Source organism: Hyla sarda, chromosome 9 (genome assembly GCF_029499605.1).
Source record: "Hyla sarda isolate aHylSar1 chromosome 9, aHylSar1.hap1, whole genome shotgun sequence".
Taxonomy (NCBI): Eukaryota; Metazoa; Chordata; class Amphibia; order Anura; family Hylidae; genus Hyla; species Hyla sarda.
The window spans coordinates 172,842,926-173,068,078 of NC_079197.1; the positions used below are offsets into that span (position 1 = coordinate 172,842,926).

General features: G+C 44.9%; 4 protein-coding genes and 1 pseudogene across 7 annotated transcripts in view; 3 read left to right on the plus strand and 2 right to left on the minus strand.

Moving 5' to 3' along the window:
- Positions 1–57,810, plus strand: part of GABBR1 (gamma-aminobutyric acid type B receptor subunit 1) — a gene marked incomplete in the record, with an annotated part of 109,695 nt that extends 51,885 nt beyond the window's left edge. Inside the window, 13 exon segments of the mRNA XM_056541138.1 lie at positions 1,761–1,952; positions 2,041–2,283; positions 3,359–3,422; positions 5,109–5,186; positions 5,407–5,557; positions 7,822–7,954; positions 8,835–8,951; positions 45,122–45,238; positions 46,542–46,635; positions 47,904–48,031; positions 50,015–50,143; positions 55,544–55,687; positions 57,240–57,810. Of these exon segments, the coding sequence (XP_056397113.1) occupies positions 1,761–1,952; positions 2,041–2,283; positions 3,359–3,422; positions 5,109–5,186; positions 5,407–5,557; positions 7,822–7,954; positions 8,835–8,951; positions 45,122–45,238; positions 46,542–46,635; positions 47,904–48,031; positions 50,015–50,143; positions 55,544–55,687; positions 57,240–57,467 (1,818 nt within the window).
- LOC130292246 (U2 spliceosomal RNA) lies at positions 732–822 on the plus strand (annotated as a pseudogene).
- Positions 57,811–78,720: 20,910 nt separating the features above from the next.
- On the minus strand, positions 78,721–79,422 carry RNF225 (ring finger protein 225). Its single transcript, XM_056541459.1, has one exon. It carries the CDS (start codon positions 79,420–79,422, stop codon positions 78,721–78,723), a length of 702 nt encoding a protein of 233 aa, XP_056397434.1.
- A 13,825-nt stretch (positions 79,423–93,247) lies between these two features.
- LOC130291830 (butyrophilin subfamily 2 member A2-like) lies at positions 93,248–170,788 on the minus strand. 2 transcript variants are annotated; one of them, XM_056541142.1, is made up of 8 exons: positions 170,657–170,788; positions 123,721–124,071; positions 109,171–109,449; positions 102,939–103,055; positions 100,045–100,065; positions 99,941–99,961; positions 97,133–97,159; positions 93,248–93,954 (listed from the first exon to the last, which is right to left on the minus strand). In XM_056541142.1, exons 1-8 carry the CDS (start codon positions 170,730–170,732, stop codon positions 93,395–93,397), a joined length of 1,452 nt encoding a protein of 483 aa, XP_056397117.1. In that variant the 5' UTR covers positions 170,733–170,788; the 3' UTR covers positions 93,248–93,394. The 2 variants fall into 2 exon arrangements, with proteins under 2 accessions (XP_056397117.1, XP_056397118.1); XM_056541143.1 differs by lacking the exon at positions 102,939–103,055.
- A 45-nt stretch (positions 170,789–170,833) lies between these two features.
- On the plus strand, positions 170,834–216,015 carry LOC130291831 (butyrophilin subfamily 1 member A1-like). 3 transcript variants are annotated; one of them, XM_056541145.1, is made up of 8 exons: positions 170,834–170,963; positions 181,491–181,841; positions 185,426–185,701; positions 186,344–186,460; positions 192,255–192,287; positions 210,968–210,988; positions 212,377–212,403; positions 213,901–216,015. In XM_056541145.1, the coding sequence occupies exons 1-8, from the start codon at positions 170,912–170,914 to the stop codon at positions 214,461–214,463; spliced, it is 1,440 nt and encodes a 479-aa protein (XP_056397120.1). In that variant the 5' UTR covers positions 170,834–170,911; the 3' UTR covers positions 214,464–216,015. The 3 variants fall into 3 exon arrangements, with proteins under 3 accessions (XP_056397120.1, XP_056397121.1, XP_056397122.1); XM_056541147.1 differs by lacking the exon at positions 170,834–170,963 and adding an exon at positions 178,742–178,869 and having other exon boundaries at positions 213,901–216,014; XM_056541146.1 differs by lacking the exon at positions 212,377–212,403.
- The last annotated feature ends 9,138 nt before the right edge of the window (positions 216,016–225,153 follow it).

Genomic DNA, 225,153 nt, shown 5'->3' on the forward strand with positions numbered 1-225,153 from the left:
TGGGAAAAGTATACAAATTAACTGTCTAGATCTAGAAGGAAGAGAACGGTCTCTCTAGTGCCACCTATAGGTAACTTCTCTGAAAGTCGATGACTCAAGAAGCTAAAGGAGATATTCGTCAAAAATAAACGTATCCTCTATCCACAGGATAGGGAATAAGAAGCTGATCGCGGGGGGGGGGGGGGTCCAAGCACTGTGACGGGAGCGTGTGTTATCTACTGGTAGACGGCATGCCCTCCAGTCATTTCTATGAGAGCACCAATGATTCCCAAATGCTGTAATCAGGACTTTTCGGCACTCCTATAGAAATGGGAGCATGTGACACCTGCAGCACATGCTCCTCAATGAGCGCCAGGTCCCGGTGATCGCTGAGGTCCCAGCTCTCAAACTCCCTCAATCACCGGGACCCGGCGCTCATCAGTTACTTATGCCTCTCCTGTAGATAGGGGATAAGTTTATTCTTGCCGGATATCTCCTTTAAGGTTGAGTCTCCTTGAGTCATTGAGTTTCAGGGAAGTTACCTATATGTGGCACTAGAGAGACAGTTCTCTTCCTTCTAGACAGCTAATTTGCATACTTTTCCCAGAGAGCATTGCCTGCACTGGATCTCCCTAATAAAAGCAGTACCTTCCAATGGCTTCTTCTAAAATAAAAAATAAAAAAATAACGTGACATATATACCTACATGGCCAAATGGCTACATTCCATCCCCAATTCCTCCTTTAGTCATCATAGCTTCTTGGCCTTTTGGCTAAGATCAAGTGTAGTATCTGTTCTTATCAGTTTAATGCTGGTGGCAGGCGACGCCAGTATGGAGCTGTTGGGGATGGGTGCTGCATGGTAGGGAGCAGGTGTACCAGGGCGTTCCGGGGCTCGTTCTGAGGAATCAGCTCGACGGCTGCCCTGATGTGACCTGTTACCTCCGGGTCTCGCCATGAGGCTGAGAGGGTCTAGAGCCGAGGTACTTTAGTGCCTCGGGGAGTGGTGACCCCGAGGTGCCGAAACTCACTGGGTGTATTGGCTCACTGAGCTGAAGCACGGGCACCATGATCTCTGCACCTTGTGGCACTCACCTCTTGATTCCCGGCCTTCTGCCTAGGATCAGAGAAATTTTTATAGATCCGGCCGGATGTCCGGGCAGTATATCTGCACACATTCACTTATTTATTTTTGTCTCACTGTGTCACTTTTTGCGTGTTGTGTGTCCACAGGATTTGTCAGGATGCGGTAGCCCTTCTGGGTTTCCCTCTTGGCCGTCTAGGGGAGGTGTGTGTGGCCATTAGGTTCCGCACCTCCCTTCAAACACCCTGGGTACTCCTGCTCTGGCAAGGTACCAACCGTTATCGGCTCTGCAGGCAGATACCTTGGCTAACGCCAAGGGGGATGCCGGGAGCATTTGTGGTCCCTTAGTAGCTTCGGCTAAAAGGGACATCGAACCTGGAACCTCGCAGGTACCTTTTGGTCCGGAGGCGAAGGGTAAGGTTTGTTTGGGGGCCTCTCTCCTATCGGAGAAGGGCTTGCGATAGACCGAATCCTTTGTGCACGTTTTTTTAGTGTAACACGTTTACACTTTTTCTTGCACTCTGGGTGATTCGAGAGCACGTTCCTCGGCATTTAAAAAAAAAAAAAAAATTCCTCCTTTAGTCATCACCTTTTGATATTTAAGAAGTTTAATATACACCTTCAGTTTTTTCACATGACTCCGCTATCTTTCGCTCTACCATACCCTTTCATCTTCTCAATGTGTCTTCGTTCACCAGGTCTACAAAGAGCGTCTCTTTGGTAAGAAGTATGTCTGGTTTCTGATTGGTTGGTATGCCGATAACTGGTTCAAGACCCCGGATCCGGCCATAAACTGCACGGTGGAGGAGATGACTCGGGCCGTTGAGGGCCATGTAACCACAGAAATAGTCATGTTGAACCCAGAAAACACACGTGGCATCTCCAATATGGTAACTATGACCTCTGTAGACTTCTAAGTCGCCCTTTAACTCATCTCTAACCTTATTGGACACAAGATATATCTTCTCTTTCCTGTAGACCTCTCAGGAGTTCATGGAAAAGCTTCAAAAACGTCTTGGCAAGGACCCTGAGGGAGTAGGAGGACTACAGGAGGCTCCTCTTGCCTATGATGCTATCTGGGCGCTGGCACTTGCCCTTAACAAGACGTCGTATGAGTTATCTAAGAGAGGACTCCGTCTGGAAGACTTCAACTATAACAATGATAACATCAGTCGTGAGATCTACAAGGCCATGAATTCCTCCTCCTTTGACGGTGTCTCGGTGAGTCTTCTTTATCGTTTGGGTTTTTGATTTATTTTTAGTTTTTCATTCGTCCTTACCTCCATAGGGCCCATATTGGTTTCATGTTACAATAGTAAGCCAATGAACACAACAACTATTGGGAAAGTCAGTATGGCTGTGTTCCCTATATAGCAGTGGCCTCAAGCTGCGCAAAACTTCAACTCCCAGCATGCCCGGACAGCCAACGGCTGTCCGGGCATGCTGGGAGTTGAAGTTTTGCAACATCCGGAGGGCCACAGTTTGAGACCACTGCTATATAGGAATCCATAGCTCCGTTGACTTCTATGAGGCCAAGTGTGGGTCGGTGGGATGCGTCCATTGTGATCTACTTATATAATATCCATGTGAGGAATCTTAAAGGAGTACTCTGGCTAAAACTAACTTATTCCCTATCCACAGGACGGGATAAGTAGCTGATTGAGGGGGGTCCAATCACTGGGGCCCCCGGCGATCACTGGGAGGGGACCCCGGCGTGCCCTCCATTCATTCCTATGGTTCCGCCAATGATGCCCAAGAGCTGGCCTCTTTGGCGCTCCCATAGGAATGAATGGAGCGCGTGCGCACTGAGGGCCAGGGTCCCGTTCCGGTGATGTGGCTGCTGCACGCGCTTCTCTCTGAGAGCCAGGGTCTCAGTCAAAACGTCATCTTTGGTCATTGGTAATCGCCCCCCCCCCCCCCCCCCCCGATCACGTTCGCCTATATAAAGCCGCATTGAAGTGATAGATGACTGTGAGGAGAGGTCTGGTCAGTGCCCGCAAGGTTTTTTTTTTTCATTCTTCACAAAAATTCCGTGACGGACGGATCAATAAGTCAGAAAAGCTGCATGTTCTGCGTTATTGATCTGTTTTTTACAGCATGCATTTGCCGACCGTCTGGTTGTGCCTGGGAATAAATCACCGCCGCACCGTACGGAGCTGCGGATCCCTGTGCACACAGGTGATTGTGGAGGCCGGGAAAAATGATGATCATCTAACCGAGCACACATCATATTGGCAGCGCCCAAGGCGTCTCCTCTCCTTCATCTTTACAGCCTTCTCTTTCCATCAATTTCCAGGGTCACGTGGTCTTTGATGCCAGTGGGTCCCGTATGGCCTGGACGCTCATAGAACAGCTACAAGGTATGTGAAGATGGCCTTAGATGTCACCAACAAAACAAAGGACCGACTATAAATGGCTCAGCGGTGGAAATGTGTCCACCTTAAAGGGGTTTATCCGGCTCAAAGGGGAGAGAGGTTATAAAGAGCAAGGAGGACCTGCCCTGTATTACACAGACAAAACATTGATATAAATGGACATTGTGTAATGCTTCACTTCTCCTGTGATGGCGCTGCAGGGAAACTAAACATTGAAAGGATATTTGCTAGCTCTATGTCATGGTCTGAGCTTAAAAGATGGGCAGATAGATTGTAGAGAAGCTAACCAAATAATAAGAGTCTCTTAGCTGATGGCTGTTTTAAAAATTATAAAATGATGTTTTCCTTTTGCTGCAGCGTGCATGCCTCCTCCCTTCCCCTCCCTTTCCTGCTTGGCTTCCAGCACTATGCCATTGAAATCAATAGACTCTGTGTAATGCTTTACTTCTCCTGTCAGGGCGCTGCAGGAAACTGAACACTTCACTGTCTCTTCAGTGTCTCTTAGCTGATGGCTGTTTGCAAAGCTATAAAACCATGTTTTCCTTCCAAGCTGAAATGTCATAGAGGCTGCGCTGAGCCGCAGTGTGCAAGCCTCTTCCCTCCCCCACCCTTCCCAGCTTGGCTTCCAGCACTGAACCGTGTACAGACATGCTTAAACAGGCCTCTACAATGCCTGAGCTTGGAAGATAAACATGATTTTATAACTTTGAGCCATATAACTAAGAGACAGGTATCATTTGCTTTAGCTTCCTATTAGCTATCTATCCATGTATGCAGCTCTGAGCAAGCATGATATAAGGCAGTGTTTGCCAACCAATGTGCCTCTAGCTGTTGCAGAACTACAACTTCCAACATGCCCGAACAGCCTTTGTCTGTCTGGGCATGCTGGGAGTTGTAGTTTTGCAACAGCTAGAGGCACACTGATTGGAAAACGCTGATATAGGACATAGAGGTTCCATTTAGTGCCAGGTTAGTGCCCCTCAGATGGTGGAGAACTTTATGAAAACTGATGGACAGGATCATCTTTGAGATGTTCCTACAATTCTAGATGGTGTAGACATAGGCTAAGGTGACAAGACGGGCCTAAACATGTCTGATGCTGCCTATCTCAAGGTAAACAATACAATTCGACAAAAAGTTCATGTTAGTGGATAATTGGTTTTGCATCAGTAGAAGTAAACAATGAAGGCTGCCATTCAAAGGCAGCAAGCAGAGATCCCGACAACTGCACCAAACTGATACACATTGTATATTAGAACACTGTATATCATGCACTGCATTATTTGCTATATTTGCCCCCATAAGAGTCTACTCACTTTTTGATGGCCTTGTTGAGGGTCTGCTCACTTTTTGATGGCCTTGTTGAGGGTCTGCTCACTTTTTGATGGCCTTGTTGAGGGTCTGCTCACTTTTTGATGGCCTTGTTGAGGGTCTGCTCACTTTTTGATGGCCTTGTTGAGGGTCTGCTCACTTTTTGATGGCCTTGTTGAGGGTCTGCTCACTTTTTGATGGCCTTGTTAATTGTCTACTCACATTCTGATGCCCTTGTTGAAGGTCTTCTGCAATTTTTATGGCCTTGTTGAGGGTCTTCTCACTTTTTGATACTAGTTCTTGTGTGGTCGTGCTGGATAGGCCTTATCCATATAATACGGGGTCTTCTGTATTCCACAGCTGGGGTCTACAAGAAGATCGGTTACTATGACAGCACCAAGGATAACCTCTCCTGGTATAACAATGACAAGTGGATCGGTGAGTGTGGTCGTACCGATGTCTTCCTCCTTCCGGTCTCTTTGACCCCCTTCCATCCATCTGCTCCTCTCTCCGGAGCTCCTCACGTTGATCACACTTATATCATCACCTGGGATTATTTTTATCCACCTCTATATTCGTCTTCTCGCTTTCTCACCCCCCCCCCCTTCCCCTCCCGGCCTCGTCTTTCTCTCTTACTGTCTCTTTCCTACCTATGTAGGTGGCTCTCCTCCCGCCGATCACACCAAGGTGATCATCACTTTCCGATATGTCTCTCAGAAACTCTTCATTTCTGTCTCCGTCCTTGCTGGGCTTGGGATCCTCTTGGGATTTGTCTGTCTGTCCTTCAACATCTACAATAGTCACGTGAGGTGAGTCTTCAGAGGGATGGAGAAGGCCACGGTTACCCACAGTTCTCTTGGCATGATCTATTTATAGTTCTTCCTGGTACCAAGGACTGTATTTGCCATTAGGCACCTGTGGGCCTGTGCCTAGGGCGGCGATGTTAAGAGGGCAGCACTTCACTGAGTAAATCCTTTTAAAGGGCTACTCCACTCCAAATTTACTTTTGAACGCTGTTTTTGCGCTCCGGGGGTCGGCCACGCCCCTCGTGTCATCACGGCCGTCACGCCACCTCCCATAGACTTGCATTGACGGGGTCGTGGCCGTGATGACACGAGGGGTGTGGCCGACCCCCGCAGCACAGAAACAGCATTTGGAGCATTTGCTTCCGAACGCTGGCCAGTGGAGTACCCCTTTAATGTAGCTGCTGACGCCATGTTTTGGCCTGAAGGAAAAAAAACAATTTCTCCCCTTTTGGGTGAATCCACTGCTCCACTGTACAAGGTTTGATACATCTTCCCCCATTATGTGGTGGACATGTGACTGATTTCACCACGTTCTGTATGTAGCGGGTGAGATCCACCCAAAAACATTTGATGACGTGACAGTCACTCAGAATTAACTCCAACCGCAGGCTACCGAAAAGATTAGTGTATTGCAGAGAGATCCTTGTTCAGCCCTATTCTCTCTGACGAAGACAGAAAAAAAAACTCCTTCTTGCAGATGAAGAACTTGAGCACTTTATCCTCACAGCGTGGACAGGAACAGTGACTACATCTCATCCAGCTTCCCTAAATGGCCACTCTTCGTATATATATACAGTGATGTATCTGCAGTTCCCATAGTCTTATATAACTAAGGATTTAATTAGAATAGAATTTTCTAGAGGTTCCAGTTGGAATCTGTGTTATGGTTCCATGAAGGAACTTTTATAACTTTACTAAAACTTCTTGTGCAAGTCCAATACAATATGAAGGCTTTAGCACAGCTTGAAATGTTTTTTTTTTTTTTTGCCAAAAGGTTAGATATTTGGTCATTGTCCCTTAAAATGATGCTTTTATAGCAGCTTTATTGAGTTAAAGGGGTACTCCACCCCTAGACATCTTATCCCATATCCAAAGGATAGGGGATAAGATGTCTGATCGCTGGGGTCCCTGCTGCAACCGGCGTTCGTTTAGAGCATTGGGTGCAGCTCCGGAGGCTTGTGACGTCATGGCCGCGCCCCGCTCATGACATCACGGCCATGCCCTCTCAATGCAAGTCTATGGGAGGGGGCGTGACAGCCGTCACGCCCCCTCCCATAGACTTGCATTGAGAGGGCATGGCCGTGACGTCACGAGCAGGGCGTGACCGTGATGTCACGAGCTTCCGCCCGGCATTGCCAGTCATCCGACACGGAGCAAAGTTTGCTTTGTGCACCGGATGTGTGGGGTGCCGTAGCCGAGATCGCAGGGGTCCCAAGTGGCGGGACCCCGTGATCAGACATCTTATCCCCTATCCTTTGGATAGGGGATAAGATGTCTAGGGGCGGAGTACCCCTTTAAGCAATCTCTAGGGTGTGTAATGACTAATGCAGATTCAGATGTAGACAGATGTCATTGTTCACAACCCAGTTAATACATAACTACTGCTGTGGATTGTCACAGGTTGGCTTAGTGTGGTGGAAAAATGTAAACGTTCTTTACTCACATGACTTTGGTTTGCAACACGATGCTCGTAGAGAGATATTCAGGGAAATGTTTGATGGGACAGTCATCCATTCCACTGAAAAGATTTGTGTATTGCAGAGAGACCCTTGTCCAGCCTTATTCTTTCTGATAAAGACCAAAAAACTCCTTGGCGATAAAGAACGTGAGCCCTTTATCCTCACAGCATGGACAGAAACAGTGACTACATCTCAGCCAGCTTCCCTAAATGACCAATCTTCCAAGATGTACAGGGATATATCTGCTGTTCCCATAGCAATGTATAACTAAGGATTCAATTAGAATAGAATTTACCAAAGTTTTTTTTTCCTCCTGGAATACCCCTTTAACCCCATAGAACAGAGCAAAAATTCCATCCAATCAAATTTTTAAATTTGCAGTGCAAAATGTAAAAATCTATATAAAAAGAAATTCTCTATACTAAAAAATCCATTGTGTGCACATAACGTTAGATGTCAAATTCAGCTCTGCTACATCTGCGTGTGCGTTTTTTCTTTTTTTTTTTTACTTAAGGGGTAAATTCTCTTTCCCAGCATTTGATTGACAGGTCTATGAAATCTCATGTGGCGTCTGTCTATCTCCTGCAGGTACATCCAGAACTCTCAGCCGCATCTGAATGACGTGACGGCCGCGGGGTGCATCCTGGCTCTCGCCGCTGTCTTCCCTCTTGGTCTCGATGGACTTCACATTGAGACGTGGCATTTCCCTCTGGTGTGCCAGGTAAGAGAGAATACAATGAATGGTTAAACAGGAGAGAAGAGGATTACGATCATGCAGCCGCTTCTTGGGTCCGTGTTCAGGGGGCACCGCTTATCTCCATCTGCTGGGAGCTATGTAAAAATTGCGCAGGGCTTCCAATCTCGGAAATAACATCAGGGATAGAAAAAGGGACGGAAACAACCGGAGGGACAGGGCGTCCTTATCTGCTACAAAAGATAGGAAGGACGTTGGTTGGAGGGTGAAGGGATGTGACTGCATGCACCAGCTGGGACGCGTTTCGGCACCATGTGGCCTTACCTTAAAAAAACTATGGCCAATAATAAAAAAAATTAATCCACCCCTAGACATCCAAAGGATAGAGATAAGATGTCTGAGCGTGGGGGTCCCTCTGCTGCCGACCCCCGCAACTGGCAATGCGGCGCCGGAGGTTCGTGATGTCACAGCCACTCCCCCTCGTGACGTCACAGACATGCCCCCTCAATGCAAGTCTATGGGAGGGGGCGTGACGGCTGTCACGCCCCCTCCCATAAACTTGCATTGAGGGGGCATGGCCGTGTCGCCACAAGGGGGCGTGGCCGTGACATCACAAGCCTCCTGCTCTACACCCAACGTTCTAGATGAACGCCGGATGCAGCAGGGACATCCCAGGAGGCCCCCAGCGGCGGGACCCCCCACGATCAGACATCTTATCCCCTATGCTTTGGATAGGGGATAAGATGTCTAGTGGCGGAGTACCCCTTTAACTTAGTATGACTGCACATTATTACATCTTGAGGAAGGGCCTGTACTTGGTTCCTCCATCCTTTTAGTTGAAGTCACCCCCTTCTCAGTGCCGATTGTTCACCTCCTTGACCTCCCCTATTGTCTTCTGTCCTCATAGGCCCGGTTATGGCTCCTGGGTCTCGGGTTCAGCCTGGCTTATGGCAGCATGTTCACCAAGATCTGGTGGATCCATACGGCGTTCACTAAAAAAGAAGACAAAAAGGAGCGGAGGAAGGTAAGGAATAGATTATTTTATGATATCTTATCCCGGGCCGACGGGACACTCATGTTCTTTATATGCTTCCTATAGCTGGATAAACTACATATTGCTGACTGATTGGAAACATTTTTTTTTTAATTATTCAATTTTTTTAAAAATCTTTAGAGTTTCATAGCAATTTGGCCTCTAGGTGGCGCTGTGTTATTGATATTTCTTGGTTATAATTTAAATATCTAAACTATAAATTTACTTGCATGTTTTGTTGTTATGCAGGGTATCAAAATGTTTTTATTTTTCAAATTTTTGCACTAGTATTTTTGTATTAGGAAACAGTTTTTTGTGTTGTTTTATTTATTGTTGTTTCTTAACATATGGTGGTGTGGCTTTACTACTTGGCCGAATATAAGCCTTCTCTAAAACTAATGCTAACTTGTCAAACATATTGAGGCTGAAACGTTGGCTATTTTTCATAGTTGCAAGGTTCTTCATGTATTAGCGGGCATTCTGTTTTTCATGTTTTTTTTCACGTTTAATGATGGGGCTTTCACCACCTGTCTGTATGTAAGCCTGGATATCACTTATTAATAATGATACAGATGAAGGTTGAAATGTTGGTTAATTTTTATTGCATGAAGGTTCTCAGTGTTTTAGAAAGCATGTAGTTTTTCGCTCTTTTTTTTTTTTTTTTTTTTGTTACATACAGTTGTATGACTCCAAGCTCCAGGCTGTATATAAGAGTCTGGTCTAATACCACTGAACACTATAGATAAACATGATGGCTGACATGTTGGTAAATGTATTTGCATACAGATAAATGATGTATTAGCAAAAATGCAGTTTTTCATGTTTTTTTTTTCCTATATAAATGTTGATGCGGTCCCCCTATCTGGCTGTATGAAAGACTGGTCTAATTCCACTTATAACTAATGACACATGTCACCACTGGCACTGATGTTATTTGCCTTAAAGGGGTACTCCGCCCCTATCCAAAGGATAGGGGATAAGATGTCTGAACGCCCCCCCCCCTTGTGAAGTCATGGCATGTCCCCTCCATTCAAGTCTATGGGAGGGGGCGTGACTGCCATCACGCCCCCTCCCATAGACATGAATGGAGGGGGCATTGTGTGACATCACGTCTCCCGGGAACTTTCATCAGGAACATCAGCTGGCCTCCTGCTATCATGGCAACCATCGGGACCCAGCAATCGCATTGCGGGGGGTCACCGATGGGGGAGCCTTCTCCCTCTATCAATCCTTTAGATGCAGTGATCAGTACTGACCATGGCATCTATGGGTTTAATGCTGCCGAAACCAGCGTGATCTTAGTCTCTGTAGCTGTGGCGGAATCCCAGCTGTGACTTACCCCTCCCGATCAGACATTTTACCCCCTATCCTATGGATAGTGTATAAGATGTCTAGGGCAGCGTCCCCCTATACAATTTCCGATGTATTAGCAAGAATGCAGTTTTTCACATTTTTTTTCCCTTTTACATATGGAGGCATGGCGCCCGCTACCTGGCTGTCTATTAGTCTGGTCTATTAGTACTAATATCCAGTGATACACATGACGGCTGACACGTTGGCTAATATTAATCGTGTGCAGGCTTTTAATGATGTCTCGCTGGTAATTATGCTAAATATGTGGAAAATTGATGTAGTTCTGCGGCTGGAGAAGAGACGTGTGACTGTGGGGACGCTATTATTTTATTATGTACAGCCTGTACGGTAATGTTGGTATACGGCTGGTAATATGATTTAGTGTATATTGCTATTCTCTGGCTCCCTTGGTTGTCCATGGTGGGGGAAAATTTACGCTTGTAATACGGCAGCTGATGGCACCAGCAAAATTGCGCGGTCTTTGGTTTCGGCACCATTTGTCCTGACCTTAAGAAAAAAAGCTATGGCCAATCATGAAAAATCAGCCATCACTTAGTGTGACTGTACATTTTGACATCTTAGGGAAGGGCCTTATAGTCAAAGGCTAAATCACCCCTTCTCAGTGCCCATTGAAACGGGGTTGGTGCAGGCCATTGAAAAAAGGCATAAAGCCAATTTAAATTGGGTCACTTCTCTACAAACCCAAGAACATTGTTGCTGGCCATCCCTATAAACTATGGTGCCGAAAATGTTGTCTAAATCCAGGATTTTTTAAGGGGTGTTAGGCAAACATCTTGTGAACCTGGGTTTCACGAACCATAATTCCAGTGATATAGGGGGGAGATTCATCAAGACCTGTGCCTAAAGAGAAGTTGACCAGTTGCCCATAGCAACCAATCAGATCTCTTCTTTCATTTTTCTGAGGCCTTTTCAAAACGGAAAGAAGCGATCTGATTGGATGCTATGGGCAACTGGTCAACTTTTCTTCGGCACAAGTTTTGATGAATCTCCCCCATAGAGGGCACCAAATGGGCAAATGAGTAGTTGCAGAAGGTGGTGTCTAATATCTCAAGACAAGGAAAATTGGGTCCAAGTACGGTCCACCATGAGTCTAGGTGTATCCTAAAGGGCAACCCCTTCCCTACAGGTCCTATATCGTCAATGGTGACCAACTTTATTGAAAAAAATATGGTTCAGAAGATGTGGATTATGGAACCTAAAGGGGTACGCCACTGCCCCAGCGTTCGGAACATTTTGTTCCGAACGGAGGGTGCGGGCTGCGGGCTCGTGATGTCATGGACACACCTCCTTGTTACGTCACGCCACCCCCCCCTCAATGCAAGTCTATGGAAGGGGGCGTGGCAGCTGCCACGCCCCTCCCATAGACTTGCATTGAGGGGACGTGGCTGTGACATCACAACCCCCGCAGCCCGTACCCGGCATACGGAACAAAATGTTCCCAATGCTGGGGCAGTGGAGTACCCCTTTAAATTGTCTGAATACAGGATTTATATGAGGTGTAATAATATATATAATATTTATACATTTTTTTATTTTTATCAACCGGTGCCAGAAAGTGCTACAGATTTGTAAGTTACTTCTATTTAAAAATCTTAATCCTTCTGGTACTTAGCAGCTGCTGTATGCTACACAGGAAGTTCCTTTCTTTTTGAATTTCCTTTCTGTCTGACCACTGTGCTCTCTGCTGACACCTCTGTCCTCTGTCCATTTTAGGAACTGTCCAGAGTAGGAGCAAATCCCCATAGCAAACCTATCCCGCTCTGGACAGATCCTGAAACAAACAGAGGTGTCAGCAGAGAGCACTGTGGTCAGACAGAAAGGAAATTCAAAAAGCAAGGAACTTCCTGTCTAGCATACAGCAGCTGATAAGTACCAGAAGGGTTCAGATTTTTTAATAGAAGTAACTTACAAATCTGTAGAACTTTCTGGCACCGGTTGATTAAAAAACAGAGGTGTCAGCAGAGAGCACTGTGGTCAGACAGAAAGGACATTCAAAAAGAAAGGAACTTCCTGTGTAGCATACAGCAGCTGATAAGTGCTGGAAGGATTAACATTTTTAAATAGAAGTAACTTACAAATCTGTAGAACTTTCTGGCACCGGTTGATAAAAAAAAAAAAATAATAATAATTTTTTAATTGTCTGAATACAGGATTTCTTAGAACCATGATTCTAGTTCTGCTGTGATGTAGGGGGCACCATATGTGCAAATGAGTAGTTGCAGATGGTTGTGAAGGAGAAAATTGGGTCCCGCAGCGGTCCATCATAAGTATGGGCGTGTCCTAAGTGGAATCTGTTCTTACGCATTACATAGGGAGCAGGGTTTCATTTTTTTTGGGCTGGGATCCCACGAGGCCATGATACGGAGAACGCCACTTTCTGACGACGTGAAGGGTCTCGCGTTTTTTTCCGTAGGTTAATGGTTTGTTTGCAGCAGAGAACGAGTGAAGATGATGACTATTGATACAATTGCCTTGTAGAAACCTCAATATTCTCTGGAGAACTTCACAATTCTGTAAAAAATATATTGTTTTTGGCAACATTTCAGCTCATTTGATCAAGTCTGGAAAAAGCGGCGGCGAATGTTTACTTATTAATGAGATAATGCATCGCTTACAATATATTATAATAATATTATGAGTCCGCAGGGAGCCCCTTGACCATAGCAGTGCTGAAAGGGAAGGGATGGAGTGTCTTAGAGACATAAGAGACGTTGCAGGAGAAGATGTTTCGGTGGGGAGACCCCTGCCCTTCCGGATCCGTGGTTTGTGTCCAGTAATTCTGACAGGGCCTTATATTGAGAGGTTTAGTTCCCAAATCCATCATGTACAATTCAGTCCTTGGTGCCCATTGGATTAGTACCTCATTCTATTATGTCCACTGCCTTAAAGGGGTACTCCGGTGGAAAACATTTTTTTTTTAAATCAACTGGTGCCAGAAAGTTAAAGGGGCTATTCCAGGAAATTTTTATATATATATATATATATATATATATATATATATATATATATATATATATATATATATATCAACTGGCTCCAGAAAGTTAAACAGATTTGTAAATTACTTCTATTAAAAAATCTTAATCCTTTCAGTACTTATGAGCTTCTGAAGTTTAGGTTGTTCTTTTCTGTCTAAGTGCTCTCTGATGACACGCGTCTCGGGAACCGCCCCATTTAGAATAGGTTTGCTATGGGGATTTTCTTCTAAACTGGGCGGTTCCCGAGACACGTGTCATCAGAGAGGACTTAGACAGAAAAGATCAACCTTAACTTCAGAAGCTCATAAGTACTGAAAGGATTAAGATTTTTTAATAGAAGAAATTTACAAATCTGTTTAACTTTCTGGAGCCAGTTGATATATATAAAAAAGTATTTTCCTGGAATACCCCTTTAAACAGATTAGTAAATAACTTCTATTAAAATAATCTTTACCTTTTCAGTACTTTTTAGCAGCTATATGCTACAGAGGAAATTCTTTTATTTTGGAATATCATTTTTGTCTTGTCCACAGTCCTCTCTGCTGACACCTGATGCCTGTATCAGGAACTGTCCAGAGCAGGAGAAAATTCCCAGTGCAAACCTATGCTGCTCTGGACAGTTCCTGACACGGACAGAGGTGTCAGCAGAGAGCACTGTGGACAAGACAAAAAAGAAATTCAAAAAGAAAAAAATTTCCTTTGTAGCATACAGCTGCTAAAAAGTACTGGAGGGTAAAGATTTTTTAATAGAAGTAATTTACAAATCTGTTTAACTTTCTGCCACCAGTTCATTTAAATAAAAAAAAAGTTGTCCACCGGAGTACTTTAAAGGGGTACTACACTGTCACAGCATTCGGAACATTTAGTTCCGAACGCTTGGAGTGGGCGTCAGGGGTTGTGACGTCACGGCCATGCCCCTCGTGATACCACGCCCCCTCAATGGAAGTCTATGGGAGGGGGCGTGGCGGATGCCACGCCCCCTCCCATAGACTTCCATTGAGGGGGCGTGGTATCACGAGGGGTGTGGCTGTGACGTCATGACCCCCGTCGACAGGTGCTGCACAGAGATCTGCTGCGGGACCCCCGCAATCAGACATCTTATCCCCTATTCTTTGGATAGGCGATAAGATGTCTAGGGGCGGAGTACCCCTTTAATAGCCAAGATTCAGCCTACACCAGCGACTGGACATCTAGAGCTCCATTCCTTGGATGTGAGTGGTTTGGTGCCCTATTGTGTGGTATCAACTATTTGGTTAACCATAAGCTGGAGTCCACTTGTTTAGCTCTCTATTTCGTGGTGTCCAATAGTGATCCAGTCTCAGGGGTCTGATGACTTAGAGGAACAATATCTGGTGTCCAGTAACTTAGTGGTCATTCTGGGGGGTTCTCTAACTTGATGGCCCAGTTCCTGTGGTCCAGTTACTTAATGGCCCAATCTCTGGGGTCAAGTGGCTTTGTGACTTAAGGCTGGGATCCCGTGTCTTGGTGGCCCAGTCTCTGTGTTCATGTGGCTTAACCCTGGAATCCAATCCTTGGTGATTATATTCCTGGGATCCAATGGTTGGTGGCCCATTTCCTGGGGGTCCTCTGGCTCAGAAAGCCTTTAAAGGGGTTATCGAGGAAAAAACTTTTTTTTTTTTTTAGATATCAACTGGCTCCAGAAAGTTAAATAGATTTGTAAATTACTTCTATTAAAAAATCTTAATCCTTTCAGTACTTATGAGCTTCTGAAGTTAAGGTTGTTCTTTTCTGTCTAAGTCCTCTCTGATGACACTGTGTCTCGGGAACCGCCCAGTTTAGAAGCAAATCCCCATAGCAAACCTCTTCTAAACTGGGCGTTTCCCGAGACACGTGTCATCAGAGAGCACTTAGACAGAAAAGAACAACCTTAACTTCAGAAGCTCATAAGTACTGAAAGGATTAAGATTTTTTAATAGAAGTCATTTACAAATCTGTTTAACTTTCTGGAGCCAGTTGATATATATATAAAAAAAGTTTTTTCCTGGAACACCCCTTTAATTGTTCCAGTCCCTGCCCTTGAATAATCACTTACCTATTTCATTGCTCCCTTAAAGGGGTACTCCACTGTAAAACTTTTTATATACCGTATATATATATATATATATATATATATATAAATCAACTGGTGCCAGAAAGTTAAACAGATTTGTAAATGACTTCTCTTTAAAAATCTTAACCCTTCCAGTACTTATCAGCTGCTGCATGTTTCAGAGGAAGTTCTTTTCTTTTTGAATTTCCTTTCTGTCTGACCACAGTGCTCTCTGCTGACACCTCTGTCCATGTCAGGAACTGTCCAGAGTAGGAGCAAATCCCCATAGGAAACCTCTCCTGCTCCGGACAGTTCCTAAAATGGACAGAGGTGTCAGCAGAGAGCACTGTGGTCAGACAAAAAGGAAATTCAAAAAGAAAAGAACTTCCTCTGGAACATACAGCAGCGGATAAGTACTGGAAGGGTTAAGATTTTTAAATAGAAGTCATTTACAAATCTGTTTAACTTTCTGGCACCAGTTGATTTATAAAAAAACAAAATGTTTTCCAGGGGAGGGCAACAAATAAGTGAGTGATCCAGCTCCCCTTCCCTGATGGACGGTGCTCGAACCGGTGCCTGGCATGGCATCCAATATTGAGGAAGAGCGCTTGCGCTCGAAACATGTCTGACTGACTGTCGTTTTTATGGTGTGATGTATCTTCAATAAAGCTGCTTGCACAAAGTGCTGGACCCTCCGTACATTCTATTTCCAGGGGAGTACCTAGACATCTTATCCCCTATCCAAAAGATTGGGGATAAGATGTCTGATCACGGGGGTCCCGAAGCAGATCTCTGTGCAGCACCCAGCGTCCGTTTAGAACGTTGGGTGCGGGCGGCGGGGGTCGTTACCTCATGGCCACGCCCCAATGACGCCACGCCCCAATGACGCCACGCCCCCTCAATGGAAGTCTATGGGAGGGGGCGTGGCGGCAGCCACGCCCCCTCCCATAGACTTCCATTGAGGGGGCATGGTGTGTCGTGACATCACGAGGGGTGTGGTTGTGACATGACGACCCCCACTGCAAGTTTTCGGAACAAAATTTTGAACGCTGGGGCAGCGGAGTACCCCTTTAACGACTAGAATAGTAATACAAAAATGGCTACTTCTTCTTCTTTTTTTGTAATTGTAGGGAAAAGAAAGTGATTGGTTACACATCCTGACATACTGTCCCATGATATCCCGACACGTGCCCTTACCATAGTTTTGACTTGGGTGCTATAGTTGGTAATAACTAGAGTTGCGCGAACTTACAGTAAATTGGCTGGTAGTGAACCTCGCAGCTCGGCTGTTGATTACTTTAGTCTGCGTAAATTAGTTCAGCTTTCCAAGGGCTCCAGTTGCCTGGAAAAGGTGGATACAGACCTAGGAGACCTTAGACTGTCATCCCGGACTTTTCCAGGCAACCAGAGCCCTTGGAAAGCTGAACTAATTTACGCAGGCTAAAGTAATCAACAGCCGAGCTGCGAGGTTCACTACGAGCCAATTTACTGTAAGTTCGCCCAACTCTAGTAATAACGTCTTTGGTTTTTGCTCCATACTTAGCGTTGCTCTGTCTTTTACTACATCCAGGGCCACATTTGCGCCATATTAAATTGCATGTTCTTCTAGTGTCGGAATGGGATGTCCCAAAGGGTTTCCTCCCACATGCTAATAGATACTGGAAAGTTAATTGACTTCATATAAATTGTCTTTCTGGGGCTTGATGTGGGAGAATTCATTCCCAAGCTCCATTGATCCGCAGTCCATAAATCCTCTTCACGGCCCTGTCGACCCTATAGACAAAAAGGAGCTTAATAACAGTAATAATAATAATAATGTTGGTTGACGAAGCAGCCGCCCCCTCACATTACATGCCGAGAGCAGCTATAGGGAGCGATTGTGTCTGCAGCAAGGCTTCTCCTGCGGACAGTCAGTAGAGTGGACCATCACAGCGTGCGCTGATGGAATGAAATCCGTGTCGGGAGGGGCAGCTTTATAGATTGGACAATCAAGTCCTTCGGGTAGGAAGAGAATAATAACATTACAGCTGCTTTTAGAAGATTGAAGGAGATGGAGGTCAATGGGTTCAGCCTTGTGTCCGCTGTATTGGCGTTTATCCAGAGCAAGACCCTTAGTGAAGACATGACTGACACAGGAGGCTTAGTCTACGATGATTCTGGGCCCCAATGCAGAATCTGTAACAGGGCCCCCGGCTGCCATGTGTCATTAATAATACGGGGTGTGGCAGATGGGCCTGTATATGACTTCTACTCCTGCACTTTCTATATCTGCGCCCCTGCTTATCCGTACCGTGCGATGCACCAGCACAATCTGATATTATCCCATGGTGATACATCTGGGGTATTTAGAGGAATATCGTTCCCATTTTCAAGCATCAGCAGTTCAACAACTAATGTATTAGAAAGAGTGAGTGCAATGCACAACAAAGAACCCCGCGCTCGCTGCTCACCAGACGACTTCAAGTTCCAATGATGGACGGACCAGATGAGGCTGCAGGAACAATTTGGGGCGCTCAGAGGCAACTGCCGGCGGTTTCGCGCAACTGCGCTTCTTCTGGCCTTGAGGTCGGAAGAAGCGCAGTTGCGCGAAACCGCCGGCAGTCACCTCTGAACGCCCCGAGCTTGTTTCTTCCTCAAGGCCGGAAGAAGCGCAGTTGCGCGAAACCACCGGCAGTCGCCTCTGAGCGCCCCAAGCTGTTCCTTCCTCAAGGCCGGAAGGAGCGCAGTTGCGCAAAGCCACCGGCAGTTGCGCAAAGCCACCGGCAGTTGCCTCTGAGCACCCCAAGCTGTTCCTTCCTCAAGGCCGGAAGAAGCGCAGTTGCGCTTCACCACCAGTAGTCACCTCTGAGCCCCCCAAGCTGATCCTTCATCAAGGCCGAAAGAAGCGCAGTTGCGTGGAACCGCCGGCAGTCGCCTCTGAGCGCCTCAAGCTCTTCCTTACCCAAGGAAGGAGGAAGCTGTTCCTTCCTTGAGGCCGGAAGAAGCGCAGTTTCTGGCAAAACCACCGGCAGTCGCCTCTTAGCACCCCAAGCTGTTCTTTCTTCAAGGCCGGAAGAAGCGCAGTTGCGCGAAACCACTGGCAGTCGCCTCTGAGCGCCCCAAGCTGTTCCTTCCTCAAGGCCGGAAGAAGCGCAGTTGCGTGGAACCACCGGCAGTCGCCTCTGAGCACCTCAAGCTGTTCCTTCCTTGAGGCTGGAAGAAGCGCAGTTGCGCAAAATCGTCGGCAGTCGCCTCTGAGCGCCCCTAGCTAGTCCTGCAGCCTTGTCCGGTCAATCTATCGTTGGAACTTGAAGTAGTCTGTTGAGCGGTGAGTGCGGGGGTCTTTGTTGTGCATTGCATTCACTCCTTCTAATACATTTCATTGCTTACGTTATTCCCCAGCACCTTCGGACTACGACCCCTGCTACCTCTACCCCCCAGGCTCTTTACTGACCTATATCTGATAAGTGCAGGCTGTTAGGGTATATAGCAGTGCCGCCTGATTTCTATGTTCAACCACTAAGCCCAGTTGCGGCTGCCACCCCTGCCCCTCCGCAGGTTGCACCCCTTCTCAGAGCATCAGACACAATTTTCAGGGCAATTGCCGTAATATGGCTTTTTGTATCATTTCTAAAAAAGAATCTCTTTAGAGAAGATGAGTGAGGCAGAACTAGCACGAACAAGTACACTCACTAATGGCCCAGGAAGTGCAGTACCATACCCACCAATCCACCTTTACCCCCTCAAGGTGGTTGCTGGGGCAGGGTTGGCATACACTCCATGCACTCTCTAAAGGGTTCCAGGGATAGATAAGTGCTGTACTTGTGCATCAATGGCGCTGCAATACAAAATGCATGGCGTACTTGCAGAGCCCCTTCTCAGAGGCCATTTACATGCCTCTGTCCTGCTGCTCACTCATGTCTGAGGCAAGCACTGAGCCCGCCCTTACTCACCATGCATTCACTTCCTCCCTGAGTTTGTTGTGCTGTTCTGGGTCTCTTCATCCAATCACTGCAGGCTGATCTGTAACCTCCTTCTCTGTTGTCATGTTGCACAGAGGAGTGCTAGTCCCGCCCTTACTTCCTGGACTATGTCCCTGCCTGTGCTTCAGCTGGGACAGGATTATGTTCTTGATGGTATGAGGACCTTAAGTGTTCGCCCATTAAAGCCCCCATTCAGATCCATGGATTGTCTTTGTAATGTAAGAACAGGACCCGTCCTCCACTCCATTTTTTACACCCCCATTATCCCCCATATCCAGAAATCACAGACAATTAGAATAAAGACACGGAAGACGCCACCTAGGTCGCCCCTTTAAGTACCATCCTCCCTCATTTAAGTGTTAGGGACTGTATTTCTTTTCTTGGATCTCGGTGGCACTGACAGGCATGGCGAGATGAGGATGACAGGAGGAATCAGACTACTGAGGCAAATTGAGAAGAGATGGGGGGGGGGGGGTTTGCTGGTTGGCAGCGAGCTATATTTTCCTTATTTTGCATCGTGTTTCCATGGTAACAGACAGCAACGCAATGCATTAGCTTCACACGTGCATCTGTAACCCCCACCGCCACCATCCTTCTCTGCCCCCCCCTCATCCCCATCATCACACGTCGAGGTATATAGATTGAGAATCATTACCGTCGCACCTCATCATGAGGATGGATGGCGGAGGAAACGACAGTGATCAGACTTAATATAGAAGAACAATTCTCCGAGATGGAGTTTGACAAATAACAGCTGGTTGCAGCACACGGCGTCTGGTGCACTGGCATCATCTGATCTCATAGCTGTCCCCTCCGGACATACTGTACATTCGGGGGCCTTGTGTCTCTCCAGCTTCTCTTATCTCTGTCCAATTTCTCTCCTGATACATTCACCAGTCTCGGAAAAGAGATCGGCGGTGGTGGCGGCAGCGGCGGTAGTTGGGTGGGGGGGGAGAAGGGAAAGGGGGGGGGTTGGGGTGGCGTTTCTGCGCTAGGTTTCTGGGCTATTATTACCCATCTATGAAGCAGTTGCTGAGCTCTCGGTTTCTATTGAATCCTTTTGTGCTGCGGCATCTGCCACAATCTTTACGATTTGATATATTTTGGCAGGGAGCAAAAAAAAAAAAAGCAAAAAGGAAAAAAGAAACAAAAAAAAGAAAAGAAAACCAATTACTGATAATCAGCATCTTAATTGTTATGTAGCGCGCCTGTCCCTTTAATCAGAAGGGGGTGGGGGGGGGGGGGTTGGTACTGCACTAAAATAAAATAAAATCATAGTCATAATAGCAATAAAAAAAACGATGAATAGCAGCAAGTGTTCCAGACTTCTTTATTACTTTCCTCCCTTAAATTAGAGTTTCTTAACAAGTGTTGCAAAACTACAACTCCCAGCATGTCCGGACAGCCAAAGGCATGCTGGTAGTTGTAGTTTTGCAACAGCTGGAGGCACCCTGGTTGGAAAAATCTGCAATAGATGGGGAAATGAGCAGGAATATGGAGGGCAATATATCGATAGTCTGTGCTCTAGGTTTCGGCACCAAATTCTGTGTGGAATTATTCTTCCTAGTAATAGAAGTTTTGCAACAGCTGGAGGCGCGCTGGTTGGGAAACACGGTCTTAAATTATGACTAAAGAGGCAGCGTTCTGGTCTCAAGTGATATTAACACCAGAAGGAGCGGTAAATATTCCTTCATTTATTTTCTTATTCGTTTCTTAATTATTGAAACGTTGCCGCGATGAGGCCTCAGGACGAAGCACAGATGTTATGTTCTCTGTAGCACAGGGGAATATCTCTTGTTCTCAGTGGCGCCCCCTGTTAAGTAATTACATTTATATGAGCTGCAAAATAATGTAGAGGAAAAGAAATTGTATCTGCCCCGAACATATTTCTCTATTTCCCTGAAAAACTAAGCTAAATATTTTCTTCACTAGTACAAATAAAATAGTATGTACAGGAATATAACTACTATAATACTGCCCCACTGTACAAGAATATAACTACTATAATACTGCCCCTATGTACAAGAATATAACTACTATAATACTGTCTCCTATATACAAGAATATAACTACTATAATACTGCCCCTATATACAAGAATATAACTGCTATAATACTGTCTCCTATATACAAGAATATAACTACTATAATACTGCCTCCTATATACAAGAATATAACTACTATAATACTGCTCCTATATACAAGAATCTAACTACTATAATACTGCCCCTATATACAAGAATATAACTACTATAATACTGCCTCCTATATACAAGAATATAACTACTTTAATACTGCTCCTATATACAAGAATATATCTACTATAATACTGCTCCTATATACAAGAATATAACTACTATAATACTGCACCTATATACAAGAATATAACTACTATAATACTGCTCCTATATACAAGACTATAACTGCTATAATACTGCTCCTATATACAAGAATATAACTACTATAATACTGCTCCTATATACAAGAATATATCTACTATAGTACTGCTCCTATATACAAGAATATAACTACTATAATACTGTCTCCTATATACAAGAATATAACTACTATAATACTGCTCCTATATACAAGAATATAACTACTATAATACTGCTCCTATATACAAGAATATAACTACTATAATACTGCTCCTATATACAAGAATATAACTACTATAATACTGCTCCTATATACAAGAATATATCTACTATAATACTGCTCCTATATACAAGAATATAACTACTATAATACTGCCCCTATGTACAAGAATATAACTACTATAATACTGCCTCCTATATACAAGAATATAACTACTATAATACTGCTCCTATATACAAGAATATAACTACTATAATACTGCTCCTATATACAAGAATATAACTACTATAATACTGCTCCTATATACAAGAATATAACTACTAAAATACTGCTCCTATATACAAGAATATATCTACTATAATACAGCTCCTATATACAAGAATATAACTACTATAATACTGATCCTATATACAAGAATATAACTACTATAATACTGCTCCTATATACAAGAATATAACTACTATAATACTGCTCCTATATACAAGAATATAACTACTATAATACTGCTCCTATATACAAGAATATAACTACTATAATACAGCTCCTATATACAAGAATATAACTACTATAATACTGCTCCTATTTACAAGAATATAACTACTATAATACTGCCTCCTATATACAAGAATATAACTGCTATAATACTGCTCCTATATACAAGAATATAACTACTTTAATACTGCTCCTATATACAAGAATATAACTACTATAATACTGCTCCTATATACAAGAATATAACTACTATAATACTGCTCCTATATACAAGAATATAACTACTATAATACTGCTCCTATATACAAGAATATAACTACTATAATACTGTCTCCTATATACAAGAATATAACTACTATAATACTGCTCCTATATACAAGAATATAACTACTATAATACTGCCTCCTATATACAAGAATATAACTACTATAATACTGCTCCTATATACAAGAATATAACTACTATAATACTGATCCTATATACAAGAATATAACTACTATAATACTGCCTCCTATATACAAGAATATAACTACTATAATACTGCTCCTATATACAAGAATATAACTACTATAATACTGCTCCTATATACAAGAATATAACTACTATAATACTGCTCCTATATACAAGAATATAGCTACTATAATACTGCTCCTATATACAAGAATATAACTACTATAATACTGCCCCTATATACAAGAATATAACTACTATAATACTGATCCTATATAGAAGAATATAACTACTATAATACTGCCTCCTATATACAAGAATATAACTACTATAATACTGCCTCCTATATACAAGAATATAACTACTATAATACTGCCTCCTATATACAAGAATATAACTGCTATAATACTGCTGCTATATACAAGACTATAACTACTATAATACTGCTCCTATATACAAGAATATAACTACTATAATACTGCTCCTATATACAAGAATATAGCTACTATAATACTGCTCCTATATACAAGAATATAACTACTATAATACTGCTCCTATATACAAGAATATAACTACTATAATACTGCTCCTATATACAAGAATATAACTACTATAATACTGCCTCCTATATATAAGAATATAACTACTATAATACTGCTCCTATATACAAGAATATAACTACTATAATACTGCTCCTATATACAAGAATATAACTACTATAATACTGCTCCTATATACAAGAATATAGCTACTATAATACTGCTCCTATATACAAGAATATAACTACTATAATACTGCCCCTATATACAAGAATATAACTACTATAATACTGATCCTATATAGAAGAATATAACTACTATAATACTGCCTCCTATATACAAGAATATAACTACTATAATACTGCCTCCTATATACAAGAATATAACTACTATAATACTGCCTCCTATATACAAGAATATAACTGCTATAATACTGCTGCTATATACAAGAATATAACTACTATAATACTGCTCCTATTTACAAGAATATAACTACTATAATACTGCCTCCTATATACAAGAATATAACTGCTATAATACTGCTGCTATATACAAGAATATAACTACTATAATACTGCTCCTATTTACAAGAATATAACTACTATAATACTGCCACGTATGTACAAGAATATAACTACTATAATACTGCCTCCTATATACAGTGGGGCAAAAAAGTATTTAGTCAGCCACCATTTGTACAAGTTCTCTCACTTAAAAAGATGAGAGACTGTAATTTTCATCATAGGTTATAACCTCAACTGTGAGCGACATAATGAGAAAAATAAATCCATAAAATCACATTGTCTGATTTTTAAAGAATTTATTTGCAAATTGTGGTGGAAAATAAGTATTTGGTCACCTACAAACAGCAAAAGCAAGATTTCTGGCTCTCCCAGAGCTGTAACTTCTTCTTTAAGAGTCTCCTCTGTCCTCCACTCGTGTATTAATGGCTCCTGTTTGAACTTCTTATCAGTATAAAAACACCTGTCCACAACCTAAAACAGTCACACTAAAAACTCCACTAATGCCAAGACCAAAGAGCTGTCAAAGGACACCAGAAACAAAATTGTAGACCTGCACCAGGCTGGGAAGACTGATTCTGCAATAGGCAAGCAGCTTGGTGTGAAGAAATCAACTGTGGGAGCAATTATTAGAAAATGGAAGACATACAAGACCACTGATAATATCCCTTGATCTGGGGCTCCACACAAGATCTCACCCTGTGGTGTCAAAATGATCACAAGAAAGGTGAGCAAAAATCCCAGAACCACACGGGGGACCTAGTGAATGACCTGCAGAGACCTGGAACCAAAGTAACAATGGCTACTATCAGTAACACACTACGCCACCAGGGACTCGAATCATTCAGTGCCAGACGTGTCCCCTTGCTTAAGCCAGTACATGTCCAGGCCCGTCTGAAGTTTGCTAGAGAGCATTTGGATAATCCGGAAGAGTATTGGGAGAATGTCATATGGTCAAATGAAACCAAAGTAGAACATTTTGGTAAAAACTCAACTCGTCGTGTTTGGAGGAGAAAGAATGCTGAGTTGCATCCAAAGAACACCATACCTACTGTGAAGCATGGGGGTGGAAACATCATGCTTTTGGGCGTTTTTTCTGCTAAGGGACCAGGATGACTGATCCGTGTAAAGGAAAGAATGAATGGAGCCATGTATTGTGAGATTTTGAGTGAAAAACTCCTTCCATCAGCAAGGGCATTGAAGATGAAACATGGCTGGGTCTTTCAGCATGACAATGATCCCAAACACATCGCCACGGCCAAAGAAGGTGTGGCTTCGTAAGAAGCATTTCAAGGTCCTGGAGTGGCCTAGCCATTCTCCAAATCTCAACCCCATAGAAAACCTTTGGAGGGAGTTGAAAGTCTGTGTTGCCCAGCGACAGCCCCAAAACATCACTGCTCTAGAGGAGATCTGCCAAAATACCAGCAACAGTATGTGAAAACCTTGTGAAGACTTACATTTCAAGGTCCTGGAGTGGCCTAGCCAGTCTCCAGATCTCAACCCCATAGAAAACCTTTGGAGCGAGTTGAAAGTCCATGTTGCTCAGCGACAGCCCCAAAACATCACTGCAGAAGACTTACAGAAAACGTTTGACCTCTGTCATTGCCAACAAAGGGTATATAACAAAGTATTGAGATGAACTTTTGTTATTGACCAAATACTTATTTTCCACCATAATTTGCAAATAAATTATAAAAATCAGACAATGTGATTTTATGGATTTTTTCTCATTTTGTCTCTCATAGTTGAGGTTATAACCTATGATGGAAATTATAGCCGCTCATCTTTTTAAGTGGGAGAACTTTTGGTGGTTGACTAAATACTTTTTTACCCCACTGTACAAGAATATAACTACTATAATACTGCCTCCTATATACAAGAATATAACTACTATAATACTGCTCCTATATACAAGAATATAACTACTATAATACTGCTCCTATATACAAGAATATAACTACTATAATACTGCCTCCTATATACAAGAATATAACTACTATAATACTGCCTCCTATATACAAGAATATAACTACTATAATACTGCTCCTATATACAAGAATATAACTACTATAATACTTCTCCTATATACAAGAATATAACTACTATAATACTGCTCCTATATACAAGAATATAACTACTACAATACTGCTCCTATATACAAGAATATAACTACTATAATACTGCCTCCTATATACAAGAATATAACTACTATAATACTGCTCCTATATACAAGAATATAACTACTATAATACTGCCTCCTATATACAAGAATATAACTACTATAATACTGCCTCCTATATACAAGAATATAACTACTATAATACTGCTCCTATATACAAGAATATAACTACTATAATACTGCCTTCTATATACAAGAATATATCTACTATAATACTGCCCCCTATATACAAGAATATAACTACTATAAAACTGCTCCTATATACAAGAATATAACTACTATAATACTGCTCCTATATACAAGAATATAACTACTATAATACTGCTCCTATATACAAGAATATAACTACTATAATACTGTCTCCTATATACAAGAATATAACTACTATAATACTGCTCCTATATACAAGAATATAACTACTATAATACTGCTCCTATATACAAGAATATAACTACTATAATACTGTTCCTATATACAATAATATAACTACTATAATACTGCCCCTATATACAAGAATATTACTACTATAATACTGCTCCTATATACAAGAATATAACTACTATAATACTGCCTCCTATATACAAGAATATAACTACTATAATACTGCTCCTATATACAAGAATATAACTACTATAATACTGCCTCCTATATACAAGAATATAACTACTATAATACTGCTCCTATATACAAGAATATAACTATTATAATACTGCTCCTATATACAAGAATATAACTACTATAATACTGCCTCCTATATACAAGAATATAACTACTATAATACTGCTCCTATATACAAGAATATAACTACTATAATACTGTCCCTATATACAAGAATATAACTACTATAATACTGTCCCTATATACAAGAATATAACTACTATAATACTGCCTCCTATATACAAGAATATAACTACTATAATACTGCTCCTATATACAAGAATATAACTACTATAATACTGTCCCTATATACAAGAATATAACTACTATAATACTGCCTCCTATATACAAGAATATAACTACTATAATACTGCCCCCTATATACAAGAATATAACTACTATAAAACTGCTCCTATATACAAGAATATAACTACTATAATACTGCTCCTATATACAAGAATATAACTACTATAATACTGCTCCTATATACAAGAATATAACTACTATAATACTGTCTCCTATATACAAGAATATAACTACTATAATACTGCTCCTATATACAAGAATATAACTACTATAATACTGCTCCTATATACAAGAATATAACTACTATAATACTGCTCCTATATACAAGAATATAACTACTATAATACTGCCTCCTATATACAAGAATATAACTACTATAATACTGCTCCTATATACAAGAATATAACTACTATAATACTGCTCCTATATACAAGAATATAACTACTATAATACTGCTACTATATACAAGAATATAACTACTATAATACTGCTCCTATGTACAAGAATATAACTACTATAATACTGCCCCCTATATACAAGAATATAACTACTATAATACTTCTCCTATATACAAGAATATAACTACTATAATACTTCTCCTATATACAAGAATATAACTACTATAATACTGATCCTATATACAAGAATATAACTACTATAATACTGCCTCCTATATACAAGAATATAACTACTATAATACTGCCCCTATATACAAGAATATAACTACTATAATACTGCCTCCTATATACAAGAATATAACTACTATAATACTGCTCCCTATATACAAGAATATAACTACTATAATACTGCTCCTGTATACAAGAATATAACTACTATAATACTGCTCCTATATACAAGAATATAACTACTATAATACTGCTACTATATACAAGAATATATCTACTATAATACTGCTCCTATATACAAGAATATATCTACTATAATACTGCCTCCTATATACAAGAATATAACTACTATAATACTGCTCCTATATACAAGAATATATCTACTATAATACTGCCTCCTATATACAAGAATATAACTACTATAATACTGCCTCCTATATACAAGAATCTAACTACTATAATACTGCTCCTATATACAAGAATATATCTACTATAATACTGCTCCTATGTACAATAATATAACTACTATACTACTGCTCCTATATACAAGAATATAACTACTATAATACTGCCTCCTATGTACAATAATATAACTACTATAATACTGCTCCTATATACAAGAATATAACTACTATAATACTGCTCCTATATATAAGAATATAACTACTATAATACTGCTCCTATATACAAGAATATAACTACTATAATACTGCTCCTATATACAAGAATATAACTACTATAATACTGCCCCTATATACAAGAATATAACTACTATAATACGGCTCCTAAATACAAGAATATAACTACTATAATACTGCCCCTATATGCAAGAATATAACAAAGGGCCTTAAGTGTTCACTTTTCCTGCAGCGCCACAACAGGAGACATGAAGCATTACACAGCCCCCATTCAAATCAACAAATTGTCCGTGTAACGTAGGACAGGACGGTCCTTCAGAGCGAGAAACACTCTATTTTAGCCGCTCTCCACTTTAACTTCGCAGTAAGGATCCCGAACAGAGCTCCCCATCCTACTCATTAAAGGGGTACTCCAAGGATAGGGGATAGGATATCTGATCCAAAGGATAGGGGATAGGATGTCTAATTGCGGGGGTCCCGCCGTTGGGGACCCCCGCAATCTAGCCTGCAGCACCCACCTGTAAGCAATGCAGGAAGCGCTGGAGGCTCTCAGTGTTATGCCTCCCGACCACGGGGACAGAGTATCTTGACGTCACGTGTGACGTCACGCCCCCTTGGTGCAAGTCTATGGGAGGGGCCATCACGCCCCCTCCCATAGACTTGCATTGAGGGGGCGGGGCGTGACGTCACACGTGACGTCAAGATACTCCGTCCCCGTGGTCGGGAGGCATAACACTGAGAGCCTCCAGCGCTTCCTGCATTGCTTACAGGTGGGTGCTGCAGGCTAGATTGCGGGGGTCCCCAACGGCGGGACCCCCGCAATTAGACATCCTATCCCCTATCCTTTGGATAGGGTATAAGATGTCTTGGGGCCGGAGTACCCCTTTAACTAAGAATTTCCCCCCAAGTGTGTATAAGAATGGGTTTTCTAAATGGTATAATCCTTTTTAGTTGGGGGTTAATATCAGGGGTCAAGTCCTAGGAAAAAAAGTGTGGGAACTCTTCAACTTAAAGGGGTACTCCAGGGAAAAACTTTTTTTTTTTTTTTATGTATCAACTGGCTCCAGAAAGTTAAACAGATTTGTAAATGACTTCTATGAATGTCTTTTTACTCCTTTTAGTACTTATGAGCTGTTGAAGTTGAGTTGTTCTTTTCTGTCTGAGCACTCTCTGATGACACCTGTCTCGGGAACCGCCCAGTTTAGAAGCAAATCCCCATAGCAAACCTCTTCTACTCTGTGCAGTTCCCGAGACAAGCAGAGATGTCAGCAGAGAGCACTGTTGCCAGACAGAAAAGAACAACTCAACTTCAGCAGCTCATAATTCTTGAAAGGATTAAGATTTTTTTTTATAGAAGTAATTTACAAATCTGTTTTTTTTTTTAGCTTTCTGGAGCCAGTTGAGATATATATATATATATATATATATATATATATATATATATATATATATAGCAAAGCAAAACAGCAGCACACCGGCTTAGATGAAAGCGTGTCAGGCTTTATTCATCAGATGCCACGACGTTTCAACCGTCTCTCACGGTCTTTGTCAAGCAAATAACATGTGCAAGTGCTTACAATATATAGGGGTGAAACATGTGCAATAGTTTTGCATAATTAATCAAGTTACAATATCAAAACAGTGTAAAATATCGTGATCACAAGTAATCATAAAACAAATTAAAACATAGTGAATAAAATTCATATTAAGACGCCATAAGGGCGATATACTAAGCAGTGTTAGTGTCACATATAGTGTATTTAGCGTCTAAAATCACATAAATAATATCGCAATATCGAGGGAGGAGTCGAGGGTAGTTCTGGCACTGCCTACTCACCAGTTCGTTTGTAAACATATGTCACAAGGAACGCCATGTTTGCTTCCGTTTCTCTGTGTGTGGCCAGACCGGAAGAAAGACTCCGGTCATGTGATGCTCATGTGACATTGGTATCTCGCACAGGCGCACTGAGCGCCGTAAGGATGTACTGACCCGCAATGCGTGTCAGCGCTCCCTTGTTCTCTGCGCATGCGTGCACTTAAGGCGCATCAGGGTATGGTTAGATGCTGTAGTTGCGGGCGCGTGCGTACTCACTCTGAGCTCTTGCTCAGCGCCATTTTTGACTAGGGAATTCTTACCCAAAATATTTGAGGGTCCAAAATTAAGCTATTCCATTCACACTGGCACAGCAATCTCCCAGGTCCCCAACACCATTGGGTAACGTTGGGACTCCAGCACTGGATGCCCCATCAGTACCGTTTTGCTGTAGCCGGATGAGTGACCCCTGGACAGGGATCAAACTCACTCGTGCCACAGGTGTTGTGGAAGGGACCGGCCAATCGGCTCTTGTTTGGGAAAAGTGCCACACATGCGACTTCACTCAAGGACCCAGTATAGCAAGGTGCAAGCATCAAGTGTTATGTCTCTGGCATCCTACATTACCCCACACAGAGAAAAGTCGGCATCCAAGGCAATAAAAAAATAATAAAGTGTACAGTATTCTATAGAAATTATTTATATAGTTCTTATTCTTTCATGTTGTTATTCTGGTGAGGGGGCCGCCATCCTCTCTCTCTCTCCATCTGCATAAAAAGGAAAGAAAACATACAAAAATTACTAAAAATTCTTCCAGCAAAAAGAATTTTTACAAAAAATTTTTTTTACAAAAAAAGTTATTTTACATGAGATGCGACAGTAGCCTAAGCATTACATATTCTGTGTGTTATCTTAAAGTCTACATTAAGCCCCTTCGGTTTAAGTGTCTGTAGTTCAAAGATCCACTCCATTAGAAGAAAGAAATGTCCGGCACTCAGGTGTTTGCAGGTAAAAACTTGGTATGGCTTTATTTACAACGACCAACACAGGACAGGATCTGACGCGTTTCGCACTGAAGAGTGCTTAAGCACTCTTCAGTGCGAAACGCGTCAGATCCTGTCCTGTGTTGGTCGTTGTAAATAAAGCCATACCAAGTTTTTACCTGCAAACACCTGAGTGCCGGACATTTCTTTCTTCTAATCTTTGTTGAACCGGGGGCGGTACCGGTGTCCGTAGCACAAGGAGGCGCAGTGGACGGGGGAGTGGTGAGCGGCTCTACCTTGCTCGCATATATATATATATATATATATATATATATATATATACTGTATATATATATATATATATATATATATATACATATATATATATATAGATATAAAAAAAAGTTTTTTCCTGGAATACCCCTTTAAGTGCTGGTCCTGCAGGACTCCTGCTAATGGGAATGTTGTTCCTGCTGTGAAGAAAGTGCAGGAACTTAGTTTCCACGCGTTCCTGCAGAACTTGAGCTCTGGTTAATATCCAAAGCTGCACATACAGTATAAGATACCTAAGAAGACTGTCGGCCATGATAATGTGATGACCCTTTGTGCCCCCCGTATGGTTTATACATATTCAGGGCTCCAGCGCTGATTTATGTTGTACCGGGCCGGGGCCACTTCAAGTGTAAATTCAGTAATAAATATAATAGAAATCCTATATATGGTTAAGCGGACAGTATACTCGTATATGATATCACAAGCTATATAGGTTTCCTCGGAGCGCTGTATATAACCTCCGTAATCTTCAGAACCTTATCGCGGGCGCCATGTCTCCAGGCCGGAGCGCAGGATTCCAGGTTATTAGGATAGCGGTGATTTATAATGGCTTATCTCACTAATGTCCTCATTTCCAGTCCGACGGCCACTTTGTCTTGCGCCGTTATTAATGTATTTCCGCGAGCGGCTCCCGGGTTTTGTTGCATTCCATCCTGCGCCGCGTCGCGCGCCATAGGGTCATAAATCTCCGATTTTGTTTGCCTTTTTTCATTACACTGTAGTTGTCACCTTTAAGATAATGTTTTTGGCTGTTTGATAAATCTCGCAGGAATATAATCAGCAGTACATAATCCGCAACGCGGCTCCCAATAAAGTACAACTTGTGTCTGCGGCGGAGGAGAGCTCGCGGATATCGGATATATTGTCTCCGCAGAACTTGGAATATACGGTGCGACAAAAAAGCTTCCAGACTCCTATAGGTTAGTTTGTGGGTTCAGAATCTAGTTTGGGGTATTTGGGGTTTTGAAGGCACATCTAACCTATTGGCTGCTGGATTTTCTAAGTTCCCCAAAAATTTTAATTCCAAAACGATCCATTCTGGGCAGGAAAATATCTGCACAAAATCTGATTTGAAATCTACTATTACAGAATTCTACAAATTCAACAACTTCAAATGGGAATTCGAAATCTGAAATTAATATGGAGCGTCATAATCCCCCCCCCCCCCCCCCCAAAAAAAAAAAAATTCCTTGTAGATTTTAAAGGGATATTCCAGGAAAAAACTTTTATACATATATATATATATATCAACTGGCTCCAGAAAGTTAAACAGATTTGTAAATTACTTCTATTAAAAAAAATCTTAATCCTTTCAATAAATATAAGCTGCTGAAGTTGAGTTCTTTTCTGTCTGACAACAGTGCTCTCTGCTGACATCTCTACTTGTCTTGGGAACTGCACAGAGTAGAAGAGGTTTGCTATGGGGATTTGCTTCTACTCTGGAAAGCTCCCGAGACAGGTGTCATCAGAGAGCACTTAGACAGAAAAGAACTGTCACGATTCGGCTTACGGGTTGTGGATCCGCTGTGTCAGCGAGGGATTGGCGTGGACCGTGCTAGTGGACCGGTTCTAAGAGGCTACTGGTTTTCACCAGAGCCCGCCGCAAAGCGGGATGGTCTTGCTGCGGCAGTAGCAACCAGGTCGTATCCACAAGCAACGGCTCAACCTCACTGACTGCTGAGAAGGCGTGGGACAGAAGGACTAGGCAGAGGCAAGGTCAGACGTAGCAGAAGGTCGGGGGCAGGCGGCAAGGTTCGTAGTCAGGATGGATAGCAGAAGTTCAGGTACACAGGCTTTGGACACACTAAACGCTTTCACTGGCACAAGGCAACAAGATCCGGCAAGGGAGTGCAGGGGAGGAGATCAGATATAGCCAGGGAGCAGGTGGAAGCCAATTAAGCTAATTGGGCCAGGCACCAATCAATGGTGCACTGGCCCTTTAAGTCTCAGAGAGCTGGCGCGCGCGCGCCCTAGAGAGCGGAGCCGCGCGCGCCAGCACATGACAGCAGGGGACCGGGACGGGTAAGTGACCTGGGATGCGATTCGCGAGCGGGCGCGTCCCGCTGTGCGAATCACATCCCCAACGGCCATGACAGTGCAGCGCTCCCGGTCAGCGGGACTGACCGGGGCGCTGCAGGGAGAAAGACGCCGTGAGCGCTCCGGGGAGGAGCGGGGACCCGGAGCGCTAGGCGTAACAGTACCCCCCCCCCCTTAGGTCTCCCCTTTTTTTTGTCCGGTAACTGCCTCCCCTGGGATGAGGACACTGGGAAAGAATGGAGGGTTTCCTCAACGGCAGGCAGTACAGCAGGAGTTGGAATGGGGAGGGAGGGCAGAGGGTGAAGTTTGGCACGGGGCAGGGAGACACAAGGACGGGAGCCATGAGGGGACACAGAGGCTTGCCTGATGGGACTGGGAGGGGGGGAGAGGCACTTCCTGTGGCAGGCAGAGTCCCAGTTCTTGATCTCCCCGGTGGTCCAATCAAGGGTGGGGGAATGAAGCCGGAGCCATGGCAGACCGAGGAGGACCTCAGAGGTACAGCCGGGGAGAACGAAGAGCTCAATTCTCTCGAGGTGGGGTCCAATAGACATCAGGAGGGGTTCTGTGCGGTAACGCACGGTGCAGTCCAATCTGGCTCCGTTGACCGCGGAAATGTAGAGCGGCTTGACGAGACGGGTCACCGGGATGCTGAATTTATTAACAAAGGACTCCAAAATAAAATTCCCGGAGGCACCAGAGTCCAAGCAGGCCACGGCTGAGAGGGAGGAGTTGGCTGTAGGAGAAATCCGCACGGGCACCGTGAGACGTGGAGAAGAAGACTTAGAACCAAGAGATGCCACACCCACGTGAGCTGGGTGCGTGCGTGCGTTTCCCAGGCGTGGAGGACGGATAGGGCAATCCACCAAGAAATGTTCAGTACTGGCACAGTACAGACAGAGATTTTCTTCTCTACGGCGATTCCTCTCTTCCTGGGTCAGGCGAGACCGATCCACTTGCATGGCCTCCTCGGCGGGAGGCCCAGGCGTAGACTGCAAAGGATGCTGTGGGAGAGGTGCCCAGAGATCTAAGTCTTTTTCCTGGCGGAGCTCTTGGTGTCGCTCAGAAAAACGCATGTCAATGCGGGTAGCCAAATGGATGAGTTCTTGGAGGTTGGCAGGAATCTCTCGTGCGGCCAGCACATCCTTGATGCGACTGGATAGGCCTTTTTTAAAGGTCGCGCAGAGAGCCTCGTTATTCCAGGATAGTTCAGAAGCAAGAGTACGGAATTGTATGGCGTACTCGCCAACGGAAGAATTACCCTGGACCAGGTTCAGCAAGGCAGTCTCAGCAGAAGAGGCTCGGGCAGGTTCCTCAAAGACACTTCGGACTTCAGCGAAGAAGGACTGGACTGTGGCTGTGGCAGGATCATTGCGGTCCCAGAGCGGTGTGGCCCAAGACAAGGCCTTTCCTGAAAGAAGGCTTACTACGAACGCCACCTTAGACCGTTCTGTAGGAAACAAGTCCGACAACATCTCCATATGCAGGGAACACTGAGACAAAAATCCACGGCAGAGTTTAGAGTCCCCATCAAATTTGTCCGGCAGGGACAAGCGTAGGTTAGGAGCGGCCACTCGCTGCGGAGGAGGTGCAGGAGCTGGCGGAGGAGATGGTTGCTGCTGTAGCAGAGGCAGAAGTTGCTGTAACATGGCGGTCAACTGCGACAGCTGCTGTCCTTGTTGGGCAATCTGCTGCGATTGCTGAGCGACCACCGTGGGAAGATCAGCGAGACTTGGCAGCGGCACCTCAGCGGGATCCATGGCCGGATCTACTGTCACGATTCGGCTTACGGGTTGTGGATCCGCTGTGTCAGCGAGGGATTGGCGTGGACCGTGCTAGTGGACCGGTTCTAAGAGGCTACTGGTTTTCACCAGAGCCCGCCGCAAAGCGGGATGGTCTTGCTGCGGCAGTAGCAACCAGGTCGTATCCACAAGCAACGGCTCAACCTCACTGACTGCTGAGAAGGCGTGGGACAGAAGGACTAGGCAGAGGCAAGGTCAGACGTAGCAGAAGGTCGGGGCAGGCGGCAAGGTTCGTAGTCAGGATGGATAGCAGAAGTTCAGGTACACAGGCTTTGGACACACTAAACGCTTTCACTGGCACAAGGCAACAAGATCCGGCGAGGGAGTGCAGGGGAGGAGGTCAGATATAGCCAGGGAGCAGGTGGAAGCCAATTAAGCTAATTGGGCCAGGCACCAATTAATGGTGCACTGGCCCTTTAAGTCTCAGAGAGCTGGCGCGCGCCCTAGAGAGCGGAGCCGCGCGCGCCAGCACATGACAGCAGGGGACCGGGACGGGTAAGTGACCTGGGATGCGATTCGTGAGCGGGCGCGTCCCGCTGTGCGAATCGCATCCCCAACGGCCATGACAGTGCAGCGCTCCCGGTCAGCGGGACTGACCGGGGCGCTGCAGGGAGAAAGACGCCGTGAGCGCTCCGGGGAGGAGCGGGGACCCGGAGCGCTAGGCGTAACAAGAACAACTCAACTTCAGCAGCTCATAAGTACTGAAAGGATTAAGATTTTTTAATAGAAATAATTTACAAATCTGTTTAACTTTCTGGAGCCAGTTGATATATATATATATATATATATGTATATAAAGTTTTTACCTGGATAACACCTTTAATGTGGAAATGCCGCAGCATGTTCGCAACGTGTGGCCATACCCAACAGATTTGTGTGTGGAAAATCCAGTGTTGTGAATAAGATTTTAGGAAATTTCTCCTTTTTAGGGTAATGTTGTTTCCACCGTGTGAACATACCCGCCAGGATTTACTGTTCATTTCTTTCAATGGGATTCCGCTGTCCTGTCGAGATGCCCGACATGGAAATTCTGCTTTTTGAAGAAGAATAAGATCAGTCTTATATTTTGTTGAATTTGTAGTTGAATCCTAGTGAGGTCAATGGGGGGGGGGGGAGAATTCTGTGTTCAGAGAACACAGAAATTCCGCCGGAATTCTGGCAGAATTCTGAATTTCTGTGCAATTGCGGAAAGTCTGGCATGTGAACATACCCTAAGGCTGTGGGTTCACACGGGTAGAATGTCTTGTGCAGAATATCCGCAGCAGGGTCCTATTGATTTCAATGGGCTTCTGCTGCACTGTTCACACGGCAGGATTTCCGCCCCAGATGTTTCTGCCACGGATATTCTGATTCCGACAAGTCTATCCTTTCTGCAGAGCCCGCAAGGAAATGCATTGCTGTCTTTGAGGCGGCGCATTTCTTAGCGGTCCTAGCGCCCGCCATGTATGAACATTACCTAACAGGCCGTAGAATAATTCTGCATTGGATTTTCCTGGACATTCACCTGCTGTATGGATTTTATAAGCGGATGTGCTGTGGATTTATGGCTCATTTTCTCCATAAGCTCAATGTGAAAAGTCAAAATCTGCAGAAAATCCACAGATGTTGCGGATTTTGTTGCAGATCTGCTGCTGATTCCTAGTGAAATCTACAACTGCTTCTTCGGCATTCCCTTGCCCCCTGGTGCACCGCTCTGCCCACCGTGTTTCTCTTCGCAGCTTATCGTCCGTTCTTTTCTTCCCTCTATAGTGTTGCGAACACCGCTAACATCAGCAACGCGCTGAGGAAAGGAACATGTATATTTATGGAGGGGAGCATATCGCCGGTCCGGTGTGGGTGGGCAGAATGGCGCACCATAGGGCTGTGGGATGCCAAGAGGATCACTTACTTATTAGAACTTTTCTACAGAACTCGAGATCAATGCATGGTTAGTGCGGGTGATGCTCCTGTCAGTTTCCCTTTTTAAAGGGGTACTCCGATGGAAAACTTTTATTTTTTTAAATCAACTGGTGCCAGAAAGTTAAACAGATTTGTAAATTACTTCTATAAAAAAAAAAAAAAAATCTTAATCCTTCTAGTACTTATTAGCTGCGGAATACTACAGAGGAAATTATTTTCTTTTTGGAACACAGAGCTCTCTGCTGACATCATGACCACAGTGCTCTCTGCTGACATCTCTGTCCATTTTAAGAACTGTCCAGAGTAGGAGAAAATCCCCATAGCAAACATACGCTGCTCTGGACAGTTCCTAAAAATGGACAGAGATGTCAGCAGAGAGCACTGTGCTCGTGATGTCAGCAGAGAGCTCTGTGTTCCAAAAAGAAAATAAATTCCTATGTAGTATTCAGCAGCTAATAAGTACTGGAAGGATTAAGATTTTTTTTAAAAGAAGTAATTTACAAATCTGTTTAACTTTCTGGCAACAGTCGATTTAAATAAAAAAAAAAAGTTCCACTTTAAGGGTAGGGTCATATGTAACGGAGCCGCAGTGCATTTTACGTTGCGGATCCGTCAATGACCGGCCCTAGAGTGAACCTCCATAGTGGAATCCAGTTGATTGGTTTTGTCACCTTCTCCACTTTGCACCTTGTGTGATTAGTCTTCTGACCAACCGAATGAATGCTCATCTGGCCCATTATTCCAGATGCCATGTACACCCATCATACCTGAATATTTTCTGTAGGGGGCGCTCAGTGTGTGGTCTTGGCCAATGATTATCTGAGCAGGAAGGCCCTGCTCCAATATGGCCTCTCGGGAGGAGAGAAGTAGCAAGGGCTGGAAGGATTTAAATCGCTTTTATTCGCCCACGTGACCCAACCACACTCTTTTGTCAAACAATTGTTCCCATAGTGCAAAGTGCAGGAATCAATCCTCGGGACACTAGGCTTTCGTAAAACAAGATTGAAGGAGTACTCCGCCCCTAGACATCTCATCCGGGATAAGTTGTCTGATCGCGGGATCCCACCCCCCCCGCGATCTCGGCTGCGGCACCCCAGACATCTGGTGCACGGAGCGAACTTCGCTCTGTGCCGGATGCGGGGCGGAAGCTCCTGACGTCGCTTTTACGCCCTGCTCGTGATGTCACAGCCACGCCCCCTCAATGCAAGTGTATGGGAGGGGGCGTGACGTCCGTCACGCCCCCTCCCATACACTTGCATTGAGGGGGCGTTGCCGTGACATCACGAACAGGGCGTGGCCGTGACATCACGAACAGGGCGTGACCGTGACATCACGAACAGGGCGTGACCGTGACATCACGAGCCTCCGGCACTGCACCCAACCCTCTGATCGAATGCCGGGTGCAGCAGGGAGACCAGACATCTTATCCGCTATTCTTTGGATAGGGGATAAGATGTCTAGGGGCCCTTTTAAAGTGTCCCTGCCTTTTAAAAAAGAACTGTTCACATGCAGAGACACGGTAAAAGTTTTGATCGGTCAGGGTCTCACCGATCATTAGACCCAAGAGGGTGGAAGTGCTGGGCAGCATGCTTCACTCTCCGGGTCCCAGCAGTAGTAAACCTTTATAATGGGGTCATCCTAGGGAGCAGGATGAAGACGCTCCGAGACGTGGAGTCAATGATCAGCGATATCACTTTCATCCAATCCTCCACTCTCCATGATTCTACTCTTTAGCCGCTGTAACCTTGTTTTCTTTGGTTTCGGTGTCCGCGCTGGATCCCGTTGCATTCATCGATTTCTTACAGCTCTATAATAGACATTAAAGGGGTTATCCAGGAAAAACTTTATATATATATATCAACTGGCTCCAGAAAGTTAAACAGATTTGTAAATTACTTCTATTAAAAAAATCTTAATCCTTTCAGTACTTATAAGCTGCTGAAGTTGAGTTGTTCTTTTCTGTCTAAGTGCTCTCTGATGACACCTGTCTCGGGAACTGTCCAGAGTAGAAGCAAATCCCCATAGCAAACCTCTTCTACTCTGTGCAGTTCCCGAGACAAGCAGAGATGTCAGCAGAGAGCACTGTTGCCAGACAGAAAAGAACTCAACTTCAGCAGCTGATAATTATTGAAAGGATTAAGATTTTTTAATAGAAGTAATTTACAAATCTGTTTCACTTTCTGGAGCCAGTTGAGATATATATATATATATATATATATATATATATATATATATAAAAAGTTTTTTTTCCTGGAATACCCCTTTAACTCTGTATCCTCCATTTGCTCTTTGTTTCTATCGTTGAGCATTTTATATTTTCCAGGCATTTTTCTGTGGATTTTCTGCTTCAAACTATTTTTCTGAAAAGTTTTCCTTTTTTGGGTGAAACAACAGAACGTAAAGAGGCGACGTCTAACAGTGGAAAGACAAATAGGAACAGAGCGTAAGGTCAGGTTCAATCTTCAACACGGCAGCGAGAGCAAATATTAGTCTACACAGAGATTTCGAAGACAATGCGATAAATTCGACCTGATTTCTACTCATGAGTTATATCGGTGCAGAAAACCAAACTTCTAAATATGCCATAAAAAGAAAATTAAAGGGGTACTCCGGTGGAAAACTTTTTTTTTTTAATCAACTGGTGGCAGAAAGTTAAACAGATTTGTAAATTACTTCTATTAAAAAATCTCAATCCTTCCAATAGTTATTAGCTTCTGAAGTTGAGTTGCTGTTTTCTGTCGAACTGCTCTCTGATGACTCACGTCCCGGGAGCTGTGCAGTTCCTATGGGGATATTCTCCCATCATGCACAGCTCCCGGGACGTGACATCATCATTGAGCAGTTAGACAGAAAACTTCAGAAGCTAATAACTATTGGAAGGATTAAGATTTTTTAATAGAAGTCATTTACAAATCTGTTTAACTTTCCGGAGCCAGTTGATATATATATATAAAAAAAAAGGTTTTGCCTGGACTACCCCTTTAAACAGATTTGTAAATTAATTCTATTAAAAAATCTTAATCCTTCCAGTACTTATTAGCTGCTGAATACTACAGAGGAAATGAGTACCTCTCATGATCTTGTAACATTTTAAAATCCTCCCGGTTCATTGCTCCCGCCATGATAAACCACCCCCTGCCTTTATTTTTATTATTTTTTAGTTTTCTACCTTGATATTACTCTATATTTTCTGCTTAGTCAGAATCACAGACTGGGAAGGGACGTTCCCCAGCAGACGTGACATCATCTGAAGCCATACAGGGGAGAACTTCCTCCCTCACTCTGCTACACACAGCCCAGAGCAGTTCAGTGTGAGATGAGCTATGATTGGCCAAGTCTGCAAACACCCCCCCCCCCCCCCCCCCTCAGCAATCCAGACTGCATTTCCTGATTTTGGACTTCTGCCAGGTCAGCAGGAGTCCAAAATCTGTGCAAGAGACGGGGGAAATGTGCTCTGGACAAGGAGGGAGACACCTAGTGGCAGCTTTTTTAAACACAAATAAAACATAGAAAACTTAATTTTTTTTAAACAAAGTACTTTAGAAAGATTTTTTTTTTACCATAAGGAGAGCAATAGCAAAAATTTGTTTTAATGACAGTGCCCATTTAAGAGTAGGAAATCGAAAACTCTTTCAGTGACTGGGCATAACCCAGAAAATATTCAAATGGGTCTTAGTTTTTGACAATCCCTCCAACAGGTGTCTAATCAGATTGGGAACATGTTAGCTTATAATTGTTCCATGGTTTTTCTATCTTGACCCTGTGACTTCTTCCTTGCTCTTCCCGTATGTTTTCCTTTTTTCAATCTTCCTACTTTCTTTTATACTTGTACCATATACACAGCTGACAGGGAACAACCAGCATCTTCCGCCGCATTTCCATCCTATTGGAGTTGTGTAATCGTTTCCATTAATACAATTGGCAGCTCTTTTGTTCGGCTCACGTTTTTCATCACGACCCGTCACGTTAAAGGGGTACTCCACTGCCCTAGTGTTTGTTCCGAACACATTTTGTTCTGAACGCTTGAAATAGGCGGCGGCGGTTGTGATGTCACGCCCACGCCCCTCGTTGCGTCACACCACGCCTACTCAATGCAAGTCAATCTTCCTACTTTCTTTTATACTTGTACCATATACACAGCTGACAGGGAACAACCAGCATCTTCTGCCGCATTTCCATCCTATTGGAGTTGTGTAATCCTTTCCATTAATACAATTGGCAGCTCTTTTGTTCGGCTCACGTTTTTCATCATGACCCGTCACTTTAAAGGTGTACTCCACTGCCCTAGTGTTTGTTCCGAACAAATTTTGTTCTGAAGGCTTGAAATAGGCGGCGGCGGTTGTGACGTCACGCCCACGCCCCTCGTTGCGTCACACCACGCCTACTCAATGCAAGTCTATGGGAGGGGGCGTGGCGGCAGCCACGCCCCCTCCCATAGACTTGCATTGAGTAGGCGTGGTGTGACCTCACGAGGGGGCGTGGCCACACGCCCCCCGCCACCCTCACCCAGCGTTCTTTACGAGCTGCGAGACCTGCAGGATCAGACATCTTCTCCCTTATCCTTTGGATAGGGGATAAGATGTCTAGTGGCGGAGTACCCCTTTAATGGTCCGTCAGCACTTTCCCTTTTATCCGGAGAGTCATTAAAAATGTTGTTCCAGGATTCGTTAAAAAAAATAAAAATAAATAAAAAATAGAAAAAGTAAATGACAAGGTTATTCCATAAGTTTTTTGCTTTACTGTATTTACTTGATCTAGAAAAATAACGTGAATAATTTTATGAATATAAAGAATAACCTTCAATGTGTTGAGCGCCGTGTCATGGAGCAGAATGTTACGGTATCAGACATTTTATTTTGTGTTGTTGTGTTTAAAAACAATAAAATAAAATAAAAAGTCAGGTGAACTGGGGACAACACGATTTTTAAATTTTTTTTTTTTGCCAGGAGTTGTAGACAGAGTGGTTTCCTACTTCTCGAGTGTTTTGATTTCACATTAGCGGTGTATCCAGACGGCCCCGATGTGACAGCGTACCTGGAATCGATGCTCCGGTCTCTGCCACTTCTGTATGTCTGGTAGGAAGCCTTAGGCCGGGTCTGTCTGCGGAGATCTAGAGGCAGCAGAGCAAAACTGTCCTGCTTGATCGCACAGCGCAGTTCTTAACCCGATTCTGTCAGCACACCTCACGTAGGAGAAGCGGCGGGGTATCACAGCCTCTTTCAGCAGCACAGAGGACGGCAAGCTGATCATTACATTAATATGGCTTCGCGTACTGGAAGTATCGCGGCAGCCATGGCTTCTCAGGTCTCATTAAGAACAGAAATAATCATAGAAAAAAAAAATAATAATATTCCGAATAAAAACCATTCCAATATAAAAAAATGGACAAATAATCTCTCAGCTCAGAGTAATTCCCCTAATGGATTCTAGTGATTACGGAGAAAGGACCGAAAGCCACTGGAGATCTGGACTTCAAGGGTTAACAACAGGACGGACGTGTCATCTTATCTTCCCGAAGAGTAATAATGAGCATTTACAGAAACTACCGTAACGGCCTCCAGGGGGCGACACATTATGATGTCTCGGGGGTTCGCTCGTTATTGCAGGGCTAAGTATTCACAATGCTGTTAATGGCTGCGAAGAAGACCATGAATTCTAGCATTAGGGGCACTATGAAGACCCCCGAGGCCGAATAAATGGGAAGAGACGTCAGGTTTATAATATAATAAGTCGGAGTTTGTGATAATTATCGGCGCTCGGAGGTGAAAAACCAAACGTTCCGATATAATATGCGAGTTACCCGAGAAAATATCTGGAAGGCTTCGAAATAAAAGTCGTCTCTCAGAGATAATGAGAGAACAGCGCCCCACAGGGTTAGACTGGGTGCCGAGGGTCCGTCCACCAGTGGAATGGAATCCAGGGCCCCCCAGTCCTGTACGGGAAGCCATTACTTGATCACGTTTAGGCCTCATGAATATACAGTGGTCCCTCCACATACGATGGTAATCCGTTCCAAATGGACCATCGTTTGTTGAAACCCTCTTATGTTGAGGGATCCGTGCAATGTAAAGTATAGGACAGTGGTCTACAACCTGCGGACCTCCAGATGTTGCAAAACTACAACACCCAGCATGCCCGGACAGCCGTTGGCTGTCCGGGCGTGCTGGGAGTTGTAGTTTTGCAACATCTGGAGGTCCGCCGGTTGAAGACCACTGGTATAGGAAGTTGTACTCACCTGTCTCCGCCGCTCCGGACCGTCACCGCTCGTCACCGTTGCCCTGGATGTCGCCTTCCATCGCTGTCGCCGCGTCCCCGGGGTGTCCCCGCCACTCCGGCAAGGCCTCTGCTTCCCCGGCATCCTCGCTCTCTGTCACCGCCATCACGTCCCTACGCACTCCGCTCTTATTGGACGACGGGACGGCGTGTGCGGCGACGTGATGACGACGATGCAGAGGATCCCGTAGAGGATGCGCCGGAGCCCCGAGGACAGGTAAGTGATCGTCAGCGGACAACACGGGGCACCGTAAACGGCTATCCGGTGGTAGCTGAAGCAGTCTGCGCTGCCGGATAGCCGTTTATGCGATGGCCCCGACATACAAAAGCATCGTATGTTGATGCTGCCTTCAACATGCGATGGCCTCTGAGAGGCCATCGCATGTTGAAATTATCGTATGTCGGGGCCATCGTAGGTCGGGGGGTCACTATAAACGCATGCTCGGGGATCGGATGGGCGCAGCGGCATTGACCATGCAATCACCATGACAAAATAGTTAGTAGTAGGGTGCTTACTATTTAAGGCCATGAGGGATTGTTATGTCAAGGTGTGGTAATGGGTTAAAGGTAGGGTCAAGTCCTGGGAAAAAAAGTGTAGGAACTCACCCAAGATTTCCACTCAAGGGCTGGTCCGTAAGGACTATTGCTAATGGGAATGGTGTTCCTGCTCTGGAAAAAGGGCAGGAACTCAGTTCCCACTAGTTCAACATCAGGTAACAAAACATAAAAATGCTTCAAAAGCATCTAGCACTGCTAACCTGTCTGTCACAGTTCTGAAACCACCAAAATCTATTTTCCGGGGGTCATAGTCCTGTACTTCCTGGCTGAGCAGAATGCATTGCATTCCCTCAGCTCTTCCTTACAGTTCTCACACCGTTCCTACCCCCTTCCCACAGAAATCCTTCCAGTTCCCTGCCCGGAGCTGCTGCAGAGAGTCTAATTTCTCAGCAGACTATCACACAGTCTGTGAGATTGCAGCACCTGCTGTATGCATTCCCTGTCTGCTCCTCTTCCTGTGGAATAGCTCAGCACCTTCCTCAATGTCCCAATAAAGATATATATGTGTATATGACAGGGCGATGGTGATGTAGGCTGTAGGGGCGGGTCAGAGGTCATGACATCACTCAGGGGGGCACAGTTAGAGCCCAAAGACAAGATCCAGGCACGTCTTCTGAGACAGCAGAGGATGAAGCTTTATCTCTGAGAAAGGGAGGAGCCAGGAAACTGCTGAGACAAAACCACAACTTCTTGTCAGGGGTGAATCTTGCGATAACATACAGAAGCCAGTACAATTAGTGATAACACTATATTAGTGAGTTATATGTGTTGGGGTGAAAGTCTTATTTAAATACAATATTCTCATATTAGAATACCCCTTTATCCTATCAATGTTGCATCATTTTAGTTTTTTCGCACTCTTTCTAAGACCCAATGCTCTTTTATTTTCCTGTCAAGCAATATGGGGGCTCGTTTTTTGAGGAACCAGTTTCATTAAAGGGGATTAGATGTCCGATTGTGGGGGTGCACCCATGCTACACCCGGTATTCCCTACAGTATGTTTAGAAGTGGGGACCTCTGGTGTAGGTGATGCAAAGATTATTCCTGTTTACGTTGTGTATATACCAGTCTGACTCCATTATTCTTTCTACTTACAGCTATCACAGACCCTGGAGCCCTGGAAGCTGTACAGTACAGTTGGACTACTCCTGGGCCTGGACGTAATAACCTTTGGGATCTGGCAGATAGTGGATCCTCTGCAGCGTACGATTGAGGTGAGGACATGGAAAACAACCTTTAGAAGACAATCTCTTCCCATGGTCGCTATCCAATCCTACATTTTCCTGACAGTGGCCGCCTCAGGAAAAATGTGAAGCCTGGAGATACCTGCTAAATACTAGAGCCGCCAGAGGCCAGACCGGCAGAGATTGGCTTATTCCCAGGTTGTCCAAATACCCAAATAGGACATATGGAAAGAGGTTATAGTCATGATGAGACAACCCCTCTAAGGCCGGGTTCACACCACAATTTTGCAATACAGTTCCTGCATATGTTTTTAATGTGAAAACCGTACGGAACCATATTGAAAACCGTACGCATTGACTCTCCATTGAAAACCGTATGCCAAATAATGAATCAGGTTGTGTCCGTTTTGCAACCTGTACGGTTTTGTCAGTTTTTTTCCCGTACCCAAAACCGTAGTCTACCATGGTTTTTGGTCTGGGTGAAAAACCGTATTAAACCGTATACGTTTTTATTTTTAACATGGGAGTCAATGGGAACCGTACAGAACTGTATGTGCGTACGGTTCCATCCGGTTTGCACCAGACGGTTTTTGACTTTGCACAGTTTTTTCTTGGAATTTCAATCAAACAAATGAAACTTTATTCATAATGGAGTGAAAAGTTAAAAACGGATACGTTTTTTCTTAAACGTATGCAACCGGACTTAATTTTTTAAACCGTATACAGGTTAAAATTTGTACACACGTTTTGATACGGTTTAGTCAGGTTTTGAGTAATCAGTTGTTCATCAAGAACCTGATACGGGAACTGTATTGCAAAAACGTGGTGTGAATGCAGCCTAAGGCTGTGTTCACATATGTCCGGTGATCTTGACGCAACTGATGCCATAACTGATGAAAAGTTGTCATCAGTTGTATGGCATCCGGCGTCCATTGTTTCATGGACAAAAGGTTCCCTTGTCCGGTGCCCTCCGGTATGTGCCCAATCATCTGGCGTCAAAATTGAAACACTGGCTGATTGTGAACTGTCCTCTTCAAATAAATTAGATCAGTTCTAGCATCAGTTTCACGCCGGAGGGAAACCAAGCTGGACATATGTGAACCCAGCCTAATTGTGTTTTTGGCTTTCATCTTCTGAACCGGGGGAAACCTCTCAAAAAAGTTTGGAAACTACCAAGAACTCTACCCTTCACAGTTGATGTTTACCAGGGATCCACTCTCCAAATTCCTAGGTAGTCCCCAGGGTTTACTGAATCCTATATACCCCAGCCATAATTGTAGAGAACCCCCAATTGACAAGTCTTCACTTCATGTCCATTTCTGGTCCATTCTAGGAGTTCACTAAAGAAGAACCCCGTGGAGACCTTGATGTCCTCATCCTGCCTCAGCTGGAGCACTGCAGCTCTGTGAAGATGAACACATGGCTCGGTGAGTATGAGTCTGTATCGTCTTCGGGATGGTCATTCGGGTGGGTACAGTGATCCCCCAACCTACAATGGCCCCGACATACCATAATTTCAACATACGATGGCCTCTCAGAGCTTATCGCATGTTGAAGGCAACATTAACATACGATGCTTCCAGTGAGTGTCATTTACCTATCCCCGATGCTCCGGACCATCGTCTTCAGGCTCCACTGCATGGCCGTCACTCTCCTTCATCGTCATCACGTCACCGCGCACGCCGTCCCGTCATCCAATAGGAGGAGCGTGCGCAGCGACGTGATGACTGCCATGGAGAGCGACGATCCAGGGCAGCGGTGACGGTCCGATGCAGCGGGGACACGTGAGTATAACTTTCTATATTACTATTGCACGGATCCCTCAACATACGGTGGATTCAAGTAACGATGGTTCATTTGGAAGGAATTACCATCGTATGTTGAGGGATTACTGTATTTTCCTGAGAGGAACGTTCAACAGGTTTAGTAGATGGCTTCCCAACCAATGTAACGTTACTCAACCTCCCATACAAAATGAAGATGTCGGCAATTCCGTGGAATCTGCGGTGGTGCACGAGGTAGGGTAAAGCCACAGGTAGGAGAAAGATGATACTCGGCACTCACCAGTAATGCACAGTGAAGATTTATTATGCCATAGCGTAGTACAAGGACGCGTTTCGGCGTGGGAGCCTTCCTCAGCTGTCTGCCTATAGGCAGACAGCTGAGGAAGGCTCCCACGCCGAAACGCGTCCTTGTACAACACTATGGCATAATAAATCTTCACTGTGCATCACTGGTGAGTGCCGAGTATCATCTTTCTTCTACATTGTGATGCGGTGTCCAGATTGTAAGCCATAGTGGTATATCCAACGTGACATTACCTGCCATGATGGCATTGACAGTAACGCGCACAAACATTTTGGGGGGCAGGGGCTCAAGTAAAAAAAAAAAAGCCACTTCTCATTATAAAAAAAAAAAAGGTTGTAAAATCCTTACATATGTTAATACAACACAATTCCTTAGATAAGGGACCTCCGACAGTCATGTCAGCTGAATGAGACCCCATCACTCCACAGAGGTCCTAGTCAGTGAGGGCATCATAGTCGGGTGCATTAATAGGGCAGCCTTTTGAGTCTGTGTGCACGTCCCTGGGCATCGACTTATGGAGATATCACGTTCTCTTCATCTTCTCCATGTCTCCCGTTCTCTTTTGCTGGAATATTCTGTTACACCTTATTTGCTCTTCTCTTCTCAGGTATTGTGTACGGCTCCAAGGGTCTCCTGCTTTTGCTCGGCATTTTTCTAGCTTACGAAACAAAGAGCGTCTCCACCGAGAAAATCAATGACCATCGCGCGGTGGGGATGGCCATCTACAACGTGGCTGTGAGTATTACGAGCGAGGAGCGGAATTCTGTCTTAGCGCCTTGTAAAGAAATAGGATTAGAAATTAGCTGAACCTGCGGAATGGCGTCTATTCTCCAGTTATCGGTGAGCGGAGGAAAAAAGGCGATAAAATTAACCGGTGACACAAGGATCATTAAGGAATCAATCCACCCGAAAATTGCATATTTGAGGCTTTGCTGAGAGGGAAGAATTTGGTTAATTTTACCAGGACTAGAAAGTGAGCCCTGAGGAAGATGAAGCTTTTTGTTATGGATTCACACACTATTGTGCCGGTCTAAGAATAGAGGCCGTTATATATATATGTGTATATATACATATATATATATATATATATATATATATATATGTATATATATACACACACATATATATGACGGCCTCTATTCTTAGACCGGCACAATAGTGTGTGAATCCATAACAAAAAGCTTCATCTTCCTCAGGGCTCACTTTCTAGTCCTGGTAAAATTAACCATATTATATTTTATATATCTATCTATCTATATATATATATATATATATATATATATATATATATACCGGTATATAATGGGGAAGATTTATCAAAACCTGAGGAAAAGTTGTCCAGTTGCCCTTAGCAACCAATCAGGTCGCTTCTTTCACTTTTAACAAGGCCTCTGCAAAATGAAAGTAGCGATCTGATTGGTTGCTATGGGCAAATGGACAACTTTTCCTCAGGTTTTGATAAATCGCCCCAATATGTATCTCACAACACCTGGGCCTCCAGAAATATCACCATTGTACTCCACAACCTTTATATGTTTGTTTGTTTTTATACGGTTTTTTTTAATACTTAAAAAAAAAAATAATAATTGTATTTCCTTTTTTTTGTTTTTGTTTATATATATTTTTTAATTCTTTATTAAATATAACAATAGAAAAAATAGATGCTTTGGTATAAAATAACATAAATCCTATTACCATAATCCCCCCCCCCCCCCAATACCCCCCAATAAACAGGTGACCGATCACCTTATCCATTTCTCCTTTTTAGGTCAATTTTGAATTCATCCAAATTTTCCAATCTCTACGAAATGTTTCTGCTTTTTGTTTTATTTAAGTTGCCCATTGCAGATTTTACCCCGTTTCAAAATTCAGCTCCCCAGATTTTAACTTAAAGGGGTACTCCGCTGCCCCAGTGTTTGAAACATTTTGTGCGGCGGGGGTCGTGACCTCATGGCCACGCCCCCTAGTGCTGTTACACCATGCTTCCTTAATGCAAGCCTATGAAAGGGTGTGTGACAGCCGCCACGCCCCCTCCCATAGACTTGCATTGAGGTGGCGTGGTGTGACATCATGAGGGGGCGTGGGTTTGACGTCACGACCCCCGCTGCCTGTTTTTTTTTTAAACGAACGCCGGGTACTGCACAGAGATAGGGGATAAGATGTCTTGATTTGGATAAGGGATAAGATGTCAAGTGGCGGAGTACCCCTGCCGGGAGCAGATACAGGTGGGTGCTGCATGCTATATTGCTGGGGTCCCCAGCGGCGGGACCCCCGCGATCAGACATCTTATCCCCTATCCTTTGGATAGGGGATAAGATGTCTAGGGGTGGAGTACCCCTTTAAGGGGTACCCCGCCACTAGACATCTTTTCTCCTGTCCGCTGTCACGCCCCCTCCGTTAGACATAAATGGAGGGGGCGTGGCATGACGTCACCACCTTGGTCGCCCGAACCCAGCATTGTGAACTTGATGTCCGGAACCCCAGGGTGCCTGCACGGAGATCGCGGGGGGTCCCATCGGTACATTTGTAGAGCTCTTTGTCAGTACCAGACGTTTTTTTTACTATATGGTCATTTTATAAGATGGGAATAACCGTCTCTAAGGACTAAAGTTGGCCTTCCACAGTTGGCCCAACCCTTCTTTGACTGACAGCTATCTCTACCGATGTGAATGTCCTGAATGAAGCCTGACCGTCCTTTCTTCCCATGTTCTTCTGTAGGTCTTGTGTCTCATCACAGCGCCAGTGACCATGATCCTCAGTAGTCAACAAGACGCCTCCTTTGCGTTTTCCTCGCTGGCCATCGTCTTCTCGGCCTATATCACTCTGGTCGTGATGTTTGTTCCTAAGGTGAGGAAGATTTTAAGTAAATCATCACTATAACTTTTCTTAGTTACATCCTGTATTTTACTCCGGAGCTGAATTCATGATTCTGGGGGGTGACAAGCTCTTCCTCATACAACAACTGCTCTTACAGATCCTCTAAAAGGCAAAGGAATCGTTCATATTTTACCAGATCCTTGGCCTAAGAACAACTCTTCTCAAAATAGACATCAACAGAGAAAACAGTAGACAGACACCGAGACACAGTATACAGACCCCGAGACACAGTATACAGACCCCAAGACACAGTATACAGACCGCGAGACACAGTATACAGACCCCGAGACACAGTATACAGACCCTGAGACACAGTATACAGACCCCGAGACACAGCATACAGACCCCGAGACACAGTATACAGACCCCAAGACACAGTATACAGACCCCGAGACACACTATACAGACCCCGAGACACAGTATACAGACCCCAAGACACAGTATACAGACCCCGAGACACACTATACAGACCCCGAGACACACTATACAGACCCCGAGACACACTATACAGACCCCGAGACACAGTATACAGACCCCGAGACACAGTATACAGACCCCGAGACACAGTATACAGACCCCGAGACACAGTATACAGACCCCGAGACACAGTATACAGACCCCGAGACACACTATACAGACCCCGAGACACAGTATACAGACCCCGAGACACAGTATACAGACCCCGAGACACAGTATACAGACACCGGGACACAGTATACAGACCCCGAGACACAGTATACAGACCCCGAGACACAGTATACAGACCCCGAGACACAGTATACAGACCCCGAGACACAGTATACAGACCCCGAGACACACTATACAGACCCCGAGACACAGTGTACGGACCCCGAGACACAGTATACGGACCCCGAGACACAGTATACAGACACCGGGACACACTATACAGACACCGAGACACAGTATACATACACCGAGACACAGTATACAGACCCCGAGACACAGTATACAGACCCCGAGACACAGTATACAGACACCGAGACACAGCATACAGACCCCGAGACACAGCATACAGACCCCGAGACACTATACAGACCCTGAGACACAGTATACAGACCCTGAGACACAGTATACAGACACCGAGACACACTATACAGCCCCCGAGACACACTATACAGACCCCGAGACACAGTATACAGACCCTGAGACACAGTATACAGACCCCGAGACACAGTATACAGACCCCGAGACACACTATACAGACCCCGAGACACACTATACAGACCCCGAGACACACTATACAGACCCCGAGACAGAGTATACAGACCCCGAGACACAGTATACAGACACCGGGACACACTATACAGACACCGAGACACAGTATACATACACCGAGACACAGTATACAGACACCGAGACACAGTATACAGACCCCGAGACACATTATACAGACCCCGAGACACAGCATACAGACCCCGAGACACAGCATACAGACCCCGAGACACACTATACAGACCCCGAGACACACTATACAGACCCCGAGACACACTATACAGACCCCGAGACACACTATACAGACCCCGAGACACAGTATATAGACCCCGAGACACAGTATACAGACACCGGGACCTAGTATACAGACACCGAGACACAGTATACAGACACGGAGACACAGTATACAGACACGGAGACACAGTATACAGACACGGAGACACAGTATACAGACACGGAGACACAGTATACAGACACCGAAACACAGTATACAGACACCGAGATACAGTATACAGACACTGAGACACAGTATACAGACACCGAGACACAGTATACAGACACCGAGCCAGCAGAACGCTAGGAGCTATAAATCTGAAACCTGCAGAATTGTTAATAGCAGCTCTGGAGTGTAATACAGGATATAACTCAGGATCAGTACAGAATAAGTAATGTAATGTATGTACACAGTGACCCCACCAGCAGAATAGTGAGTACAGCTCTGGAGTGTAATACAGGATATAACTCAGGATCAGTACAGGATAAGTAATGTAATGTATGTACACAGTGACCTCACCAGCAGAATAGTGAGTACACCTCTGGGGTATAATACAGGATATAACTCAGGATCAGTACAGGATAAGTAATGTAATGTATGTACACAGTGACCTCACCAGCAGAATAGTGAGTACAGCTCTGGAGTATAATACAGGATATAACTCAGGATCAGTACAGGATAAGTAATGTAATGTATGTACACAGTGACCTCACCAGCAGAATAGTGAGTACAGCTCTGGAGTATAATACAGGATATAACTCAGGATCAGTACAGGATAAGTAATGTAATGTATGTACACAGTGACCTCACCAGCAGAATAGTGAGTACAGCTCTGGGGTATAATACAGGATATAACTCAGGATCAGTACAGGATAAGTAATGTAATGTATGTACACAGTGATCTCACCAGCAGAATAGTGAGTACAGCTCTGGAGTATAATACAGGATATAACTCAGGATCAGTACAGGATAAGTAATGTAGTGTATGTACACAGTGATCTCACCAGCAGAATAGTGAGTACAGCTCAGGGGTATAATACAGGATATAACTCAGGATCAGTACAGGATAAGTAATGTAATGTACACAGTGATCTCACCAGCAGAATAGTGAGTACAGCTCTGGAGTATAATACAGGATATAACTCAGGATCAGTACAGGATAAGTAATGTAATGTATGTACACAGTGACCCCACCAGCAGAATAGTGAGTACAGCTCAGGGGTATAATACAGGATATAACTCAGGATCAGTACAGGATAAGTAATGTAATGTATGTACACAGTGACCTCACCAGCAGAATAGTGAGTACAGCTCTGGAGTATAATACAGGATATAACTCAGGATCAGTACAGGATAAGTAATGTAATGTATGTACACAGTGACCTCACCAGCAGAATAGTGAGTACAGCTCTGGAGTATAATACAGGATATAACTCAGGATCAGTACAGGATAAGTAATGTAATGTATGTACACAGTGACCTCACCAGCAGAATAGTGAGTACAGCTCTGGAGTATAATACAGGATATAACTCAGGATCAGTATAGGATAAGTAATGTAATGTATGTACACAGTGACCTCACCAGCAGGTCATGTTCCTGCGGGGTTGGTATAGGGGGGTACACTTTCTCCCGCAGTAACATGATGTTGAGGTGTGTGCCCGCAGTACGGATCTATACTTACACCTCACTTATCGCTCAGCCAGACAAGTGGTTTGGAACGTGATGCCAGGAAGCCACAGGAGGATTGGCATAAGCTGTAGATCAATTGTACAGGAGGGGGCAGCGCAGGCCGCACCGTCTTCTCATGTTCCCGTCTATATCATTTGATCTCCCCTCAGCCACATTTAACTCTTTGGTTTATTGCCGTCATATAAATCTCGGTGTGCGCAAATCCGAATATTAGAAGGTTACGGATGAATTCTAGGAAAAATCCTAAAACGCGTTGACTAGCTCGGAAATAATTCATACATTTCATTGTAGGCCGTAGGGCCAAAAGTATGTGAACCCTCCTTGTAAATTATTAGGTTTATATATTTCAGCCACAGCTGTTATAAACAGCCGCAAATCAATCACACAGCGACATCGTCTCCCTAGACAGACACTGGTGTAGCGGTATGGATTATACTGCAGTGACTGTACAGAGAGCGAATCCATCACTTATCTACATCACAAATCCATAATTCTCCTCCGCATTCGGATTTGTGTTGCAGATTTTAACTCTTAAAGGAGTACACCGCCCCTAGACATCTTATCCCCTATCCTTTGGATAGGGGATAAGATGTCTGAACGCAGGGGTCCCCAGCGGCACCCAAAACATCCGGTGCATGGATTGAACTGCACTCCATGCCGGATGACTGGCAATGCGGGGTGGAGGCTCATGACGTCACGGTCACATCCCGCTTGTGACGTCACGGCCATGCCCCCTCAATGCAAGTCTATGGGAGGGGGCGTGGCGGACGCCACGACCCCTCCCATAGACTTGCATTGAGGGGGCGTGGGCGTGACGTCACGAGCAGCCTTGGCCGGGACGTCACAAGCTTCCGGCACTACCTAAAAGAAGAGTCCCCCTTTAAATGGATACTCCGCCCCTAGACATCTTATCGCCTATCCAAAGGATAGGGGATAAGATGTCTGATCGCGGGGGTCCCCAGCGGCCAGACCTCCACGATCAGACATCTTATCCCCTATCCTTTGGATAGGGGATAAGATGTCTAGGGGCGGAGTATCCATTTAAAGGGGGACTCTTCTTTTAGGTAAAAAATTTTTTTACCTATCTGCCCCAGTTTAGAATCCACCAAGAATCTATTTGCTCTGGGGGGAGGGGGGGGGGGGGGGTTCTTAATCCTGTACTTCCTGATACTACAATTCCCAGAATGCTTTTTTTTTTTTCTCTTTTTTTCTTTTTGTTTTTGCTCTAAAATTCCCAAAATGCTTTCCCTTATCTCTTTATTTCACTCCTCCAACCCTGCCCACTCCTCTCCCACCGCACTCCTGACAGTTTCCAGCCCAGAGCTTTTGCAGAGTATTTTAGTAAACAGGAGACAGTGAGGTTGCAGCACCTGCTGCATGCATTCCCTGTCTGCTCCCCCGCCTGTAACATTGTTCAGCACAAACGGTAACCACACCTAATTCTTCCCTAAATATCCCCTAAGATATATATATATATATATATATATATATATATATATATATGTATAAATGGGGAAACAATGATGTAGCTGGTGGGGCTGGTCAGATGTGATCACCTCACTCAGGGGGCGGGGCTAGGGGTCAGAGACAGGATCCAGCTACACTTCCTGAGCCAGCAGAGGATGGGTTGTCTCGGAAAGGAGGAGATGGTAAGCTGGAGACAACACCACACTGACAATAAGAGGACTACACAATTTTCTTTCAGGAGAGAGGGAGGAGCTTCTAGGACAACACCACACTGACAATAAGAGGACTACACAACCTTTTGTCTGGAGAGAGGAAGCAGTCAGGGTGCGGCTGAGGCAACACCACACAGAAAATTGTGCAGTCCTCTTATTGTCAGTCAGGAGAGAGGAAGGAACTGCTAGGGCAACACCACACTGACAATGTTAAGACTACACAACTTCCTGTAGGAGAGGGGGAGAAGCTGAGGAGCTGCTGAGACAACACCTCACTGATTTTGAGAAGACTACACAACTTCCTGTCAGGGGTGGATCGTGCTGAACCCACTACAATGATAACACTATATTAGTAAGTTATATGTCTTGGGGTGATTTGTTTCCCAAAAAAAAATAAAAAAATTCTGATACTGGAATACCCCTTTAACTGTGAGGGTAAATGTACGTGGTCCTGCATTGCTGCAGAAGGTTACTGATGTCCTTGTTGTTCACAGATGAGGCGTCTCATCACCAGAGGGGAATGGCAGTCGGAGCAGCAGGACACCCTGAAGACCGGATCCTCCACCAATAACAATGAGGAGGAGAAGTCCCGACTGCTGGAGAGGGAGAACCAGGAGCTGGGCCGGATCATCGCCGAGGTGATGGAGGATCTTAGATGTCATCCTGGGGATTTTAATCATTATTAAACTTTGTACCAATTAAAGGGGTACTCCGCCACTAGGCATCTAATCCCGTATCCAAGGGCTGTCACTCCACGCCCCTCATACCATCACGCTATGCCCCCTCAATGCAAGTCTATGGGAGGGGGCGTGGCGACTGCCACGCCCCCTGCCATAGACTTGCATTGAGGGGGTGTGGTGTGACGGCACGAGGGGCGTGGCCGTGAGTACCCCTTTAATTCCTGACATTCTCAAGACCTCTGTTTGATGTCAGGATATGGTAATATTTCTGTTTACATTTAGAATCTGGAAACTAGTCAGCTGACTTTAGACAGCTACACAGAGTTTAGGTGATAAGAGTGATGCATTGTAACAAACCTACAGCTGTGTGAGCTTGAATAGGTCAGGATGTGTTGTCTCAAATAAGATGGCATCTTTTAGGATGCAGCCATACAGGATTCAGCTGCTCAGTGTGGTCCTGCTGCTGCGATCTCTATGGGATCAGGGTATATAGTAGTTATACATTTCCCCTCCAGCTCTATCTGTATACTGCTGCTGCGATCTCTATGGGATCAGGGTATATAGTAGTTATACATTTCCCCTCCAGCTCTATCTGTATACTGCTGCTGCGATCTCTATGGGATCAGGGTATATAGTAGTTATACATTTCCCCTCCAGCTCTATCTGTATACTGCTGCTGCGATCTCTATGGGATCAGGGTATATAGTAGTTATACATTTCCCCTCCAGCTCTATCTGTATACTGCTGCTGCTATCTTGATGGGATCAGAATATATAGTAGTAATACCCCTCCCCTCCAGCACTATCTGTATACTGCTGCTATCTCTATGGGATCATGATATATAGTAGTTATACCCCTCCTCTCCAGCTCTATCTGTATACTGCTGCTATCTCTATGGGATCAGGATATATAGTAGTAATACCCCTCCTCTCCAGCTCTATCTGTATACTGCTGCTGCTATCTCTATGGGATCAGGATATATAGTAGTAATACACCTCCCCTCCAGCTCTATCTGTATACTGCTGCTGCTATCTCTATGGGATCAGGATATATAGTAGTAATACCCCTCCTCTCCAGCTCTATCTGTATACTGCTGCTGCTATCTCTATGGGATCAGGATATATAGTAGTTATACCCCTCCTTTCCGGCTCTATCTGTATACTGCTGCTATTTCTATGGGATCAGGATATATAGCAGTTATACACCTTCCTCCCTGTCTGTCCCATCAGCTAAAAAGGTAAGCACAAGTCATACACAAGAACCTCTCCATTATTTTCTGATAATAGTCTTTGCTGCACTATATAAATAAAAACAAACTCCCGGAGTGCTTCTTAATGTAAAGAATATTCCTATTTGCTGACAGCAAGCAGAGATCTTGAGCATAATGGGACATGTGGTGTAGGGGTCATGACAACCTGTAATTTATGTATTTTGGGGGGTGTTTTAAGCTTTTCTGTGTTGTCTGAGACTTTCAGGTCCGTCTCACCGTTTCTCTTTGTCTCTTGTATAGAAAGAAGAGCGGGTCATGGAGTTGCGCCAGCAGTTGCGCTCTCGTAGGAAACAGTCTGTGACGGCGCGGGAAAACTGCTCCGACAATCACTATCCTAACTCCTCGGGGGCGGTCTCCTCCCTCTACCAGCCCGGACTCCCTCTGGCCAGATGCCTGGTGGCTGAAGGGGGGGACAAACTGGGCAGGAACAGCTGTGACGGGAGCCGCGTGCACCTGCTATACAAGTAGGGACGGGGTGTTACAATATGGCCGCCCCCAGGGTGTGCGGAGGTCTCATCTACATGTCAGTTCACCTCTCCTCCAGACGTCTGTCTCCTTTCTATCTGTCTCTCAGACTCTCTCAGCACTCGTCTCTGGATGTCTCATATATCGGCACCTTATTCTTCATATCGGCCACTAGAGCCCCTGTGCTGTACACTGATCCCTGTCCTGCTGGAAGCCCCCAAAACAAGACCCCCCCCGAATCCGTCCCCTCAGGGAACATCCATCTCTAGCGTCACCTGCACCTGCGGCACCTACAATGTTTTCTATACTGTGATTGGAGATTGCAATAAATAAACGACTGACGATTTTATTATCCATTATTAATCACAAAATCCTATATATACAGGAGGTGTACACTGCAGGTATATACAGGAGAGGTGTACACTGCAGGTATATACAGGAGAGGTATACACTACAGGTATATACAGGAGAGGTGTACACTGCAGGTATATACAGGAGAGATGTGTACACTGCAGGTATATACAGGAGAGAGGTGTACACTGCAGGTATATACAGGAGAGAGGTGTACACTGCAGGTATATACAGGAGAGAGATGTACACTGCAGGTATATACAGGAGAGGTGTACACTGCAGGTATATACAGGAGAGAGGTGTACACTGCAGGTATATACAGGAGAGAGGTGTACACTGCAGGTATATACAGGAGATAGGTGTACACTGCAGGTATATACAGGAGAGAGGTGTACACTGCAGGTATATACAGGAGAGGTGTGTACACTGCAGGTATATACAGGAGAGGTGTACACTGCAGGTATATACAGGAGAGAGGTGTACACTGCAGGTATATACAGGAGAGGTATACACTACAGGTATATACAGGAGAGGTGTACACTGCAGGTATATACAGGAGAGAGGTGTACACTGCAGGTATATACAGGAGAGAGGTGTACACTGCAGGTATATACAGGAGAGGTGTGTACACTGCAGGTATATACAGGAGAGGTGTGTACACTGCAGGTATATACAGGAGAGGTGTGTACACTGCAGGCATATACAGGAGAGGTATACACTACAGGTATATACAGGAGAGAGGTGTACACTGCAGGTATATACAGGAGAGGTGTAAACTGCAGGTATATACAGGAGAGGTGTGTACACTGCAGGTATATATATATACAGGAGAGGTGTACACTGCAGGTATATACAGGAGAGGTGTACACTGCAGATATATACAGGAGAGAGGTGTACACTGCAGGTATAAACAGGAGAGAGGTGTACACTGCAGGTATATACAGGAGAGAGATGTACACTGCAGGTATATACAGGAGAGAGGTGTACACTGCAGGTATATACAGGAGAGAGGTGTACACTGCAGGTATATACAGGAGAGGTGTACACTGCAGGTATATACAGGAGATAGGTGTACACTGCAGGTATATACAGGAGAGAGGTGTACACTGCAGGTATATACAGGAGAGAGATGTACACTGCAGGTATATACAGGAGAGGTGTACACTGCAGGTATATACAGGAGAGGTGTACACTGCAGGTATATACAGGAGAGAGGTGTACACTGCAGGTATATACAGGAGAGAGGTGTACACTGCAGGTATATACAGGAGAGAGGTGTACACTGCAGGTATATACAGGAGAGAGGTGTACACTGCAGGCATATACAGGAGGTGTACACTGCACGTATATACAGGAGAGAGGTGTACACTGCAGGTATATACAGGAGAGAGGTGTACACTGCAGGTATATACAGGAGAGGTGTGTACACTGCAGGTATATACAGGAGAGGTGTGTACACTGCAGGTATATACAGGAGAGGTGTACACTGCAGGTATATACAGGAGAGAGGTGTACACTGCAGGTATATACAGGAGAGGTGTACACTGCAGGTATATACAGGAGAGAGGTGTACACTGCAGGTATATACAGGAGAGGTGTAAACTGCAGGTATATACAGGAGAGGTGTGTACACTGCAGGTATATACAGGAGAGAGGTGTACACTGCAGGTATATACAGGAGAGGTGCACACTGCAGGTATATACAGGAGAGGTGTACACTGCAGGTATATACAGGAGAGAGGTGTACACTGCAGGTATATACAGGAGAGGTGTACATTACAGGTATATACAGGAGAGGTGCACACTGCAGGTATATACAGGAGAGAGGTGTACACTGCAGGTATATACAGGAGAGAGGTGTACACTGCAGGTATATACAGGAGAGAGGTGTACACTGCAGGTATATACAGGAGAGGTGTACACTGCAGGTATATACAGGAGAGGTGTACACTACAGGTATATACAGGAGAGGTGTACACTGCAGGTATATACAGGAGAGGTGTACACTGCAGGTATATACAGGAGAGAGGTGTACACTGCAGGTATATACAGGAGAGAGGTGTACACTGCAGGTATATACAGGAGAGAGGTGTACACTGCAGGTATATACAGGAGAGGTGTACACTGCAGGTATATACAGGAGAGGTGTACACTGCAGGTATATACAGGAGAGGTGTACACTGCAGGTATATACAGGAGAGAGGTGTACACTGCAGGTATATACAGGAGAGGTGTACACTGCAGGTATATACAGGAGAGGTGTACACTGCAGGTATATACAGGAGAGAGGTGTACACTGCAGGTATATACAGGAGAGAGGTGTACACTGCATGTATATACAGGAGAGGTGTACACTGCAGGTATATACAGGAGAGGTGTACACTGCAGGTATATACAGGAGAGAGGTGTACACTGCAGGTATATACAGGAGAGAGGTGTACACTGCAGGTATATACAGGAGAGGTGTACACTGCAGGTATATACAGGAGAGGTGTACACTGCAGGTATATACAGGAGAGAGGTGTACACTGCAGATATATACAGGAGAGGTGTACACTGCAGGTATATACAGGAGAGAGGTGTACACTGCAGGTATATACAGGAGAGGTGTACACTGCAGGTATATACAGGAGAGAGGTGTACACTGCAGGTATATACAGGAGAGAGGTGTACACTGCAGGTATATACAGGAGAGAGATGTACACTGCAGGTATATACAGGAGAGGTGTACACTGCAGGTATATACAGGAGAGAGGTGTACACTGCAGGTATATACAGGAGAGAGGTGTACACTGCAGGTATATACAGGAGAGAGGTGTACACTGCAGGTATATACAGGAGAGGTGTAAACTGCAGGTATATACAGGAGAGGTGTGTACACTGCAGGTATATATATATACAGGAGAGGTGTACACTGCAGGTATATACAGAAGAGGTGTACACTGCAGGTATATACAGGAGAGAGGTGTACACTGCAGGTATATACAGGAGAGAGATGTACACTGCAGGTATATACAGGAGAGGTGTACACTGCAGGTATATACAGGAGAGGTGTACACTGCAGGTATATACAGGAGAGAGGTGTACACTGCAGGTATATACAGGAGAGGTGTACACTGCAGGTATATACAGGAGAGAGGTGTACACTGCAGGTATATACAGGAGAGAGGTGTACACTGCAGGTATATACAGGAGAGAGATGTACACTGCAGGTATATACAGGAGAGGTGTAAACTGCAGGTATATACAGGAGAGGTGTGTACACTGCAGGTATATATATATACAGGAGAGGTGTACACTGCAGGTATATACAGAAGAGGTGTACACTGCAGGTATATACAGGAGAGAGGTGTACACTGCAGGTATATACAGGAGAGAGATGTACACTGCAGGTATATACAGGAGAGGTGTACACTGCAGGTATATACAGGAGAGGTGTACACTGCAGGTATATACAGGAGAGAGGTGTACACTGCAGGTATATACAGGAGAGGTGTACACTGCAGGTATATACAGGAGAGAGGTGTACACTGCAGGTATATACAGGAGAGGTGTACACTGCAGGTATATACAGGAGAGAGGTGTACACTGCAGGTATATACAGGAGAGAGGTGTACACTGCAGGTATATACAGGAGAGGTGTACACTGCAGGTATATACAGGAGAGGTGTACACTGCAGGTATATACAGGAGAGAGGTGTACACTGCAGATATATACAGGAGAGGTGTACACTGCAGGTATATACAGGAGAGAGGTGTACACTGCAGGTATATACAGGAGAGGTGTACACTGCAGGTATATACAGGAGAGAGGTGTACACTGCAGGTATATACAGGAGAGAGGTGTACACTGCAGGTATATACAGGAGAGAGATGTACACTGCAGGTATATACAGGAGAGGTGTACACTGCAGGTATATACAGGAGAGAGGTGTACACTGCAGGTATATACAGGAGAGAGGTGTACACTGCAGGTATATACAGGAGAGAGGTGTACACTGCAGGTATATACAGGAGAGGTGTAAACTGCAGGTATATACAGGAGAGGTGTGTACACTGCAGGTATATATATATACAGGAGAGGTGTACACTGCAGGTATATACAGAAGAGGTGTACACTGCAGGTATATACAGGAGAGAGGTGTACACTGCAGGTATATACAGGAGAGAGGTGTACACTGCAGGTATATACAGGAGAGGTGTACACTGCAGGTATATACAGGAGAGAGGTGTACACTGCAGGTATATACAGGAGAGGTGTACACTGCAGGTATATACAGGAGAGAGGTGTACACTGCAGGTATATACAGGAGAGAGGTGTACACTGCAGGTATATACAGGAGAGAGGTGTACACTGCAGGTATATACAGGAGAGGTGTACACTGCAGGTATATACAGGAGAGGTGTACACTGCAGGTATATACAGGAGAGAGGTGTACACTGCAGATATATACAGGAGAGGTGTACACTGCAGGTATATACAGGAGAGAGGTGTACACTGCAGGTATATACAGGAGAGGTGTACACTGCAGATATATACAGGAGAGAGGTGTACACTGCAGATATATACAGGAGAGGTGTACACTGCAGGTATATACAGGAGAGAGGTGTACACTGCAGGTATATACAGGAGAGGTGTACACTGCAGGTATATACAGGAGAGAGGTGTACACTGCAGGTATATACAGGAGAGAGGTGTACACTGCAGGTATATACAGGAGAGAGGTGTACACTGCAGGTATATACAGGAGAGGTGTACACTGCAGGTATATACAGGAGAGAGGTGTACACTGCAGGTATATACAGGAGAGGTGTACACTGCAGGTATATACAGGAGAGAGGTGTACACTGCAGGTATATACAGGAGAGAGGTGTACACTGCAGGTATATACAGGAGAGAGATGTACACTGCAGGTATATACAGGAGAGGTGTAAACTGCAGGTATATACAGGAGAGGTGTGTACACTGCAGGTATATATATATACAGGAGAGGTGTACACTGCAGGTATATACAGGAGAGGTGTGTACACTGCAGGTATATATATATACAGGAGAGGTGTACACTGCAGGTATATACAGGAGAGGTGTGTACACTGCAGGTATATACAGGAGAGAGGTGTACACTGCAGGTATATACAGGAGAGGTGCACACTGCAGGTATATACAGGAGAGGTGTACACTGCAGGTATATACAGGAGAGAGGTGTACACTGCAGGTATATACAGGAGAGGTGTACATTACAGGTATATACAGGAGAGGTGCACACTGCAGGTATATACAGGAGAGAGGTGTACACTGCAGGTATATACAGGAGAGAGGTGTACACTGCAGGTATATACAGGAGAGAGGTGTACACTGCAGGTATATACAGGAGAGGTGTACACTGCAGGTATATACAGGAGAGGTGTACACTACAGGTATATACAGGAGAGGTGTACACTGCAGGTATATACAGGAGAGGTGTACACTGCAGGTATATACAGGAGAGAGGTGTACACTGCAGGTATATACAGGAGAGAGGTGTACACTGCAGGTATATACAGGAGAGAGGTGTACACTGCAGGTATATACAGGAGAGGTGTACACTGCAGGTATATACAGGAGAGGTGTACACTGCAGGTATATACAGGAGAGGTGTACACTGCAGGTATATACAGGAGAGAGGTGTACACTGCAGGTATATACAGGAGAGGTGTACACTGCAGGTATATACAGGAGAGGTGTACACTGCAGGTATATACAGGAGAGAGGTGTACACTGCAGGTATATACAGGAGAGAGGTGTACACTGCATGTATATACAGGAGAGGTGTACACTGCAGGTATATACAGGAGAGGTGTACACTGCAGGTATATACAGGAGAGAGGTGTACACTGCAGGTATATACAGGAGAGAGGTGTACACTGCAGGTATATACAGGAGAGGTGTACACTGCAGGTATATACAGGAGAGGTGTACACTGCAGGTATATACAGGAGAGAGGTGTACACTGCAGATATATACAGGAGAGGTGTACACTGCAGGTATATACAGGAGAGAGGTGTACACTGCAGGTATATACAGGAGAGGTGTACACTGCAGGTATATACAGGAGAGAGGTGTACACTGCAGGTATATACAGGAGAGAGGTGTACACTGCAGGTATATACAGGAGAGAGATGTACACTGCAGGTATATACAGGAGAGGTGTACACTGCAGGTATATACAGGAGAGAGGTGTACACTGCAGGTATATACAGGAGAGAGGTGTACACTGCAGGTATATACAGGAGAGAGGTGTACACTGCAGGTATATACAGGAGAGGTGTAAACTGCAGGTATATACAGGAGAGGTGTGTACACTGCAGGTATATATATATACAGGAGAGGTGTACACTGCAGGTATATACAGAAGAGGTGTACACTGCAGGTATATACAGGAGAGAGGTGTACACTGCAGGTATATACAGGAGAGAGATGTACACTGCAGGTATATACAGGAGAGGTGTACACTGCAGGTATATACAGGAGAGGTGTACACTGCAGGTATATACAGGAGAGAGGTGTACACTGCAGGTATATACAGGAGAGGTGTACACTGCAGGTATATACAGGAGAGAGGTGTACACTGCAGGTATATACAGGAGAGGTGTACACTGCAGGTATATACAGGAGAGAGGTGTACACTGCAGGTATATACAGGAGAGGTGTACACTGCAGGTATATACAGGAGAGAGGTGTACACTGCAGGTATATACAGGAGAGGTGTACACTGCAGGTATATACAGGAGAGAGGTGTACACTGCAGGTATATACAGGAGAGAGGTGTACACTGCAGGTATATACAGGAGAGAGATGTACACTGCAGGTATATACAGGAGAGGTGTACACTGCAGGTATATACAGGAGAGAGATGTACACTGCAGGTATATACAGGAGAGGTGTACACTGCAGGTATATACAGGAGAGAGGTGTACACTGCAGGTATATACAGGAGAGGTGTACACTGCAGGTATATACAGGAGAGAGGTGTACACTGCAGGTATATACAGGAGAGAGGTGTACACTGCAGGTATATACAGGAGAGAGATGTACACTGCAGGTATATACAGGAGAGGTGTACACTGCAGGTATATACAGGAGAGAGGTGTACACTGCAGGTATATACAGGAGAGAGGTGTACACTGCAGGTATATACAGGAGAGAGGTGTACACTGCAGGTATATACAGGAGAGAGATGTACACTGCAGGTATATACAGGAGAGGTGTACACTGCAGGTATATACAGGAGAGAGATGTACACTGCAGGTATATACAGGAGAGGTGTACACTGCAGGTATATACAGGAGAGAGGTGTACACTGCAGGTATATACAGGAGAGGTGTACACTGCAGGTATATACAGGAGAGAGGTGTACACTGCAGGTATATACAGGAGAGAGGTGTACACTGCAGGTATATACAGGAGAGAGATGTACACTGCAGGTATATACAGGAGAGGTGTACACTGCAGGTATATACAGGAGAGAGGTGTACACTGCAGGTATATACAGGAGAGAGGTGTACACTGCAGGTATATACAGGAGAGAGGTGTACACTGCAGGTATATACAGGAGAGGTGTACACTGCAGGTATATACAGGAGAGAGGTGTACACTGCAGGTATATACAGGAGAGAGGTGTACACTGCAGGTATATACAGGAGAGAGATGTACACTGCAGGTATATACAGGAGAGGTGTACACTGCAGGTATATACAGGAGAGGTGTACACTGCAGGTATATACAGGAGAGGTATACACTACAGGTATATACAGGAGAGAGGTGTACACTGCAGGTATATACAGGAGAGGTGTACACTGCAGGTATATACAGGAGAGAGGTGTACATTACAGGTATATACAGGAGAGAGGTGCACACTGCAGGTATATACAGGAGAGGTGTACACTGCAGGTATATACATTACACATTACATTATCGCACGGATCAAATACAGAAAACATTAGTGTTTATACTTAATATGTTAATCCGGTGATGTCATCCTGGTTCTGAATTATGACATCACTGCTTGTTTACACAGGTCTATGGCCTGAAGATCGTGTGTTCTACATCCAGACGAGTGCTATCTCGCTCTGCTGTTCTGAATTAGTCGCTGACTAATGGTTCAGGACTGTGAACCCATCCTCTCTTGTGTCACATGACGGGATCTCGGACGGCGTCTCACCGGGGGGGGGGGAGGATCATCGGTGCGGTAATTGGAGGTAATTTGGGTCATTCCACGGTGAGGAATGACATTTTCTGTCTATCAGATGGCTGTGGACGAATCTGGTGCGTGAGCTGTGATCTGTGGAATCTACCGGAATAGGTTGGCCGTTAGTCACGGAGAATGCTCGGCATAACAGGATGGATCAGACACAACGGATTGGACGCGTTTCGGGCATTTCCAACAAAACATCTTACAACAACGAAGTGTAATTCAGTACAATATTTCTTCTAATTCAATTCAATTCTAATTTCTTCTAATTCAATTCTTTTAAATTTAAAAAAAATTAATAAATAAATAAAAAACATCTCTGCTTGCTGTCAGTGAAAGGAAACATGTTTCTGTAGAACACTTTTGGTGCCGAAACAGGTTTCGCAGGTTTTCTGTAATTCCTCGGTGGTCAGAATAATTAGTCAGACGAATGCTCAACATGCAATTCCTTTCGGTGCAATTCCCAGCTGCAGGGGGCGCTAGTTCAGTACTCGGATTTCCAGCTGGCGAGTTACTAGGCCTGGAAGGCCTCACTGTTTGTCCAGTGTTTAGGGCGAGTTTTCGATATGCAAATTTTAACCTTGACTATCGGCCCTTCGCGATTTTGCGAATATTTAGAATACAATGATGTATATTCGTAATGATGAAAATTCCTTTTTTTTTTTTATGCAAATTTATGCAAATATTTATGCGAATATCTCCACTTCCAGACTGGACACTGATTCCTCCCCTCTTTTAGGTGGAAGATATAATTGCGCATTATGCGAATTTAATTTCGAATTTCGAAAACAACGGACATAGCGAATAGGCGAATTTCGCGAACATAGGACGAATATTCGTCCATATGTTTGCGAAATATCGCAAATTCGAATATGGCCCCTGCCGCTCATCACTAATAGACAGTAGCTCTACTTGAGCTCCACTCGCTGACTACAGTTTATTTTTTTCCAACCAGTGTTCCTCCAGCTGTTGCAAAACTACAATTCCCAGCATGCCCGGACAGCCGTTGGCTGTCCGGGCATGCTGGGAGTTGTAGTTTTGCAACAGCTGGCGGCACCCTGGTTGGGAAATAGTGAAGGTTTGTTAACATTTGTATTCAACCTAGACAACCCGCTGTGGGCTAAACAGGTCAGCAGCATGAATCTCTATACTTTTATGATAGTTTTTTTCCAACCAGGGTGCCTCCAGCTGTTGCAAGACTACAACTCCCAGCATGCCCGGACAGCTGTAGTTTTGCAACAGCTGGAGGCACCCTGGTTGGGAAACAGTGAATGTTTGTTAACATTTGTATTCAACCTAGACAACCCGCTGTGGGCTAAACAGGTCAGCAGCATGACTCTCTATACTTTTATGATAGTTTTTTTTCCAACCAAGGTGCCTACAGCTGTTGCAAGACTACAACTCCCAGCATGCCCAGACAGCTGTAGTCTTCAGTCAGCGAGTAGAGCTCAAGTAGAGCTACTGTCTATGAAGATGAACAGTGAGGCCTTCCAGGCCTCAGGCGGGGCCTAGTAACCTGGCAGCTGGGAATTGTACAGCATGGCTGTCCGGGCATGCTGGGAGTTGTAGTTTTGCAACAGCTGAAGGCACCCTGTTTGGGAAACAGTGAGAGTTTGTTACATTTGTATTCAACCTAGACAACCCGCTGTGGATTAAACAGGTCAGCGGCATGAATATGTATACTTTTATGATAGTTTTTTTCCAACCAGGGCGCCTCCAGCTGTTGCAAAACTACAACTCCCCGCATGCCCAGACAGCCCTGCTGTGCAATTCCCAGCTGGCGAGTTACTAGACCTGGAAGGCCTCACTGTTTGTCCAGTGTTGAGGGCGAGTTTTCGATATGCAAATTTTAAACGCGATTATCGGCCCTTCGTGATTTTGCGAATATTTAGAATACAGTGATGTATATTCGTAATGATGAAAATTCCTTATTTTTTTTAATGCAAATTTATGCAAATATTTATGCAAATATCTCCACTTCCAGACTGGACACTGATTCCTCCCCTCTTTTAGGTGAAAGATATAATTGCGCTTGCGCATTGTGCGAATTTAATTTCGAATTGTCGTATGAAAAAAAACAAAAAACAACGGACATAGCGAATAGGCGAATTTCGCGAACATAGGACGAATATTCGTCCATATGTTTGCGAAATATCGCAAATTCGAATATGGCCCCTGCCGCTCATCACTAATAGACAGTAGCTCTACTTGAGCTCCACTCACTGACTACAGTTTATTTTTTTCCAACCAGTGTTCCTCCAGCTGTTGCAAAACTACAATTCCCAGCATGCCCGGACAGCCGTTGGCTGTCCGGGCATGCTGGGAGTTGTAGTTTTGCAACAGCTGGCGACGCCCTGGTTGGGAAATAGTGAAGGTTTGTTAACATTTGTATTCAACCTAGACAACCCGCTCTGGGCTAAACAGGTCAGCAGCATGAATCTCTATACTTTTATGATAGTTTTTTTCCAACCAGGGTGCCTCCAGCTGTTGCAAGACTACAACTCCCAGCATGCCCGGACAGCTGTAGTTTTGCAACAGCTGGAGGCACCCTGGTTGGGAAATAGTGAAGGTTTGTTAACATTTGTATTCAACCTAGACAACCCGCTGTGGGCTAAACAGGTCAGCAGCATGACTCTCTATACTTTTATGATAGTTTTTTTTCCAACCAAGGTGCCTACAGCTGTTGCAAGACTACAACTCCCAGCATGCCCGGACAGCTGTAGTCTTCAGTCAGCGAGTAGAGCTCAAGTAGAGCTACTGTCTATGAAGACGAACAGTGAGGCCTTCCAGGCCTCAGGCGGGGCCTAGTAACCTGGCAGCTGGGAATTGTACAACATGGCTGTCCGGGCATGCTGGGAGTTGTAGTTTTGCAACAGCTGGAGGCACCCTGTTTGGGAAACAGTGAGAGTTTGTCACATTTGTATTGAACCTAGACAACCCGCTGTGGATTAAACAGGTCAGCAGCATGAATATGTATACTTTTATGATAGTTTTTTCCAACCAGGGCGCCTCCAGCTGTTGCAAAACTACAACTCCCCGCATGCCCAGACAGCCATGCTGTGCAATTTCCAGCTGGCGAGTTACTAGACCTGGAAGGCCTCACTGTTTGTCCAGTGTTGAGGGCGAGTTTTCGATATGCAAATTTTAAACGCGATTATCGGCCCTTCGTGATTTTGCGAATATTTAGAATACAGTGATGTATATTCGTAATGATGAAAATTCCTTTTTTTTTTTTATGCAAATTTATGCAAATATTTATGCAAATATCTCCACTTCCAGACTGGACACTGATTCCTCCCCTCTTTTAGGTGAAAGATATAATTGCGCTTGCGCATTGTGCGAATTTAATTTCGAATTGTCGTATGAAAAAAAACAAAAAACAACGGACATAGCGAATAGGCGAATTTCGCGAACATAGGACGAATATTCGTCCATATGTTTGCGAAATATCGCAAATTCGAATATGGCCCCTGCCGCTCATCACTAATAGACAGTAGCTCTACTTGAGCTCCACTCACTGACTACAGTTTATTTTTTTCCAACCAGTGTTCCTCCAGCTGTTGCAAAACTACAATTCCCAGCATGCCCGGACAGCCAACGGCTGTCCGGGCATGCTGGGAGTTGTAGTTTTGCAACAGCTGGCGGCACCCTGGTTGGGAAATAGTGAAGGTTTGTTAACATTTGTATTCAACCTAGACAACCCGCTGTGGGCTAAACAGGTCAGCAGCATGAATCTCTATACTTTTATGATAGTTTTTTTCCAACCAAGGTGCCTCCAGCTGTTGCAAGACTACAACTCCCAGAATGCCCGGACAGCTGTAGTTTTGCAACAGCTGGCGGCACCCTGGTTGGGAAATAGTGAAGGTTTGTTAACATTTGTATTCAACCTAGACAACCCGCTGTGGGCTAAACAGGTCAGCAGCATGAATCTCTATACTTTTATGATAGTTTTTTTCCAACCAGGGTGCCTCCAGCTGTTGCAAGACTACAACTCCCAGCATGCCCGGACAGCTGTAGTTTTGCAACAGCTGGAGGCACCCTGGTTGGGAAACAGTGAATGTTTGTTAACATTTGTATTCAACCTAGACAACCCGCTGTGGGCTAAACAGGTCAGCAGCATGACTCTCTATACTTTTATGATAGTTTTTTTTCCAACCAAGGTGCCTACAGCTGTTGCAAGACTACAACTCCCAGCATGCCCGGACAGCTGTAGTTTTGCAACAGCTGGAGGCACCCTGGTTGGGAAACAGTGAATGTTTGTTAACATTTGTATTCAACCTAGACAACCCGCTGTGGGCTAAACAGGTCAGCAGCATGACTCTCTATACTTTTATGATAGTTTTTTTTCCAACCAAGGTGCCTACAGCTGTTGCAAGACTACAACTCCCAGCATGCCCAGACAGCTGTAGTCTTCAGTCAGCGAGTAGAGCTCAAGTAGAGCTACTGTCTATGAAGATGAACAGTGAGGCCTTCCAGGCCTCAGGCGGGGCCTAGTAACCTGGCAGCTGGGAATTGTACAGCATGGCTGTCCGGGCATGCTGGGAGTTGTAGTTTTGCAACAGCTGAAGGCACCCTGTTTGGGAAACAGTGAGAGTTTGTTACATTTGTATTCAACCTAGACAACCCGCTGTGGATTAAACAGGTCAGCGGCATGAATATGTATACTTTTATGATAGTTTTTTTCCAACCAGGGCGCCTCCAGCTGTTGCAAAACTACAACTCCCAGCATGCCCAGTCAGCCCTGCTGTGCAATTCCCAGCTGCCAGGTTACTAGGCCTCACTGTTTGTCTTCATAGACAGTTGCTTTACTTGATCTCCATTCGCTGGCTACAACAGTTTTTTTTTTCCAACCAGGTTGCCTCCAGCTGTTGCAAAACTACAGCTGATCGGGCATGCTGGGAGTTGTAGTCTTGCAACAGCTGGAGGCACCCTGTTTGTTACTCAACATAGACAGCTCGCTGTGGGTTAAACAGGTCAGCAGCATGAATCTCTATACTTTTATGATAGGTATTTTCCAACCAGGGTGCCTCCAGCTGTTGCAAAACTACAACTCCCAGCATGCCCGGACAGCCATGCTTTGCAATTCCCAGCTGCCAGGTTACTAGGCCCCGCCTGAAGCCTGGAAGGCCTCACTGTTTGTCTTCATAGACAGTAGCTCTACTCGCTGACTGCAGTTTTTTCCCCCAACCAGGGTGCCTCCAGCTGTTGCAAAACTATAACTCCCAGCATGCCCGGACAGCCGTTGGCTGTCCGGGCATGCTGGGAGTTGTAGTTTTGCAAAAGCTTGAGGCACCCTGGTTGGGAAACAGTGAGGGTTTGTTACATTTGTATTAAACCTTGACAACCCGCTGTGGGCTAAACAGGTCAGCAGCATGAATCTCTATACTTTTCTGATAGTTTGTTACAATGTATCAGTCTGGAGTTCCACTTGTTTAGTTAAAGGGGTACTCCACTGGAAAACATTATGTTTTTTTTTGTTTTGTTTTTTTTTTTAAATCTAATGGTCCCAGAAAGTTAAAGAGATTTGTAATTTTCTTCTATTTAAAAATCTTGATCCTTCCAGTACTTATCAGCTGCTGTATGCTCCACAGGAAGTTCTTTTCTTTTTGAATTTCCTTTCTGTCTGACCACAGTTTCCCCTACTGACACCTCTGTCCATTTTAGGAACTGTCCAGAGTAGGAGCAAATCCCCATAGCAAACCTCTCCTGCTCTGGACAGTTCCAAAAATGGACAGAGGTGTCAGCAGAGAGCACTGTGGTCAGAGAGAAAGGAAATTCAAAATGAAAAGAACTTCCTGTGGAGCATACAGCATAATAGAAGTAATTTACAAATCTGTTTAACTTTCTGGCACCAGTTGACTTAAAATTAAATGTTTTCCAGTGGAGTACCCCTTTAACATAGGGTGTAGTACTATTCTATCCGCCCCCCGTGGGTTGGGTTTGGGTTTGCTTTTACATACTTGGGGCGGCCCAGAGTAATCCAAACAGGTCTTTCCTACATAATTTTCACACTAATGCAAAAGCCCAGGGGTCAGTGTGTAGGGGGCGGAGTCCCAACTGGGGTGACCAGATGAAGGGGGTAGTACTTTTCTGGTGTCCCAGTCTGGACAGGGTGGCCAGGGTCTTTCTATCAGACCACGCTGATGATGAAGGGAATGCATTTAGAAATGATAGTGGTAGTAGTCCCCCCTTTTTAGGGTCAGGTGCAAATAATAGGCAGGAGATTTGGGTAAATGGTAACAAGAAACTCACAGCTGTTTTTACTTGGCAGAAACACTTTGATGCCAAAACAGGTATCTCAGGTTTTTCCAAATTTTCTATTTCTCAGTAAATCCTCGGTGGTCATATTACTTAAAGGGGTAATTAACATTTTTTAAATCAACTGGTGCCTGAAGGTTAAATAGATTTGTAAATTTCTTCTATTAAAAAAAAATCTTAATCCTTCCAGTACTTATGAGCTGTTGTATGCTTCTTCAGAGGAAGATCTTTTCTTTTTGAATTTCTTTCCAGTCTGACCACAGTGCTCTCTGCTGACACCTCTGTCCATTTTAGGAACTGTCCAGAGCAGGATAGGTTTCCTATGGGGATTTTCTCAAAAATCCCAAAAGAAAAGAATTTCCTCTGTAGTATTCAGCAGCTGATAAGTACTGGAAGGATTAAGATTTTTTTAATAGAAGTAATTTACAGATCTGTTTTACCTTTCTGGCACCAGTTGATAAAAATTTTTTTTTTTCCACCGGAGTACCCCTTTAAATACAAGCAGAAAAATGCTCAATGTGCAATTCCTCTCTAGAAAATTCCTTTTAGGGCAATTCCCAGCTGCGGGGGGCGCAAATTCAGTTCTGCCCGGTTGCTGGCCCCGGGAGGCCTCACTGTCTTCGGACGGATACACACGGCGGACATTGTGCACGTTTGCCCATTCCGGAGGTTGCTAGGACCACCCGGTATTTCGCTTCTCATAGACAGTAATCCATTTCCTTGCGGAATTCGCAGGAAGAAATAGATATAACTATTCTTTCTGCGGACGCCGGAATTGGAATCTCTGCGGCAAAAACATCTAGTGCGGAAATTTTCACCCGTGTGATCGGTGCAGCAGTATCCTATTAAGGTCAACAGGACTCTGCTGCTGCGGAATGAACGTCCCCGATATTCTGTGCGCACATTCCGCACACATTCCGTTGTGTGAACACAGCTTTAAAGGGGTACTCCGGTGGAAAACATTTTTTTTTTTAAATCAACTGGTCCCAGAAAGTTAAACAGATTTGTAAGTTACTTCTATTAAAAAATCTTTACCCTTCCAGTACTTTTTAGCAGCTGTATGGTGCAGAGGAAATTCTTTTCTTTTTGAATTTCTTTTTTATCTTGTCCACAGTGCTCTCTGCTGACATCTGATGCCCGTATCAGGAACTGTCCAGAACAGGAGAAAATTCGCACTGGGTTCTTCTAGTTTCCCCAGAGCATTTTATTGTACTTTTTCCTAATCACACAGGTGTATACTTAGCTTTTTACCCCCATAATTTTTACCCCCATAATTACTGCTCCACCTAGCCCCCCCCCCCCCCCGGCTCTGGGCCGAGCCACCCCTCAGACAGGTCACCACGGCAGCTCCACAGCACCACACCTGTGGGCACTGATGTTGTGACTGTGGTGATCACCACCCGGCACTACACCATTTTAAGTTAGGGATGTTAGGCACCAACTCTTCCCAGTTGGCTGTGACATGGCGAGAGGGCTTGTAAATGTTCTTAGTACAGGATGTGGATGTGCAGGCTTGTCTGTTTTTCTACATTTATGTCACAGTATATATATATATATATATATATATATATATATATATATATACGGTATATATATATATATATATATATATATATATAACTAATCTTTTAGACCCTGAATTTCTGTGGTCATCAGTCGGTTTTAGGACCACTCGGAAATGCTCCTTTTCCATAGATAGCAATGCATTTCCAAGCAGATTATGTAAGAACAAAAATAAATAAAGGGGGGGGGGGGGGTGGTAATCTAAATTTTTTACGCCCCGCCGCCTCACTATGTTTCTTTCTATGATATACCAAGCCCCCACTTAGTGGTATATTACTTGTGGCATTATTTTTTTTTTTTTTTAAGTGTATGTGTGTGTGTGTATATATATATATATATATATATATATATATATATTTATACCAATGCTCATAGATTTTTATACCTATTTCTATTCATTATTTTACTTCCATTACTTCCTTTTTTATTCCTGCGTTTAGTAGCAAACTAAAGTAGCAAATGGACCTTCTATAGACGTTGGACCTGAAGAAGGTGAATGTTGGCGCTGAAACAAGTTTTCTTACTGTCTTATATCAATTAAATTGCATCTATCATGGTGAACATTCTTTTTACTGCTATACAGGGGCACTTATCTAGACCCAACTTTTTACTGCTATACAGGGTAACTTATCTAGACCCTACTTTTTACTGCTATACAGGGGCACTTATCTAGACCCAACTTTTTACTGCTATACAGGGTAACTTATCTAGACCCTACTTTTTACTGCTATACAAGGGCACTTATCTAGACCCAACTTTTTACTGCTATACAGGGGAACTTATCTAGACCCTACTTTTTACTGCTATACAAGGGCACTTATCTAGACCCAACTTTTTACTGCTATACAGGGGAACTTATCTAGACCCTACTTTTTACTGCTATACAGGGGCACTCATCTAGACCCTACTTTTTATTGCTATACAGGGGCACTTATCTAGACCCAACTTTTTACTGCTATACAGGGGCACTCATCTAGACCCTACTTTTTATTGCTATACAGGGGCACTTATCTAGACCCAACTTTTTTACTGCTATACAGGGGAACTTATCTAGACCCTACTTTTTACTAGTGTTGAGCGGCATAGGCCATATTCGAATTCGCGAATATTCGCGAATATATGGACGAATATTCGTCATATATTCGCGAATATTCGCATATTCGTTATCTCCTCGTTTTATTTTCGCATATGCGAACATTCGCGTATGCGAAAATTAGCATATGTGAAAATTTGCACATACAAAATTAATCTACGCGAATATTCGCATATGCGAAAATTAGAATGTGCTAATGTTCGCATATGCGAATTTACGCGCGGCAGTCTCACACAGTAGTATTACAGCCTTCTTTACACCACACAAGCTGGAAGCAGAGAGGGATGATCACTGTGATGTGTACTGTGAAGAAACAAATAAAAAAAAACAAAAAAAAAAACGAATATTCGTAATTACGAATATATAGCGCTATATTTGCGAAATTCGCGAATATGCGATATTCGCGAATAATATTCGAATTGCGAATATTCGCGAGCAACACTACTTTTTACTACTATACAGGGGCACTCATCTAGACCCTACTTTTTACTGCTATACAGGGGCACTTATCTAGACCCTACTTTTTACTACTATACAGGGGCACTCATCTAGACCCTACTTTTTACTGCTATACAGGGGCACTTATCTAGACCCAACTTTTTAGTGCTATACAGGGGAACTTATCTAGACCCTACTTTTTACTACTATATAGGGGCACTAGACCCTACTTTTTACTACTATACAGGGGCACTTATCTAGACCCTACTTTTTACTACTATACAGGGGCACTCATCTAGACCCTACTTTTTACTTTTTCCATGCTGCATTCATCAGTACCGTATTATCAATTTATTTATTTTTGCTTAAACTTCATAAATTAAATAAATAAAAAAAAACTGTCTGCCAACAAAAAGACTAATACAAAACTACAACTTCCAACATACTTTAAACGTTTGTAGAAGCTGACATGTGCATTACTAATATGATTACTAATATCAAATGTCTAGATGAAGCAGTGGTCTTCAAGCTGTGGACCTCCAGCCGTTGCAAACCTACAACTCCCAGCATGCCCGGACAGCCAACATGGAGGTCCATAGTTTGGAGACCTAAGAGTTAGTACCTCTCTGCCTTCCCTGATGACACCGGTCCCAACTAGTTTTGCCATGAAAGGGCAAAAAGCAGCACAAACAAGCATAAAAACTGCACATTAAAACATGTAACTCATCCAGCAGCGACCTCTTGTACACTGGTCTTTTTTATAAGAACTAAACATGACACAGCAGGATATTGCACAATCTTCGGGTTTATTTTCTTAAAGTGATATCGAGTACAGAGACAGGTGACTGACACTCCCGCTAACCACTCCACCCAAGTGCGGGGTTCCTTCTTAAAACAGAGTCTAAAACCTCTGCCCGCAGGAGCCAATCAGATTCCAGCAACCATTTTTTTTTCTTCAATATTGCAGTTAGAAAGTTGAATTGGGTACAACACTATTTCCCACGCTGCCATGTGACCTGATTTAAAGAGACAGTACACAGAAAAAAAATAAAAGTGGTTGTGCCGACTGCAGCCAGAAAAGATTGTGGCCTCCGGTTGTTGGAATCGCATTGGCTGCTCGGTTTATTTTACAAACCGGCAAAACTTGCCTTCAGAGCTCGCATTCCGTCACACTGGTGAGGTAAATGCAGGGCGAATGTGGGTGTTGTCCAGACGGGGGCGAGTGATATCGAGGCTCTGGTTGCGTTATGTCCATCACTATTCTGGCCAAGTATATGTCAGTTCACACCACTCGCCCCCTTTATGTTACTCACAGTATAGTTAAACTTGGCACACACAGTAATACGGTTACATGCTGGAGGCATCATGACGCTGGCATAGTTGCGGCACAAACAATTATAAATAGAAAAGCATAGAAATGGGCACCCAATGGGTCACCTGTATGACACATATGATGCCATCCTTTGGACGTGCCATTATGTTGATGGCATGCCTCACATGGTGGTCTTCTTCTCTAGGACCAGATATACCATTGAGCAGTGTTTCCCAACCAGGGTTCCTCCTGTTGTTACAAAACTTCGGCGGTCTGGGCATGCTGGAAGTGGTAGTTTTGCAACAGCTGGAGGAACCGTAGACACTCAACCAATTAACACAGCTTCCATTAATTCCCAAGAACGCCCAACTACCCCAGGTTCGGTCATCTATGTTCCTTCACAGTCATTTAAGGCCTTTTCCCCCATAGAAGGGGGAATAACCCTGAGATTGTTCTCACTTTTTAAGCCTGTCTCCCATTTGGGGTATGGATGGGGGTCCCAATCATTTTTTTTTTAGTAATGTGGCCAAAGTCCGTCACAGGCAAAGAAAGACGGGGCCTTACACAATGAGGTAGTGAGTTGCATCTGAAATTGCAAAAAAATGTTTTACCCGCTTAGTGTGTATTTTTCTATGTACGGATTGATGTATCATTGCAATAACATGTGGCCATAATACCCAGAAATTCAACTATAATGCATAGCTATTGAGTATTAGGTATAGGACCTGAGTATTCCATAGGATCTGGTCATTCATAACATGTTCTGCCTATTTGCCTTACTTATTTATGAGGGTCCTGGGACTGACCCATGAGAGTGGATGAAGTGATGTCCACATCTCAGCCAAAACCTAGAAACAAACCCAATGCCAGTTGCCAAAAGATGCCGTTCTATTGACGACGCTTTTTTTCTCAACTCCCTCATACACATGAATTCTTGGCTCATTTTCGGTGGGGAGAGGGGTATAAGCCTCTGCTACGCTTCTTTGACTACAGTTTATCTCCTGAAGGTACAAAAGATCAGAACTGTTTGATTTCAACATGTCCCATGTCTTCTCCCAACTTCTTGAAATACATTAGTTTAATCGGTCTTTCTAAAATTGTCAGGTTCAGCCAACTTTTGTATAATGTATTCGGGCATCTTTACTCTTCAAGCTATATGCCATATTGCCCCCCCCCCTCCCCACCTCTCTCCTATGGCTGTTATGGGTACAATGTAGAAGGCCAGTCCTGGTTAAGTTCATCTCACTAGTTTTCTTTTGTTATGCAAATCTATATGGGCTTAAACCTCTTTACATTCACCTTGAAGCAACCAAAGGTGGGGGAAACTAGACCAATGGTCAGGTCAAAGCCAGAATGGCAACTCCTTTCCCAATTCGCATGGAACAATGCCAAGTTTCGGACAATTCTAGGTCACAATAGCAACAAGACGCTCAACATATTATCACAAAATGGCTTTAACCAAAAACCATTGTTGGTCAGAAGCAATAAAAGAAATAGTTATTTTCCAGCTTTGCATGGAGAATCTAGAGTCTATCATATGTATTCATGGTTTTGATACTAAATAAATGCATGTCAAAAAATAATTTAGAGTATATAAATTCTTCATTACAAAGCAGGAAGTTATTAATGAAAGGCCGGGTCAGTCCTCGGCTCGTCATGGCTCATACATGGCACCGTGTCGGGTTCCATTACAGATGAGGCATTGGTCCTTAGGAAACATTGGAATGTCTGAAAAGTTGCGCATTAGCACTTACTAATTATAGGATCCAGAAATTACAGTCAACAGTGTAAGAACGAGGAGATTATCTCTGGTGATACAACAATAGACCTGAGGCGTGGAGAAGAAAACACAAAAACACGCTTCTCGGGGACGTCCAACAATAATTCCTTCAAAAACGTTGACGTCCTCCCATATTGTAAGATCCTCACGAGAGCGAGTTTTGTTCTCCAAGTCTATGTCTGATCAACACGAAATGTATTCCCTGGGGCAGTCTCTTGGACAGATCAGTGTCAGGTATGTGCCTTCATGGGGGTGGTCGTCATATTCAGAGTGTAGGTATCATTGAAGCCGCCAGGTCCTGAAGATGACCCTGGAGCATTAGTGTAACGCCAAGGGAGCAGGTAAAATATATAGATTCCAGCCAGGATCAGCGCCACCGTTAGGGCCACAACTAAAAAAATTGAGCCGTAGAAGACGCAGCCTCCTGACCTCAAGTACCGGCATATTCCTCGAGGAGAATGAGGGGCTGGTGGTGGGCGACCGAGGTCCACGCTAAGACTGTCGGTGTCGATGTTGAGGCTGCTGCTTTGCGGCACGTACAAGCGTCCCTTTTTCCGGCTGAATCTCAAGGAGGGCGCCGGGCAAGTTAGTGACCTGCTGAGCCTCTGTAGCAAGTCTCTGTCAGTAGACAGCGCCGGAGGACCCTTCTTGGGGGGAACCGGGGTCGGCACCCGACATATTGGGCAAGATAGGGATTCTGGCTCCGTCGACCCCACTGTGATTCGAGAAAGACATTCCAGGCAGAAGATATGGCCGCAGGAGAGGACCTTGGGAAGATGGAAGAGGGTGTCATATGGAGTGAAGCAGATCACACACTCGGAGATTCCATCCCCCTCAGGCGCAGTTCCATCACCCTCAGGGGCAGTTCCATCATCCTCAGGGACAGTTTCATTACCCTCAGGAGCAGAAGTTGATTGTTCCTCTTCCTCCATGGTAAGGTCTAGTCATTCGAAATCTGTAAAAAAAAAAAGGAAAATCCAGAAGTTACTAATCATTGTAAAAAAACGTCTGATCGTTCGCACATTTGTCGTCTTGCATCACCAGTGATCAAAGTGTTCAGCTGATCATTACACAAGGGATATCAGCCTGTTCAGCTGATAACCCTTCTGTGTCATATGGCCCTAAGTGTCACCATAGACATGAGATACTGGGTAACAATGAGATGAGCCAATGAGATAAAGCTTGGCATGTCTTATGGTCCCTTTATTCTTTTATAATGTGTGATGTAGCGGAATGTTAGTGTAGCATGTGGTATGGTGTATAGCTTAGGGAACCTGTGCTGTATATTGTACCGTCATGCTTTATATGATTGTGACTTATTGTATCATTTGTAATGACGACTGAATGTTCAATAAAGCTCATTCATAGAGTAAGGAGACCTTTTTAGGGAAGCTAAACTTTCACCCCAAGTTTCGCAGTGTCTGGCGGAGGTATACGCTGGGCGATTTCCTGGCGTACACCTACACTAGATGGCGCTCTGAAGGCATCTAATGTCCATAGGCTTTCATGTCAAAAATGGTCTGGCCTATTAGATGTCTCATCTTTGAGAACTTCTGATTGCGCGGATGTTGAGGAGCTAAGTCAACGATCTATAGCTAAGGCCACCTGGCTGAAACGCGTTGGCTCAGTTCGTTCTACATCAATGTATTGTAATTTTTCTTAAATGAAGAATTATATGGCTATATCGTTGGTGCTGGATTATCTACTCTCTGTAGGGAATAGTGCAGGACAATGATCTAAACTTTTCTTTATCCTGTGAATAAGCCTTATTGGTATGAGATGGTGAAACCTGTTTGAGCAGCATATGTTGGCAATGTCTGTTTAGTATGGTATATCATAATCTTCTACACCAGTGGTCTCCAAACTGTAGACCTCCAGATGTTGCAAAACTACAACTCCCAGCATTAGGTGCAATTCCTAGCTGCGTTGGGGGGCACAAGTTTAGTACTGCAATCCCCAGCTGCTGCCAAGTTGCTAGGCCCGGCCTGATGCCTGGAAGGCCTCACTGTCTGTCCACACAAACAATAGCTCTACTTGAGCTCCACAGCAGCTACAGTAGTGTTTCCCAACCAAGGTATCTCCAGTTGTTGCAAAACTACAACTCCCAGCATACCTGGACAGCCAACGGCTGTCCAGGTATGCTGGGAGTTGTAGTTTTGCAACAGCTGGAGGTCCACAGATTGGAGACCACTAATGTAGAAGATTATGCTATACCATACCAAACAGACACTGCCAATGTCTCTAAGCTACTCCAACGGGTTTCACCATCTTACACCAATAAGGTTTATTCATCATATATCACCTATGTTTTACTTTTTTTCCCCCTATTTCAAGACCTCTGCATTCTGTCAGTGAATGAGAGAAAATTGTAATATATCTTTGAACGCTGTATCTTTAACTCCCAGGATGCCCAGACAGGCGACGAGAACAGATTTCCCTTGGGCCCCAGTATATTCATGCACGCTCAGCCGAGCGTGCATGTACATACTGGAACCGCAGGGAAATCTGGCAGATAAACAAGCGTTCGGCCAACACCTACCTATAGGCGTGTGACGAATTTAAGCCTTGTCACGTAAGGTGATTGTTTGTTACAATGTATTAGTGTAGGTGATACCTAGAAGGGATACATTGTAACAAAGTTTCAGCTGTGTGCGAAGGACTAAGGATGTGTTTTCGATTCGCCAAAGACCCCTTCCGGTGTTGGCAACCGGAATTTGGCCAACCTTTGTGTAAGGAAACCCCACCCGTTGTTTCAGGACTACAACTCCCAGCGTTAACTTTCTTGCAGCGGGCAGAGCGGCACCCCTATCAAGAGGGCGCTGTAGGCAGCTGCCTATTGTGCCTATAGGCAGAACCGGTCCTGCTGAGACTCCAATCTGCTTGTGCATCCGATGGTATCATGTGCCATTCATAACATTGGCATCTAACATGGCACGCTTGGGCCCCTTTAGGCACCCGGGCCCATGTACGACTGCCACCTCTGCTCTGCTTTGCTATGTTGCTGTATAAATAGATTTTATTGATGTGGTTATATATAGCAGAGCTGACGTCATCTCATTCCTTGGGGCTGTAAAGCTGAGTTAAGGTATTTGATGCAACTTACCTGCAGTCCTATGTAAAACCGCATTGTGATATAGTGAGCATGACCTGAGAACAAACTCAGCTCTGCTATGTTTGTCTATGTATATTATGTCTATGTTTAGATATATTTGCATTTTACTTTATTTTTTTTGCAAAGGATTTCACTGCGGAGAACGTAAGTGCCTGTAATACTGCGGTACCCAACCTGGGGCTCGTCGACTTTTGAAAACTACAACTACTCCCAGCATGGCTGTCAGGCCGGCAAGCCCCAGGTTGGAGGATAATAAAAATAATGAATATAAGAGATAAACAAAAATAGAACTAAAATACTCACAAAATAATTTATAGATAATAGAAATAACAGTATAATAAAATAATTGCATGAATAAATCCCAAAATTATAAAGAATAAATAAAGGGGAAAAAAAGTAATACAACTAGCATAATAATAACAAAATATATAATAATAATAATATAAATATTGATAACAATATAAATAACCACAAAAGAAAATATATAGAAAAATTATTAAAAAAAATAATAAAGAATTGGAAGAAAAATTGTAGAAATAGTGATATAAAAATAGAATAATTATAGATAAAAAATAAAGAATAGTGCGAAAAATAATAATAACCTAATATAAATAATAATAACATCATATAAATAAATAAAATAGCGGGGAGAAATATCTGAATAAAATAATATAGTAAAATATGGACAAAAAAAAGTTAATAAATAGAAATAGTAATATAAGAATAAAACAATAGCAAAATAATACATAAAAAAACTAAAAATAGTAGGAAAAATAATAACCTCATATAAATAAGTATATAATAAAAGAAGAAGGATATAGCGGGGGAAAAAATTCCAATAAAATAATATAGTAAAAAAATTTTAATAAAAAAATGAAATAGTAATATGAGAATAAAATTATAGCAATATATATATATACTAGTAAGAGAAAGTAATAATATATAAGAAGCAAATAATAGCAAATATATGTATATATATATGTATTAGTAAGAGAAAATAATAATAACATCATATAAATAATAATATAAAAATTATAATAATATAAAGGAAAAATCCCAAAAATTTTATAGTAAAGTAAGGAAAAAAATATGAAAATAATAGACATAGTGATAATATAATAAGAATATAAGAATTAAAAAAAATATATGAAAAATTGTAATACTAAAATAAGACTGTTACACTGTTGGGGCTGCAGGTGAGTCGGTGCCAGCCGTCCGCTATGACATGTGCCGGTGCCCTGTGGTGCCTGGCAGGATGTGTATCCCTGCACGTCACGGTGGATGCTGGCACCGGGCGCTCTCTCTTAGCTCCGCTCTCTTCCCTCTCTCTATATAGTATCATAGTCTCTCACCGTCTGTTATCACCGGTGCTCCGGGTTACATTATATTCCGCAGTATTTATGGCGAATCTTTTGTGGTTTCGCAGAGCGTCTCCCTTTCCCGCAGAGCGTCCTCCTCCGTGTGACCTCCTGTTAGTTTACGGACACTTTTTCAGGGCTGTCTAATCTGGCCCAGTGCAGCTGAGGGAATCTCGCCCAACCTGTCCGTCTGGAAGTCTCACCTAGTGCAGGTCCCGTCTTTTTTTCCCTCCGTTCACTCCCTCTTTCTCTCTCTCGCTCTCGGCAGGTGCATTGATAAGGGACCTGTCACCTATAGCGATTGTCCCAGTGACGCACGCAGGTGGCCCGGCACGGTACCGCCCCTGGAGGGGTGACGGGGGGGGGGGGGGGGGGCCCTATCAATCTGGGCCTCCCCCCCCCCCCCCCCCCAAAAAAAGGAGGGGATAGCAAACAATGCTGCAAAGTCACAAGAGTTACTTTACATATTGTGTGTACGGAATGCAGAACTAGGGCAAACTGCTTGTCATTGATGGGGGAACTATAAGTCTCAGCGTGTCTCAGCGTGTCTCAGCGTGTTTCAGCGTGTCTCGGCGCGGTTTCATTAGAGTAACCAAAAGTTTGCGCTGGGTTTTTAAACTTTATTACTATTTTACCCTTGTGTTCCCGTTCCCGTTACCAAAACTGTGTCCCGTCGGTGTGACTATATATATATATATATATATATATATATATATATATATATTCAAATGTATTAAAAAGCTAGCAGTGTTGTCTCTGCGGTTTACATACGCGGGTGTGTGCCTGCATCTACACCCAGCACTATAAGGACCAATGGCCACAAATTTTTATCAAAGTCTTTCCCAGACATGTTTCACCACTAGACAGCTTCATCAGGGGGTAAGTGGGGAAAATGCATTCTCTAACCTGTGGCTCTTACATTGTTGCAAAGCTGCAACTCCCATCATGTGTTGATGGTCTTAGGTGCATTGCACTGGTGCATCATATTGCTCGACTTATGGATCTATTGGAGCTGCAAAACTACTACTCCCATCATGTGTTGAAGGTCTTAGGTGCATTGTACTGGTGCATCCTATTGCTTGACTGGTGGCTCTATTGCCGGTGCTAAACTACAACTCCCAGCATGCGTTAAAGGTCTTAGGTGCTTCCTATTCCTTGACTAGTGACTTAATTGCCGGTGCTAAACTACAACTCCCAGCATGCGTTAAAGGTCTTAGGTGCTTCCTGTTCCTTGACTAGTGACTTAATTGCAGGTGCAAAACTACAACTCCCAGCATGCGTTAAAGGTCTTAGGTGCTTCCTATTCCTTGACTAGTGACTTAATTGCAGGTGCAAAACTACAACTCCCAGCATGCCCTGACAGCCTTCGGCTGTCAGGGCATGCTGGGAGTTGTAGTTTTGCAACAGCTGGAGGCACACAAGTTGGGGGATCATTGCCGTAAGCTATGCCCTGTGTATTCTGGGCTGACCCATTTTCCCTGCACTGATACATTGTCACGGATCATCAGAACAGGAGAGAGAAATCTGCGCTGCTCATGTTTTGACCGGACACAATTGTAGCAAACCCTCAGCTGTGGAAAAGCCTTAGGCCAGGACAGGTTTTCAGCTGACAAAGTACAATGGAAACACTATATCGGATTGTGTTGCTCGCTGTGGCGCTGTGCGCGGAGGTGACATTTGGATTCCATCTTTATTTTATTATAGTCTATAAACCTGTGTGAACTTTCTTTATATAGAACTGAAGTCACCGAGTGACAAAGGGAAAAAAGATTTTCATCGCCAGAAAGTGAGATGTGCCGCTGCCGGGTGCTGTCACGTAGATTGGTGGTGCGGTGTGTGAATGGGGCTGATAGGTCAGTGTTTTATGTTCCAGTTTACTCAACTGGGAGCGACTGACTAGTGAGTGCACACTCACAGTATATACACTTACTCTACACAGTATAATGCTCACCCTACACCGTATAGAGCTTACCTTACACAGTATAACGCTTACCCTACACAGTATAACTCTTACCCTACACAGTATAGCTCTTACCCTACACAGTATAATGCTCACCCTACACCGTATAGAGCTTACCCTACACAGTATAACGCTTACCCTACACAGTATAACTCTTACCCTACACAGTATAGCTCTTACCCTACACAGTATAATGCTTACCCTACACCGTATAGAGCTTACCCTACACAGTATAACGCGTACCCTACACAGTATAGCTCTCACACTACACAGTATAACTCTTACCCTACACAGTATAACTCTTACCCTACACAGTATAATGCTCATCCTTCACAGTATAATGCTCACCCTACATCGTATAGTGCTTACCCAACACAGTATAACGCTTACTCTACACAGTATAACTCTTACCCTACACAGTATAATGCTCACCCTACACCGTATAGAGCTTACCCTACACAGTATAACGCGTACCCTACACAGTATAGCTCTCACACTACACAGTATAACTCTTACCCTACACAGTATAACTCTTACCCTACACAGTATAATGCTCATCCTTCACAGTATAATGCCCACCCTACATCGTATAGTGCTTACCCTACACAGTATAATGCTTACCCTACACAGTATAACTCTTACCCTACACAGTATAATGTTCATCCTTCACAGTATAATGCTTACTCTACACAGTATAACGCTCACTATACACAGTATAATGCTTACCCTACACAGTATAGGACTCACCCTATACAGTATAAGGCTTACTCTACACAGTGTAACTCTTATCCTACACAGTTTAACGCTAAACCAACACAGTATAATTCTCATCTTACACAGAATAACGCTTACCCTACACAGTATAAAGCTTCTCCTACACAGTATAACTCTCATCCTACACAGTATAACTCTCATCTAGTCTGGTGCTCACTGTAGACAATGGTGGCCAGGGCTCAGTATGGTCCCTCTGACTGTGGACAATCTGTGATGTCAGACCACGATTTTCAGTCTGAGTCAAAAATCGGATCCCCTGAGAAAATGACCAGATGATAGTCACTAGCTGAGTACAATCGGGTCCGCAGTCCCATAATAGTTAATGGCTCCGTATCTGTCCGTACCTATCCATGGACAGATACCATTTCAGGTGATTTGAGCTTCCGAAATCGTATCTGTGCATCAGAAGGTGAAATCGTGGTGTGAATGCCGCCTTACTCCCCACTCCTGCGGAGAAGACTGGCCATTCTGGAGATGCTCTGACCCAGTCATCACAATTTTGTTCTAGGTAGACCGGTAGATGGTGGTACTCAGTTGTCTGTGTCCACCCTGTCCTTAAAGGGTTACTCCGCCCCTAGACATCTTATCCCCTATCCAAAGGATGGGGGATAAGATGTCTGATCTCGGGGGTCCAGCTGCTGCAATCTCCCTGCTGCACCCGTCGCTCGTTTAGAGTGTCGGGTGCCACGTGGAGGCTCGTGATGTTACGGTCACGCCCCGCTCGTGACATCATGGCCAGGCCCCTTCAATGCAAGTCCCACAGATGTGCATCGAGGGGGCGTGGCCGCGGCGTCACGAGTGGAGTGTGAATGTCACGAGCCTCCGCACTGCATCGCCAGTCATCCGGCATGGAGCGAAGTTCACTCCGTGCAGCGGATGTCTGGGGTGCCGAAGCCGAGATCGCGGGGGTCCCCAGTGGCGGGACCCCTGCGATCAGACATCTTATCCCCTATGCTTTGGATAGGGGCTAAGATGTCTAGGGGCAGAGTACCCCTTTAAGATTCACCAACATTCCAGTCTTTTTCAGTTGTTATATTAAAATAGAACAGGGAATAATTCCAGTCCTGGACTGTTGGTGGCCTGGAGGAGCGATGAGCAGCCAGTATGGCATTCCTAATGGCCAGGAGTGGTACTGCATTTGCTGGACAGCTGCAGATCTCATAATACCCTTTAGCCCTTCACTTTTCAGGGGCTCTCCACCAATTTCCGGCACAAGAATCTTCATTTCTTACTTTTGCGATTACATTTACATGGTTTATTCCTCTCTCTCCGAGCTGGCGCGGTGCGAGGACGTGTGCCGTGGGCGGAATAAGTGATTTTTAATGTAGGTTTTATTATGGTATTTAGCATAAACAATGTGCGTACACCTGGCACCGGTGATGTCACTGCCTTCCCTCACCTACATGTTCCTGCGTGTACAGGGAGAAGCGTGTAAGGGCCCACAGTGTCTGTTCTGATGCCAACGCACCAGGTGCCACCCTCTAAGGATTCTATATGGCTGATATGGGTGCTCGTTCTGCCAGTCCAACATTTCCTACTGGTTGATCCAGAAGAAGACAACAACACTCTCACTATAAAGCACAGTCAAATATTCCTTATAGGCCAATGTTTCCCAACCAGGGTGTCTCCAGCTGTTGCAAAACTACAACTCCCAGCATGGCCACACAGCCAACGGCATGCTGGGAGTTGTAGTTTGGCAACAGCTGGAGGCACACTGGTTGGGAAACACTACCCTGTATCATGCTCAGAGCTGCAGACATGGACAGCAAGTGATATCTGTCTCTTAGCTGATGGCTCTTTGCATAATTATAAAATCATGTTTTCCTTCCAAGTTCAAGAGTTCTAGAGGCCGTGCTGAGCTGCAGCGTGAATGTCTGTACAAGGCTCAGAAATGGAAGCCAAGCAGGAAGGGTGGGGGAGGGAGGAGGCTTGCATGATGGAGCTCAGCACAGCCTCTATGACATTTGAGCTTGGAAGAAAAACATGATTTTATACTCATGCAAGCAGCCATCAGCTAAGAGACATTTAGTATTTGTTAAGTAGTTGTAGTTTTGGTGCTATTTGGTGCTATTTCTGCCAGTCCAACTTTTCCTACTGGTTGATCCAGAAGAAGCCAAAACTCTCACTATAGTTCACGATTGGAAGAAAAACTTGATTGTAAATTACTTCTATTTTAAAATCTTAATCCTTCCAGTACTTATCAGCTGCTGTATACTCCACAGGAAGTTGTATTTCTTTTTGGAGTTCTTTTCAGTCTGACCACAGTGCTCTCTGCTGACACCTCTGTCCTTGTCAAGAACTGTCCAAAGCAGAAGATGTTTGCTCTGGGGATTTGCTTGTATTCTGGACAGTTCCTGACATGGACAGAGGTGGCAGCAGAGAGCACTGTGGTCACACTGGAAATAACTACACAGCTTCCTCTGTAGTATACAGCAGCTGATAAGTACTGGAAGGATTAAGATTTTTTTAATAGAAGTAATTTACAAATCTGTTTAACTTTCTGGCACCAGTTGATTTGGGGAAATTTGGAGTACCCCTTTAAACCCTGACTTTACTTTGCAGATGGGTTTTGCACAGCTGAGGGTGCATCAGGGGATACAGGATTTCTATTCTCTATTAGGGTACGTTCACACTGCGGAATCTCCGCTCACAGAATCCCGCGAGCGGAGATTCCGTCTGCCAGCCCCTGCCGAAAATACTTCGGCAGTAGGACCGCGCGGCACTGCGCCGTCACCATTGACGGCTTTGCAGTGCTCACGGAATTCCGCACAAAGAATGAACATGTTCATTCTCTGTGCGGAACAATTTCAGCAGTGGAATTATGCTGAAATTCCTCAGTGTGAATGGGTCTCGGGGAAGACCCATTCACACTGATGGTAATGTTCACAGTGTCACAGTCACAGTGTCTTAGGGAGACATTCCTGGGGACAGTCCATGGATGTCTATTGTTAGTCTTTGCATAGTTATAAAATCATGTTTTCCTTCCAAGTTCAGGAGTTCTAGAGGGCGTGCTGAGCTGCAGCATGAACACCTGTACAAGTCTCAGAAATGGAAGCCAAGCAGGAAGGGTGGGGAGGGGGAGGGAGGAGGCTTGCATGCTGCAGGTCAGCACTGATGGTAATGTTCCCTGCGCGGAATTCCGCTCACAGAATTCTGCAGGAATTCCGCAGTGTTAACGTACCCTTACGGAGACAGTCCTGGGGACAGTCCATGGATGTCTATTGTTAGTAGACAAGCATCTATGAGAATGTCAGCTGCCAACCCAGCAGGCGGCATATTTGCATCTATTGTAAGCAGGATATGAGTCCCGCGCCAGTGTTTGCCGCGCTCAGCACACGAGTATGCAAATCTATGTAAACGATATCTTATTTTGCCATTAAGTGAGATCTTAGTCTCCTGACTGACTCGTCCTGAATTACCGGTATCTGACCTGTCTGTGTATAATCTAGGGATCGGCTGCCCGGAGGTGTAAGATCCCGGGATGTGGCGGCTGCATGGGGATGTGCCGCACTCTTCAGCTTTCTAGTATGTGGATAAGACGCTTAGATAGATGGCAATGCAGATTTGTGTGTAGTCATCCGATGATTACATTATAGTTATCATCCACGTGACAGTATAGAATATTTGGAGGATATGATGTGCGGATACATTATACATCATACAGGTCTATAGTCAGGCGGCATTGACTTCTGTATATACAGCAGTGTTTACCAACCTGGGTGCCTCCAGCTGTGGCAAAACTACAACTCCCAGCATGTCCGAACAGCCAGCAGTGGTGCCAACCAGGTTGCTTCCAGCTGTGGCAAAACTACAACTCCCAGCATGCCCGGACAGCCAGCAGTATATGCCAACCTGGGTGCCTCCAACTGTGGCAAAACTACAACTCCCAGCATGCCCGGATAGCCAGCAGTGGTGCCAACCAGGGTGCCTCCAGCTGTGGCAAAACTACAACTCCCAGCATGCCCGGATAGCCAGCAGTGGTGCCAACCAGGGTGCCTCCAGCTGTGGCAAAACTACAACTCCCAGCATGCCCGGATAGCCAGCAGTGGTGCCAACCAGGGTGCCTCCAGCTGTGGCAAAACTACAACTCCCAGCATGCCCGGACAGCCAGCAGTGTATGCCAACCAGGGTGCTTCCAGCTGTGGCAAAACTACAACTCTCAGCAAGCCCAGACAGCCAAAGGCTGTCTGGGCATGCTGAGAGTTGTAGTTTTGCCACAGCTGGAGGCACCCTGGTTGGGAAACACTGATATACAGCCTTGTGATGGCTTCTGTAAATTCTGTAGAACAGCGGATATCACCTGGGAAAGCTGGAAAATATGGCCGCCAAAGTGGATGTTACCTTTCATAGTGGCTCTCTGGCCCCAAGCATGGACCCCCCCACCCATCAGGATTAAAGGGGTACTCTGGTGGAAAAAAATTTTTTTTTAATCAACTGGTGCCAGAAAGTTAAACAGATTTGTAAATTACTTCTATTAAAAAATATTAATTCTTCCAGTACTTATTAGCTGCTGAATACTACAGAGGAAATTATTTCCTTTTTGGAACACAGAGCTCTCTGCTGACATCATGACCACAGTGCTCTCTTCTGACATCTCTGTCCATTTTAGGAACTGTCCAGAACAGCATATGTTTTCTATGGGGATTTTCTCCTACTCGGGACAGTTCTTAAAATGGACAGAGATGTCAGCAGAGAGCACTGTGCTCGTCATATCAGCAGAGAGCTCTGTGTTCCAAAAAGAAAATAATTTTCTCTGTAGTATTCAGCAGCTAATAAGTACTGAAATCTGTTTAACTTTCTGGCACCAGTTGATAAAAAAAAAAAAAAAAGTTTTCCACCGGAGTACCCCTTTAATGTTGGTCTCCCTCCTCCCTGCACATGTTATAGGCCCTCACCCATTGCAATAATCATCACCTCTCTATTCCTGCACTCTGTTTATGTTATAGAGCATGCCCACTACAATCTCCCATTGAAATAATTGAGAATGTATTCAAATGCCCCTAATTGTGCTGTTTTCAGTGACCCCTGCATATGTTACAGAGTATGCCCACTATACTGCCCCATACAAATTACTAAGGATTTTTCTAAGCCCTCATCCACTGTGATTAATGCCCCCCTCCTGCACAGTGACCTCTGTATATGTTACAGAGCATGCTCACTACACTCTCCCATAGAAATCACTTAGAATGTTTCTGAGCCCTCACCCACTGCGATCTCACACAGAAATCATCAATACACTTTCTAGGCCCTCACCCATTGCAATAATGATCACCTCTCTATTCCTACACTATGACCTCTGTTCATGGTACAGAGCATGCCCACTATAATCTCCCATTGAAATCATTGAGAATCTATCGCCCCCCCCCCCCCCACCAATTATGATGTTTTTCTCATTCCTTCTTTTTCCTTCACAGTGACCTCTGTACATGTTACAGAGCATGCCCAGTACATTCCTCCATAGAAATCACTGAGAATGTTTCTTAGCCCTCACCCACTGCGATTAAAGTCCACCTCCTGATTATGGTCTTCTTCCTCCCTCCTTTTGAACAGTGACCTCCACACATGTTACAGAGCATGCCCACTATACTCTCCTATAGAAATCTTTTATAATTCTCTGCCCATTGTGATTATTGTTTTCCTCCTTCCTTCCTCTTCCTGCACAGTGATTCTACACATGTTACAGAGCATGCTCACAACACTCCACCATAGAAATCATTAAGAATTTATTTAGGTCCCCACCCATTGTGATTTTTGTTTTCCTCCTTCCTTCCTCTTCCTGCACAGTGATTCTACACATGTTACAGAGCATGCCCACTACACTCCCCCATAGAAATAATTAAGAATTTATTTAGGTCCCCACCCATTGTGATTTTTGTTTTCCTCCTTCCTTCCACTTCCTGCACAGTGATTCTATACATGTTACAGAGCATGCCCACTACACTCTCCCATAAACATCAATAAGTCTTTTTCTAACTTATATTTCTTATGTCCGTTTGGCAGCTGTACAACAAATTTCCGAACGGCACAAACCAACAGTCCAGGCAAGATGGCCGCCCCTATTATTATGTACAGAAACTAGAGTACACAAACATACAATCATAAAGTAAAAAAAAAAAAAAAGAAAAAACGATTAAAAGAATATGTAACAATACAACATTTTTATTCGTACAAAAATATATAGGTAATACATTCCCTTTAAATAAAATATCTGTACTTTTTGCAGCATCATTTGGACTAATGATTTAAAGGGGTTTTGCTACCATGGGTAATTATCCCCTATTCACAGGATAGACATGATAGCGGGGGTCCGATGACTCCCCCATCCCCTCAAGAATGGGCCTTCCTAAATTCCCATCTGAATGGAAGGACAGTGGGCGTGCTTGTATAGTATGAACGAGTATGCACACTAGAACCCCTGTAGACCTGTTCTCAAGATTGCGGGGGTTCCCACCAGTCGGGCCCCTACAATCATACACTTATCCGGCAACTATAGGCCCAGGCGTGAGTAGATAGACAGACATTCCAGATTATCATCCAGAAGCTGTAATAAACTTTTGAGTCAGGTGTGATTATTGGTCACCAGTCAGTAATGTGCAAAGTGTCGGATGACTCGAACGCTGGATTAATGGAATTCCTCTTTCTATCTTCAAAAGTCGGAATATTTGGAACAGTCCTGAGAAGGAACACAAATTTAGGAAAAAATGGTCTATTTCCTTTTTCCAGTTTCTTACGTGTTTCACCTCCTCTATACACTACTCCAGTGGTCTTCAGACTGTGGACCTCCGGCTGTTGCAAAACTACAACTCCCAGCATGCCCGGACAGCCAACGGCTGTCCGGGAATGCTGGGAGTTGTAGTTTTGCAACAGGTGGGGGTCCTCAGTTTTAAGACCACTTCTGTAGTGTAAAGAGGAGGTGAAACGCGCAAGAAATGGGAAAAAGGGAATTAGATTTCTGGGAACATTCTTAGTCAAAATTTTAGAAAAAGCATCCCTCCATATGGCGTACTGAAAAATCCATCATATGAAATCTAGTCTGGATAAGGAGGTGGTCTTCTCAATAAAGGTGGTCTCCTGGAGAGGTTTCACTGTATATTCTAAAACAAAAACCTTTATAGACTTAAAGGGGTACTCCGCTGGAAAAAACATTTTCTTTTAAATCAACTGGTGCCAGAGAGTTAAGCATATTTGTAAATTACTTCTATTGAAAAATCCTAATCCTTCCAGTACTTATCAGCTGCTGTATGCTCCACAGGAAGTTGTGTAGTCTTTCCAGTCTGACCACAGTGCTCTCTGCTGCCACCTCTGTCCATGTCAGAAACTGTCCAGAGGAGGAGCAAATCCCCATAGCAAGCCTATCCTGCTCTGGACAGTTCCTGACATGGACAGAGGTGTCGGCAGAGAGCAATGTGATCAGGCTAATAAAGAAATGTAAAAAGGAAAGAACTTCCTATAAGCATACAGCAGCTGATAAGTACTGGAAGGATTCAGGTTTTTCAATAGAAGTATTTTACAAATCTGTTTAACTTTCTGGTACCAGTTGATTAAAAAAAAAAAAAAAAGTTTTCCACCGGAGTACCCCTTTAAGAGGTTCCTCAGGTGGCTGGAGGTCCACAGTTTGAAGACCACTGCACTACTATATATGCATCTTACAGTTCACCCGTCAATACCAGAACCAGTCCACTTCAATCTTCCCACCATCTTTAATTTCCCATAATTCCATTCTGGATTTCTTGTTGGTCTCCACCCATCAACCTCACGGTGTCTCCAGTTGTGCCCAACCAGAAGAAGGGTAAGACACGTTCTCTAGAATGTCCAACGCCATCGAATGTATAGAGGGCATCCCAAGTTTTTGGATCGTAGAAGGTAAGCTGCCGGGGTCCCGAAAGATTCAGGTAGACCCCAACTCGCTCAAGCTGTCCCACTGCTAGAGGAGCCTCTTGAGTGTCTAGGGCTCTAAAGTCTTCTACGAAACGGGAGATACACCAAATGTTTTCCTGGGGTCGAAACATATACGCGTCTCCTCTTCTCCTGACCTGGGGGGAAGCCACTCCAACGGCCCACTCCAGGCAATTGCCTAACTCCACTTCCCAGTAATGGCAGCCGGTGGAAAAGGCAGGTAGTCCCAGGCAGCAACGCTCAGTTTCAAAACGGGAATTGCTCGAGGGAAATGGGTCAACCGGCCGTCGATTCATGAGCGTTAGGAAGTTGGGGGCGACGGACAACTCGGGGTGGGCTGTCTCTGGACTTAACGTAATGTGTTCTGAAAGAGAAGGGTGACATTTAGCTTGAGTAAAAAGGTAGTAAAATGCTGATATAGGACGTGTAGAACAAGGGTCCCCAACCTGGTCCTCATGGACCAACAACATTCCAGGTATTTTCAATTACTCCAGTGGGTGGGCCTTAAAAGGGGTATTCCAGGAAAAAACTTTTTTTTATATATCAACCGGCTCCAGAAAGTTAAACAGATTTGTAAATTACTTCTATTAAAAAATCTTCATCCTTTCGGTACTTATGAGCTTCTGAAGTTGAGGTGTTCTTTTCTGTCTAAGTTCTCTATGATTACACACGTCTCGGGAAACGCCCAGTTTAGAAGCAAATCCCCCTAGCAAACCTCTTCTACTCTGTGCAGTTCCTGAGACAAGCAGAGATGTCAGCAGAGAGCACTGTTGTCAGACAGAAAACAACAACAACTCAACTTCAGTAGCTGATAATTATTGAAAGGATTAAAATTTTTTAATAGAAGTAATTTACAATTCTATTTAACTTTCTGGAGCCAGTTGATATATATATATATATAAAAAAAATTTTTTCCTTAATAACCCCTTTAAGGACTGGATTGGGGGCCTCTGGTGTAGAATAGTGGTCCTCAACTCGGTCCTCACGGCCCAGCAACATTCCAGGTTTTTTCAATTACTCCAGTGGGTGGGCCTTAAGGACTGGGTTGGGGTCCTTTGGTGTAGAACAGCAGCCTCCAACTCGGTCCTCTAGGTCCAGCAAAATTCCAGGGTTTTTTAGTTACTGCAATAAAATAGAACAGGGTTAAATTCGAATCCTGGACTGTTGGTGGGAATTATGGACCGGGTTGGGGACCTCTGGTGTAGAATACCACAGGGGATTGATCACCCATTTGGTTTAATATCCTCCTCAATTCTCTTGCACAGTGACCTCTGCATATGGTACAGAGCATGCCCACTACAATCTCCTATCAGAACCATTGAGAATTAACTAGGCTTCATTTCACCCACTATAATTTTTTCCTAATTCCGCCATCTCCTTCACAGTGACCTCTACACATCGTACAGAGCATGCCCACTATACTTTTCTATAACAAAAACCACTGTAATTAATGTCCCCCTCTCTTTTTCCTGATCAGTGACCTCTGCACATGATACAGAGCATGCCCACTATACTTTTCTATAACAAAAACCACTGTAATTAATGTCCCCCTCTCTTTTTCCCTGCACATGATACAGAGCATGCCCACTACACTCTCCCAAAAAATTAATTGAAAATTTCTCTAAGAAGTTAAAAAGTTGGGGCAACAGGGCTGTCTCTGGACTTAACATAATGGGGGGGGGGGGGGGGGGGGGGGTATTTAGGAATAATGGCTGTTGTATGTGTTTTTTTGCTCCTTTATTTTCATGGGTGGAATTTTAACTCACCGCACCAAATTTACAAAAAGTCAGGCTATAAATTTGGTGCAATTTCGGAAATGACTGTCATATTTGTGAATTTACCCACCTTTCAGGTGATGGCTCTTTCAGAGGTGAATCCTTGTGTGTTACTGCAGGGCAGTTTAGTGGCTTTATTGTGAATGTCCTTTATTTTACATTACAAATATAAGGACTTTTAAACATGTCCATCCTAAATAGAGATGAGCAAACTTACAGTAAATTCGATTCGTTACGAACTTCTCGGCTCGGCAGTTGATGACTTTTCCTGCATAAATGAGTTCAGCTTTCAGGTGCTCCGATGGGCTGGAAAAGGTGGATACAGTCCTAGGAAAGAGTCTTTCCTAGGAATGTATCCACCTTTTCCAGCCCACCGGAGTACCTGAAAGCTGAACTCATTTATGCAGGAAAAGTCATCAACTGCCGAGCCGAGAAGTTTGTGACGAATCGAATTTACTGTAAGTTCGCTCATCTCTAATCCTAATCATATTGAAAAAAAATAAAAAAAAATAATTATTAACAAAGTTTTATTTTTTTTGTTATATTTTTGAAAGGAAAAAATAAATAAATAAATAAATATATATATATATATATATATATACCGTATTTTTTGCCGTATAAGACGCACTTTTTCTTGGGGGGGGGGGAAAGTCGGTGCGTCTTATACGGTGAATACACCCCTATCGCGGCGGTCCCTGCGGCCATTAACGGCCGGGACCCACGGCTAATACAGGACATCACTGATCGCGGTGATGTCCTGTATTAACCCTTCAGACGCGGCGATCAAAGCTGACCGCCGCGTCTGAAGTGAAAGTGACACTAACCCGGCTGTTCAGTCGGGCAGTTCGGGACCGCCGCAATTTCACCGCGGCGGTCCCGAACAGCCCGACTGAATAGCCGGGTTAGTGCTTACAGGACAACGGGGGGGGGACACCTTACCTGCCTCCTCGGTGTCTTCTCCGTTCAGGGATCCCCTGTATGGCCGGCGCTCTCCTTCCTCGTTGTCGCGTACGTGCGTCGGCGTGCGTAACGACGTGATGGCGACGACGGAGAGCGAGGATACCCGGCCGGCAGCAGAGATGTTCCGGATCGACAGGGACACGGCGACAGCGATGGAGCGACATCCAGGGCAGCGGTGACGGGTCGGGAGCGGCGGGGACACGTGAGTATTACCTCCTATGCAGTGGTCTTCAATCTGCGGACCTCCAGATGTTGCAAAACTACAACTCCCAGCATGCCCGGACAGCCGTTGGCTGTCCGGGCATGCTGGGAGTTGTAGTTTTGCAACATCTGGAGGTCCGCAGGTTGAAGACCACTATTGAGTTCAAAATCTTTATTTTTTTAGATTTTGCACCTATAAATTGGGTGCGTCTTATACGCCGGTGCGTCCTATAGGGCGAAAAATACGGTATATATATATATATTTCAAATAACAAGGTGATTTGCTTCTATTAATTTCAACTAATTTTTGTAATGTGTCTTTTCTATGCCACTTTTTTTTATGGAGGTGACTTGCGCCCTTTTAATGGATTTGTGCCAAATTATGCGCCTCATTAAAAAGTAGCATTTTCATAAATTCCTGACCATAGGAAAAACCCGACTGAAAACGCACATACAACAGCCAACCAAAGGAATGTGCGTAAACGAAAAGGCGCAAAGAAAAGGTGCAAAAACTGTGCCCCAAAAATTTGCGCCAAATTTAGACAGGAAAAAAAGGGTAAAAGCCTCTGGTGAGGAAGACCCCAGATAAATAATATGGTCACTTACCTGGAGTCATAACGGCTTTTCTCCAAGCTAAAATGAGAAAATGGGGACTTGAAATAATTGGACAATCCTGGCTGAACATTCATTTCAACTGAGCAGAATTTTTGTTTGTCAAATAAAATTTTAAAGATATATATATATATTTTCTCTTGTATGTTGTGGGCCCTTCCACTTTTATTTAAAGGGGTACTCTGGTGGAAAAGTTTTTTTTTATCAACTGGTGCCAGAAAGTTAAACAGATTTGTAAATGACTTCTATTAAAATATCTCAGTCCTTCCAGTACTTATTAGCTGCTTAATACTACAGAGGAAATTATTTTCTTTTTCTAACACAGAACTCTCTGCCCACATCTCTGTCCATTTTAAGAACTGTCCAGAGTAGGAGAAAATCCCCATAGAAAACATATGCTGCTCTGGACAGTTCCTAAAATGGACAGAGATGTCAGCAGAGAGCACTGTGGTCATGATGTCAGCAGAGAGCACTGTGTTCCAAAAAGAAAATAATTTCCTCTGTAGTATTCAGCAGCTAATAAGCACTGGAAGGATTAAGATTTTTTAATAGAAGTCATTTACAAATCTGTTTAACTTTCTGGCACCAGTTGCCACCGGAGTACCCCTTTAATACCTTTAATATAGGGTTGTATGAAAGTTTGAAATGAGAAAAAAATTCTAGATTACTGTATATACTCGAGTATTAGCCGACCCGAATATAAGCCGAGGCCCCTACTTTCACCCCCAGAACCTGGGAGTACCTGGGACTGGGTCTCGAATATAAGCCTAGGGGGGAAAATACATCATCCCCGCCTGTCATCATCCAGAACCCCCTGTCATCATCACCCCCAATCTATATCCCCCTGTCATCATCCAGACCGCCCCCTCCGTCATCATATAGGCCCCCCCACGTTGTCTACTCGCCTCCCCAGTTCTCTCGGTCCTGTTGCTTAGTAGCTGCAGGGACCGTCCGCATGCTGGTGGGGAGGGTGAGCCGGACTGGGCCATCCATCTTCATCAGGAGACCCTCATCTCCACTCCGGGCCGGCCCCAGACTAGTGACGCTGCATTGAAGTCACAGACGTCTGCTGCGCACGGACGTCCATGTGCGTTGTCGTCAATGCAGCGTCACTAGTCGGATGGTCCCTGCAGCGAAGATGGGGGAACCGGCCAACCCCCCCCCCCCCCTCCCCACAACGGTATGTATATTTTTTTTTCACTCGAGTATAAGCCGAGGGGGCCTTTTCAGGCCGAAAAATTGTGCTGAAAAACTCGGCTTATACCCGAGTATATACGGTAAGTTAAAATAAGCGGTAGTTTCTCCTCGAGCTTGTTGACCCTGGGGATAAGTAATTAACATATCAACAGTAGATCACGAGAGAGTTATGAAGGATGGTGTCATGGGAGGATACATTCTCTTTTTGGCAAGTGGAGTAAGCGCTAAATTAAGTGAAATATAATAATGATATATACTTTGGAAAATATTAAATGGTAAAAGCAGCTGGAAAAAAAGAGAAAGAGGAGACGCCGCGGAAGGGAAAGGAGATGTAGAGGAGCGGTGCGGCAGGGTCGAAATGTAAAAATGTTGTTCCTTTTTTTTTTTTTTTCCTTTTCTCTCTTGGAAGTAGGAATTGAAGTGTGTAGTTGTAAGTAAAAAAAAAAGTGTCAATTGGGGATTTTAAACGGGTACTCCGGTGAAAAACTTTTTTTTTTTTTTTTTTTTTTTTAAATCAACTGGCGTCAGAAAGTTCAACAGATTTGTAAATTACTTCTATTGAAACAATCTTAATCCTTCCTGTACTTATTAGCTGCTGAATACTAGAGCGGAAATTCTTTTCTTTTTGAAACACAGAGCTCTCTGTTGACATCATGACCACAGTGCTCTCTGCTGACATCTCTGTCCATTTTAGGAACTGTCCAGAACAGCATATGTTTGCTATGGGGATTTCTTTTTACACTGGCAGTTCCAAAAATGGACAGAGATGTCAGCAGAGAGCACTGTGGTCATGATGTCAGCAGAGGGCTCTGTGTTTCAAACGGAAAAGAATTTCCACTGTTGTATTCAGCAGCTAATAAGTACTGGAAGGTTTAAGATTTTTTAATAGAAGTAATATACAAATCTGTTTAACTTTCTGGCACCAGTTGATTTAAAAAAAAAAAAAAAAAAAAGTTTTTCACCAGAGTACCCCTTTAATAATATGTGAGATTTTATTTGTGATGGGGGTTGTAATTATATGAAGATGTAAATATTATAGTGGTTGAGGTAAAAAGGAATAATAAAATAAAGATGTTATAAAAATAAAAAAAATAAAAAAAATATATATATTTATATATATATATATATATATATATATATATATATATATATATACATACCGTATATATATATATATATATATATATATATATATATATATATATAAATATGTTTGTATATTTATATATTTATTTATTTTTTATTTCATTTTTTGTGCAATAGGAAAAGCAATATGGACCTGTGCAGGGTGAGGAGGCCCAGGCCACTTTCACCATGGTTGGTAGACCAACTAGCATCAGGCCGGCTGGATGGAGAAAGGGTTTTGGTAGAGTGGACGGCCAACCCGGAAAAGTTTATTTTTTTTGCCCAAGATTATGGTTTACAGGGTAGAAGAATAAGGTAAAATCCAAGATAAGCATGAAACATTTTGACCTTCCATCATTTGATAGTCCGGTTTGGTTGGCACGTCTTCATTTTAGCACATCATGGGCCGTGGGTACAAGGTGTCATTTGTATAGAATTGGTGCTCAATTTTTGGATTTTGTAATGAAATGGGAAACTTACCAACTTCAGAAGAGAGATCATCTGTAAAAACAGAGAAACCGAAATCAACACAGGATACCAGTCACTATACCTGGTTAATACTGATATATGGCGTCATAGCTCACCTATGGTCCTGCGGAGGTCCGCTAAAACAGAGGGAGAAAACAAGATTAGATTCTGTGCCCAGACATTCGATGCACGGAGCGAACTTCGGTCAGTGCCGGATGACTGTCGATGCCAGGTGGAGAATCGTGACGTCACTGCCATGCCCGCTCGTGACGTCACGGCAATGCCCCCTCAATGCAAGTCTATGGGAGGGGGCGTGACGTCCTTCACGCCCCCTCCCATAGACTTGCATTCAGGGAGCGTGGCCGTGACGTCACACACCTCCGGTGCTACACCCGATGTTCTAAATTAATGCCGGGTGCAGCAGGGAGATCGCGGGGGCCCAAGCGGCGGGACCCCCCGTGATCAGACATCTTATCCCCTAGGTGGTAACATGCCACCCACTTGGCTGGTCTTCAGATCATAATCATGGAACCCAAATAGCAGAGAAGCCAACACTGATGTCCATAACTTTTAGCCGGTGGTCAGAATTTACCACCCCTGACCCCTTGCAATATTTCTAATACTAGGAAGATCTCCATTTGGGGAGATTTATCAAAAGTTGTCCAGAGGAAAAGTGGCCCATAGCAACCAATCAGATCGCTTCTTTCATTGTTAACAAGACCTCTGAAGAATGAAAGAAGCAATCTGACTGGTTGCTATGGGCAACTGGGCCACTTTTCCTCTGGACGGGTTTTGATAAATCTTCCCCATTGTTTTTATTAGATAAAATATCTAATCAATACCTTTTTTATAGCTGGCTGGGTCAAGAACCGATTGGGGGTTGTTACCCTTCCCGGTGAGAAGTTTTGGGTCCAGTCCATAGCTGTGTCCAGTTTCTCGCCAACCATAAGCTTTTTTCATGAAGCCCGTCTTCAGCCATGATCCAGCTATGGATCTCCCATTCATCACGTCCGGTGGCACCAAGTTGCCATAGCAACCAGTATTAGCTGATGACATTTTTTACAGGCATTTGGCTTTACATTGGAGTTTGGAGTTTAACATTTGCCTATTTTTCATGTTTGTACTTTGTTATCCTGATCTTGACTCCAACGTTAACCCTGACCTAGGCCTTGTTCCTTGATAACTCTCCTACCATCACTATTTCTTACCCCATGCCTGTTTTCTGACTATGGTCCTGCCTTATCTTCTAGCATCTCATCCTTGGCACCAGTCCTGTCTACACTACTGCCCCATCCGCGCTGTTGCCACCAATGGATGAATATTCCGATGACAACAAACAGATATAACCATACATCATTGTGGGGGCAAGCAGCAGGAACATTCAGGGCTGGCCCTACAATGGGTCCTGCTGGGTCCATAGGACCCAGGCGGCACCTTCCCAGTGGCAGCAAATTGCCGGCCGAGAGGATTTTTAAACTCTTTACGACCCATGACGGACTTAGTCCATCATGGTGCCGCTCAGGGTGTATGGAGCGGGCCCCTGACTCAAGCCCGCTCCATACCTGGGGGCCCTCAGCTGATTGCTGTAGCTGGGGGCCGCTGCTAATAGCCGCAATGCAGCTATCACCGCAGCCGGCTATTAACCTTTTAGATTGCCGCTGTCAAAGCTAACAGCGGCATCTAAGGGGAGCTTTAAACCATCCCTGGTGGTCTAGTGGGGTGGATCACCCCCCTGCAGCACGATCACGGGGGGGACGATCCACTGTGGAGGTAGCCGGAGGGCTTATCTCTGCTTCCATTTGGTCCATGGCTCTGTCATTGATAGATCCTGGCTTCACCAGGCTCTACCAAATGATCGCAGAGCACACAGATTAATAATGTTCCATGGAACTGCATTGATCTCTACAAGGAATCTGATGATTCTTTCTCAAAGTCCCCTGAGGGGACTAATAAAGTGTTAAAAAAAAAGTTTAATAAAAGATTAAAAGAGACACATTAACCCCTTCCATTTAAAAAGTTCAAATCACCCCCTTTTCCCATTCTCCATATAAAAAACATGTAAACATAATAAAAATGAACATATTAGGTATCGACGCGTGCGAAATTGTCCAAACTATTACAATATAACATTATTATTCCCATATGGTAAATGGTGTAAACTTAAAAAAATACAAAACCCCAGAATTGCAGGGCAACATTTCACTCCTGGACCCAAGCAGCATAATGTCCGGGCATGCTGGGAGTTGTAGTTTTGCAACAGTTGGAGGCACCCTTGTTGGAAAACATTGGCCTATAAGGACCATTTACTGTAACTGTGGCCCACCATATGTTGCAAAACTTCAACTCCAAGGATACCCAGACAGCCTTCGGCTGTCCGGGCATCCTTGGAGTTGAAGTTTTGCAAAAGCTGCAGGGTTGCAGTTTGAAAACCACTACACTAAGGGAGATTAGAGGGAAGCCTTGATTTACCTTTCTGGGATAGTGTGCATCCTCTGGAGGAGCCAGACAGAACTTTGGTGTCCGGGCATGCTGGAAGTTGAAATTTTGCAACATCTGGAGGGCCACAGTTTTAGACACTGCCTTAGACTATGCACCCCAGTCTAGCTGGACCAAACCAATTGCGGCTCAGAGAATCTACCACACCAATAAGAAATATAACAAAACAAAACCCGGACAGATGTTCTTGCATTCATGTTTTTTCAAGCTGATCATAATGTGTCAAGCTCCTGGGACCCTCAGCGATCAACTGGACTAAAATAAAGTAGTGAATTCTCCTACAACACCCCCATAGGAAAAAGTAAGTATTACATGGTGTCCATTGACATCAGTGGCCTGTCTGGGTAATGTATGGATGTGCTGGGTCCTCCAGAGAAGGAGGAGCTCCTTGAAGTTGCTGTTTAGTCTGATCAAGAAAGTCCTGAACAGGACCCCCCTCTCTAATAACATATAATGCCCTAACAGGGTGTAAGAATATTTGTTTTCTAAACTGGACAAATCATTTAAGTCCCACCTTGTTGTTTGTGCTGCTTCTGGATGTAAACAATTGCAAAAATGGCTCCTGCTGTCAATGTCAAAGAGGAAAAGATGAAGGCGTACGCCCACGATGAGAGACGGGGAAACATGTCCTCTGGGGAGACAAAGAAATAGTCAGTTATATATATAATTCAATATGTGTGTGTATGTATGTGTGTATGTATGTATGTATGTGTGTATATATGTGTATATGTATGTGTATGTATGTATGTGTGTATATATGTGTATGTATGTATGTGTATGTATGTGTATGTGTGTGTGTATGTATGTATGTGTGTATATGTGTATGTATGTGTGTATGTATGTGTATGTATGTATGTATGTATTTATTTGTGTAAGTGTGTATGTATGTGTGTATGTATGTGTGTATGTGTGTATGTATGTGTGTGTGTGTAAGTGTGTATGTATGTGTGTATATGTGTGTGTGTGTATGTATGTGTGTAAGTGTGTATGTATGTGTGTGTGTGTAAGTGTGTATGTATGTTCGTATGTATGTATATGTGTATGTAGGTGTGTATGTATGTATATGTGTAAGTGTGTATGTATGTGTATGCATGTATATGTGTAAGTGTGTACGTATGTGTGTATGTATGTGTGTATATATGTATGTGTGTATGTATGTATGTGTATATATGTATGTGTGTGTGTGTGTGTGTATAAATATATATATGTGTATGTTTGTGTGTATGTACAGTATGTATGTATGTGTGTGTATATATATGTATGTATGAATGTGTGTATATATGTATGTGTATATATTTATGTATGTGTGTATGTGTATATATGTATGTATGTGTGTATGTATGTATGTATGTGTATATATCTATGTATGTGTGTATGTATGTGTGTATATGTATGTATATATGTGTGTGTGTATGTATGTGTATGTATGTATGTATGTGTGTATATATGTATGTATGTGTGTGTGTGTATATTTATGTATGTGTGTATGTGTGTGTGTATGTATGTGTATGTATGTATGTGTGTATATATGTGTGTATGTATGTGTGTATATATGTATGTATGTATGTGTGTATGTATGTATGTGTGTATATATGTGTGTATGTATGTATGTATGTATGTGTGTGTATATATTTATGTATGTGTGTATGTGTATATATGTATGTATATGTGTGTATGTATGTGTATGTATGTGTATGTATGTGTGTATGTTCCAGCATCACGCCCAAACAGCTAAAGATATTAACATGAAACTTGGTCACATGTTACTTAACCCTTACTCACCCCCATTTGCCAGGGTCAGAGTTTTTGTTTAATGTCCCATACAAGTCTATGGGAAATATATGTTACTGGATAACTTCCAAACGGCTGGAGATATTTCGATAATACTTGGTCACATGTTACTTATATGTCCACTTAAAATATAGGATAGTTAATTTAACCCTTAACTACTCCCATTTGTGAGGGTCAGGGTTTTTGCTTAAAGTCCCATGCAAATCAATGGGAAATATATGTTCCCACATAACTTCCGTACGGCTGGAGATATTTCAATACCTGGTCACATATTATGGGTCGGGATATGAGGACGGGATGGGAGGTCGGGATGAGAGGTCGAGATAGGAGAATGGAATAGGAGGACGGGATAGGAGGTCGGGATAGAAGGACGGGATAGGAGGTCGGGATAGGAGGTCGAGATAGGAGGACGGGATAGGAGGTCGGGATAGGAGGTCGGGATTGGAGGTCGGGATAGGAGGACGAGATAGGAGGACGGGATAGGAGGTCGGGATAGGATGACGGGATAGTAGGTCGAGATAGGAGGATGGGATAGGAGGTCGGGATAGGAGGTCAGGATATGAGGACGGATATGGAGTTGGGATATGACAACAATATATGAGGTCGGGATATGAAGTCAAAAGCTTCCTACTTTGTTTATTTTGCTCCCCAACAAGGATTAGGAAGGAAAAACCGGGCAACGCCGGGTACTCAGCTAGTGTATATATATATATATATGTATGTTTGTGTGTGCATGTATGTGTCTATGTAGGAGTGTGTATGTATTTGTGTGTATATGTGTGTATGTATGTGTTTGTATGTGTGTATATGTGTGTGTGTATGTATGTGTTTGTATGTGTGTATGTGTGTGTATGTATGTGTTTGTATGTGTGTATGTATGTGTGTATGTATGTGTTTGTGTGTATGTATGTGTGTGTTTGTATGTGTGTGTATGTATGTGTTTGTATGTGTGTATGTATGTATGTGTTTGTGTGTATGTATGTATGTATGTATGTATGTGTTTGTATGTGTGTGTATGTATGTGTGTGTGTATGTATGTGTGTGTATGTATGTGTGTGTATGTATGTGTGTTTGTATGTGTGTGTATGTATGTGTGTGTATGTATGTGTGTGTATGTGTGTGTTTGTATGCATGTATATGTGTGTGTGTATGTTCCAGCATCACTTCCAAACGGCTGAAGATATTAACATGAAACTTGGCCACATGTTACTTATATGTCAACCAGAAACATAGGATATGTAATTTAACCCTTACCTACCCCCATTTGCCAGGGGCGAGGTTTTTATTTAAAGTCCCATACAAGTCTATGGGAAATATATGTTCCAGCATAACTTCCAAACAGCTGGAGATATTTTGATAATACTTGGTCACATGTTACTGATAAGTCAACTAAAAATATATAATAGTTAAATTAACCCCTAACCTACCCCCATATGTGAAGGATGGGGTTTTTGTTTCAAGTCCCATGCAAGTATGTAGGACTTCCAGTACCTTACTCCACAAGCTCCGCTCTGCATCTCCAGGTGGATGCATCAGTCCGGCTGGCAAGCCACATCCTTCCCGCATTCCATGCCCCATCTGGCAAAGCCACGCCCAACATTTAAGCCACACCCCTTTTTATTTTCAGCTTATAATATCTTCATCACAACTCAGCCCCACCTGAGGCAGGGATATGAGGACGGGATATGAGGTTGGGATATGAGGTTCGGATATGAGGATGAGATATGAGGTTGGGATATGGGGACTGGATATGAGGTCAGGATATGAAGACGGTATATGAGAACGGGTATGGGGACAGGATATTGGGATGTGAAATGGGGACGGGATATGGGGACTGGATATGAGGATGAGATATGAGTTTGGGATATGGGGCCTGGATATGAAGACGGGATATGAGGACGGGTATGGGGACAGGATATTGGGACGTGAAATGAGCACGGGATATAGGGACAGGATATGAGGAAAGATATATGAGGAGGAGATTTGGGGTCGGGATATGAGGAGGGGATATGGATTTAAGGAGGGGATATGAGGACAAAAGCTTCCTCCTTTGTTGCTTTTCCTCCCCAAAATGATTAGGTAGCAATTGTGCAAGTTCTGTCATTTTAAAAAGATGAGAGGCTGATATTTCATTATAGGTTATAACCTCAACTAGGAGAGACAGAAAAAAAATCCATAAAATCACATTGTCTGATTTTTAAAGAATGTATTTGTAAATTATGGTGGAAGATAAGTATTTGGTCAATAACAAAAGTTCATCTTAATACTTTGTTATATACCCTTTGTTGGTAATGACAGAGGTCACATGTTTTCTGTCTTCACAAGGTTTTCACACACTGTTGCTGGTATTTTGGCCCATTCCTCCATGCAGATCGCCTATAGAGCAGTGATGTTTTGGGGCTGTCGCTGGGCAATACGGACTTTCAACTCCCTCCAAAGGTTTTCTATGGAGTTGAGATCTGGAGACTGGCTAGGCCACTCCAGGACCTTGAAATGCTTCTTACGAAGCCACTCCTTGATTGCCCTGGCGGTGTGCATTGTCATGCTGAAAGACCCAGCTACGTTTCATTTTTAATGCCCTTGCTGAAGGAGGTTTTCACTCAAAATCTCACGATACATGGCCCCATTCATTCGTTCCTTTACACGTATCAGTCGTCCTGGTCCCTTAGCAGAAAAACAGCCCCAAAGAATGATGTTTCCACCCCCATGCTTCACAGTAGGTATTGGTGTTCTATGGATGCAACACAGCATTCTTTCTCCTCCAAACACGATGATTTGAGTTTTTACCAAAAAGTTCTACTTTGGTTTCATCTGACCATATGATATTCTCCCATTCCTCTTCTGGATCAGCCAAATGCTCTCTATCAAACTTCAGACAGGCCCGGACATGTACTGGCTTAAGCAGGGGGACACGTCTGGCACTGCATGATTTGAGTCCCTGGCGGCGTAGTGTGTTACTGATGGTAGCCTTTGTTACTTTGGTCCCAGCTCTCTGCAGGTCATTCACTAGGTCCCCCCAAGTGGTTCAGGGAGTTTTGCTCACCGTTCTTGTGATCATTTTGACACCACGGGGTGAGATCTTGCGTGGAGCCCCAGATCGAGGGAGATTATCAGTGATCTTGTGTGTCTTCCATTTTCTAATAATTGCTCCCACAGTTGATTTCTTCACACCAAGCTGCTTGCCTATTGCAGATTCAGTCTTCCCAGCCTGGTTCAGGTCTACAATTTTGTTTCTGGTGTCCTTTGACAGTTCTTTGGTCTTGGCCATAGTGGAGTTTGGAGTGTGACTGTTTGAGGTTGTAGACAGGTGTCTTGTATACTTATAACAAGTTCAAACAGGAGCCATTAATACAGGTAACGAGTGGAGGACAGAGGAGACTCTTAAAGAAAAAGTTAGGCTGCATTCACATCACGATTTCTCCATCCAACCTGAGTACTCGATTTTTATAACTTAAAATCATATGAAATCTTATATAAAGTCGGATCCATTGACCTCCATTTAAAAATTGGATCCATTACACACATCCGATTTGATCCGCATCCGATTTCACATGATTTTTGTTCGGGTCTGAAATCGGGGTTGACCACGATTTCAGACCTGAACAAAAATCTCGTGAAATCGGATGCAGATCAAATCGGATGTGTGTAATAGATCCGATTTTTTAATGGAGGTCAATGGATCCGACTTTATATACGATTTCATACGATTTTAAGTTATAAAAATCGTGTACTCAGGTCGGATGGAGAAATTGGAGAAATCGTGATGTGAATGCAGCCTTACAGGTCTGCGAGAGACAGAAATCTTGCTTGTTTGTAGGTGACCAAATACTTATTTTCCACCATAATTTGCAAATAAATTCTTTAAAAATCAGACAATGTGATTTTTATGGATTTTTTCTCATTCTGTCTCTCATAGTTGAGGTTACAACCTATGATGAAAATTACAGCCTCTCATCTTTTTAAGTGGGAGAACTTGCACAATTGGTGGCTGACTACCGTATTTATCGGCGTATAACACGCACTTTTTAGGCTAAAATTTTTAGCCTAAAGTCTATGTGCGTGTTATACGCCGATACCGCCCCAGGAAAGGCAGGGGGAGAGAGGCCGTCACTGCCCGCTTCTCTCCCCCTGCCTTACCTGGGGTCTAGAGCCCTGCTGCCGGCCCTTCTCACCCCCTGGCTATCGGTACCGGCGCCGATAGCCAGGGGGAGAGAAGGGGCAGCGGCACCCATTGCCGGCGCCGCTGCCCCGTTGCCTCCCCCCATCCCCGGTGGCATAATTACCTGGGTCGGGTCTGCGCTCCTCCAGGCCTCCGGCGTGCGTCCCCGGCGTCGTTGCTATGCGCTGCACGGCGCGGTGCATGACGTCAGTGCGCCGCGCCGTGCATAGCAACGACGCAGGGGACGCACGCCGGAGGCCTGGAGCAGCGCGGACCCGACCCAGGTAATTATGCCACCGGGGATGGGGGGAGGCAACGGGGCAGCGGCGCCGGCAATGGGTGCCGCTGCCCCTTCTCTCCCCCTGGCTGTCGGCGCCAGCAATGGGGTGCCGGTACCGATAGTCAGGGGGACAGAACGGGCAGCGGCGCCGATAGCCAGGGGGAGAGAAGGGCGGCAGCAGGGCTCTAGACCCCAGGAAAGGCAGGGGGAGAGAAGCGGGCAGCGACGGCCTCTCTCCCCCTGCCTTTCCTTGGGATGTATCAGGGTTTACACGCGCACACACGCACCCTCATTTTACCATGGATATTTGGGTAAAAAACTTTTTTTACCCAAATATCCTTGGTAAAATGAGGGTGCGTGTTATAGGCCGGTGCGTGGTGTACCCCGATAAATACGGTAAATACTTTTTCGCCCCACTGTATATATATATATATATATTAGACAAGACAAGTACAAGGATAACAAAGACCTGACCTACCTGTTGGTTTTGGAAGACAACAGAAACATGGCTCTCACCTGAGATTTTCATATAAAGTCCAACTTCCTTCCCGGTCACTGGATGCCGCACCGCGCCGTACACGTGGCCGTCACTGGGGCTGTTCAGCAAAATTCTGCTCTCTAACTGGAACAGACCATTGCTCTGGTTACGAATGATCTCCTGACCGTCTGAGACCACTGGGCCACCATCCACCTCCCAATGCATTTCAGGACTTGGGAACCAGTCTGATGAGATGAAGGTGATACCAATGGAATTATCCTCCAAAGAGACCCCCAAGACAGGGACGGAGCCTGTGCCTGCAGAATATACAAAGCAAAAACATAGGAGCAACATGAAAGAGGTCATACAGTACACAAAAAGACATTACTGGAACAAATCATGTATTTTGTTGGAAAATGGCGCCCACCATCATGACCAACGTACATAAAGAGAGATTTTAAGGAACTCATCATATTCATGCATCAATGAGGCAAAAGTGGAAACCAAAATTAGTGGTCTATGAATATTATGGCAGAATGTGAACCTGGGGCAGGGGGATTGTTCCCTTCAACTCCAAACAGGGTGGGATCAAGGCCTGGTGAAGCCCTGTGGAAAAACCTTGTTCTAGAGCTCAGGGCTGGTGCAAGGATTTTTGCCATCCTAGGCGAAAGTTAATTTTCTGAAAGTAAATTTTACCCCGCCCATTGTCCCCACCCTTTGACACACCCCAGCTTACTACTGTGGTGACACACTGTAACAAACCCCCTCATGTAATTTCCTTACTACTGAGGTGAAACACTAACAAACCTGCTCCCCATGTAATCACCTTACTACTGGGGTGACACACTGTAACAAACCTCCTCATGTAATCACCTTACTACTGGGGTGACACACTGTAACAAACCCCCTCCTCATGTAATCACCTTACTACTGGGGTGACACACTGTAACAAACCTCCTCCTTATGTAATCTCCTTACTACTGGGGTGACACACTGTAACAAACCTCCTCCTCATGTAATCTCCTTACTACTGGGGTGACACACTGTAACAAACCTCCTCCTTATGTAATCTCCTTACTACTGAGGTGACACACTGTAACAAACCTCCTCATGTAATCACCTTACTACTGAGGTGACACTGTAACAAACCCCCTCCTCATGTAATCACCTTACTACTGAGGTGAAACACTGTAACAAACCTCCTCCTTATGTAATCACCTTACTACTGAGGTGACACACTGTAACAAACCTCCTCATGTAATCACCTTACTACTGAGGTGACACTGTAACAAACCCCCTCCTCATGTAATCACCTTACTACTGGGGTGACACACTGTAACAAACCTCCTCCTCATATAATCTCCTTACTACTGGGGTGAAACACTGTAACAAACCTCCTCCTCATGTAATCACCTTACTACTGGGGTGACACACTGTAACAGACCTCCTCCTCATGTAATCTCCTTACTACTGGGGTGACACACTGTAACAAACCTCCCCCCATGTAATCTCCTTACTACTGGGGTGACACACTGTAACAAACCTCCTCCTCATATAATTGCCTTACTACTCTGGGGACACACTGTAACAAACCTCCTCCTCATGTAATCTCCTTACTACTGGGGTGACACACTGTAACAAACCTCCCCCCCCCGTAATCTCCCTACTACGTGGGTGACACACTGTAACAAACCCCCTCCTCATGTCTTTAACTTACTACTTGCGTGACACACTGTAACAAACCTCCTCCTCATGCAATCCCCTTACTACTGGGATGACACACTGTAACAAACCTCCTCCTCATGTAATCTCCTTACTACTGGGTGGACACACTGTAACAAACCTCCTCCTCATGTAATCTCCTTACTACTGGGGTGACACACTGTAACAAACCTCCTCCTCATATAATCAGCTATAGGCGGCTGCCTATTTAGGCAGCCCCCACTCTGAAACAGGAGAGGGTTTACAAAAAGCTGTGGTTAAAAACTGAACTATGGTAGTGACATAGACTGGTATTGGGGGCCACGGGACTTTTCGGAGTCCTGTCCATTGGCGATGTTTACCTTCGGGTGATAGCATTTCGTCGCTATAGCATTTCCCGGACTCCCCAGAGTCTCATGATGCCAGCGCTTCGCTCTTCTTCAGACCTGCCATTTAAGGACCCTTGACCAGGAGCCCGCGGAGGAGCAGGAATGGGGGATTTTTGCATTATTAATATTCTCCGCCATTGTCAGTCATTACATTATGTTTTTGAAGGAGATGACCTTTACGTTTCTTCCTATCCCTTCAGCACGAACGACGCGTCTTGCGAGGAGGTAAAATGTCACATTAACTATTTATCGCTAATTTTCGGCGCGTGTCAATGGCTTCTCCTGTCTATCATACCTGAACCGTATGAGAAATATACAGAGAGAGGAGCTGTATACTGTATGGGAGAGATTTATCAAAACCCGTCCAGAGGAAAAGTTGCCCAGTTGCCCATAGCAACCAATCAGATCATTCCTTTCATTTCTGAAAAGGCCTCTGGAAAATGAAAGCAGTGATCTGATTGGTTGCTATGGGCAACTCATCTACTTTTCCTCTGGACAGGTTTTGATAAATCTCCTCCAATATGGATATTTCTGAGCTTAAATTATTCATTATGTTGCTCAATAGAGACAATAGTCAGAAGGGGCAGCCTCAAGCTTCTGGTTCTTAAAGGGGTATTCCGGGCAAAAAACATTTTATCCCCTTTCCAAAGGATAGGGGATAAGATGTCTGATTGAGGGGGATGGCCCGCTGCTGGGACCCCCCGCGATCTTCCTGCAGCACCCGCGGGTGCTGAATCTCCAGTTTCGAAGACGTCACGCCACACCCCCTCCATTCATGTCTATGGGAGGGGGTCACGCCCCCTACCATAGACATGAATGGAGGGGGCGTGGCGTGACATCACGTCCCCAGTCCCGGAAACCCGGGGATAGGGGATAAAATGTTTTTGCCAGGAATACCCCTTTAATATTCCTAATAGGGCCCCATCTAGCATGTGACATTCATAGAGATCAGTGAATCGATTCTACGCACATCGGATACATTTGGAGTTTAACAAAAAATTTGGTTTCGATACAATCTTTTGGGGAGGGGCTTTGGATTTGTTTTTTTCCTTCCCCTGCACCCTTAGCAGCCAGAGGTAAGGATGCTGTATACAGCACAGCTTCTACTCAATACATTCTATCTAAATCTTATTGGCGAGTAGTGTTGAGCACGAATATTCGAAATGAGAATTTTTACAGCGAATATTCGCGATTTCGCGAATATTTAGAGTATAGTGATCTATATTCGTAATGACGAATGTTCGTGTATTGTTTTTGAATGCAAATGTTTATGCGAACATCAGCACTTCCAGACTGGACACTGATCCCTCCCTTCTTTTAGGTGAGATATAATTGCGCATGCGCACAATGTGAATTTGATTACGAATTTTCACATAAAAAAAAAAAGAACGAACATAGCGAATATGCGAATTTCGCTAACACAGGAGGAATATTCCTCCATATAGTCGCTAAATATCGTGAATTCGAATATGGCCCATCACTATTGGCGAGCGGTGGCCATATTGATTATGCAAATGAACCAGCTTTAACAACCTTGGTACAGGAGCTAACCTTAAACATGTCTACCCAATTATATGTTGTTCTAACAAACGGTTTCAGAGAAGAAGATGTTTGTAGAATATTGTGCAATTCAATATGGCTCGCAGTACTGTACAGAAGCAGGGACTCTTGTCTTTGACAGAAGTCTCTGCTACTGTACATCCTTTGCATGGACAATCCAAATCCAAACACTACACAATAAAATAATCCAAATCACATATAGAAATGAGTCCTAAGGCCATCTGCATCTTGGACTTAAGCTGTCTGACAAATAAATGGAAAATACTGCCGCCACGTGGTGAGCGCCATCTTTCATTCTTTATACATCCAAATCCGAACCTAGCCAAAACCTGATTCGCCAATTCGGACCTGAAACGAATCTCGGGAGATTCTCATCCCTGTCTATTTATAATACAAGTGACTTCTTACGTAGCGAAGGCCTCCGAGACACCAAGGAGTGATGAAAAGAAGAGCAAATCCAGCGCAGTACTAGATGTAGAAGGTGCGTTTTTTTCAATATTGCACACAGAACCCAAGACGAACATGGCAGTGACGCGTTTCGGCTGGCGGCACCCGGCCTTACTCATACGAGTATGAGTAAGGCAGGGTGCCGCCGGCCAAAACGCGTCACTGCCATGTTCGTCTTCGGTTCTGTGTGCAATATTGAAAAAAACGCACCTTCTGCATCTAGTACTGCGCTGGATTTGCTCTTCTTTTCATACTCCACAAAAGGTGAAGTCCGCACCTGTCCGTGTCGCAGCTGGTCCACATCGAGTGAGCAGACCCACACTGCTTTCTTACCAAGGAGTGATACACGGTCTAAAACTGTACCTCACTATACCTACCCGAAGATCATGGTTGCTTCCAGTATCCGGGGTCATGTAAACTCTTAAAACTTTTAATCTCAGGTCATTTACACAAAACTGAGTTGAAAGTGAGCCGAGCCATTATTATTATCATTGGTCAATTATGGATATTCCCTATTATGCTAATTATGGCATTAAATGATCAGTAACCCTTAGAGAGTATTTGCACTGAAAACCTGGGATCTACCTCAATCTCTAATTTTAAAGCGTACCTGTCAGATCACCCCCCTCCCCCCCCCAAAAAAACTAAAAAAACAAAACTGTTATATGTTGCTCAGTATCTCATCCTGATCATGTACACATCATTTTTATGTGTCTATGACCTATATTTCTCTCAGAATTAGCTTTACTTCTGAATTACCTTAATGTTGTTGACCAGAAGCAGGGGGGCGGGTCCCTTTCTTCTCGGGTGATAACCACTCCCCCTCCCTCACTCTCCTCAGTCACTGGTCTCAGGAGTGAGCATCTGTAACCCTTTCCTTTCTGGTTTTATGCTATACACACACACTGTGTGCTTACAGCTTTTGCAAAACTACAGCTCCCAGCATGCCCACACATCCTTTGAGTTGTAGTTTTGCAACAGCTGGAGGCATATGATTGGTGAAACTCAGATTTACAGCAGTGTTGCTGCAGGCTGTGTTCCTCCCACTGTTGCAAAACTACAACTCCCAGCATGCCTACACATCATTTGGCTGTGCAGGCATGCTGGGAGTTGTAGATTTACAACAGCTAGAGGCATATGATTGTAGTCCCCCTGTATTAGACACTGACTTCATATACATGCACATTACCTAGACAACACAGATTTACACACATACATATATATCCACACACACACATGTATACATGCAGGGAGACTTACTTTTTAAACAAAAACTCCTCCATTCAATTCCCATCTTCAGTCACCAGCTTCTTTCATCATCTGCTCACAGGCAGCAGTGTACTCCCACCCCTCCCCCCTTCTCCTCACAGGCAGCAGTGTACTCCCGTCTCTCCCTCCTTCTCCTCACAGGCAGCAGTGTACTCCCGTCCCTCCCCCTTCTCCTCACACAGGAGACTGTGAAGTAAACACAGACAGTGAGGAAGCCGATCACTGCAGCTTTAGATCTGCAGACCTGTCATTCATGAAGTGGGTCCATGACGTAGGTGATGACGAGTGGACGCAGCCAGGTTGGTATGTATTCCAGGCAAAGAGGCAGTTGTTTGACTGGCTTTTTCAGTATGAAATACTGACATTTTTCAAATGAAAGCAATTGCAAAACCTATTGGTTTTGCATGCTTTATAACATATAATTTTTTTTTTTTTAGATCTGACAGTGCCCATTTAAATAGTGAGAGGTCCAAGAAGCTGAGATATGCGGATATTGTTTGGTGGAGACCTTGTTCTGTAGAGCAGCGTCAGCTGTTCTGGTTTACAACATGGTGGTCTCAAAGAAGGTTCTTTCTGTGGTACTTTGACCCTAGTGAACCACTAAACTACAATGTTCCCTAAACTTATAATCAAGTGTAAGCGGGAGGTTGGGAGTTTACTGTAGGCCACCATGAATGTTTAAGGCGTGAGTGTGTTTGACCTATGACCACATTTATCCTCACAGATCTTGATCTTTAGAAGTGGATGGATTAGTTTGTATTAAGACGATGGGAGGTTGTAGCGAATGTTTACATAGATGAGGTCACTTACATTATCATTATAAAGATCAGTTATTACATAAATCTTTTAATGGAGTGGGGATGCCCATAGGAGGTAAGGACAGGATTGAATAAAAAGTGCAGGAATAGTATGGTGGTCTGGAATGATATGCGACCCAATGGATGCCAAGTATGTATAGGTTATCCCCTTCACTAGACCATGCAAAAGTAACCCCAAATCCGACTAAACCACATAGGATATTATACTGTATACTATGGGCAGCAAGGTGGCTCAGTGGTTAGCACTGTTGCCTTGCAGAGCTGAAGTCCTTGGTTAAAATCCAAGGACTGCGGTGAATTTGTATGTTCTCACCATGTTTGTTTGTGTAAGGGTAACGGCAGGTGGCGGATCCTCTAGGCCTGTATGGATGATGACATGAGCTGTACCAAAGTGCGGAATTTAAGATGCCGCTGGTTTTCACCAGAGCCAGCCGCAAAGCGGGATGGTCTTGCTGCGGCAGGCGGCACCCAGGTCGCTACCCCTGGCACGACTTGTCCACACAGGTAGTTGGGATGAAGCGTGGTACAGAAGGATAAGACAAGATGTGGTCAGGATAGCTGTAGGTCAGGGCAGGCGGCAAAGTAGCAGGGTCAGGTCATGGAACAAGGATCAGGTACACGGATAATCAGGAACACAGTAGCTTTCTCTCACGCACTAAGGCAACAAAGATCCGGCACAGGGCAAGGGGAGGTGCACACACTTATAGGGAAGGAACAGGTGAAGACACTAATTAGGGCGTAAATCACAGAGCTCCGGCGCACGCACGCCCTAGGATGCAGGGGCATGTGTGCCGGGACTGAGAACACAGAAGACGAGGGAGGTGAGTGACCGGCTGGGACTCGCATGCGAGCTTGTCCCGTGATGCGAATCCCAGCCCTCCCGGCAGGGGGGACATGAGAGGAGAGCGTTCATGGCCAGCGTTTCTGGCCGGAGCACTGACGTTACAGTGTGGGTTTTCTTCGGGTATTTCGGTTTGCTCCCACACTCCAAAAACATACTGAAAGATAAATTTAGATTGTGAGACCCAAGGGGGACAGGGAAACAATTTGATTGCACAGCACTGTGAAATCTGTGTGCGCTATATAATAAAGAATTAATATTATATTCACACCCGAACTTCACTGGACCACCAGAGATAAAATGTATTACCCTTCACCGATTGAGCTAACCAAGGATATTATTCATTCATTTATTCATTCATGTTACGCCGAGCGCTCCGGGTCCCCGCTCCTCCCCGGAGCGCTCGCAACTTCCTCGCATTTGCAGCGCCCCGGTCAGACCTGCTGACCGGGTGCGCTGCAATATCTCTCTCAGCCGGGATGCGATTCGCGATGCGGGAGGCGCCCGCTCGCGATGCGCATCCCGGCTCCCGTACCTGACTCGCTCCCCGTCGGTCTTGTCCCGGCGCGCGCGGCCCCGCTCCTTAGGGTGCGCGCGCGCCGGGTCTCTGCAATTTAAAGGGCCACTGCGCCACTGATTGGCGCAGCAGGCTTAATTAGTGTGTTCACCTGTGCACTCCCTATTTATACATCACTTCCCCTGCACTCCCTTGCCGGATCTTGTTGCCATTGTGCCAGTGAAAGCGTTTCCTTGTGTGTTCCTAGCCTGTGTTCCAGACCTCCTGCCGTTGCCCCTGACTACGATCCTTGCTGCCTGCCCTGACCTTCTGCTACGTCCGACCTTGCTCTTGTCTACTCCCTTGTACCGCGCCTATCTTCAGCAGTCAGAGAGGTTGAGCCGTTGCTGGTGGATACGACCTGGTTGCTACCGCCGCTGCAAGACCATCCCGCTTTGCGGCGGACTCTGGTGAATACCAGTAGCAACTTAGAACCGGTCCACCAACACGGTCCACGCCAATCCCTCTCTGGCACAGAGGATCCACCTCCAGCCAGCCGAATCGTGACAGTAGATCCGGCCATGGATCCCGCTGAAGTCCCACTGCCAGTTGTCGCCGACCTCACCACGGTGGTCGCCCAGCAGTTGCAACAGATAGCGCAACAAGGCCACCAGCTGTCTCAACTGACCGTGATGCTACAGCAGCTATTACCACAACTCCAGCAACAATCTCCTTCGCCAGCTCCTGCACCTCCTCCGCAGCGAGTGGCCGCTTCCGGCCTACGATTATCCTTGCCGGATAAATTTGATGGGGACTCTAAGTTTTGCCGTGGCTTTCTTTCACAATGTTCCCTGCACTTGGAGATGATGTCGGACCAGTTTCCTACTGAAAGGTCTAAGGTGGCTTTCGTAGTCAGCCTTCTGTCTGGGAAAGCTCTGTCATGGGCCACACCGCTCTGGGACCGCAATGATCCTGTCACTGCCTCTGTACACTCCTTCTTCACGGAGATTCGAAGTGTCTTTGAGGAACCTGCCCGAGCCTCTTCTGCTGAGACTGCCCTGCTGAACCTGGTCCAGGGTAATTCTTCTGTTGGCGAGTACGCCATCCAATTCCGTACTCTTGCCTCCGAATTATCCTGGAATAATGAGGCCCTCTGCGCGACCTTTAAAAAAGGCCTATCCAGCAACATTAAATATGTGCTGGCCGCACGAGAAATTCCTGCTAACCTGCATGAACTTATTCATCTTGCCACCCGCATTGACATGCGTTTTTCCGAAAGGCGTCAGGAGCTCCGCCAGGAAATGGACTTTGTTCGCACGAGGCGGTTTCTCTCCCCGGCTCCTCTCTCCTCTGGTCCTCTGCAATCCGTTCCTGTGCCTCCCGCCGTGGAGGCTATGCAAGTTGACCGGTCTCGCTTGACACCTCAAGAGAGGACACGATGCCGCATGGAGAATCTGTGCCTGTACTGTGCCAGTACCGAACACTTCTTGAAGGATTGTCCTATCCGTCCTCCCCGCCTGGAAAGACGTACGCTGACTCCGCACAAAGGTGAGACAGTTCTTGATGTCAACTCTGCTTCTCCACGCCTTACTGTGCCTGTGCGGATATCTTCCTCTACCTTCTTCTTCTCTGCTATGGCCTTCTTGGATTCCGGATCTGCAGGAAATTTTATTTTGGCCTCTCTCATCAACAGGTTCAACATCCCGGTGACCAGTCTCGCCAGACCCCTCTACATCAATTCTGTTAACAATGAAAGATTGGACTGTACCGTGCGTTACCGCACGGAACCTCTCCTAATGTGCATCGGACCTCATCACGAAAAAATTTAATTTTTGGTCCTCTCCAACTGCACTTCTGAAATTCTTCTTGGATTACCGTGGCTTCAACGCCATTCCCCAACCCTTGATTGGTCCACAGGAGAAATCAAGAACTGGGGTACTTCTTGTCTCAAGGACTGTCTTAAACCGGTTCCCAGTACTCACTGCCGTGACCCTGTGGTTCCCCCTGTATCCGGTCTTCCTAAGGCTTATATGGACTATGCTGACGTCTTTTGCAAGAAGCAAGCTGAGACTTTACCCCCTCACAGGCCTTATGACTGTCCTATTGACCTCCTCCCGGGTACTACTCCACCCCGGGGCAGAATCTATCCTCTGTCTGCTCCAGAGACTCTTGCCATGTCAGAGTACATCCAGGAAAATTTAAAAAAGGGGTTTATCCGCAAATCCTCCTCTCCTGCCGGAGCTGGATTTTTTTTTTGTGTCCAAAAAAGATGGCTCCCTACGCCCTTGCATTGACTACCGCGGACTTAATAAAATCACGGTAAAAAACCGCTACCCCTTACCTCTTATCTCGGAACTCTTTGATCGCCTACAAGGTGCCCACATCTTTACCAAACTGGACTTAAGGGGGGCTTATAATCTCATCCGCATCAGGGAGGGGGACGAATGGAAGACTGCATTTAACACCAGAGATGGACACTTTGAGTATCTGGTCATGCCCTTTGGCCTGTGCAACGCCCCTGCCGTCTTCCAAGACTTTGTTAATGAAATTTTTCGTGATCTCTTATATTCCTGTGTTGTGGTTTATCTGGACGATATTCTGATTTTTTCTGCCAACTTAGAAGAACACCGCCAGCATGTCCGCATGGTTCTTCAGAGACTTCGGGACAATCAACTTTATGCCAAAATGGAGAAATGTCTCTTTGAATGTCAATCTCTTCCTTTCCTAGGATACTTGGTCTCTGGCCAGGGACTACAAATGGACCCAGATAAACTCTCTGCCGTCTTAGATTGGCCACGCCCCTCCGGACTCCGTGCTATCCAACGTTTTTTGGGGTTTGCCAATTATTACAGACAATTTATTCCACACTTTTCCACTATTGTGGCTCCTATCGTGGCTTTAACCAAGAAAAATGCCAATCCCAAGTCCTGATCTCCACAAGCGGAAGACGCATTTAAACATCTCAAGTCTGCCTTTTCTTCTGCTCCCGTGCTCTCCAGACCTGACCCATCTAAACCCTTCCTATTGGAGGTAGGTGCCTCCTCAGTGGGAGCTGGAGCTGTCCTTCTACAAAAAAATTCTTCCGGGCATGCTGTTACTTGTGTTTTTTTTTCTAGGACCTTCCCTCCAGCGGAGAGAAATTACTCCATCGGGGATCGAGAACTACTGGCCATTAAATTGGCGCTTGAGGAATGGAGGCATCTGCTGGAGGGATCAAAATTTCCAGTTATCATATACACTGATCACAAGAATCTCTCCTATCTCCAGTCTGCCCAACGACTGAACCCTCGCCAGGCCAGGTGGTCGTTGTTCTTTGCCCGTTTTAACTTTGAAATTCATTTTCGCCCTGCTGACAAGAACATTAGGGCCGATGCCCTCTCTCGTTCTTCTGATGCCTCTGAAGTAGAGGTCTCTCCGCAACACATCATTCCTCCGGACTGTCTGATCTCCACTTCTCCAGCCTCCATCAGGCAAACTCCTCCAGGGAAGACCTTCGTTTCTCCACGCCAGCGTCTCGGGATTCTCAAATGGGGACACTCCTCCCATCTCGCAGGCCATGCGGGCATCAAAAAATCCTTGCAACTCATCTCTCGTTTTTATTGGTGGTCGACTCTGGAGACGGATGTTGTTGATTTTGTGCGGGCCTGTACTGTCTGTGCCCGGGATAAGACTCCTCGCCAGAAGCCTGCTGGCCTCCTTCATCCTCTGCCCGTTCCCGAACAGCCTTGGTCACAGATTGGTATGGACTTTATTACAGACTTGCCCTCATCCCGTGGCAACACAGTTGTTTGGGTGGTCGTTGATCGATTTTCCAAGATGGCACATTTTATTCCTCTTCCTGGTCTTCCTTCAGCGCCTCAGTTGGCAAAGCAATTTTTTGTATACATTTTTCGCCTTCATGGATTGCCCACGCATATCGTCTCGGATAGAGGCGTCCAATTCGTGTCTAAATTCTGGAGTGCCCTCTGTAAACAGCTCAAGATTAAATTAAACTTCTCTTCTTCTTATCATCCCCAATCCAATGGGCAAGTAGAAAGAATTAATCAGGTCCTGGGTGACTATTTACGGCATTTTGTTTCCTCCCGCCAGGATGACTGGGCAGATCTTCTACCATGGGCCGAATTCTCATACAACTTCAGAGTCTCCGAATCTTCTGCTAAGTCCCCATTTTTCGTGGTGTACGGCCGTCACCCTCTTCCCCCCCTCCCTACTCCCTTGCCCTCTGGTTTGCCCGCTGTGGATGAAGTGACTCGTGATCTTTCCACCATATGGAAAGAGACCCAAAATTCTCTTTTACAGGCTTCATCCCGGATGAAAAGATTTGCCGATAAGAAAAGAAGAACTCCCCCCATTTTTGCTCCCGGAGACAAGGTATGGCTCTCCGCTAAATATGTCCGCTTTCGTGTCCCCAGTTACAAACTGGGACCACGCTATCTTGGTCCTTTCAAAGTCTTGTGCCAGATCAACCCTGTCTCTTACAAACTCCTTCTTCCTCCTTCTCTTCGTATTCCCAATGCCTTCCATGTCTCTCTCCTTAAACCACTCATCATTAACCGCTTCTCTCCCAAACTTGTTTCTCCCACTCCTGTATCCGGTTCTTCTGACGTCTTCTCCGTGAAGGAGATTCTGGCCTCCAAGACGGTCAGAGGAAAAAAAAATTTTTGGGTGGATTGGGAAGGCTGTGGTCCAGAAGAGAGATCCTGGGAACCTGAGGACAACATCCTAGACAAAAGTCTTATTCTCAGGTTCTCAGGCTCCAAGAAGAGGGGGAGACCCAAGGGAGGGGGTACTGTTACGCCGAGCGCTCCGGGTCCCCGCTCCTCCCCGGAGCGCTCGCAACTTCCTCGCATTTGCAGCGCCCCGGTCAGACCTGCTGACCGGGTGCGCTGCAATATCTCTCTCAGCCGGGATGCGATTCGCGATGCGGGAGGCGCCCGCTCGCGATGCGCATCCCGGCTCCCGTACCTGACTCGCTCCCCGTCGGTCTTGTCCTGGCGCACGCGGCCCCGCTCCTTAGGGCGCGCGCGCGCCGGGTCTCTGCAATTTAAAGGGCCACTGCGCCACTGATTGGCGCAGCAGGCTTAATTAGTGTGTTCACCTGTGCACTCCCTATTTATACATCACTTCCCCTGCACTCCCTTGCCGGATCTTGTTGCCATTGTGCCAGTGAAAGCGTTTCCTTGTGTGTTCCTAGCCTGTGTTCCAGACCTCCTGCCGTTGCCCCTGACTACGATCCTTGCTGCCTGCCCTGACCTTCTGCTACGTCCGACCTTGATCTTGTCTACTCCCTTGTACCGCGCCTATCTTCAGCAGTCAGAGAGGTTGAGCCGTTGCCGGTGGATACGACCTGGTTGCTACCGCCGCTGCAAGACCATCCCGCTTTGCGGCGGGCTCTGGTGAATACCAGTAGCAACTTAGAACCGGTCCACCAACACGGTCCACGCCAATCCCTCTCTGGCACAGAGGATCCACCTCCAGCCAGCCGAATCGTGACAATTCATTTATCCAAAATTCGTTCCTAACCTACATTATGTCACCATAAACTGCTAGGATTGCTATGTATTATTGCCATAGCTAAAACTAGTTTAAGAAACGTCGTCAACGTATCTTAATTAAAAAAGCAAACTGGACTTGCTATAACAAGTCAAATTACTTGATCTAATCCTAAAATCAAAATTTTTGTTTCATGGGTAGCGCTAGTCGCAAGGGGCATCTCAGTGTGGGGATGGGTTGCCAAGTTTCTGCACCCCTAGACAAGCATTCTTTGGAAAGTAATTTCACTCAAGGCCTAAAGCAAGAAGTTTGCAAAGGGCAGGTGGCACTCTTGTTGAACCTCAAGGGTTCATGTTGCCAGGATCAGTATAAACTATGCTATCCAATATATGGCATGATCTTGTTGATATGCTCATAAAGCCTAATTGTTCTTCCTTGCGAATAGTTTGTTGTTCTAGTGACTTGTAAAAATGAGACTAAGAACCTGCAACCTAAAACATTCAGCAAGAGTACGCTGCCAATAGTGTTAGTTGCCAAACCAGTGCTGTGCCACCAACCTACAAAATGCCAGAGGCAGAAAACCCAGGATATGTCTATGTCTGTCTATACCTGGCGACACCATGACACTACTCCTTTAAGAGCAACAGCACCTTTACTTTCTTTCTCTTATAATTGTACACTAGTTTGACGGGTTCGTCTAGTTAAGTAACCACTAAAAAAAATAATAATACAACCGGAGATGGGGGGAGCCTTAAATCCAATTGGCTGGTGTACTGGATCTCCTGATGCCCGCTTTTGTAATTGCACAACTTCAGATTATAGCCAGCACTTTGTGGTTATGGTGGACAATTACAGAAATGACATTTCATCTGTTATCATGCCATCCATTAGGACATTGCTTGACCAGCTGGTGGCTGCTGCCCCCTCCCATAGACTTACATTGAGGGGGCGGGGCATGATGTCACACGGGGGTGGAGTCATGACATCACGATACTCCGTCCCCGTGGTCGGGAGGTATAACACTGAGAATCTCTGTGCTTCCAGCAGTGCTTACAGGTGGGTGCTGCATGCTATATTGCGGGGGTCCCCAGCGGCGGGACCCCCGCGATCAGACATCTTATCCCTTATCCTTTGAATAGGGGATAAGATGTCTTGGGGCAGGAGTACCCCTTTCAAGCGTAGTCATTGGCAGAAACTACTTGTAACCTAAGTCTTCCCTAAGTGTAAGCTAACCCTAGGAGATGTACTCTCCACTGAAATCTCTGAAGAAACACTAGGTAACCCCGTTCTCTCCGTGACCTGTGAAAAGTACACACTTTACAGAATTTTCCAGCTTTTTTAAAGGGGTTATCCAGAAATAGAAAAACACAGCTAATTTCTTTCAAAAACAGCTCCCCGTCTGTCTCCAGGCTGGGTGTGGTTTTACAACTTGGCTCCATTCACTTCAATGGGACAGAGCTGCAGAACCGCACCCAACCTGGAGACAGACGGGGAGTGGTTTTTGAAAGAAAGTAGCTTGGTTTATCTATTTCTGGATAACCCCTTTAATAGTTACCCCGTCCCCTCACACTTACCTATGACAATAAGCTCTATGACCACTTCTTCGTAGTATTGGCTGCTGATGTTCTCCACTAGACAGTGATATATATCGGCATCAGAGAGGCTGACATTCTGTAACTTCAATGTCAGGTCCCCAGAGCCCGGTGGGGCCCGCAGAGCCGCCCTTCCACTATACTCCGGACTCTGATTCTCCTTGTCTTCCTTTCCATTGTGCAGTAAAATTACCGTCGAGAGGTAAAGGGAGCGGAACCAATGTACTTTGAACTCGGCCAGACCCTGAGGGGTTGACAAGGTGCACGGCAAAAAAATATCTGACCCCACTTCTGCTACTTGTTTCGTATCCTGTGTCTGTAGATGAAATTCACCTGGAAGAGAAGGAGAAAAACTCAATGGATAGATGGCATTATACATGTAAATCTAGATTAGTGTTAAAGGGGTACTCCGGTGGAAAACTTTTTTTATTTAAATCAACTGATGCCAGAAAGTAAAAAATATTAGTAAATTACTTCTATTAAAGGGGTATTCCAGGCAAAAACTTTTTTTTATATATCAACTGGCTCCGGAAAGTTAAACAGATTTGTAAATTACTTCTATTAAAAAATCTTAATCCTTCCAATAGTTATTAGCTTCTGAAGTTTTCTGTCTAACTGCTCAATGATGATGTCACGTCCCGGGAGCTGTGTATGATGGGAAAATATCCCCATAGGAGCTGGACAGCTCCCGGGATGTGAGTCATCAGAGAGCAGTTAGACAGAAAACAGCAACTCAACTTCAGAAGCTAATAACTATTGGAAGGATTAAGATTTTTTACAATTTACAAATCTGTTTAACTTTCCGGAGCCAGTTGATATATAAAAAAAAGTTTTTGCCTGGAATACCCCTTTAAACAATCTTAATCCTTCCAGTACTTATTAGCTGCTGAATACTACAGAGGAAATTCTTTTCTTTTTGGAACACAGAGCTCTCTGCTGACATCACGACCACAGTGCTCTCTGCTGACATCTCTGTCCATTTTAAGAACTGTCCAGAGTAGGAGAAAATCCCCATAGCAAACATATGCTGCTCTGGACAGTTCCTAAAACGGACAGAGATGTCAGCAGAGAGCTCTGTGCTCGTGATGTCGGCAGAGAGCTCTGTGTTTCAAAAAGAAAAGAATTTCCTCTGTAGTATTCAGCAGCTAATAAGTACTGAAAGGATTAAGATTTTTTTTTAATAGAAGTAATTTACAAATCTGTTTAACTTTCTGGCACCAGTTGATTTAAAAAAAAAAAAAAAAAAAGTTTTCCACTGGAGTACCCCTTTAAACCCAGACAATATCAAAATAAGTACCATCCATTTCAGTGTGAGCAACCAACCATCTAATGTCATTGGGACTGCTGGGCAGAATGGTAACATGAAGTTCCCGGGCCCAAATGCAAAATGTATAACAGGGTCATCCTCATCTACCAAGTGCAGTTTACAACATTGGTGTCTCTGTATGTAGCAGAGTGGTCTTTGCTACCTCTGCATCCCTTATAGTTATGCCCCTATAGACAGACCATTTTTGTTAAATAAATTGGGTTTATCAGTGATGGTAGAAACAAAGATGTCTGGCACCAAGGTCGCAGTAAAAGCAGGTATTTTTTATTGGATCAAATTCACATATGAAACACAGTAATACTGACGCGTTTCGGACCATGTTGGGTCCTTAAAGGGGTAAAAAAAAAATGATCAAATCAACTGGTGTCAGAAAGTTAAACAGATTTGTAAATTACTTCTATTATTATCTTAATCCTTCCAATACTTATCAGCTGCTGTATGCTCCAGAGGAAGTTGTGTAACTCTTTCCAGTCTGACCACAGTGCTCTCTACTGACACCTCTGTCCGTGTCAGGAACTATCCGGAGGAGGGGTTTGCTATTGGGATTTGCTCCTACTCTGGACAGTTCCTGACACGGACAGAGGTGTCAGCAGAGAGCACTGTGGTCAGACTGGAGAGAACTATACAACTTCCTCTGTAGTATACAGCAGCTGATAAGTACTGGAAGGATTAAGATATTCTAATAGAAGTTATTTACAAATCTGTTTAACTTTCTGGAACCAGTTGATTTGAAAAAAAAATAATAATATTTTTTTTCTCCCCACCGGAGTACCTCTTTAACCCCTTAACGACGCAGGACGTATATTTACGTCCTGCACCGGCTCCCGCGATATAAAGCCGGTCCCGATCGCGGCAATGTGCGGTATTAACCCTTTAGAAGCGGCGGTCAAAGCTGACTGCCGCTTTTAAAGTGAAAGTGAAACTATCCTGGCTAGTCAGTCGGGCTGTTCGGGACCGCCGCGGTGAAATCGCGGCATCCCAAACAGCGTACAGGACACCAGGAGGGCCCTTACCTGCCTCCTCGGTGTCCGATCGGCGAATGACTGCTCCGTGCCTGAGATCCAGGCAGGAGCAGTCAAGCGCCGATAACACTGATCACAGGCGTGTTAATACACGCCTGTGATCTGTGTAAAAGATCAGTGTGTGCAGTGTTATAGGTCCCTGTGGGATAACAATGATCAGTGTGTGCAGTGTTATAGGTCCCTATGGGATAACAATGATCAGTATAAGAGATCAGTGTGTGCAGTGTTATAGGTCCCTATGGGACCTATAACACTGCAAAAAAAAAAAGTAAAAAAAAAAGTGTTAATAAAGATCATTTAACCCCTTCCCTAATAAAAGTTTGAATCACCCCCCTTTTCCCATAAAAAAAAATAAAACAGTGTAAATTAAAAAAAAAAAACATATGTGGTATCGCCGCGTGCGTAAATGTCAGAACTATAAAAATATATAATTAATTAAGCCGTACGGTCAATGGCGTACGCGCAAAAAAATTCCAAAGTCCAAAAAAGCGTATTTTTGGTCACTTTTTATACCATTAAAAAATGAATAAAAAGTGATCAAAAAGTCTGATCAAAACAAAAATCATACTGATAAAAACTTTAGATCACGGCGCAAAAAATGAGCCCTCATACCGCCCTGTATATGGAAAAATAAAAAAGTTATAGGGGTCAGAAGATGACATTTTTAAACGTATAAATTTTCCTGCATGTAGTTATGATTTTTTCCAGAAGTGCGACAAAATCAAACCTATATAAGTAGGGTATCAATTTAACCGTATGGACCTACAGAATAATGATAAGGTGTCATTTTTACCAAAATATGCACTGCGTAGAAACGGAAGCCCCCAAAAGTTACAAAATGGCGTTTTTTTTCCGATTTTGTCGCACAATAATTTTTTTTCCATTTCACCGTGAATTTTTGGGTAAAATGACTAATGTCACTGCAAAGTAGAATTGGTGACGCCAAAAATAAGCCATAATATGGATTTTTAGGTGGAAAATGGAAAGAGTTATGATTTTTAAAAGGTAAGGAGGAAAAAATGAAAGTGCAAAAACTGAAAAACTCTTGAGTCCTTAAGGGGTTAAGTGTCATGTTAAGGACCCAGCGTTGTCTGAAATGCGTCAGTGTTGCTGTGTTCCATATGTGAATTTGATCCAAAAAGGAACTCCTACTTTTACTGCAACCTTGGTGCCGAACGTTCCTTGATTTCGTGGTGACCGGAGACGCTGCTTCCATATCAATGTTTCCATATCTCCCATTGACTTAAAGGGAAGAAAATCCTAATAGGTATATGGATACCCTAGAGCAGTGGTGTCAATCTGTGGCCCTCCCGGGCATGCTGAGAGTTGAAGTTTTGCAACATCTGAAGGGCCACAGGTTGAGGCCAATGCCCTAGAGACAATTAAAGGGGTACTCCGGTGGAAACTGGTGCCAGAAAGTTAAATAGATTTGTAAATTACTTCTATTAAGAAAAATCTTAATCCTTCCAGTACTTATTAGCTGCTGTATACTACAGAGGAAATGCTTTTCTTTTTGGATTTCTCTTCTGTCACGACCACAGTGCTCTCTGCTGACATCTCTGTCCATTTTGAGGAACTGTCCAGAGCAGCATATGTTTGCTATGGGGATTTTCTCCTGCTCTGGACAGTTCCTAAAATGGATAGCAGAGGTCAGCAGAGAGCACTGTGGTCATGATGTCAGCAGAGAGCACTGTGCTCGTGACAGAAGAGTAATGCAAAAAGAAAAGCATTTCCTCTGTTGTAAAAAGTACTGGAAGGATTAAGATTTTTTTATAGAAGTAATCTACAAATCTGTTTAACTTTCTGGCAACAGTTGATTTAAAAAAAAAAAAAAAGTTTTCCACCGGAGTACCCCTTTAAATGTCCCAATGTGGAGCCCCATGCTCCGGACTCCCTTCCATGAGCCACTTGAGCCATCTATTTATTTTTACAGTGATTTTTCCCGCCATGGATTCCCCATCGGTCCATTGTGTTGGGGTTATCTGCACAATGGGGCCCATTAAAAATACCACCTTTGCCGTTAAAGAGTACCTGTCATGATCTTGTTAAATGTTATAATCCTCCCAGGTCACTTTCCCCATCATGATAAACCAACCCCTGCCATTATTTTTATTATTTTTTAGTTTTCTGCCTTTATATTGCTCTGTATTTTCTGCTCAGTCAGATTCACAGACTGGGAAGGGGCGTTCCCCAGCAGGCGTGACATCATCTGAAGCCATACAGGGGAGAACTTCCTCCCTCACTCTGCTACACACAGCCCAGAACAGTTCAGTGTGAGATGAACTATGATTGGCTAAGGCTGCACACATCCCTCAGCACTCCAGACTGCATTTCCTGATTTTGGACTTATGCCAGGCCAGCAGGAGTCCAAAGTCTGTGCAAGAGATGGGGGGGGGGGGGGGATGTGTTCTGGACCAATAGGGAGACACCTACTGGCAGCTTTTTTAAACACAAATAAAACATAGAAAACTTCTTTTTTTTTTTTTAAACAAAGTACATTAGAAATATTTTTTATTTACCATAAGAAGTGCAATAGCAAAAATTAGTTTTAAAGGGATTATCCAGGAAAAAAACGTTTTTTTTATATATATCAACTGGCTCCAGAAAGTTAACCAGGTTTGTAAATTACTTCTATTTAAAAGAAAATCTTAATCCTTTCATTACTTATAAGCTGCTGAAGTTGAGTTGTTCTTTTCTGTCTAAGTGCTCTCTGATGATACCTGTCTCGGGAACTGTCCAGAGTGGAAGCAAATCCCCATAGCAAACCTCTTCTGCTCTGTGCAGTTCCCGAGACAAGCAGAGATGTCAGCAGAGAGCACTGTTGCCAGACAGAAAAGAACAACTCAACTTCAACAGCTGATAATTATTGGAAGGATTAAGATTTTTTTTTTAATAGAAGTCATTTACAAATCTGTTTAACTTTCTGAAGCCAGTTGAAATCCGTCCCAATCGGCCGTGTTATGGGTGGCATTTTTCTTGTTCGCTATCTGCCGATCAACTATGTTCTGCCCAGGAACGTCTCATAGGGGGCGCCTATGGGCATCTGTGCGGACTCATCTGATCTATTTCATACACGATCACTTATCTGCATTCCTTGAGAAGGATGAGATTACGGTATCAGATGGTGATTCGGACGGACGGCAGAAGTGTCACCATCCGTCCGGTAACGTGTACATCATGGTATCTCCTGACAGTGGGATGAGATAAAGAGTCATTTCTGCTTCCAGTACATTGTGGCTTGACGGTGCCGCGGGCGTAGAGCTCGTACTGAGCCTGTCACTCACCCCTGCTGTCCCTGTTCTCTCTCCGCCGCAGCGGGAAATCAGCTGGAAGAATATACATGACCATTTAAAGCCAAAAAAGAAGCCGCTCATATTAAATGCTGCTTGAACCTACTGCCTGGAAACCAGAACCGTTCGGTCTATTTTTTTATACATTTTTGTTATAATGAGACTTTTTATTTTTTCAATATTAAAAATGTATAAAATGTGCATGAAATCTAAATCTGAATTAAAGGGCTACTCCCCCACTCGGCGTTTAAAACAAACTGTTGCGAACGCTGGAGCTCGTGACGTCTTGGCCCTGCCCCCTCATGACGTCACGCCCCGCCCCCTCAATGCAAGTCTATGGGAGGGGGCGTGACATCCGTCACGCCCCCTCCCATAGATTTGCATTGAGGGGGTGGGACGTGACATCGTGAGGGGGCCGGGATGTGACGTCACGAGCTCCCGACGCCGGCTCCGGCATTCGGAACAGTTTGTTCCAAACGCTGAGCAGCGGAGTGCCCCTTTAAAGAGTCACCTGTTCTGTATAGAAGTCTCATTGTGGTAAAGAACACTCAGCTTATATAGACTCCTGAACGGCAATGTCCACCTAGCCATACAGTCATATCATCCCCCGATCTTGTATTAGTTGGCAGTTTCTTACCAATAGAAAATGGAATGGGACCAACTAGGATGGGGCCCCGCCCTTTCTAAGGACCCCGTAGTGTGGTGTCCCAGCACCAATAGCTGTCCTGTGGCTTTGGACTGTCTCTGGAAGCTTGAATAACGGCTCGTGTCACCACTCTGCTCCATCTGCTTACTCCCCGTGTCTGGCCCAGGAGAAGCTGTCTCCAACCTCGGACAGTGTATAGGATAACGGTGCCCTGGCGTCACAAAGTGATCAGATATTTCCACTAACACCACCTCGTGTCACCACAATAGCAGCCATATATATGGTCTGCCATTATGGTACGTAACACTCTTAGGCTACACACAGGCTTGTGGTAAAACTGCCCTTTTTATGCAGGCCTTTATTAGGGTCCTCTTCTCCCTTGGTTTCCCATGCAAACCCCTACACCCTATCTCAAAACCACATGGTACCCAGGGCTATACTGTCCTATTATGTTGCTAGGAATACACAGAAACTGCAGCAAACACATCTACACAGGTCACTGCTCCTCTAGTTTTAAATATTTGTAGGTGAAGCCTCCAGATGAGGAATAGGTCATCCACAATGAAGGAACAAACCAAAGCTGGACCCATCTGTTCAAGGCTCAAGGGTGGAATGTAGTGGTGTGAACCAACACCAGGTCGGATCATATATATATATTTTCTATACCTCCCACCCCTTTAATGTATAGATAAAGGTGCCCAAAAGAAATTTCCATCAATTTACAACCAGGAACGGTAATAAGTTGGGTTATGTGACCAATAATAGGCAGGGTTCACCCATTGACCTTAAGAAGGATAAATACGAGGCTGATAGCGTCTTATCTCTGGTTACGCCCAGCTCAGGACCTCACCAGCTCAATATTTACTCAAATATTTTTAAGTTTTTATTAATAGTCTCTTTATTTTCAGATTTGTATATATTTCCAGCTGGTGGAAATCGATACATGAAGGGCAAATAGATGCGGATACAGTTTCTATGGTGGCCAAACTGTAGCCCTGTAGCCCTCACGGTTCAGAATACAGGAGCACTTGTGGTAGTGGATCCGCTGGACCTGTGTGGCAGATGACACGGGCCGTACCAGGGAGCGGGGTCTAAGGTGCCGCTGGTTTTCACCAGAGCCTGCCGCAAAGTGGGATGGACTTGCAGAGGCAGGCGGCACCCAGATCGCTACCCCTGGCATGACTTGACCACACAGGTGGCTGAGGAGGTTCGAGGCACAGGTAGGAGACGGCAACTTGTGGTCAGAATAGAAGAAGGTTGGGGCAAGTGGCACAGGAGCGTAGTGAGGAACATAGCAGGAGGTCAGTAGGCAGGCGGAAAAGGAGCAAGGTCAGGTCAAGGAACAATGAGGTCAGAAAACAGCAAGGCAACACACAGGAATGCTTTCTCTCAGGCACTAGGGCAACAAAGATCTGGCAGGGGTATGTGGGAGGTGCAGAAACATATAACAGTGTGACAGGTGCAACGGATAATTACAGGTGCACTGGCCCTTTAAATCTTAGAGCTCTGGCGCATGCGTGCCCTAGGAGGCGGGGGCATGCGCGTTGGAGCTGAGAGGAAGCAGCAGAGGACAGAGGTGAGTGACGGGTTGGGACATGTGAGCGCCTCCCGCAATGTGAATCCCAGCACCGCCAGCTGGGGAAGAGAAGGTGACAATGCACTCACGGCCAGAGTGAGTGGCCGGAGCGCAAGTTGTCACAACCTCAGTTCATTAGCAAACAGCGGAGGAAACCAGGCTGAGGGTCATACCACCCTTCTCTCCTACCTAATATGGGGAGCGGAGAAGGAGTAGGGCACTCCTGTCCAGGAATGGAGGTGTGCAACCAGTACATGGTTGGGGGTCCCCTTTTCCTTGCTCAAGTTATACACTGTCAATACTATTATTCATATTACAGTTTAAAGGGGTTCTCCAACATAAGGGGACTTTACTAATTACCTGTCAACCAGTAATGGACATGCTTACCAAGGATCTTTGCTTGTGTTGGTGGTATATTGCCATGACCTGTGCCCCCATCACACTGCTGACTTGTTTGTGGGAAGTGGCTATTGCTTGTTTCTGTACCTTCCCACCAACTACAATTTCCAGGATCTATTATTTCTAGGTGGGAGCAGGGCCGGCTCTGCCTATAGGTAAATTAGGCAGCTGCCTAGGGCGCCCTCTTGAGAGGGGCACTGCTCTCCCTGCTGCAAGAAACGTAGCCAGCCAGCATCTGAACCACCGACTCACAGCCAGCACCACTCCAACCTATACCCCACCCCCCGAATCCTACTAATTAGCATTCTCCAGCCTGTCAGAGGAGCGTTGTTCTTCTCCTCTCTGAAGCACACAGGCGCCATCACTCAGGTCAGGTTTGTCCAGCATCCTGACAGATCTTGAGTCTCATCACATCCGTCTCGCCGTCACCCCTCCTCCTCCCCTCCCCAGTGGGGAGGAGGGGGTTTGTTACAGTGTGTCAGCCAAGTATTAAGGTGGGGCATGTCACAATGAATGGGGTCAAGGGGGCGGCAATATTAGCTTTCCCCCATGGGTGGTAAAAATCCTTGCACCAGCCCTGGGTGGGAGGTGACTTATCTCTGTCTCACACATCAGCCTCCTCCCCCATTGAAGCACAGACACGCTCCCTTTCAACACCTGGCTAGTGATGTAATGTCTTGGGCCGCACTGCAACCTGGGAAAGGCCTGAGACAACACTCATTTTGTATGCTGTTAAAATTGAACATCGGGGCAAAGGTCACATCAGAATTGCGAGGCCAGCAATCAAACAATTTTGGGTAACCTTGCATAGCCGTGGTCTTCAAACTGTAAACCTTCAGATATTGCAAAACTACAACTTCCAGCATGCCCGGACAGCCGTTGGCTGTCCGGGCATGCTGGGAGTCGTAGTTTTGCAACAGCATGAGGTCCACAGTTTGGAGACCACTCTTCTTAAAGGTCATCTTTGCATTTGCTCTGTCTCTACTTCACAAGATTTGCGCGTCTCACTACAAGCCCAGAGTAACCTGTTCTATTTGCAGGCGCCCTCAGGTATGTCAGTTATGGGCAGGTAGGTAAGTATGTGACATTTACTCCAGAAAAACAGTTTCTATTATGTACTGGAGCCTTATATAGCACCCGGCCGTGTTGCTGTTTACCCCGCGGACATACCGTTGGGTTACAGAGGGTCAAGGGTCAAGTTAGAGGACTCTGGATTTGTCGTTGCGTTACATTCCCACTCATGTGACATTTCATGATCTTCATGAGCTGCCTTAAAGGGGTACTCCAGTGGAAAAAAATAAATATATATATATATATTTATATATATTTTTTTCAAATCAACTGGTTCCAGAAAGTTAAACAGATTTGTAAATTATTTCTATAAAAAAAATCTTAATCCTTCCAGTACTTATCAGCTGCTGTATGCTCCACAGGAAGTTGTGTAGTCCTTTCTAGTCTGACCACGGTGCTCTCTGCTGACACCTCTGTACATGTCAGGAACTGTCCAGAGCAGGAGAGGTTTGCTATGGAGATTTTCTTCTACTCTGGACAGTTCCTGACACAGACAGAGGTGTCAGCAGAGAGCACTGTGGGCAGACTGGAAAGAACTACACAACTTCCTCTGGAGCATACAGCAGCTGATAAGTACTGGAAGGATTAAGATTTTTTAATGGAAGTAATTTACAAATCTGTATAACTTTCTGGTACCAGTTAATCTGAAAAAAAAAATAAAAAAAAAAAATATATATATATATATATATATATATATATATATATATATATATATATATATAGATATAGATATATAGTTTTCCACTGGTGTACCCCTTTAAGTGTTTGTGGCCTGGTTAACTCTGAAGGGAATAAGAAATACAGTGGTAAAATAAAATTGGGGTAAGTCCGGCACTATGTGGATACTGTTTGGATTCACGTGGTTACATGACTCTATCTTGGCAATGTATGGTACAATACATTAAATGTATGTGAAAAACGAACCCACTTTGTGCACTGACAGTATTATCTGGGCAATGCAGTTGCTCTTTATCTGGATACTGTAAAGTGCTGTTTATCTGGACATCATAAAGCATAGTTACCTGAACACTGTAAATCACTATTTATCTGGATACTGTAAAGTGCTGTTTATCTGGGCACCATAAAGCATAGTTACCTGAACACTGTAAATCACTATTTATCTGGATACTGTAAAGTGCTGTTTATCTGGACACCATAAACCATAGTTACCTGAACACCGTAAATCACTATTTATCTGGACAATGTAATATATCGTCGATATATCGTCCTGTGTAATCGGGCTTTGTGATCAGCCATTGGACGAGCATTCGCACACTCGTCCGCTGATCGGGCCGTTCTGACCTGCTGAAAAATCATCCGCTGTCGGCTGCATATTATCCGTGTAATAGAGGATGTGTGGCCAGGCCAATGGCTGATTGCAGGAAAGGGCCACACAAATGATTGGCCACATGACTGATTGACCCTTGTAAAGGCCCTGTAAACAAGCACTGATTACCGTGATTTACAGATGAGCTCGGGCCATCTAATATCTGGGGCCCTAAAGTGCTATTTATCTGGGGACTTTAAAGTGATATTTATCTTGGCATGGTAAAGCACTATTTATCTGGGCACTCTTAAGTACTGTTTAGCTGAACACTGTAAAGTGCTATTTATCTGGACACTGTAAAGTGCTATTTATCTTGGCACTGTAAAGTGCTATTTATCTGGGTACTGTAAAGTGCTATTTATCTGGACACTGTAAAGTGCTATTTATCTGTGCACTGTAAATCAATATTTATCTGGACACTGTAAAGTGCTATTTATCTGGGCACTGTAAATTACTATTTATCTGGGCACTGTAAAGTGCTATTTATCTGGGCACTATAAAGTGCTATTTATCTGAAGACTGTAAAGCCCTATTTATCTGGACACTGTAAAGTGCTGTTTATCTGGGCACTGTAAATCACTTTATCTGGAAACTGTAAAGTGCTATTTATCTGAAGACTGTAAAGCACTATTTATCTGGACACTGTAAAGTGCTATCTATCTGAAGACTGTAAATCACTATTTATGTGGGCACTGTATATCACTTTATCTGGACACTGTAAAGTGCTATTTATCTGAAGACTGTAAAGCACTATTTATCTGGACACTGTAAAGTGCTATCTATCTGAAGACTGTAAATCACTATTTATCTGGGCACTGTAAAGTGCTATTTATCTGGATACTGTAAAGTACTATTTATCTGGGCACTGTATATCACTATTTATCTGGGCACTGTAAAGTGCCATTTATCGGGCACTGTAAATCACTATTTATCTGGGCACTGTAAAGTGCCATTTATCTGGGCACTGTAAAGTGCTATTTATCTGGGCACTGTAAATCATTATTAATCTGGACACTGTAAAGCACTATTTATCTTGGCACTGTAAAATACTGTTTATCTGGGCACTGTAAAGTGCTATTTATCTGGAGACCGTAAAGCACTATTAATCTGTGGTGGCCTAGTATAATTTATATAAAAATGGTCATTACTAGGATGGAACCAAAGTGTGAAAACTATGTGCACGCGCAATGTTCACAGCCTTTATTAATATTTTCCAGTGCAAAAAACAACTAAAATTTATTGGAAATGGCGATGAATTGGGATTTTTCAGAAGAAGCCTTGGAAAACCACAGGTGCTGGGTCCTAGTGCTCGATCCTTGAAACTTTCTGATAAAATAAATTGTGAGGACGTTCCCTTCCCCAGCTGCAGGCATCGTACAGTCTCCGCCATCACGTGTGTTGCTTGGTTGTTAGAGATAATGATAGAGCGGAGGGGATGTAATGACACAGTCATCGGCTCAGGTCCAGATGCTGATGAGGGCTCCTCCATAATGACTCCAATTTTCTGTTCAAGTTCCGGAGCCGTTTCTTACATTCGGGATTCAGATTTTAGTTGCTATTGTTGTACGGCTGCCATGTCTTGCACTTGGTTTTGTTATCAATAAACCAGGTTTAGAGTGGAAAGAGGAGAATTTATCTAATTCATGAGCGATGATGATGATGTCAGCAAAAAAACTAAAGCCCGGAAAATCCTTGCAGCTGCCGAGGCCAGGACATCGGTTCTTATGAGTGGTTTCCCATCATGGGATATTCTGTGGATGAACTTGCGGTAACCAGAGCCAACAAATGCCAGATTCACAGCTGAAAATATACCTGACATAGTTCCAAGGGACTGCACAACCTCCCCACCATGTCACGTTTCACCAATAACAATACCAGACCATGAGAACCCATAATTCCTGATCCTGCAGCATGGTGGCACAGGAATGCGATCAGCATTGGCTCCCTTGATCCCCAAGTCACATAGAAGCTCCTGCTCTCGTTTCCTGATGGTAAAGCATAGTGGCACAGGATTGGGTTTAGAATTGGCTCCCATGACCCCCAAGTGCAGAGAAACTCCAGCTCTAGCTTTCCTGACCATGAAGCATGGTGGCACAGGAATCCGCATTGGCTCCCTTGACTGCCAAGTGCAGAAAAGCTCCAGCTCTATCTTTCCTGATGTGAATCATAGTGGCACGGGAATGGGATAAGAATTGGCTCCCTTGATCCCCCAAGTCAAATTGAAGCTCTAACTCTGTATTTCCTGTGGTAAGGCATGGTGGCACAGAAATGGGACCCTCCTGAAGTAAAGCATGGTGGCACAGAAATGGGACCCTCCTGAAGTAAAGCATGGTGGCACAGGAATGGGACTCTCCTGCGGTAAAGCATGGTGGCACAGGAATGGGACCCTGCTGTGGTAAAGCATGGTGGCACAGGAATGGGACTCTCCTGCGGTAAAGCATGGTGGCACAGGAATGGGACCCTGCTGTGGTAAAGCATGGCGGCACAGGAATGGGCCCCCCTGCGGTAAAGCATGGTGGCAGAGGAATGGGACCCTCCTGCGGTAAAGCATGGTGGCACAGGAATGGGACCCTACTGTGGTAAAGCATGGTGGCACAGGAATGGGACCCTCCTGCGGTAAGGCATGGTGGCACAGGAATAGGACTCTCTAGTGGTAAAGCATTTGTGGCACAGGAATTGGACTCTCCTGTGGTAAAGCATGGTGACACAGGAATGGGACCCTCCTGTGGTAAGGCATGGTGGCACAGGAATGGGACCCTCCTGAGGTAAAGCATGGTGGCACAGGAATGGGACTCTCCTGCGGTAAAGCGTGGTGGCACAGGAATGGGACCCTACTGTGGTAAAGCATGGTGGCACAGGAATGGAACCCTACTGTGGTAAACCATGGTGGCAGAGGAATGGGACCCTCCTGTGGTAAAGCATGGTGGCACAGGAATGGTGGCACAAAAAAACTCCAGCACTGTCTTCCCTGATAGCGAAGCATAGTGGCACAGGAATTGTATCAGAATGGGCTCGCTTAATCACCAAGTCAATTAGAAGCTTTAGCTTTGCCGATCCTGAAGCATGGTGACACAAGAGTGGGATCAGCATTGGCTCCCTTTATGCCCAAGTCACATAGAAAATCAGGCCCTGGCTTTCCTGATCGGGAAACATAGTGGCACAGGAATGGGATCAGAATTGGCTCCCTTGACCGCCAAGTGCAGAAAAGCTTCAGCCCTGGATTTCCGTATCGTGAAGCATAGTGGCAAAGGAATGGGATCAGAATTGGATCCCTTTACCCCCAAGTCACATAGGAGCTCAGCACTGGCAAAGGAATGGGATCAGCATTTGCTTGTTTGACTCCCGAAGATTCAGCATAGAAGATTCAGCTCTAGCTTTTCTAATCGTGAAGCATGGGGGCACGGGAATGGTATCAGCATTGGCTCCCTTTACCCCATGTCACATAGATGATCCAGCTTTCCTGATTATAAAGAATAGTGGCACAGGAATAGGATTGGCATTGGCTTCCTTGACCCCCAAATCGCACTGCAACACCGGCACCAGAAGAATGTGTGCCCCCCAACAATACAAGGATGCCTATTTATTAGAATACAGCTCAGCTTTCAGTTGAGGCATCTTGTTTAAAGCTCTGCAATGGCCATACGTAGTCCTGCATTTTGCAGCTTGAGGTACGTATATTCCTAAGGATAGGCTACCCAACATGTGGCTCGATAGTTGCCACAAAACTACAATTCCTATCATACCCTGACAGCCTCCGGCTGTCAGGGCATGATAGGAGTTGTAGTTTTGCAACAGTTGGAGCCCAGAGATTTGAAAACACTCCAGTATAGGCTTGGAAGTAAAAACATCTAGTGGTCATGAGTGGTACTGCAATGTGATTTGGTATTTTCTTTTCTCATGCCCCAAAGTATGTGCTCCTCTGATAGATTGCTTCCTGCTACACCAAAAACTTGTAAAGAATAATAAAGTTGCACTGGAAAAATCATCCCGCACGAGCACATTATTTAATTGCAACTTGTTCGGCTTAAAAGGAACCTGTCACATCAAAATTGCGGTCCTATCTGAAGGCACGATGTTATAGAGCAGGACGAGCCGAGCAAATTGATATATAGGTTTTATGTGAAAAGTTCCAGGATAACTCGTCATCTATTCATGTAAATGTCTGCACTTTCTGGGCTAATGAGTCATGTGGGAGGTCCTACTCAGTGATTGACAGCTGTGTGCATGTCAAGAAAGTCGTGAATCCCTGGGTGGGGCCGCTTCTTAGCCCAAAATAAAGAAAGAATTCAAGTTGGGTGGTCCTATTCAGAGACTAACAGTTCTCTCTACATATACAAGTATATAAACAGCTGTCAATCACTGAGTAGGGCCGCCCACATGACTACTACATATCTGAATGCACCATGTTATAGAGCAGGACGAGCCGAGCAAATTGATATATATAGGTTTTATGTGAAAAGTTCTGGGATAACTCGTCATCTATTCATGTAAATGTCTGCACTTTCTTGGCTAATGAGTCATGTGGGAGGTCCTACTCAGTGATTGAGTCATGTGGGAGGTCCTACTCAGTGATTGACAGCTGTGTGCATGTCAAGAAAGTCATGAATGGGGGTAGGGCCGCTTCTTAGCCCAAAATAAAGAAAGAATTCAAGTTGGGTGGTCCTATTCAGAGACTGACAGTTCTCTCTACATGTACAAGTATATAAACAGCTGTCAATCACTGAGAAGGACCGCCCACATGACTACTACATAGATTTACATGAAAAAAGAAGTTATCCTGGGACTCTTACCATAAAGTTATATATCAAACTGCTCAGCTCCTTCTGCTCTATAGCATTATGCTGGAAGATTGGACTGTATTTTCAATGTGACAGGTTCCCTTTAATATGTGCCCCTCCCCCATGTATCTTGCATGAATAATATATTTTACAGTATAGGAAGGTTTTGACCTTTCGCGCAAAACAAATCTTCACTGTACTTGATAAAAAGTTGTGCAACTCTGGGCAAGACTCTTAGAGGAAGCTGCTAACGAAGAGAGAGAACTGGCCGGCACAATCAATACATCCAGGAAGCCATGGCGTGCAGCTAAATATATATATATATATATATATATATATATATATATATATCTGTGGGGAGGAAGAGGAAACCTCTGTCTATTTTTAGTGCAGGGAGTTTTTTTTATCGTCAAGGACGAGGCCTACAGTCAATAAACTGTGTCTATGGTGAAGAGTCACAGGGAAGTCACCACCAGAAATATCACTCTCTCCACCGATAAGTCCTACAAGGTGTTTTACGATACTTTTTTAATGGATGACCTGTCCTGGTGATGTCATAACACCACCACGATCAGCAGTTTGCCATACAAAATAAATAGAGTTGGAAGCAGACAGCGCCATACATTGTGTAGTGGCCATGCTGGGTTACTGCAGCTCAGCTCTCATTCACTTTAATGCTGCAGTAACCCAATATGGCCACCACAAATATTTGCATCACCGTATTGAGACATTCTGACCCTTATAATGTTTATTTATGGAGCTGTGTGTAGGGGGAATGTTTTTTATTTTATTTTTTTATATTATTATTTTTTTTGTCGGATGAGCCGTAGTTTAGATTGATACCATTTTAGAGTAGATAGGACTTTTTGATAATTTTTCACTCCATGATTTTTTGGGGGAGAAGTGAGGTAACCAAAACCAATTCTGACCTTGGTATTTTTCCCTGATGGCGGTCACTGTATTAAATAATGTTCATTTTGCACACCTCGTTTTCACTGTACGGGTGCCGGATCCGGTTAGGGAGGGGAAAACCGGGCGCTCCTGTTCCCCAGCCGGACCAGCGTTGAAATCCATTCACTTTAATGAGCCGACCGGAGTCAAACGGTGACTCCAGTTGGCTCATTTTTGACCCGTATCCGGTTTCCTGACCGGACCTAAAATCGGGTTTAGGTCCGGTCAGGAAACCGGATACGGGTCAAAAATGAGCCGACTGGGGTCACCGTTTGACTCCGGTCGGCTCATTAAAGTGAATGGATTTCAGCGCTGGTCCGGCTGGGGTACAGGAGCGCCTGGTTTTCCCCTCCCCCAGCAGAATTCGGCACCCGTACAGTGAAAACGAGGTGTGAATGCAGCCTTAGACATTTCCAAATGTGATAATAATAATTATATTTAAAAAAAAGCATAATAAGTCAGAGATGTTTTGTTTTTGTTTTTATTTATGAATTTTAAATGTGACAATAATAATTATTTTCCTTATTTTATAAGTGGGAGATTGTTATTTTTATCATAAAAAAAAAAATTTAATAAAAAAAAATAGTAAATAAAAAAAAAAAAATTTTAATTATAATTTTTTTTTGTATTTATTGTTTTACTTATACTTTTATACCCCCACCAGACTATTGCCACTGCTTGCTCAATACTAGAGATGAGCGAATTTACAGTAAATTCGATTCGTCACGAACTTCTCGACTCGGCAGTTGATGACTTATCCTGCATAAATTAGTTCAGCTTTCAGGTGCTCCGGTGGGATGGAAAAGGTGGATACAGTCCTAGGAGACTCTTTCCTAGGACTGTATCCACCTTTTCCAGCCCACCGGAGCACCTGAAAGCTGAACTAATTTATGCAGGAAAAGTCAACAACTGCCGAGCCGAGAAGTTTGTGACGAATCGAATTTACTGTAAATTTGCTCATCTACTCAATACACTGCAATAACAATGTATTAAAGGGGTACTCCGGTGAAAAACTTTTTTTTTAAATCAACTGGTGCCAGAAAGTTAAACAGATTTGTAAATTACTTCTATTAAAAAATATTAATCCTTCCAGTACTTTTTAGGGGCTGTATACTACAGAGGAAATGCTTTTCTTTTTGGATTTCTCTTCTGTCACGACCACGGTGCTCTGTGCTGACCTCTACTGTCCATTTTAGGAACTGTCCAGAGCAGCATATGTTTGCTATGGGGATTTTCTCCTGCTCTGGACAGTTACTAAAATGGACAGCAGAGGTCAGCAGAGAGCACTGTGGTCGTGACAGAAGAGAAATCTAAAAAGAAAATCATTTCCTCTGTAGTATACAGCCGTTAATATGTACTGGAAGGATTAAGATTTTTTAATAGAAGTTATTTACAAATCTGTTTAACTTTATGGAGCCAGTTAATTTAAGAAAACAAAGTTTTCCAACGGAGTACCCCTTGACAGGTCTCTTAGTACTTCCTGCCTTCTCAAAGGTGGACTAGGAGTACTAAGATGGCGGTCCTAGAAGCCTCCACTACCATTCGGCACCCAGCAGGTTTTTTTTCTTGTTGCACATTAAAGGGGTACTCCGCCGAAAAACATCTTATCCCCTATCCAAAGGATAAGGGGATGAGATGTCTGATCACTGGGATCCCACTGCTGGGGACCCTCGTGATCTCCGGGCCGGCAGCGGCAACATCCGGAGCACGGAAGCTTAAGGCTTCCGAATTCGTGATGTCAGGCCACGCCCCTTGTCTCCTCACGGATACATAACCCCGATCTGGTCCAGTATCTTGATATATGAAGATTTACTATATATGGGTTTGACTTGGCACAAAACAACCAATTCGTATGTTGGTTGGGTGATTCTGATGGTGTCCACACTTTGGATGACAACCCTCTATGGTCACCTTATCGTAGCTTTTGTCATAAAGCGTCTTTGGCCACAGATATCCTAATATTTTTGGTGTAACCCTCTAGATAGCGTCCATTGTGCCGGTAATAGCTTTGTTTGCCTTGGAGATGTTATCAGTGAGGTCAGTATGGCTGCCATCTATCGGGAATTGTTCCAATAGGTTGGCCGGTCCCTATGTACGTAGAGTTCCTCCCAGATTGCAAATAGGATCACATGGGAAATTCCAGACCAAAAGCTCCCGAAAAACGGTGGCAGCTGCCAATGGTCACATCTAAATCTGGTGAGGAGAATAACAAGAGAATCTAGGTAAGCGCTATTCCTTGGATATTATATCTGCTTGTCCCTTAAAAGGGTACTCCACTGCCCCAGCGTTCAGAACATTTAGTTCTGAAAGCTGGGTGCGGGGCTGCGGGGTCGTGACATCCCCCCTTGTGACATCACGCCACACCCCCTCAATGCAAGTCTATGGGAGGGGGCGTATGCCCCCTCCCATAGACTTGCATTGAGGGGGCGTGGCCGTGAGATCACGACCCCGCAGTCCACACCCAGCGTTCAGAACTAAATGTTCCGAATGCTGGGGGCAGTGGAGTACCCCTTTAAAGGACCCTCTCTCTATTATGTTTTTTTTAATTATTTATTTATTTTAAATGTGACAATAATTATTATTTTCATTATTTAATAAGTGGGAGATTGTTGTTTTTATTATTTAAAATTATTTTTTTTTTTATAAAAAAAAATAAAAAATGTAAATTTTTCTTTTTCTTTTAGTATTTATTGTTTTACTTATACTTTTATACCCCCGCCAGGATATTGCCATCGCTTGCTCAATACACTGCAATACCAATGTATTAAAGGGGTACTCCGGTGGGTAACCTTTTTTTTTATCAACTGGTGCTAGAAAGACAGATTTGTAAATGACTTCTATAAAAAATAAAAATCTTAATCCTTCCAGTACTTTTTAGGGGCTGTATACTACAGAGGAAATGCTTTTCTTTTTGGATTTCTCTTTTGGACCCTCTCTCTCTATTAACCCCTTAACGACGCAGGACGTATATTTACGTCCTGCGCCGGCTCCCGCGATATGAAGCGGGATCGCGTCGCGATCCCGCATCATATCGCGTCGGTCCCGGCGCTCATCAACGGCCGGGACCCGCGGCTAATACCACACATCGCCGATCGCGGCGATGTGCGGTATTAACCCTTTAGAAGCGGTGGTCAAAGCTTTGACCGCCGCTTCTAAAGCGAAAGTGACCCGGCTGCTCAGTCAGGATTTTCGGGACCACCGCGGTGAAATCGCGGCGTCCCGAACAGCTGACCGGACACCGGGAGGGCCCTTACCTGCCTCCTCGGTGTCCGATCGGCGAATGACTGCTCCGTGCCTGAGATCCAGGCAGGAGCAGTCAAGCACTGATAACGCTGATCACAGGCGTGTTAATACACGCCTGTGATCAGGATGAGAGATCAGTGTGTGCAGTGTTATAGGTCCCTATGGGATAACAATGATCAGTGTGCAAAAAAATGTAAAAAAAAGTGTTAATAAAGGTCACTTAACCCCTTCCCTAATAAAAGTTTGAATCACCCCCCTTTTCCCATAAAAAAAATAAAACAGTGTAAAAAATAAATAAATAAACATATGTGGTATCGCCGCGTGCGTAAATGTCCGAACTATAAAAATATATCATTAATTAAACCGTACGGTGAATGGCGTACGTGCAAAAAAATTCCGAAGTAAAAAAAAGCACATTTTTGGTCACTTTTTATACCATTAAAAAATGAATAAAAAGTGATCAAAAAGTCCGATCAAAACAAAAATCATACTGATAAAAACTTCAGATCACGGCGCAAAAAATGAGTCCTCATACCGCCCTGTATATGGAAAAATAAAGTTATAGGGGTCAGAAGATGACATTTTTAAACGTATACATTTTCCTGCATGTAGTTATAATTTTTCCAGAAGTGCGACAATATCAAACCTGTATAAGTAGGGTATCATTTTAACCGTATGGACCTACAGAATAATGATAAGGTGTCATTTTTACCGAAATATGCACTGCGTAGAAACGGAAGCCCCCAAAAGTTACAAAATGGCATTTTTTCTTCGATTTTGTCGCACAATGATTTTTTTTTCCATTTTGCCGTGCATTTTTGGGTAAAATGACTAATGTCACTGCAAAGTAGAATTGGCGATGCAAAAAATAAGCCATAATATGGATTTTTAGGTGGAAAATTGAAAGGGTTATGATTTTTAAAAGGTAAGGAGGAAAAAACGAAAGTGCAAAAACGGAAAAACCCTGAGTCCTTAAGGGGTTAAAGGGGTCCTCTGTAAAGATGGTATTGGTTGGGAAACCTGGAGATAAGTATTCATGAGATCAATGGGCCGTTCATTATAATACACAGAAATGCCTACCGAGCACTTCAGTCCATGTCGGCTTACACACACTCAGCTCTGCTATGTTCATGACACCTAATATGCAAGTAAAGTGCATTTGCCTCCTTCTGAAGAGTGACATCATGGAGATCCTGAGAAGCCACGGGAAAGGGGATAAGTGTCTTTTTGTGGGGGGGGGGGGTACAACCGCTAGGACCCCCCGCGATCCCCTGTCCTGGCGCCCGCACTCTCCATTCATTTGCATAGGAGTGCCATAGAGACCAGAGTGCTGTACCCCGAGATCTCCTGCCCAGCCCCCCGGGGGGGGGGGGGGATCGCGGGGGTCCGACCACTGGAGCAGACACTTATGCCCTATCCTGTGGCTAGGGGATAAGATGTATGTTGCCGGATTACCCCTTTAATTCATACATACTAAACAAACACAGACTCCAAACCAGACTGCATAAATAAAGGCTCCGGAAAAGTCCCCTAAACTTATACAAATTCTCTCGGCTGCGGCACCCCAGATATTCGGTGCACGTAGTGAACTTCGCACGGTGCCGGAAGACTGGCGATGCGGGACGGAGGCTCGTGACATGCCCCGCTCATGATGTCACGTCCACGCCCCCTACCGCCACACCCCCTCCCATAGACTTGCATTGAGGGGGCGTGGCCGTGACATCACAAGTGGGGTGCGGCTGTAACGTCACGAGCCTCCGGCTTTGCACCCTATGCTCTCAACGAATGCTGGGTGAAGCAGTGGGATCGCGGGGATCCCCAGCGGCGGGCCCCCCGCGATCAGACATCTGATCCCCCATCCTTTGGATAGGGAAAAAGATGTCTAGGGGTCGGAGAACCCCTTTAGTAGAGACTCCAGACCAAAACCCCTAAATACAGACCCCAGACCAGACCCCTTAAACAAATACAGAACTAGACTCCCTGAACTAGTATAGCCTTTAGACCAGACCCCCTAAATACAGTCCCGAGACCCTCTAAACAAGTGCAGAAATAGATCCTGTAAACTAATACAAACACTTAAATAAGAAACTAATTTTCTCAACAAAGTAAAGACCCCAGACTAGACCCCTTCAACTAACACAAAACTAGACCCCCTGAAGTTATATAGACTCTAGACCAGAAATCCCAAATACAGACCCCAGACCTGCTAAACAAATACAGAACTAGGCCCCTAAACTAATTCAAACACCATAAACTAATACAGAACTTGATTTCCTAAAGAAACAAAAACCCAAGACCAGACACCATACACACAGACCCCAGACCCACTAAACAAATACAGACTCCCGATCAGACCCCATGAAGATGAAAGGGCCCCTAAATAAAAACAAAAGTAGACACCAGGAACTTATAGATACTCAAGACGGGACCTCCAAAATACAGACTCCAGAATCCCAAAATAAATACAGAACTAGACTGATACAGACTCTAGACCAGACCTCCCAAATACAGACCCCAGAACCCAAAAATAAATACAGAACTAGACTGATACATACTCTAGACCAGACCTCCCAAATACAGACCCCAGAACCCCAAAATAAATACAGAACTAGACTGATACAGACTCTAGACCAGACCTCCCAAATACAGACCCCAGAACCCAAAAATAAATACAGAACTAGACTGATACATACTCTAGACCAGACCTCCCAAATACAGACCCCAGAACCCAAAAATAAATACAGAACTAGACTGATACATACTCTAGACCAGACCTCCCAAATACAGACCCCAGAACCACAAAATAAATACAGAACTAGACTGATACAGACTCAAGACCAGACCTCCCAAATACAGACCCCAGAACCCAAAAATAAATACAGAACTAGACTGATACAGACTCAAGACCAGACCTCCCAAATACAGACCCCAGAACCCAAAAATAAATACAGAACTAGACTGATACAGACTCTAGACCAGACCTCCCAAATACAGACCCCCAGAACCCCAAAATAAATACAGAATTAGACTGATACAGATTCTAGACCAGACCTCCCAAATAAAGGCCCCAGAACCCCAAAATAAATACAGGACTAGATGGATACAGACTCTAGACCAGACCTCCCAAATACAGACCCCAGAACCCAAAAATAAATACAGGACTAGATGGATACAGACTCTAGACCAGACCTCCCAAATACAGACCCCAAACAAAACGAATACAGCATGAGATTGCCGAAACTAATGCAGACCCCAAATACTTTGCACCAGGCCTCCTTTATAATCTCATAACTATACAAGAGCAGCTGAATGGGGCCGGACTGAGACCTTTACATCCAGAGATCCGGAGCCGACCACAACCAAAAGTCCAAAAAACAAAAAGAAAGATCCCCACCTAACGTGACCTGTGTAAAGTAACAGATACAGTGTGTGAGAACGTACACTACTGCTGTGTTTATAGCGTCACTGGCTCCACCTTCTGGTAGATATCATCTACTGCAGCGTCCAGGACTAGAGATGAGTGAACTTTTCAATAGTTCGGTTCGCCGGGCTCGGAAGATGTTCGGTTTGCTGCAAACAAGTTCTCCGCGAGCCGCCACTGAAATAAGCATTAAAGGGGTACTCCGGTGGAAAACTGTTTTTGTTTTTAAATCAACTGGTGCCAGAAAGTTATACAGATTTGTAAATTAATTCTAATTAAAAATCTTAATCCTTCCAGTACTTATCATCTGCCGTATGCTTTAGAGGAAGTTGTGTAGTTCTTTCCAGTCTGACCACAGTTCTTTCTGCTGCCACCTCTGTCCGTGTCAGGAACTGTCCAAAACAGGAGAGGTTTGCTATGGGGATTTGCTCCTACTCTGGACAGTTCCTGACACGGACAGAGGTGGCAGCAGAGAGCACTGTGGTCAGACTGGAAAGCACTACACACCTTACTGTGGAGCATACAGCCGCTGATAAGTACTGGAAAGATTAAGATTTTTTATTAGAATTAATTTACAAATCTGTATACCTTTCTGGCACCAGTTGATTAAAAAAAAATGTATAAAATAATTACACCGGAGTACCCCTTTAAAGGGGTACTTCAACCCCAAGTCATCTTATGCCCTATACAAAGGAGAGGGGATAAGATGTCTGATTGCGGGGGTCCCGCTGCTGGGGACCCCGCAATTTAGCATGCAACACCCACCTGTAAGCACTCCGGCCTCCAGCGCTTCCTGCAGCGCTTACAGGTGCGTACTGCATGCTAGATCCTCCGTGATCAGACATCTTATCCCTTTGGATAGGGGATATGATGTCTTGGGGCCGGAGTTCCCCTTTAATGGTCTATTCACACGTACAGTATTCTCTGCAGATTTGATGCGCAGATTTTCTGCTGCAGATTTCAATGTAAACTGAATGACTGAACACAGCATGAAACCTGCACATCAAATCTGCACAGAATACTGTACGTGTGAATAGACCCTAAAACTCCTATATAACACGGCCTAGGAGCTCTAAAGCCCTGTATAACACTGCTAGGGATGTATTTAAGTAGTTTCAGGATAGGGTCACACGTAGCATTTATGTGTCATTTTTTACGATGCGCAGACTCTACTTCCTCCTCCTGTGAAAACCGAGAACCAGTCGACAAGGATCGTACTATCTTGTGGAACCACCAGGCACCTGGCCGCTGTTATTATCTGTACTGCTGCTGCTACTACTACCACCAGGCACCTGGCTACTGCTATTACCTGTACTGCTGCTGCTGCTACTACTACCACCAGGCACCTGGCTGCTGCTATTACCTGTACTGCTGCTGCTACTACTACCACCAAGCACCTGGCCGCTGCTATTACCTGTACTGCTGCTGCTGCTACTACTACCACCAGGCACGTGGCTGCTGCTATTACCTGTACTGCTGCTGCTACTACTACCACCAGGCACCTGGCTGCTGCTATTACCTGTACTTCTGCTACTACTACTACCACCAGGCACCTGGCTGCTGCTATTATTTGTACTGCTGCTGCTGCTACTACTATCACCAGGCACCTGGCTGCTGCTATTACCTGTACTGCTGCTGCCACTACTACCACCAGGCACCTGGCTGCTGCTATTACCTGTACTGCTGCTGCTACTACTACCACCAAGCACCTGGCCGCTGCTATTACCTGTACTGGTACTACTACCACCAGGCACCAGGCCGCTGCTATCACCTGTACTGGTGCTGCTACTACTACCACCAGGCACCAGGCCACTGCTATTACCTGTACTGGTGCTGCTACTACTACCACCAGGCACCTGGCTGCTGCTATTACCTGTACCAGTGCTGCTACTACTACCACCAGGCCGCTGCTGTTACTTGTACTGGTGCTGGTACTACTACCACCAAGCACCTGGCCGCTGCTATTACCTGTACTAGTGCTGCTACTACTACCACCAGGCACCAGGCCGCTGCTATTACCTGTATTGGTGCTGCTACTACTACCACCAGGCACCTGGCCGCTGCTATTACCTGTACTGCTGCTGCTACTGCTACTGATATTCTTATTGGCAGAGGACAAAACATTGGTGCTCTGTCCTCTAACACATCCAACAATTTCTTTAGGCTAAAATACAGGTCAGTCTGATGCTTTGCGCAGTTTGCTAGGTAATTATTATGTGAAAGATTTTATTGACTTGTTCACTGCTGGCTGGGATTTGTAGTGCAGCAACTGTACACTGTAGTTGAAATGAGAGGAGGCCATTGTCCGCGGTCAGCCCAATGAACAATGCTTTGCTCAGATTGCATTTGAATTCTATAGGATTTGTAAAGGCTTTCTGGTATCAGTAGTCCTTTCTCTCTCAGCTTTCTCCACAATGGCAGCTGCATTGCAGTACAAAGGGCTTTATCAGCCTCTTTAACCAAACCCTGTGCTGTGTCCTCCTGGCCTGGGAGCATTATGACACATTGGATAACCTGGAGTCATGTGATCTTGTAGCTATCGAAAGTTCAGCAAGCCACTGTCACCCTAAAGTTTGGGTTTTGTTCCTGTATAGGGGTTCTGAGCTCTGGTTACATGAACCATTAGTCAATATGATCTAAAAAGTCCTGGATAAAGGGATAAGGATCACACTGGATATAGAATGATAGTAGTTATATTCTTGTATATAGGAGACAGTATTATAGTTGTTATATTCTTGTATATAGGAGCAGTATTATAGTATTTATATTCTTGTATATAGGAGCAATATTATAGTAGTTATATTCTTGTGTATAGGAGTAGTATTATAGTAGTTATAGTCTTGTATATAGGAACAGTATTATAGTAGTTATATTCTTATATATAGGAGCAGTATTATAGTAGTTATATTCTTGTGTATAGGAGTAGTATTATAGTAGTTATATTCTTGTATATAGGAGCAGTATTATAGTAGTTATATTCTTGTATAAAGGAGCAGTATTATAGTAGTTATATTCTTGTATATAGGAGCAGTATTATAGTAGTTATATTCTTGTATATAGGAGCAGTATTATAGTAGTTATATTCTTGTATAGGAGATAGAGAGAATATTCTTCTCCAATGTGAAGCACGTTATATTCTCAGATGTAGCGCTCAGGGCCCGGCTGGGCTGAATGAGCGGCTCGACATGTCCCCCTTCTTAAGTTAATTACACTAGCCTCTATCTGCACCTTATTATATTAAGATATTCAATCATACACATTTCTGTTTTTCTACCTTCTTGATTATTATTTGTTCAATCACTATTTACTTATTATTTTGTCCACTTTTTGGGTCTAGCAACTTGCTGCTATTGAAGTCTATACTTTCATTATAGTTAACACTATTTATGTATAGTTTACATTAATAGCTCTATTCTCTATTAGCTGGCAATGGAGCCTAGTTTCTTCTTTCTCTATTCACTTTCGTTTTTCCGGACCTTCCTTTTTGATCCACACGTTTACCCATAGTTTACATGTTTCTATGGTTACTCCCGTTTTCCACGGACTTCCATAAAAGGGCAACGCTATGACGTGAACGTTGAGGCCGGAAGAAGGACGTTCCTACGTCCGAAACAGCCGGCGTAGCCTCTGAGCGCCCCTTACCGTCTTCGTCTATGCCGTGGTGATCCCGGACCTTGGGCCTGCAGCTGTTTACCCGCGGTGAGTGCACGCTACCTCTTTTTCATTGTATTATTGGATACTTTATCTAGTGTGTGCACCCCGCAGGTGCTGCTTTGTAATTTATCGGGTCCGGAGGCTGCCAGTGTACACCAGCGGTATCGTATAACTGCACGTTTAGCTGCTCTGTGTGCTCTCTCCTCCTTCAGTGGTTTTAGATTATAGTAGTTATATTCTTGTATATAGGAGGCAGTATTATAGTAGTTATATTCTTGTATATAGGAGCAGTATTATAGTAGTTATATTCTTGTATATAGGAGGCAGTATTATAGTAGTTATATTCTTGTATATAGGAGCAGTATTATAGTAGTTATATTCTTGTATATAGGAGCAGTATTATAGTAGTTATATTCTTGTATACCTGTATAAGAGCAGTGTTATAGTAGTTATATTCTTGTATATAGGAGGCAGTATTATAGTAGTTATATTCTTGTATATAGGAGCTGTATTATAGTAGTTATATTCTTGTATATAGGAGCAGTATTATAGTAGTTATTTTCTTGTATATTGGAGCAGTATTATAGTAGTTATATTCTTGTATATAGGAGCAGTATTATAGTAGTTATATTCTTGTATATAAGAGCAGTATTATAGTAGTTATATTCTTGAATATAGGCGGCAGTATTATAGTAATTATATTCTTGTATATAGGAGCAGTATTATGGTAGTTGTTACGCCGAGCGCTCCGGGTCCCTGCTCCTCCCCGGAGCGCTCGCGGCGTTCTCCTCTCTGCAGCGCCCCGGTCAGACCCGCTGACCGGGAGCGCTGCACTGACTCTGCCGGCTGGGATGCGATTTGACCGCTCGCGAATCGCACCCCAAGCTACTCACCTGTCCCGGTCCCCGGCTGTCACGTCCTGGCGCGCGCGGCTCCGCTCTCTAGGGCGCGCGTGCACCAGCTATCTAAGATTTAAAGGGCCAGTGCACCACTGATTGGTGCCTGGCCCAATCAGTCTAATTAGCTTCCACCTGCTCCCTGCTCATATAACCTCACTTCCCCTTCCCAGCATTGCCGGATCTTGTTGCCCTTGTGCCTAGAGAAAGCGTTTCCCTTGATTGCCTTACCAGTGTTTCCAGACCTTCTGCTATCACCATTGACTACGAACCTTGCCGCCTGCCCTGACCTTCTGCTACGTCTGACCTCGCCTCTGTCTAGTCCTTCTGTCCCACGCCTTCTCAGCAGTCAGCGAGGTTGAGCATTTGCCGGTGGATACGACCTGGTTGCTACCACCGCAGCAAGACCATCCCGCTTTGCGGCGGGCTCTGGTGAATACCAGTAGCAACCTAGAACCGGTCCACCGGTACGGTCCACGCCAATCCCTCGCTGACACAGAGGATCCACATCCAGCCTGCCGAATCCTAACAGTAGATCCGGCCATGGATCCCGCTGAGGTGCCGCTGCCAAGTCTCGCTGACCTTACCACGGTGGTCGCCCAGCAGTCTCGACAGATAGCGCAACTTGGACAACAGTTTGCCCAACAAGGACAGCAGCTGTTGCAGTTGACCACCATGCTACTGCAGCAACCATCTCCTCCGCCAGCTCCTGCACCTCCTCCGCAGCGAGTGGCCGCTCCTAACCTCCGCTTGTCCCTGCCGGACAAATATGATGGGGACTCTAAACTCTGCCGTAGTTTCCTGTCTCAGTGTTCCCTACACTTGGAGATGTTGTCGGACCAATTTCCCACTGAACGGTCAAAGGTGGCTTTCGTGGTTAGTCTCCTGTCTGGGAAGGCCTTGTCATGGGCCCCACCGCTCTGGGACCGCAATGATCCTGTCACTGCCACTGTTCAGTCCTTCTTCGCTGAGGTTCGTAGTGTCTTCGAGGAACCAGCCCGAGCCTCTTCTGCCTAAACAGCCTTGCTGAACCTGGCCCAAGGAAATTCTTCTGTAGGCGAATACGCCATCCAATTTCGTACCCTCGCCTCTGAATTATCTTGGAACAACGAGGCCCTCTGCGCGACCTTTAAAAAAGGCCTATCCAGTAACATCAAGGATGTGCTGGCCGCACGAGAGATTCCTGCCAACCTGCAAGAACTTATCCATTTGGCCACCCGCATTGACATGCGTTTTTCTGAAAGACACCAGGAGCTCCGCCAGGAAAAAGACCTTGATCTCTGGGCACCTCTCTCACAGTATCCTTTGCAATCTACCCCTGTGCCTTCGCCGAGGAGGCTATGCAAGTGGATCGGTCTCGCCTGACCCATGAAGAGAGGACTCGCCGCAGAGATAAAAATTTATGTCTGTACTGCGCTAGTACCGAACATTTCCTACTGGATTGCCCTATTCGTCCTCCGCGTCTGGGAAACGCACGCACCCAGCTCACGTGGGAGTGGCGTCTCTTGGTGTGAATTCTGCTTCTCCACGTCTCACTGTGCCCGTGCGGATTTCTCCTTCTGCCAATTCCTCCTTCTCAGCTGTGGCCTTCTTGGACTCTGGTTCTGCAGGAAATTTTATTCTGGCCTCTTTTGTTAATAGGTTCTGCATCCCAGTGACCCGTCTCGTCAAGCCGCTCTACATTTCTTCGGTGAACGGAGTAAAATTGGACTGCACTGTGCGTTACCGCACAGAACCCCTGCTTATGAGCATTGGACTGCATCACGAAAAAATTGAATTTTTTGTTCTGCCCAACTGCACCTCTGAAGTCCTCCTCGGTCTGCCATGGCTCCAACGTCATTCTCCTACCCTTGACTGGACCACCGGGGAGATCAAGAATTGGGGTCCTGCTTGTCACAAACGATGCCTCACATCCGCTCCCACTTGTCCTACTCCTGAGGTCCCACCCATACCGGTCCCTCCCAAGGCTTACCAGGATATTTTTGGCAAAAAGCAAGCTGAGATTTTGCCTCCTCATAGCCCCCTTCCTGGTAACACTCTGCCCCGTGACAAGCTTCACCCTCTGCCCCCCCCTCTCCATTCCCACTTCTTCTGGATTGCCTGCCGCTGATGAAGCTACCCAGGACTTCTCTTTCTTCCGAAAGGAAACTCAAGAGTCGCCCCCAATGTTCTTGTCTCATTTGAAGGGACAAGCAGACAAAAAGAGGGGGAGACCTAAGGGGGGGGGGGTACTGTTACGCCGAGCGCTCCGGGTCCCTGCTCCTCCCCGGAACGCTCGCGGCGTTCTCCTCTCTGCAGCGCCCCGGTCAGACCCGCTGACCGGGAGCGCTGCACTGACACTGCCGGCGGGGATGCGATTCGCACCCCAAGCTACTCACCTGTCCCGGTCCCCAGCTGTCACGTCCTGGCGCGCGCGGCTCCACTCTCTAGGGCGCGCGCGCCAGCTCTCTAAGATTTAAAGGGCCAGTGCACCACTGATTGGTGCCTGGCCCAATCAGTCTAATTAGCTTCCACTTGCTCTCTGCTCATATAACCTCACTTCCCCTTCCCAGCCTTGCCGGATCTTGTTGCCCTTGTGCCTTGAGAAAGCGTTTCCTGTGTTTGCCATACCAGTGTTTCCAGACCTTCTGCTATCACCATTGACTACGTACCTTGCCGCCTGCCCTGACCTTCTGCTCCGTCTGACTTATATTTTTGTACATAGGAGCAGTATTATAGTAGTTATATTCTTGTGTATAGGAGCAGTATTATAGTAGTTATATTCTTGTATAAAGGAGCAGTATTATAGTAGTTATATTCTTGTATATAGGAGGCAGTATTATAGCAGTTATATTCTTGTATATAGGAGCGGTATTATAGTAGTTATATTCTTGTACATAGGAGCAGTATTATAGTAGTTGTCACGATGCCGGCTGGCAGGTAGTGGATCCTCTGTGCCAGAGAGGGATTGGCGTGGACCGTGCTAGTGGACCGGTTCTAAGCCACTACTGGTTTTCACCAGAGCCCGCCGCAAAGCGGGATGGTCTTGCTGCGGCGGTAGTGACCAGGTCGTATCCACTAGCAACGGCTCACCTCTCTGGCTGCTGAAGATAGGCGCGGTACAAGGGAGTAGGCAGAAGCAAGGTCGGACGTAGCAGAAGGTCGGGGCAGGCAGCAAGGATCGTAGTCAGGGGCAACGGCAGAAGGTCTGGAAACACAGGCAAGGAACACACAAGGAACGCTTTCACTGGCACTAAGGCAACAAGATCCGGCAAGGGAGTGCAAGGGAAGTGAGGTAATATAGGGAAGTGCACAGGTGATTACCCTAATTGGAACCACTGCGCCAATCAGCGGCGCAGTGGCCCTTTAAATCGTAGAGACCCGGCGCGCGCGCGCCCTAGGGAGCGGGGCCGCGCGCGCCGGGACAGAACAGACGGGGAGCGAGTCAGGTAGGGGAGCCGGGGTGCGCATCGCGAGCGGGCGCTACCCGCATCGCGAATCGCATCCCGGCTGGCAGCGGGATCGCAGCGCCCCGGGTCAGAGGACGTGACCGGAGCGCTGCAGCGGAGAGAGTGAAGCGAGCGCTCCGGGGAGGAGCGGGGACCCGGAGCGCTCGGCGTAACAGTACCCCCCCCCTTGGGTCTCCCCCTCTTCTTGGAGCCTGAGAACCTGAGGAGCAGACTTTTGTCAAGGATGTTGTCCTCAGGTTCCCAGGATCTCTCTTCAGGACCACAACCCTCCCAGTCTACTAAAAAAAAATTTTTCCCTCTGACCTTTTTGGCAGCCAAAATTTCCTTGACCGAGAAGACGTCCGAGGAGCCGGAAACAGGAGTGGGAGGAACAGATTTGGGAGAAAAACGGTTGAGGATGAGTGGTTTGAGAAGAGAGACGTGAAAGGCATTAGGGATACGAAGAGAAGGAGGAAGAAGAAGTTTATAAGAGACAGGATTAATTTGACACAAAATTTTGAAAGGACCAAGATAGCGTGGTCCCAACTTGTAGCTAGGGACACGGAAGCGGACATATTTAGCGGAGAGCCATACCTTGTCTCCAGGGGAAAAAACGGGGGGAGCTCTTCTTTTCTTATCCGCGAACCTCTTCATGCGTGAAGAAGCCTGTAAGAGAGAATTTTGGGTCTCTCTCCATATAATGGAAAGGTCACGAGAAATTTCATCCACAGCGGGCAGACCAGAGGGCAAGGGGGTAGGGAGGGGAGGAAGAGGGTGACGGCCGTACACCACGAAAAATGGGGATTTGGAGGAAGATTCAGAGACCCTGAAGTTATACGAGAATTCGGCCCATGGAAGGAGATCTGCCCAGTCATCCTGGCGGGAGGAAACAAAATGTCGCAAATAATCACCCAAGATCTGGTTAATTCTTTCTACTTGTCCATTGGACTGGGGATGATATGCAGAGGAAAAATTTAATTTAATCTTGAGTTGTTTACAGAGAGCCCTCCAGAATTTAGACACGAATTGGACACCTCTATCCGAGACAATCTGCGTAGGCAACCCGTGAAGACGAAAAATGTGTACAAAAAATTGTTTAGCCAACTGAGGCGCAGAAGGAAGACCAGGAAGAGGGATGAAATGTGCCATTTTGGAGAATCGATCAACGACCACCCAAATAACAGTGTTGCCACGGGAAGGGGGTAAATCAGTAATAAAATCCATACCAATCAGAGACCAAAGCTGTTCGGGGACAGGCAGAGGATGAAGAAAACCAGCGGGCTTCTGGCGAGGAGTCTTATCCCGGGCACAGATAGTGCAGGCTCGCACAAAGTCCCCAACATCCGTCTCCAGAGTCGGCCACCAATAGAAGCGGGAGATGAGTTGCACAGATTTCTTGATGCCCGCATGACCTGCGAGATGGGAGGAGTGACCCCATTTGAGGATTCCGAGGCGTTGGCGTGGAGAAACAAAGGTCTTTCCTGGAGGAGTCTGCCTGATGGAGGCAGGAGAAGTGGAGATCAGGCAGTCAGGTGGAATGATGTGTTGCGGAGGGAGATCAACTTCTGAGGCATCCGAGGAACGAGAGAGAGCATCGGCCCTAATGTTCTTATCGGCAGGACGAAAGTGAATCTCAAAATTAAATCGGGCAAAGAACAGAGACCACCGGGCCTGGCGAGGATTCAGCCGTTGGGCAGACTGGAGGTAGGAGAGGTTCTTGTGGTCGGTGTAGATAATAACAGGAAATCTTGATCCCTCCAGCAGATGCCTCCATTCCTCAAGTGCTAATTTAATGGCTAGAAGCTCTCGATCCCCGATGGAGTAGTTCCTCTCCGCTGGAGAGAAGGTCCTAGAGAAAAAACCACAAGTGACAGCATGCCCGGAAGAATTTTTTTGTAGAAGAACAGCTCCAGCTCCCACTGAGGAGGCATCAACCTCCAATAGGAAGGGTTTGGAAGGGTCAGGTCTGGAGAGCACGGGAGCCGAAGAAAAGGCAGACTTGAGTCGTTTAAAGGCGTCTTCTGCTTGAGGAGGCCAGGACTTGGGATCAGCATTTTTTTTGGTTAAAGCCACGATAGGAGCCACAATGGTAGAAAAATGTGGAATAAATTGCCTGTAATAATTGGCGAACCCCAAAAAGCGTTGGATAGCACGGAGTCCGGAGGGGCGTGGCCAATCTAAGACGGCAGAGAGTTTGTCTGGATCCATCTGTAGTCCCTGGCCAGAGACCAAATATCCTAGAAAAGGAAGAGATTGGCATTCAAACAGACATTTCTCAATTTTGGCATAGAGTTGGTTGTCACGAAGTCTCTGAAGAACCATACGGACATGCTGGCGGTGTTCTTCTAGATTGGCAGAAAAAATTAGGATATCGTCCAGATATACAACAACACAGGAGTATAACAGATCACGAAAAATTTCATTGACAAAGTCTTGGAAGACGGCAGGGGCATTGCACAGTCCAAAGGGCATGACCAGATACTCAAAGTGTCCATCTCTGGTGTTAAATGCCGTTTTCCACTCGTCCCCCTCTCTGATGCGGATGAGGTTATAGGCGCCTCTTAAGTCCAATTTAGTGAAGATGTGGGCACCTTGGAGGCGATCAAAGAGTTCAGAGATGAGGGGTAAGGGGTAGCGGTTCTTAACCGTGATTTTATTAAGACCGCGGTAGTCAATGCAAGGACGTAGGGAGCCATCTTTTTTGGACACAAAGAAAAATCCGGCTCCGGCAGGAGAGGAGGATTTACGGATAAAGCCCTTTTTTAGATTCTCCTGGACGTATTCGGACATGGCAAGAGTCTCTGGGGCAGAGAGAGGATAAATTCTGCCCCGGGGTGGAGTAGTGCCCGGGAGGAGGTCGATAGGGCAATCATAAGGCCTGTGAGGAGGTAGAGTCTCAGCTTGTTTTTTGCAGAAAACATCCGCGAAGTCCATATAGGCCTTAGGGAGACCGGTTACTGGAGGAACCACAGAGTTACGGCAAGGGTTACTGGGAACCGGTTTTAGACAGTTCTTGGAACAAGAGGACCCCCAACTCTTGATCTCCCCAGTGGACCAATCCAGGGTTGGGGAATGAAGTTGAAGCCAGGGAAGTCCAAGGAGAATTTCTGAGGTGCAATTGGGGAGGACCAAAAGTTCAATCCTCTCATGATGAGATCCGATGCTCATAAGAAGGGGCTCCGTGCGGAAACGTATGGTACAGTCCAATCTTTCATTATTTACACAATTGATGTAGAGGGGTCTGGCGAGACTGGTCACCGGGATGTTGAACCTGTTGACGAGAGAGGCCAAAATAAAATTTCCTGCAGATCCAGAGTCCAAGAAGGCCACAGCAGGGAAGGAGAAGGCAGAGGCAGACATCCGCACAGGCACTGTAAGACGTGGAGAAGCAGAGTAGACATCAAGGACTGTCTCACCTTTGTGCGGAGTCAGCGTACGTCTTTCCAGGCGGGGAGGACGGATAGGACAATCCCTCAGGAAGTGTTCGGTACTAGCACAGTACAGGCAGAGGTTCTCCATACGGCGTCGTGTCCTCTCTTGAGGTGTCAGGCGAGACCGGTCGACCTGCATAGCCTCCACGGCGGAAGGCACAAGAACAGATTGCAGGGGACCAGAGGAGAGAGGAGCCGAGGAGGAGAAACGCCTCGTGCGAACAGAGTCCATATTTTGGCGGAGTTCCTGACGCCTTTCGGAAAAACGCATGTCAATGCGAGTGGCTAGGTGAATAAGTTCATGTAGATTAGCAGGAATTTCTCGTGCGGCCAGAACATCTTTAATGTTGCTGGATAGGCCTTTTCTGAAGGTCGCGCAGAGGGCCTCATTATTCCAGGACAATTCTGAAGCAAGAGTACGGAATTGTACGGCATACTCGCCAACGGAAGAATTACCCTGGACCAGGTTCAACAGGGCAGTCTCAGCAGAAGAGGCTCGGGCAGGTTCCTCAAAGACACTTCGGATTTCCGAGAAGAAGGAGTGTACAGAGGCAGTGACGGGGTCATTGCGGTCCCAGAGCGGTGTGGCCCATGACAGGGCTTTTCCGGACAGAAGGCTGACTACGAAAGCCACCTTAGACCTTTCAGTGGGAAACAGGTCCGACATCATCTCCAGATGCAGGGAACATTGGGAAAGAAAGCCACGGCAAAACTTAGAGTCCCCATCAAATTTATCCGGCAAGGATAGGCGTAGCCCAGGAGCGGCCACTCGCTGCGGAGGAGGTGCAGGAGCTGGCGGCGGAGATGACTGCTGAAGCTGTGGTAGTAACTGTTGTAGCATAACGGTCAGTTGAGACAGCTGTTGGCCTTGTTGCGCTATCTGTTGTGACTGCTGGGCGACCACCGTGGTGAGGTCAGCGACAACTGGCAGAGGAACTTCAGCGGGATCCATGGCCGGATCTACTGTCACGATGCCGGCTGGCAGGTAGTGGATCCTCTGTGCCAGAGAGGGATTGGCGTGGACCGTGCTAGTGGACCGGTTCTAAGCCACTACTGGTTTTCACCAGAGCCCGCCGCAAAGCGGGATGGTCTTGCTGCGGCGGTAGTGACCAGGTCGTATCCACTAGCAACGGCTCACCTCTCTGGCTGCTGAAGATAGGCGCGGTACAAGGGAGTAGGCAGAAGCAAGGTCGGACGTAGCAGAAGGTCGGGGCAGGCAGCAAGGATCGTAGTCAGGGGCAACGGCAGAAGGTCTGGAAACACAGGCAAGGAACACACAAGGAACGCTTTCACTGGCACTAAGGCAACAAGATCCGGCAAGGGAGTGCAAGGGAAGTGAGGTAATATAGGGAAGTGCACAGGTGATTACCCTAATTGGAACCACTGCGCCAATCAGCGGCGCAGTGGCCCTTTAAATCGTAGAGACCCGGCGCGCGCGCGCCCTAGGGAGCGGGGCCGCGCGCGCCGGGACAGAACAGACGGGGAGCGAGTCAGGTAGGGGAGCCGGGGTGCGCATCGCGAGCGGGCGCTACCCGCATCGCGAATCGCATCCCGGCTGGCAGCGGGATCGCAGCGCCCCGGGTCAGAGGACGTGACCGGAGCGCTGCAGCGGAGAGAGTGAAGCGAGCGCTCCGGGGAGGAGCGGGGACCCGGAGCGCTCGGCGTAACAGTAGTTATATTCTTGTATATAGAAGCAATATTATAGTAGATATATTCTTGTATATAGGAGCAGTATTATAGTAGTTATATTCTTGTATATAGCGGGCAGTATTATAGTAGTTAGATTCTTGTATATAGAAGCAGTATTATAGTAGTTATATTCTTGTATATAAGAGCAGTATTATAGTAGTTATATTCTTGTATATAGGGGGCAGTATTATAGTAGTTATATTCTTGTATATAGGAGCAGTATTATAGTAGTTATATTCTTGTATATAGGAGCAGTATTATAGTAGTTGTATTCTTGTATATAGGAGCAGTATTATAGTAGTTATATTCTTGTATATTGGAGCAGTATTATAGTAGTTATATTCTTGTATATAGGAGCAGTATTATAGTAGTTATATTCTTGTATATAGGAGCAGTATTATAATAGTTATATTCTTGTATATAGGGGGTAGTATTATAGTAGTTATATTCTTGTATATAGAAGCAGTATTATAATAGTTATATTCTTGTATATAGGAGCAGTATTATAATAGTTATATTCTTGTATATAGGGGCAGTATTATAGTAGTTGTATTCTTGTATATAGGGGCAGTATTATAATAGTTATATTCTTATATATAGGAGCAGTATTATAGTAGTTATATTCTTGTATATATGAGGTAGTATTATAGTAGTTATTTTCTTGTATATAGGAGCAGTATTGTAGTAGTTATATTCTTGTATATGGGAGCAGTATTATAGTAGTTATATTCTTGTATATAGGAGCAGTATTATAGTAGTTATATTCTTGTATATATGAGCAGTATTATAGTAGTTATATTCTTGTATATAGGGGGCAGTATTATAGTAGATATATTCTTGTTTATAGGAGGCAGTATTATAGTAGTTATATTCTTGTATATAGGAGCAGTATTATAGTAGTTGTATTCTTGTATATAGGAGCAGTATTATAGTAGTTGTATTCTTGTATATAGGGGCAGTATTATAATAGTTATATTCTTATATAAAGGAGCAGTATTATAGTAGTTATATTCTTGTATATAGGAGCAGTATTATAGTAGTTATATTCTTGAATATAGGAGCAGTATTATAGTAGTTATATTCTTGTATATAGGAGCAGTATTATAGTAGTTATATTCTTGTATATAGGAGCAGTATTATAGTAGTTATATTCTTGTATATAGGAGCAGTATTATAGTAGTTATATTCTTGTATATAGGAGCAGTATTATAGTAGTTATATTCTTGTATATAGGAGCAGTATTATAGTAGTTATATTCTTGTATATAGGGGGCAGTATTATAGTAGATATATTCTTGTATATAGGAGCAGTATTATAGTAGTTATATTCTTGTATATAGGAGCAGTATTATAGTAGTTATATTCTTGTATATAGGAGCAGTATTATAGTAGTTATATTCTCGTATATAGGAGCAGTATTATAGTAGTTATATTCTTGCTTAGTAAGAAACCACAAGACAAAAGTAACATCTGACCTCAGCCTGGAGTTTCCCTGCGTGCGGTTTTAAGTTTACGGTCTTAGAGGAAACTGACTTGGTATTTATCTATGAGGTTGTCTGAGTTTACACAAACATGGCAGCTTCTGTACAAAAACAGCTCCACTCCACTCTATAGGCCGTTTCTGGTATAGCGGCTGTGCTGCAGTTATTGTTGTGTGTTTGTATCGGTGCTGCAGTTATTGTTTTGTGTTTGTGTTGGTGCTGCAGTTATTGTTGTGTGTATGTATCGGTGCTGCAGTTATTGTTTTGTGTTTGTGTTGGTGCTGCAGTTATTGTTGTGTGTTTGTATCGGTGCTGCAGTTATTGTTGTGTGTTTGTATTGGTGCTGCAGTTATTGTTGTGTGTTTGTATTGGTGCTGCAGTTATTGTTGTGTGTTTGTATCGGTGCTGCAGTTATTGTTGTGTGTTTGTATTGTAGCTGCAGTTATTGTTGTGTGTTTGTATTGTAGCTGCAGTTATTGTTGTGTGTTTGTATCGGTGCTGCAGTTATTGTTGTGTGTTTGTATCGGTGCTGCAGTTAGTGTTGTGTGTTTGTATCGGTGCTGCAGTTATTGTTGTGTGTGTATTGGTGCTGCAGTTATTGTTGTGTGTTTGTATCTGTGCTGCAGTTATTGTTGTGTGTTTGTATTGGTGCTGCAGTTATTGTTGTGTGTTTGTATCGGTGCTGCAGTTATTGTTGTGTGTTTGTATTGGTGCTGCAGTTATTGTTGTGTGTTTGTATCGGTGCTGCAGTTATTGTTGTGTGTTTGTATCGGTGCTGCAGTTATTGTTGTGTGTTTGTTTCGGTGCTGCAGTTAGTGTTGTGTGTGTGTTGGTGCTGCAGTTATTGTTGTGTGTTTGTATCGGTGCTGCAGTTATTGTTGTGTGTTTGTATCGGTGCTGCAGTTATTGTTGTGTGTTTGTATCGGTGCTGCAGTTATTGTTGTGTGTTTGTATCAGTGCTGCAGTTATTGTTGTGTGTTTGTGTTGGTGCTGCAGTTATTGTTGTGTGTTTGTATCGGTGCTGCAGTTATTGTTGTGTGTTTGTGTTAGTGCTGCAGTTATTGTTGTGTGTTTGTATTGGTGCTGCAGTTATTGTTGTGTGTTTGTATTGGTGCTGCAGTTATTGTTGTGTGTTTGTATTGGTGCTGCAGTTATTGTTGTGTGTTTGTATTGGTGCTGCAGTTATTGTTGTGTGTTTGTGTTAGTGCTGCAGTTATTGTTGTGTGTTTGTATCGGTGCTGCAGTTATTGTTGTGTGTTTGTATCGGTGCTGCAGTTATTGTTGTGTGTTTGAATTGTAGCTGCAGTTATTGTTGTGTGTTTGTATCGGTGCTGCAGTTATTGTTGTGTGTTTGTATCAGTGCTGCAGTTATTGTTGTGTGTTTGTATTGGTGCTGCAGTTATTGTTGTGTGTGTATTGATACTGCAGTTATTGTTGTGTGTTTGTATCGGTGCTGCAGTTATTGCTGTTTGTTTGTATCTGTGCTGCAGTTATTGTTGTGTGTTTGTATTGGTGCTGCAGTTATTGTTGTGTGTTTGTATCGGTGCTGCAGTTATTGTTGTGTGTTTGTATTGGTGCTGCAGTTATTGTTGTGTGTTTGTATCGGTGCTGCAGTTATTGTTGTGTGTTTGTATTGGTACTGCAGTTATTGTTGTGTGTTTGTATCGGTGCTGCAGTTATTGTTGTGTGTTTGTATTGGTGCTGCAGTTATTGTTGTGTGTTTGTATCGGTGCTGCAGTTATTGTTGTGTGTTTGTATCGGTGCTGCAGTTAGTGTTGTGTGTGTGTTGGTGCTGCAGTTATTGTTGTGTGTTTGTATCGGTGCTGCAGTTATTGTTGTGTGTTTGTATCGGTGCTGCAGTTATTGTTGTGTGTTTGTATTGGTGCTGCAGTTATTGTTGTGTGTTTGTATCAGTGCTGCAGTTATTGTTGTGTGTTTGTATCGGTGCTGCAGTTATTGTTGTGTGTTTGTATCGGTGCTGCAGTTATTGTTGTGTGTTTGTGTTAGTGCTGCAGTTATTGTTGTGTGTTTGTATCGGTGCTGCAGTTATTGTTGTGTGTTTGTGTTGGTGCTGCAGTTATTGTTGTGTGTTTGTATCGGTGCTGCAGTTATTGTTGTGTGTGTATTGGTGCTGCAGTTATTGTTGTGTGTTTGTATCAGTGCTGCAGTTATTGTTGTGTGTTTGTGTTGGTGCTGCAGTTATTGTTGTGTGTTTGTATCAGTGCTGCAGTTATTGTTGTGTGTTTGTATCGGTGCTGCAGTTATTGTTGTGTGTTTGTATCAGTGCTGCAGTTATTGTTGTGTGTTTGTGTTAGTGCTGCAGTTATTGTTGTGTGTTTGTATCGGTGCTGCAGTTATTGTTGTGTGTTTGTATCGGTGCTGCAGTTATTGTTGTGTGTGTATTGGTGCTGCAGTTATTGTTGTGTGTTTGTATCGGTGCTGCAGTTATTGTTGTGTGTGTATTGGTGCTGCAGTTATTGTTGTGTGTTTGTATCGGTGCTGCAGTTATTGTTGTGTGTTTGTATTGGTGCTGCAGTTAGTGTTGTGTGTTTGTATCGGTGCTGCAGTTATTGTTGTGTGTTTTTATTGTAGCTGCAGTTATTGTTGTGTGTTTGTATCGGTGCTGCAGCTATTGTTGTGTGTTTGTATCGGTGCTGCAGTTAGTGTTGTGTGTTTGTATCGGTGCAGCAGTTATTGTTGTATGTTTGTGTTGATGCTGCAGTTAGTGTTGTGTTTGTATCGGTGCTGCAGTTATTGTTGTGTGTTTGTATCGGTGCTGCAGTTATTGTTGTGTGTTTGTATCGGTGCTGCAGTTATTGTTGTGTGTTTGTATCGGTGCTGCAGTTATTGTTGTGTGTTTGTATCGGTGCTGCAGTTATTGTTGTGTGTTTGTGTTGGTGCTGCAGTTATTGTTGTGTGTTTGTATCGGTGCTGCAGTTATTGTTGTGTGTTTGTATCGGTGCTGCAGTTATTGTTGTGTGTTTGTATCGGTGCTGCAGTTATTGTTGTGTGTTTGTATCGGTGCTGCAGTTATTGTTGTGTGTTTGTATCGGTGCTGCAGTTATTGTTGTGTGTTTGTATCGGTGCTGCAGTTATTGTTGTGTGTTTGTATCGGTGCAGCAGTTATTGTTGTGTGTTTGTATTGTAGCTGCAGTTATTGTTGTGTGTTTGTATCGGTGCTGCAGTTATTGTTGTGTGTTTGTATCGGTGCTGCAGTCATTGTTGTGTGTTTGTATCGGTGCTGCAGTCATTGTTATGTGTTTGTATCGGTGCTGCAGTTATTGTTGTGTGTTTGTATCGGTGCTGCAGTTATTGTTGTGTGTTTGTATCGGTGCTGCAGTTATTGCTGTTTGTTTGTATCTGTGCTGCAGTTATTGTTGTGTGTTTGTATCGGTGCTGCAGTTATTGTTGTGTGTTTATATCGGTGCTGCAGTTATTGTTGTGTGTGTGTATTGGTGCTGCAGTTATTGTTTTGTGTTTGTATCGGTGCTGCAGTTATTGTTGTGTGTTTGTATCGGTGCTGCAGTTATTGTTGTGTGTTTGTATCGGTGCTGCAGTTATTGTTGTGTGTTTGTATCGGTGCTGCAGTTATTGTTGTGTGTTTGTATCGGTGCTGCAGTTATTGTTGTGTGTTTGTATCGGTGCTGCAGTTATTGTTGTGTGTTTGTATCGGTGCTGCAGTTATTGTTGTGTGTTTGTATCGGTGCTGCAGTTATTGTTGTGTGTTTGTATCAGTGCTGCAGTTATTGTTGTGTGTTTGTATCGGTGCTGCAGTTATTGTTGTTTGTTTGTATCGGTGCTGCAGTTAGTGTTGTGTGTTTGTATTGGTGCTGCAGTTATTGTTGTGTGTTTGTATCGGTGCTGCAGTTAGTGTTGTGTGTTTGTATTGGTGCTGCAGTTATTGTTGTGTGTTTGTATCGGTGCTGCAGTTAGTGTTGTGTGTTTGTATTGGTGCTGCAGTTATTGTTGTGTGTTTGTGTTGGTGCTGCAGTTATTGTTGTGTGTTTGTATCGGTGCTGCAGTCATTGTTGTGTGTTTGTATCGGTGCTGCAGTTAGTGTTGTGTGTTTGTATCGGTGCTGCAGTTATTGTTGTGTGTGTGTATTGGTGCTGCAGTTATTGTTGTGTGTTTGTATCGGTGCTGCAGTTATTGTTGTGTGTTTGTATCGGTGCTGCAGTCATTGTTGTGTGTTTGTATCGGTGCTGCAGTCATTGTTATGTGTTTGTATCGGTGCTGCAGTTATTGTTGTGTGCTTGTATCGGTGCTGCAGTTATTGTGTGTTTGTATCGGTGCTGCAGTTATTGTTGTGTGTGTGTATTGGTGCTGCAGTTATTGTTGTGTGTTTGTATCGGTGCTGCAGTTATTGTTGTGTGTTTGTATCGGTGCTGCAGTTATTGTTGTGTGTTTGTATCGGTGCTGCAGTTATTGTTGTGTGTTTGTATCGGTGCTGCAGTTATTGTTGTGTGTTTGTATCGGTGCTGCAGTTATTGTTGTGTGTTTGTATCGGTGCTGCAGTTATTGTTGTGTGTTTGTATCGGTGCTGCAGTTATTGTTGTGTGTTTGTATCGGTGCTGCAGTTATTGTTGTGTGTTTGTATCGGTGCTGCAGTTATTGTTGTGTGTTTGTATCGGTGCTGCAGTTATTGTTGTTTGTTTGTATCGGTGCTGCAGTTAGTGTTGTGTGTTTGTATTGGTGCTGCAGTTATTGTTGTGTGTTTGTATCGGTGCTGCAGTTATTGTTGTGTGTTTGTATCGGTGCTGCAGTTATTGTTGTGTGTTTGTATCAGTGCTGCAGTTATTGTTGTGTGTTTGTATCGGTGCTGCAGTTATTGTTGTTTGTTTGTATCGGTGCTGCAGTTAGTGTTGTGTGTTTGTATTGGTGCTGCAGTTATTGTTGTGTGTTTGTATCGGTGCTGCAGTTAGTGTTGTGTGTTTGTATTGGTGCTGCAGTTATTGTTGTGTGTTTGTATCGGTGCTGCAGTTAGTGTTGTGTGTTTGTATTGGTGCTGCAGTTATTGTTGTGTGTTTGTGTTGGTGCTGCAGTTATTGTTGTGTGTTTGTATCGGTGCTGCAGTCATTGTTGTGTGTTTGTATCGGTGCTGCAGTTAGTGTTGTGTGTTTGTATCGGTGCTGCAGTTAGTGTTGTGTGTTTGTATCGGTGCTGCAGTTATTGTTGTGTGTTTGTATCGGTGCTGCAGTTATTGTTGTGTGTTTGTATCGGTGCTGCAGTTATTGTTGTGTGTTTGTATTGGTGCTGCAGTTAGTGTTGTGTGTGTGTTGGTGCTGCAGTTATTGTTGTGTGTTTGTATCGGTGCTGCAGTTATTGTTGTGTGTTTGTATCGGTGCTGCAGTTATTGTTGTGTGTTTGTATTGGTGCTGCAGTTATTGTTGTGTGTTTGTATTGGTGCTGCAGTTATTGTTGTGTGTTTGTATCGGTGCTGCAGTTATTGTTGTGTGTTTGTATCGGTGCTGCAGTTATTGTTGTGTGTTTGTATCTGTGCAGTTATTTGGCGTCACTTGTTTGTTTGTTGTTTTGCATGGTATTGCCATATAGTCCCTAGGGCTAAAAGAAAACACCTCAGAAGATAAGACGCTGCCAGAAAATAGGTGTAAACATCTACATGTATGGGGCAGAAATCTGCTCCTCCCTACTCTCCGCCCCTTTATGTGCAAGTGAGAGGTGTGACCGATACCCTAATCCTGAGCACTCACTGACCATGTGCTGACTACACTACTGCTGACAGATTCCCGTTCTGTATGGGTGTATTATTTATGTACCATGTAGTATTTAATATATATGAACTGTATGGGTGTATTATTTATGTACTATGCGGTAGTTTATACTGTATTGGGGCACTGTATGGTTGTATGATTTATGTACCATGTAGTAGTTAATATATGGAAACTGTATAGTTGTATTATTTATGTTCTATGAAGTAGTTAATATATAGGCACTGTATGGTTGTATTATTTATGTACTATGCGGTAGTTTATACTGTATTTGGGCACTGTATGGTTGTGTGATTTATGTACCATGTAGTAGTTAATATATGGAAACTGTATAGTTGTATTATTTATGTTCTATGAAGTAGTTAATATATAGGCACTGTATGGTTGTATTATTTATGTACTATTTGGTAGTTAATATATGGGCACTGTATGTGTGTATTATTTATGTACTATGTGGTAGTAGTAGTTTATATATGGGCACTGTATGGCGGCATTATTTATGTACTATGTGGTAGTATTAGTTTATATATGGGCACTGTATGGGTGTATGTGGTAGTTAATTATATTATTATTATTATATATTAATATATGGGCACTGTGTGGCTGTATTATTTATGTACTATGCAGAAGTTTATATATGGGCACTGTATGGGTGTATTCGTTATGTACAATGCAGTAGTTTATATATATATATATGCACTGTATATATGTAGTAGTTAATATTGGGACACTATATGGCTGTCCTATTTATGCGCTATGTAGTAGTAAATATTTGGACAGTAAATGGCTGTATAATTTATTTGCAATATAGTAGTTAATATCTGGACACTATATGGCTGTTTTATTTATGTGCTATGTAGTAGTTTATATTTGGACACTATATGGCTGTATTATTTATGTGCTATGTAGTAGTTAATATCTAAACACTAGTATTATTTATGTACTATGTAGTAGTTAATATTTGGCCACTATATGGCTGTATTATTTATGTACCATATATTCTCGAATATAAGCCGATTTTTCGTGCTGAAAACGCCCCCCTCGGCTTATACTCGAGTGAACTCTCCGCCTGACAATCAGTGGTCTTCAACCTGCGGACCTCCAGATGTTGCAAAACTACAACTCCCAGCATGCCCAGACAGCCATCAGCTGCCCGGGCATACTGGAGGTCCGCAGGTTGAAGACCACTGCGGCCTTCGTCATCATCCAGACCCCTCCCCCCTTTAGTTTTCTACTCACCTCCCCTCGGTGGGAAGGAAGGGTGAGCTGGTCCGGGCCATCTATGCTGCAGGGACCGTCCGGTGGGGAGGGTTAGTCGTTCCGGGCTGTCCATTTTCACCGGGAGGCCCTCTTCTCCGCTCCGGGCCGGCCCCGGACTAGTGACGTTGCCTTGACGACGACACACAGGGACATCCGTGCGCAGCAGACGTACCTGCGCATGAACGTCCTGTGTGTCGTTGTCAAGGCAACGTCACTAGTCCGAGGCCGGCCCAGAGCGGAGAAGAGGGCCTCCCGGTGAAAATGGACAGCCCGGAACGACTAACCCTCCCCACCGGACGGTCCCTGGAGCATAGATGGCCCAGACCAGCTCACCCTTCCTTCCCACCGAGGGGTGGTGAGTAGAAAACTAAAGGGGGGGTCTGTCCGGGCATGCTGGGAGTTGTAGTTTTGCAACATCTGGAGGTCCACAGGTTGAAGACCACTGAGAAGGGATTGACAGGCGGTGATGATGAAGGGGGGGGGGGCAATGATGACAGGGGGGATGTTGACAGGGTCTGGATGATGACAAGGAGGATGATGACAGGCAGTGATGATGAAGGGGGGGGGCAATGATGACAGGGGGGATGTTGACAGGGTCTGGATGATGACAGGGAGGATGATGACAGGCAGTGATGATGAAGGGGGGATACACAGGGTGATGATGACGGGGGTGATAATGACGGGGGTCTGGATGATGACAGGGGGGGATGATGTATTTCCCACCCTGGGCTTATAGTCGAGTCAATAACTTTTCCTGAGTTTTTGGGGTGAAATTAGGGGCCTCGGCTTATATTCGGGTCGACATACTCGAGTATATACGGTACTATGCAGTAGTTTATATATGAGCACTGTATGGGTGTATTATTTATGTAGTATGCAGTAGTTTATATATGGGCACTGTATGGGTGTACTATTTATTTACTATGCGGTAGTTTATATATGGGCACTGTATGGGTGTATTATTTATGTACTATGCAGTAGTTTATATATGAGCACTGTATGGGTGTATTATTTATGTACTATGCAGTAGTTTATATATGGGCACTGTATGGGTGTATTATTTATGTACTATGTGGTACGTAATATATGGGCACTGTATGGGTGTATTATTTATGTACTAGGCAGTAGTTTATATATGAGCACTGTATGGGTGTATTATTTATGTACTATGCAGTAGTTTATATATGGGCACTGTATGGGTGTATTATTTATGTACTATGTGGTAATTAATATATGGGCACTGTATGGGTGTATTATTTATGTACTATGCAGTATTTTATATATGGGCACTGTATGTGTGTATTATTTATGTACTATGCAGTAGTTTATATATGGGCACTGTATGGGTGTATTATTTATGTACTATGCAGTAGTTTATATATGGGCACTGTATGGGTTTATTATTTATGTACTATGTGGTAATTAATATATGGGCACTGTATGGGTGTATTATTTATGTACTATGCAGTAGTTTATATATGGGCACAGTATGGGTGTATTATTTATGTACTATGCAGTAGGTTATATATGGGCACTGTATGGGTGTATTATTTATGTACTATGCAGTAGTTTATATATGGGCACTGTATGGGTGTATTATTTATGTACTATGCAGTAGTTTATATATGAGCACTGTATGGGTGTATTATGTATGTACTATGCAGTAGTTTATATATGGGCACAGTATGGGTGTATTATTTATGTACTATGCAGTAGGTTCTATATGGGCACTGTATGGGTGTATTATTTATGTACTATGCAGTAGTTTATATATGGGCACTGTATGGGTGTATTATTTATGTACTATGCAGTAGTTTATATATGGGCACTGTATGGGTGTATTATGTATGTACTATGCAGTAGTTTATATATGGGCACTGTATGGGTGTATTATTTATGTACTATGCAGTAGTTTATATATGGGCACTGCATGGGTGTATTATTCATGTACTATGCAATAGTTTATATATGAGCACTGTATGGGTGTATTATTTATGTACTATGCAGTAGTTTATATATGGGCACTGTAGGGGTGTATTACTTATGTACTATGCAGTAGTTTATATATGAGCACTGTATGGGTGTATTATTTATGTACTATGCAGTAGTTTATATATGAGCACTGTATGGGTGTATTATTTATGTACTATGTAGTTGTTTATAAATGTATCTATCCTGTTTCATAGGAAGCAAGGACGACAATAAGAGGTCTGTACAAGGGAGTTGACGACACTACATCCCTTAAATACATCCGTATACAGTCGTGTCTGGACATACTGTGTCCGTATAGTTTACTATACCTGAGACTGCGGCGGCCAGGAGGGCGACATAAGAAAACAAGCAGAGACTCCTCATTTCTCGGCGTTTCCTTGGCATCCGCTGCCTCCATTCATCTTGTGTGTACAGTTTCCGTCTCTGCCTCTATTGCAAAACTCTGATCATGTGATTGTGCGGTTCTAGGAAATAATAGTGAAAGAATTAAAGCGGAGGGTGTGACAGGGGACAGGGGAGGGGGGGATAGGAAGGGTTAAGACTTTCGGATATACAGAGGAAGAATGGAGAGAGTGCTCCCCGCTCTGATCCTGCTCCTGATCCCTGCGGCCTCAGGTAACGTCACCTTCTCTACAAGGGTTTCCCAACCAGAGTGCCTCCAGCTGTTGCAGAACCACAACTCCCAGCATGCCCGGACAGCCAATGGCTGTCCGGGCATGCTGGGAGTTGTAGTTCTGCAACAGCTGGAGGCACCCACGTTGCAATCGCTTGATTATTTGGAAGTTGTTTTTTTTTTTACTTGCAGCCAGTGATTAGGACTTGTGATACAATGTAACAAACCGCCCAACTGTGTCAGCCTCATTATTACTATGATCCTTATCTTAAGTTGTCTGTATGGTAGTTTGGTTTAGACGGCTATAAGATGACTTAATGGGTGGTGGTGATCTGTTCTGGTCGCTGTATGGTGGTATCTGGGTGCTGTATGGTGGTATCTGGGCACTGTATGGTGGTATCTGGGTGCTGTATGGTGGTATCTGGGTGCTGTATGGTGGTATCTGGGCACTGTATGGTGGTATCTGGGCACTGTATGGTGGTATCTGGGCCCTGTATGGTGGTATCTGGGCGCTGTATGGTGATATCTGGGCACTGTATGGTGGTATTTGGGTGCTGTATGGTGGTATCTGGGCCCTGTATGGTGGTATCTGGGTGCTGTATGGTGGTATCTGGGTGCTGTATGGTGGTATCTGAGGGCTGTATGGTGGTATCTGGGCACTGTATGGTGGTATCTGGGCGCTGTATGGTGGTATCTGGGCACTGTATGGTGGTATCTGGGCACTGTATGGTGGTATCTGGGTGCTGTATGGTGGTATCTGGGCGCTGTATGGTGGTATCTGGGTGCTGTATGGTGGTATCTGGGCCCTGTATGGTGGTATCTGGGCACTGTATGGTGGTATCTGGGCACTGTATGGTGGTATCTGGGCACTGTATGGTATCTGAGTGCTGTATGGTGGTATCTGGGCACTGTATGGTGGTATCTGGGCGCTGTATGGTGGTATCTGGGCGCTATATGGTGGTATCTGGGCACTGTATGGTGGTATCTGGGCGCTGTATGGTGGTATCTGGGCACTGTATGGTGGTATCTGGGCGCTGTATGGTGGTATCTGGGTGCTGTATGGTGGTATCTGGGTGCTGTATGGTGGTATCTGGGCCCTGTATGGTGGTATTTGGGTGCTGTATGGTGGTATCTGGGTGCTGTATGGTGGTATTTGGGTGCTGTATGGTGGTATCTGGGTGCTGTATGGTGGTATCTGGGCGCTGTATGGTGGTATCTGGGTGCTGTATGGTGGTATCTGGGCGCTGTATGGTGGTATCTGGGTGCTGTATGTGGTATCTGGGCACTGTATGGTGGTATCTGGGTGCTGTATGATGGTATCTGGGCGCTGTATGGTGGTATCTGGGTGCTGTATGGTGGTGTCTGGGCACTGTATGGTGGTATCTGGGCACTGTATGGTGGTATCTGGGTGCTGTATGGTGGTGTCTGGGCACTGTATGGTGGTATCTGGGCACTGTATGGTGGTGTCTGGGCACTGTATGGTGGTATCTGGGCACTGTATGGTGGTATCTGGGTGCTGTATGGTGGTGTCTGGGTGCTGTATGGTGGTATCTGGGCCCTGTATGGTGGTATCTGGGCCCTGTATGGTGGTATCTGGGTGCTGTATGGTGGTATCTGGGCACTGTATGGTGGTATCTGGGCACTGTATGGTATCTGAGTGCTGTATGGTGGTATCTGGGCACTGTAGGGTGGTATTTGGGTGCTGTATGGTGGTATCTGGGCGCTGTATGGTGGTATCTGGGCGCTGTATGGTGGTATCTGGGTGCTGTATGGTGGTATTTGGGTGCTGTATGGTGGTATCTGGGTGCTGTATGGTGGTGTCTGGGTGCTGTATGGTGGTATCTGGGCCCTGTATGGTGGTATCTGGGCCCTGTATGGTGGTATCTGGGTGCTGTATGGTGGTATCTGGGTGCTGTATGGTGGTATCTGGGCGCTGTTACGGGGTATCTGGGTGCTGTATGGTGGTATCTGGGCACTGTATGGTGGTATCTGGGTGCTGTATGGTGGTATCTCGGTGCTGTATGGTGGTATCTGGGCCCTGTATGGTGGTATCTGGGTGCTGTATGGTGGTATCTGGGCGCTGTATGGTGATATCTGGGCACTGTATGGTGGTATTTGGGTGCTGTATGGTGGTATCTGGGCCCTGTATGGTGGTATCTGGGTGCTGTATGGTGGTATCTGGGTGCTGTATGGTGGTATCTGAGGGCTGTATGGTGGTATCTGGGCACTGTATGGTGGTATCTGGGCGCTGTATGGTGGTATCTGGGCACTGTATGGTGGTATCTGGGCACTGTATGGTGGTATCTGGGTGCTGTATGGTGGTATCTGGGCGCTGTATGGTGGTATCTGGGTGCTGTATGGTGGTATCTGGGCCCTGTATGGTGGTATCTGGGCACTGTATGGTGGTATCTGGGCACTGTATGGTGGTATCTGGGCACTGTATGGTATCTGAGTGCTGTATGGTGGTATCTGGGCACTGTATGGTGGTATCTGGGCGCTGTATGGTGGTATCTGGGCGCTATATGGTGGTATCTGGGCACTGTATGGTGGTATCTGGGCGCTGTATGGTGGTATCTGGGCACTGTATGGTGGTATCTGGGCGCTGTATGGTGGTATCTGGGTGCTGTATGGTGGTATCTGGGTGCTGTATGGTGGTATCTGGGTGCTGTATGGTGGTATCTGGGCCCTGTATGGTGGTATTTGGGTGCTGTATGGTGGTATCTGGGTGCTGTATGGTGGTATTTGGGTGCTGTATGGTGGTATCTGGGTGCTGTATGGTGGTATCTGGGCGCTGTATGGTGGTATCTGGGTGCTGTATGGTGGTATCTGGGCGCTGTATGGTGGTATCTGGGTGCTGTATGTGGTATCTGGGCACTGTATGGTGGTATCTGGGTGCTGTATGATGGTATCTGGGCGCTGTATGGTGGTATCTGGGTGCTGTATGGTGGTGTCTGGGCACTGTATGGTGGTATCTGGGCACTGTATGGTGGTATCTGGGTGCTGTATGGTGGTGTCTGGGCACTGTATGGTGGTATCTGGGCACTGTATGGTGGTGTCTGGGCACTGTATGGTGGTATCTGGGCACTGTATGGTGGTATCTGGGTGCTGTATGGTGGTGTCTGGGTGCTGTATGGTGGTATCTGGGCCCTGTATGGTGGTATCTGGGCCCTGTATGGTGGTATCTGGGTGCTGTATGGTGGTATCTGGGCACTGTATGGTGGTATCTGGGCACTGTATGGTATCTGAGTGCTGTATGGTGGTATCTGGGCACTGTAGGGTGGTATTTGGGTGCTGTATGGTGGTATCTGGGCGCTGTATGGTGGTATCTGGGCGCTGTATGGTGGTATCTGGGTGCTGTATGGTGGTATTTGGGTGCTGTATGGTGGTATCTGGGTGCTGTATGGTGGTGTCTGGGTGCTGTATGGTGGTATCTGGGCCCTGTATGGTGGTATCTGGGCCCTGTATGGTGGTATCTGGGTGCTGTATGGTGGTATCTGGGTGCTGTATGGTGGTATCTGGGCGCTGTTACGGGGTATCTGGGTGCTGTATGGTGGTATCTGGGCACTGTATGGTGGTATCTGGGTGCTGTATGGTGGTATCTCGGTGCTGTATGGTGGTATCTGGGCACTGTATGGTGGTATCTGGGTGCTGTATGGTGGTATCTGGGCGCTGTATGGTGGTATCTGGGCACTGTATGGTGGTATCTGGGCACTGTGTGGTGGTATCTGGGCGCTGTATGGTGGTATCTGGGTGCTGTATGATGGTATCTGGGCACTGTATGGTGGTATCTGGGCACTGTATGGTGGTATTTGGGCGCTGTATGGTGGTATCTGGGCACTGTGTGGTGGTATCTGGGCGCTGTATGGTGGTATCTGGGTGCTGTATGATGGTATCTGGGCACTGTATGGTGGTATCTGGGCACTGTATGGTGGTATCTGGGCGCTGTATGGTGGTATCTGGGTGCTGTATGGTGGTATCTGGGCACTGTATGGTGGTATCTGGGTGCTGTATGGTGGTATCTGGGTGCTGTATGGTGGTATCTGGGTGCTGTATGGTAATATCTAGGTGCACTGTATGGTGGTATCTAGGTGCACTGTATGGTGGTATCTGGGCGCTGTATGGTGGTATCTGGGCACTGTATGGTGGTATCTGGGTGCTGTATGGTGGTATCTGGGTGCTGTATGATGGTATCTGGGTGCTGTAAGGTGGTATCTGGGCGCTGTATGGTGGTATCTGGGCGCTGTATGGTGGTATCTGGGCACTGTATGGTGGTATCTGGGCACTGTATGGTGGTATCTGGGTGCTGTATGGTGGTATCTGGGTGCTGTATGGTGGTATCTGGGCACTGTATGGTGGTATCTGGGCACTGTATGGTATCTGAGTGCTGTATGGTGGTATCTGGGCACTGTATGGTGGTATCTGGGCACTGTATGGTGGTATCTGGGTGCTGTATGGTGGTATCTGGGTGCTGTATGGTGGTATCTGGGCACTGTATGGTGGTATCTGGGCACTGTATGGTATCTGAGTGCTGTATGGTGGTATCTGGGCACTGTATGGTGGTATTTGGGTGCTGTATGGTGGTATCTGGGTGCTGTATGGTGGTATTTGGGTGCTGTATGGTGGTATCTGGGTGCTGTATGGTGGTGTCTGGGTGCTGTATGGTGGTATCTGGGCCCTGTATGGTGGTATCTGGGCCCTGTATGGTGGTATCTGGGTGCTGTATGGTGGTATCTGGGTGCTGTATGGGGGTATCTGGGTGCTGTATGGTGGTATCTGGGCGCTGTATGGTGGTATCTGGGCACTGTATGGTGGTATCTGGGTGCTGTATGGTGGTATCTGGGTGCTGTATGGTGGTATCTGGGCGCTGTATTGTGGTATCTGGGCACTGTATGGTGGTATCTGGGCGCTGTATGGTGGTATCTGGGTGCTGTATGATGGTATCTGGGCACTGTATGGTGGTATCTGGGCGCTGTATGGTGGTATCTGGGCGCTGTATGGTGGTATCTGGGTGCTGTATGGTGGTATCTGGGCGCTGTATGGTGGTATCTGGGCACTGTATGGTGGTATCTGGGTGCTGTATGGTGGTATCTGGGCGCTGTATGGTGGTATCTGGGTGCTGTATGGTGGTATCTGGGCGCTGTATGGTGGTATCTGGGCACTGTATGGTGGTATCTGGGTGCTGTATGGTGGTATCTGGGTGCTGTATGGTGGTATCTGGGCGCTGTATGGTGGTATCTGGGCACTGTATGGTGGTATCTGGGCGCTGTATGGTGGTATCTGGGCGCTGTATGGTGGTATCTGGGCGCTGTATGGTGGTATCTGGGCGCTGTATGGTGGTATCTGGGCACTGTATGGTGGTATCTGGGTGCTGTATGGTGGTATCTGGGCGCTGTATGGTGGTATCTGGGCACTGTATGGTGGTATCTGGGCGCTGTATGGTGGTATCTGGGCACTGTATGGTGGTATCTGGGTGCTGTATGGTGGTATCTGGGTGCTGTATGGTGGTATCTGGGTGCTGTATGGTGGTATCTGGTTAATGTAGTGTATATGTGATGTCATCTGTGTCCATTATATGTGATGTCATCTGTGTCCATAATATGTGATGTCATCTGTGTCCACTATATGTGATGTCATCTGTGTCCATTATATGTGATGTCATCTGTGTCCATAATATGTGATGTCATCTGTGTCCATTATATGTGATGTCATCTGTGTCCATAATATGTGATGTCATCTGTGTCCATAATATGTGATGTCATCTGTGTCCACTATATGTGATGTCATCTGTGTCCATTATATGTGATGTCATCTGTGTCCATTATATGTGATGTCATCTGTATCCATTATATGTGATGTCATCTGTGTCCATAATATGTGATGTCATCTGTGTCCATTATATGTGATGTCATCTGTGTCCATAATATGTGATGTCATCTGTGTCCATAATATGTGATGTCATCTGTGTCCACTATATGTGATGTCATCTGTGTCCATTATATGTGATGTCATCTGTGTCCATTATATGTGATGTCATCTGTATCCATTATATGTGATGTCATCTGTGTCCATTATATGTGATGTCATCTGTGTCCATAATATGTGATGTCATCTGTGTCCACTATATGTGATGTCATCTGTGTCCATTATATGTGATGTCATCTGTGTCCATTATATGTGATGTCATCTGTGTCCATTATATGTGATGTCATCTGTGTCCATTATATGTGATGTCATCTGTGTCCATTATATGTGATGTCATCTGTGTCCATAATATGTGATGTCATCTGTGTCCATTATATGTGATGTCATCTGTGTCCATTATATGTGATGTCATCTGTGTCCATTATATGTGATGTCATCTGTGTCCATTATATGTGATGTCATCTGTGTCCATTATATGTGATGTCATCTGTGTCCACTATATGTGATGTCATCTGTGTCCATTATATGTGATGTCATGTGTCCATTATATGTGATGTCATCTGTGTCCATTATATGTGATGTCATCTGTGTCCATTATATGTGATGTCATCTGTGTCCACTATATGTGATGTCATCTGTGTCCATTATATGTGATGTCATCTGTGTCCAATATATGTGATGTCATCTGTGTCCATTATATGTGATGTCATCTGTGTCCATTATATGTGATGTCATCTGTGTCCATAATATGTGATGTCATCTGTGTCCATTATATGTGATGTCATCTGTGTCCATTATATGTGATGTCATCTGTGTCCACTATATGTGATGTCATCTGTGTCCATTATATGTGATGTCATCTGTGTCCATTATATGTGATGTCATCTGTGTCCATAATATGTGATGTCATCTGTGTCCACTATATGTGATGTCATCTGTGTCCATTATATGTGATGTCATCTGTGTCCATTATATGTGATGTCATCTGTGTCCATTATATGTGATGTCATCATTGTCCCAGGCCCTGGTTATGCCTCCCTTCTCGCGTCTTCCAGCCCCCAGGCCGGGGTGTGACATGGCGCTGGAGATCCCGTGTAGATATTGGCCCTGATTTACAACCGACCTTATTCTCGGTTTATGCACCTAAAGTTTTGTCGCACCATCCGTGCTCCTATTTCTGCGCCCAAATTTCATGCCGCAAAACCAAAATTGTGTTTTGTGTGAAAGTAACTTGTTTTATAATCTGGAAACATTTTGTACAGTTCAACACTTTTATGAATAAAACATCGAACGCTTGTGTTAATGTTTAGATTTTTCTTTTCTTTTTAACACATTTTCAATATTAGATTTACATCAATTTAACCCCCAAGATGATCAACAAGGAGAATTGTTGTGACGTTTGACAAATTATAACACGTGGAAACATTTTTAAACAAACAAAGTCTAAACCATTGTGACTCCCACAAATAATTCCTTTAGCTCGGAGTTTGTGCGACACAAAAAAAACGGCAGGAAAAAAAGTGCGACAAAATAGTAAATAAGCCTGAAAAAAAAAAAAGACGAGTGACATTGAAATCCCTCCAGAATAAACGCTGCCCTCTTAGTAAATCAGGGACATTGGGGGAGATTTATCAAAACCTGTGCAGAGGAAGAGTGGTGCAGTTGCCCATAGCAACCAATCAGATTGCTTCTTTCATTTTCCACAGGCCTCTAAAGAGGCCTGTGGAAAATGAAAGAAGCAATCTGATTGGTTGCTATGGGCAACTACACCACTCTTCCTCTGCACAGGTTTTGATAAATCTCCCCCATTGAGTATCATCGGTTTTTATGTGACTACAAAACGGGGACCGGAGAGTAGGCCAAGAGTTACTGGTCACCAAGGACACTTACAGGAACCGTCTATTATTCAGTGTATCTAAGCCTATCTGGTTTGATACGCGCCCTGTCATGTGATGTCATTAAATCCTATATTAAAATAGTCTCCAGGTATTGGGCCTGCGGTCTCTAAGCCTTTCATGTGTGTTTTTAACCCCTTAAGCACCAGTTTTTTTTTTCCGTTTTTGCATTTTGGTTTTTTCCTCCTCACCTTTAAAAAAATCATAACCCTTTCAATTTTGCACCTAAAAATCCATATGATGGCTTATTTTTTGCGCCACTAATTCTACATTGCAGTGACATCAGTCATTTTACCCCAAAATCTACGGTGAAACGGAAAAAAATAAATCATTGTGAGACAAAATTGTAAAAAAAACTAAACGCCATTTTGTAACTTTTGGGGGCTTCTGTTTCTACGCAGTAAATTTTTCCGTAAAAATGACACCTTATCTTTATTCTGTAGGTCCATACGGTTAAAATGATCCCCTACTTATATAGGTTTGATTTTGTCGCACTTCTGAAAAAAATCATAACTACATGCAGGAAAATTAATACGTTTAAAATTGTCATCTTCTGACCCCTATAACTTTTTTATTTTACCACATATGGGGCGGTATGAGGGCTCATTTTTTGCGCCATGATCTGAAGTTTTTAGCGGTACCACTTTTGTATTGATTGGACTTGTTGATCAACTTTTTATTCAGTTTTTCATGATATAAAAAAATAACCAAAAATACACTATTTTGGACTTTGGAATTTTTTTTGCGCGTACGCCATTGACCGTTTGGTTTAATTAATGATATATTTTTATAATTCGGACATTTCCGCACGCGGCGATACCACATATGTTTATTTTTATTAACACTGTTTTTTTAAATGGGAAAAGGGGGGTGATTCAAACTTTTATTAGGGAAGGGATTAAATGATATTCACTTTTATTTTCACTTATTTTTTGCAATATTATAGCTCCCATAGGGACCTATAACACTGCACACACTGATCATTGTTATCCCATAGGGACCTATAACACTGCACACACTGATCATTGTTATCCCATAGGGACCTATAACACTGCACACACTGATCATTGTTATCCCATAGGGACCTATAACACTGCACACACTGATCATTGTTATCCCATAGGGACCTATAACACTGCACACACTGATCATTGTTATCCCATAGGGACCTATAACACTGCACACACTGATCATTGTTATCCCATAGGGACCTATAACACTGCACACACTGATCTTGTACATTGATCAATGGTTTCTCATAGGAAACCAGTGATCGATGATTCTGCCACTTTCAGCATGCTAGGAGTTGTAGGCTTGCAACATCCGGAGGTCCGCCTTTTGGAGACCACTGATCTAAGCATATACTGTTTGATACTATTGTGGTGAGCGTGTGATGAGGGCAGATGGAATTACCCTAGGGGCAGATGGCATTAAGCCCTTGTGTTCGTGACGCCAGGGTGTGGTTTAACCTCTACACCACCAGAAGATATACCGCTGGCTCCTGGGCTAGGCACAGGGGCAATAATGACTCCGACACCAAGTTATGGACCAACGGCAGCTTTACTGAGGCCGACAGGTGTAATAGTCTTGACAGTTCAGTTAGTTCCAGGAAGGTGACCAGTGACTCCAGGGCTCGCTGGGACTTACAGTGGATTTGGACAATTTTCTGCAGGCCCACGCTAACTTTTTACAGGCTGATCTTGACTGACTTCACCCGATATGTAGCTTAAAAGGTTTTAACGTTCACCTGTGGGGTAGTAGAGGATCCGTGGCTGCGTGGACGCCCTTGGGTCTCCTCAGGACACCAGACACTCTCTACAGACTTGACTGCACTGTAGCTCAGCTTAGCTTAGACTGACTATCTCCTCCACTGTATATATGGGGAGACTTTGGAGGGGTCCTATAGGTCACCCACAAGTCATCTGGTCACTGATACCTTCCCTGGTTACATGACTTGGTAACAGGATTTAAATGTACATAACATTATATATACATTACAATAGATAACATAGGCATTTATTAACCATTGAACTTACTCAGCTTAAAGGGGTTATCCAGGAAAAATCTTTTTTTTTATACTGTATATCAAATGGCTCCAGAAAGTTAAACAAATTTGTAAATTACTTCTATTAAAACATCTTAATTCTTTCAGTACTTATGAGCTGCTGAAGTTGAGTTGTTCCTTTCTGTCTAAGTGCCCTCTGATGACACCTGTCTCGGGAACTGTCCAGAGTAGAAGCAAATCCCCAAAGCAAACCTCTTCTACTCTGGGCAGTTCCCGAGACAAGCAGAGATGTCAGCAGAAAGCACTGTTGCCAGACAGAGAAGAACAACTCAACTTCAGCAGCTGATAATTATTGGAAGGATTAAGATTCTTTAATAGAAGTAATTTACAAATCTGTTTAACTTTCCTGGAATACCCCTTTAAGGGGGGGGGGGGGGGGGACTCAGGGGTCACTGCAATAGAGTCTGCCAGACAGGACAGCAAGGGAACAGGGGTGCAACTCCTGTACTGGGCTACCACACTATCTTCTGAGAGTGTGTATCTAAGCCTGTCTTGTGTGATACTGATTGATGGGTGTGAATATTTACGCTCGCCCCCAAAGTTTCTTGTCCATGCAGACAATAATGCAGATATTCCCCAATATCATATTATGAGGTGAGCACCAGGGGGCGCTGTACACGTTCTGACCCTCTTTCTCTCTATTACAGGGCGGTTTCAGGTACAATCTCCGGTTAAAGAGCTGGTGGCGGAGGTGGGATCGGACGTTCTCCTGCCCTGCACCCTCACCCCCGGGTTGCCCGAGTCGGGGCTGGAGGTGCGTTGGTTCCATAACCTTTTTAACAACGTTGTCTTTATGCTGAAGGATGGAATTGAGGGCCGGCAGCAGCAGAGCGCAAATTACCGGGGGAGGACATCCATGAAGGAGAAGCCGGCCAGTGGGAATCTATCACTTGTTCTGCGCAACGTCCGACTCTCCGATGCTGGGAAATACCATTGCTTCGTCGAGAATAGCAGCACAGTGGTCTATGAAGAGGACTCCATGGACCTCAATGTTGTGGGTCAGTCTTCATACCAATCATGAATGGTCCTAAAGCTGCTCTACAAACCTCACAATACACCGCACCCATAGTTAGGAAACATAACTTCACTGACTGAAGGGCATAGGATCCTCAGCACTTCTGGACACCAGTATATGTAAAATACAAAAGCTTTATTTCTTTCTTCATTAAAAACATAGTAGGGGTACAAAAAATGGGTAAAATCAGACCGACGTGTTTCGCCGAAACACGTCGGTCAGATTTTACCCATTTTTTGTACCCCTACTATGTTTTTAATGAAGAAGGAAATAAAGCTTTTGTATTTTACATATACTGGTGTCCAGAAGTGCTGAGGATCCTATGCCCTTCAGTGAGTGAAGTTCTGTTTCCTACCTACCTTGTTTGCGGCAGCAACGCCCTGACAGTACCTGGGCCAGAGGGGAATTGTGATTTTGCATGTTGGAGTAGGTGAGCAGACTTTTTCCTATGTTTATGCACCCATAGGTTTGTCAGCCTTACTTTTCCCGATCCCGACATATGCATGCGCGAGGTTATGTTGGCTGGTATTCAGAATGGAGAGAAGAGAGAAAGCTGCTGCCTGACTTCTCTGTTCCCGACAGACTCGTCTGATGGTGGCTTATCGCCCCAAGAACTAAAGGATTGGGTATTGAAACCCAACTTGCCCTACCCTTCTCACCGCCATCTGGCATCAGGGGATGGTAAAGAGACCAACATACACTTTAGATGGCTGGCTGGTCCTTCCAAAATTAGAGGGTTTGGCCGACTTTACCCAAAAGAAGGTGAAGTGACCTTCTCACCCCTGGATATCTGGCATCAGGGGAGGGTCAGGAGACCAACATACACCTTAGATGGTTTGCTGGTCCTGCCAAAATTAGTGGGTTTGGCCGACTTTGGGACACAGAAGACTTTGAAATGAGCTTCAAAGCCAGTGTGTAATGGACTCACCGTTAATGTCGGACATGGTCGATCACGCCAATGTCTGGCATAAACCCTTTTTTAGAATGTCGATCTTGAGATCTAAAAGAGGCAAAATTATGTTTCTGTTGGTTTGGGTGGCCACCATCAAAAATGAACACTACACCCACAGTTAGGCGGGCCTTACTTTTCAGATACCCGATCCCAACATACACATGTGCGAGGTTCTGTTGGCTTGTATTCCGAATGGAAAGAAGAGATGAAGCTGCTGTATGACTTCTCTATTCATGGTGGCATGTCTATTCAAAAACTAAATGATCGGGTATTGAAACCCAGGATGCCCTACCCTTCTCACCTCTGACATCTGGCATCAGGGGATGGTCAGGGGACCAATATACACCTTAGATGGTTGGCTGGTCCAGCCGAAATCAGTGGGTTTGGCCGAATTTAACCCATAGAGGAGGCAGGGTACTTTGTAGTGAGCTTCAAAACTGCTGTGTAATGGACTCCTCACTAATGCCGGACATCTTCGATGATGTCAATGTCTGACATAAACCCTTTCTGCGATGAAAGTTGATCTCAAGATCTAAAAGTGGCAAAATACATGTTTCTGGTTGGTTTGGGGGACCACCATTAAAAATAAACACTACAAAAAAAAAAAAAAAAACACAACACCCATAGTTAGGTGGGCCTTACTTTTCAGATACCCGATTCCGACATATGCATGGATGAGGTTCTGCTGGCTTGTATTCCGAGTGGAGAGATGAGGGAAAGCTGCTGCCTGACTTCTCTGTCTCTGCCAGACATGTCTAATGGTGACTTATCTCCCCAGGAACTAAAGGATTGGGTATTGAAAACCAGCATGCCCTACCCTTCTCACCCCCAACATCTGGTATCAGGGGATGGTCAGGAGACCAACATACACCTTAGGTGGTTAGGTTGGAAATCAGTGGGTTTGGCCAACTTTGACCCCTAGAGGACACAGTGGACCTCCCTGCTAATGCCAGACATCGTTGATCACACCAATGTCAGCCATTTCTCTTCAGATCCCACGATCAGTCGATTGCGGGATCTAAAAGTGGTGATCATGACCTCTGCATCGCAATCTGATCATGATGTCTAAGGTCCCTATTAGTTTAGAAGAAGGCTGGATGGGCCCTCTCCTGCCTCTGTGCCGTCTCAGCAGCCTGTACCAATGGAGCGCCGATAACAATTAATGGTGTACTATGGCAGGACATTGTTCAGTGTATACAATTGAAAAAATTGCACACAATAGATATATATGAGGACTAACAAATTGTGAAAAGAATTGTAAAAAAATGATTCCCTAATAAAAGTTTGAATGCCCCCTTTTCCCATTTAAAAAAAAATAAAATAATGTAAACAAAAATTTGGTAAACATACATGGTATTGCCATGTGCGTAAATGTCCAAACTATTAAAATATAATGTAGTAGATCAGTATATAGACTGGTGGATGTAGTAGATCAGTATATAGACTGGTGGATGTAGTAGATCAGTATATAGACTGGTGGATGTAGTAGATCAGTATATAGACTGGTGGATGTAATAGATCAGTATATAGACTGGTTGATGTAGTAGATCTGTATATAGACTGGTCGATGTAGTAGATCAGTATATAGACTGGTGGATGTGGTAGATCAGTATATAGACTGGTGGATGTAGTAGATCAGTATATAGACTGGTGGATGTAGTAGATCAGTATATAGACTGGTAGATGTAACAGATCAGTATATAGACTGGTGGGTGTAGTAGATCAGTATATAGACTGGTGGATGTAATAGATCAGTATATAGACTGGTAGATGTAATAGATCAGTATATAGACTGGTGGGTGTAGTAGATCAGTATATAGACTGGTGGATGTAGTAGATCAGTATATAGACTGGTAGATGGAGTAGATCTTTATATAGACTGGTGGATGTAGTAGATCAGTATATTGACTGGTGGGTGTAGTAGATCAGTATATAGACTGGTGGATGTAGTAGATCAGTATATAGACTGGTGAATGTAATAGATCAGTACATAGACCGGTGGATGTAGTAGATCAGTATATAGACTGGTGGATGTAGTAGATCAGTATATAGACTGGTGGATGTGGTAGATCAGTATATAGACTGGTGGGTGTAGTAGATCAGTATATAGACTGGTGGGTGTAGTAGATCAGTAAATAGACTGGTGGATGTAGTAGATCTGTATATAGACTGGTGGATGTGGTAGATCAGTATATAGACTGGTGGGTGTAGTAGATCAGTATATAGACTGGTGGGTGTAGTAGATCAGTAAATAGACTGGTGGATGTAGTAGATCAATATATAGACCGGTGGATGTAGTAGATCAGTATATAGACTGGTGGATGTAGTAGATCAGTATATAGACCGGTGGATGTAGTAGATCAGTATATAGACTGGTAGATGTAACAGATCAGTATATAGACTGGTGGGTGTAGTAGATCAGTATATAGACTGGTGGATGTAGTAGATCTGTATATAGACTGGTGGGTGTAGTCGGGTGTAGTAGATCAGTATATAGACTGGTGGATGTAGTAGATCAGTATATAGACCGGTGGATGTAGTAGATCAGTATATAGACCGGAGGCTGTAGCTGGTCAGACCTTTAATAATGAGAATTAACCATTTGTTTCTCCTAGGTTTAGGGTCTCCACCCCTTGTATCTGTTGCCCTTCAGGACAGCGCCGTGGTTGTCTCCTGTTCCTCTGATGGTTGGTTTCCAACACCCACATTCTTCTGGAAGAAGGAGAACAGAGTCCCTGAAGCCACCGATCCAGAGACCGAAGTAGACAAGAATGAGCTGATCCGGGTGAAGGGTCGTATTGTTCTGAAGGACTCCTCAGAGGGACCGGTCTACTGTGGACTGAGACACAACGTCACCGGGAAGGAAACCGGCTTATATGTCACTGTCTCAGGTTTGTGCCAACCTTTTTTGTTGGACCGGTCCGGCCTTTGGTAGATCTATCTTGGGGGTTGTCCCAGATAGCCGAGCGCATGCCCAGATAAAAAATGACCATCCAAGATGTTGGGTGACAACTTATGGGGGAATTGTAATGGTGGCCATACTGGTTATTACATTGCTTACCTTAAAGGGATACTCCCCCCCTAGACATCTTATCCCTTATTCAAACGATAGGGGATAAGATGTCTGATCGTGGGGGTCCCTGCTGCACCCGGCATTCGTTTAGCGCGTCGGGTTCAGCGCCAGAGGCTCGTGATATCATGGTCACGGCCACGCCCCCTCAATGCAAGTCTATGGGAGGGGGTGTGGCGGCCGTGATGCTCCCTCCCTCCCGTTGACTTACATTGAGGAGGCGTTGCTGTGACGTCACAAGCCTTCGCCCCGCATCGCCAGTCATCCGGCATGGAGATACTTTGTATAGGGTATAAGACGTCTAAGGGCGGAGTACCCCTTTAATTCACAGTGGCTCATGTTATGGAGGTGTGTCTTATACTTGTGGGCGGGGTTTACAAACAACTATAAATGATTCAGAATAACCTATTTTATCATCATTTTCTTCTTATTTTTTGCTTTTTTCCTATCACTTTACACGCAGATGCCATATTTCCTCGCACCTCGCCTTGGGCGATCGTCTTCTGGTTACTCCTCTTGTGCACCATCGCTATTTCCGCCATGATGGCTTGGCTTCTGTACTCGAAACAAAAGAGGAAAGGTAATATAGGGAGACAGACAAAATAATTTTCATGAGAAAGTACAATGGAAGATTCCCCTTTACATGCCTAGTTCTCCCTTATAAGATCCCCTTTACCTGTATAGTTATGTTCCTCTCTCCAGGGTCATATTGTCAATGAACTGTATAATCACATATCATAAAGACCTTCAGGACTTTCGACTAGGACTTTTTTTTTGGGAGAATATGCTCTCCAAAATTCTGATACATTAGTTGCAGTACCAAGTTTCACCACTGCAGAATGCCATTCTTTCCATAGAGGCCAATGTAACAGCGCCCCCAGAGATTTTATTTATTCAAAATTTAGTTTAATTTTGCCATGAAATGCAGGAATGGTGAGTTTAGCAGCAGCTTTCTCGGCTCCCAATAGAGAATACATGTATGCTCTGCTGAGCCGAGCAGGCATATGTATGGGGGAAAGGGCAGAGATAGCAGATGGCTGTATATACCAATTTTTTAACTAATCACTTTAATCATAATACGTAGGTCTCCAAAATGTATACCTCTAGCTGCCGTTGGCTGTCCGGGCATGCTGACAGTTGTAGTTTTGCAACAGCTGGAGGTCCACAGTTTGGAGACCACTGTCTTAAGATAAAACCGGGGTCTCTGCAAAAAATTAAGTAGCCCTCCCCCCCCTCTATTACAGTGTACAATATATAAACAATACAGCCGTTCCCTTCCAAAATAGACCCACAATTCTGTGCCTAAATAATGCGCCGATCTGTATGATGTAAACCTTGCTCAAAACATGGAAAGTTTGGGTAATTTCTCTAACATTTTTGGGCACTTCTAGGCAGGGGCGGATCCAGAATCTAGTCTCGGGAGGTGCACTATTAGAGTGGTGGTCGACATGCCCCCTCCTATAAACTTGCATAGACGTCACAAGGGGAGTGGCGTCACGACCCCCGCAGCCCTAACCCAGCGTTGGAAATAAAATGTTCTGAACGCTGGGACAGTGGATTACCCCTTCAACTACGCAGCATAAGTCCCCCACATTTAGTATGCAGCATAGTTCCCCCACATTAGGTTGGCAGCATAATTCCCCCACATTAGGTTGGCAGTATAGTTTCCCCCACATTAGGTTGTCAGCATAATTCCCCACATTAGGTAGACAGTATAGTTCCCCACATTAGGTAGACAGTATAGTTCCCTCACATTAGGTAGACAGTATAGTTCCCCACATTAGGTAGACAGTATAGTTCCCTCACATTAGTTAGGCATTATAGTTCCCCCACATTAGGTTGGCAGCATAGTTCCCCACATTAGGTAGGCAGAATAGTTCCCCACATTAGGTAGGCAGCATAGTTTCCCCACATTAGGTTGGCAGTATAGTTCCCCCAGATTAGGTTGGCAGCATAGTTCCCCCACATTAGGTTGGCAGTATAGTTTCCCCCACATTAGGTTGTCAGCATAGTTCCCCCACATTAGGTAGACAGTATAGTTCCCTCACATTAGTTATGCATTATAGTTCCCCCACATTAGGTTGGCAGCATAGTTCCCCACATTAGGTAGGCAGAATAGTTCCCCACATTAGGTAGGCAGCATAATTTCCCCACATTAGGTTGGCAGTATAGTTCTCCCACCTTAGGTTGGCAGCATAGTTCCCCACATTAGGTAGGCAGTATAGTTCCACCACATTATGTAGGCAGCATAGTTTCTCCACATTAGGTAGGCAGTCTAGTTCCCCCACATTTGGTTGGCAGCATAGATCCCCCACATTAGGTTGGCAGTATAGTTCCCCAAATTATGTAGGCAGCATAGTTTCCCCACATTAGGTTGGCAGTACAGTTCCCCCACATTAGGAAGGCAGTATAGTTCCCCCACATTAGGTTGGCAGTATGTTCCCCCACATTAGGTTGGCAGTATAGTTCCCCCACATTAGCTTGGCAGCATAGTTTCCCCACATTAGGTTGGCAGCACAGTTCCCCCACATTAGGTGCAGTATAGTTCCCCCACATTAGGTTGGCAGCATAGTTCCCCACATTAGGTAGGCAGAATAGTTCCCCACATTAGGTAGGCAGCATAGTTTCCCCACATTAGGTTGGCAGTATAGTTCCCCCAGATTAGGTTGGCAGTATAGTTTCCCCCACATTAGGTTGTCAGCATAGTTCCCCCACATTAGGTAGACAGTATAGTTCCCTCACATTAGTTAGGCATTATAGTTCCCCCACATTAGGTTGGCAGCATAGTTCCCCACATTAGGTAGGCAGAATAGTTCCCCACATTAGGTAGGCAGCATAATTTCCCCACATTAGGTTGGCAGTATAGTTCTCCCACCTTAGGTTGGCAGCATAGTTCCCCACATTAGGTAGGCAGTATAGTTCCACCACATTATGTAGGCAGCATAGTTTCTCCACATTAGGTAGGCAGTCTAGTTCCCCCACATTTGGTTGGCAGCATAGATCCCCCACATTAGGTTGGCAGTATAGTTCCCCAAATTATGTAGGCAGCATAGTTTCCCCACATTAGGTTGGCAGTACAGTTCCCCCACATTAGGAAGGCAGTATAGTTCCCCCACATTAGGTTGGCAGTATGTTCCCCCACATTAGGTTGGCAGTATAGTTCCCCCACATTAGCTTGGCAGCATAGTTTCCCCACATTAGGTTGGCAGCACAGTTCCCCCACATTAGGTGCAGTATAGTTCCCCCACATTAGGTTGGCAGTATAGTTCCCCCACATAAGGTTGGCAGTATAGTTCCATCACATTAGGTTGGCAGCATAGCTCCACCACATTAGGTAGACAGTATAGTTCCCTCACATTAGTTAGGCATTATAGTTCCCCCACATTAGGTTGGCAGCATAGTTCCCCACATTAGGTAGGCAGAATAGTTCCCCACATTAGGTAGGCAGCATAATTTTCCCACATTAGGTTGGCAGTATAGTTCTCCCACATTAGGTTGGCAGCATAGTTCCCCACATTAGGTAGGCAGTATAGTTCCACCACATTAGGTAGACAGTATAGTTCCCTCACATTAGTTAGGCATTATAGTTCCCCCACATTAGGTTGGCAGCATAGTTCCCCACATTAGGTAGGCAGAATAGTTCCCCACATTAGGTAGGCAGCATAGTTTCCCCACATTAGGTTGGCAGTATAGTTCCCCCAGATTAGGTTGGCAGCATAGTTCCCCCACATTAGGTTGGCAGTATAGTTTCCCCCACATTAGGTTGTCAGCATAGTTCCCCCACATTAGGTAGACAGTATAGTTCCCTCACATTAGTTAGGCATTATAGTTCCCCCACATTAGGTTGGCAGCATAGTTCCCCACATTAGGTAGGCAGAATAGTTCCCCACATTAGGTAGGCAGCATAATTTCCCCACATTAGGTTGGCAGTATAGTTCTCCCACCTTAGGTTGGCAGCATAGTTCCCCACATTAGGTAGGCAGTATAGTTCCACCACATTATGTAGGCAGCATAGTTTCTCCACATTAGGTAGGCAGTCTAGTTCCCCCACATTTGGTTGGCAGCATAGATCCCCCACATTAGGTTGGCAGTATAGTTCCCCAAATTATGTAGGCAGCATAGTTTCCCCACATTAGGTTGGCAGTACAGTTCCCCCACATTAGGAAGGCAGTATAGTTCCCCCACATTAGGTTGGCAGTATGTTCCCCCACATTAGGTTGGCAGTATAGTTCCCCCACATTAGCTTGGCAGCATAGTTTCCCCACATTAGGTTGGCAGCACAGTTCCCCCACATTAGGTGCAGTATAGTTCCCCCACATTAGGTTGGCAGTATAGTTCCCCCACATAAGGTTGGCAGTATAGTTCCATCACATTAGGTTGGCAGCATAGCTCCACCACATTAGGTTGGCAGTATAGTTCCCCCGACATTAGGTTGTAGTTCCCCCACATTAGGTTGGCAGTATAGTTTCCCCCATATTAGGTAGGCAGTATAGTTCCACCACATTAGGTTGGCAGCATGGCTCCACCACATTAGGTTGGCAGTATAGTTCCCCCAACATTAGGCTGTAGTTCCCCCACATTAGGTTGGCAGTATAGTTTCCCCCATATTACATAGGCAGTATAGTTCCCCCACATTAGGTTGGCAGCATAGTTCCCCCACATTAGGCTGGCAGCATAGTTCCCCTACATTAGGTAGGCAGTGGCCCCATAGACATACATCCTCCAGCCATATACAGTGTATGGCTGAAGGCTGTATGCCTGTGTACTGCCCCACTTCATTGCTCCGATCACCACTCCTCCAGTCCGGAGGAGCACATGTATGGGACCCGTGCGCTACCTTCCGGCAGCCCCTGTGTTTATAAAGTTAATTCGGGGCCGCAGAGAGGTAACCGAGACATCTTTGGAATGTCCAAAATTGCCCCGTTGACCCCCCCCCCCCCCTTGGATCCGCCACTGCTTCTGGGTGGTGTAGGCGGCAGGGCTTTTATATGTTGGCAACTAAGTACTTAAAGTAGCCTGGCCTAAAGAGATAAAGTGTCAACTTTTCTTCCCCTCTGAGCCAAAAGGCGCCTGCAAGGGTTCAGGATCAATGTCCCGGCCTTCGCCGAAGCTTAGGGGGAACCATAACTCCTGGCACTCACCTGGGCTGCCACCCCAGTGTCCACCAAGGAGCACAAAACTGGGTGACGTCTATGAAAAAATTTTAACCTGTCCTACCTATATGTTTGCATTGATTTCAAATCATTTGGTGGCAGAAAGTTATACAGGTTTGTAAATAACTTCTATATAAAAATCTTAATCCTTCCAATACTTATCAGCTCCGGTATACTACAGAGGAAGTTGGGTAGTTCTTTCCAGTCTGACCACAGTGCTCTCTGCTGCCACCTCTGTCCATGTCAGGAACTGTCCAGAGCAAGAGAAGTTTGCTATGGGGATTTGTTCATGCTCAGGACAGTTGCTGACATGGACAGAGGTGTCCGCAGAGAGCACTGTGGACAGACAGAAAAGAACAACTCAACTTCAGCAGCTGATCAGTACTGGAAGGGTTAATATCATTATATAGAAGTAATTTATAAATCTATAAACCTACAACCAGGAGGTCCTCCTGAGGAAGAATACGAAGCACGTGTTGAGGCGGCGGCGGGGGTACAGCGGTCTTGTAAGACTCAGTATGACCACCTTAGGTAATAACATATGACCATATTACTTTTTATGATTTTGTTATAATTGCATTTTTCTATGAGTGCTAGAGTCTAGAGATGAGCTGTCCCCTGTCTTGTTTGGGGGGTTGATTTTAAGGGTGGGTTGTTTTAATTGGGTGGGTCCTGTATGGTTTTGTAATTGATTTTGGAATAAAGTTTTGTAATTTTTCATATACTTTCTGCAGTACCCCTTTAAAGGGGTATTCCAGTAAAAAAAAAATGTTTTTATATCAACTGGCTTCAGAAAGGTAAACAGATTTGTAAATTACTTCTATATAATAATATTAACCCTTCCAGTACTTATCAGCTGCTGAAGTTGAGTTGTTCTTTTCTGTCTGTCCACATTGCTCTCTGCTGACACCTCTGTTCATGTCGGGAACTGCCCAGAGTAGGAGCAAAAACCTCTCCTACTCTGGACAGATCCTGAGACAGACAGAGGTGTCAGCAGAGAGCATTGTGGTCAGACAGAAAAGAACAGCTGATAAGTACTGGTACTTTTTAACAGAAGTAATTTACAAATCTGTTTAACCTTCTGGCACCAGTTGATGAGAAAAAATTGTATTCCTCCGCAGTACCCCTTTAAGGCAGATGCCCCCTCCATATTGTCAACTATTCGACCATTCTAGCGTATCCAACTTCTACACCCCATACTGTCTGATTTTGTACTTTCAGAGATGCTGCTGAAGGAGAAGGAAGTTCTCATCGGTAAGTGCTCCTCAGACATCCCTGTGTTGTATCATCACCAAATCTGAATGTGTTGTGAGTTGTAGAATTGTAACCTACAGAAGGTCTTCTGGTTCCTGGTGACTCAGTCCATTGACTTATATATACTGTACCGTATAAGTGCTGGAGCTGCTTATCTCAGTGTCTTCCGCCCGTAGTCCTCACTATCTCAGATTCCTGTCAGTCTACAGCACCTTGTGAGCCTTGTGGGAGTCCATGTGATCTCTACTTCTCTAATGTTAGGTGCTCAGAGAGGAATGTCTTGGATGGTGTCACTTGTTTACATGCAAAATCAAGATAACAGTCAAAGAAATTCAGCTTAGGCCTCGTTCACACCAAGGTTAGAAGTAGAGATGGGCGAATTTTTTTGAAAAATTTCAATTCGGCCGAATATTCAAACAAAATGTGGTTTGGTCCGAATTTATTTGCGGCTAATCTGTATTAAAAACAGCTATTTATGGCCTACAGAGAGCCTCAATAGGGGTGTACAACACTTTTCTTTGTCCTAACATGCATATGGAGTGTGCTGGGTTAGTGAAATAATACTGTTAATCAGTATGACATGCAGATCAGAGGCGTCGCTATTAGAATCACTGTCGTACAGCGGTACAATGACAGAGCATGGAGGTGGCATCAGTATGAGGAGACCATATAGTGATGGAATGACACAGCGTGGAGGTGGTGGCAGCATGAGGAAACCATATAGTGGCTGAATGACCCAGCCTGGAGGTGGCAACAGCCTGAGGAGACCATAGGCCTCACAATTGAGAAGATTAAAGATATTTTTCAACATTTAAATTGATGATTTCAAATAGATGAACCTAAAAAGTTTTATTTAATGTGCCAGCAGCATGAGGAGACCACATGGCGGTACAGTGACACAGGCTGGAGGTGGCGGAAGCATGAGGAGACCATATAGTTGCTAAATAACACAGCCTGGAGGTGATGGAAGCACGAGGAGACCATATAGTGGCTGAATGAGACAGCCTGGCGATGGCATCAGCATGAGGAGAACATATGGTGGCAGAATGAGACAGTCTGGAGGTGGCATCAGCAGCATCAGGAGTTCTGAACGTGACCCGGTTACATAGTGGGGCGGTGGGTGGCAATACCAGTACCCGGTGATGAAGGTGGGTGTAAAAAGGAAAACTTGGCATCAGATGTGTGGCATCAGGCAGGTGGCAGGATCAGAATAGCAGCTGAGGCAGATAGGCAGAAGAAAATGGTGTCTTTTGTAAAAGTGTTACCTAAAACTTAACTTTTAATAATATGCTTAGGATAAAATATATGTACCCAATTTTTTTTTTTAATCAAACAAAAGGAAAGGTGTGCAAAAAACACCATGTGCCACCTACACCACCAAGTATTGATGTGATGCAAAGACCTCTAAAAGGTGGAAGGGAACAACGTATGGTCCATTGTAACCGGTGGGGGTAAAAACTTCCCCTGTAAGGCCCTACTCTCGCATTATTAATTCCCTTCTTGACAAGTGTTACTCGCCCTAACAAGGGTGGCCCCAAACAGGAATCTCTCGCTATTTCCCCCTACAAACACCGCCATTTCCCAGGGTTTTTAGGTGGAAATAGGGATTGGTTCCTGTGTGGGGCCGCCCTTTTTAAGACGAGTAACACTTTCCTCGAAAAGGTGCAAGGAAACAGCATATTATCCATTGTAGCAGGTGGGGGTAAAAAATTCCCCTGTAAGGCCCTACTTTCGGGGTATTAACCCTTCTTGGCAAGTGTTGCTCACCCTAAAAAGGGCGGCCCCACACAGGAACCTTTCCCTATTTCCACCTAAAAAGCCTGGGAAATGGCAGTGTTTGTAGGGGGAAATAGGGAGAGGTTCCAGTGTGGGGTTACCCTTTTTAGGGTGAGGTGAGTAACACTTGCCAAGAAGGATATTAATAGGGCGAGAGTAGGGCCTTACAGGGGAATTTTTTACCCCCACCTGCTACAATGGATAATATGCTGTTTCCTTGAACCTTTTCGAGGAAAGTGTTACTCGTCTTAAAAAGGGCGGCCCCACACAGGAACCAATCCCTATTTCCACCTAAAAACCCTGGGAAATTGAGGTGTTTGTAGGTGGAAATAGCGAGAGGTTCCTGTGTGGGGCTGCTCTTTTTAGGGCGATTAACACTTGCCAAGAAGGAAATTAATAATGCGAGAGTAGGGCCTTACAGGGGAAGTTTTTACCCCCACCGGTTACAATGGACCATACGTTGTTCCCTTCCACCTTTTAGAGGTCTTTGCATCACATCAATACTTGGTGGTGTAGATGGCACATGGTGTTTTTTGCACACCTTTCCTTTTGTTTGATTTCAAAAAATGTTCGGGTCCATATATTTTATCCTAAGAAAAGTTAAGGTTTAGCTAATGCGTATCCTCAATACTTGTGGTCTGATGCCGAGGAATGTTTGTAACTGGGGAGCAGCGCCTTAAATCTGTTTGGCACTATCCATATTTGTGAAGTGTTGGTGTGGCACCATGGTCAATCTACTCTGAGGCATCTGGGATTGGTGGGTGGAAATCCTGGCTCATCCATCCCTGATTCATCTTCACAAAGCTCAGTCTCTCCACATTTTTCATGGATAGAGGATTTCTCCTTGGGGTGACTATGGCCCCGGCCGCACTAAACACCCACTCTGATGGCACACTACTGGCCGGGCAGGACAGCTTTTCCAGGGCAAACTCTGCTAGTTGCGGCCACAAATCAAGTTTGGCTGCCCAGAAGTCCAGCGGATCTTCAAGGTGTGTTGGCATGGGCATGTCAAGGTGCTGGTTCAGGTCCTTCTCCATGTCTACCTGCTGCTGATGAGTTGCTTCACTATGCGATTGAAGAAAGCTACTCATCAGCGACTGTAGACTCAGGCTGCTACTGTTGGAGCTGGTACTGCTCCTGCCACCCCTCCCCTCCCCAGGAGCCATGGCAGTGGAAGGTGAGTGCAGAGGGCCACCCGAGTCAGACTGCGAGTGGATGGACAATGGTGCAGATAGGCAACTGACTACGTTGGCTGTCTCTGTAGTAGTTCAATTTGTCCTCCCTCTCAGTGGGTGTAAAAAAGGCCCCCATTTTGTGCAGGTAGCAAAGGTCCAATAAGGTGACAATTTGGCGGTCACTACGCAAGCAAGTGAGCATGCATTGTGCCTCCATATCCACTGCATACTGCCATGGTGTGTCTGGGCCCTCTGTCTCGTCTTCCTCATAACCTCATAAGCTCCTCCTCTCCTGTCAGATGACTAGAAAAACCGCCCATCTTGTGAAACCTAAACTGTGCTCCACTGTGCCACTCCCCCTCCTGTTCAGCCCCCACAGGGCTCATGTGGCCGTGAGATGTAGATGCCACGTCTCCAGTGCCCTGACCAGCCATCTTTCCAACACGTGTTGTAGTAGATGAAGCAGTGGAATGACGTCGCTCATCCCGTAATCCTGGCGACTGACTAATAATGTGGCTTCCTCAAAGGGCCTGAGCAAACGGCAGGTGTCACGTATGAGCTGCCACTGGTTCACATTGAAGTTACACAGGGGAGTACTCCTATCTGCTTGGATCATCAAGAAATCGGTGATGGCTTTTCTCTGTTCGTATAGTCGGTCCAACATATGGAGGGTTGAATTCCAATGTGTGGAAACATCACAAATAAGACTATGTTGGGGGATACCGTTCTGACGCTGCAGCTCAAGGAGGGTGTGCTTGGCGGTGTACGAGTGGCTGAAGTGCATGCAAAGTTTCCTTCCCATTATTCGGATGTCTTGCAGATGGGGGGAACACTTCAGGAACCGCTTGACAATCAGATTGAACATGTGTGCCATGCAGGGCACGTCTCAGCCTTCCTTGACACAGCGCAGACAAGATGTTCTTCCCATTGTCAGTCACCATGGTTCCCATTTCCAGTTTTCGTGGAGTAAGCCATCATTCGATTTCTTGATGAATGACTTTTAGCAGTTCCTCCCCTGTGTGACTCTTTTTGCCATGGCTAACCCTGTGAAGAACAGCATGACATTGCCGTGTCCTGCACACATGGTATGCTGGAGGGGCACTAAGACTTGTCCATGCAGTGGAGGCTGAGGACACGGTGGAGGATGAGGAGGTGGAGTCGCACATTGTCACAGGACCAATGGCCTGAGAGCGTGGAGGCATAAGCGGCGTGACCTGTCCAAGTTGCTTTTGTGGCTGTGCAGGAACCACATTTACCCAGTGAGCCGTAAAGAGGACATGTATTGTCCCTGACTGTAGTTACAGCTCCACATGTCGGCACTGCCGTGCACTTTGGTACACACCGACAGGCTCAAAGACTGGCCCACCTTCTGTTCCACAAACTTATGCAGGGCTGGTACTGCCTTTTTCACACAGAAATGACGACTTGAAAAGGGAGGGACTGCAGCACCAACAACTTGGACAGGAGCACATTCAGCTTCTGTGCTGTTGGATGAGTGGGCGCATACTGTTGTCTCTTGGACATGGCTTTGCCGATGGATTGCTGGCGAAATGACTAACTCGAAGTAGGAGGAGCAGGAGCATCTGGAGCGACAGAAGGAGGGTATGACACACAGATCCCTTCGGCTGAGGTGGTGGAGTCTTGGCTGGATGAAACAGGGAGCGGCATGCCACTGGGTGATGCAGCAGGCTGGACCACTACATCGCAGCCACGGTTCTCCCAGGCCGCTTTATGGTGATGCTGCATATGTTGACGCAGGGCCGTGGTGCCAACATTGGGATCCTGGCCACGCTTCACCTTCTGCCAGCACATCTTGCATGTGGCCAGGTTAATATCCTCCGGATGCTTGATAAAAAACTGCCACACCGCCGAGTAGCTGATTTTCCCACCTACAGTCTGCACTAATTGACTGCTACTGCTGCCGACTCCAGGAACCCCCGGGAAGGTAGGCTGCCGCAAAGCAGGTGGTCTCCCCCGGGAATGTTTGGCTCCAGAATTTCCACTTCTGCCACCATGCTGACCGCCAACCGTGCTACCACCTTGCTGGCTCAACTGCTGCCTTACAGGCAATCTGCAACCTTCTTCTCCTGATGATGATGAAGCCCCTTCTGCACCCGGCTCCCAAGTGCGATCGGCTTCATCCTCATCAACAAGTGTCTACACGTAACTGATGTCCTCCTCAGGTTCTTCAACAGTGTCTGCTTCAGGACCCTGAACCCTGGCAACACCGCCTCCCACGTCACCCTCCTCATCACTACTTCCCGCCTAGCGTAGGAAGCAGCGCATGTCTCCTCCCCTTCTTGGCTGTCCAGTAGCTTCTGACTGTCCTCTATTAGATCGTCCTCAGTAAATAGTGGAGCTAAACCCACAGCATAAGATACTTCTCTAGGAGAGGGAACAGCATAGGACAAAGGCAATGGGAGGACAGGGACTGCTCCCGGGCCATGCCAACTGAGGGTTGTGTCTGAGGAACCCACCGACTGTTGACTTGGGGTTTCAAGATGTCACTTGTGATGAAGTGGATGACCGTGTTAACCAATCAATGACTGCAGATGGGTTGCTGGTCGAGACATGACCGCTGGCTGATACCGGGAGCTCAGGCCTCTCGCTGTGACTCCTGCTGCCACTTGTCCCTACTCTGCTGCAACCTCTGTCTGATGAATTTAGGCCTCTGCCACTCCTCTGTGCACGTCCTGGTACTTCTCTGCCTGACATACTTAGCGCGTATATGAGGGGAGTACAATACGCTCCACTACGCTTAAAACAGTATTTGTCTACAACACCAGTGGGTGTGTACTTTTGCCTGGCCATTTACAGTATCTAGGCCCTTAAGACTTTAACAGGAACAAAATAGTACACTACTTAGATGTACGCACAGGTTACACTTAGTAGAGGACAATATGCTTTTAGTGCTCTGCTCACCCTAACTGGCTGGCTCCTAGATTTTCAGTTGTTGTACACACCAGTGCTGCAGCACACAGTCACTGTGTACTACACCCAAAATTGCACTTTCTCTCTCAATTTCTCTCCCTTCCCTATCAGTGCTTCTAGGCTGGATTTGGGCTTGAGGTTAATCACTGCTGTAAAAAAAGCTTTTCTGTGCAACACACACTGCTCTCTGTCCCTCTCTCTGTAATAGAATGCTGATGTGACTGGCCGCAAGATGGCTGCTGATTGTACAGTGGTCCCTCAACATACGATGGTATTTTGTTCCAAATGAACCATTGTTAGTTGAAACCATCATATGTTGAGGGATCTGTGCAATGAAAAGTATTCTCACCTGTCCCCGCCGCTCTGGACCGTCAACGCTGCCCTGGATATCGCCCTCCATCGCTGTCACCACGTCCCTGGGGTGTTCCCGCCACTCCGGACCGTCTCTACTGCCTAGGATCGTCACTCTTCATCGCCGTCATCAAGTTGCTGCGCACGCCGCTCCTATTGGATGATGGGATGGCGTGCGCAGCGACGTGATGACGACAAAGGAGAGCGACAGTGATGCAGGGGATCCTGAAGAGAAAGGTCCGGAGCCCCAAGGACAGGTAAGTGATCGTCAGCGGACCACAAGGGGCACCTTAAATGGCTATCCGGTGGTAGCTGAAGCAGTCTGCACTGCCGGATAGCCGTTTATGCGATGGCCCCGACATACAAAAGCATCGTATGTTGGTGCTGCCTTCAACATGCAATGGCCTCTGAGAGTTGGGGCCATCGTAGGTCGGGGGGTCACTGTATAGGGCTGTGACATCTCAGGGGTAACTGGCTACTGATAAACTGCATACTGCATGTGATTCAGTGTCATCCCACCAACCCTTGTTCCCGCCTTCCCAGGATTCCTTGCCCCATGGATCCGCCATTTTAGATGCCCGGCCCCTGGAGCCAGGACAGCACTAAATGGAGTTTAATGAAGCAATTTGTGCAAATTTGGATTCGTCAGATTCGATTTGCTCATCCCTAGTTAGAAGCATTGTTCGCCGATTCCATTTAAAGGGGTGCCTAAGTAGAAATTTTTTTTTTCATATCAACTGGCTCCAGAAATTATACAGATTTGTAAATTACTTCTATTAAATAATCTTAAAGGGGTACTCCGCTGCTCAGCGTTTGGAACAAACTGTTCCGAACACTGGAGCCGGTGCCGGTAGCTCATGGCGTCAAACGCTGAGCAGCGGAGTACCCCTTTAATCCTTCCAGTACTTATCAGCTACTGTATGCTCCAGAGGAAGTTGTGTAGTTCTTTCCAGTATGACCATAGTGCAGCTCTCTGCTGCCACCTCTGTCCATGTCAGGGACTATCCAGAGCAGGAGAAAATTCCCATAGCAAACCTATCCTGCTCTGGACAGTTCCTAACATGGACAGAGGTGTCAGCAGAGAGCACTGTGGTCAGACTTGAACGAACTACACAACTTCCTCTGTAGTATACAGCAGCTGATAAGTACTGAAAGGATTAAGAAATTCACATAGAAGTCCTTTACAAATCAGTATAACTTTCTGGCACCATTTGATTTAAAATTCATTTTCTTTCCTCTGGAGTACCCCTTTAAGGATTGGGTTGGGGACCACTATACCAGGGGACTTTCACTTGCGATCAGTTTATCCCCTCATATAATACACTGCATTACTACTGTAGTGCAGTCTATTATGCCTCTAGCCCGGCTGTATACCGGCACATACTAAGCATGTCTAGGGACCTACGTGGACACCTGTCGATCATGGAGTAACAGAGCCCCCCGCAGGTCCTTTAGATGCTGCGGTCATGATTTGACCACATGATCAGTACAGGATAACTAATGTTATATTGATAAGGACTAATGATCACGGTGCTATAGTAAGTAGTACTACAACTATTTACTGTACCTGATCTTATATCTGACTCTACAGAGTCTGAAGATGGTCATGTGATGCCGCCTCTTTTTCGACGGTTATTGCCGAGCACCTGCAGGAAGTAGCAGCACTTGGTTTACACCGCTAACCTATATCTACATCTTAACGGGGGACGCTATTATGTCTCATCCCTTTTCAGCGGTGGTCTCCAAACTGCGAACCTCCAGCTGTTGCTAAACTAAAACTCCCGGCATGCCCGGACAGCCAACGGCTGTCCGGGCATGCCGGGAGTTTTAGTTTTGCACCAGCTGGAGGTCTACAGTTTGGAAACCACTGCTTTACAGTAGAGTACGTAAGACATATCCTAGTGAGGGTTCCTACCCTATGGACATCCCTATTTTAAATGGGCACTGTCATTAAATTTTTTTTCGCTATTGCACTCCTAATGGTAAATAAAAAATCTTTCTAATGTACTTTGTTTTAAAAAAAATGAAGTTTTTTTAGGTTTCATTTGTGTTTAAAAAAGCTGCCACTAGGTGTCTCCCTACTTTTCCAGAGCACATTTCCCCCCCATCTCTTGCACAGACTTTGGACTCCTACTGGCCTGGCAGAAGTCCAAAATCAGAAAATGCAGTCTGGAGTGCCGAGGGGTGTGTGTGTGTGCAGCCTTAGCCAATCATGGCTCATCTCACACTGAACTGCTCTGGACTGTGTGTAGCAGAGTGAGGGAGGAAGTTCTCCCCTGTATGGCTTCAGATGATGTCACGCCTGCTGGGGAACGCCCCTTCCCAGTCTGTGAATCTGACTGAGACTGAGCAGAAAATACAGAGCGATATCAAGGGAGAAAACTAAAAAAATTATAAAAATAAAGGCGGGGGGTGGTTTATCATGATGGGGGCAGTGACCTGGGAGGATTATAACATTTAACAAGATCATGACAGGTACTTTTTAAGGATCCTCCAACAATAAGCCGATCACTGGGTGTCAGGCACTATCATTCCTGGGCCCAATAATATAAAACATCATATAAAAGACACATATTGGGCAGAGCTAAGATCCTACGCAGAACCTGTGAAGACCAGAGCTGGTGGAGAACGTAGGCCGAGGCCTCCTGCAGCTGCGTCTTAGATAGTGGATTGTGTAACCTGGATGTCTGGTCTAACCGGTGTGGTTACAATTCATCGCAGTGACTCCCATCACTCCTCTAATCCTTCGTGTAATCTTTATGTATTGTTTAAAGGGGTACTCCGGTGAAAAACTTTTTTTTTTTTTTTTTTTTTTTTTTTTTATCAACTGGTGCCAGAAAGTTAAACAGATTTGTAAATTACTTCTATTAAAAAATCTTAATCCTTCCAGTACTTATTAGCTGCTGAATACTACAGCGAAAATTATTTTCTTTTTGAAACACAGAGCTCTCTGCTGACATCACGAGCACAATGCTCTCTGCCGACATCTCTGTCCATTTTAGGAACTATTCAGAACAGGATATGTTTGCTATGGGGATTTCCTTTTACCCTGGACAGTTCCTAAAATGGACAGAGATGTCAGCAGAGAGCACTGTGCTCGTGATGTCAGCAGAGAGCTCTGTGTTTCAAAAAGAAAAGAATTTCCGCTGTAGTATTCAGTAGCTAAAAAGTACAGGAAGGATTAAGATTTTTTTTAATAGAAGTAATTTACAAATCTGTTTAACTTTCTGGCACCAGTTGATTTAAAAAAAAAAAAAAAAAGTTTTTCACCGGGGTTGGGGGGGGGGGGGGGGGGGCACACCAATATATGGAAGAAGAAAACGCATCCACAATTGTGTACTTAACCGCGATCCTCCGTCCAGCCCAATGGTGAGACACCTGCGGGGTGCAACGTATCCAGTGTAAAGAGACTGATATCAAAATAGCGAGTACGTGTCTTCAATCGAGGAGGCTGAACGTCCGGGAGACGTCCGTGGATGACACCGAAGCGCTCGCAGGCAACGTCAGCCGTTTCGCACGGTACTCCGGGCTTCTTCCGGCCTCTAGTTCACGTCATCACGCTGGGTGCTTAAATCATGTGATTCTAGGAAGGCAACCGCGACAGCGCGTAAACGAGATGCTCGGCATGAATGTGACTGTGTTTAAACATAAGTGAGTGCGGAAAAAATGCGAAAAAATAAGAATAACAAACTATAAACAATAAAATGTAAAAAAGAGTCGAAGCTAAGGGACTATAGAAAGAAGGAAAAAACCAAAAGCACAAAAGAAAGACGGGAGACAATTATTTGGGATTAAAGGGGTACTCCGCTGCTCAGCATTTGGAACAAAGTGTTCCGAACGCAGGAGCTGGGAACTTGTGACGTCATAGCCACGCCCCTCATGATGTCATGCCCCGCCCCCTCAATGTAAGTCTATGGGAGGGGGCGTGACATACGTCACACCCCCTCCCATAGACTTGCATTGAGGGGGTGGGGTGTGATGTCATGAGGGGGCGGGGCTATGACATCACAAGTTCCTGGCGCCGGCTCAAGCATTCGGGAACAGTCTCTGAGCAGCGGAGTACCCCTTTAAGGAACGGTGCTAAATCCACACGGTCATTGAAGCCGGCGGGGCCCTGGGCATTACACCTCAAGATCCAACGGGCCTCTCGTTGCAATAGTAAGGTATGTCTATCGCCTCCCTGTTCGGGTTTTATGACTCTTTCTAGTCCTCCGAATTTCAAGACTTTCCCATCAGTGGCATGACAGGTAGAGAGATGTTCTGCCCATCTGGGGATTCCTCGTCCAGTTTTCAGAGTGTACAGATGCTCTCTAAAGCGTGTCCGAAGCTGTCGCTTCGTCTTACCAATGTAAGGGTGGGTTCACACTATGATTGCACTGTACGGCTGCCGGATCCGGTTGGGGGGAGCAAAAACCGGGGGCTCCTGTATCCCAGCCGGACCCGGCCCGTATCTAATGCATTTCAATGAGCCAACCACAAACGGTGACTCCGGTCGGCACATTTTTCCCCCGTATCCGGTTTTCTGACCGGACCTAAAACCGCGGCATACCACATAATGGGTACATAATGAAGTATATTACAAAAGTGCTCTTACACATAATAAGTTGTGTTATCTTGTGATTAACACCTCCCAAATTAACTATGGTCGAACAAGAGATGAAGGAGCAATAGTTACAGTCTCCGCACTTTCGATCCCTGTGAGACGGCCGGCGTCCCCTCCAAGCTCTTCGGTGTCATCCATAGACGTCTCCCGGACCTTCAGCCTCCTCGATTGAAGACACGTACTATGCGGTGAGTGCACGTCTTAGCTCCTTTGCTGTATTTTACGTGTTGTTTGTTTTGCGCTGTCACCTGTTATACTAGATGACTTGTGGTCGACATGTTTTCACTTGTGTTGCCAACAGGACGCCGCCCGCATCTCCCACAATCTTGTGGTTTGGATTATATTGTTCCACCTGGAAAGACTCTTCTCGTAGTGATAAATGTGACACGTAATACGTAGTTGTGTTGCGTCCCTTTTTTGGGTGGCTCTTCACACTTTGTTCATATGCCCTTTAACCCCTTGAGGACACAGTGCTTTTTTTATTTTTGTGATAGTCTTATTTGTATAAAACAATTAACCCAAGATATATAACTTACTAATATAGTGTTAACACAAGTTGTACTTGGCTCCACATGTTTTTGTGTAATTCACCCATGACAGGAAGTTATGTAGTCCTCTCATTGTCAGTGTAGTATTGTCTTTACCTTTCTCCTCACAGGAAGTTTTGTAGTCCTCTCATTGTCAGTATGGTGTAGTTTCACCACCTCCCTGGCTGCCTTCTCTTTCTTCTGACATGAAGTTGTGTTGTCCTCTCATTGTCAGTGTGGTGTTGTCTCAGCAACTCCCTGGCTCCTTCCTATCTCCTGACAGGAAGTTGTGTAATCCTCTTATTATCAGTGTGGTGTTGTCTCAGCACCTCTCTGACTGCTTCCTTGCTCTCCTGAAATGAAATTATGTAGTCTTATTTTCATTGTGGTGTTGTCTCAGCAACTCCATGGTTCCTCCCTCTCTCCTGACAGGAAGTTGTGTAGCCTTCTCATTGTCAGTGTGCTGTTGTCTCAGCATCTTTCAGGCTAATCCCTCTCTTCTAAAAAGAAGTAGTGTAGTCCTTTTATTGTCAGTGTGGTTGTTACGCCGAGCGCTCCGGGTCCCCGCTCCTCCCCGGAGCGCTCGCAACATCCTCGCTACTGCAGCGCCCCGGTCAGATCCACTGACCGGGTGCGCTGCGATACCGCCTCCAGCCGGGATGCGATTCGCGATGCGGGTGGCGCCCGCTCGCGATGCGCACCCCGGCTCCCGTACCTGACTCGCTCTCCGTCGGTCCTGTCCCGGCGCGCGCGGCCCCGCTCCCTAGGGCGCGCGTGCGCCGGGTCTCTGCGATTTAAAGGGCCACTGCGCCACTGATTGGCGCAGTTGTTTCTAATTAGTGTGTTCACCTGTGCACTCCCTATGTATACCTCACTTCCCCTGCACTCCCTCGCCGGATCTTGTTGCCATTGTGCTAGTGAAAGCGTTCCTTGTGTGTTCCTAGCCTGTGTTCCAGATCTCCTGCCGTTGCCCCTGACTACGATCCTTGCTGCCTGCCCCGACCTTCTGCTACGTCCGACCTTGCTCTTGTCTACTCCCTTGTACCGCGCCTATCTTCAGCAGTCAGAGAGGTTGAGCCGTTGCTAGTGGATACGACCTGTTTACTACCGCCGCTGCAAGACCATCCCGCTTTGCGGCGGGCTCTGGTGAATACCAGTAGTAACTTAGAACCGGTCCACTAGCACGGTCCACGCCAATCCCTCTCTGGCACAGAGGATCCACCTCCTGCCAGCCAAATCGTGACAGTAGATCCGGCCATGGTTCCCGCTGAAGTTCCACTGCCAGTTGTCGCCGACCTCACCACGGTGGTCGCCCAGCAGTCGCAACAGATAGCGCAACAAGGCCACCAGCTGTCTCAACTGACCGTGATGCTACAGCAGCTACTACCACAGCTTCAGCAATCATCTCCTCCGCCAGCTCCTGCACCTCCTCCGCAGCGAGTGGCCGCTTCCGGCTTACGACTATCCTTGCCGGATAAATTTGATGGGGACTCTAAGTTTTGCCGTGGCTTTCTTTCACAATGTTCCCTGCACTTGGAGATGATGTCGGACCAGTTTCCTACTGAAAGGTCTAAGGTGGCTTTCGTAGTCAGCCTTCTGTCTGGGAAAGCTCTGTCATGGGCCACACTGCTCTGGGACCGCAATGACCCCGTCACTGCCTCTGTACACTCCTTCTTCTCGGAAATTCGAAGTGTCTTTGAGGAACCTGCCCGAGCCTCTTCTGCTGAGACTGCCCTGCTGAACCTGGTCCAGGGTAATTCTTCCGTTGGCGAGTACGCCATCCAATTCCGTACTCTTGCTTCCGAATTATCCTGGAATAATGAGGCCCTCTGCGCGACCTTTAAAAAAGGCCTATCCAGCAACATTAAAGATGTTCTGGCCGCACGAGAAATTCCTGCTAACCTGCATGAACTCATTCATCTAGCCACTCGCATTGACATGCGTTTTTCCGAAAGGCATCAGGAGCTCCGCCAGGATATGGACTTTGTTCGCACGAGGCGTTTTTTCTCCTCGGCTCCTCTCTCCTCTGGTCCTCTGCAATCCGTTCCTGTGCCTCCCGCCGTGGAGGCTATGCAAGTTGACCGGTCTCGCTTGACACCTCAAGAGAGGACACGACGCCGCATGGAGAATCTCTGCCTGTACTGTGCCGGTACCGAACACTTCCTGAAGGATTGTCCTATCCGTCCTCCCCGCCTGGAAAGACGTACGCTGACTCCGCACAAAGGTGAGACAGTTCTTGATGTCAACTCTGCTTCTCCACGCCTTACTGTGCCTGTGCGGATATCTGCCTCTACCTTCTCCTTCTCTACTATGGCCTTCTTGGATTCCGGATCTGCAGGAAATTTTATTTTGGCCTCTCTCATCAACAGGTTCAACATCTCGGTGACCAGTCTCGCCAGACCCCTCTACATCAATTGTGTTAACAATGAAAGATTGGACTGTACCGTACGTTACCGCACGGAGCCCCTCCTAATGTGCATCGGACCTCATCACGAAAAAATTGAGTTTTTGGTCCTCTCCAATTGCACTTCCGAAATTCTCCTTGGACTACCGTGGCTTCAACGCCATTCCCCAACCCTTGATTGGTCCACAGGAGAGATCAAGAGCTGGGGTACTTCTTGTTTCAAGGACTGTCTTAAACCGGTTCCCAGTACTCCCTGCCGTGACCCTGTGGTTCCCCCTGTAACCGGTCTCCCTAAGGCTTATATGGACTATGCTGACGTATTTTGCAAAAAACAAGCTGAGACTTTACCTCCTCACAGGCCTTATGACTGTCCTATTGACCTCCTCCCGGGTACTACTCCACCCCGGGGCAGAATTTATCCTCTGTCCGCCCCAGAGACTCTTGCTATGTCTGAATACATCCAGGAAAATTTAAAAAAGGGGTTTATCCGCAAATCCTCCTCTCCTGCCGGAGCTGGATTTTTCTTTGTGTCCAAAAAAGATGGCTCCCTACGTCCTTGCATTGATTACCGCGGACTTAATAAAATCACGGTAAAGAACCGCTACCCCCTACCTCTTATCTCTGAACTCTTTGATCGCCTTCAAGGTGCCCACATCTTTACCAAACTGGACTTAAGAGGTGCTTATAATCTCATCCGCATCAGGGAGGGGGACGAATGGAAAACTGCATTTAACACTAGAGATGGACACTTTGAGTATCTGGTCATGCCCTTTGGCCTGTGCAACGCCCCTGCCGTCTTCCAAGACTTTGTTAATGAAATTTTTCGTGATCTCTTATATTCCTGTGTTGTTGTATATCTGGACGATATTCTGATTTTTTCTGCCAACTTAGAGGAACACCGCCAGCATGTCCGCATGGTTCTTCAGAGACTTCGAGACAATCAACTTTATGCCAAAATGGAGAAATGTCTGTTTGAATGTCAATCTCTTCCTTTCCTAGGATACTTGGTCTCTGGCCAGGGACTACAAATGGACCCAGATAAACTCTCTGCCGTCTTAGATTGGCCACGCCCCTCCGGACTCCGTGCTATCCAACGTTTTTTGGGGTTCGCCAATTATTACAGACAATTTATTCCTCATTTTTCCACTATTGTGGCTCCTATCGTGGCTTTAACCAAGAAGAATGCCAATCCTAAGTCCTGGTCTCCTCAAGCGGAAGACGCATTTAAACGGCTCAAGTCTGCCTTTTCTTCTGCTCCCGTGCTCTCCAGACCTGACCCATCTAAAACCTTCCTATTGGAGGTTGATGCCTCCTCAGTGGGAGCTGGAGCGGTCCTTCTACAAAAAAATTCTTCCGGGCATGCTGTTACTTGTGGTTTTTTTTCTAGGACCTTCTCTCCGGCGGAGAGGAACTACTCCATCGGGGATCGAGAACTACTGGCCATTAAATTGGCACTTGAGGAATGGAGGCATCTGCTGGAGGGATCAAAATTTCCAGTTATCATTTACACCGACCACAAGAATCTCTCCTATCTCCAGTCTGCCCAACGGCTGAATCCTCGCCAGGCCAGGTGGTCTTTGTTCTTTGCCCGTTTTAACTTTGAAATTCATTTTCGCCCTGCCGACAAGAACATTAGGGCCGATGCTCTCTCTCGTTCCTCGGATGCTTCGGAAGTAGAGGTCTCTCCGCAACACATCATTCCTCCTGACTGTCTGATCTCCACTTCTCCAGCCTCCATCAGGCAAACTCCTCCAGGGAAGACCTTCGTTTCTCCACGCCAACGTCTCGGGATTCTCAAATGGGGTCACTCCTCCCACCTCGCTGGCCATGCGGGCATCAAAAAGTCCTTGCAACTCATCTCTCGCTTCTATTGGTGGCCGACTCTGGAGACGGATGTTGTTGATTTTGTGCGGGCCTGTACTGTCTGTGCCCGGGACAAGACTCCTCGCCAGAAGCCTGCTGGTCTCCTTCATCCTCTGCCTGTCCCCGAACAGCCTTGGTCTCTGATTGGTATGGACTTTATTACAGACTTACCCCCATCCCGTGGCAACACTGTTGTTTGGGTGGTCGTTGACCGATTTTCCAAGATGGCACATTTTATTCCTCTTCCTGGTCTTCCTTCAGCGCCTCAGTTGGCAAAACAATTTTTTGTACACATTTTTCGTCTTCACGGTTTGCCCACGCAGATCGTCTCGGATAGAGGCGTCCAATTCGTGTCAAAATTCTGGAGGGCTCTCTGTAAACAACTCAAGATTAAATTAAACTTCTCTTCTGCTTATCATCCTCAATCCAATGGGCAAGTAGAAAGAATTAACCAGGTCCTGGGTGACTATTTACGGCATTTTGTTTCCTCCCGCCAGGATGACTGGGCAGATCTTCTACCATAGGCCGAATTCTCGTACAACTTCAGAGTCTCTGAATCTTCTTCTAAATCCCCATTTTTCGTGGTGTACGGCCGTCACCCTCTTCCCCCCCTCCCTACTCCCTTGCCCTCTGGTTTGCCCGCTGTAGATGAAGTGACTCGTGATCTTTCCACCATATGGAAAGAGACCCAAAATTCTCTTTTACAGGCTTCATCTCGCATGAAAAAGTTTGCCGATAAGAAAAGAAGAGCTCCTCCCATTTTTTCTCCCGGAGACAAGGTATGGCTCTCCGCTAAATATGTCCGCTTTCGTGTCCCCAGCTACAAACTGGGACCACGCTATCTTGGTCCTTTCAAAATCTTGTGCCAAATTAATCCTGTCTCTTACAAACTTCTTCTTCCTCCTTCTCTTCGCATTCCTAATGCCTTTCATGTCTCTCTTCTTAAACCACTCATCATCAACCGTTTCTCTCCCAAACTTGTTTCCCCCACTCCTGTTTCCGGTTCCTCTGACATCTTCTCCGTAAAGGAGATACTGGCCTCCAAGACGGTCAGAGGGAAAAAATTTTTTTGGGTTGATTGGGAGGGCTGTGGTCCTGAAGAGAGATCCTGGGAACCTGAGGACAACATCCTAGACAAAAGTCTGGTCCTCAGGTTCTCAGGCTCCAAGAAGAGGGGGAGACCCAAGGGGGGGGGTACTGTTACGCCGAGCGCTCCGGGTCCCCGCTCCTCCCCGGAGCGCTCGCAACATCCTCGCTACTGCAGCACCCCGGTCAGATCCACTGACCGGGTGCGCTGCGATACCGCCTCCAGCCGGGATGCGATTCGCGATGCGGGTGGCGCCCGCTCGCGATGCGCACCCTGGCTCCCGTACCTGACTCGCTCTCCGTCGGTCCTGTCCCGGCGCGCGCGGCCCCGCTCCCTAGGGCGCGCGCGCGCCGGGTCTCTGCGATTTAAAGGGCCACTGCGCCACTGATTGGCGCAGTTGTTTCTAATTAGTGTGTTCACCTGTGCACTCCCTATGTATACCTCACTTCCCCTGCACTCCCTCGCCGGATCTTGTTGCCATTGTGCCAGTGAAAGCGTTCCTTGTGTGTTCCTAGCCTGTGTTCCAGATCTCCTGCCGTTGCCCCTGACTACGATCCTTGCTGCCTGCCCCGACCTTCTGCTACGTCCGACCTTGCTCTTGTCTACTCCCTTGTACCGCGCCTATCTTCAGCAGTCAGAGAGGTTGAGCCGTTGCTAGTGGATACGACCTGGTTACTACCGCCGCTGCAAGACCATCCCGCTTTGCGGCGGGCTCTGGTGAATACCAGTAGTAACTTAGAACCGGTCCACTAGCACGGTCCACGCCAATCCCTCTCTGGCACAGAGGATCCACCTCCTGCCAGCCGAATCGTGACAGTGGTGTTGTTTTCAGCTCCCAAGCGACGGCTTCTCTCCTGACAGGAAGTTCTTTAGCCTTTTATTGTTAGTTTGGGGCTTGATCAGCAGCTCCCTCTCTCCAGACAGGAAGTTGTGTAGTCATTTTCAGTGTGGTGTTGTCTCAGTAGAACCCCGGCTTCCCTCTCCCTCCTGACAGGAAGTTGCGTCTGTGTGGTGTTTTCCCAGTAAGGCTAGGTTCACACTACGGAATTTCCGCCTGCAATTCCGTTTTGAAATTGCAGGCAGAAATTCCGCTTGCTAAAATGTATAGTGTAGTGAATGGGTTTCCGTTCACAAATTCACACTTCGGAATTTTTGAAGCGGAATTTGTGAACGGAAAATCCGCTTGGAAATTTCCGCCTGAAGAATGGCGTTGCTCATTCTTCAGGTGGAAATACTCGCGGCACACATTGCAGTCTATTGGAGACTGCAGTGTCCGCACGGTCCTAGTGCTGACTGATTCAGTTGGTGCTGGCCGCACTCGGAATCTCCGGATGGAAATTTTCTGCCGGAGATTTCATAGTCTGAACCTAGCCTAACTCTTCGACGACTCCCTCACTCCCGAGGTGACGGATCATCCTCTGCTGTCTCAGAAGGCGTGTCTGGATCTTGCCCCTTAGTTATTGCCCTTTCCCCTTAGTGATGTCATCACCTCTGACCAGCCCCTACTGCCTACATCACCATCTCCCTGCCATATACATATCTATCTTTCTTGGGACATTTATGGAAGAATGATTTGTTTTGGTTAGAGAATGCAGCGTTGTACTGAACAATGCCTCAGACAGAGGAGAAGACGTAATGAATACAGCAGGTGCTGTACGATAGTCTGCTGTGAAATGAGATGTTCTGCAACAGTACTGGTCGAGAACTGTCAGAAGTGTTGTGGATTTTTGGTGATTTCAGAAGTGGGCCAGACAGGTTTCGGCAGCATTTTTTTTTTATCCAGCATTTTTGTACCTAATGTCAGAATACCCCTTTTTAAATAAGCAGGGCCATGGAAGCCACGCCCACTTAAAAAAAATGTCTTGTGTAAAAAGTGGATTTATTTTAGCAACATTTGTAGCCTGTATTGGCCACATGCTTTTCCACATATTAAATCTAAAATATGTTTATTTTATATTTTCAGAACATCTGAAATGGGAGGTTGGTGAGTATTCCTGCTCTAACATAAAGAAGATGTCCAGTGCTAAGCAATTTATCCTTATGATAGGGGATAAATGTCTGATCGCGGGAGGTCCGACCAGTGGGTCAGCCCACCGCTCCTCTTCCCCCACACGATCTCCCGTGGGGGAAGAGGAGGTCAGTTGGTACAAACACGCCCCTTCCATTCATCTCTATGGGAGAGGCGGAGACCCAGCAATGCCCTGTCTCCGCCTCTCCCTTAGCGATGAATGGAGGGGTCGTGATTGTACCAGCTGACCTGCTGGGTACAAAACACGCACTAGCAGTGCAGAGCCGCGGCCGAGCCGGGGCCCAGTATGGGAGATCACAGTGGTCCCTGTGGTCAGACCTCCCGCAATCTGTCCACTCCTGCCACCAATATTTAGTCAATTACATCAAAATTTTTTCTCGTATTTGACTACCCTGGGTCTACAGCTCCTACGCAAACTAAAGCGTCTCCATGGTAACAGACTACAAACAAACCTCTGTGGTCTGATCATGCAGCTGTGAGCTCCTCAATTCTTAGTCCTCACTCCTGTTGTGTGTAGAATAGAAGAAAAAATGGGAAAGGAAGTGGAGTAAAGCCCGACTACAACTTGTGTAGTCTGAAACCATGGCAACACATGTCTGCGTAGGAGCTGTATGCACAAAATCGGTGAGCGATTTTATAATCAAGACCATAGAGATAAATAGAGGGGGCTTGGCTCTCGGGGGGAGAGCTGGGGTCCCGTACAGGAGATCATGAGGGGTCCCAGTGGCCCCGTGATCTAAAACTTATCCCCTATCCTGCGGATTGTTCTACTTTAGGGGGACCCTCTCAATTCTTGCAGTATCTGAACCCTTTACATCTGTGGCCTCCAAACTGTGGACTTCAAGCTGTTGTAAAACTACGACTCCCGGCACGCCGGGAGTCGTAGTTTTGCAACAGCTTGAGGTCCACAGCTTGGAGACAACTGCTTTACCTGTATTCTAGCAAGAGTGTTCAGCATGGATTTCTACCCTATGGACATCCCTATGGTAAGGGTCCTCCAGTAGTGTAGAAGTCTCTGGGGCCGGCGTCTGTTTATGCCCCGATCCCGGTGGGGGGCCTCTGTTTATGCCCTGATCATCCCTCAATGCAAGTCTATGGGAGGGGGCGTGGCCTCTGTTTATGCCCCGTTCCTAGGGGCGGGGGGGGGGGGGGCCTGATCTTAAATTATTCCCACCATTTGTTACTCCCAATGTTACCCCGACGATATATTGATCAGGTTACACTCCAAGAATTCTTCACAAAGAGAATGTAGAATGTCGTCGTTTGGCCATTAGTCATACGGAAGATTCAGGCTCGGGATTAATGCTCCTAATGCCTCCTCTGTCTTTATGTTTCATTTTTAGAATGGAGAACAATAGCTTCCAGGAAAGGTAGGAGAACAAGTCATACGCCTATTAATTCCTACCTACCGCTATTCTTACTTCTGCTTACTTTTTGGAATTTCCCTCCATTATTTGTTTTCTTATGTATATTAAAGGAGAAGTACCATGGGGAAAAGCTTATTCCCTATTCAAAGGATAGGGGATAAGTTTTAGATTGCGGGGGTCCAACCGGTTCTCCCCGGTAGCAGCGCGTCACAATGTTTGCAGGAAGCAGGGACCGCCACACCCCCTCCACATCTCTAGATAGCCAAATGGCTCTCCCATAGAAATATATGGAGGGGGTTTGTTGGCCGCCGCTACGTGCAGGAGTCATGACGTGCCGCTCCCAGGGAGAGCTGGGGCCTCGTATAGGAGATTGTAGGGGGTCCCAGTGGTCAGAACCCCTGCAATCTAAAACTTCTCCCCTATCATTTGGATAGGAGATATGTTTTTCCCCATAATATATAAACTTTGATATTCTTTACTGTTCTGGTATTTCCACCAAAAATCCACTGGGCTCAGGCTCTGACACAGAAATGGGCCACAAAAGTCAACTAGAGCAGAGGTCCTCAATCCAGTCCTCAAGGCTCCACCAACAGTAGGATTAGAGTTTTTCCCTGTTCTATTCCAATGTAGTAACTGATACTTTTATACTTTTTTTCTGTTATATTATATTGTACATGTGTACTGCAGTATAGTACCTGGCTATAGAGAGTGCATGCTCAACCACCGATCTGTTTATAGAGTGGGGGACAATGAGCTTAAGTTTTTCGTGACCATTGTGGGCCCAACATTCAGACCACCATTGATCACATGCAGTACTTATCACCTAGCATGTGGATACAGGATACATTGAATTGGTACTCCACCCCTAAAGGATAGGGGATAGGATGTCTGATCACGGGGGTCCCGCCGATGGGACCCCCACGATCTCTGTGCAGCACCCAGCGTTCCTTTAGAATGCTGGGTGCGGGTGGCTGGGGTTGTGACGTTACAGCCATGCCCCTCGTGACGTCACACCACACCCCCTAAATGCAAGTCTATGGGAGGGGATGTGGGAGACGCCACGCACCCTCCCATAGACTTGCATTGAAGTGCGGGTGGCTGGGGTTGTGACGTCACGGCCACGCCCCTCGGGACATCACACCACACTCCCTCCCTCAATGCAAGTCTATGGGAGGGGGCGTGGCGGTCATCACGCCCCCTCCCTCCCATAGACTTGCATTGAAGCGTTGTGGTGTGACGTCATGAGGGGCGTGGCCGTGACATCACGACCCCCCGCTCCAAGCGTTCAGAACAAAATGTTCTGAACGCTGGTGCAGCGGAGTACCACATAAAAAATTGGGATAACTTTAATGAATATCTACTTGGATTCCAAGATGCGTTGACTATGGACCAATCAGAGGTGAAGCCTGATCCACGTTCCTCCAGAACTGCTTATATTTATGATTACAGCCACATTATTCTAAGGATAACTAACGTGTAACTCTTCTAACTTGATTTTAGAATCCATTTCGTTTGATCCTTTCACTGCGTACGCCGGTCTCATCGTCTCTCCTGATGGTCGCCACATTTCAACCAGTGAAAATGTACAAAATGTTCCCCAAAACAGTGTGAGGTTTGACATGGAGCCCTGTGTACTCGGTCAGCAGTCTTTCTGGGAGGGTGCTCACTACTGGGAGACGGAAATCCACGAGCAAAACGGAAAATTTTGGTCTGTCGGGGTGGCCTTGGAAAGTGTGAGGAGGACAGGAGGGCAGCGGGAGTGTCCAGAAGCCGGTATATGGGCCATCAGAGGGACAAAGGAAGGTTACTATGCTCTTCTTACACCTCCAGAGCTTATTGATTTACGTTCTCACGCACAGAGGCCACAGGAACCTGTTTTACTCAGTGGAGTACAGGAATCAAGACGAATACAGAGAGTTGGGACGTATCTAGACTATGACGATGGAAGGGTTTCGTTTTATGACGTGGACACCTATGAGCCCCTCTACACCTTTCGAGGGCAATTTTCTCACCATGTGTATCCGTTTTACTATGTTGGTCCTGGAATATCTTTTTCATTGTAGAACAAGAGTCCATAGGGAAATCGGCAATGACCTCAACTCTAGAGGTGGAAGCAACCTCAATGTCCAAGGACCACCATATTGATCTTTTTCCCAGTGGTCCATATGGAGCTTTGGTTGCTAATTTTCAGACATACTTTACAGCACGTGGCTATAGGAATGGTTGAGCCAACTGAGAGGTATTCACGAGAGAAGGATTGGGGCGGATCACCTCTCCATAGACACTAGACTACACGAAGGTACTTGGCAAGGAATGATGGACTCTGTTGGTGTCACACTTTCGTTGATTCCATCTGTGGTGACCCAGTACAGAATCATGTGTTCTTCTGTGTTCCTGCCCATCCTGTGTGGCAGATGCTGCTTCAATGTCCATTTTGGGCCCACATTCCTCAGGACTCTATATTATACCTTGTTTTTAGGGGAGTATGCAGAAATGGACCATGTGACTTATCTGCCCAATGGGAATGCTCAAAACCTGCTCCATATATAGAGTAACTAGAATTCAGAGTACAGTTGTAGCTGAGATACAGTTGAGAGAAGTCTGAAGAGTCTGTGAGGTGATTCTGAAGGAGGCCTGAGGACTAGTCATGGAACAACACATCTACTACCAGTTGACCCCTGTGCCTGGGTGAAAGTCAAAGCCTGGCGGTAAGCACTAAAGTCCAGGGATCAATTCAAGTCAAGTCAGTCAAGTCCAAGTAACTAAAGTCTAGCGTGGGTTGCATACAAGTCAACTATTAGTCCCAGCATAAGCTTCTCAAAGTTCCCCCTGCATCTTCTACATGCTAATCTGAGCTGTAACGGATTGTACCATCTTTCCAACCTCAGTAAAGCCAGTAATCCGTAACCTTGAGTTGGAGTGATTATTTCCCCCATGTCTGGCACAGGAGAAGCTGGTCTACCTTGGGTGGCGTATAGGTCAACCACGCCCATGCGTCACAAAATGGTTAATTCACACATTACCCTCATCCGACACCACACATCGTGTAGCCCACAGGTTATACAAATGCACAATACAAAAACAAGATGGAATAATAAAAAAAATGTTTCTCAATTAGGATTCCGTGCGAGTGCAGTAGAGGAACTTACCGAGAAGCCATCGATCTGGAGCTATGACTGACAAGCTTCTACAAGGCTTCACCGGTGACTCCTGATCAATCATCGCAGATTGTTATTGATCTTTTTGGGTGGATTATAATTGGAGCGTTTCGGGTGAAAAGCTCGGGTGCCAAGATCTGTCCTGTACAATCTCACTGATTACAATGATGACCTTGAGAAAAAATGACGTGCGGCTTAGGGAAGGGGAACTCTGTAGGTTCCTTTTAAGGACTGGGAGATGTTTTTGCTGTTTTGCTGCCTATACTTACTTATATGTGATTTGCTGTGTACGAAAAACAATTGAATGATGGAAATAATCCTAAATAAATTTAGGAAAATGGAACAAACAGTAAAATATTAATTAATTCATTAATAAATAAATAAATAAAAATAAAAAAATAAAAAGAAACACACACACACATATATGCATATATAAGAAACAAGCAGTAAAGTGGGTTTAAAAAAATAAATAAAATGAAATATATATATATATATATATATATATATATACATACATTACACAAATTATATATACACATTTTACTGTTTGTTCCTTATATTAAAAATACATATAAATATATATGTGTTTAATATAAGGAACAAACTGTAAAGTGGGTTAAAAAAACATAAATGTGTATATCTATCTATCTATGACATATCTATCTATCTATCTATCTATCTATTACATATCTATCTATCTATTACATATCTATCTATCTATTACATATCTATCTATCTATATATTACATATCTATCTATCTATTACATATCTATCTATCTATCTATCTATTACATATCTATCTATCTATTACATATCTATCTATCTATCTATTACATATCTATCTATCTATTACATATCTATCTATCTATCTATTACATATCTATCTATCTATTACATATCTATCTATCTATATATTACATATCTATCTATCTATCTAGAGAAAAACAAGAGACCAGCAGCACACAGAAATAAGGTGCAAAAAAGGTGAAAAATTTATTGCATAATCCCAGTGTACAAAGGAAGCGACGTTTCAGCGACCTCTCGTCGCCGTTCTCAAGCTGAGAACGGCGACGAGAGGTCGCTGAAACGTCGCTTCCTTTGTACACTGGGATTATGCAATACATTTTTCACCTTTTTTGCACCTTATTTCTGTGTGCTGCTGGTCTCTTGTTTTTCTCTAGTATATGCGAACCTCTCACCAGGGTACACACCCAGCGTGCACCATTGCATTGTTTTTTCTCAAATTTGTTGTGCTGCTCTTCTGGAATTTTTTTTTTTATCTATCTATCTATCTATTACATATCTATCTATCTATTACATATCTATCTATCTATCTATCTATTACATATCTATCTATCTATCTATTACATATCTATCTATCTATTACATATCTATCTATCTATCTATAGAGAAAACAGGGTAGAGCAGCACCTCAGTAGAAAATAGGAAAAATAGTAGGGGTGTGCGTCAGGATGTGTCCATTTGGATGTGGTCCAAATGGACAGCATAAAACAGAAGGGTTGACCACAGCACTCCATAGATTAAAAAAGAAAATTGTCTTTATTCCATGAACAAACTTGCACCAAGTTTGTTCATGGAATAAAGACAATTTTCTTTTTTAATCTATGGAGTGCTGTGGTCAACCCTTCTGTTTTATGCTATCTATCTATCTATCTATCTATCTATCTATCTATCTATCTATTACATATCTATCTATCTATTACATATCTATCTATCTATCTATTACATATCTATCTATCTATCTATTACATATCTATCTATCTATCTATTACATATCTATCTATTACATATCTATCTATCTATTACATATCTATCTATCTATTACATATCTATCTATCTATTACATATCTATTTATCTATTACATATCTATCTATCTATTACATATCTATCTATCTATTACATATCTATCTATCTATCTATTACATATCTATCTATCTATCTATCTATCTATCTATCTCTCTATTACATATCTATCTATCTATCTATCTATTACATATCTATCTATCTATTACATATCTATCTATCTATCTATTACATATCTATCTATCTATCTATTACATATCTATCTATCTAACTATCTAAAAATCCCAGAAGAGCAGCACAACTCAAAAAAAGCAGTCCAGTAATTGGTGCACGCTGATATAGTGCCTGGGTGAGTGGCTCTTAAAGGGGTACTCTGCTGCTCAGCGTTTGGAATAAACTGTTCCGAACGCTGGAGCCGGGAGCTTGTGACGTCATAGCCCCGCCCCCTCACGATGTCACACCCCCTCAATGCAAGTCTATGGGAGGGGGCTGTGACGTCACAATCTCCCGGCGTCGGCTCCAGTGTTCGGAACAGTTTGTTCCAAACGCTGAGCAGCAGAGTACCCCTGTAAACATACAAAATCCAAAATACCAGCAGCGCACAGGACTTTGTGCAAAAAGCAAGGTACGTGGAGATGCGGCCATGCACAATGCATAACATGTCAATTTATTGACAGATCTAATTCTTTTCAATCGTACAGTACAGGAAAAATAAACCATAATAAAACTTCTGTAAATTGCAATACATGTTATGTTGTATATTTAGCCTCATGTACACAATGTCACACACAGTATGTAGGCTGTACAACAAACTCGCTCAAAACACGTAATCGCAGACATATTTCAGATGAATGTATCAGCTCTATCAAGACCAGTTCATAATAGGAACATATCCACATTACGCATTAAAGGAGTACTCCGGCGCGCACTTTTTTCATTTTATTTGCAAAATAAAAGAAATCACACTTTCTCTTACCTGCCAACGAGCCCCCGGTGCTCCGGTACACTCCGGTACAGGTGTTCGGTCCCCGGGCTGTATTCTTCTTACTTCCTGTTAGCCCGGCACGTCACACGGAGCTTCAGCCTATCACCAGCAGAGGCGGGACATCACTGCGGCCGGTGATAGGCTGAAGCTCCGTGTGACGTGCCGGGCTAACAGGAAGTAGGAAGAATACAGCCCGGGGACCAAACACCTGTACCGGACTGTACCGGAGCACCGGGGGCTCGTTGGCAGGTAAGAGAAAGTGCGTTTTCTTTTATTTTGCAAATAAAATGAAAAAAGTGCACGCCGGAGTACTCCTTTAATGCCATTGAAAGGGTTTATAGAAAAGTCAGAGGAGGAGACATGGAGAAAAGAATGTTATTCAACAGGGAATCCTATTGGATTTTCGTGTTGAATACCAGAGAACCAAAAGGTATTACCGGTAATCAAAGACATGATCTTATTTGTACATATTAAAGGGGACCTCTCATCAAATAAACTTTTGATATATTTTAGATTAATGAATGTTGAATAACTTTCCAATAGCATGTTAATGGAAAATATGCTTCTTTCTATTGTATTTTTCCTGATCAGTCCTGTCAGCAAGCATTTCTGACTCATGCTGGAGTCCTAAACACTCAGAGCTGCCAGCCTGCTTTGTTCACAGCCAAACAGGCTGTGAACAAAGCAGGCTGGCAGCTCTGAGTGTTCTCCTTTGTAAACAAAGCAGACTGGCAGCTCGTAGTGTTTAGGACTCCAGCATGAGTCTGAAATGCTTGCTGCCAGGACTGGTAGGGAGACCCCTAGTGGTCATTTCTTCAAAGGGGAAAATTAAATAGAAAGAAGCATATTTTTTAATAACATGCAATTGTAAAGTTATTCTGCATACATTAATCTATAATATATCAAAAGTTTTTTTGATGAGAGGTACCCTTTAACATTTCTATTGCATTATCTTTATTTTGTTGTGCATTGTTGCAGCCGCATTCCCCATTATTATATTTACCGCTTACATGCTACATGTGCCCTGTATTTGGAATTTGACATTTTTTTCGTTCCCCTCTCTGGAGTTTACCTTGAGCTGTCCATGTCCAGTTGTATCTCCAGGTTTTTAAGGTTACCTGTTTTTACCAATGATGTCATGTGATCATGTGACTAAAAAAAACTACTATAGATGTGTGATCCTGACTTATTGTTAATGCCATGACTAAGGATCGTGTAGATCCGAAACGCGTCGGCGTTCTTGTCCCTGTTCTGTATATTTTTATGACTCAATAAAGCCGAAGAATTTGCACCGGAAAGCGCTGGACGTTCCTATTTTCTGTTTTTCTATAATAGTTAATTGCATAATTGTGTCATTAAAATGCGGTGAACAATGTGTAAGTAAATATGCATAGTAAAAATATAACCATATACAAAATCCGTCATGGCTTCATAATGCAAGCATACTTCATATTCAGTGACGTCATGGCCCCGCCCCCTTGTGACAAAACGCCCCGCCCCTTAATGCAAGTCTATGGGAGGGGGCGTGGCGGACGTAACTTTGTTCAGTTAATTATTATTAGGAGTCGGGTTGATCCTGATATGAATCGTTGACAGTGCGGATGATGATGATGATGATGATGGGTATTGCTGTATATGATTCGTCCGCAGCGCTGGGCCTATTTACCTCACACATAATGGCGGACATATCACACGATATTACTCATCATTACCGTGCCGCTGCTTACATCATTATCACTGTTTTCATTACTTCTACTTTTATCAACATGACAGATCCTGAGGCGACGGATCAGAGACGCCATCTGCTGGTCACTGTGCACAACTGCAGGTTTGATTGGAATTCGACTCCAGGGCTCCGGTGCGACGGCCACATTGAGGCGGCTGCGGCTATACAGCCAAATCTGGAAGGCATATTGCAGATTTTTACCTCCTTATTGAAGTCCTGTGTGAACATAACCTTAAATGGGCACTGTCACCAACTTTATTTTTTGATATTTTGTAGTACTTATATACTACAACATATCTCTAATATACTTTTATTATAATTTTTTTTAAATTAAAATGGTTTAATTTACATTTGAAAACCGGCCACTAGGGGGTCTCCTTTTTCATTCAGCCTGCGCTCGCTCCCTGCCTGTCAATCAGACATGCAGGGAGTGAGCACATTGGCTCCCCGGCCACTGGCTGGGAGGCCACTCCTCCCGCACATCGCCGCCTCGTCGTCGTCGCCGCTGTCCTTGCTTGCCCGCTGCCGGACTCTGCAGTAAGTGTAATGAGGGAATGGGGTATGCGGGAGGGGGTTTGTGATGGAGGGAACGGGGTATGCGGGGGGGGGGTTGTGATGGAAGGAACGGGGTATGGCGCCACATGTAACTAACTAACAGTTTATCTACACAGGGTGCCTCTAGCTGTTTCAATACTACAACTCCCAGCATGCCCTGACAGCCAATAGATGTCAGGGCAAGATGGGAGTTGTAGTGGTCAAACAGCTGGAGGCACCCTGTGTAGATGAACTAAGGGCGGAAGTCGGCCCCCCAGCAGGCATCAGTGACGTGGTGCCTGCTGGGGAAGTCTGTCTGGTAGTGAGCACACTGCCAGGCAGACAAAAGGCATTTTTAATATAGTAAAAATAAAAATTTAAAGCAGGGAGGGGGTTAGGGATAGATTGGCGATAGGCAGGGGCAGAAAAAAAAATAGGATGGTGGGAGCTACCCTTTAAAGGGTTATTACCCCCATACACTTTACAAAGGGCAGTGTTTCCCAATCAGGGTGCCTCCAGCTGTTGCAAAACTACAACTCCCAGCATGCTCAGACAGCCTTTGACTTTTATATGTAATGATTAGATATGCCTATGGCATAGCATTATACTGTATATGTATAATTGGTGATCCACTGACATAGCCAGGTTACATTAGTGAATCAGGGATCAGCGGCAGGTAAGGGGATCCTCTTCCGCCATTTTAGCTCACAGAAACGGTTCCATGAGCCCCTCTGAGTTACTGAAAATCTTTCACTTTAGATGCCGTGATCGGCATTGATCATGGTGTCTAAAGGGTTAATGACCGGCACCAGCAGGATTGCCCATGCCTGACATTAGCAGTGAGTGTCAGGGTACTCCGGTGGAAAAAAAAAAATTTGTAAATCAACTGGTGCCAGAAAGTTGAACAGATTTGTAAATGACTTCTATTAAAAAAAATCTTAATCCTTCCAGTACTTATTAGCAGCTGTATGCTACAGAGGAAATTATTTTATTTTTGGATCTCTTTCTTGTCTTGTCCACAGTGCTCTCTGCTGACACCTCTGTCCATGTCAGGAACTGTCCCAGAGCAGGAGAAAATCCCCATAGCAAACCTATGCTGCTCTGGACAGTTCCTGAAATGGACAGAGGTGTCGGCAGAGAGCACTGTGGACAAGACAAAAAAGAAATTCAAAAAGAAAAGAATTTCCTCTGTAGAATACAGCTGCTACAAAAGTACTGGAAGGGTAAAGATTTTTTTTAAATAGAAATAATTTAACAAATCTGTTTACCTTTCTGGCACCAGTTCATTAAAAAAAAAAGTTTTCCAGTGGAGTACCCCTTTAAGGATTCAGGGCGTACAAGTACACCCTTGGTCCTTATTATGTTAATTATGCTAATTTTGTTACACAAAGTTTGCCTTTTTTTTTTCAAATTAAATGCCGTAATAACAATAATTATAAAGCGTGTAAACATGGGTATCGTTTTAATCGTATTGACCCCCCGAATAAAGAAAACATGTTAGTTTCACCGTAAATTGCGTAAAAACAAAAACCTCCAAAAGTTGCAAAATTGTGCGCTGTGTGCTCAGGCTTTGAATGTCTTTCTGGAGCATTTCCCTCTTCTTCTTGGGTCCAATCCCAGAAACTGTGGTTTTCAAATTGTGGACCTACAGCTGTTGCAAAACTACAACTCCCAGCATGCCATGGACAGAGTTGTAGTTTTGCAACAGCTGGAGGTCCACAGTTTGGAGACCACCGGCGCTAAAATCTAGCAATCCAGATATTGGGGGGGGGGGGGGTCACTGGAGAAAAATCCCAAAGAGGTCTCCATGTCCAGCACTGTAACCTTTGACCCAACTCAAACCCAAAAATACCAAGAATGAAGCAACAAGCTCAGAGGAGCCGTACAAGACAATCTGTGGAGTTCTAGCACCACCAAGTGGAAGAGTTGTTGAACTGCACGCTACAGAACTATTTCAATTTTACATCCACCTTACCGTAATTTGTCCATAAATTGTACTGCAAAACAGAAAATATATATATTATTTGTGGGCTGAAATTGAAAAAAAAAAGTATTTTTTTGCATATTTGGGCAGCAAAGGGACGTTTTATCTGCAGTCTTGTGATTGCTGCTATTACGATGATTATGATGATATCCGATCTGTTAAAGGGGTTATTTATTTAATCCCTAGGAGATGCAGGGCGCCCTGTCATTAACCCTTTAGACCAGTGCTTCCCAACCAGGGTGCCTCCAGCTGTTTCAAAACTACAACTCCCAGCATGCCCGGACAGCCAACGGCTGTCCGGGCATGCTGGGAGTTGTAGTTTTGAAACAGCTGGAGGTACCTTGGTTGGAAAGCACTGCTTTAGACGCTGTGATCAATGCTGATCACAGCGTCAAATATATATATTTTTTTAAATCAACTGGCTCCATAAAGTTAAACAGATTTGTAAATGACTTCTATTAAAAAATCTTAATCCTTTCAGTACTTATGAGCTGCTGAAGTTGAGTTGTTCTTTTCTGTCTAAGTGCTCTCTGATGACACCTGTCTCAGGAACTGTCCAGAGTAGAAGCAAATTCCCATAGCAAACCTCTTCTACTCTGTGCAGTTCCCGAGACAAGCAGAGATGTCAGCAGAGAGCACTGTTGCCAGACAGAAAAGAACAACTCAACTTCAGCAGCTGATAATTATTGGAAGGATTAAGATTATTTAATAGAAGTAATTTACAAATCTGTTTAACTTTCTGGAGCCAGTTGATATATATATATATATATATAAAAAAAGTTTTTACCTGGATAACCCCTTTAAGTAGAGCGCCGATAGTACTGATCAGTGCTATGCCATTACATGGGATTAATTAGTATAAGAAACCAGATGAGGGGGCTTAGAAAGTTGAAACATTTTTATAAATAAAGTTTTTATTAAATATATATATAAAAGCCCCGCCCCGCTAAAAAATATATAACAACAAGCCTCATATGTGTTTGTGGGTGGAAACATAAGGGTATGTTCAGTTTTTTGTGCCATAATTTGTAGTTTCTATTGGCACCATTGATCAAAACGTGGCATTTTTTTAAATGGGCTTCGGGCTGGATCTGGCTGGATCCGGTGTGGACGGTTTTCGCTCCTCCAAACCGCATCTGGCATCCATACACTACAAACGTAGTGTGAACCCACCCTAATAAAGGGTTGATATGGCCTCTGGTGTCTTCCTGGAGTCTCCACACCGAGTGACACAACCTGCTGTCTATCCTTTATACCATAGTGTAAGGATGTGAGGTAAAGATGTGAGGTAATGATGTGAAATAAGGATGTGAGGTAATGATATGAGGTAAAGATGTGAAATAAGGATGTGAGGTAAAGATGTGGGGTAAGGAGGTGAGGTAATGATGTAGTGTGGTGTCCCAGTACAGGTACATTGTGTCAAGGTATTGTAGGCCCTGTCAGATTGAGACCTCCTGTCCTGGGGGCTCCCCTGCAGGGACTCAACCATTTCTAAGATGCATTTGCACTGTTATAACTTAATAATCTGTTATTAGGTATCTGTAGCTTTAAGTATGTTACCTAGCAACCTCATGTTCAGTCAGGGTATGTGAGAGTGGAGGACTGAGGGCTAGACTAAACATTTGTGTAAGGTATTATGTTATTAATTGTATGTAACTTTATTGTTAATCCTAAAGGGGAGACAGACAACTCTATGATCCACAGCTGCCTGGCCAATGGGCTTTAGTTCAGCCTTCCCTTATAAGGGGTGGTATTTCCTGTGTAGTTCAGTTCCGGAGAGTTCAGGGGTCTGCACAGTTCAGAGGTGGAGTTCAGAAGGGTTCAGAGTTCAAGTGTGGAGAGGAGCTGAGTGGAGAGGAGCTGAGTGGAGTGGAGTGCAGGAGTTCAGGAGAGAAGTTCAGAGTCAAGAGTTCAGAGTGAAGAATCATCAACTCATTTCAGTCAGAGTACAGAGTGGAGAAATATCCAGCCTTTACTTCAGCCTTGACCAGAGAATTCCTAAAGGACAATTCATCATCTTCCGGCGAAAAGCCACAAATCTACCGACACTTCAGTAAGTGACTTTAATCTCAAGCCTAATATAGCACAGACCTAAAACTCCTAGTCCGGCCGTAAAAGCCAAGCCTATATGCAATATCAAGTCCAGGCACTGCAAGCTGTGTGGTCCTCTAGAGACTAACCCTTTGGGAGACTTTGGTTGAGCGCTGTGGAGATTGTACCACCTATCTTCAAGTTAGTAAAGCCTCCGTTAAACTGCAACCTAGTGTGGAGTCAATTCTTTCCTTGCTAGCCTGTGGGGAGACGGAGTTCCCCGGACCTGTAGTACCCCGGGAGATACCAAGACTACAGTGGAGTCACGTGACATGAAGGGTTAATACCATCCGACCCTAGGTTCATAACCCACCAAGGAGCTAACCGCAGCATAGCGGTGGCTGCGGACCTCACCCGTGGCCACCACATCGTTTTTGGCATCCACAAACAGGATTTGGGTGTACGCCTTAACTATACAGCCACTAAATCAAGTCCTTCCCCCAAGTCTG

Excerpts from the sequence above, each read along its gene's own strand:
- RNF225 (XM_056541459.1), bottom strand. The coding sequence starts at position 79,422 with ATGGAGGAAGAGGAACAATCAACTTCTGCTCCTGAGGGTAATGAAACT.
- LOC130291830 (XM_056541142.1), bottom strand. The coding sequence starts at position 170,732 with ATGCCAAGGAAACGCCGAGAAATGAGGAGTCTCTGCTTGTTTTCTTAT. Across the intron at positions 103,056-109,170 it reads ACTTTATATGAAAATCTCAG|AGGACATGTTTCCCCGTCTC; the intron begins GTGAGAGCCATG and ends TTGTCTCCCCAG. Across the intron at positions 99,962-100,044 it reads GGACCTCCGCAGGACCATAG|ATGATCTCTCTTCTGAAGTT; the intron begins GTGAGCTATGAC and ends CTGTTTTTACAG.
- LOC130291831 (XM_056541145.1), top strand. The coding sequence starts at position 170,912 with ATGGAGAGAGTGCTCCCCGCTCTGATCCTGCTCCTGATCCCTGCGGCC. Across the intron at positions 185,702-186,343 it reads CTTATATGTCACTGTCTCAG|ATGCCATATTTCCTCGCACC; the intron begins GTTTGTGCCAAC and ends CTTTACACGCAG. Across the intron at positions 192,288-210,967 it reads GGAGAAGGAAGTTCTCATCG|AACATCTGAAATGGGAGGTT; the intron begins GTAAGTGCTCCT and ends TTATATTTTCAG.